Source organism: Carcharhinus amblyrhynchos, chromosome 16 (assembly GCF_965287045.1).
Source record: "Carcharhinus amblyrhynchos chromosome 16, sCarAmb.v2.hapA, whole genome shotgun sequence".
In the NCBI taxonomy this organism is placed as follows: domain Eukaryota; kingdom Metazoa; phylum Chordata; class Chondrichthyes; order Carcharhiniformes; family Carcharhinidae; genus Carcharhinus; species Carcharhinus amblyrhynchos.
Window position 1 is genome coordinate 28,480,542 of NC_137339.1, and position 288,358 is coordinate 28,768,899.

General features: G+C 41.1%; 1 protein-coding gene and 1 pseudogene across 1 annotated transcript; both read left to right on the plus strand.

Moving 5' to 3' along the window:
- Positions 1-7,706: 7,706 nt before the first annotated feature.
- Positions 7,707-206,892, plus strand: prex1 (phosphatidylinositol-3,4,5-trisphosphate-dependent Rac exchange factor 1). Its single transcript, XM_080204930.1, has 40 exons — positions 7,707-7,878; positions 70,131-70,202; positions 71,307-71,429; positions 80,165-80,269; positions 80,932-81,033; positions 83,211-83,372; positions 85,878-86,011; positions 87,720-87,835; positions 91,046-91,195; positions 106,761-106,908; positions 111,017-111,117; positions 113,620-113,723; positions 113,921-113,970; positions 115,291-115,366; positions 120,539-120,611; positions 122,012-122,154; positions 128,298-128,390; positions 131,788-131,936; positions 135,190-135,275; positions 144,935-145,071; positions 148,408-148,591; positions 150,406-150,572; positions 153,959-154,120; positions 155,350-155,560; positions 159,005-159,281; positions 161,448-161,654; positions 168,225-168,313; positions 169,010-169,092; positions 171,156-171,246; positions 172,712-172,840; positions 176,339-176,380; positions 179,623-179,840; positions 181,171-181,273; positions 191,392-191,535; positions 192,379-192,484; positions 193,755-193,821; positions 194,480-194,670; positions 197,505-197,607; positions 197,731-197,798; positions 203,373-206,892. Exons 1-40 carry the CDS (start codon positions 7,738-7,740, stop codon positions 203,413-203,415), a joined length of 4,950 nt encoding a protein of 1,649 aa, XP_080061056.1. The 5' UTR covers positions 7,707-7,737; the 3' UTR covers positions 203,416-206,892.
- Positions 206,893-233,658: 26,766 nt separating this feature from the next.
- LOC145354087 (thioredoxin pseudogene) lies at positions 233,659-233,979 on the plus strand (annotated as a pseudogene).
- Positions 233,980-288,358: the final 54,379 nt, after the last annotated feature.

A 288,358-nucleotide genomic window follows, 5' to 3' on the forward strand; every position in this document is an offset into this window, starting at 1 on the left:
AACCATTGTAGGTTCTTCCACTAACTTCAAACTAGGCAATCTTTTCAGTTTCTGTTCCCTCACTAAATTGAAACTGAGGTTAAACCCCATCCACCTTTCACTTGGTGAATGATGAAATTAGCTTTTTCGCTACTAGCAGTGTGGGCCTAACTAACTCTTTATTTTGACAATCTTCTCTCAGTGTTCTATAAACTACACAAAAGCTGCAACTCTCTCAGAAAACATCCAGATAAACTTAAATCAGAAAATCTGCCTAAACTCCACACATTTCAATGATGATGTAGCATGCTCTAGGATGTCCTCAAGCAGACCTTTAGATTTAGTAATCTTATTTTAATTTCCTTCTTTGATCAAATGAAAAGAAATGTATTTTAAACCCCTCCAGAGTTTATTGAATGCTTTTAAACTCGTTTAGCTCAACTCCCAAAAAAGACATCTTTCTGCGCTGCCCTTACTGAAATGATCACAGATAATATGTCTCCACCAACAATCCCACAATCAAGTCTCTATAGTGCAGAATAGGCCATTCGACCCATCAAGTCTGCACCAACTCTCCGATAGAACATCTTACAAAGGCCTTATCCCTGTAACCCCACATATTTACCCCACTAATCTCCCTAACCTACACATCTTGGGCCCCAATGGGGCACTTCAGCATGGCAAATTCATTTAACCTGCACATCTTTGGATTGTGGAAGGAAACTGGAGCACCTGGAGGAAACCCACGTAGACATAGGAAGAACGTATAAACTCCACACAGCCACCCAAGGCTGGGGCTGAACCCAGGTTCTTGGCACTGTGAGGCAACAGTACTGACCACTGTGCCACTGTGCAGACCATAGATCATGCATTGTTTTGAATTTCTCCACCTTCTGTTTTATTATCCGCCCTTTCCAGCTGCTAACTTCTTAAGGCAATATGACCCTCACTGTTTATGTATAATGGGCCCTAAGTTGTTTTTATTGACTTTACCTCATTTTTCTACAGTGAAAACTTAATTCCTAAAATTAAGAATTATATTCTAAAACAGATGAACCATGAACTGGATATTCACACTAACTCTTTGACCAACAGATGGCCAACATGAGGCGCAGGAAGCCTGCAACAAAAACAGAAAAATTCTGGAAAAATCTCAGCAGGTATGACAGCATCTGTGGAAAGAAAATAGAGCCAATGTTTTGAGTCTAGATGCCCCTTCATCAGAGCTGAAAGAGAATCAGCAGAGATTCATCCAATGAGGGTAGGGAGGGGTGGTAGATAAATGAGCATGCAGAAGGCTGAGAAGGCGTTGAAAGTGTTCATTAAGTGTCCAGAATGTGTTAGTGGCAAAACACAGATACCAGTTTGATAAAAGACTGCCTGAGGAATGTAGCAGTTGGCTTGAAGAAGTGGGGTTGGGAGGGGAAGGGTGGAAAGAAGGAGAGCAATAAAATGGAGAATGAGAAGTATGCAGTCAGGCTTTGGCACATAGCAATAAGGGACAAAGAATTGGGTTATGCTTGGGAAACTCTCAGCAAAGCTCTGAGCAGGGAGAGAGAGAGAGATCATAGAATCCAGAGTGTAAAAGGAGGCCATTTGGCTCATTGAGTCAGGACCAACCACAATCTCACCCAGCCCCTATCCCCATAACCCAATGCATTTATCCTAGCTAGTCCCCCTGACACTAAGGAGCAATTTAGCGTGGCCAATCCACGTGACCCGCACATCTTTGGGCATATCTTAAAGCATAGTAAGTTGCAGGGGGGTTGCGGAGCGGGGTAGTAGATCGCAATGGGAGGTCTGAAAACTGGGGAAGATTGGGAGGTTATGTTTGAGGATTTGAAGATGATGGGGAGGGAGGCAGATTTGACATGTTAGTCTGAGGGGCCAAAGGAGCTACTCCTTGTGCCTGGCAAACAGTGCTCTAAAGAGCAGTCATCTGCTGGTGTTGGCAGCTCCCATTTCCGCTTATCAGATGGGTACTCTGAATTTGGAAAACCCAGCCATCCAGCATTAAATTTATGTAACTGCCAAAACCTATGAATGGAGCCTCATTTAACTATGACAATAAAAAATTCCCCTCTCTAAAGTGGGATATTACGACACTCCCAATCATGCCACAGTTAAACTGAAAGTTAGTGGGTTCATGTAGTTAAGTTTCACATACTAACTGATCAGGTAAGTATGCACCACTCTCCCACTCATCATGGAGGAAATAAAATTACTGCTCTTAATTTTACTTTTTCACAGCTGTTTTCAAGAAGTTTCTGTTCCTCGCTTCCTGCTTTCTGAAAATATTTATATCTGTCAGAAATTTTGACCAAAGATAGGAACTCTGAAAGGAACTTTTTGGGATGTTGCTTCAAGAGAAAGTTTTAAGCAATATGTGTTCATGAAGGAGAAAGGCAGATTTCTCTTGAAGGACAACTTGAAGTAGTGGAAAGATTCATGGACTGATTAAAGGTTTGACAGGCCACGTTGTGTATGTTTCCTCCAGTACTGTAACCATCTTCATATTTTTATGAACTCCCAAGGCCCACATCCATCAGACATGAGTATGGTACTAACTGTCAATCCAGAATTCAGGTACAAAGTTCTTGGGCCATATTTTTTTGACAAGCTGCTGAAACAAGCACAGAGAAAGGAAAACCTGCCATTTGCTGGTTGGCATGCTGACACATTTTAACCTCTGACCATTTCTGAAGAGTTGGAGATAGTGGGACAGGGGGTGGGGAAAGGATATGTTGATAGGTAGCCAATTAGGCCACCGGAAAAACCTATTAATGCCACTCTTCTGATGCCAACTACAATTTTCCAATTGGCATGCAGACTCCCTGCTGAGGTCAAGGGAAGGAGGTGATCTCTTGGGAGCAGTCCAGGAAGATGACCTGTGTTCCATCTTACAAGTTAACACCTCTTCGTGTCCCAATTTTGCAATGATGTTCTGCACCCTGTTTAAAAATATGGTATAAGGTCTTGTTTGAAAAATAGCTACTGATTTGGCTTTGCTAAAATACCTCCTTCCACTGCCTACAGGAATATCTTGGATTTACCTAAAAAATTATAACTAATTTTTTTCTGCCAGAAGCAGTCTAAAGCTAACAACAATAACAATAACTTATATAGCAGCTTTAATGGAATTAAACATCCCAAGGCACTTCACAGGCATGTTAGGAAACAAAATATGACACCCAGCCACATGAAGCAGTATTCTGACAGAAAAGCTTGGTCAAAGGGGTACGTTTTAAGAAGTGTCCTCAAAGAAGAACATGACGTAGAGAGGTGGAGAGGTGCAGGAATGTACTTCCAGAGCTCGGGCTTGAGGCAACTGAAGGCCTGGCTGCCAACTGTGGAGCAATTGTAACTGGGAATGTGCAAGAGACCAGAATTAGAAGAACACAGGTATAGAATTATAGAATCCCTACAGTGCAGAATCTGCACCAACAACAGTCCCACCCAGGCACTATCCCTGTAACCCCATGTATTTACCCTGCTAATCTCCCTGACACTAAGGGGCAATTTAGCACGGCCAATCCATCTAGACTGCACATCTTTGGAGTGTGGGAGGAAAGCAAAACACCCATAGGAAATGTACACAAAATGGGGAGAATGTGCAAACTCCACACCATCACCTGAAGCCAGAATTGGACCTGGGTCCCTTGCGCTGTGAGGAAGCTGTGCTAACCACTATGCCACCGTGTCACCTGAGGGTTATGGGGTTGGAGGAGATTATATGTATCAGGAAGCGTGAGGTCATAAAGAGACTTGAAAACAAGGAGGAGAATTTTAACATCAAATTGTTGCTTGTCCAGGAGCAAATGTAGGCCAGTAAGCACATGAGTGATAGGGAAACTTGGTGCAAATAAAGACCGGGGAGCAGAATTTTGGATATCCTCAACAGTAAGTAACGTTACAAGGTATATTTGAAAAGTCATGTTTAAATGAGTACATGTTTTCATCAGAAGCAGACTGAGTTTGCAAGAGAGTAGCATGAAATGTGACTCTTTAAAACAGGAAAATTGAATAATGCAGAGGGGCAGCAGGTTCACTGTATAACTACAGGAAAATCAAAGGTGGAAAGTGTGCGAAGGATGATGGGGAGGCTGATAGGAAGAAATATGATCTTTGATGACAGGAATGAAATAAGAGATAGAGAAAAGTATTGAGGAAAAGAAAAAGAAATCTAAGGAAGAAATAAAAGAAAAATCACCCATTTTCAGAGTATATTGTTATATATGTATATTGAACTTTATTTGAAGATGCAAATTAGTGAAACAGAAAACCAAGAAAAAGCATGATAAAGTTCCAGGATTGAACTGAAAGGCAGAAAAGAATGTATACTTGTCAGAGAAGCACAGGACAGGGGGTGCCCAAGGATTAATGTTGGAATTACTACTTCTTAAAATTTATAGCAGAAACCAGTCCCAAATGGTTTCAATTTTCAGATGATATTTAGAACAGTCGATTCAGAACAGGCAGCTTAGAAATTACAAGACTGGATGGACAATGGACGTTGGAGGGTAGAACAATGGCTGATTAAATTTCAGGGTGGCACAGTGGTTAGTAGTGCTGCCTCACAGCACCAGGGACCCGGGTTCAATTCTGGCCTCAGGTGACTGTGTGGAGTTTGCATGTTCGCCCTGTGTCTGCATGGTTTTCCTCCCACAGTCTGAAGATGTGCAGGTTAGATTGATTGGCTGTGCTAAATTGCACCTTTGCTAGAGGGATTAACAGCCTAAGTATGTAGGGTTACGGGGATAGGGCCTGGGTGTGATTGTTGTTGATGAAACCTGTAGAGATTCTATTCTACAAATTTAATACCATGTAATGTTTTCCATATATGAAGCAAGAACATATCTGCTGTAGTGCAGTAAGTGTTGCGAGATTTCTTAGACGACATGATGCTTTATATATCCAATGGTTACAGAGCATCAACAAGCAAGTTAATAGAATATTAAACTACAAAGCCAAAACCAATGGAAAAAAGTCAGAGGTCACAACATTGGTGTCCAGTTCTTTACTCATTTGCTCGCAAGAGTGGGTGACACTGGCAAGACATTATTTATTGCCCTGTCTTGTTTGCCTTCAGAAGATCATGCATATTCTCCTTGATTTCCTGATGTATTTGTGCTGATGCTGCTCCCATTAAATGAAGTTACAGAATTTTGACTCATTGATAATGAAGGAACAGCGATTCATGTGCAGGTCAGGATTGTACGTTGAAGGGAAACTCACAAGTTCATGGTTTTCACAACATCTTGCTCATCTTTTTCTACTCAGCTGTTATTGGTCACCGTGCTAACGTAAGCATGCTATTGAGATACAAGGGGAAAAAGAAGCATTGGAGGCATTGCAAAGAACAGCAACAGGCATAATGCAATTCTTAGAAGCCTAAATTAGGACATAGGATTGCACAATAACAGGCCATTTGGTGCAATCAGCCCATGTGGGCAATGCTGTTCCATGTAAGCCTATGCGGAAAGACTGCAGAAATCTTTCTGCTGTGAAAGGGAGCAACTGAAAGGTAACGCTTCATAAATAAGATGATAAATAACACAGAAGAGATTAATCCATGCAATTATTTAAAATTGGAATGCAAGAGTTGACAAATAAAAATGATAGGAACATTTAGAATGGACATCAGGAAGTTCTTACTCAAACAAGGAAGGAATAATACATAGAAATTGACTTCTCAATAGAGTTGAAAACCTTGCAACTATTGAAAAACCAATCATATCTTTCAATAGGAAGATTTTTGGGTTATTCTGTGACTGAACTATAATGGACTAAAACACATGATTGGGTGTGTAACTTTCAAGTCTCTTTTTGGAAAGTAAAATTGCATACTGGCTTACTTTCAGAATATACTATTTGACAGTGGCTGCTGGAGGTATTTATAATGGCAATGGAACTCATGTTGTTGGAAAGTTCATTTTATTCTGTAGTAGAAGGAATTGTCAGCTGTATAATGCACTTGTACCATAATAACTTAGGTGAAAGAGTCACAGAACAGAAACTAAGGGCTGCTGACATATTACAGGTACTAGTTAAAACTTGTGGGTAATGTTGCACTCGCAGACCTGAGTTATACTGCCAAGTATGTGTCCATTTCCAGCCATTGAAATGGAATGCATATACATAGCATTTCACTTGCCAGCATTGTACATTGTTAACTTTTAAACTTTGTGGAAACTGAAGGTTAAAATTTAAAAGGTTCAAAACTGTTGATTTTTAACCTGTATGAATCTGAAATGTTGTAAGATATTTTCTGGAGGTTTTCTCTTTCCAGCCCACTTTGGACCTGGGTACTCACAGAAAAAAAGACCCATTTGTAGTTGTGTCCAAAGCTGATGCAGTTTGAAAGTAAATATCCCATTCATTTACAGGATGTGGACATTCGCTGGCTCAGCCAGCATTTATTGCCCATCCCTAGTTGCCCTTCGGAAGGTGAATGCCTTCTTGAACTACTGCAGTCCCTGAGGTACAGTGCTCTTAGGGAGAGAGTCCCAGGATTTTGACCCAGCCACAGTGAAAGACAGGCGATATAGTCCCAAGTCAGTATACAAAATACATCTGTAAAGATCGCCCTCTAGAGTAAAAGGGACACAGTCTCACGATCTAATTAATTGTTAGCGTTCCTGAATTTCTCCCTCTGTTTTACGCACATCCTGATGAAAATTAAAGAAACTCCACTTCATATTAATGCACACCTCCTCGCTGACCAAGAAAAAGCATGTTGCTGCAGAACAGGGGGTCAGAATAGCAGTCCAAGTGATAGCCAAAAGTAAGGGACTATCTCTAACATTCCACTTTCTGTAGTGAAGCATCGAAATGTATTTTCTGTCTCCGGAATCATTTGAACTTTACGCTAAAACGGAACGCCAACAGCTAAAACTTTGCTTATCAGTAGGTTCACTGTGAAAGCTAGTTATTCGTTCCAGTCTGCAGAACAGTACTAGAAGCTTTTGTTACTATCCTCTGTACCCCCCTCCCCAAAAAAAAGGTTTGACTTGATATAGCAGAGCCCTTTGTGCTTAGAAACCCGCCGCTGTGGATCTGACCAAAAAAAAAGCAGTCATGAATTGCTTATCTCGAAAAAAGATAGGTGCAGACCGGCTCTCAACAATGAGTTTTCGAGGACCCTGCTGCTCGGTTCCACTTGAAGTTTTAAATGAGGTTTTGCAGACGGCCCCTTCACTCGGTTTCCTGAGCATGTGCTTGTTGTTTCATTGGTAAAAAAGAGAAAAGCGGAATTTGCCTGGACAGGGGCATTTGCTGCAGATTGCAGTCCCGTCACTTTCTTTGGGAAGTTGTGTTCTTGCTGGTGCTTGTGTGTATGTGTTTTTTGGTGTGTGTGTGTTCTTGGTTTTCTTCCTGCAGCTGAAAGGGCGGAAGTTTAAGAACAAACGTGCAATCATAGCTTTCAGTGACTTCTAACGGGAGTGCAGCGGGGACTTCTCAGAAGCACAGCAGCAGCGAAACGGAGCGCTGCTGCCCTGCTCATCTGGTGTCTGTGTGCGGGGGGCTGTGTTCTTATGAACAGAACTGAAGAGGGAAGCCGGCTCGATCCACTCAAAGTATTTTCCATATGGTCAACACAACCCCAAACACACAAAAAAAATGAGAGGGGCTCTTAAGACAGAGGATTCCCAAGTGTTTTAGAGAAGCGGTGGAAATCTACATATTCGCCTCTTTTTTTTGCCTCCCCCCCCCTCCCCTCCCCCGAACAGCCTTGTTTACTCCAAGTAGCACAGGAACATGGATGAAGAAAGTCACCAAGAAAATGGAGTGGAGAATGGAAAAGACACGGATCGGCAGCTCCGTCTTCGAGTCTGTGTGATGAATGAGATTTTAAAAACGGAGAGGGACTACGTGGGGTCTTTGAAATTTCTGAAGTCTGTAAGTGATTCTATTTTTTTAAAAAATGTTTAAATCCTGTTCTGCAGCAAGTTCTCTTCCTCCACGGGTTGTGAAATGGGTAAATCAAGGTTAACGTCCAACATCATGTCAGCACCAGTTTAATTTCGGCTGCTCATGGCTTTGTGACTTCACTTGCCCCACATTTACTTCTGAGATCGCTGTTATTTGAAACTTTTGTGTCAAGAGCCAAGCCTCTCTTTTGAGGTCGGTAGACTTGCTACCGCGCGCCAACATAACCGGCAAAGATACTGTTGTTTAAAGGGACGTGGGAATTGTGATTTGGGGAAGTTAGGTTTCGGTGAGATCTGTTTAGTTCTAGTGCGGGGGCGGGGGGGGGAAAGCTGCACCAGCGGGGGTCTGGTGGAATGAGAAATCGATCCATTAAGCCGCTGAAAGCTTCTTGGGACCACTTTATATGTGTATATAACGTATAAAATATGTAAGCACTTCTTTAGGCTCAGATCAATTGTCAGATCAAGCCCAGGCTGGGGTGCGATGTCTCATCTTGCCAGCTTGGATCTTGTTTGTCTCTCTTGTGGGGACCTTGAATTGGATTCCATTCCAATTTGAATTTGGTTTTAGGAGCGAGCAATGAATGGATTTGGGTTTGCCCGGTCCATTCTGAGTATTAGTTTTGTAACTTTAAGAATGGAGTAAAAAAAGAAATGTGTGGGATCAATGTACATCCTGCAATGGGGGTTGGAAACAAAATGAAACGTTAAATGTTTCCAGTGTTGTTAGACTGTTAACCAAACCCAAATACAACATCTTGCATCTTATTTGGAATTCAATTTGAACCATTTTCCCCCAACTTGATCATTTGTGGGATAGTGATTGTGCAATTGGGTTTGATGTTCTGATGCGGTAATTAAACTGACCTGTTGTTCTGTGGTTTCCTGTTGGGACGGAGCGACATCTATTAGCAGGTTCGTTTGTTGCTGATAAGGCGTGCTGGGAGCTGAAAGGTGTGCCATATGGTTTGTGTAAAGTCGAATGCACGCTTTCCAGACACAATGAGGTTAAAGGGGGAAAGGCGCCGTAAATCAGTCTGCCTTCTTCCTGGATTGAACATCTGAGCATTTGGCCCCAGCCTCCCCCCGCCGGGACCTAAATCAACCTGACTTCATTCGCAGTACCTTTCCTTTTGATTGAACAAGCCGACAGAACAACCGATTTCGGATTTCTTGGTTGTTTGTGTATTTGGGTGAAATTAGATTCAGGTTTCATTTCGAATCTGAATCTGAAATGGTGAGAATTTCCCTCCCCTCCATCCTCATCGGTAGGCTGAAGTGAAGATGGCATGACCTGATTTAATGGTTGGTTGTCAAATGTTGGCACTTATGTCAAATTCCTAAAAGAAAGCCGTGCTAAAATAGTTTCTTTTTGTGGGGGATGGGGTGGTCTTTGAGATAAATACTATGAACTGTCGACCTATTTTCTGACTGGGATGTACAGGCTGTTGTAAGTGACTCTTGGTTACAAGTTCTGGGAAACATCCACCTCAATTTCCTCTAATAACTTTTTAAAACTCATCTGTACAGTTGTCCCGCTCTCATTTACATATTGCTGTAATCACCCAACCACCCCCCCCAATCCTTGCTATGTCCAATTTCCCTTTCCTCTCAAGTCCTTGAAAGTGACCCCCTTGTCCCCCAGTTCATTCATTCCCACCCCCTCCAGTTCATTCATTCCCCCCCCTCCCCCGTTCCCACCCCCCATTCCTGGAACTCCAGATGTGAATTCTTTCATCAGGTTCCCTGCACACCAGCATCACAACACAACACAACACCACATACTATGACAGTTCTTTTAAAAGTCACAACTGGAACCTTGAACACAGTCACATAAGGCCACTTTCTCTCTTTGTCCCTCTTGACCTGCGCCTTTGTAGCGGTTTCCCATAGTATCATACTCCATGATCGTCCAACTAACTACTCTCATGTGGTTCCATTTTTATCCAGCTAACCATGATTGGAGAATCACTTGAAATGGCTCCTTTTCCTGCTCCCACGCTATTTCCTCAGGTGTCCCGTGCAGATCTATTCCTGGCTCCCTCCGATTTCCCATCTACATGCTTGTACTTGGTTACATCATCTGTTACCGAAGACAGTGCTAATTTCTTATTCACACTGATGACTGCCAGCTCGACCTCACCACCACCACCACCTCTCAACTCCTCCACTTAACTAATTGATCAGACTGCTTATCCAGCATACAGTACTGAATGAGCAGAAATTTCCTCCCATTAACTGTGAACTTTTATTCCAAACTCTGTTCCCTGCTGCTGACTCCATTCTTCTCCTTGGCAACAGTCTGAGATTAAGCCAGCCTGTTTGCAATCTTGCTGTCATATCCTGAGATGGGCTTTTGATCTCCTATTCGCCCCATCAATAAAAGTTATAACCGTCTATTTCCACCTATAACTTCACCCCGTCTCAGCTCGTTTGCTGTTGAGAACATAGAAACATTTATGCTTTTGAGTGCTCTGGGCTTGACTATTTCCATGCAGTCCCTGGCTGCTCCACTCTGTAAACTTGAGGCAGTCAAAACTCTGTTGTCTGTGTCTTAACTCACAACAAGTTGTTGCCATTTCACCTCTGTACTTGCTGGCCTGCGTTGGCTGTCAGTCAAACAACCTTTTGATTTTCAAATTCTTGTCCTTGTTTTCAGAACCCTCCATTGCCTTACCCCTCCGTATCTCTGTAATCTCCCTTCTCCAACTCCTCAACCCTCTGAGATATATCTGCCTCCTCTAATTCTGGCCTTTTGCGCTTCCCCAATTATGTTGTTTCATCGTTGTTTGCCATGCCTTCAGTTGTCAAGGCCTCAAGCTCTGGAACTCCCTCGCTACACCTCTTTACATTGCTTTCCTCCTTCGGCGTTCTGACAATTCTTCATCTGGCCTTGTGCTGCCTCAAGTGGTTTGCTGTCATGTTTTGTTTTATAATGCTCTTGTGAAGCACCTTGGGGCATTTCACTCTGCTAAAGGTGCTATATAAGTATATGTTGTTGGGAGTAAGTAGCTGATGATACATGTTCAAATTGAATCCAATTCACGGTTCCCCACAAGAGAGGCAAACAAGATCCAAACAAGATGAGGCATTGCACCCCATCTTGGGCTTGATCTGATGTTTCATCTCACATATATGTTAATGTATAACGTATGTGATATGAACTGCTTACTCCAGCTCTTAAGAAACATCAGTGCAGACAGAAGGCTCACCAAAACTGTTACGGAGTGAAGCTAGATTGGCCAGATTCACTCTTTATTTGATATGTTCGTTAATAGTATCTCCAATGGTATCACAGCAGGAGCATCTTAATGCCTATACCAGGTATTCCTGAATGAACTGCAGTGCTTGGTTTTATTGTTGTGGGTGTATAATGTTGCCATTTCAACTTCTTCAACACTGCTGGCTGCACCCAAATGTTTTAATGTAGTTTTCCACAGTTAAAGTGGGAATCCTGAAGGTATTGATTCAAAAACACAAGGAACGTATGTTCTAACTGTTGCCAATAGCTGAAGTTCTGATGTATATTGATATCAGCTCTGATCATTCAGTGAGGTTGCAAAGGACTCAGTGTTTCAGTGGTTCTCTCTTTTCTTTTCAGTAACTGCAAAGTTCTGATAGTTTAAGTTTGTGGTGTACAAGCTGCATCTAAATAATTGTCCTTTATATTTTATATATTGATGGCCTGTGGTCATAGGGTTCAGTGCAACATATGCATAAGCACCAAGTTGTGAGGTGAATTACTGGTTGGAAAAGGGAAGTTACTGCATTGCAAGAGGGCCTCTGCCTAAATGAGACTTGTCACCTCAGCCTCGGTAGGGAGTTAATCTCACAGCGGAACCATTGCTTTCTCAAAGCTACTTCTATAAAAATTGGCATTAAGGAGTTGCATACAAGTAGCCTGACATTGTATATGGGTGTCTAGAAAATCAAAGCAGCTGCATATTGTAATGTCACGCATAAGTCTTTGCACCAAACGGAAGGCACATCTGTCACACAGATGAGGAAATTCTAAACCTTGGTATAGTAGCTGCTGGAAGGTGTTATTTGGAGGCTGGTTGTAAATATGATTTGCTTCTACCTCCAGGGTTTGATGCATTCCATGATTTGGTTTCAAGAGGCAAGCAGTTGCTGCCCTGCACTGTAAGCTAGCAGAACTAAGTGCTTGCTCATTGTGTATTAGGTGGATGGTGATGTTTGGTGAAATTTTTGGAGTGTGACTATATTCCAAATGTGCTCTGGCTGTCTAATGAACTACAACTGACTCTAATTAAATTTACTCAGACCTTCTGCAATATGCATTACATCTTGCTGGCTTATGAAACTTGGCTGCAAGTGAATGAAGCGAAGGTCAGACTTATCCCCATCCCCATGGTAATTTTCTCCTCTGGAGTGTTATCTTCTTTATCACTGCAGACTTTGAATGTAAAACTGTTTGGACCGGCATCTGTTCCTTGTTGTACTGTTGGAGCATTGTCAACACATTTTAGCCAGGTTAAAAAGTCTTCCCCATCTAAGTCAATACCTACATCACTTTGCATTCACTTGGTATAAAGCAGGTGATCAGTTGCCTTAGCTTTGCTTACATGAAAGTATTTCCCTGCATCTTTTTCATGAAACATTCTAACAGCACACAACATCTACCATGCATTTTGCAAGTGTCTCCTGAGTGACACTGTCCCATGCATTTGCCAAATAGGATCTTTAATACTGATAGTCTTCATAAAAGCAGTGCCACCACAATACTGCAAATGTTCACGAGATGTTACAGAAAATGTTCTTGTAGTGACTTTTCATTGGCTGAATTGGTGATGTGCAACTGGGGGATAAATATGTAGGGAAGAGATGGTCAGAGTCCAATTGTCCCGCAAGTGTCTGGTGCAAGCATGTAATTTTGCACTCTAGTTGCCAACCCAAACTATTGACAGTGTGCACAAGCCTTTTGGAAAAAACAATTATAGAATCATTTACGCATGATCTTCTGGACAATCCACACACATTTGGCTTCATAAAGCACTGGCAGAATTTTCATCCTTTTTGAAATTGGGGCTTAATACTTCTGCCAATAATCAAGAGTTTATATTTAGATGTTCCGCAAGTGCGCATGTTGAATCTTTCTTTTGATCTTTAAAACAGCATGCCCCTGTCTACTCTACAACAAGCGTGTAACAGGCAACTGGGCTGAGAAAGCTCCCACCTTGTCTGCATTATACATGTGTTCAAGGTGAAGTTCCTCAATCTTTTGTTAACTTCACAAATTCAGTTACGTACAACAGCCTCTCTATCAGCAAAAGGTTGCTCACTTTAAATAGTGAATCCAATGCCTATATTTAAATTTTTGCAACCAACCTAAAGAGTTCTTAGCACAGATTATCTAATCCATATGAAATCATTTGGCCTTTTCCAAAGGCCTTTTCCTGAAATAGGAACCCTCTCAGTATGAGGTTGTCAAAACCATTTGTATAGCACATTAGGTTGGCAGACTGATGATTGTGCAGTGTTCATACATGTCACTTGCTGCAAATAATTTTAAATAGTTTTTTGTGTTGTTTAATATCATAAACCATTGAGACACCCACACCATGCACCCTTGTGTAGTTTCTTTATGATTTCTACCTTTTCCAATATTGCAAGTAGAGCATTGTTGCATGTGGCTACACTTCCCTTAGGTGCACTGACGAGGCATTAAAACAAAACAAACCCATACTCTGGAAATGCTTGGATCTGTACAAAAACAACATTGTAAAGAAAGAGGAGGGGAGAAAGAGATGGAGAAATGGAGGAATAAATCAACTTAACCCATGTTGAATGGCTTTGTCACCTTGTGCTGTGCCATGAATTCCACCAACTACACCACCCCACCCCCACCCCAGGCCATCACTCGTCATATTCTCTCCTAAGATCGGGTGAACCTAATCAATGCCCAAATAGTAGAGTTGAGTGGCGAGTCTGTGGGTCTGCTCACACAATTTCCAGACAATTGGTGTTTCCTGAATTTAGATTTCTGAATCGGAGAGGTTATAGTCTAACTTTTTTTTTGTGTGGGTCAGATTCCAGGTTAGGTGGAAAGAAAGGGTGGTGCTTTGGATTTGATATTCCTCCCTCTTCATTCTTGCTTTTAATCTAGTGTGTTGAAGTCTGAGTCTAGTGCCAAGAATTTAACTTGCCTTAAAATTGTGGACTATGGTTTATTTCACATGTATAAATGAAGCATTTGACAGTGCAATACTTGCGTATGCAGAAAAGCTGCAGGGAAAGTTTGAACTTTATAAATTTGTTAAGATGGTTTTGGGTTGAAGACTGGGAAACTTTGTTCTTTTTTGTACAGCTCATGTTCTATTTTACATGATGACATGGCATTTCTGAGGTAATTTTGGGGATTGTAGTAACACTAATTAAAATGATCTTTCAGGGTCAGTTGAATTGGTCAGAATGGAAAGTGTGACTGAATTGTCGTGCAAACCAAAATACCAGAAGCCCACACAACTCCCTGTTTGACTGAAAGTATTGCAGAGGTTTTGTAAAATGTAATTATTGACTGGCTGCCAGATGTACTGGCTCGTGTGTCACTTGATTCTTCTCAGGACTTTGAACAAAATGTGTTTGTGATTTACTGGTGGCCGATTCATATTTCCAAAGAATGGAGTTATACAGTGTAATAAATGGTAATGTTCTGGTTGTGCTTAAAATCCGAGTGCTTGCTTCATTAAGTAAATGATTGGCATGAACTGGTGGAAGATGTTTGAATTATTTGTACTATTGCAACCCCTGGGAGGTGTTGCTAAATAACACTTCCAGCTTTGGGTTAGCGATTAATGTGTCTTTTCACATTTTGTGAACCTTGTTTATGGGTGACCATCCTCATGTATGAATATATTCTTTCTAACATTTTAATCCTCGTCAATTCAAACCTGTTTGTAAAGCTTTCTCTTGGGGGAATAGGAAAATCATGTCAAATGTTCCCTTTTTACTATCCTTGAGTGATAATTTCTTCTTTTTTCAAAAAAAAATCAATAACTTCTCAAATTTCACCAACAGTTTCAGTGACTTGTATTTTTTTGTGCAAGATTTGAATTTCTGTTTTTACGCTTTTGCTCCTTGGTTTTAAATATCAATTGATTTTTTTAAAAGGCTTGGCTTGATGTATTATTAAAAACTTCTTGAATTAATTAAGATATTGACATCAGGCTAAGTTACCTCTTTGCTATGGTCATGAGTGGTCACCAGCAATAATGAATCCAAAGTAATATCCATTTAAAAAAAACGGTTTACCTCCAACTTTAAACTTATTTGCTTCTTTTGTTATTGTAAGCATTTAAAGCTTGTTGCAGTCTCTGCAAATTATGCAGCCTATTTTAAACTAATTTTCAACTCCCCCAAACATTATCAACAGTAACTTTTTGGGGGGTATCTATCAACACTTAAGACTTTATGAAAATGCACAATGTGTATGCAGTCGTACTCATAGTGAAGGTTCCACTTTCGTTCCATGGTTTGTACTGTTGGCTTTTGGACGAGATGTTAAACCCAAACCCCTCTTGGCTCTCAACTGGATATAAAAATATAATGCCACTATTTTGAAGAAGAGCTGTGGAGTTATCCCTAGTGTCCTATCTACTATTTATCCCACAGTCAATATCACAGAAGCAGATCATGTTGTATTGCAGTTTATAGGAGCTTCCTCTATACAAATTGGCTGTTGAATTTTTTTACAATAGTCCCTAAACAGATCAATTTGAACAAATTGTTTTAACCAATGCTACAAGATTTCATTAACTTTGTGCATAACTGATTTAAGCAAAACAAGCACTATTAACTTAACAATATGGTTTTTAACTATGCAATTTATGAACTTAATATAATTTCTTACTTTCCCCAAGAATTCTCTTATGCGTTATGATATCTTATGGGCTCCACCCATCTCCATGATAATGCAACGTACCCTGGGATCCAGAATAAGACCTGTGGGTCAAGTACCCCTTAATTAAAATTCCTTACTTGATCGGCTGAAAGAAATTGCTTTTATAACCCTTGAGGGTTGACTGAATAGTTTAAAACTGATTTGACTCTAATTCCTCAAAAAAAAATCCCTGCACTGCCTTTACCGAAATGATTGCAGACATCATGTATCCTGTTGTTTAACTATGAAGTCCACCTGTAGTTTTTATAATTTTTTTTCTCTCTTTTAATCTGTTAAGCCAAACTTTCAGGTGTAATAGGCTCCAAGCTTGTTTAGATTGCATTTACCCCATTTTCTACAGTTAGAACGTTCATTGATAAAATGAAGTTATATGCAAAAGTTATGAGCCATGAATGAGAAGTTCACCAATCGTGATTCTGCTTCTATGATACTTAATTGGTTACAATGTTCTTTTGGATCACATGATACAAGTGCAATTATTTTTCCCAGTCGATTTTACCAAAAATACTACCAAGCCACAACCTCAGTCATTAATTTGGGGGCAGTGGGAGATGGATACAGATTCCTGCTCTGATTCAGCATTTGATTTGGTGGGAAGAGTGCTGGGGGACACTAGATAAAGATGGGTTTGGTTGTGATTTATCTTGCGCTGAAATATCTATTGATCACTTGGTAGGCAGGCACGTGGCTGAAGAATTGGAGGCAAGACATTGTTAATACTGCATATAGCATCACCAGTTTCAGCCAGGAAGTACCAAGGTCTGAAAATTCAGCTGAATTTCCAAGAGGGAGCAATGTTTCTTTGCAGAGCAATGTTGATTTTAAGCTACTCGTGACTCCATCGTTCCTCCTTTGAGAAGGGGTTGAACTCCTATCTGGTTTTTATAATTTTTCTTCCTATTGTCTTTTTGAAACATATTAACCAGCTCAAAGCTTCTGAGCTCCACAGACGGGTTTGTAGTAATTTTGAAAGTTCATCAAAAGTTATTTAGAGCGTTGGCATATGTTTATGTTTACAAATGTCACTCATCTAGTTCTCATTCCTTCATACAAGTTGCACTTGAAATGGTGATGACTGACACTTATTGATTGTACCAAAGGGAGTAATATTGATTGCAGATAACGATTATACTGTTTTAAAAATTTCAAATACTTGACATTTAAAAAATATGGGCAATTGAAAGTTTTCCTGATACCATTTACTGATCTGGCATTGTTCCTTGCATATTAGAATAATTCTGTATACATAAGTAAGTGATTGGTTCACCTCTCGTGGCTTGGGATCAGTTGTACAATGCATCAGTTCCTCCACAAGGTTCGAGTTTGTAATATTTTGAGGACTTGCCAACCTGATATGTAATATCAGGTAATATTCATAGGTTTAACCTTGTCTAATTGGAAGTGCATTTGTCCAAGCCTGTCCAAGTCACAAGTGCACTATCTTAACTCTGTTTATTGGTACACAGATATTAAACGTTGGATGTAAGTGTGTCTTCAGCATTGGGGTGGATTGTGCGTCATCTAACCAAGTAACTTGTGCATAAATTAACTGGCCATCTTACAAAAAGAAACATGCACCCCAGACTGATGAATCTTCTGTATGTTATTGGCCTTTTATGCAAGAGAAATTTGTCTATTCACTTGGAGAAGAAAAACTGCCCAGGATTTATAGTGAAATGAGGGTGGCATAGTGGTTAGCACTGCTGCCTCACCTGCGTTCTATTCCAGCCTTGGGTGACTGTGTGTCTGTATGGAGTTTTCATGTTCTCCCCATGTCTGTGCGGGTTTCCTCTGGTTTCTGCCCATACTCCAGAGATGTGCGGATTAGGTGGATTGGCCATGGTAAATTGCCCCTAAGTGTTAGGGAGATTAGCAGGGTAAATACGTGAGGTTATGGGGATAGGGCCTGGGTGGGATTGTTGTCGGTGCAGGCTTTATGGGCTGAATGGCCTCCTTCTGCACTGTAGGGATTCTGTGGTTCTGGTATGTGAGTACTTGTGTACATGCTTCAGAATTTGTTCTGTTACTGCAAACAAGTAAATAAGCATCCTGCTGGTCAACGACATCTGGTCAATAAGTATTCATAATAAACATTAAGTTGGCAATGCAAACTTTTCAGATGGATAAATAGTTGTATTGTAGCCACCCTCCTTCATAGCAAACTAATTTTTTTAGTGGGATAATTCATTGATTAGAGCTTATTGATCAGGTTAATGATGGGAAATCATTTTAAAACTCTAAATAAGATGTGCCAAATTTTTAAGTTGAGCGCTACCTTTGTGGAAAAAGATGATTTTTGGTAAAGCCTTTATTTTCATACCAGAGGAGACCTGTGCTTCATTTTTGGATAATATGTGATTTATCATCACCATGTGTGTCTGCAAACAGATGAAGAAAAGCTTGTTTCACAAAGACGTTACCACTTTTCGGTTTCCTTCTGTTGGAGAGAAGTATGCATCACATTTTAACTATTTGAAACATCAGTCATGAATAAACTTAGCTTTCTGCTTCTTGCCAAGGAACACTGTTGGTTAAGGAAGTGAAAAGGGGAAGTTTGCTGTCATTCACACACACCATCAAGCAACTGGGCCTTTGTCCTACTCTGCTGGGCTCTTGGACAATAGGGTTTTTATTTCATTTCATGCCTAAGAAAGAACAGGCTTCTTTTACAAGAGATGAGTTTCACTAATGAGCCAAAAATGGACTCTGCTAAAATAATGAGTTTTTTGGTAGTGCATTTTCTAAGTAATTTGTTTTTGTTGAACAGATTTAAGTTTTGTGCATGGTTGAAAACAAGATGGCTGCTATTACTTGTATGAAAACAAAACATTCCTTTTTGATGTACTGTTTTCTATAATGCTTCACGTCATAAGAACTCTCATTGCGTAGTTACCAGAATTACTCTGGTAACCTTTTTTTGGCTTTGTATTGTGGACGAGGGGTGCATGGGGGGGGGGGGGTGGGGGGAAATGACAATATTCTGGAAACTGTACATCAGGAACTGCAAGCACACATCAAAAGAACAAATAATAATTTGTAACCCTGCACTACTGCCACTTGTTCCATGTGATCCTTGAGACATCATTGTAACTGTGGCTGTATGGATTTAAGTACTGACTAACAATGCACTGAATTTGTATGAGAAGGTCGTGATGTGAACAAAGGGCATGAGGTTGATTGCAGTTTTGATTACTTTCAAAGCTGTGTACTTTTGGTTTCCTTGAAAAGTTTGTATAATTTATTCTTAAACTGTAGGACACATGGTTAATATTGCACAGGCATAAAAGCAGTACAGTTTTAATCCTGACTTGTGCATAAAATCCAGCATGGTGAGCATTAAGAAGTTAGTTGTGAAGCTTGCAGGTTGACCTTTGTGACAATTGTGGTAGAATTTTGATACTTTACAAACAAAAAAGATTAAATTTTAATGTGTCATTTGAAACTCCTGATTTGCAAGTCTACATTTTCCCCACTCCCGAGCAAGCTGCCAATTTTCACTTCCCAAGATGAGAAATCATCAGTTTGAAATGTGCGCAGTAAATATTCCCCGGCTGCATTGGCCTGTGGTGGTGGTCATGATAGGATTTCCTTTTAATTGGAGACTCTAAATTTCTGCCCCTTGCAGCTGTCAGCTTGATGTGCATTTTTGCCTTGGGCTGCAGAAATGGAATGGCCATCTGAATGCAAAATTAATGCCATTAATACTGAAAGCTTCAACTGAGGTTCTGATAATGGATTCAATCCATCACGCTAATAGCAATTCTGGGCAAATGAGTTGCTAGCATTACCAGTAAACAGCTTTTTAAATGGAGTGCTTTGTGTTAAAAGTAGATGTTAGATCAAGCAAAATTGATTTTCATTTCCAACAAGAAAATGTTGAGGTGGCAGTGGTGGCAACAAAGTGCCTGGAATTGAAGGGAAGGGATAAAATCATTCAAGTTCTACAAGTAAGCACTAGGTACCAGTAGGCTGATGAAAAAGCTGATTTTGCAAAACAAATGCTCAGGACTCCAAATAATGAGTGGAATTCAAAGTGCAGCAACTTAGATGTATTTAGTGTGTTTAACGTAGTGCAGCAGCACCATCCCAAGTTGCAAAATAAGAGTGAAAGCAATAAAAACAGAGCTACAGGTAGGAGATGCTGGGATAGATGACCAAAAAGGTTGATCAAAGATGATGGTTTTAAGGAGAACCTGGAAAAGAAAAAAGGGTCGAAAGGTGGAGATTTAGAGTGATAATTCGATCAAGGCAGCTCAAAGCATGGCCACCAATGGCGCGGTGTTGTTGGACTTGGAGCCAGTGATGGTCAGTAAGCACAGGAGTAATGGGTGAATAAAACTTGGTATGAGCAAGGTCACGAGCCATGGAAATTTGGACCATGTTTTATGGAGGGTGAAGTGTGGAGGGCTGGTCAACAGTGCATAGGAAGAGTCAAGTCTAGAAGCAACAATGGCATAAGTGGGGGTTTGGTCAACTGTTAGCTGTGATATAGTATGAGTTGAACCGTGGTATGCAGGCAGACGTAAATAGTCTGGTGTGGCTACGTGGTTGGAAACTTATTTCTGGTTCAAACACAAGATCAAAGCTACCAGTAGTATTTGTTCTATTACTGTGTTGCTGGGTTGCAGGTTTTAATAACTCCTGAAGACCATTAGCTGCAAACATGAACTTTATTGTAATATTTACTGTGATAAGTACACTCCTCTTATACGAGCTTCTTTCCATACTGCTTTCTCCTCTCTGATCACATGAGGACATGTCACTTCCTTCTGTAACATCAGATTGTTGCAGTTAACCCTTTATGGGACTTAGTCTAAAATACGCCTGAATACAGCATTAGCCATTGTATATGTGTTGAGGAATGGAGATTGTGACAGGGACCAAAGAGAGTGGCTTCAGTCAGCAAAATATTAACTTGGAAATTTCTGCTCATCCAATATTGGATAGATGAAGAGCAGTGTGACAGATCAGTGACAGTGGAGAGGTCCAAAGAGGTGTTAGTGAGATAGAACAGAATGTCATCCAGATAAATATGGTACCTGATGCTATTTTTTCCCTGATGACTTGAGAGGTGGCATGCAGATGAGAAATAGAAGGGTGCCAAAGAGCAATCCCAGAGGGAGTCCAGAGTTAACCATATAGGAGTGGAAGAAAAGCCTCTGGCTACAATTTGATACGCATTCAATCAAGTAATTGGACATTGTCGTAGTTGGGTGATGGAAAGGCATTGGAGAAAGATTATATGGTTACCCATGCTGAACACTGCAGACATGTGAGAGAGGATCAGGAGGGAAAGTCTTGCTTGGTCACAGTTGCAAAGAATGTCAATAGCAATTTTAAAAACTGCTTTCAGAATTGGCTGTGCTGGAAACATGATTGGATGGACTTGAACACGGAGTCCTGAGAACAGTGGACGTGAATTTGGGAAACAGTCGCGACATTAAGAGCTTTGGAGAAAAAGAGAAGTTTGAGACGTAGCTGCAGTTTGCAAGGACAGAGAGGCTTAAAATAGATTTTCTTGAGAAGCAGGATGGTGACAGCTGATTTGAAGGAGTGGGGAAGTTCTCACAAAGGACCACAGCCAAAATTAATTTGATTTTGTGTAACACCCCAAAACACGAGGCCAGAAAATTGTGTTAACAGGATTTGTGACATTTCTTTTGGCGCTTAATTCCATTTAAAATAAACTGATTACATTTGCATTTAAGACAGCAAGAACTGAACCCCGATTCAAAACACTACTGAACCCCGATTCAAAACACTACTGAACCCCGATTCAAAACACTACTGAACCCCGATTCAAAACACTACTGAACCCCGATTCAAAACACTACTGAACCCCGATTCAAAACACTACTGAACCCCGATTCAAAACACTACTGAACCCCGATTCAAAACACTACTGAACCCCGATTCAAAACACTGCTGAACCCTCAATTAAAAAGACTACAGAACCCCCAATTGTGAAATGCTCATCACCCACAATCCCCTTTGATAATCCTTCTGACTTTCTGCAGGGTAACATAGCCCATAATAAGAGAGACTAAGTTGCTCTGTTGTCCCTGTCCAAACTTTTGTGTCAGTTTTGTATTGAAAACAAAATATTGAAGCAAATGAAGATGTAATTCACAGGGACAGCCGCAGGAAACTGAATTTTTTTTTTGCCATCCAATGGACCTGACGGGAGTCTGGCATCTATTATACTGTTTCATTAATACTGCAGTCTGTCTTTGGTAACAAGGAGGCCTCCGTCAGCCCTTAACCTCTTTGGTCTTGCAAACCACAGCTACATCTCAAACTTCCCTTTTTCTCCAAAGTCCTTGGATGTGGTGCTGTTTTCCAAATCCATGCCATCTTTCTCATGATTCCATGCTGGGTAGCTCAGCTGGTAAACAGAGGACTGAAACTGACATCCACAGAAGACTGGTTCAATTTCAGCTAGAAGAAAGCCCTCTCCTGATCCATCCTCACCTGTCTGCACCTTTCAACATGGTTAACAATCATCATCCAGTGCTTTTCTCCATCATTCAAGTGAGTGAACGTACTTTTTTTTTGATTTCCTTCTTTAAGCTTTCAGAGTTAGTGAAAATAAGATGCTGTTTAAATGCAAAATGGACAATGTTTTGCATCAGAGTTACATACTGGAAAAATTTGAGGTTGTTCCTAATAGCTGCATTTCAGCAGCTTCTTTTTAGTGTTAGTTTATTCTGAGCCAAACATAAGAACATAAGAAATAGGAGCAGGAGTAGGCCATATAGCCCTTCGAGCCTGCCCCGCCATTCAATAAGATCATGGCTGATCTGTCGTGGCTCAGTTCCACATTCCCGCCCTCTCCCCATAACCCTTAATCCCCTCTCTTATCAAAAACCCACCAACCCGTGTCTTAAAAATATTTAGCGAGGTAGCCTCCACCACTTCAACGGGCAGAGAATTCCAGAGATTCACCACCCTTTGAGTGAAGAAGTTCTTCCTCAACTCCATTCTAAACCGCCCCCCCTTTACCTTGAGGCTGTGCCCTCTAGTCCTACTATCCTTTCTGAGCGGGAAGAGTCTCTCCACCTCTATCCTATCCATCCCATTCATCATCATATACGTCTCAATGAGATCTCCCCTCATTCTTCTAAACTCTAACGAGTACAAGCCCAGTTTATTCAGCCTCTCCTCATAGCTCAACCCCCTCAACTCCGGCATCAGCCTAGTAAACCTCCTCTGCACTCCCTCCAAGGCCAAAATATCCTTGCGTAAGTACGGCGCCCAAAACTGCGCACAGTACTCCAGCTGCGGCCTCACCAATGCCCTATACAGCCTCAGCAAGACCGCCCTACTTTTATATTCAATCCCCCTCGCTATGAAGGCCAGCATCCCATTCGCTTTCCTGACCACCTGCTGCACCTGCAAGCTGGGTTTTTGCGACTCATGCACAAGGACCCCGAGGTCCGTCTGCACCGTCGCCTGCTGCAGTTTTTCGCCACGTAAGTAATAATCCTTCCTACCATTATTCCGACCAAAGTGGACCACCTCGCACTTGGCAACATTAAATTCCATTTGCCATTTCCTGGCCCATTCGCCCAGCCTATCTAGATCCTTCTGTAGACTCTCCACACCCTCCGCACAATTTGCCGTTCCACCAATCTTGGTGTCATCAGCAAATTTCGACACCATACACTCGGTTCCCTCCTCCAGATGATCTATATAAATGGTAAATAGCTGAGGCCCCAGCACCGACCCCTGGGGCACTCCACTAGTCACCATCCGCCAATCCGAATAGCACCCATTGACCCCCACTCTCTGCCTCCTATTTGACAACCAATCCTCTATCCACGCTAACACCCTACCCCCAACTCCATGTCCCCTGATCTTCTGCAATAACCTCTTGTGAGGTACCTTGTCAAATGCCTTCTGAAAATCAAGAAAGACCACATCCACCGGCTCTCCTCTATCCACCGCCCTAGACACATCCTCATAGAACTCCAGTAAATTTGTCAGACACGACTTCCCTTTAACGAAACTGTGCTGCGTCTGCTCTATCAAGCAATTGCCCTCAAACACCATACACTCGCAATTTACCAAAATCATTCTTTTACTTTGATGCTTTTCACTTTATGCAACTGAATGAGTGATTAGCCTTAGCCCTGAAAGGACCTTGGACATCTGCTGACTGGCTGAAGTCTCCCTGTTATGAAAACTGAATCTAATCCCAGGAGAAATAAATCTGATTTTAAATTAAGGTCAAGTGCTGATGGTTACCCATGCAAATAAAAGTCTAAAGTTTGATTTATTATTGTCACATTTGATTTATTATTGTCATGTGTACAGTGAAAAATATTGTTTCTTGTACGTTATACAGACAAAACATACTGTTCATGGAATATGTAGGGGCTAAGGAAAGGAGAGGGTGCAGAATATAGTGTTGCAGTTAGAGATGGGGTGAAGAGAAAGATCAGCTTAATGTGTGATTGGACCACTCAAAACCCTGATGGCAGTAGGGAAAAAGCTGTTCTTGAGTCAGTTGGTATGCATTCTCAGACTTTTGTAACTTTTTCCTCAAAGGAAGAAGTTGGAATTGTCACTGACCCTTCAAATAACTGCTATTCCAGTGCACTGTTGAGAGCAATGTAGGATGTCGGGAGTGAAAATATGACACGTTCAATCTAGGGGGTTCAGATGAGATCAGTAGCTGTAGAAGATAAACTTGTTATTTAAATTGCCATTCAAAACATTATTTTTGTTCTTATTCAATTCAATGATGCTTTCTGTGGAATGGAAAGAAATACAGTCTGTTGAGTGAACCATGTATGCTTATTCTGGGGACAATGTTGAAAAGTGGGAAGCTGTGGGAACTCAGGTCAACTGAGAAGCAGTAAGAGACTCGGATGATCTGAAGCATTAAAACTGTTGAGCAGCTGAACACCTGGGTTCAAAATTGACTCCACAACAAGTTCATTGGGATTCTTGATTAGAAACAAGAGCAGATCATTTAGCCCCTCAATCTGGTTCTCATTCAGTGAGATTGGGGTGGTACAGTGGCACACAATGGTTAGCACTGCTGCCTCTTAGTGCCAGGGACCCAGGTTCAATTCCCGGTTCAGGTCGCTGTCTGTGTGAAGTTTGCACGTTTTCCCAATGTCTGCGTGGGTTTCCTTTGGGTGCTCCAGTTTCCTTCCACCCTCCAAAGATGTGTGGGTTCAGTTGATTGGCTATGCTAAATTGCCCCTTAGTTTCAGGGTAAATACATGGGGTTACAGGGATAGGGCCTGGGTGAGATTGTTGTTGGTGCAGATTTAATGGGATGGGTTCTTGATAAGAGAGGGGATTAAGGGTTATGGGGAGAGGGCGGGAAAGTGGAACTGAGCCACGACAGATCAGCCATGATCTTATTGAATGGCGGGGCAGGCTCGAAGGGCTAGATGGCCTACTCCTGCTCCTATTTCTTATGTTCTTATGTTCAAATGGCCACCACCTGCACTGTAGGGATTCTATGATCTGTGATGTAACTCCACATATCCCTAGCTCTTAATATCTTTGGTTAACAATTCTACCAGTTACGGAGTTAAAGTGTAAATGTATTGATCAAGCATCAACTGCAATCTTGAGATATTTAACAAATTGGGTGAATGGGTGAAAAAAATCAATGCTGCAACTTCTCCCTTCATAGAATGATACATTACAGAAGGAGGCCGTTTGGCTCATCAGACCTGAGCTATCTAATTAATTCTACTTCCCAATTCTTTCCTGGAGCCTTCATAAATGTTTCTTTTCGCCGATCACCATGAATCTGTGTCCTTTGTGGAAGCTGTTTAACATTATATGTCCTGTCAAAATCATTCATGGTTTTGAACACCTCAATCAAACTTCTTCTGCTCAAGGACAACAACCCCAGCATATCCTGTTTCTCCATGTAACTGAAGTTCCTCATCCCAGGAACCGTTGTTGTCAATCTCCTCTGCACCCTTCACAAGGCTAGTGCACAGAATTGGATACAGCTCCAGCTGAGGAAAAGCTGGTCCTGTTTATGAAGGTCACATCTCATGATGTGAGACTTTGTTTTTTTCAAGAAACTTTGTTAGCTGAAATACAAACTTTCAGACAGAACTTGAGACGTTAATGGAATTGTTTAAAGTTCTATTTTTAATATGCTTTTAGATATTTTTGGAAGCTACAAAACCATGAATATTGCACCCAATTGTTCTAGTTAAGAGAGAACGACAAATGTGTTTTCTAACTTCACTCTTGAAAGGTTTGGCTCAATTCTAGGCCATTCCTGCACATCCAAGACTCTTCAACCTGTGACAAGAGTTTCTCTCCATCTACCCTATCTGTTATAACTTGAAACTTTGATAAAATCCTCTGTTAACCTTCCAAATTCCAGGAAATACAACCATTGTCCAGATTTTTACACCCTCCAGTGCCAAAATACCCTCCTTAAGTTGTGGAGGCCAGAATGCCCCCCCATCCCCCAACCACCACCCCCCCATCTAAAAACTATTGTCCCATTAGCCTTTTGGGCAATGTTCTACACTTGTTCATAATATTTTAATAATTTATATGCTTCAATGCCCAAATCTGTTTGGACTTGCACTATTTCTATTTGCCCATTTCCTTAAATTAACACTCTGTCTTTGCAATTTTATTCTTCCAATGCTTATTGCTCCTTGTTGTTGCATCATCACCAGCTACAGTTATGTTAAAATTAAGGTGCTTGTATCTCACTAAAATGCTTAAATATGCATGATCTTTCTAATGCCCTAGAATGCAAATGAAGCATGTTAAACAACACTGCATGGCCTCCAAAACCTACTGATTTGTTCAAAATCCAGACATGGAGTAAGAAACGTTTATTTATTAGTGTCACAAGTAGGGTTATATTAAGATTGCATTCATATTCATAAGTATTCATTATACACTGACTAAAATCTCCACTCCTGGCATCATTTTGTTTTTGTTGAGCGATGCAAAAATGTCACATCTGGTGAGATGCAAAGCAATTGAACAATGCTGTCACATACTCATTTAGAATAACAGCTAAAGCCCTGCTCAGAGCTGTGGTTTTCAATTAATGGCTGATGATATGCTAGGTGTTTTGTCTTCACTAATGTGGCTGTTCCACTTGGAGCTTTTCGCATTTGTTCACTGATTAAAATGCTCTTCCCTGCCCCCAGCAACGGGTTAGTTTTGCTCAGTCTTGGGTCGACAGATGAAAAACTTCCAGTGACTTTGGAGTGTTTGATCTCTCTGTGCCTGGAGTGTGCTGAGTGTAAGATGATGCACTACAAAGATCAATGTTGGTATGCAGAAGTACATTTCCTTCTAAACAATCACGAGCATTGATAGCTGCAACAGTTTGCAGGTCAGGCCATCCTGCTCTGATCGGAGGCAGACAGAAGCAGAAAGTCTGAATAAACCAAGCTGCTCAAAATATAAAAAAAGCACCACTTTCAACACAATAGATGCCAGTCTTGATATTCTTCCACTTTCTGTGCTTAGAAGAAATTTTTGAGTAAATATTCGAGAAATATGGAATCCAATACAACACTTGAGTTTTTTTTTAAAAGATGAATGCCTCATTGTTGCTTTGTAACTCCCAAAATGGGAAATCATACGAAGCAGTTTTATGAACATACCTTGTTATTGGAGCCATTAAGTGGTGATTCTGTTTTCTGTTGGACCAAGTCTTCCTCAATTCGATGCAAGTTTTGAAGTCATGCTTTTCACTTGTGTTTGCATATCTAAAATCATAAATTTGGTTGTGCAAATGATGGGAAGAAATGGGCTGTGTACAGATGTGCACATGTTTCATTTTCCTTAGCCTCGCTTTTATGGGGAATGTGACCCTTTTTAACTGGTTGTCTGGTCAGGCAACAATCATGAATTGAATGTATTACAGATTGAGGGTCAAGCTGTATCCTGGAATTATGCAACACTCACTCATTGTTTGTGCGAGCATTGTGAGGTTTCATCATGGTAAACTCTCACCTAAATGCCTCCTCCTATTTTAAGTGTAATTTTTGCATTGTTGATTCTTGATTGCCTCTCCAGTTTAAAAAAATGATGTCCATTCTGACAGCGTTTTATTTCTCGTTAGTTCCAGGTGCGATTCTGTTAAAATGAAGGTGTTTAAACCTTGAATAAAATCAGTAACAATATATGATCTTTCCAGTTGCCTCAAATTTATAATCTAATAAATTCTTCATGAGCGTATTAACTGGTAGTAATGCCATTTATTTGAACTCTTAAGAACCATAGAGTTTGACGCTATTTATAAATGATCTTTGAAACCAGCTTGTAATGACTCCCAGACACTTGGGTGGGAGTATGGTTCTTTTTTGAAGCAAATTTGACGTAAAATGACCTGAAGTTGACAAAAACTGTTCTTCATCCAGACATTTGTGATTTAATGTCATTTTAATTATAAGACATAGCAGGCTTCTCCTGCAGCATCAGAGCAGTTACTCCACAACCCTTTTCTGACTGGAGAGTCCTGCTTTAACTCTCCTAATGTTACCATTAAATGACCATTCCTTACAGTTTGTTAAAGTTAGGAGAAATTTCTACGTCTTAAAAACATGATGCACTTAATCCTGTAAATTTTTAAGAATGCGAAATTCAACCTGGCACATCCTTAGAAACAAAAAGAGAAAATGCTACCAAAACTCAGCAGGTCTGGCAGTATCTGTGGTGAAGGAACAAAGTTGATATTTTGAATCCATATGACTCTTGCAGTTAGATGAGATTTCGCCAGAATGAAATCTTGTTCCACACAGCAAAATTAATTCTCCTTTTTAAGGGAAATTCATGTTTATTCTCCTTTTTTGTCAGCAAAGAACAACCTTTTCACTAGTTAAAACAAGAGTTCTCTGCCCTTGCATCAATAATAATAATATTCAGTATTTATATAGCCCCTCTTTTGCACTTTTCATACCTTAATATTTAACGCATTAAATCAACATAAACTGAGGAAAGACGAGCTTGGTCAAAGAGGTGGGCTAAAGGAAAAAAAATGAAAGTGGGGAAGAGACCTAGTAGGGCATTCAGGGTGAGGCATGTCAGGGTAATTGGCACAACTGCCATAGTGAGGCAGAGATTCACAAGAGGCCAGAGTTAAGAGGAATGTACAGGGTTATGAATAAGGGCTTGGATTAGACCATGGGGGGATTTGAACAGTAAGATGGTCGTTCTGCTGGCCGGGAGACTCAAGCAGCGGCCGTGTAGTGGACTTCCCACTGGGTGCCATGACTGAAGTCTCTGGGCCTGTAACCTGCCCCCGGCCAGGAGTGTTTCACTCCTGCAGGGTTTAGTATAGCACCCCATTTGCAGGTATGGCCCAACCCACTGGAGTGAAGGGCCCCCCCCCCCCAAGAGCGCATGGTGCCTAATGTGTGGGCAGGGCTTGATGTGCCAAGAGCTGAAGTTTATGGAGCGAGCAAGGCCACCCAGCACAGAATTTCAGCAACTGGCTTGAAGCACGGATGAAGGCTGGTGATTGTGGAAGATAGTGGCCTTTCCAATGGGAAAAATATGCGATTGGAAAAGATTAAATAAGCATAATTGCCTAAAATCCTCTGGCCAGATTGTGGTTGGACATTCATTTTATTTTACTATGAGACAGATCTTTGGAGGCCAAAGTCTCTTAGATTTTTAATGTTGGGTGGGATTCTTGTAAAAATATACAAATTCAACGCAAAATAAAAGCTGGAGTAAATCCTGCTGTTTCTTTTTCGGCAGGATTTTAAAAATGAATCTCCCACACTCTGTGCGTCGCAGAGTGCCTTAGCAAGGTCCACCTGAAAATCAGTGGGCAGGGCCTATTCCCACTAGAGAGGCTGGCAGCATAGCGCTGAGCGGGCCACTGCGTGTACACCAATCCGTCAGTGCCAAAATTGGCACATGTGCAGTATATCTGCACTGTTGGCCAGTCTGACTACTGGCCAGCCCCATGGACCTGCATTGCTGGCCAGCCTGGTGAGCAGTGCCAAGGTACCCTCTTGCAGTGCCACTTTGCCCTTTGGGCAGTGCCCAGGACCTCGTGGGGGGGGCCTTGATTGCTTCCCCCCCCCCCCCCAACTTCACTCCAGTGGGTTGGGCCACCAGCTCCCTGCAAATGGGGTGCTATACTAAACCCTGCAGGAGTGAAACACTCCTGGCTGGGGGTGGGTTACAGGCCCAGAGACTTCAGTCATGGCACCCAGTGGGAAGTCTGCTACACGGCCGCTGCTTGAGTCTCCCGGCCAGCACGGTGGGCTGGGAGAATTGCCTCCGTTATTCCAGTTTGGTTGCTGAAACTTTGTGTCTTCTGGTATCTTTAATATGTGGTTACTTACAGCTGTGTTTTTAGTCTTTTCCTGTGCTTGCTTTTGTGTTTGTTGGCCAAAAACATAATTAGAGGGACAATAATAAGGTTATACTCCCACATGATTTTATTCAAAAGTCTAGGATGTGCTAATAGCTACTAATGAACATAGTTCTGTTTTATGTTTTTGAACCAGAGCATTGCAGCTTCACAATCTTATTTAGCTTGACTTTGGACTTCCCTGTCCAAAAACCATTCAGGTTTATCTGGAGCCAAATGTGGAGAATTCTAACTCCATTGGGAATCCCAGTTTTAAAACCAATATATCCCAATGATTCATTGCCAGTGCCTTGAGACATCACTGACTTGACTGTCAGACTTGATAAAACAGTTCCTGAATCAGGGAACATTGAGTAGGCAGTTCTCCAAAGGCAGCCTTTGATTCTGGCTCATGCTATTTTTTTGATGATAATAGATTGATATTGGAGTTTAGGCAGGGTTTTATCACCTGACTCGCTCTCCATCCCTTACTTCCCTTCTGTGCTTGCTCTTATTTTTCCCCCATCTCTATTCACTGTAGAGTTGATTGAACATATTTTATTTATTGGTGTCACAGGTAGGCTTACATTAACACTGCAATGAAATTACTATGAAAATCCCCTAGTCACCATACTCTGGCACCTGCTTGGGTACACTGAGGTAGAATTTAGCATGTCCAATGTACTTAACCAGCGCGTCTTTCAGATTGTGGGAGGAAACTGGAGCACCTGGAGGAATCCCAGGCAGACATGGGGGAACACGCAGACTGTGCACTGACAGTGACCTGGGTCCCTGGCACTGTGAGGCAGCAGTGCTAACCACTGTGCCATTGTGTGCCCCTTGGCGGGATGTGTTCACGGTTTAATGTTTCAGGTGATGATAGCATCTCTCACAGTGGAGGCATCTCTCAGCACTGCAGTGATATGCTAGATTTTATGCTCCAGTCAGTGAAATGAACCAAAATTTATATTGGGACACTGACCCCTATATCTATTCCACTTAAAAAAACATGTTTATTAACTTTTGTGGCCTAAGGTGCTTCACAGTGAGATTTAAGGATTTGATGTGACATGGTCAATTTGGTCACCATTTGTTTAGAAGTTCTATGAACGAAAGGGTAGGAATGAGTACCTATGTGAGTAGCTTACAGTTTCATGCCAAAATAGTGACCACAAAAAATGCAATAACGATCTATGTAGGTCACAATGACAGTAATACATGTCAAAGTGACCGCAAGTGAGGTCAGACTGCAGAATCAAGAACCAAAACCACTGACAACAATTAAATGTCAACTGAACTGAATTTACAGGCACTATAATTAATTATTAAATTAGTCACCAACTGGTAAAGGTTAAGGTAAAGTAATTTCTCTTCCATCAAGAAAATTGAAAAGAGGCCGATGTGAGCAATTTGGAGTCTAAAACGCTGAATTCTTTCATCTTGTCTTTCTGTTAAAAACCCGAACATACTCACTTCCACCTTCTTCCGTTGGGGAAAAGGTACAAAAGTCTGTGATCATGTACCAACCAATTGAAGAACAGCTTCTTCCCTGCGGCCATCAGACTTTTGAACAGTCCTACCTCGCATTAAGTTGACCTTTCTCTGCACCTTAGCTATGAGTGTAACACTATATTCTGCACTCTCTTTTCCTTCTCTATGAACAGTATGCTTTGTCTGGATAGCACACAAGAAACAACACTTTTCACTGTAAATATGTGACAATAATTCTACTCAAGAATTATTCTAAGCAAGGTGAAACTGAACACCACTGCAGGGGGCTATTTGATTCTAATCAATAACATGTGATTTGTTTGTTTACTTTTTTTCTCAACCTGTAGTTGAAATTTAAATCTTTCATAGAATCATAGAAACCCTACAGTGCAGAAAGAGGCCATTCAGCCCATTGAGTCTGCCCAACCACAATCCAACCCTGTCCCTAAACCCTTATCCCTACATATTTATCTACTAATCCCTCTAACCACGCATCTCAGGACACTAAGGGGCAATTTTGGCATGGCCAATCAACCTAAGCCACACACCTTTGGACTGTGGGAGGAAACTGCAGCGCCTGGAGGAAACTCAGAATTCAAATCTTTATTTGAATTCTGTGCTAAAAACAAATGTTTGAATTGAGCAGTTTTTGTTGAACAATTATCCTTGTATAAAGCAGCCTAAACTATATTTTGGCAGATGCCCAATATTAAGAGAACCCCACAGCAGTTGACTTTTCATATGGGTGCCAACAATTAAGAGCTCTCTATGGAGAGTCAAAGTGTGTTAATGCCAGAGCAATTACATATTCTACTGTCGCCACAGGGCAGTAATTATTATTTATCCTTTTTTTAACACCCCCCACCTTTTTCCTTAGACCACCAAAAATCCAATATTTTGTTTAAATTCTGTCTAAGGAGGATGTTGCTTAATGGCCTTTTGAAAAGCAACTTGTTCATAGAGCCTGATAGATTTTTTTATGGAAAGAGATTGTGTTTTCTTTCAAGTTAGTCAGTTCTCAACTCTTGTTCAAATAATTTGTGGGTTATTGTGGGAGTTGAAATAAAAGCATTTGTAATATATCTGACACCAGATTAACTGTTCTCCTTTCAATCAGTCAGTAAGGTGGGATAATCTCAACCGGAATTCTCCACAACAATTATCAAAGGCACTGTTATTGGGTGGCAACAGAAATGCTGCTTCCGGATACCATATTTGTTGCCTGCCTCAGCTGACGCAGATATCTCTTCCGTTTGTGTTCCAGTTGCCAAACTGCTAGAGGCAGGCCAGGTTTGGAGGGGTGGCTTTGGCTTGTCAGACAGACACTGTCACTTGGGCGTTAGTGGGCTGGTCACTTCTTCTATGCTCTTGACATTTTATCCATCCAAAATACTAGCTGCTGGAGGTTGCTGAGTTTCTGAAATTAACATTCTGTACTGTATCACTCTTGTGTTAAGGTTATGATTCCAGCCTTGGGTGACTGTTTGGAGTTTGCACATTTTCCCGTGTCCCCACAGTCCAAAGATGTCGGCTAGGTGGATTGGTCATGGTAAATGCGTGACGATATAGGGATAGGGTGGGGGGCCTGGGTGAGATGCTCTTTTGGAGAGTTGATGCAGATTTGAGGGGCTGAATGGCCTCTTTTGAATTGTGGAGATTGTGTGGATTCTATGGCCATCATTTAACTTGGTGGAACAGGCTGGAGGGACTGAATTGCTTACTTCTGTTAAATTATCCCATTTTGTATGAATTTAAGAATCATAGAACTCATTGGATCCCTGCAGTGCAGAAGGAGGCCATTTGGCCCATCGAGTCTGCACTGACAAAAAAAACCCACCCAGTCCTGTTTCCAAAATCCCACATATTTATCCTGTTAATTCCCTGTCACTAGGGTCAATTTATGATGGCCAATCAACCTAACCTGTGCATTTTTGGAGTGTGTGAAGAAACCTGAGCATCCAGAGAAAACCCACATGGACATGGGGAGAAAGCATAAAGTCCACACAGAGGCTGGAGTTGGCTGTTAACTGCTGACACCTTTACATGATACAATACAAACGTTTTCCCATAACAGTTCTTCAGGAATCAAACTAGTATTCATTTAACAAACATCACTCTGTTTGACTATCTTGTTGGAATCATTGGAGTTACATGGTGACTGCATGGCACAAAGACTTGGGTTTAACTGTTGCAAAACACGTTCATTGTGGATAACAGGAAGTACTCCATCAGGAAGTACTTCATGTAAAAAGTGATTTAACATCTTGACTGATCTTTCAGCTAGAAACTGGAAGTAATTTCTCAGGAACTAGCCAACATGGTTGGAAGCGATTAACACTGTAGATTTTTTTGCCTTGGTGCTGTGACACCGTGCTGCTGCTTGTGTATTATTTCCCAATGTATACATCCAGTGACTTAATTCGCTCTCTTCATGAACTGGAATGGGGAGGAGACAGCAAGAAAAGCACCAAGTTTAGTACAGGTAAGTCAGGTTAGTCAGTTTGTCAAGCTGATCACACAATCCCCTGTCACTCATTAATCCTCTGTCACTCACTATCCAGTCCCTCTCCCAACAACATGGGATCAAACTGCCTTTTGAAGGACTCTAAAGCTTCAGCCGACAGTGCTGTACCTGGAGAATAATTATTGTGTAAATCTTTCTGCGTGTTCAGCGCCTTTGTCCTCCAGTCATGTTTGCTTAAAACAGCTGTGAATTGAGCTTCTTCAGTTTGACCTATCCAAGGTCCCTTCATTTGCCTTTTCTTAATGTCAGTGGAGTGTCAGTTGTTCTCTCCTTCTGTCGTAGCTCATCCCTCTGACTTCTGGGATCAAGCCCCTGTGCCTGTTCTGTACCTTTTGCTAATGCACAGTGACAGACAAACGGCTTGAAATTCAAGTAGCTGGGTGTTCCTCTTTGGGGGTTTTGAATAGATGCTTTATTTTGGATAAAAGTATATCCAAGAATTTCAGAGGATTTCTGGGCCTCCTAACCACTTCATTTCTTACTGCTTGTTAAAGATTTGTGTCATCTGCAAAGTCTGAACTTATACGAGTATTCCAAAATCCAGGTCAAAAAGGTGAGTGGTCTTAAAGAAAAAACAACTGTCCTCCACTACTGTGTCTCTTAGCCAATTTTGATTCCAGACTGACACTACCCCCTTTATAATCCAGAGGGGTTTAGTTTTTCCAAAAACCTTTGGAAATTCCATGCACATGCCAACCTCAGTGAGTGAGTCAAACCTAATTTACCTATAACACAAAGATAAAGGCAAAGTATTGTGGATGCTGGAATCTGAAACAAAAACAGAAAATGCTGGAGAAACTCAGCAGGTCTGACAGCATCTGTGGAAAGAGAATAGACACGATGTGGAGATGCCGGTGTTGGACTGGGGTAAACACAGTAAGAAGTCTGACAACACCAGGTTTAAGTCCAACCGATTTATTTGATAGTAAACTCGCAAGCTTTTGGGGTTTGCCCCTTTGTCAGGTGAATGCCATTAATTCACCTGACAAAGGGGCGAACCCCGAAAGCTTGCGAGTTTGCTATCAGGTAAATCGGTTGGACTTAAACCTGGTGTAGTCAGACTTCTTACTGTGAAAGAGAATAGAGCCAACTTTTGGAGTCCGGATGACCCTTGGTCAGAGCATTGACGAAGGATCATCAGGACTCAAAACATTGGCTCTATTCTTTCTCCACAGATGCTGTCAGACCTGCTGAGCTTCTGCAGCATTTTCTGTGTTTGTTATCTATAACAGATCCTGGCTTTCATTTATTAATCTACATTTCTCAAACTCTATTTTCTTCTGGGTTATTATCTTCAAATTGTTTTCCATCATTGCCTTCAAACAGGGATAATATTTGTCGTTCTCCAGGTTTCTAACACCACTCTTGTATCAGAGGTGGGTTGGAAGATTGGAGTCTCTGAAATTACTACCGTTATGTTTAGTAGCAACCAATGAGACATCCCATCTGGCACAGGTGACTTTTCAATTTCTGAACATCAGTTGGAACCGGAGGACTAAAGTACAAAATGCTTTGCTTTGAGTCTTTACAAGCTTTATTACTGGAAATTAATGAAAATATTTTTACAAACCTTTTGTCTAAATGATGAACATTTTACTTAGTTGTTGAGGAACAATTTCAGGAAATGGTACAAATGCTCACTCTTGTGACTCATGGGAGAGTCTGTATGGAAGTCAAAGAAGACATTTCCTAAAGATATTTCTGACCTAATAATATCCTTGTTCAATAAAGATCAACAAAATGCTGTTTTTGAGGCTGTTAAAGGTTGTGGAGGCCAAGCAAGCTGTCTAAACAATGGATACTTGCAAAGAACAGGAATTCAGTTCTATTTTCTCTCCATGGAAAATGTACAATTTACTGAGGACAATTGTCTTGTTTTTCTATTGCTGGCGGGAAATGTTTGCTTGTTCACAGAATTGTGCTGGGCATTTGCTGTCCCTTTCTTCCTTAGTTAGTCTTTTATTCTCCACCTCTTCTACTTAAAACTGACAATGCACGGGTATTGACTGGTAATGCAGATTTTTATTGTTGAGCCAAAAGCAGTGTCAGCTTCATGCCAGTGGAAAATGTGCAACTCAAGTGGTGAGGCTGCCCAAATCCAATTCTGACATTGAGTGTGAAACCAACTCAAGGAGCAGAACTGCTATCAACAGGAAAGATGGCACCAGATGAACATGTATCTAATTTACCATACCTCTCCAGTTTGCAGTGATTCTCTCATAATTGCCAGTGCTTGATAAATGTCCTTTCTCTCAGCGCTCTGGGATAAATGCTGTCTTGTGGATGGCCATTAATTTATTTTGAGCCTTTTTAGCCAAGCAAAGACTTTTGTTTCACTCGTATTCGTGATATTAGTTCGGTCGGATCTGTCTGACATGGGAAGGTGTTGGAGATGATGAGGAATTGCCCTGAGGTGTCATGGAAGGAACAGTCCTTTCAGAATGCTTGAAGTAGGAGGGAGACAAAATGTTACACTGAGAAATAGTGGAATGGCTGCAGGAAAATGGGGTGGAAGGTGAGGATGATCATAGGTGAAGGGAATCCTTTTGTGATTCTGGTAGGAGCAAAAATACAGGAAACAGAAATGAACACCATCATCTTTTTGTAAGGCACATGACAGCCTTTTGGATTTCAAAATGAGCTCAACAATTTTTTGCTTACAGTTTCCCCCTTGTTTCTCTTCCTTTTCAGGTGATAGCTTTTGCTTTCCAATTTGCCATCGGCTGGAAGTCCCTGATGTAGGACTACATCCATTTCCTTCGCAGTACACAATGTATTTTTTGAACATGTCCAATTCCTGAGTATTAATCACCTTTCAGTCCCCTAGATTTACTTGTGTTTGTCGAGATTATTCTTGCCTGCCAATACCATCATTTCCTGCATTCTACTACCTACTGCGTCCACCTGGTATTGGGTTTCTTTTTTGCCCTTTCTGCTAATGGTTTATCTCTTGCCTTGATACTCATGACTCTGCCCGCCCAGCTTGTTTTTGTGTAGCCTTTCTCTTGTGCCAGTTGTCTTCATTCTGGACAAAAACTCATTTGTACATGGAAGTGTCTTTGTTATTACACCATGTTGGCAGCGTAAAAATTCACTTTTTGTTTGTTTTCTTGGTGAGCAGCCATCTTTTTCCAACAAATGCATCTCTACCTTGAATCATGGAAGCAATTGCTGTATATGTGACTGCTAAGGCCCATATATTCTGCCTCTCAATGTCATCTATCCCTATTTGAGCTAACACTCTCTACCCTTTTCTGACTCTAAATATCCTTTTGAATCTTTCTTCAAATATAATCCTTAAGCTCCAGGAACACCACCCATTGCTCTTGGCCTCAGCACATACATATTGACTTTCCTGAGTTCGGAATTCTGTACAATTGAATCTGTCCAAATGAAGTAGACCATCATTCAGGTTGTCAGCTATCTTCCTTGCTCCCTTCCCTTTGAGACCTTGTTTTCTTCTGTTTTACTGGACCTGTTGATTTCAGCAAAATAGCTGCACTGACTTGCTTTCTTTTACTGCTTTAATCCATCCATCACAATTTTCCTGGATTAGCTTGTTTTATTTCATAGCAACCCTGTTTGAGATATTGCAGATCTTGCTCCCATGATGGATTCATTCATGGCGTTACTTTGGACATGTGGCTGGTTTGTGACAATAATACAATATTGGAGTTTTGTTTATTGTTTTCCTTCTCTCTGTCTTTGAACTCATCACTTCTTCTGCAATGCTTCAAGATCATTTCTCAGGTTCTTGCTGACCTGGTTGAAGATGCAATCTGAGGAGAATACTGTACAATTTCACTGTGTGTTCTCTGACATAGCCAAAACAGTAAAAGTTAGCTGCTTGTTCCTTGTTTCATTGCTTTGCGTTGATTTCAGCCTGTCAAATTCTTAAATGGCTTGAATATCATTTGCAGCTATTTTGATATTGCTCCAGAATATGTGTTGTCCATTTCTCCTTTCTATGTGCCAGGCTTCACTTATTTGCATGACAATAATCCACTGAAATATTTCCCATCATTCAGTTAATTCATGGTTGCCTCTTTTGATTTCACTGCCTCTCCAAGGATTATGTCATCTTCAGCTTTTGACTCCCATGCTCTGAGATTCTGAATCCAAGTCATTGATCTAAGAATGTGGAAACCACAGTGGCTCCAATATGTTTGCCCGAGATGATCCAATCTATACTGCCTCCTTCTTCTTCTAACCAGTGCCTAATGAATCAGCCATTTGCCCCTGATTTCTCACAGCTTTTGCATTTTTTTCTTCCGAATCTACAGTGCCTTTTGGAAGCCAAAATGCGCAAGTCTAAGGTTTAGCACAGTTGACGTGGATTGCCAGTTCTTCAAAGAAATTAATTACGTTGGTAATTTGTGCATATCACTCGATGTCTGATTTTGCTTTTCAAATTTGAGCTGCACCATAGGTGAGCAGGATTGTACTTTGAGCCACATGTATGTATTCTCTTGCATTCAACATGCTTTGCTAGAGTGTGGTATTTTTTTCTTTGCAGTATCATGTTTAACAGCCTGCCTCTTGACAGATTGCATTGCACAATGTTCAAATTATAGCTTGTTCTCTGTTTGTATTAAATACAAATACAAGACAATTGAAAAAGGTGACCATTATTCATATGCTTGATTGAGAGTGAGGGCTGGGACTTGAATGCAATCTTATTTGCCATTACCTTTCACTGTAATCTGCCTTTGCCTCTGAGACAGTTTGAGAGAGAGAGCCAATTAAACTGCAGTCGTTGCATCTTAACTTGGTTTGGACACCACAATGCTTATTCTGTGAATTCTGATTTACATTAAACTAACTAGTAAATGGAAGTGACTGCAGCTTGAAATATGGCTATACAGGGCAAATATTTGAGGCATTTTCACAAGTTCTCAGTCCTGCTGAAAAGTGAAATGCTTTTCGTGGAACCATCTTTCATGCTAGAAATTGCTGCTATATTCTGAGACTTTCTGCAATTTCCTTCGATGGTGCCACTTTTATTATAATGTTCCTTATCCCATTAATAGCTGAAGTTAATTTTTTGTGTGGTTCTTGAAATCTGACCTTTTTGATGCTAGCCAGTCCGTGGTTTTGCACACTGATTGTAATTGCATGATGTTGCCTTTTCATTTTTTTGTGAGGTCTTTGCTAATCGTTTCTTCTTTTTCCAGTTGGTTTATTACTATATTGCTTATCCAGTAAGTGGTGATTTTGCTGTTTTGTGAAATTTGGCCTAATAGTTGCAAGAAATATGCATTAGAGTGCCAGCGTGGTGTGTGCTAAGTGCAGCATTTCATTTATCATCTGCACATGCAGTAAGAGTTTGTAACTATCACTGCCTAATTATGGACTCTGCATTTTAAGATAACAAGGGCTTGTGCCAAGACCACCCTGAAGTCACAGGCATCAGAAAGATTTAATTACAGAAACATACTTGTGAAGAGCAGATTATTTTTCAAAATGGGTGAGATGTTATTTTACCTGCTCCTTCCTGAGCTCGTCCCGAGTGAATACGATCAAAAGTGGTCAACCTGCTCCCCAGCTTCTGCCAAAGAGGCTGCTTTCTGTCTGTCAGGCATAGGGTGTGAGTGACGCTTCTAAAACATCTGCTTAATCCTGATTCACTCATTGCCTTCTGAGTTTGGTACAGGATATACTTTGGCATTATCATGTCCAATAATTTTCTTCAGTCGTTTTGTAGAAGAATTGAATCTCTGAAGCAGCGGCAAACTGTTTCAAAGGCCATCAGTGCTATTATCAAGTAAGAGGTTGTGAGGAGGAATGGCTGTGATGTTTCTGCATTAACACACCAGTTGTAAATTGCTAACTTCTGTAACATGGGTGGTTCATATGTTACTACCATCAAGTTTTTTGATTTCATCTTATCGTTTTCAAAATGATTGGAACTTTCAATTATTGAAGAGCGCATAATAAGTTTAATGCACTGAGGCAAATGATCCTTTTAGAAGTGGGATCAAGATATTTAAGCTGATGATCTACCAGAAAGGTCTGGATATTGAGACTGTACATGGAAAAATTACTTTAACAGCTTCATAATTTGTGTAATCTCGCCGATAGCAGTGTATGCACTGTGGATATGTTATCGCCAACACTGTGAAATTATGTAACAATTCCTTGCAATATCACAAAGCAACAAAAACATGAAAGAACGAAATGAAATATAACTTCAAATGTTGTTTGAAGTTGGAACTTTGTTTCCATTCACAGCATTTTTACAGACTGGGGAAGGAGACAAAACTAGTTTCATTTTCTTGCTGTCTGTCAAGCAGCAGAGGTGCTTTAATTTTTGAAATGGGCAATGAGATGTTTTTCCCCAAACTCTGTCTGTGAGGTAAACCTTTAAAGTGACTGAGATGTATGTATGTTGATTTGATTTATTATTGTCACATGTATTAGTTTACAGTGAAAGGTATTGTTTCTTGCATGCTGTATAGACAAAGCATACCATTCATAGAGAAGGAAAGGAGAATGTAGTATTACAGTCATAGCTAGGATGTACAGAAAGATGAACTTTGGTGAGATAGATCCATTCAAAAGTCTGATGGCAGCAGGGAAGAAACTGTTCTTGAGTTGATTAGTACATGCCCTCAGAATTTTATATCTTTTTCCTGATGGAAGAAGGTGGAAGAGAGTATGTCTGGAGTGTGGTTTCCAAGGCAGTAGGAAGCATAGACAGAAACACTGGATGGGAGGCTGGTTTGAGTGATGGACTGGGCTTCGTTCACAATCTTTTGTAGTTTCTTGCTGTCTTGGACAGAACAGCGGCCATGCCAAGCTGTGATACAACCAGAAAGAATGCTTTCTTTGGTGCATCTGTAAAAGTTGGCCAGAGTTGTAGCTGACATGCCAAATTTCCTTAGTCTTCTGAGAAAGTAGAGGTGTTGGGGGAGCTTTCTTAACTACATCATCAGCGTGGAGGGACCAGGACAAGTTGTTGGTGATCTGGATGCAGACACTTGAAGCTGTCGATCATTTCTATTTCATCCTATGTTGATGTAGACAAGGACATGTCCTCCACTACACTTTCTGAAATCGATGACTATCTCCTTTTTATTGACATTGAGGAGACATTATTGTTGTTGCACCAATTCCCCAGGTTCTCTACCTGTTTCCTATACTCCATCTTGTCATTGTTTTGAGATCTGAACCAGTACTGTGGTGACATCAGCAAAATTGGGGGAGTTGGGGTGTGTGCAGCCCCTTTTAAGAGTGCAGGTCATGTGACCCCGGAGGTGTGGTTAGCTCTCCCCAGGGTGGAACCTGGTTAAGTAATGTAGGTCCTGACTGTGGACAGTGCACACCTATAACCAAGAGGTCCTTTGCCTTTAAGTTACAAGGCTGACTTTATGGTTTTCCTTGCACAATAATTAGTGTACATACATAATAGTGACTTGCAGTAAACTTTCTTTAAGGGCAAATCAAAAGTACAGTTCATTCACCTTTCAAATATGGGTAATGGTCACAACTTTATGCTCACACAAGCACATAAGATAGGAATGAACAGACTTTACGACTATGAATAACTTGAAAGAAAATGCACCACAGATATCAGTTCCCATTATTGTCAAAGTCCAGTGAGAGTTCCCTCAATGAGGAGCCAGAGTTTATCCAGCTAAATTTTTCAGAAGTCCTTTAAAGTTGATGGTGACATAGTGAAATGAGTTTGGTAGATAGAGACTTGTCTGCTTGGCTGTGGAGATGGCAAGAAATTTCCAGAGAAACAGAGTTGGAAGAGACCTGGGCTGGGTAAAGACTGGTGCTCAGCCTTGAGTCCTGCTTTGATGTTTGCGGATTGAAATTTAAACAGCAAACTGAGTTGAGAGTCTGGAAGTGCAATAAGTCTTTCCAAAGGCTTGAAGCTCAGATAATGCGATGCCCATTACTGAGTCGGTTGCATGCTGATGAGAAGTCCGTATGCCTCTAGTCAAAACTCATTATTCACCTTGGGAGGTGAATGGTGGCTTTTAGAGCCTTCTCAGGTATGACCAGTTTCATTGATTTCCCTTTTGATTTGGGACCAGGCTGAGGAGGTGAATTGTCTGCTGGTTCCTGCCTTCATTGATTTGTACTCTGTGCACACAGAGGTGTGAGATTTCACAAGCATGAGGAGTTAGCTTTTGTTTTGTAATTGCTGTTGACATTTCCAGAAACAGTAGCCAACCTGTGAATCATTTGACCAGTTATAGCCATCTTTTTGGTTCCACATATTTCATCTTTTAAATAAGTAAAAAGATAAGATTTTATTTAACAGTTTGTGATCTCTATCATGCCTTAAGAACATGATAATATTAATAGGACTGGCAATAATAGCGTTGTTGTAATTATTTGAATAAATTGTGTCAAAAATACTTGTACTCAACCTTTTGAATATCTTTGAAAAACGTATTTATCTTTATAACTAGTCATTATGTTTCATATCATTTGAGATGAAGGTTGAGTTTATTAGCATTTGCAATAAGTATGGAATCGGATGCAATTTGCTCCACAGTAACACAACCAAGGTCTTGCAACCATGCCTGCTCATTGGCCGGAATTCTCTGTCCATTTCCCAGCAGTGTGGGGTGCCTTCAGTAGGAAATTCCTTTGACAGCGACAGGATCAAAGAATCTTGCCACCAGGGAATGGCATGTTGCCTTCCGCCGCTGACAGACAGGTAGCTGGATGGCCAGAGAATCTCATCCAGTGTTTGTTTTACCGACTGTTGTATTGGCACATGCTTTAAAATGGTAGTGACTCATATTTGTATGTCTTCACAGCCAAGAAGTAGAACAGTTGGCTTGCTCAGTATTTTGTTACAATAGTCTTCAGATGATATTGTTATCCATGGGATTCTGCATGTTTCGAGTGTAATGTTGACCCTTTTTCTGGAATACTAGGCGAGCCCTGAGTCATAAACAGGAGGTTGTTCATCAAATTTATTTCCTTGTGTTCTGGAAGTTTGTGTACGTGGATCTTGAAAGCCAAATAACATGGACTATGTTAGAAGCAGAGCATCTGAAATATAAATATACTCTGCTTTTTATATTAAAATGAATTACATGGTTTCTGTGCTACTGTTTTAGATGTTTGTACCAACATGTTGCAGTTGCTTTTTGGGAGGAGGGCAATTGATGACAGCAAAAGTTGCCATCTTATTTGTAACAGAGTCCCCGACATGGTTTACTGAAATACCATCCAACTGTGTCAACTGCACACACAACAATGTCACACAGGCGACACTTTACCAGACTAAGGAAGGATATGGAAATCGCACTTACGTGGATTTGAAAGTTGTTGATGTTGTAATATTCATATACTTATAAAGGAAGGTGAACAAGTCCAGGGAGCAATTGATCAATGTTCTTCATGTAAGGATAATGACATTTTCTAAAAACATTTAGAAACTAGAGATGCAGTAAAGGATAGTTGATACAGATTTGAAAAGGGAAAGTAATGTGTAACCAACTTCTGTTAAATTCTTTTGAAACACCAAAGAATAGATAAGTGAAATGCAGTAGATAGAATCCTACAGTGCAGAAGACCATTCGGCCCATCGAGTCTGCACCAACCACAATCCCATCCAGGCCCTCATAACCCCATGCATGCATTCTAACTAGTTCTCCCTGACACTAAGGGGCAATTTAGCATGGCCAATCCACCTGATCCACATGTCTTTGGACTGTGGGAGGAAACTGGAGCACCTGAAGGAAAAACACCGATTTGGGAGAATGTGCAAACATTCGGGGAATTGAATCCCTTCTGTGAGGCAGCAGTGCTAAGTAATATACTTGAATTGGCAAAAGGCCTTCAATAACATACAGCATTGTCAATTTCTGACAGAGTCAGAAGGTGAAAGTGGAATCACGAGTGAAGTATCAGAATGGATATCAAGCCACCTACAAAATGGAAAGTAGAGTGGAGGTTAAAGTTGGCAACTCGAGCTAGCAGAAGGTGTGAAGTGGTATTCTGCAGGGGTTGGTTCTGAGAAGGCAACTGTTCCCCATTCCCATTAATGGTTTGGACTCTGAATCGAGCATACAAATTCAAAATATTCAGCGGTACCAAATGTGGGAGCCATTAATATTGTGAGAAGCTTTGCAAGTAACAACAAGAGTTTGGGCGTGTAGATGGCTAATTAACTTCAATGTAGCAAATGTGAGGTGGTGTATTTTGGTTAGAGGAATAAGGGATTAAGAGCCTAGATAGGGTAGGGTAGAGGAGAATGGGATTGGGGGAGGAATGCATATAATCTTTAATGATTAAAAGCAGCCATGTAAGGTGACAAGAGGATTAAAAAATGAAAACAAAGCACTGAAGTTCATTGTTCAGAGAAAAATAATTGAACGGCAAGGAGTTTGTGCAAAAGTTATGCAGGTCTTGGTTTGACTACACTTGGGGTACTGGGAATAGAGTTTTGATCTTCATTGTAGAGAAGGTGTAAAAAATGAACAGCAATGAAGCTTATAACCATCATGGAAGATTGATCAGATGATGTTTTAAAAAAGTTTTTACTCCATTCTTAAAGTTACAAAGGCATTACCCAAAATGGACTAGGCAAGCCCAAATCTATTCCTTGCTTGTTCCTAAAACCTATTTCAAAATCCTATTGAATCCAATTCAAGGTCCCCACAAAGGAGACAAATGAGATCCAAGCTGACAAGATGAGGCGGCACCGTGGGCTTGATCAGACACTTGATCTTAGCCAAAAAACTGAGACCTCACCGAGAAAAGCAAAGACAGATTGTGATCTGACAGAGAACTTTAAAATGAGATGAGTTTGATCGAGTAGAGACACAAAGTGTTTCCACTTGAGCCAAAATTAGAGAGTTGGGAAAAGGTGAATGAAATGGCTTGTGTGAGGCAAAAACACTGCTTTGTATTATTTGAGCCATTTATTCAGGTTTCTAGGTGTCCAGATCACCACCAATCTGCCCTGATCCCCCCTATGCCGACATTATAGTTAAGAAAGCCCACTAACGCCTCTACTTTCTCAGAAGATTAAGGGAATTAGGCATGTCAGCTATGACTCTCACCAACTTTTACAGATGAATCACAGAAAGCACTCTTTCTGATCATATCTTGGTATGGCTCCTGCTCTGCCCAAGACCATAAGAAACTACAAGAGGTCGTGAATGTAGCCCAATCCATCACGTGAACCAGCCTTCCATCCATTGAATCTGTCTTCACTTTCTGCTGCCTCGGCAAAGCGGCCAGCCTAATTAAGGACTCCACGCATCATGGACATTCTCTCTTCCACCTTCTTCCGTCAGGAAAGGGATATAAAAGTCTGAGGTCATGTATCAACCGACCCAAGAACAGCTTCTTCCCTGCTGCCATCAGATTTTTGTATAGTGCACAAGAAACAATGCTTCTCACTGTTTGCTGATAGATGTGACAATAATACATCAAATCTAAATGTTGTCGGTTACTGTGTTGTAATCGCAACATACTCAATTCGTACTGACGAAATGACGCTTTCTTTCTGGAAGCTTCAGATGAAGCAAAATACAGCTATTAATTTCAGAGGAAGCATATGCTGTTTTGTGAGCAATTAAAATTAGTTTGAAATTATGACATTGGGCTGGATTTTTCTGCTGTTCACGCTGGCCGGATTTTCTGGTCTTGCCACAGTGAGTAGAGATTTGGTTGAGGCAGCGGAACGTAAGTGCAAAATTTCGGCCAATGTATTTCAAAATAGGAACAATTGTCATGTGAATTCTTAGTCAAGTTTAAAAAGAAGAGCCTGTTTTAGCTCCAAAATGATTTTCACATGTCCTCTGTTAAATCTGATTTGCAAATTTAACCCGTATAAAAGATGGTGTGTACTCACTCCTTGCATTTCACAGAGTCTTCGAAAAATGCAACACTAATGTTAATTGAATGCCATGAAATAGGACTTTAATTCTGTTAAAGACAGCCTGATTAGATAGATTTGTTATTTTCAACATTTTCTCCTATTCATTCATGCATGTGTATATGTGCCAACATTCATTCATGATTAGAAACATGGGAAATTTGGCCAAATTTTAACTCTGAATGGACAGTTCCCTTTTCACTGTAATGGTGTGAATAAATAACCCATCTCTTGGCATCTGCTTGTGCATTTTTTTTTTCCTGATATATTATTGTTCTGCTGACAGAAGTTGAGTTTTTATTGATTTTTTTTTCTGCCCAGATATGATATTGTTTTTTGGGGATTTTATGTCTACCTGTGCAGATGTCTAAATTGCCTTCCTTGTGATTTAGTGGGGGGAAAGGGAAGCCGAGTGAAAAGAGGAAATTATCCAACACTTCCTGGTGATTATAAGGAGGGCAGCGAGCTTTGTTTGTGATTTCTGGCTGCTAAGGGCGATTTTGGAATTGCTTTTGTTTGAATTTGAAATAGTTAAATTTGAAGTTTTAAGATGTTCATGCTCTGGCACAATATTTACTGACACACCTTGAGTTATTATCTAACCATCTCAGTTGTGCCCCTACTTTACGCTAAGAAGTAATTGCTGTTCCTTTCAAGAAAAGATATCTGATCTTGTCAGCATATACTGTGAAGCTCTTTAACCACAGACTGACTTTAACTTGTATCTTGTTGACTCGTACCTTGTTGAAATTCTGTTATTTAAACTCAAATCTTTTAAAAATTGAATTCTGCCACTTTGCGTCCTAAATTTTTGCGGTACAATTGTGTACATTCCCTCTTTTCCTGCTGATGGCACAAGCTGCAATGCACCTTTGGACCTTTTACTACATTATGGGTGCCGTATGAATGCAAGTTGTTACTATTATGGACAGGGTAAATGATCCACTGGAACTGCTATGCTCAAGTTATTGCTTGTGAGACCGAGTCCAACCATTTTGTCCCACAACCTGGTCATGTTTCAACTCCTATTTCTTAATCATTGGTTTGTCCTGTTTGTATTGTGCAGGGTTGTTTGTATGTCTTAAATTCAGTAGGTCTCAGGAAGTGACTCTGAATCTTGTTTGGCTGAACATTACTGTTAATTGATAACACACAGTGCAATTTTTAGAATTTCGAGCCAAATTAGGAACCATGCAGTAAGTCCCCATTTTATGTTGGTCAGCCTTCACTTGTTTCATGTTAAAGTTGCTTCTGTTTCAGAAGCATTTCCCCGACCTAAGTTGCAGTTTCTGCTTTATAGTCATTATTTGTCCTTGTCTTCCCTGCGTTGATGTCCATTTTCTTTGCATGCACGTGATCATGCATCATCACTGCCATCTGTCTGCACTGGCACCTGCATCATTGTCACCCATTGCCATTGGGCTGTATACCTGTTGATTCCCTTCATGTAACATTGGGTCCTGTGACCCAATTGACGCTGTTGCTATGGAGGCTGGTGCATTGTATTTGAAACAACATCCAATTTAAAAAAAAGCATCAGAAGCTAGAGATTTCTTTCAAGCAAAGAGTTGGGTTTAAACTTTGACACTTCAAATATGCCTTCTATGGGTATGACTTCTAAATTATTTTTACACTTGAGGCAGAAATACCCAGTAAGTGCTGATAGTGTGCCTAATGCTGCAAAGGAAGAAGAAAAACCATTAGCCTAACAGCAAAATTATAAAAACACCTTGGGACTGGTGATATCTAATTGGAACTTGTACAGGATTTATTTTATATTTAGTGATGCACGGTATTTCAACTTGTACGTTTCTTAATTCCAGCTTTAACATTGATTCCTTTGTGAACCCTAAATTTCCACGAATGCAGCCACAGCTTAAAATGAGGACTTGATGCAATCGTATATGATGCTTCTATGACAGTGCAGTTAGATGAAAAAATGTATTTGCATAATGCTTCCAACTTGTGTTAGAAGCAATGTCGTTCCACCCAGGTGACATGGTGCATGCTATATAATTGGGTATAGAAATTGAATTGTGTGAAAACAGTAAGTGTGAACAAAATCTTCTCCTAATCTGGCTTTGCACAATGGCTATTCAAGCATGGCTTAAAAAAAAGCTGTCTGTCAAATGCTGAGTAGACAAGACCTCATTTACCGGCCTGAGATGATTGAAAAATTCCCTTCAGTTTACTTTGATAAAAACAAAATGCTATGGATGCTGGAATCTGAAACAAAAACGAAAAATGCTAGAAAATCTTTGCATGTCTGACAGCATCTGTGCAGAGAGAATAGAGCCAATGTTTCACATCTGGATGGTCCTTCTCGAAATGTTGGCTCTATATTTTCTCTCCGCAGACGCTGTCAGACCTGCTGAGATTTTCCAGCTTTTCCTGTTTTTGCTTCAGTTTAATTCCTCAACTTATCAAGTTTATTTGATCAAATTTGCTGGGAAGTGATCACTGGGCATCTCATTTTGTGATGGCCTGCAGGACGTACTTTGCTTAGCCGTATCTTGCCTCCCTCAGGAAAGGAGGTTTTTGCTTAAACATTTCACTTATAGTTTCTTTATGCTGCATCAACCATTTTTAAGTTCTGAGTGATAATTGCCCCAAACTCTCTTAACTTGCCCCAGATGAAGATAGAATCATAGAATCCTACAGTGTAGAAAAGGCCATTTGGCCCATCGAGTCTGCACTGACCACAATCCCACCCAAGCCCTATCCGCATAACCCTAGCCAGTCCCCCGGCTACATGGCCAATCCACCTAACCCGCACATCTTTGGACTGTGGGAGGAAACTGGAGCACCCGGAGGAAACCCATGCAAACACGGGGAGAATGTGCAAACTCCACACAGACAGTGACCCAAGCCGGATCCCTGGCACTGTAAGGCAGCAGTGCTAACCATTGTGCCCCAGTACCGCCCATTAAACATGACTAGAAATATACCAAATGGAAGTTTGGACTTGGCTTAAAAACAATAGAAAAGCTGGCATTGGTACCAACAGCTGGGTTTATCAAATAATGCTTGATGGTCGGGGCTTTTATTTTGACAAGATGTAAATTTCTAAATCAGCAAAGTGAGAGTATGAGTGCTCTGGCTGATTAATTTCACAATCCACTCTGTTGTTCAGCAGTTATTTCTGTCAGCATCTGAATAGGAGATCTGCCAATGTTATTCTTACACTAAACCTCAAGTGTCATTGTAGGGCTGAAGAGCTTTGAAAGCCATGTGCTCAGGATTGGCATCACATCAGCTGAATTAGAACTGCCCGTAGCCTGCTTTCTTGGTTCAAGAAATGGATTTCTTTATTTTGTCACTGGGTGATCTATTGGAAGGCAATTATTTAGTACACTCACACTCATCAGGCTAATTGGCCACAGATGTGAGCATATTGTAGCCTGTTGGTACCAAAGGATAATGCTCTATCTATAACATTTTTAACAATTCCATCCAATCCAGACGCAATGACTGGTGAATTATAGTAACATTGAATTTGAATCCTTTTGTGGGGGTGGGGTGGTAAGAGAGGAAACACTTTTTTATTCTTTGAAGGGATGTACATATTGCTGACTGGGCAAGCTCTTATTGCCCATCTCTATTGCTCTGGAGAAGGTGGTGCTAAGCTGCTTTCTTTGTCTACTGCAGTCCATATGCTATAGGTACACTGACAGTACTGTTAGGAAGGTAGTTTCAGGATTTTGACCGAGCGACAGTGAAGGAACAGCATTATCATTTCAGGATTGTGTATAGCTTGGAGGAGAACCTCCAGGTAGCGGTGTCCCCATGTATCTGCTGCCCTCCTCCTTCTAGGGAGTGGAGGTTGCAAGTTTGGGAGGTGTTGTCGAAGGAGCTTTGGTGAGTTGCTGCAGTTCATTTTGAAGATGGCGCCCACAGCTGTCATTGGTGGTGGGGAGAGTAAAGGTGGTTCCAGTCTTTGTCTTGAATGGTGTCGAGCCTCTTGATTGTTGTTGGAACTGCATTCACCCAGGAAACCGAAGAATATTCCATCACATTCCTGGCTCATGCCTTGTAGATGATGGACAGACTTTAGGGAGACAGGATGTGCATTATTCACAGCAGAACACTGTGCTCCTAAAGCTGCAATATTTTCTGGTTGGTCCAGTTCTGTACCTTGTCAATGATAACCCCTACCAGGATGTTGATAGTGGAGGATTCAGTGATGGTAATGCCATTGAGTGTGAAGGGGAAATGTTTAGATTCTCTCTTATTGGACATGATCATTGCTTGGCATTTAGTGTGTGGCACAAATACAACTTGCCAGTTAGCGGCTCAAGCCTAACTGGGCTATTGTTCCTTTTAACTATGGTCTCAAATGTATAATTGTAAATGAGAGCAATTTTCGAAGATAACTACCAATTGAAATGTTGGTTTCCATGTCGTTCCTATCTATCTAAATGATGTGGCTATAATGTGATTTGCTAAATTTAGTATTTTATCATGTTTTTACTGTTGGCCTGGAACATAAGAACATAAGAAATAGGAGCAGGAGTAGGCCATCTAGCCCTTCGAGCCTGCCTCGCCATTCAATAAGATCATGGCTGATCTGAAGTGGATCAGTTCCACTTTCCCGTTTTCTCCCCATAACCCTTAATTCCCTTGTCTGTCAAAAACCTATCTACCCGTGACTTAAATATATTTAGCGAGGTAGCCTCCACCACTTCAACGGGCAGAGAATTCCAGAGATTCACCACCCTTTGAGTGAAGAAGTTCCTCCTCAACTCTGATCTAAACTGCCCCCCTTCTTATTTTGAGGCTGTGCCCTCTAGTCCTGCTATCCTTTCTAAGCGGGAAGAATCTTTCTAACTCAAGTATGAATAAGACTTCATACTTGATTTTTTTAAAAAAAATCTACTCTATAGCTGTTGCATGTAGAGGGCCACATCTGAAATTACTTTGAACATTCGGAGCTCATTTCCTAGTTGGTGTGGGTTATAATTTGGAGCTCGGGTAAATTAACAGCGGCATGGACTTTGTGATCAGCAGCAACACCTTTTGACTAGAAACTGAACAAGGATCCCCATAAACACCATGGCTGCATGTGCAAGACAGAGAGGCTGCTCGGCAATGAATAGTCCTGAGCCCTAGAAGTCACCGCATCATTTAATAAACTCTAGCGACAGTCTGATAGAATACTTGCTGCTCACTTGAGTTGATGTATCCACAACAACACTGAAAAGTTTAACAGTTCAGTTTAGTGCCACGGGGCTCATTGTTAACCCACTTTGACCACTGGAACAAAGACTGCAGTGTGTATGATCTATAGGATGCAGAGCAGGAACTTATAAAGTTAATTTGGTACATCTCTTTTGTGACCCTGGAGAAGAAAAATGCTGTGAAAAGACTCTTTAATCTTGACTTTGCCCTGCATACCCTTCTGACTTGAGCACTTACTGCTTTGTCTTTACTGATCGCGAGTGAAAAGTTTGGAATTCTCTCTAACGTTACTATAGGATTAGCTGAAAAACAATGGTCCATGCAGGAAGCTCATTAGAAGCAAAGAATCACTACAGGGTGGAGGGAGGCCATTCGGCCCATTGAGCCTGCACCAATGACTATCCCACCCAGGCCCTATCCCTGTAACCTAATGTATTTACCCTGCTAATCTCCCTGACTCTAGGGGGGAATTTACCATGGCCAGTCCACCTAACCTGAGTATCTTTGAACTGTGGGAGGAAACTGGAGCACCCAGAGAAAACCCACGCAGACACTGGGAGAACGTGCAAACTCCACACACCTAGTCACCCAAGGCTGGAATCGAACCCGGGTCTCTGGCACCACTCTGAGTCACTAACAGCAGATAATGAATGTGACCAGGCCCTGTCACACAATCCCACGAACAAATTTGAAAAAAAACAAGTTGGTGTAAAAGATTTGGTTAAGTTCTTGTACATTCTCATTCTGATTTAAACAGTCATGTGGCTTTAATCTGGCTCTGTCTCACCTGAGAGCTCGTCAGTGCTTATTTCTGAAGATTGGAGAAGTGAGTGTGAGGGTGTGTATGAGGATCACATTATGGAGTTGATAGCAAAAGTTAATTTTTTAGGTTTATTTTTGGGATAGATCACTAATGCAAAATCAAGAGAATATCTATGGCACAGTCAACAATTGTAATGGATACTAAAGATGTCTAAAATCTTTATTTAAGATAAAGATAATACTGGCAAAACAGTCACTATGTTATATAAGTGAACACTGGTGGCAATGTTTCCTCACAGCGAGATCATAAAATGCTAGTGCAAGCGGTTGATGATGTGTCCATTTACTTTTGGTGTTTGGCTATAGGAATATACCTGCAGGGACACCTCAACAACTCCCATATTGTTTAAATTTTTTTAAAAATTTCTTCCTGAAAAGGAAGATGGAACATCAGTTTAACTTCTCTTCCGAAGGATAATATCCATAATGCTGTTAACACTTATCGGGCAGTATGGTGGCATAGTGGTTAGCACTGCTGCCTCACAGGGACCCGGGTTCGATTCCCGGCTTGGCCTCACAGTACCAGGGACCCGGGTTCGACTCCTGGCTTGGATCACTGTCTGTGTGGAGTTTGCACGTTCTCCCCGTTTCTGCGTGTGTTTCCCCCGTGTGCTCCGGTTTTCTCTCTCAATCCAAAGATGTGCATGTTAGGTTGATTGGCCACATTAAATTGACCATAGATTTGGGGAGTGGGGCGGGTGCGGTAGCAGGATAACTACATAGAATAGATGGGATTGTGGTCGATGCAGGCTCGATGGGCTGAATGGCCTCCTTCTGTACTGCAGGTGTTCTGTGGCTTCTGTGACTTAATCATCTGACTTGGGAAGGGCTTGAACCTGCAACCTTTCATTCAATTGGCAGGATTATGTGAAGCTGATAATATTAGATATGAAAAGTGTCCTCAGTTTTGTTCGTTGTGAATTTATATTAATTGTTGGGAATTAAGTGCTTGTCCCAAATTCTTCCTTGTGAGTTTAGAGTAATATTGCTGATTTGGCACTAGTTAATGCTTATCACCTTGGCTTCACTAACTCATTAGATGCTGTAGGTACATGAGAGACTCCCATCTTACCAGTTTCAAACCCTGGCTCATTTTGAAGTACTCACCCACCCTACACCCTGCCCTAAATTGTGCCAAGTCTACTGCAGACCTATTACAAATCTAAATGAATTTACAGAACTTTAGTTCCTCCTATAATACTGCAGTTTAACATGGAATGATTTTTTCACATTCTTCTGTAGAAATGTAAAAAATGGAAAGTTTTCTGGCTGTTAATGCTGAGGGAATATTTAGAACATGGTGGTAATGTCAGCAAACAGGATGTGGTAGTCATGCAAAGAACTTTGCAAAGCCTTATATCTGTTTTAGTTCTGTATTTTATCTCAAAGCTTTTTTTTCTGTTGAATGTTTTTGTGCTACAGTCTGATATTACTTTTGTCTGCTTCACCAAAATGATCTTGCTGAAAATGATGGTATGAAGTGCTCATTCTTTTCTTAGACCACAAGACGTAAGAGCAGAATTAGGCCACTCAGCCCATTGGGTCTGCTCTGCCATTCAATCATGGCTGATACTTTTCTTACCCCCATTCTCCTGCATTTTTTCCATAACCCCTGACCCCTTTATTAATCAAGAATTAATCATTTTGGATGACCTACATTTACTGGGCTGTTTAAATAAATTCTCCTGGACCTTGCTCACCAACATGACAGGAGATTGGATAAGTTGATACTTTCAATAGGATTAGTCACTCTCAAAAGAAATGTGAATGCAAATTGAAGTAAAATTAACTTTTTCTTAAAAACCAAAAAAATGTGAGGTGTGATGGTTTTCAGTGAGATCCTTTTGTGCACTGCCAGATGAGATGGTAAGTTATTAATGGGCAATGCTACTCAGTACCAAGGAAATCCCCTTATCTAAGGAAAGATATGCTGGCATTGGGAACAGTCCATAGAAGGTTCAGTAGATTGATCCTGAGGGATTCTCTTAAGGAGAGAGATTGAGTAGGTTGGGCCTGTACACATTGCACTTCAGAAGAATGAGTACCATCGTTATTGAGACATATAGGATTCTCAGGTGACTTGACAGTATAGATGCTGAGAATCTAGGACCAGAGGGCATTTATGACAAATAAGGAAGAATTTATTTTCTCAGAGGGGAGTGAATCTGTGGAGTTCGTTACCGCAAAGTGCTGCGAAGGCTGGATTGTTACGTATATTCAAGGCTGCGATAGATTTTTAATCAGTAAGGAAATCAAGGGTTATGGGGCAGGAAAGTGGAGTTGAGGATTATCATGTCAGATAAATTGTGATCTCCTTGAATGGTGGAGCAGACACATTGGGCCCAATAACCAACTTCTGCTCCACCATCTTATGGTCAGTGCGATGGCTAAGGGGAAAGAAAAATCTGCCACCGTGTGAATGGGTTCAGTTCACCCGGTGCTGGCACCAAGAAATACGATGGTAATCACAGTTGCTGTCTTATAGATTCTCATTGTTGGCATCACTATTGAAACCACATTGATGCTCAGAATTCTGCTACATTCAGTATTCTGGCATTGCATATTGTGAAACAAAAGTTTATCTTGAACTTAGAATATAGTGTTAGCAACAGCAAAATCCCAAATAGATTCATTTGGATTTCCACTTTTCCCTTTTGACGTAAGATTTTGTGGTGTTTTAATGTGTTTTCAGATTGAGGAACCATGTTGGTCAGATGTAGTTTTGTGACTTTCTTTGCAGTGGAAGTTGTTTTGGATATTGTCATACTTTTTGTTTTAAAGCTTTTAATGCTAGTACTAGCAAATGAGGTAACATCTCTGAGTTCTCTTTTAAATGTTAGCTTAGCCCTTTCATGTTTCGTGTTGAGTTAAATCTTCCAGCCATTTACCAATACTATAATGCCTTCGGTACTCTGTTTCAAAGTTTTCTTGGAGACAAATACTGAAGCGGATGTTGGCAATGCAGTTAGCCTGGAGTGTTGGAGTTCCACAATTTAGTAAAGGAATAGGAGAATGCAGGTCTGTTTTCAATATTTACCTCTGTTCCATATCCATACCCTGCCAAGGCAGTAACTTGTGCTTCTTCCAATATGTGAGAAGGGCTTTGACTCCACTCGCTGCATCAGGACCCTGAGGACGTCCCAGTGCACGCACGTTTGGGAGATTGAAACATCCAGGGTGGAATTTTCCGATCCCACCCTGGAATCGTAGGGGTGGGACAGGACCATGCAGAGGTCCTCAGGTGGGATTTTCCAGTCTTGGAGTGAGCATGGCTGGAAAATCTCATCCCTAATTTCTGGTTTTAGCCTACATGGACTGCTCTGCAGTACAACAGTGGGGACGAATAACTTGAACCACGGATACTTGGGCTCTTTGCCCTACACCTTGCACTGATTTACATGATTTGCTTAGAGCTTTTCAAAGCAGGTGTAAAGCCTGTAGGACAGTGTAACTCTTAAGTAAATCAGTTGGAGTGTCAAAGCACATTGGCAATCACAGGAGCCCTGGCAATGTACATCCCCAGTGCCCCTCCCTAAAAGCCCTATGATATTCAACCTCACTCTCCCCATCTCCCAAAGTCCAGCCCAAACCCACCCTTACCTCTTCCTGTTCACCCCCTTCCTCAACCCTGCTTTCTGTTTGGCCGACGTCGGAAGAGTCAACATTATTGGGGAGTGGAGTGTTGCGGGGGGGGGAGCGGTAAAGAGGGCGAATCATGTATTTTCATGAGATATCCTTGCAGCTCTAATGGAGCTAGCATCAGAAGGTGCAAAGGCTCCAGCATAAAATAGTATGTGGGCACATGAAATCACTAACACTGATGCTGCCAAATAGACCTGGGCCAGTATATAGCTTAAAAGAGAGCCAGGCTGCCAAAGCTTTGTGGTCTTGCACACATCAGGACAAATGCAAGAATGCCAAATTTCACATGATCGCAACAACTTGTACTACAGGCGAAAAGGGTGCTGATTGGTTGGCAAGTTAACTCCGTTTGGCTGAGGCAATCTATTCCTCATTCAGCAATATTCAAGTTCTGCATAATGACCACTCGTGGTTATGATATTGTCTTAGTGAGAATTCTATTTTTCTTTTCCTAGAGGCTGGATTATTTCTGAATTTAACAAGCAAATGGAAAACTGTCAACATCATGTTGGTCAACAGTTGGAAGAGCAGTGAGCGTTGTACACCTCTGCACTCCTCTTAGTATAAAACATGAATACTTTGGCAAGGCATTCTGTGGGCTGAGGGTCAAGTGGTAGTTCTACTTGACAGTAGAAATTAAATTGCATTTTTGAACACATTATCTATAATTCGTTCCCAGTTTAAATGCAGCTACTCTGGAAGATGACTATTTCTGGGAAATGAATTTATCATACTGTAGAAGTTTAAACGAGTGCCTGGCAGTTATTTTTGTTAAGAGATTGCATGGGCTATGTAATTTCCTAGCCGCCTTGTACATATAGTTTCTGCCAGTATGTTGGAATAAGTGGTATCCACCCTCTAAATTTCTATCTGTTCAGATGTCACAGCATTGCTAACTGCTGTCCAATGCAGATTAACTCAATTTACAATTGGTGTACTTGGCCATTTCAGAAAAATGCCTCTGTTTCCAATTTCTTAGCTTCTGCTCGAGGTGAAATGTGAAAGGGAGGACTGTTCAAATTAGGGAATGGAAATTGTAAACACCTAAGGAAAAGTTCTGCACAGTGGCTCCGCTTGGCTATGTGCTGTCATTTTGATTTAAGAGGTCAAATTGAATAACTAATCCAACTGGATGAGATGCAAAATAATTTTAGGCTACATATACTGTCCCCACTTCCTCTCCTTACATTCCTTGACCTCCATTTCTTAATGGGGAATTTTGGAAGCTTAAATTCCACCTGTGGATAGGTACATTCAAACTTGCTATGGCTCTTAGTGTTTATTCTGGCCATTGGGCATATGTTTGGAGAAGCCTTGGATTAATAATTGTCAAGGGGGGGCAGGGGGTGGACTGTGCTGATGGTCTGAAGGCAGCTGTACTAGAATATATTTGTTTGTCCCAAACAATATCAACTTAATGACTTATTTCTTAGCTACCCCAGCCCTCCCATGAATGACCAGAAATACAGCAAAGGTTGTAAGGGACACCTTTTGGGGTGTGCAGAATCCTCACCCCACTGGAAGCTCCCTGTTAACACTGCCTCAGTAAAAGAGCACCCCCCCAAACACTCTGTGCTGTCCCAACTTTCTTTACAAGATTTACAAATACATAGTAATCTAACTTCACCATACGTCCCAGCACTTGATGTTTGAATTACCTGCACACTGGGTTTTCATGCTACCCACAGGGGCTGCTAAGTCTCCCTGTATTATACGTGATCATGGTAAATTGGCCTCCTTTGATTTTGGTGTGGCCTATTCCATCCTGCTCTTGCTTTCCCATTTTCCCTGGCCCACTGTTGTTGTTGTCCTTCGTTTATTGACGTACACTCAGATTCCAATGGATTGTGCATGCAGCATTTGGAGATATTATTCATTGGAATGAAGACTCAATGTGTTAGCCAATGACTTGATTTGTTATTGTCAAATATATTGGGATACAGTGGCAAATATTATTTCCTGTGCACTATACAGACAAAACATACCTTTCATAGAGTGCACTGGGGAGAAGGAAAGCAAAGGATGCAGAATATAGTGTTATAGTCATATCTAGGGTGTAGAGAAATATCAAAGTTTAAAAGAGTTAAAGTCCAGTTTTAAAAGCACAGAATGAGAGTAAAAGATAGGATTAGAGGGTGTGCTGGGGGCAGCATGCCTTGCTCCAGCATCACCATTAGAAGTGTGTAACTCGGCAACCAGTAACTCAAAAGCACCGTGTTTACTTTCCTGACACCCCTGATTCTCCGCAGTTGTTTCTGTTAATTCCCATCAAACATTGGAATTTCTACCTCCTCAAAATTGGTAAGACTGAAAGAGTTTGTTTTCGCTGCTTTCAGGCACTTCAATTCCGACCTGGTCTCTCTGCTTGTTCACTGAGGCAGAAACTGAGTGGCTATCTTTCACCTCCAAAACCCTCCTGCATGTTTTTCCTCAGCAGTTTTTGAGTCCATCTTCTAGTTTTAAAAGTTGTGGTTCCTTCCTAGAGTTCAGTTTTGCCATTTTGCTTTGAAAGTACATCTGAAGGTCGAGGAGGTGCAAGAGGTCACACATTTGCTCCTATTCCTCGATTACTTGTGCTTCTGCACTTTACGTGCCACAGTTGAAACCTCACTATTCACTCATTTGGTTGCAATACAAGAAATCTACACGCTTGCACTGAATTCAGAGAACACAAATTCAGAAAACACCATGAGAAATCGAGAAATTGAATTAATAATTTTTTTAAATGTAGAAAAAGATATGGTACATGAAGTTGTCAGGTGTTCAAAAATTACAGCTGTTTTGCTTGCGTCTCTTGAGGGAGGAAAGCTGTGATCTTTACCCGGCCTGTATGTGAATCCAATCTGTGTCTACGTGGTTGGCACTCAGCTACCCTCTGAGTTGGCTGAACAAACTACTCTGTTGTATCAAATAATGAACTGGCATTCCAGTGACATCCACCTTCTGAAAATTTAAATCATTTGTATGATTGCTGCATCCCTTTTGGTATACATACCGGATAATTTGTCTTTGCCTGTACCATTGTGCATGCATGTCCCATCTCAAGTAAACTGTTTACTCCCAAGTTTAAAGAGAACAGAACAAATCATTGAAGTTGTCCCATTTCTCAGTTACTCAGAGTGAGCAAAGAATTGCTAGTTGACTTTAGGTGGAGAATGCTAATGTCTATCTCATTAGAATTTTACACCTCATTATGTCTTGTCTGAATGCTTGTTTTTGAAAGTGCATGTTTCTGTGTAACATCTTGAAAATCTTTCCTGTAAAAAATGATTAAATATGCTAAAGTGTATTGCTCTAATTTGTCCTGAACACTCCCGTGCTTAGTGATGTGTGCATATCCTATTTCTCCTGGAACCCCACTGGTGACTAATTCCCAAACTTATTGTCTTCAAAATGCTAATTCTTTTTCAATAATTCTTTTTGCTGCCTTGCATAGCTCTGCATCTGCAGTCTTGTCTAATTGTTTCCGCTCTTAATCCTGTTCTGTTGATTCTGGTCCTCTGTTCCTCTTGCCGTCACCTGTTGAAGGAACACTCTTCAGTTCACCATATCCCAGGCCTCTGCCAAACCTTGCCACCTTCAAAAGTCTCATCAAATCGCTACAGTACAGAAGGAGGCCATTCGGCCCATCAAGTCTGAACCGATCACAATCCCACTCAGGCCCTATTCCTGTAACCCTCATCTATGCTGCTAATTCCCTTGACACTCGGCTCAATTTAGCATGGCCAATCAATCTAATCCACTTATCTTTGGATTGCCCACGCAGACACGGAGAAAGTGCAAACCCCACAAGGACAGGGACCCAAGGCTGGGATCGAACCTGTGTCTCTGGCGCTGTGAGGCAGCAGTGCTAACACTGTGCCACCATGATCACTTTTGTTAACTGACTCCACTTTGCATCTGATTTTCTATCTTTTCAATGCCGTCTTTTCAATGCACCAAGATTGGTGGAACGGCAAATTGTGCAGAGGGTGTGGAAAGTCTGCAGAAGGATTTAGATAGGCTGGGCGAATGGGCCAGGAACTGGCAAATGGAATTTAATGTTGGCAAGTGTGAAGTTGTCCACTTTGGTAGGAATAATGGTAGGAAGGACTATTACTTACATGGCGAAAAACTGCAGCATGCAACGGTGCAGAGGGACCTCGGGGTCCTTGTGCATGAGTCGCAAAAACCCAGCCTGCAGGTGCAGCAGGTGGTCAGGAAAGCGAAAGGGATGCTGGCCTTCATAGCGAGGGGGATTGAATATAAAAGTAGGGAGGTCTTGTTGCAGCTGTATAGGGCACTGGTGAGGCCGCAGCTGGAGTACTGTGTGCAGTTTTGGTCGCCGCACTTACGTAAGGATATTTTGGCCTTGGAGGGAGTGCAGAGGAGGTTTACTAGGCTGATACCGGAGTTGAGGGGGTTGAACTATGAGGAGAGGCTGAATAAACTAGGCTTGTACTCGTTAGAGTTTAGAAGAATGAGGGGAGATCTCATTGAGACATATAAGATGATGAATGGGATGGATAGGATAGAGGTGGAGAGGCTCTTCCTGCTCAGAAAGGACAGTAGGACTAGAGGGCACAGCCTCAAGATAAAGGGGGGACGGTTTAGAACAGAGTTGAGGAGGAACTTCTTCACTCAAAGGGTGGTGAATCTCTGGAATTCTCTGCCCGTTGAAGTGGTGGAGGCTGCCTCGCTAAATATATTTAAGACGCGGGTTGATAGGTTTTTGATAGGCAAGGGGATTAAGGGTTATGGGGAGAGGGCGGGAATGTGGAACTGAGACACGACAGATCAGCCATGATCTTATTGAATGGCGGGGCAGGCTCGAAGGGCTAGATGGCCTACTCCTGCTCCTATTTCTTATGTTCTTATGTTCCTCAGCCTTCCCAAGTACAGCAATGAAGTTGTTGTGTATTGTTCAAGTCATTGCTGCGGAAATATTTTGAGAAAATCATTTTTGTAAATGGGTGTTGGGGGTATCTTCTTTTTCTCTTGAGTGGCATTGCATTTTCTAACTTCATGTTTACTGGGTTTAAAAACTGCTCTAAATTGAAGGATGCAATGTTCCTTGCTACTGGAATTTGTGTTTGAGCCTTTGAAAAAGTTAATTAAAAACTGACTTAATTGTAGCAATGAAGTCTTGCCTGATTTAATTATACAGCTTCAAGATTGACCAAGCACCACATCATGTCCTTGCAATGAAAGCTTATCCTCAATTAACCCATCTTTCTGCTGGGAGGAGCAATGATCTTGGGTCAAAAACAGCTCCAGGACCTTTCAAAGCCAAATTTGTGACTTGCTAACTGGTGATTTGAAAAATATGGCTAGCATAATGCCCATCTGCCTTGAGGGTAGTATTTATTTGTGCAATATGAGGAATCAGTTGTCTGATGATGTCTAAGTTTAGTGATTGACCACATTCAGATCTGAATTCGAGGTGGCACAATTAGGAGCTTAAGTGTATTGGTTTTTTAATGCACAAGAGATGCTGAACATGCAGAAAATTATCAATTTAGATGGGACATCTTCATAAGATGCGTCATTTGTTGATGGCTTTGAAGACCAGTGCTTGAGAGGCAGGTTCTGTGGCAGACACCAGACATAAATCACATGGGTTGTTTTTGATATTGTTGCCAAACTGCTCTAGCCTCTGCTTGGTTGTGGGTGTGAACGGCAGCACACAGGAAGTGTTGCCATTTCCCTCTTTCAGCAGCTGATGTCTCCCAGATATGACACGAGATGTTGAGGGCTTGCAAGAATCTGATGTGGAGCCTTGGGCACCCCAGTGGTTCTCTGGCTCTGGCTACCTCACCAGACAGAAGTCCTCGAGTATGTGGCCATCTTCCATCCTGCTGATGTGCCCAATCCACCTCTGCTTGCTTAGTGCCAACATACTTGGCAGCTCTATCTTTTGAGAGAACTGCTGTATTTTGATTTTTGGCTTGCCAGAAGATACTCATACTGTGCTGCAGAGAGTGAAGATGGAAATTATTGAACTGCTTTTCTTGGTAGTTGTGGATTACCTATGTTTCATAGCCATTCAGCAAGGCACTGAGGACACCACCAACTTGAACTGAAGGGTCAGCTTGATGTTGTCTCCCCTGTGCTTTGCAAGCAATGCATGCTTTACAGTGCATGCATTGAGCTTTACACCAAGGGACAGGTTACTTGTTAGTCACTGTGGACCCAAGGGAACAGAATTTGCTGGGCAGTTTCAGTGGGATCTTATTTACTGTGATCAGGGGAGACTTCCTGGGCAGAGAGGCAACTCTTTGTCCCATGATCATAGTTCAGTCTCCGAGGTTTAGTGACCAGGAATTTGGCAACAAGCACTTATCTTTATGTAGCACCTTTTTACTGTTATAAACCTTCCGGAGGCATCTCGTATGCCAGACCGAAGGAAATAGTTGGGAAGATGTAAGAGCAACAAGTAGATGGTCAAAGCGGTAAGTTTTAAGGGGTGTCTCAAGAGAAGAAATTGAGATCGAGGTTTAGGGGGAAAATTCCTGAACTTAGGGATTTGAAGGCATGGCTACTAATGCGGAGTAATTAAAATCGTCAACACAGAGGATTGTGGGGCTTGTGTAAATGACAGAGATGAGTCATTGGCTAGGCGCAGATTGGACAAGGTGAGTCAGTAAAGGGATTTGAAAACACGGCATGAGAATTTTAAAATCTGATTCTTGTTTGACAATAAGCAATGGCAGGTGAAGTAACTTGGTGTGAGTTAGGACATGGGCAGCAGAGTTTTAGGCCATCTTAGGTTTACGGTGATAAAACATTGGAGGCTGGTCAGGCATGTCCTGGAATAATTGGGTCCAGAGCAGGAATGAAGGACTGTTTGACCAGCAGAGGAACTGAGGCAAGGATCAAATTGAGTGATTAATGGAAAGGTGGAAATTGGCAATCTTAGCAATGGTGTGATGTGAAGTCAGAAGTTTATCCCTTGTCGGGTATGACATGAAGGTTGCAAACTGTCTGAGTTCAACCTCATAGTTGCTGGGGTGAAGGATTGAGTCCATTTTGTTGTGGAGATGGAAGATCATGACTTCCACTCTCTATTTAATTGAAGTAAACTTCTGCTCATGCAATATTCAATCCCTGAGCAGTTTTACCATTTAAGGCTCTAAGCAGTTAAGAGAGGGAGAGCTAGTGCGGAAACTGATGCTTTTTTTTGTATGATGTCATTGAGTGATAGTATGCAAGTGTGAAATGAGGAAGTTAAGAGTCAACCCTGGGGAAACCAGACAAAATTCGCATTATCAGGAAGTGAAGAATTGTAAATGATTCTTGGCCACAACTCGTTGTAAATGGAACCAACCAGTTGGAAGGTGATAGAGAGAGAGAGACATTAGAGGATGGTGTGGCAAACCATGTCCAAGTTTGTCGATGAGTTTGAGAAAGATAAGGAGGGATGGTTTATTCTTGTTACAGTCACATGGCATATTAGAATGTCATTTGTGACTTGGCTACGAGCTGTTTCATTACCGCGGCAAGGATAGAAATCTCATTGGAGAGATTGAAACAGAAAAGATAGCTGTGGATTGAGGAAGAGAATACACTTTTGTGGATTTGGGATAGTAAAAGGATGTTGGATAATAGTTTGGTGAGTTGAGGGTTGTGTTTTTGAGGAGGAGTTTGATGTCGGCTGGTTTGAAAGAGAAGGGGACAACTGGCGAAGAGAGAACTGTTATATTGGTTAACGTGGAAGGCCTGAAACAACTTTGGGGCAGTCTATTTTGTGGGAGTAAAATGAAGAGAGCAGGAGATGCGTGTCGTAGATAAGGCTCGCATGGAAAAGGCATCATTGGAGTTAGGAGAGAAAGGTATTGGTTCCAGTGTAGGGCAGGGAACCTAAGAGGAAATTTAGCCTGGTGTGTCAGAGAAAGGAGGGAAATGGCAGAGGAAGCTGATTAAATGGCCTTGGTCCCTGTGACAAAGAAACCTGTTTGTTGTTCATATTTGCTGGCGTTGAAGGTGCAGGTGACAGGATGAAAGGGATTTGAGTCACTTTACACTTGGGGTAAAAAAAAACAAGTGGCTTTCTTGCATAATATTCACAAATTTTGGCATGAGTGGAGGACCTAGCAGTGAAAGACTATAAGCCTGCTGTCCACCACATCCTTGCAATTCTGTGCTGCTTGGACTTATAGGAGTGGAGACAAGGCTAATAATGAGAGAACAAGGTGAGAGAGTGCAATTGTTTTATTGAGAAGTGAGGTCTCAAAGGTGGAAGTGAGGGTATATTTGAGCAAATCCATTAGCTGTAGAAACATTGTAGCCAGCAGGAAGCTAAAAGAACTGGAAGCCTGACACTAGTTAGCTGGATGGTTTTTTTTGTTAAAGTGGGTATGACCTGTTAAAAGTTAAAGGTGGGACAGGAGCTTTGTGGATTCTACATTTTCAGATTAATCTCTGCAACCAATTTGAGGGACCACAATATTTTTAGAGTTGGGAAGCGAGGTGTTCCTGGGTTGATAATGGGATCTATTCTGCATTTTTGTTTACGACCCTTTGTGCCAAACCTGACCCTGAAATTAGAGCTTCTGACCACACAACTATGAAACTTGACCCCTTATCTGCCAATGGAAAAACTAATTCATCCCATTTGTTACCTCGCAACTTAAATATTCCAAAGCATTCCTGGCTGGTTGCCCATATTCTGCATCCCATAAACCTGAAGACATCTGAAACTTTACTGCCTGAGTTTTAGCTCGCAGCCAGTCCTGTTTACCCTTCACTCCTGTGCTCTTCTCCTTAATCTTAGCAATCCCCTCCAATCTCACAGCCCATTGAGATATCTGCATTCATCTCTGAGCAAGACTGCAAGAAACTACAAAGGTTCATGAATGTTGCCCAGTCCGTCACACAAACCAGCCTCCTCTCTATTGACTCTGTCTACACTTCCCCCACCTCGAAAAAGCAGCCAGCATAATCAAGGACCCAGGACATACTCTGTTTAGTCAGGAAAAAGATACGAAAGTCTGAGATCACGTACCATCAAGAACAGCTTCTTCCCTGCTGCCATCAGACTTTTGAATGGACCTATCATATATTAAGCTGATCTTTCTCTACACTCTAGCTATGACTGTAACACGATATTCTGCACCCTCTCTTCTCCTTTTCCTCTATGTATTGCATGAACGATATGCTTTGCATAGCATGCAAGAAGCAATACTTTACACTGGTATATCAATACATGTGACAATAATAAATTGAATCTAATTCTGGCCTCTGGAGCATCCCTGATTTTCATCCCTCCTCAATTGGTGGCTGGGCCATCAGTTGCTTAGGTCCAAAGCACTGGAATATGCTTCCTACACCTCTCTGATTCTCCACCTTTCCCTTTCTTTCTCAAGATACTCCTGCCTCTTCAGTCAGGCTTTTGACCATGTACTCCGATATTGCTATATTGCTCAGTAACTAACTTTGCTTTATACCGCTTCTGTGAAGTACCTTATTATTGCATTAAATGCACTTTATAAGATAGTCATGCTTTTATATAGCTCGTTCCACAGTTACTATGTGCTTTATAGCCAATTAAGTACCTTAGAATTGTCATGGAAGAAACAGCAAAGTTGATAGTCAATTTGTACACAGCAAACTTTCTCAAACTGCAAGGTGAAAAGCAGGTAATCTGGTTTTATGATGTTGATTTGAGAGGTAAATGTTACCCAGGACACTGGGATAAAACTCCCCTGGTCGTCTTTGAAATGATGCCTTGGGATCTTGTACGTCCATCTGAAAGGCAGATGGAGCATCAGTTTAATGTCTCATCTGAAAGACAGTGCAGTACTCTGTCAATTGGAGTGTTAGCTTTGATCTTTGACCTGGAATGAGACTTAAACCCAGGAACCTTCTGAGCCTGAGATGAGGATACCACCAACTGAAACTATAGAGTTTGTTGTTCCTTCCAAACTTCTCCCGGGAAGTAGCACTGAGCTGAAGGGGTGAGAAGAGAATCTATTGTGCTCGTCAGTTTATGATTGGCTATCCTGTCCTCTTCAGTCAGCAATTCTACAGGATTACAGGGCCCAAATGATTTGTGATTATACGGAGATGGGTTCTGAGAGGGGAAGCGTTTCTAAGATACCACTGAAACTCGCAGGCACAGACTGTCAGAAGGTGGGTGGAAGTTTGCACTTTGATTGAAAAACCAAATTCACGAGGATTTAACACAAGACTGGAAGGTTTGCCTGGCTTGTGCAAGAAAGGAAATCACCAGGAAATATCCTTATCTTGAAAGCCACTTCTAGAGTTAAAAGTTACCAGGTTAGGAAAGGAAAACAAGGGAAATAAACTTACAGGAACTAAGAATCACTTGGCCTGGGTCCTGGAAAATTGAAAGACTGGCTGAAGGGACAGTGTAAAGCACGCCTATGAAATAAGTTTTTTTTTAAGTGAAAGGGGGCAGTTTTGGAAATCTAAGTATAAGATAGTGTTCAGTCAATAGGGTGTTTAATCTTTTTGTTAGTGTAAAAGTCTTAAAACATAAAGCCTTGATGTGACATAACTTCGGCGATCAATTGGAAGTTCGAATTAATTTTTTTAAAAGGGTTATTGGTCTCCATGTGGATGGTAATAGTAATAACTGAAGATTGAAATGATTATTTTATTTGCATTGCTGTTGGTGCTCTCAGCCATATGTGTGTGACTGTAACCGCAGTCAGCTATCAGACTGGAGAATGTCATGTAAGATTAGATGCAACAAAGGTCATGTTTTTACTGCATAATTACGAGCTGTTTTTAAATCTTATTATTTCAAGCAGTATTTTTTGAAAATAAAATTGACTACTTAAGTTAAAGCTATGATTGCTCCCCAAAACACTGTGGTGACATTATATTCCTACAGCAGTTGAGAGTTCCCAGTTTAGAAAGTACGAAGGAAAAGTAAAAAGTATTTTTTTTTAAGTAAAAAAGGACTGGTTTTGGAATGGTCCTTTCATTTCCTGCTGTTAACTAACTTACAAAGGTAAAGTGCAAAGCTGTGATTTTGATCGGTGTTTCTTAAATTGGGTTCTACACTGGTTTGGGGGTTTGCAGAGACCTTGCAGTGGCTTCATAACCAAGGGCTGACCTTAGGGTGAGGCAACATGTTCAAGAGTGAGTGAAGTGGTGGTTGGAGATCTACTCCTTGCTCTGTCCAAGTTTTCCTCGTGCTTTTCTCCTGTTGAAGAGCCAAGGAAGATCAATTCTGCAGTGAGAAACAGGCACACTGTTCTCATGGATATGTGCAAATAAATAACTGGTTTTCTTTAAAGCTTTCTTTATGTGTAGTGGTTTAACATTGAGTATTATATAGTATAACTTAGATGCAGTGTAGGGGTTAGAGTAGCATGTGACAGTGCAGAGTGACATAGAATCACAGAACCTACAGTGCAGAAGGAAGACTTTTGGCCCTTCAAACCTGCACCACCAACAATCCCACCCAGGCTCTATTCCCGTAACCCCACATATTTACAGTCCGAATCCCCCTGACACTAGGGTCAATTTAGCATGGCTAATCAACCTAACCTGCACATCTTTGGGCAGTGGGAGGAAACCAGAGCCCCCAGAGGAAACCCATGCAGACATGGGGAAAACATGCAAACTCCACACAGTCACACAAGGCTGGAATCGAACCGAGGTCCCTGGCACTGTGAGGCAGCAGTGCTAACCACTGTGTTACCATGCCACCCTGTATCCATCATAATTTCTTTTGAAATGGAGTCAACCATTGATTTTTGACTTCTGTAGGAACCCAATTGCTTCGATAGTTGCTGAATTACCATAAAGGTCTGATTTTTGTATTTTGCTGTCTGAGACAAATAGCTGGAATGGATATTGATTTTGCTGCACTTAGTTGCTCACTGGTATCTTCTAACCTAATGCAGTTAGTATTATAACACTGCGACGCTGCGCATCGTCAGCCCCACTATGTTTACCTGGACCTGGATGTTCTGAAAAGTGCTTGAAATGCACAGCAGATCAATCAACGTGTAGAAAAACAGATGAGCTGATATTTTGGGTGTAACCCGTGCTTGGTTCCAAGGAAGGAAATACACCTAAAACTTTAACTTGTACGTTATCTTCACAGCTGTGTGATGATTTCCTGTGTATTTCCATCATTTTCCATGTAAAAATAAACTGCTCATAAAACTAGACCAGTAGTGGTGATTTTGAAGATGACCAATTCTTCACAGGTAGACTTGTCTCTGTAGTAGATGGCATGATTGTTGGTGGCTGAAAATGCCAATAAGACTCTTGAACACTTGGGGCCGATATAAGCAGACTCCTTCCATTGTCTGTGCCTTTCTGGAGCATCCACGTGTCTGAATATTTCAAAATTTGGGTTGCTGTTCTTGTCATTGGGCATCAGCTGTCTCTGTCGGCAGCCTCCTGCTCCCACGTCCGTTGTTCAATGTTGGCCTGAGAGAGTTTTCCTTTTGGTTGGTCTGAGAAGCACTTTGGTCTTTTTCACTGGGGCATAGCTCAGCGTAAAGCACTGCTTTTATCAAATTGGAACTCCCCATGCATGACACTTGTACTACACAGAACAAGATTCAACGCTAGGCAGATTGACTTGGTTTAGGACCACTTTGTTTTAATTATCTCCTGAATCAGATGATACTGCCGTCATGAACTTGACATGATAACTTTGTAGATGGTTGTTGCCAAGAGCCCCATGCACTAAGGGAAACTCTGCCAAATCCTGGATTATTGGTGACAAAATTTGTGATCTATTCTCACAGTTTTCAGATGAGCTGCAGCATGCTTTCCATTTAAATTTGATGCAAGTTATTTTTAGGCACTTGTATGACTGATACCATTTAGCATGGTATCTGCCTTGTGTGTACCTCTTCTTGTCTCTTCCATTCTTCTTTGTTTTCAAAACTTTAATCCTTTCATCTCGAGTATCAGCAAATTTTATTACCATCTTGCAAGTCCTCCCCAAGTTTTGCACACAAGATGAAAAGCACAAATCAGCATGTGTGCGACTTCAAGTTACAATCAGTCACAATCATATATATGTAGTATTTTTAATGGGGATAGCTTCAATTTTTAGAATTGAATTCAGTGATCTGTTTTGAAACAGTGAAATGAGTTCAGAAATCAAGTGCTTACGCTGTCACATAATATGCTCCATTTGAACAATACATGCACACATAGCCTGAATGTTACTGTAATGGCTACCACTGGTTGTTTTATACTGACCTGGGTGAGGTGTTTGCAGGATTGGGTTACAAAGAGCTAACAGTCGTAATATATATAGTCAAATTTGCTAAGGTTACCACCTATGCAGACCTCTATCACCCAGAGTCTGTCCTCCAGTTGTTACCTTTAAATGTTGCAGATAATGCATATACCAGGGATATGATTTGAGGTAACTCGCATTGCAATATACAAGTACTGGATCTGTGAATGAATAGTTGGTTGTTGCCAGCTGATACTTGGAAAATTTTCATTTTTGTCAAACATAAATTATACTGAAGTCAGATTTATTTGGTTATTCACTCAGTTGCTTGTATTCTGTCCAAATCTTGGCCATGATTAGCTCAACTACTGAGAGGGAATGTAAAGGTTGCGCAATTCAACAATATTTTGTGTCTCATGCACAGCAAAGCAGGAGAAAACATTGAACTGGATGCACTTTTAGACCAATTCTTACCAATTTAAAGTAAAAATGCCATTAATATAACATATTAACATTAATCTGAAAATGCAATCAATAGAATTTGAGTGCAAACTCTTCAAATTGCATAAAGTGGAAGTGTTTTATTGGAGGAGTGCAAATACGTAGGCTGTCAGAATTTGATTTTGAGGTGTACTTAGTCTCGTAATTGTAATGCTGAATTGTAAATGGTCCTTTCACCTTGTGGCATAATGCACTTTTGAAATTGGAAAAGCGTAAAAAAAATTTGATTCAGCAGTGAGGACTTTATCATACAAACTGACACCAAGGCCATTTGAAGGCTTGTCTTTCTCGAAACTTTGAATGTTTTGCAGAATGTGGTGAGGGTAGGTTCAGAGAACATTTTCTAACTTGCACGTCCCTTTCTGTGTTCTCTTAATCAGTGAAGGATCTTGTATTATGAAAGAATTGCCCTGAAATGTCTTGGGAATGGGTGTTTCACTGTTAGATCTATATGGTGGGCAGTTATTTTTGATCATGACACTGTGTGCTCTTTGAAATAACATACTAACTGTTATTTCAGTTTATCTGGTTAAATTCAACATCTTCTTCTTTTAGCAGGTTAGTTCTTGTCACTGGACAGGATTAAACCTGAAACTAGAGCAGATATGTTTCAAGCTTTGTATTGCGCATTGCACTTCCTGCTTTTCCTATACTAAGATATTGATGCTGACAGATAACGGGCACTGTTGTAAGAAGTGTTAAAATTGAAATGATCTTATATTTCACATTTGTTTGCAGGTAGATAATTTCCTTTTGTGCATGTGCATAAAAGTAATGAATCTTTTTCTTTTGCATGTAGTCATTCCTGCATAGAAATCATCAGAGTGATGGAGACAAGACAGAAAAGCAAATCACTGAAGAAGATCTCAAGGTCGGACCATTGTAAAGATTAAAACATGCATTCATAGTGTTTCTTAATCATTTATTGTTTTGTCAGATTTGTTCTTGGTTATTCAGAGTCTGCTGAAAAATTGAGGAGCACACATTGGTGTAATCTCTTAGAATCTCTACGCAGATTAAAAGAAAACACCATTCATGCTTATTCACAGTTAAATTTTTTGCTTTTTTCAGCATTTTTTTACTTAGAAGGGCTGGCTGGCAGTGCCTCAGATTTGTCTATAAAGTTGTTATGGATGTTCATAGACTTTTTTTGGCTTTTTGTTAAGTTTATTTATTAGTGTTACAAGTAGGCTTACTGCAATGAAGTTACTATGAAAATCCCCTAGTGGCCTCACTTGGGTGCCCGTTTAGATACATTGAGGGAGAATTTAGATTGGCCAGTGCGTCTAACCAGCACGTTTTTCGGACTGTGGGAGGAAACCCACACAGACACAAGGAGACCGTGTGAACTCCACACAGACAGTGACCCAGTCTGGGAATTGAATGCTGGTCCTGAAATATCGCACATTTTATTCGCTAATCCTTGTCCTCATCTTCTCTCTCTCTCCCCCCAACACACACACACACACACACACACACACACACACACACACACACACACACACACACGGCTGTCCCATTTTCGGTTGTATTTGCTGAAATATTTCAAGATCTTGTATATACGCAAGAAGGTATGGTCACAAGCCAAACCTTGGTGCATAATTTCATGTTTTCCAAACATTGGGAGTTAGAGTAACGTCCTGCTTTGTCAATAAATTTAATTCTTGTTTATTCAAAAAAAAATGAAGGGCACACCCTAGCAAAGAGAAGACCTAGATTTGTTTTCTTTATTCTCACTTCGCACTATCAAGGTTACGCCCGAACCGTTTTATATTGGTTTCCTGTGCAAAAATGGGGCTTCTATTCTAATCTAATCTCGATATTAGGGTGGATTCTGAAGAATATTTTTGATTTTTTAATCATTTCTTTGTGAAACATTTACCTGAATTGAGCAGAAAATTAGTTGTATCTTTGTTAAAAAAAATTGATACAAGTTTTTGTCTTGAAAATGACTCTGCTGTGTGTTTTTTTTCAGATTCTGTTCTCTAACATTGAGGAGATACTTGATGTGCATATGCTGTTCTTGGCAGCTCTTGAGGGTCGTTTACAACCAGAGCCACAACCTCAGCATGAACTTGGAAATATCTTCCTTCAGTTTGTGAGTGCAGTTAGTTTGTGTTTTATTTGTGCTCTTTTGCTAATCCCATTTCCTGTCACTTGACTTCAGGCTCTTAAATTTGGCATCCTTTAACTTTAAACAGCTTTTCCTTTCTTTTCTGCCACCAATTTAGCTCCTTCATAGTGGTCTGCAAGCACTCGTCATTGGGGAAAACGCTGGGAGGCTGCCCTGTTAATTCAACATCTGCGTTTGTGTAACATCTTGACAATTCTAAAGACATGCAAATTCAAGCCAACAGACACATTGATGAGAAAATAATTTATTTTTCCTTGTTTAAAAAAAATTGGGTAAACCATGTACGCTTTACAACCTTGTAGACAGTCAGTCAGGCACCAACAGCTCGCTGGTATTCAACCGACATTCTGCCAATGGTAGCTCTTTTCTCTATCTTAGGGACATCACAGCTATTTCTTATGCCTTGTCCCCAAAATACTGATTTGAGGTGAGATCAGTTAAATCAGCACGCGTCCAAGGTTGAATACAGGACCATCCTTGGTCAGTATGGATCAGGTGTGTTTTTTTAACCCCACTGGTGCAGTGATTTCAGCCCTACAGAGAGGCATCAGCAGCCCTGGCCAGGAGCCTAGCAGGCAAACCCCACCCCCAATACTAAACTGAAGCTTGTGTCTCAGGTAGATGTGCAAGATCTCATGGCAATATTTGACAAAGGCAGATGTTCTCCTGGAATCTTGACCAACATTTACCTCTCGTCGAGTGCCAGTTTGCATACAGCAGTGAGTTTTTTTTGAATAATGTGGTTTTAGTAACTTTGCTTGGTGGACAGAGGTAGGGCTGGATACTGAGAAGAGTCCAGTCCTTTTCACTAACATGCTATGGGATCTTTTAAGCTTACATGAAAAGGTATAAGGTGCCTTGGTTTAACATGCATTTGAAAGGTGACACTTCCAATAAAATAGTCATCTTATTGCACTAGATTGTCAGTGTAGTTTGTGCTTGGGTCTGAATCCATGATCTTCTAACTCCAAGGCTACACATCCAAGAGTGATAACCAAATTACTCATGACAGTAATCATCATGCCCAGGCTATTGATAATGTGACATGATTGCTGTGTAATCAGGCAATATACTTTCTTCAGGCTGCGAAAGAAGTCGTGATCAGTGTATGAGATGAAGCGTGGAGGTTATGCTTCAGTTATACAGAGCGTTGGTGAGGCCATATCTGGAGTATTGTGTACAGTACTGGCCTCCTTACTTTAGGAGGATGTAAGTGCATAGGAAGCAGTTCAGAGAAGGTTTATTACGTGGAATGGGTGAGTTGTCTCATGAGGAAAGGTTGGACAGGTTAGGCTTGTATCTGCTGGAGTTGAGAAGAGTAAGAGGCGACTTTTTTGAAATCTCTATGTTCCTGAGGGGTTTTGACAGAGTGAATATGGCGAGGACTTTTCCTCTTGTGGGCGAATCAAGAGCTAAAGGACCCTATTTAAGAATTAAACTGAGATGAGGTGAAATTTTTTCACTCTGGCGTGAGAGTCTTTGGAACACTCTTCCTAAAATATGAATGGATCAGAGTCTTTGAATATTTTTAAGGCAAAAATGGTGGATTTCTGGTAAGCAAGGGGCTGATAGGCCATCGGAGTTAGGTGGGATGCAGATTTGAGATTACTACCAGTTCAGCCATCATCTAATTAAATGCCAGAGTAGGCTTGAGGGTTGAATGGCCTTTTCCTGCTCTGTTTGTTGTAAAAGGCCTTTGCAGGAATTTAGTTTATTCTTCAAATTATGTTCCCTGCCAGTGAGAATTATGAATAGTATTTAGACCCACTATGGAAAGAAATGGGAAGTGTGTCCAGGAAAGGATAGGGCTAGTGGTGTTGACAGTGGTTAGTGGGATGTGATAAGGTGGCAGGTCCCTGGTGCAAATTTGGTTGGTGAAGGTCTCATTGGCAGCACTGGGGATTGGTCGTGGAGTGGGACTGGTCAGGTGGCTCAGATAATGGGAGGGGGCAGGATCAGGGTGGGCATGATCTTGATAACTGGTGTTAAGAACTGGAGCAGCCTTTCATTCTGTGCTGCCAGAGGCAGGAATGAAAGTGGGGGGGGGAGAGATGAATGGTGAATGGCTCCAAAGGGTGCAGCTAGCAGATGGCAGCTAACTCGTGACTCCAAATCTGAATCCTCCCAGTTGACTGGTCATGGCTGACAAGTGCTCCTGTGGTGCTGCCAAGGCTATGCTTCTGTGTAGAATCTTGTGGATACTGGAGACAAGCGGAATAATATTACAGTTCAGTCATGTGGCTCTCAACACCTTGTTTGTCAAAGAGTAATTCACAGTCATGTATGAACTGGAGAAACACTCATCTCTATTCCCCCAGGATGCCCTTTACCCAGAAGGGGTGTGGTGGGAATGCTGTGTTTAGACTGAGGCCAAGTGGAGGGGTTAGCGCTGGCTTTGAGATGGAATGAATCCAGTAAAGGACATGCTGACTGAATTCATCACTTCATTCATTCACACGTTCGCTTGTGTTGATGATGGAGGTTGCAGGCAACGTCGCCTTGGTAATGACACACATCCAGATGAGGAGAAGGAGGGCTCATCGCCAGTTGGTGCAAGGGCCTAAGCAGCAAAAGGCAGAAGGCCTGGATGCTCATGAATGTGGGCCACTGAAGTCTATTTAAAAACTGCTCCTAACTTGCATCACACCCCATTATTAACCCTGTATTAACCCTGTGCTGGGTGACTGCATTGGCTCACAGTTAAACAACACCTCTTTAAAATTCTCCTCCAGTTTTCAAACGCCAACTTCCATTCTCCTTTCTTATTTTCTCCAGCCCTACAGTCCTCTCTGCTCCAATTTTAATCATTTTGACACTAGCAGTTGAAGGACCATCAAAATGCCAAACTCCAGAAATCCCTCCCTCAACCCTTCGACTTCTCTACCTCTATTTTTGTTCCTGCCTTTAAGATGCTTCTGAAAAACCCTTTTGGACAACTTTTTGATCATCTGCCTGAGCATCTCCCGTGTGGCTCTGTGCAAAATTTTGTTTGTTGGCACTCCTGCCTTGGAACCATTTTATTTGTTGAAGACACTATGTGAAAATTGGGAGTGGTAGTTATTGTCTGAGATAATTCAAGTTATGAAGATTGCAAAGTGTCTAATTGAGTGGCATTGTGGTTAGCACTGCTGCCTCTCAGCGCCAGGGACCTGGGTTTGATTCCCAGTTTGGGTCACTGTGTGGAATTTGCACATTCTCCCTGGGTTCTTCCCACAGTCTAAAGATGTGTGATTAGCCTGATTGGCCATGCTAAATTGCCCCCTAGTGTCAACGGGACAACCTAGGGTACATTCATGGAGTTACGGTTAGGGCCTGGGTGGGATTGTGGTTGGCGCAGAGTCGATGGGCCGAATGGCCTCCTTTTGTACTGTTGGATTCTGTGAAAGATGCGGTGCTGTTTCTCAAGCTTCTGTTCGAGGTTTATTTGAACTGCATAGAAGGCTGTGGTGAGTGTGGACTTGGAGCGAATAATTGAAGTGACCAACAAGGAACAGACTTTGGTTCATGTGCATTTTTGGGGACTTATGCACCTTTTTCATACCTACCAGCCTCACACTCATTATAAACTGTTTGAAAAATAGGATTTGTAACTGTTTGAATTGGGCTAAATGTTATTCGTTGGATCTTCAAATATTGCAAGAATATATGTGTGTATTTTTAAATTAGTATGTCATTGGGCTGAACTGGAGGGAGTGTGCACGTATCCCTGCAATTTTGTGGCTAGACTGCATACCAGAGTTGGTGAGGTTCATGAGTACTTGCTGTTCTGCTGAACTACTGAATAGGATATTTTAAAATTGAAATATTTTTGAAGTATCTGTTTGGGATTGTACATGTATGTCATTTGAAACTACTAAAACCTCCTGCAGTGAGTTAAGTACACTTTGCAAATCAATCAGATTTTGCCATTGCTACTCCAGACCCGATGGTAAAATTGAAACAGTTAGTCCTCCTTACTGCAGTTGTATAAATGATTAGTCAGCAAGCCACTGAATGTAAAATTTAATTCATTTTTGAGTAAAACTTTTTGTAACTGACCAGTCTCTCTCCCCTGTACTCAATCTTGGAGCTTATTTCAGTTTAATACTTAAATATCTTGGATTCCAGTGGCAGCATGTTGCACGGTGGTTAGCACTGCTGCCTCACAGCACCAGGGGACCCAGGTTCAATTCCAGCCTTGTGTGACTGTGTGGAGTTTGCACGTTCTCTGTCTGTGTGGGTTTCCTCCGGGTTTGCTTCCACAGTCCAAAGATGTGTGGGTTAGGTGGATTGGTAAACGTGCGGGGTTAGAGGATAAGGCCAATTTGTGGGCCTGGGGAAGATGCTCTTTCAGACAGTCAGTGCATACTCGATGGAACCGCCTCCTTCTGCACTGTAGGGATTCTGTGATTCTATAGAGAAAAGTTTGTTTGACTTCAATAAGCTCTGAAGTCAGCCAGGAGAGGCATAAGTTTATATGTTCTTACTGAACCAGGGATCCAAGTTTGAATCCTGGCTTGAGTCACTGTCTGTGTGGAGTCTGCGCATTCGCCCCATATCTGTGTGAGTTTCTTCCAGGTGCTCCTGTTTCCTCTTTGTCTGAAAGACATGGGCCGGAATTCTCCCAAAAGATTTCTAAGTGTCGAATTTGTGAGAAAACTGGAGTAGTTCAGTGTAGTTTTTTCAGTGGGAGGCTGGAGAAGAATCTCCCACATTTTGTGCATTGGAGAGGCCACCAACCTGAATACCATTAACTAGGGAGCGGGGCCTATCCCCGCTGGAGAGGCTGAAATCAGTGCACTGAGAGGGCCATTGCGCATGCGCTGATCTGTTAGCGCGGTGGCTCTGCACTGCTGGCCAACTCGTTTTGCTGGCCAACACCTGCTCTGCGCCCTCCCTCCCCATCCTCCTCATCTCCCGATCGCTGGCCCCTCTCCTTCGCCCACTGATCCAGACTGCACAGTGGCAGCCTCCACCTATCGCCTAGGCACTGCCATTTGCTCAATGGGTAGTGCCAGGGTGCAGGGCTGGCACTGTCATGGTAGTAATACCCAGGGACACCCTCCCATCCGTGCCCGACTCTTTGGGGGGCCCTGATTGCCCCCTCTTCACTCCAGCAGGGTTGGGCTGCCAGTTCCCCAAAAGTGGGGAGCTGCCGTAGAAGCCGCTGGAGTGAAATACTCCTGATGGCGGGGGAGAGGCGAATGGGCCCGGAGGCTTCAATTCCAGGCCCGCTAATTAAATTTGAATCATGTGTAAAATAACATTTAAATGACTTCTGAGCCTGCCTGCTGATTTCTGGCGCAGACAGATGCCACTGGAAATCTGGTGCTGGTCGACTTATTGCAGTGAGAATACATGCCTGAATACTGTGCTACGCACACTGCAAGATTCCATTAGCACAGCAGGTTGGGGGAACCGTGGCCATGCTAAATTTTCCCTCAGTGTATCTGAACAGGTGCCAGAGTGTGACGACTAAGAGATAATCACAGTAACTTCATTGCAGTGTTAATGTAACCCTACTTGTGACACTAATAAAAACTAAAATGTGTGTATACAATGCATTTTTAGACAAATTCACTGTGGAACTGTTTGGTTTTGAGCTTCTTTTCCCGTTGGATAGTGAAGCAGCTTTCCATGAATTTGTTTTTGAAGAATTTAGACTTGAGATAAATAGTTTAAAATAGAACCACCGATTCAATATTTGAAGGTAGGGCTCCCAGCATGAGACTATGGTCGGGATTTTCCAAACTCGCCAGAGGCAGATGTGGAGCGCATGGAATTGACTTTTGGCTGCTCTCCAAGTTCTACTATTCTCCAACACCACCCCGTGATGAGGCTGGAAAACCCCGCCTCAGTTTGCATCAAGATGTAACCTCATCTGAACAAACTTTAATGGAAGAAAATTTTCCAAACCGACGCCTTGTACACAAAAACACTCCCTTCCTGGTGGAACTGATATCCATATTTGGTTCAATATTTAAAATGTGTTTGGTTATATTTTATTGGGATTGTGGATGACTCATAGAAACCATTGAAACTCTGCAGAGCAGAAGGAGACCATTCGGCCCATCGAGTCTGCATCAGCAACAATTCCACCCAGGCCCTATCCCCCATGATCCCACATATTTACCCCAGTAATCCCTTTAACCTACACATTCCAGGACACTAAGGGGCAATTTAGTATGGCCAATCAACCTAACCTGCACATCTTTGGACTGTGGGAGGAAACTGGACACCCGGAGGAAACTCGCATGGACATGGGGGGATGTGCAAACTCCACTCAGACAATGGCCCAAGCCAGAAATTGAGCCCAGGTCCTTGGAGCTGTGAGGCAAGAATGCTAACCATTGAGGAACCATGCCGCCTTGGGGAACATGTATGCCCAAGCATGTATCTATATGCTGTGTGTCTTTAAGTTGAGCTGGTTCTAAGTGAATTGGTTAATATGGTTTCCTCCTGGGAGCTTTAGTGGGCCGTGATTTTGAGGTCAGCAGCAAAATAAAGGTGGTTGCTGCTGTCCTCCTAGAAAGCTGTTCACAAAAGTCCACTGATGTCTGCGGCTGTTTCCTCCCACTCTCCCCAATCTTCAGATTAAATCTAGTGCCTAGGCAGTAGCAATGTCTGTCAGATCCTGTTTTGAAGTATTTACACATAACAAACTAGAAAGCTAAATGGATGTTGTATCCTTCATCCTCACTTCAAATTTTCAGATAGAGAGGGTTGGTATGGTGGCACAGTGGTTAGCACTGCTGGGGGCGGTTTAGAACGGAGTTGAGGAGGAACTTCTTCACTCAAAGGGTGGTGAATCTCTGGAATTCTCTGCCCGTTGAAGTGGTGGAGGCTGCCTCGCTAAATATTTTTAAGACGCGGGTTGATAGGTTTTTGATAAGAGAGGGGATTAAGGGTTATGGGGAGAGGGCGGGAATGTGGAACTGAGCCACGACAGATCAGCCATGATCTTATTGAATGGCGGGGCAGGCTCGAAGGGCTAGATGGCCTACTCCTCCTATTTCTTATGTTCTTATGTTCACAGCGTTAGAGACCCGATTTGATTCCCAGCTTGGGTCACTGTCTGTGTGGAGTTTGCATGTTCTTCCTGTGTCTGTGTGGGTTTCCTCTGGGTGCTCTGGTTTCCTAAAGACATGCTGGTTAGGTATATTGGCCATGCCAAATTCTCCTTCAGTGTGCCCAAACAGGCACTGGAGTGTGGCGACTAGGAGATTTTCACAGTAACTTCATTGTAGTGTTAATGTGAGTCTACTTGTGGCACTAATAAATAAACTAAATGATTCAGATTAAGATGGAAACTAGAACAAAAAGCTAAAAACACAAAAAAAAACATTTATTTATTTTTCCAATCAGTATGTTTCGCAATAATTATTAATTCAGTATGCCATTTTAAAACCCAGTTACGTTTCTTCCAGTAATTTTCTGGATGGTTTTGACAGTGAGGCTGAGTGTGTGCGTGGGAGTTCTTGTCATTTCCATTGATTTAATTTCCATGACTTAGATCCATGGGGGTTGGGGTGGGATGGGTGAAGCAACAGTCTACCCTCTGGAGGAGCGTGGAAATCGCTGCCAGCAGCTTGTGGATCTTTGCATTATTCCGCATGTCTAAGCTCCCAAAGTTGCTGTCAGTTTCAATGGCAGTGTGATGGCGAACACTTAGCAGCTTGGCATAATTTCCCACAAAGTTCAGGTCGCCATGCCTTCAGACAACTCACTTAAATAGCACAGCTGTTTGATATGGCATGAATAGCAAGTTGTGTCACTTCCAGATTATTGGCAAATTTTCACTTAACTTGTTAAGGTAAAGACCCCTTTCATATCCTGCTTATCCAGGCTCGTATTGGCTTAAGCACACTAACTCTGTCTCATGAACAGCAGATCAGAATTTTGTCTGGAAGTACAACAGCACTGGCATCCCTGTTTCCAATGCACTTGTAAATGCAGGAGTTCTTAAAATCTGCCAATCCAGGGGAGATATTGAATTTTAATCAGATTGAAAAAGCTTTTATGCAATCTAAAATATTCTCTGGAGTCCAGAAAAAAAATTGCAAAGTGGAGATAATTTTGAAAATCCGGTGTAAATGGTTTGTGAACTACTGAATGCAAATGGTGCTTTGGAAGAGCAACTGAAACCTGATGCTTCATGTCAATGTGGTCAAGAATTTTATTGCATCAGAATTCTCTTGATGGGCTCTTTAGGTAGCACTCCTGCATCACAGCACCAGGGACCTGGGCTCGATTCCAGCCTTGGGTGACTCTGTCTGTGTGGAGTTTGCATGTTCTGCCTGTATGTGCATGAGTTGCATCTCACAGTCCAAAGAAGGCATAACAAGCTACAAGATGAAGGCATTTAAAATCACCAGCACCAATACTGGTGATGAGCTCAATGCATTCTATGTCAATTTTGAGCAAGAGGCCTCAGAGGTCACCATTGCAGATGTCAGAGCAGCCTTCTTGAAGGTCGACCCATGGAAAGTAATTGGATGGGGTACTACTCTTTGTTATAAGCTGTTACCCTCAACAACAGGACTGTTTAGCTGCATATAATGTTTTTCTTTCTAAGATAATCTATTTACCATGACTAATCCCAATAAGTTTTTCTCCACTCGTGCATGCATTAAGTGTAAGTTTAATATTAAGCTGATTTAAAGTTGTTGCACATAAACCGTTTCTTTCATGCTGATGTGATCCTTGTATTGTGATTGTAGAAAGACCGATTTTGTGTCTATCAAGAATATTGCAGCAACCACGAAAAAGCCTTGAGGCTTCTAATGGAATTGAACAAAATACCTGAAATACGAGCAATGCTTCTGGTAAGCTGCATGGCCTGTCCTCAAGTTCACATGGAAGCGCATTTGTTTGTTTGAATATGATCTGTGCAATTGGTTTAAGTTGGGCTGCCTAATACAGTTACCCTTCCTCAGTTAGCCAGTGTATTGCTGTGAGCCTTGAATTCGGTAGCAAACCTTGTCTGATCAGGAAAGAAAAAATAATTCCAATGTTGATTTTAATCCAGTTTCATGTCACATTGATAAAATATTTGAGTTTTATGTTAGTTGGAATTTTCTGACCATTTGTGCCCCATTGCTACTGCATTCAAGGATGGAGAATTTGGTGCTTGGCCAGAACTTTGTTCGCTGCAGTTGGTCCAGAGAATCCTGCTGGCGTGAACAGCTGGTAAATTCCAGCCATTATTTTTATAGCTTTTTAGATCCTAAACCTAAGATTCATTTCCTATTTATTGTGTTGACATTGACACCTGTAGGAGGCATATAAAGGCATTTCAAACTTTGGACATGAGGCTCATTTAAACTCAAAATTCAGTTACAGTCTTGAAGGAGAAAGGTTCGAATGTGAGAATTCTAGAATGGAAAATTGCTTCTCAGATTCACCTAATCATCTAAGGAGCCTGTCGTGGAAAGATATGTCTGTTTAAAATTGGTTGTGTGACTTACCAGTCTCAATTTCATTTTAGAATTGTATGGTACTGGGAGGGATGAAGACCACAGATATTCCTTTGGAAGGCTATTTGTTAACGCCGATACAGAGAATCTGCAAATATCCGCTACTACTGAAGGTAAATCACTGGAATAAGGAAACTTACTGAACTGTATTGTTTCTTCCAAAAGTTGGTGTGATCTTCCTTTCAACAGATTGCTTCCAGTTTGATCTAGCTGGATTTCCTCAAGAAAATCAAATTCACAATTTGAATGTTGTTGCGCGATGTATTTAATTATTACCTAAAACCTCCCCTTGTTTTGAAATTCGGAAATGTCAGTTGGCTGGAAGAAGTTGCAGACAAATTCTTCAAAACTGTGATTCGATAGTTCATGAACAGATAACGCAGCAATTAAATGTTTATGTTATAATGGACAATATTATCATTTGACATAAACTGTTTAAGATGCAATGTTTGATCAAGAATGGTGTGTCACATCCATGGTTTCTGAGAATTTGCTTATTGATCTCCTTGAACATGGTATAAGGGCAGTTCAAAACAAACATGATCTTCAATTGAGAAAGCGTTAGAGAGCAGAGATTATTGGAGAAATTACCCAGTTTTTCAACTGATGTCATGTAATTACTAGAAATATTTTCCAGCCAGTCATAATTTTTCAGAAAAAGTAAAAGTCTAAATGTTGTCGTCAAGCTGGTATGCTTCTGCATGGGGAGAACTCGATTTTCATTAAACGTTTAAAATCTGTTCTTTGACTTTAGCACCATAACACGGTACTAATTTTAATGAAGCTGACTTTTAATTTTAATTTACTAATGAAGCTGAATGGCTTGTAGAAATCATTGTGTGTCTGATATTTAAAGATGGCCCAATAACTGCAACACTATCATAGTGGCACAATGGTTAGCACTGCTGCCTCACAGTGCTAGAGACCCAGGTTTGATTCGCAGCTTGGGTGATGTGGAGTTTGCATGTTCTTCCCATGTCTGTGTGGGTTTCCTCCCACAGTTCGAAAAATGTGCAGGTTAGGTGAATCAGTCATGCTAAATTCTCCCTCAGTGTACCTGAAAAGGAGCTGGAGTGTGGTGACTAGCGGATTTTCACAGTGACTTCACTGCAGCTATAAGTCTACTTGTGACTCATAAATAAACTTTGTAGTCTTGATCACTGCACTGCATATTGAGGCAAGGAAAACTAAGCTGAGAAGTAGCTAAACCAGCTGGATAATCGTTAGATTTAGTTATTGGAAATTGTGTGCTGTGGAGAATAAAGGCGTGGGAGATATCATTCAACTATTCCATACTCTTGAATGTGTTTATAAATTGAATTCCAATAATGGATGCAAGATTGGGACTAACCCTAGAATAGGGGAATTAAGCTTAACGCATGGACAATGTCACAATTTTGTATCAAGTAGTTAAAATTATTTCTGTTGAGGTTAATTGTGTGGAAAATTTTGAACAAGGATTACTGGAAGCAGCTGATTTGAGAGGCGTTAGATTTGGGGTTAGAGCAACTGCAGACTTTTTTTTCTACACCTCTGCTTGCCATATACCACAGAGGAAGGAGGCTGTTTATAATATTCGCAAAAATGTCTAAAAACTGCTCAGAGTGATTAGTCTTTCATAAGAAAAGTACCAATAATGTGGTGTGCCAAAAGAGAATAATGAAAAAAATCCTGCTGCTTCTCATGGGTTATCCTTAGTTTTCTGTTCCAATATCTCTTAATTGCATTCTCTAACTAGATAATGTCTTCATTAGGGAGCGCTTCATATTTTCCCAGTTGACAATGTGACAAAAATAGGATTTGTGAGGTTGACATTAAATAGTCTTGTTTGAATGCGTAGCATTGGATCAGAGGCCCCCAGTAAGATCCAGAACCGGAGCAAATTGTCCTACAGCCAGTTGTATTCCAAAACCTACAAGAACTCAGAACCATATTAAATTGTAATTTCTGGTTTGCTCGCTTTTGACTAGTTGCTTTTTGAACTAAACCTTGCAGCGTGTTAGAATATACTTTTTCATCTTACAACTTTTATTTTATCCAAGGCAGAGGAAATGAAACAGAAAATTAGGTGGAAATCAGCACAAGTAAAGTTGTCATTGATAATTGCCGTGGAATTGGAGAGAATTTTCATTTAACTTTAATCAGAAAAATTAATTAAAACAAACCATTCCTTTTATTGGGGTGACAGTATTGACATGAGTCCCATTTAAATGTTTAAATGTTCATATTTCATGTATTTTAGTTTCTGAGGCGGCATTGAAGTTTGAGACGTAGCTTTCTACATTTACAGGAGTTGCTAAAACGCACCCCCAAAAAGCACAACGATAACCCGGCAGTGGAAAAGGCCTTGCAAGCAATGAAAGCTGTGTGCACCAATATTAATGAAACAAAGAGGCAGATGGAGAAACTGGAAGCGTTGGAGCATTTGCAGTCGTCAATTGAAGGATGGGAGGTACGGTTTGAATGGCTGAGGAAATGACAGGCTTTGCCTCCTTGTTTTTATTTGAAATGTTCAACAGTGCGTTTTCGAATAGCGCATTCTTATTCTGATGTGATGCAAGAAATGTTTTCACTTTTCTAAATCCATCCACAAAAGGCCATTTTGAGAAACCTCCCCCCCCCCCACCTCTGTTCTATAATGGTGCTATTGACCACATTTTGAAATGATTCCTCACAGGTGCACTAGTTTAAAACTCTGCCATGAGGTTGGCAGAACAGATGTTTCTTTGTATATTGACGTTTGCTGGTGGAATCCTCCTTGTGTGTCCAGCCCCTGTTGTTTCACCAAACCTGGGCAAAATTTGTTATTAGCCTAACGTTTGTACCTACAATATAAACACTTGTACCAGCTAAATTTAACAACAACCTTTCCAACTAAAACACTTTTGGGAGAGAAATAATCTCATTCCATTTGTGTGTTATTATTGTGCATCTGGTCAACAAGCCTGTCCATTCAAGAAACACCACTGTATGATGGGCTGAAATGTACTATTAATGTTAAGTCATGTGGCAGCTTAAAATAACCAAACTTTATGCTGTGAAATGCAGCAACACTTGTCATTCTTGTATGACAGTCATTTCTGATGTGATATCGATTCTGTTGTGAATGTCTCTCTTGTTAAGATGAAGAACATTGCTGTTTCAGCGAGTGCTTTGCATCGGTAGCAGCTGCACAGATGATGTAACTTTCTGACTGAAGGAAGTGCCTTTTCTGTTGCCTTGATTGAATGCAGGACAGCAAAATGCCTTGCTGAGCATTTTGAGGTAGACAGAAGATGATTAGTCACATGGCTAATTTATTTTATTATTTTAACAGAGAGCTGTTAGTCTCTTCATTTATTCCTATGCTTGTAAGCCGAAATCTGTACTTAACAACCTATTGCTTCCGTAAAAATGTTTATCTGTGACCACCATATAGTTTGAGATGATGGATTGTGTGTCCCAGTCTCCTTTTTTCCCCCATCCTGGAGAAGTGTTCAATTGTAAAATGCCAGAATAAGTAAGTGAATGTTTTGAAAGAGAAACTATGCAATAGCAATAAAAAGAAAGTTCTGAATGAACTGTGCTAATTTCCATTCACTAAGTTGATTTTTATCAGATTTATCCAGCTAATTTTGTCTGCTGATGCAACAACTTTCATTTGTAAAGTGTCTTTAAGATAGTGAAATATCTTGAGAGACTTTGCAGGAAGCATTGACAACCAAGTTTTGATATCACCCTGGCAGAGTTTTGGACAGGTGGTGAAAACCACCACCACCATAGAATGATAAGCATCACAGTTAAGAGCTCTGTCCCTTTTGCAGTGATAGAAACTTGGTCAAAGTGATTAACCTTAAGAAGTGTCTTCAAGGAATCGTGATGGTTTGAAATGTGGACAATATTCAAAGTTAAGGAACTAGCCAACAATCACTACCTGTATTTATGTAGAAATGTTGATGTGGCATAGTGCTTCAGAGGTCTGTATCAAACAAAATGAAGCTGAAGGAACAATAAAAATATTTGCAGAAGAGGCCAGAATTGGAGAAGTGCATGATCTTGCAAGATTCTGGGCTGAAGGGTACAGATTGTAAGGAGGAAAGGTGAGGCAGTGAGGGATTTGCAAGATGTTGGGAAATGTGGAGCCACTGCCAGAAAAAATAATGGGTAAAGAGGATATGGTACGAGTTAAGAAATGGCCAGCAGAATTTTAGATGAGCTTAACTTCGCAAAAGATCATAAAATCACTACGGGTTAATGCTGGCTTTTATCACCTCACTTATGGGGAAATATTTTGTCATTTATGCTACTTTTATTGTAACTTCAAATGATAGCTTACTGTGTGTAAAGTTATTGACAAAGCACTGGCAATATATTTTATGTTTATTAAACTTTAGGAGGACTCATTGTTTACTGCTCCCATGTATGTAACTGTGGTAGACAATATGGTTTATTGTCAGTGCCTTTTCTACTTAACTGTATTGTACAAGTCAGGGCTGTGGTTCAGGCTCTTAGACAGCTACGGTATACAGTGCCCTGTTATCCGTTTACCCTTACCGCAGAGCATTTGAAAGTTTGTAAGAACAGAATATTATTGGCAGAATAACTAGTAGTTTAAGTCATCTAAATTTTGTTCTGAAGTTGGTCATAAAGTTTGCAACCTTTATTCGGGGTAGAATGAGGATCTTGCAACTTTGCCACTTTCTTCCCCATCTTCTAAATATACAACATGCAAGTGTTCAGCTGTGATGAGTGGTTGAGAATATTTGGCTGTGTACTTCCTTAACTGCTGTGAAAAGACATTTTGAGTGGACACTTGTGCAAGAAATAAGAGCATGTAGCCAGTAATCAGGCAATTTCACTTGTAGCTTTTTAGGTGCAAATCCCCATTTATCTCCTTGTACTTGGAATATGTACATGAGCTCGTATAACTCGTATACAATTATGCATAATGCAGGATGTTTCTATTTTTGTTTGCCAGGGTTCAAACTTGACAGATATAAGCACAGAGCTGCTGCAACAAGGACCTTTGTTGAAGATCTCAGCCGGAAATATTCAGGAACGAGTGTTTTTTTTGTTTGATAATTTGCTGGTGTACTGCAAAAGGAAGTCTAGGTACGTCATATTTGTATCTGCGAACTGGTATCCTATGAAGAGTTGTAGAAATTTGCTGACTGTCAGTCTCTTGATGAAATTAACTCTGATGCAGTTGCATACTCAAAACTCTAGATTTCAGTACTTCTAACATTCACCCCATCTCTCTCTCTCTCTCTGTGAAATTTGATGACTAATGGCGGTCAACCTGAGAGAACACATCCTGCTCTCAGCAGAACGTGTATATTATGTGCCTTCCCAATCTGGAGAAGTGAATGTAGTCAGTTGTGGAGTCCATGGTCATGAAGTGCATGATTATTGTTGCAGTAAAACTGATGGACGTGAAAGGCAGTCTTGTGTTTTTTTTGTAGTTGGGTGTGATTCACTGTAATTTCACTAAGGAAGGGAACAGTCGGTTTCAAGCTACCTTACCATTTACAGAAAGGGCTCAGATTGGGAAATGAAAAGTAGTGACTTCCCTCCAGTTTCTGCAATGCTGATGTGGCATTTGTTCTAAATCGGTTCAAGATCAGCTGATCATTCTCAGCCAAAGGCTGTGCCTGCAGGAACATTGCTGCAGATTGCTCACTGGAATTTTTTTATTAGTTACTTTCTGGATACTTCATGGATATGTTGCCTGCAGCAATCTGATGGCTGCACTTATTTTCAACTTACCGAGCGGCAGAATGCAGGAACAGTTAGACAGACTTGTCAAGAACCAAATGCTGGTCAGGGCCTGCATTGATGTTGTTATTGTTGACACATTAAACGTGACCACGAAGTGCTGACATCGTACTTTTTTAATGCTGAATTCAACACTGATGCCTAACAGACACAGTGAGATATGCGAACATAATGTGCATGCATTACACAAGATTTTTAATGTATAGTAATGTGAGAGCCGGTGATTGGAGAGAGTTTCTTGTTAAATTCCAGAATGGCTAACGTTACTGGTGATGCCCTGCACTTAAAAAAAAATTCTTATTATGTAGTATCCTCACAGTGCAGAAGAAGGCCACATAGTCCACTGAGTCTGACAGAGCATCCCACCCAGGCCCTATCCCCACAACCCCACATATTTACCATGGGTAATCCACCTAACCTGCACATCTTTGGATTGTGTGAGGAAAGTGGAGCACCCAGCGGGAATCCACACAGACACTGGGAGAGTGTGCAAACTCCATACAGTCCCCCAAGGCTAGAATTGAACCCAGGTCCCTGTGAGGCAGCAGTGCTAACCATTGTACCACATACTTGGTGCTGAGTTTGATTGTCTTAATGGAGATGAGAGACAGATTGTTGATTTATCAGTTCAAACAAAGCCAAGATATTGTATTATCAGTTGTGGTTTTGGGTTTTTAAATTCCCCTTCTCTTCAGCCTTGAAAGGTCTAATTTTCAGTTGCTCAATTTGTGCTGAATTTGGAGCAAGTTCTGGAAGAAAAGAATCAAAATGGGAAATTTGGCCCACTTTCGGTCCTAAGGCAGCTTTGTCCCTCTACTCCTGATTGTCTGTCTGTTTTCTCTCCATGTCCCCGAACACACACACTTCCCAAGTTAAATATTTATCTCATTTCTAAGTCAGTGGACGACACATCCTGGAAAGCATAGCTGTATCATCATCATCATCATCCTTTGTGTGATGATGATCTTGAGGGCTAGATTTATGGCAGATGATTAAGCTTTGCAATTTATGATATTAGAAATGCTTATTTTTTTTCTTTGCTCAGAGTTGCTAGTAAGAAGTCAACCAAACGCACCAAGTCTATAAACGGTGCCCAGTACATTTTCCGTGGAAGAATTAACACTGAAGTAATGGAAGTGGAGAATGTTGAAGATGGAACAGGTATGTTTCCTCTTGTTGGAGAGTCTAAAACTAGGGATCACTATTTAAAACTATGGATGGCACTCATTTAACTCAGAGTTGAGGACAGTAGTGAGCTATTGGAACTCTCTTCCTCAAAAGGCAGTGGAAGCAGGGTCTTTGAATATTTTTAAGGCGGGGGTAGATAGATTCTCAATAAACAAGGAGGCAAAGTGTTATTGGGGGTAGGCAGGAATGTAGATTTGAGGTTGTAATCATCAGATCAGCCATGATTTTATGTAATAGTGAAGCAAGCTCAAGGGACCGAGGAGCTTACTTATGCTCCTAATTTGTATGTTCATAATTTACCACCAATTTGCTGTTCTGTTGTTGCCTCCTTGATAACCTGAAGGTGGTGATGATTGCTAGCTGGAATAAGTTTCCATGAATGTTAGTTGTCTTTTGCTATCTTACCCCAAGTGGCCTTGCTATCTTATCCAATTTGACCTTTTTCCAAATAGCTTGAGTGGCAGACTCTTTGACAACAGAGACCTTCAGTCCTCCCTAATACTTGCCTCACTTGATGCCCGCACAAACTCATGTACATACGTGCATAAACGCACATATATGCATGTACATGTGCACACAGATGCTTACACAGCACGTGTACACACATGCATAGGATGTGTGCGCACGGCGTGGGTGCACGTGTGCACACATGCATTCGCACATGCAACAAGGGCTTGATGGTGGCATTGGTTGCAACAATTTGAAACAGTGCAGCATTTCTCAGCTGTAAAATTTCTGACCTTCCTGATCATAAACCTTTGCACCATGATGCAGAAAATGAGGTTGCAATTCCTTCTTGCTCCTGTCCTAAATGTCACTGACAATCCTCGGGGCTGGTTGCAAGGGGACACAAATTTTCACTGTACTACTTCAGTTTTCAAATTATGCGCTGGAGAAGCTGACTCAGTGACAATAAAATGTGCCTGTTTTGCATGGGGTTGTTTTTCCACTCAACACTGGTCTAGTTTGATGTTCCAGTGCAGATACTGAAGATGAATCATGCACCAATCCTACAATTTAAAACAGTAGTGCTCTTCTTTATGGGAAGCAAAGGAATTCTTCAATATGGTATGGCTAACTGTTCGTGTTACTTATTTTACACTGATTAGAAAAGCAATTCCCTTCTCCCTCAACTGCCATTAATTGATTAAAGACTTGCTTGGTTTTTAAAAATCAAGCCTCTCTTCTTGCTATTTATAGCAGCAAGATGAACAAATAATTGAAGTTGTAGTCAGCTATAGGAAGTTTAAAGTTGAACTTGGATTTCTTTCCTTTCAAGTTCAGACCTGATTTCTCGGAACTTGTTCACTAATAAACTAAACTAACTTTGTAGTTCAATTGTTTGTTAGTGGAGATAATTCAACTGCTAAACTGATTTAATTCTTCTTAAAATATTTTAAAAGATGTTCTGGTCAAAGGCAAAAGGTTTTGTTGCTTTCCAAATGATCTGCTTGGCCTATTTCTTGTTCAGCAACTATGGGCAAGACAAGCAGCAAACTCTGAGCTCAGTTGCTGAAGACTCTGATGAAAGCCACTTACTGCATGAGTTTTCCATCTATTTTTATGGGTTAGTTGTTTTTCCTTCATGATCTGCATCCTTGCAGTTAGGTCCTTTTAAAGGTTGGGTGGCCCAATAGTCAGCACTGCTGCCTCACAGTGCCAGAGACCTGGGTTTGACTCCCAGCTTGGGTCACTGTCTGTGTGGAGTTTGCACCTTCTCCATATCTGCATGAGTTTCTTCCGGGTGCTCCAGTTTCTTCCCACAGTCCAAAAGTTGTGCAGATTAGGTGAATTGGCCATGTTAAATTCTCCCTTAGTGTACCTGAACAGGTGCCGAAGCGTGGCGACTAGGGGATTTTCACAGTAACTTCATTGCAGTGTTACTTTGAACCTATTTGTGACTAATAAATAAACTTTTAAAAGTTAAACTTTAAGTTTGTGAATGAGAGCCTGCATTCAAAATTGAGTCTACTTTAGATCACTTTAGCCAAGTTGGGGTTCAAGCTGTATCTTTCTTGAGAAATAGCATTCAATTAATGGAGTTTATTTTTTTCCTTACCTAATTTGGTTGCCAAATAGTCCATTGCAGATGTCTGGGTCCAGTCACAAACAAATTTCAAGTAGTTTTTCTTGAAGCGTAAAACCTAAAAAACTAAAAGGTGAGATGAGTGGTGCATAAGCCAAAAAAGTGAAAGGTGGATTTCCACCTGTCTTACTGACCAGTTTCTGACCTTGGAAAACTTTGGTTGGAGTTTTTCTATCGATGCTGAGAAGCCAGCTGTGGAGACTGGGGTTGGAGGAGAAGACAAAGATGCACAATGTTGCTGCTGCCAGTGTTTGCAAGTTCATCTGGTGGAGAGTGTGTGGGCTTGGTTCTGCTAAAAGATAGCCTGTAGTTGGCAGTCATTGATTCTAACGGACATCTGTAACCGTAAGTGTATAATGTTACATGACTATTTTTGAACCCTTTGAGATTCATGGTAATCTCCAAACATGAAGTTCTACACGTTTTTGCCAAATGTAATCAGGACACATCTCCTATCTTTCAGTTTGGTTGCTATAATTTGAAGGCAGGCAGCAGGCAAAATTATCGCTTTTAAAAGCTTTTGAAGGGGTGGTGAGTGCCACCAGCAGCTGCAGTCATGAAAAGGTCTTTAATGCACGTAGAAAAGTTACTGCACATTTCGAGCATAAGAAAAGGTTCACAGTAGGTCAGAGCAGCTGGTGTCTTACTTGTTGACACAACATGAGAAACTGGGAGATGGTAAGTGGCAGTGGTAATGGGATTAATCAGTGGAATTTTAGGTCCTGCCCACCGCGGGAATTGTAGTATACGGGACATGGACCATGCGAAGATACATTGATCTCAAGCAGGATTTTCCAGTCTCAGGGTGAGTGCAACTGGAAAATCCTGCCCATAGTCTCTGCTGTCACTCCCAGCAAAAGATTTGTGGTGCAGATCAATTGTGATCTCATTAAATGGTGGAACAGACTCGATGGGCTGAATGGCCTATTTCTGCTCCTCCATCTAATGATCTGCTACAGTAGCTGAAGATAATTGCCAAGAAAGCCACTTGCACAGGCAGTAGAACCCCTGCTTAAGTGTGTGTTTGTATTGAAAAAAAATGACATTTCATGGTTATATTCTAATGTTCCTTAACCAGCTCTGTCCATTGTTTGCAGCTGATTACCATAGCAACGGCTACACTGTGACAAATGGTTGGAAGATCCACAACACAGCTAAAAATAAATGGTTTGTCCTAATGGCCAAGACTGCTGAAGAGAAACAGAAATGGCTGGACGCAATTCTGAAGGAACGGGAGCAAAGGGAGAGTGAGTCATTTCTAATGGTCATTTAATGTTTTACAGAAGGGCAGAATTTGTCAATCCTGTCCCCCTATATAGACCAATTATGAATGGTTAGTAGATGACATGCATAACTCATTTCCTTGTGATTTGAGCCAGCTTTTTTGAGTACTTGAAGAGCTTGGATCTAGTTGTTCATTTAAAGCTCTTCTGTTCAAATTTCTTAGTGAATGTGAATCTTTCCAAGCAAGTTGAGGTTAAACAGCTTTCGAATACACTTTTGCTGTGATGTATTTCAACCTTTTTCAAAGATTAGGTCATCAGCTAAGTTTTTTTTTGAGGATTGTGTACAGTTGTAACAGGCCTTTGAGAAATGTGTCTCAGATTTACACACCGAAGGACAGTAAAGATGTGCATAAGAGCTTTGCATTTCCTTGTATTTCACTTATAGGTGATGGGTGAGATTTTTAATGAATATTTCTCCTCGGTGTTTACTGCTAAAGAAATAAAGGAAACAAATGGTGATGTCTTGGGCCACATGCATATTACGAGGGAGGAGGTATCTCCAGCCTTAAAGCACATTATGGTGGATAAATCCCCTGGGCCTGATCAAGTGCATCCTCGGATCTTGTGGGAGGCCAGGGAAGAAGTTGCTGAGGCCTTTGACAAGATATTTGCCTCATCTCTTTCCACTGGTGAAATTCCGGATGATTGGAGGGTGGCTAATGTTGTTCTGTTGTTTAAGAAGGGTAGCAAAGACAAGCCAGGGAATTACAAGCCATGGAGCCTGACATTAGTGATGGGTAAGTTACTGGAGGGGATTTTGAAGATCTACCAACATTTGGATAGTTAAGGTCTGATCGGGGATAGTCAGCACAGCTTTGTGCATGGGAAGTCATGCCTTACGAATCTGAGTTTTTTGAAGAGGTAATCAAGAGGAGGGATGAGGGGAGAGCATTAGATGTTGTTTATATGGACTTTGGCAAGGCCTTTAACAAAGTCCTTCATGGCAGGCTAATCTGAAAGGTTAGATTGCATGGGATCCAGGGAGAGCTTCTAAGTTGGATTCACAATTGGCTCAAAGTAGGAAGCAAAGGGTGATGGTCGAAGGTTGTTTATTGGACTGGAGGCCTGTAACTAGTGGTGTGCCTTGGGTAAGTGTTGGTTTGGGACCCTTGTTATTTGTTATTTATATAAGTGATTTGGATGTGAATGTACAAAGCATGGTTAGTAAGTTTGCAGGTGATACAAAATTAGGAGATATCGTTGATAGTGAAGAAGGTTATCAAAAATTAGAGTGATTTTGATCAGTTAGGGAAGTGGGCCAATGATTGGCAAATCGATTTCAATACAGATAAGTGTAAGGTGTTGCATTTTGGAAAGTCAAACCAGGGAATGGTAGGGCCATTGAGGAATAGAGGGACCTAGGAGTGCAAGCACATAGTTCATAGAAAATGATGTCACAGAAATACAGAGTGGTGAAGAAGGTGTTTAGTACACTGGCCTTCATCAGTCAGGGCATTGAGTATAGGAGTTGGAACATTATGTTGTAATTATGAGTTGTTGGTAAGGTTGTACTTGGAGTTATTGTGCACAGTTTTGGTCACCCTGTTATAGGAAAGACATTGATAAACTGGAAAGAGTGCAGAGAACATGTATGAGGAAGTTGCTGGGACTACTGGGCCTGAGTTATAGGGCACAGTTGGCCACACTTGGGCTTTATTCCTTGAAACATAAGAGAATGAATGGTGACCTTATTGAAGTGTATAAAATCATAAGGGGCATAGACAGGATGAACACAATCTTTTTTTTCCCAGGGCAATGGAATTGAAAACTAGAGGGCATAAATTTAAGGTGAGAGGGAAAAGATTTAAAAGGGAACTGAGGGACAACTTCTTCATGAAGAGGGTGTTGTGTATATGGATTGAGCTGCCAGGGAAGGTGGTTGAGGCAGATACAATATTTAATAAGCATTTGGATAAGTGCATGGATGGGAAAGGATTAGAGGGATATGGGCCAAATGCAGGAAATTGGAACTAGCTGGGAGGGCAGCATGGACTGGTTGGACCCAAGGGCTTGTTTCTGTGCTGTATTGCTCTATGACTCTATAGAACTATGGTAGAAATATGTGTTGGCCTAGCTGACTCAGGGATTTCTGTTGTACCTCTCCTACCTGGCTTCCCTCATTTCAAACCTCATCATAGTCTGTAGTACAAAAATTACCAATGTCACCAGGCATAAAGTTACAGGACAGTGGTACAAGTCACAGCATTTGGTGCTCACTGATGCCTGGTCATTTGTTGCCCTTTGAACGACGTTGTCAGAATCTTGTTCGGGGCCAATAAAATCTTTGAACATGAAGCTATCCGCAAATGTAATCAGGACATATCTCCTATCTTTCAGGTTTGGTTGCTATAATTTGATTGTGGACAGCAACAAAATTATGGTTTTTGAAGGGGTGGAGAGTGCCAGTAGCAGCTGCAGTTCTGAAAAGATCTTGAATGCATGTAGGAAAGTTACTGCATACTTCGAGCATAGAAAAGGTTCACAGTAGATCAGAGCAGCTGGTGTTTCATTGTTGGCACAACATGGGAAACTGGGAGATGGAAAGTGGCAGTGGAACTGACAATGGGATACAGATCTTCTCTGTCAGTGGTAGACTTTGTCAATTGCTATAGCTGATAGATGTTGTAATAAGCCTTTGGAGAATAACAGCATGACATCACTCAAGGGAAGTGTGTCATGTGATTCACTTTGGCCAGGAGCAGACACAGCTGTGCTGCTGATACATTCAAGTTTTTATCCATGTATACGTGTTTTTATGTGTTTTAAATAAATGAACCTAGAACTTGTTTACACCATCCCTTCTTTGAGATTGGTACCTTTTATATAATCACAAAAACATGGCATGGTGTTCTGCTGAGATCAAACAATACGGCAGCAAAATTAATTTCAGGTATAAAATGATAAACAGTCTTGGGCTATATGGCGTGAGAAGTTGTTTTGCTCAGACTGCATGGATTCACAGTGTTGGAGAGTATTGATATCGTAGCAGGGTGACTGTACAGAAAAGGTTTGAAGACACAGGTTGGGATATTGCTCAACTAAAGAGCTGGGAAGCAGAAGGATCCCTGTTGGTGAGTGGGAGGGCGCATCAGGAGGTTAGCTTAGTCGGGAAGGGTGAGAGACCAAGGTATGGGTTTAATTGATACTAATTGAGGGAGAGGCAAACAAACAAGTCACGCAGTTTAAATGGACAGAGTTTCCATCACGAACAGCTACAGCGACACTCATTTCCAGGTACGACAGGAGAAAGAAGGTCAAAAGGATCTTGTCAAAATCTCCACATTATTCCCCAGCATTGGGATGCGGTTGTGTGGGCAGCATGATGGCACAGTGGTTAGCACTGCTGCCTCAGTGCCAGGGACCTGAGTTCAATTCCTGACTTGGGTCACTGTCTGTGTGAAGTCTGCACGTTCTCCCTGTGTCTGCATGGGTGTCCTCTGAGTGCTCTGGTGTCCTCCCACAGTCTGAAAGATGTGCTAGTTAGGCCATGCCACATTCTCCCTCAATATAAGCGAACAGGCGCCATTGTGTGGCGACTCGTGGATTTTCACAATAAATTAATTGCAGTGTCAATGTAAGCAAAATCATGACACTAATAATAAATAACTTCACTTTCCGAATTCAAAATGTATAAACAGTGATGGTGCTATGATCTCTTGATCCAGATGTGTCTGAACCTGACAAGCAAGTCATAACAAATTTACCTAGCAGTTAGCAGTGCAGATCTACACAGACTGAACACCATGAGGGCTAACGGCAGAAGAGCTAAAGGATCCCCAAAGGGTATGACTTACTTTGGAGGGCTAGTTCAATGTCAGTTTGAACTTGGGTATTCACCAACAAGAGTCCATGTTAGTTCAACAGCAGCCTACAGAATCCATAGACCACTTTGTCTGCACACACAGGAGAGGGTACTGAGATTTTTCTGACGCGGAGCCAGCAAACATAATGGGCGGGGTTTTATGGCCTCGCTGTAACGAGACTGGAGATTCCCACCTGAGGATAATGGATGTTTCCATTGACCACCTCTCACCTGCTCCCAATTCTGTGGCAAGCGGGGCGCTAGGATTCCGGTGAATTGTTCAATTGGTGATCGCATTTACTGTGTGGAAGAATTCCACAAAGATTTGGACGACGAGCCCATAATGTATAGCATCGAAGAACTACTTCAGGGTGAATGCAAGCAGGAAACAATCCTCGCAGGTTGGCAAAAGCCAACAGCTCCTAAACACAACCCCAAATGTTGATATATTCACTCAAACGCCTAAACCTGGTCAGACATGTAGAAGGTGTGACCCTCTGTGTGTTACAATGTGTGGTTAGCAACTGCAACAAAAGTCTCCTCAAATGATTTCCAATGCCTGTCATTGGAAACATGAAAAGCTGAGATGAGAAGAATTGATCCTGCTCTATACTCTCTTCTGTGCCAATGCTCCAAAGGTGAGAACCTCCAGATATTCTATTGGGAACAGCAGCCTGTCTTCACATGCAAAAGCACCAGATCGACGACATTGAAACTTGTGTACTTCAGCTTTTTTTAAAAGCCTGTTCTCCAACGCTCACCTCTGTAGGGGTTTGTTGTGTGTATGTCATGTGCATGCGAGGGATAGATAGATATACTTCCTATAGTACAACAGTGTGTGCGCTAGTTCTTGCCATTTTTAAAAAGCTGGTTTAGAATAAATCAGTCATTCTGAGTTTATTGGAACAAGCCTGTATAAAGTCTCTTTTATTCTGGATCCAGCAGTGGCGAAGGTAAACAGTTGACTATTTTGATCAATAAGTTGTAGCTGCATTTCCAGAAAAGTAAACTAGGAGAGGAGTAGTAATCAGATTGTGTTTGCCACTCCACTGAAATTATCCTTAAGCTTTAAAGACTCATAGATTTACCAGTGCTGTACACTCATAACTAAATGTGAACACACAAACGTTATACTACTTTGGAAGGTGGGATGTTGTTGTAATGTGCCTTTAAGGAATAGCAGCATGCCAATACGCAAAGGAAGGTGTCATGTGCTCCTGTCTCAGTTTCACTTTGGCCTATGTGCAGAGCACTGAACACACATCTCTGCTGTTGCTGTCTTCAAACTTTCAATTTATATGTGCGTTCCTCTGTGCCTCGTTTAAATAAATGAATGCACAGTGTGTTTATACCATCCATTATGAATGATTTGTGCTTTTGTATAAGTACAAAACCATGATAACTTGTAAGGAATTCTGTAAGAAATGTTGATGAGGTTAAACCTTGATTAAATATTTTGTGTTGTAAATATTCAAGAATCCAGGTCAGTAGTTTTAGTTAATGCTAATGAGATCTTCCCATTCCAATGTTGAGGTGACTGGTCTGTTGTAACCTCATTATTCTTGTTTTCTTGTTTTTTAATTCAGAGGTGATACATTGACAACCTGTTGACATGACTTGCATATCTAAAGGTATCTGAAATACTGTTGTTGGAGCTTGTTCTCTTTCCTCTCTCTTACTGCCTCTGTGCATGTCTCCAGAGTCTACCTACAGCCTTCTCCATTTTGATTTCTCCAAATTTATTCAGTAGTAATAGTTCACATTAACACCACCTCCTTCCAGGCCTGAAGCGGGCGTGGTGACCATAGATTTCATTTGTAATGGTCATCATTATCCTTGGCAAAGTACTGCAATGGCCTTGCCCTTATTTTCTGCACTTTAAAAGACCAGGAAGCCCTCTGGCTCTTCAACATCTAAAATTGGGCATATTGGAAAGTTTGACAGGCTGCTTGGCCATGTTACAAATGCACCTTGTTTGCCCATCAAGTTCTGAAGTGGGACTTAAATCTGGAGCTTTTGGCCCAGAGGTACAGACACTATCAATGCACCACAAGACTGCATTGCAGACTTGTTACAGTGTAGAAGGAGGCCATCCGGCCCATCATGCCTGCTCCAGCTCGGAATGAACATTTCTCCTTGTGTCATTCTGCTGCCTTTGTCTCGTAGCCCTGCTGATTTTGTTTTGTTTCAAATAATTATTAGTTCCCTCTTGGCAGTGCATTCTACACCCTAAACACTTGCTGTATTAAAATGTTTGTTCCCTTACCACTTTTTTGCTGCTTTTATCAATCACTTCAAATCTGTACCATCTCATTCTTTGTTATTTCTCGAGTGCAAACACTTTCTCCCTGCCTACACTTTCCAAGTCTCTTATCTTTCTCACTCCTCTGCCTTCTCTTCAAGGAAAATAGCCCATTTTTTTCAATCTTACTGCAGAATGAAGTTCCTTATCCCTGGAACCATTATCGTAAATCTCTTCTCCAGTACCTTCACATCCTTTCTAAAATGCAGCTTCCAGAAATGTACGCAATACTCCAGCTGAGGTCTTATACAATTTCAACATAAAAGGGTAAAGTCTCAGATGACCAAGGGCTACTCTTCCCTTTGAGGGGGAGAACTGACTGGTGGTGATTTAATGTGAGGATCATCACACGTCAGACAACTGGCAAGGTTGAGAAGGTGACCTTCATGAATAATCTCATGAATTGAACCCGCACTGTTGGCATCACTCTGCATCACAAACTAGCCTTCCAGCTTACTAAGCTAACTGAACCTGATTGGCATCTTGCTATTGTACTCTCTACCATTATAAATAAACTTAGGAGACTGTATACTTTAACTGCTCTCTTCACCTATCTTGGCTCTTTTTCAATGGCTTATGCACCTATGCATCCAGGTTCCTCTGCTCCTGCACCCCCTTCAGAGTGGTACTGTGTATTTTATGCTGTCTCTTCATGTTCCTCCTACCAAAATGTATTGCCTCACATTTCACTGCACTGAACCTTATTTGCCACCGATCTGCCCATTCCACCAACTTGGTTGTGGTTTGTTTGAACTTCTGCACTGTCCTCCTCCCAGTTTACAGTGCTTCCAAGTTTCGTATTGTCTGCACATTTTAAACTTGCTACCTATATATCAAGGTCTGGATCATTAATGTATATCAGGTAAGGCAAGAGTCCCAATATCAGGGAATTCCACTACAAATCTTCTTCCAGCCTGAAAGGTATCTACTAACCATCGTTCTCTATTCCTGTCACTCACCAAGTTTTATTAAATGTTGCCACTTCTGTTTTTTTCCCATGAGCTGTCAAGTCTCTTGTGTGACTCAGTATCAAATGTCTTTTGGAAATTCAGGGAATCCATGTGGATAGCATTGCCCACATGAACCCTCTCTGTTACCTCTGAAAAACTCCAGCAAGTTAGGTGAATACAATTGCCCCTCAAAAATTCATGCTGGCTCTCCTTAATTAACCTGCATTGTGACAATTAACTTTGTCCCAACAAATTTTGTAGAAATGTCCTCACTACAGAAGGTAAACAGGCTAGTCTCTAGTTATTGCCCTTAGCCTTGCATTCTTTAGTGAACAAGGATCTAATGTTTTTCAATTCTCCAGCCTTCTGGCACCACCTCTGTGTAAGGAAGACTGAAGACCTCCCGTATGAACACCACACAATGCAAATTGTTTGCCGATTTGTCTCGTGGCTTTTTGTCAAATTCTGTGCAATTTTTGTTTTACAAATTGGCTGCTATTTCCAAACATAAAATGGTGTCTGCACTTCAAAAGTACTCCATCACTGTGAAGCACTGTGGGATAGTGTATTGTTGTGAAAGAGGCCACACAAATGCAAGTGTTCTGTTCTTGATTGTTCCATCTCTCGCTCTAGTACTCTTATGCCCACCAATGCACTATGGTGTAAAATAATATTTCAATTTAGTGTTTTGACTATTGTTTTTTTTCAACCTCATTGACAATTGCCATCTTATTGTTCTAATCTTTTTCTTACATTTTTGTGTTAATAAATTGATTTGCAATTGTCACCGGCTAGCTTTCGGTCATTTTCCTGCCAGCCTTTGTTTTTTTTTTAATGTTCACCTGGATTTTTTATATGCTTGCATTTGTGTAGTTCTGTTTGATGATAGTGACCCTAGACGTGATTATGTCTTTGAGTGCTCAAGGGACTAGTTACATCAGATATTTGTGGGAATATTTCTAATTCTCTCAGCAGTTTTTGTTATGGTTCCCCTTTAACCTTGTTTTATGTTCTGGTCAAATTATAGAAAAAAAATCATATGTATTAAAATCATGACATTGATATCCACAAGTTGTGCAAAATTACTTGACGGTTAATTATTGAAGTATGGCCGCTATCTATGCAGCCAAATTGTGCACAGCAAAATGGTTAAGGACCAGATCATCTCTCTCTGTTATTTTAGCTGTAGGTTAAATAGGATGGGGGAGATTGAGGAACCAAAAGTAGCTTAGCAGTGACTGAGAGGCTTTTCACATACTAAAGAGTTTCAGAATGGCTCATTGTACAAAATTACATTTACTGAATGTTAAACTGAAGTGTCTGTCAATAAGAGTACCACTTCCATGTCATTCTGGCAACTGACTTGGCAAACAGCAGCTCAACATTTAACTATACAAACTACACCAGGGAAGTTCTGTCAGAACCCATAAAATCTGGCTTAACATTTGCTTTGCATTTTCAAGCATACTGCCATTAAACAAATAATTTTAGAACCCTTGAAAGAGAGGAACCAATCAGGGATAGGCTAATGGACTGCAGCTATGTTAAAATTATTGAAAACACGTGGAGATCTAAATGCATTTATTATGTAAAGTGTTCCTTATTCCCTAAGTGCTCTCGAGCAGTTGGGAATTCAGAAGACCATTGCATAAATTGGCCAAGTTAATCAGTTAAATTTTTAGTAAGAACTGGACCATACATGTTTTGATGATTGGCCTTGCAACCTAAAATGGTCTCCAGTTGGAGATATTATCCAGCAAATAAAAGTAGAATTCCCACCCGGGACCATTGCCCACTAGGAAAGTATCCATATAGAGGTTGGCTAAGTGCAGCATTTGTGTGTGGCTAAAACTACATCGTCCAGATCTTGAGGCAGCTTGACACCTTGGCCAAAGAAAGCACATTTCCTTTATTGGTATGTTCATTTTTTTTGGCATGTGCAACCTTTTAAAATGTAGCTGTTATTATAACTGTGCTAATGAACTGTGTGTCCATCAACCCATCTGTGCGTCCCACCTGCAATAAACACGGCAAGGACCTCAGTTATTGTTATACTCAGTGGCTAAGTTCATGCACCATGTTACAGAATATGCACCAGCAATAACTTGCATTTTAAAATAATGATGGTTCCAAATTGATTGATGCAACATGTATGAAAGATGACCAAGAGTATTGTTACAAAGATATTCCGGTAGATTTTGAGAAAGTGCTAAAGGGCGCAACAGCTGCGGAAAGGCAAAAGTTATGGAAGAAGTAATGAAACATCGACTTCCACAACTGAAAATTCTGCTGCCCAGTACAGGGTTAAAATTGGAGAGCTGAAAAGAGCAGGTTGTGATGCAGGGCTTGCCAAGTTTGCAAAGATACTGTTATGTGTGAGCATGCAGTGATTTGTAAGCAAAGCTGAAGATTTTGAATTCTTGAGTTAGGCAGCAGAGAGCCCAAGGAAGTTGACAAGGATGGATATGCAATGCTCAAATCTTAGAGTGGGCTGTGCTGCAGTTAGAGTTTGTATAGAATAGACCTTTCATGGATGTCCCTGAAGGCCCAAAAGAACTTCAAGAGGGTTTTGTTGATACTGAGGCTTGGGAGCAGAGTTAGGCACTGTTGCAGAAGTAAACAATCTTGCTGATAGTTTAGATATCAGGTTTGGAGTTCCACTTTGTGTGGCTGGAGGAGAGCAACGTTTAGCTCAGTTGGCTGGACAGCTGGTAAGTGATGTAGAGTAATGCTAACAGCATGAGTTCAATTCCTGTACCAGCAGAGGTTATTCATGAAGGCTCTCTACCTTGCTCCTTGCCTGAAGTGTGATGACCCTCAGGTTTAATCACCAGGAGTCAGCTCTACCGCTCAAAAGGGAGAGCAGCCGATGGGCATCCGGAATTACGGCAACTTTACTCTATCTAAAGCACCAATTTGTCTCAGAAATTACAGTCCTGCTACAACAGACAATGAAATAATTCCAGATTTTTTTCTTCATCTGTGTTTAATTTTTACGTTTTAAGATGTCGCATTTAAACCTCCCAAGCAAATGTGTGCTAATAAAAAAAAATCATGTTTATTTGCAAATTCCCAAAGGCTTGCTGCTGGAAATCCTTTAAGTTGGGACAAAACACCGGGGTAACGAAACTCACTCGCCTCCCACAGTAAAACACTGTGGACAACAATATATTGCATAAGCTCCCTCTGTGGCAGAGGTTTTAACGTTTATTTATCACAAGTAGGCTTACACAAACACTGCAATGAAGTTACTGTGAAATGTGAAAATCCCCAAGTAGCCACACTCTGGCATCTGTTCAGGTACATTGAGGGAGAATTTAGCATGACCAATACACCTAACCAGCATATCTTTCAGACTGTGGGAGGAAACCAGGGCACCTGGAGGAAACCCACATAGACATGTGGAGAGGGTGCACGCTCTGTACAGTTACCCAAGCTGGGATTCGAACCCGGATCCCTGGTGCTGTGAAGCAGCAGTGCTAATCACTGTGTCACCCTGCTGCCAGAGTTTTAGTTAATGTGTCAACTTAGAATGCTGATCTAAGATCAGGTTGAAACTAAAAGGACTTCATTCACATATCTGGCAATGAGTATTTGCTTATGAGTTCAAACTGAATAAGTTGAACAGGACAAAGGTTCAAGGTGTTCATCCCCAGCATATGAACTGGGTAGGACAATAGAGATGATTGCTCTTTTTAGAGGAGTTTGCTGTCTGTATTGGGAGAAGATCTTGGTTGAGTGACATAGTGATGGTCTGTTGTGTTCAAGATCCAGGCTTTGGTTGACAAACTTGTTGAACTTGTTGAAATATAAGGGAGCTGTATCTGGCTAGTTTACAAAGAATGATTTGATTTGAGAACAAATAGTGTGCGTGTGCACGTGTGTGCATGCATGCGTGTGCGCAAAGGTCCCTGCACTGCTTACATTTGCTTTATGTTCTTGAATTCTGTCTGTTGAATGAATGTTGTTTTTTTTATGTAAGAATGTTTGTTTGCTCCACAGCCTTTCATGTGTTCCTTCATTCTGTCAGATTCCTGGGAACGTTGACAGTTGTTAACCTTGACATTTATATCTATTGTCATTCTAAGCAAGTCTAGAATGCAGCTTTAGTAAGAACAGAAACTGGCTTAACTGCTGTTTTTACCTGAATGCATTAGCAAAATTAACCAAAGGTTTGAGAGAACCTGTGGATCAGATGTTCTTACTAAGTTGTTGAAAGAGCCCATTGCTAGTTGCGTCTAAAGATTGGGGGCATGAAGGAGGACAAATAGAGGAAGGATTTAAATGTTTTAATTTTCATGGACTCTTTTCTCTGATTAGAAACTTATCAGTGTACAGTGAGAATGAATAAAGTGGAATTTTCAGTGCCATTCGAGTTCATTGTGTACTTAGATTCTTATGACTTACAAACCTCTGACCGCAGCTAACCGTGATGCACTGAGATTGAAAACCAAGTGTCAAAGATGGAGTGTAGCGGCTACATGCCGGGGAAAGAAAAATGACAAGGGCGTGAGATTGACAAAAACTGCACATACAATTCTAAATAGCACACCATAGACACTCCCCAGAGCCTTAAATAAATTAAACTTCCTGTCATTAAAAAGAGCCAATGAAAGAGATAGGCGATATCCTCTCCGCCTGACCTGTGCTGAAGAGACAAGAGATGAATGAATCTTTTCAAGACTCTTCGTTCATAAATAAACATTAGCTGTAATGAACTCGAGCTTCATTGAATGTGCTGCGCCTCGTATCTTAATAATGTGCTGAAAGTACAGATTTGTATCCATTGCTGGCGCCACTGTGCTCCATAGATTAGCCCCCACTCTGAGAGTGAGCCCTGCCATTAGGGCTCCATATCCAGAAGGAATAGTTTTGCTATGATCAAGGAAATTAATACAGCAGCTTGTTGCTTAGAGTTTGCTTCACAGTCTTCTGTTTTGATCATTGCCCCCAAAGTGATCCCATTTCAGTGGATTATGAAGCTCTTTTTCTTTTTCCTATGAACTTTTTGCATAGATTGAATATATTGATTGAATTAATATTGAGACTTCTGAATTCCAGCACACCATTTTAGATAGTAGTTACAGTGCATTTTCCTTGTAGTCAAGGCAACAGTTGGGGCGGTGTCCTAGGCTAACAGGGAAAAGAAAACAAGATTCTTGCCTTTGTGATTGTTCACAATTGTGCTTGCTAGATGTGGATGTGTTAGAAATCCAGGTGCTAAATTTGATGTGCATGGCTCCTCCCAGAAAATAACCAGCCAACATTTGCAGTTCCCACTGCCCCTTCCCAATCCAACCTTTTTTTTATTCATTTGTGGGACATGGGTGTCACTGGCTGGCCAGCATTTATTACCCATTCCTAGTTGCTCTTGAGAAGGTGGTGGTGAGCTGCCTTCTTGAATCACAGCAGTTCATGTGCCATGGGTTGATCCACAATGCTGTTAGGGAGGAAATTCCAGGATTGTGACCTAGTGACTATGAGGGAATGGTGATACATTTCCAAGTCAGGATGCTGAGTGGTCGTGGGTTTGGGAGGTGTTGTTTTAGGATCTTTGGTGAATTGCTGCAGTGAATCTTGTAGATAGTACCACTGAGTGTTGGGGGTGGAGGGCGTGGATGTTTGTGGATGTGGTGCCAATCAAGTGGGCTGCTTTGTCCTGGATGATGACAAGTGTCTTGCGTTGTTGGAGCTTCACCCATCCAGGCAAGTGGGGATTGAAATGGGCATCAAGAGTCACATGTTGAAGAGCTGCCAGTAATCTTGAAACTTTATTGGTGGGAGACATCTTATTTGTTAGGCTCAGCGCAATATAAATTTGTAAGGTTCAGCACAAGGCTGTGATGTCATTGTCGCACTTATCAGGTTAGATTCATAACAATAAAGTGTTTTTTAAACAGTTGAATGTTTGACACATGATAAAACCCTACACTGAGTTTCCAATTCAGTCTCATGGGAAAATAACAAGAGTTGCTGTTTGCTTGGTGGGAGTACCCTTTTCTCCATAGAAGTAACCCTGATGTGCCTAAATCCAGGGAGCTTATATGCAGGTTGACAGAGTCCAGGCCTGTTAACTCCCTTTAATGTTCATACATCGTTGTGCTTATTCAGCCTCTGAGGACTTAGCACTACAAGCCTCGCTACTTGGGGAGGCAGTGGCATACAGTAGTTATTGTCCCTAGACTAGCAAACCAGAGCAAGATGGTGAAATTTGAATTCAGTAAAAAACTAGAATTAAAAGTCTAATGATGACCATGAAAACCATTGTCAATTGATGTAAAAACCCATCTGGTTCACTAATGCCCTTTAAGGAAAGAAATCTGCCATCCTTACTTGGCCTGGCTTACATGTCACTTCAGATCCACAGTAGTGTGGTTGACTCTCAAATGCCCTTGGAAATGGAGGGCAGTTAGTAATGGGCAATAAATGCTGGCCTGGCCAGCAATGCTCATGTCCCATAAAATGAATTTTAAATAGAGAATCTGGAGTGACGATCACTCCATTCTTCATTTTGAAGTTCCCAGCCTCAATCTCTTTGCCTCTCCCGTTCTGCTTCCCTTTTAAAGCACTCTGTAAAACAACCTCTAATCAAGCTTTGCATTATTTGTCTTAATTTTTAACTCGATCATTTTCTCTTTGTCTGGTTGTGCTCTTGTTCTTACTTTGTTAATAGATACAATATAGCTCAAAGTTGTTCTGATGGTGGTACTCACTCACATGGTTATGTTCCATTCGTGAGCTCAACCAGCTTGTCAAGTATCCACAGTTGCACAAGAAAGGTCAAGTTGCCAGGCTCAGGCCTCAGACTGGAGTTTGCAACTGAAGATTGATTTGGTTTCAAATTTATATTGTTGGCATGTATCCTCAGTCACATGACCCCAAAGAGGACAAGCATGCAATGTTTCCTTTCCTTGACAGCCCACCATAGAACATAGAACATTACAGTGGAGTACAGCCCCTTTGGCCCTCAATGTTGCGCAGACCTGTGAAAACCAATCTAAAGCCCATCTAACCTGCACTATTCCAATATCATCCATATGTTTATCCAATGACCATTTAAATGCCCTTAATGTTGGCGAGTCTACTACTGTTGCAGGCAGGGCATTCCACGCCCTTACTACTCTGAGTAATGAACCCACCTCTGATATCTGTCCTGTATGTTATAAGTTAATTCAGATAACTGGTAGATGAAGGTGTTAGGGTCATGCTATGTGAGACAAAGTTCTTATGAGCATCACCTAGGCAACCTGATGAGACTAGCTTATCACAAATGGTATAAGCATATTGCCATCATCTTTCTGATTAAAGTATGCATATCCAAATGGTAGGTCACGGTATTGTTACACAGCAGGAGATAGACATTTTTAAATTTGTTCATGGAACGTGGGTGTCGCTGGCTGGGCCAGCACTTATTGCCCATCCCTGAGGACATTTTGAGGTCAACCATAATGCTGTGGGTCTGGAGTTGCATGTAGGTCAGGTCAGGTTAGGATAACCGATTTCCTTCCCTTAAGGACGTTAGTGAATCAGATGGGTTTTTACATCCAATCAACAATGGTTGATTTCATGATTGTCATTAGACTTTTAATTCCAGATTTTTATCAAATTTGAGTTTCACCGTCTTGCCATGGTGGGATTTGAACCCAGGTGCCCACAGCATTACCCTGGGTCTCTGGATTTCCATTTCAGTGACTGCACCACTGTCTCCTTGTCTTCAATCTTGGCCCTCAGATTAAAGATTTTCAGCAGTTTTTTTCCAAATTCTTTGTTTTATGAGAAATATTGGTAGGCACGGACTTTCAGCATGAGGAACAGACAGACAGAGTTGCTGGTTTGATGTTGCCACCTTGATATTTTGGACATTGGAAGTTCATTGCCAAACATCAAGCTTGTTCATTGATAAATGTTAAATCTGGATCCTGGTGAGGAATTTTAACTTGTCGGGCTAACTTTTTGCATTTCTTTTCACCTGCACTTATATTTTTCTGCCAATAATCCAACTGTTTGATCGTGGATATCATTTAGAGTCAGAGGAGGTCTTTGTATTGCCTCTCTTGGAAGGCTGAATGATGAAGAGAAACTGTTTGGACTTGTTTTATAAGTCAGAAACTGTATAGAACTTTTGAAGTATAATGAGTTTGATTATCATGCAGTTTGTTCTTTGGAGGCAAGTGCTGGCACATTGGTGACATCGTGAAGGGAACTTTCCCTATATCTAACTGTGTATTTACTTATCACTGCTTGGTGGGACTAACTGTTTTTGTTTCGTGTTGCTGTGCAGTGATTGCACCAAATGGACTCAAAAGCTATAATTTAAAAAAAAGCACTGCTCATTTGTATTCAAAGGTATTACAGCCTAAGTTGAATACTTAATTAGTTTCCCATTTTAAACAATGCATGGACTGAACTAATTCACTGCCAAGAATGTTCTTTGAATTGGTCGTGTGATGTTCTCTAACCTTTGATTTCAAGGTCTCAAGTTGGGCATGGAGCGTGATGCGTATGTCATGATCTCGGAGAAGGGAGAGAAGCTCTATCACATGATGATGAGCAAGAAAGGAAATCTTATAAAGGACCGGAGGAGAAAGCTGTCTATTGTCCAAAAGTGCTTTTTTGGCAAGTAAGGCAACATCAATTTTCATGTCCTATTCATGCAACTTGAAAGACTTTACACTTGATTTCCTGTCGACTTCATTTTGCTTTGCCAAATCAGATATAATTTGATGGGCCCTAATTGCGCAGACATTGCTATCTACTATTTAAGCTACAATAATTAATCATTTTTGACTAAGCTGGGCTCTGAATGCAGATTGAATGGTGTTACAAAGCTACATATTTTCCATTACACTGACTTAAAAAGTGCAGTGAAAACAATTGAATACTTTACCTTGGCTAATTGCATATGTATCCAGGTCCTCTTACAATCATAAGTAGCGTTGTTTAATAAATGAAACCTACTACATTTATAGATTACATGTATTCTGCCGAATGTGATAATATGTTGTTCCTATCTGCTTCTTAAAGTACAACTTGCTCACAGGCTATCTTGCCAATTACATTAGATTCAAATTATGAAAGATCCCTAGTGTTTAATCATGGTAGATAATGAATTACAGTTGTTTGTTGCACAAGCGGAAGACACTCTTAGAACTGCATCGTTCATGATCTCATTCATATATTGCAAGAACCTAAGATACGTGTGTTTTTTTTTCCTCTGCTGCCAATTCTAATATATTACTTACATTTGTGCATTAATTAATCTTTGAATTTTTAACTGAATATTTGTGTAAAGAAATTACACAATTAACTTGGATTAAACATTTAAGTAGAGGTTGCCCCTACATCTTGAACCAAATCAGTACCTCAAATAAAGAGATCAAAATCTTAGTATGGGCTGTCTCAGGATACAGGTAGACCATTTGGGACTGAAGTGAGGAAATATGTCTTCACTTAGAGTAGTGAACTTGTAGTGTTCTCTACCGCAAAAGGCTGTGGAAGCCAAGTCGTTACATGTGCTCAAGAAAGAGAGATCTTTTTACATTTTAATGGCATCAAGGGGAACAAGGAGAAAACGGGAATATGGCATTGAATCATAGAATCATAAAGTGCAGATAAAGCTATTCAGCCCCTCGAGTTGGCACTGAAAATTGTGAAAGACCTGACCACCCACCAAATCCCATTTATCCCAAAGCCTCAAAAGTAATGATGTGCCAAGTGCTCATCCAGATACATTTCAAAGAATGTGAGGCAATCACCCTCTACCACCCTCCCAGGCAGTGCATTCCAGGCAGTCACCAGCATCTGGTTAAGAGGTTTGTCCTCACATCCCCTTTAAACCTCCTGTCCCTCACTTTGAATCTGTGTCCTCCCATGACTGACCCTTCGACTAAGGAGAACAACTACTCCTTACCCACTGTGTTCATGTCCTGCATAATCTTATACACCTTGATTAAGTCACCCTTCAGTCTTCTCTGCTTCAATGAAAATGACCCAAATCTATCCATCCTCTCTTTATAATTTAAGTGTTCCATTCCAGGCAGCATCCTGGTGAACCTCCTCTGCACCTGTTCCACTGCAATCACATACTTGTGATAATGTGGTGACCAGAACTGCACAGTACTTTAGCTGTGGCCTCACCTAGGTTCTGTATAACTTCAACATGACTTCCCTGCTATTGAAATCTGTTCCTTGATTGATAAAGGCAAGAATCACATGTGCATTTTTCACCACCCTTCTAGCATGCCCTTCTGCCTTCATTGATCTGTGGACAAACACGCCAAGTTCCACAGAACTTTCTAGTATCATATAGTTCACTGAGTGCCTCCTTATCACCTCACACTTTTCAGGGTTAAGTTCCATCTGCCACTTATCTGCCCATTTCATCATCTCATCAACATCCTCTTGCAGCCCAAGACCTCACTGTTAACCACCCAGCCAAGCTTGGTGTCATCCGCAAACTTGCTAATCCTATCCCCCACGGAGTCATCTGTGTTGTTTATATAAATGACGAATAATAGGGGACCCAGCACAGATCCCTGTGGTATGCCACTGGATACTGGCTTCCAGTCACTAAGGCAGCCTCTGTCTCCTGCAACTGAGTTAATTTTGAATCCACTTTGTCAAATGACCCTGCATCCCATGTGCATTTGTTTTTTTTTATTGTGGATCAGCCGCGGCCTACTCTCGCTCCTAGTTTCTATGTTTAAATTACACCATCAATGGAATACATGTTCTCCTGTTTGCTCCAAATGCATTACTTTGTTTTAAAAGAAACAAAGGGCCAGATTTTACCAATCGGAGGCTAAGTGCTGGATCTGGACGTAAAATGGATCTGAGCCCATAATCCTCATTCCAGCGCACGCATGTGCTTTTTGCCAGCCCCAGTCCGGTCTGAACTGCGGATGCGCAGTTCGAGAAAAATTGAAACAGTGCGCCCGGGTGTGAAAGACAAAACAGAGAGAGTTGGGTGTGGTGGGGAAGAGATGAGCCATGATCAGACCAGGAGGCAGGCCCCCCGCCCCAGGCAGAGCACACCCCCAACCTACCTCGATTGCTGCTGTCCCTCCACCATCCTTCTGACCTGCACTCATTAGAGTTGTCGGCGTTGGAGTGGGGTCAACACAGTAAGAAGTCTCACAGCACCAGGTTAAAGTCCTGTTGGAGATTGTGAGATTTCTTTCTGCACTCGTTGGACAGCCTGCAGCACCTTCCTGGCCTTCTGCTGGAAATGGGGAGAGGGTGGGCTCAGATGGATCTCTGGTTGGGGGGTGATGGTGGAGGATGGACTTGGAAGAATCTCCACCACCTCCTCTCCCCCCCACCCCCCAGCCAGAGATCCATCTGAACCTGGGGTGGGGGGGGCTGCCTCCCGAGGGCTGTGCTCTGCCGAGGGGGCCCTGCCTTCCAGGGGGGTCCGATCGTGCGTGGGGGTGGGGGTCTGCCTCCTGGGGGCTCAGATCGCGGGGGTGGGGAGGGTCTGCCGGGATGGTTAGCGCAGGGATTGCAAAGGGTGTTCGAGGAGGATGGGCTTCAGAGATTCCCCTACAGAACAGGAATCCTCTTTTGGATTTTTATTCTGCAGGTGGACAGCAGTGCAGATCCGGAACGGATCCAAAGATGGTAAACTGGGGTTTGGGGGTAGAGTTGGGCACACGGTTCATTAAGTCGATTTAAATGCATGCTAATGCATTTAATTCGTCATGCCGCCCGATTGGGGCATGGACTGGATCCACACTCAAATCGGGTGTCAGTAAAGGCGCGATCTGCCTGGGTTCGGGTGCAGATGGTGTTGCAGGCCCAACGCCCAGATTTACCGTGATTTCACGCCTGAAAATGGGCACGAATTTTTGGTAAAATCGGGCACAAACTTTCTAATAATGACAACATCAACTAGCTTTAATATTCACCTAATACCTGTCTGTGACCTCAGTACACTTCATCCTGTGCATGATAACTGCTGACAGTATAAACTTGTTCCTTTCTGTCTAAGTGCCCTGTTCTGATTCACCACAATTTGCGCAGTTGAGCAACCTGATTTGAAATGTTGAGACGACTATTTTAGCAAGCCTTAAATATTATTTAAATTGTGAAGTGTTTATTCTATGGAGGTAATTTGGGCATGCTTGCAGTCACTGTGAGCTGTGTGCAGAAGGGTGATATTTACACAAATGAAAAGTGAAATTTTGTTTCTGGACTCGAAAAAAGTGTTGCCTGGCTGTGGACCAAATTCAACATAAAAGAAGCCTCAACTATTAAAGAATTAGGCACTTGTCAGAGCTTATGAATTGTGCCAAAGGAAATCTTGGGTTTATGTACTTTTAGATGACAAGTAGCTCTCTGAAAGGAACATGTAACTTCAATAAAAATAAGTTTTAGGGCTACAGTAGCTTGCCTGTTGACTGAGGACATTCACTTTACAAAAACAAATTTACTACATAGGCTTCGTTTAAATGAATTTTTAATTATCCAATTAAAATAATAGACTTTTGAGAGTTTTAAGCAAAGTTCTCATTTATGACAGGCTGTAATTTGTTTAATACCTTGAGGCTTCTACAAATTGCAGTTTTTGATCAGATTATCTATCAACATTGGAAATGAAGTTTTGTATTAATGTAAGCTGTATGTGCGTTAATAAGTGCATTTGTAGCAGTCATGCACACTGGAGATAACTACTTGCCTGTCTTTTATGCTAATTGTATGAAATTCTTGGCAATGTTTTCTTTTTCCAGTGAGTTTGTTTCCTGGCTGATGGAAATAGGAGAGATCAGTAAAACCGAGGAAGGCGTGAATCTGGGTCAAGCGTTGCTCGAGAATGGCATCATTCATCATGGTGAGTACATTCATGCAAAGTTTTAAAATGCATTGCAAAGGAAGGTTGTGCTATTCTTCTGGGTCCAAGGCAGCTGTTAATGATGTGCCTTGAAATGATCCATCTCAAATGAACTGGACAAATTTTACTGGCAATGAGTGAATACACCTTCTCTTAAAGGGAAAGCTTAGAAACTCCAGTTGTCAGATTCACTCCAGTTGTTACAAAATGCATAAAAATTGTGCTTCCATTGGAAAATAAAATATTTTTCTCAGTCTCTGCAAAATGCAGTGTTTTTTGAATACCTCTTCATGTTGCAGTCATACACGTATTCTTGTGAATATATCAGTAAAATATCTTGTAAGGTGTATAATGTGGATAATACTTTTAACACCAATTTTCTCCCTTCCAATGCTCAGTTGAACACATTCACACAGTACAGGCTCATACATCTGCTTCTTACGATTTCAGTTGAACCCATATGATGGGAAATTGGCTGGGACTTTGATCTCAATTCTACACCATACTCAATTTTAATTTCCATTGATTTTAACACTATAATAACGTGATTCTAATTGCACACTTGAACTTGCATTCATACCCATGTGTGTTTATATCCCACAAGTAGCAAGATGAAAAGTGACTAAATCAAACTGTTATTCATTGTATTGGGTAATGGATGAATGCTGAGGATCCATGTCAATGATTTTCCAACTTGAAAGGCATAGAATCATAGAAACGCAACAGTGCAGAAAGAGGCCATTTGACCCATCGAGTCTGCACTGACCACAATCCCACCCAGGCCCTACCCCCATATCCCTACGTGATATGACATTACATAGTAATCATGAAAAGTTGCCGCAAGGTTCAAAGTTAACAATTATAAGCAAGCTTTAGAAATGTGCCCTTAAGGCAGAGGGGAACAGAATGTAGAATTTTCAACTTCAAACTACTGTTAAATAATTCATAAATTATTTCCTATTCCTCTTCAGACAACATATTTATTTGTGTCTAATATGTGAATAAGAATGGGGGAATCAGTGAGAGTTTTGAGGATACGGGTGCAGATTTTGAGGGCTCGGTCGTAAGTTTCATGCTTCACATTCTACTCGTACGTACACTAGTTACGTCCCCCCATAATAGGGTTTGGTTTGATTTGATTTATGATTTCACATGTATTAGTGTACAGTGAAAAGTATTGTTTCTTGCATGCTATACAGACAAAGCATACCATTCATAGAGAAGGAAACAAGAGAGTGCAGAATGTAGTGTTACAGTCATAGCTAGGGTATAGAAAAAGATCAACTTGATGCGAGGTAGGTCTGTCCAAAACTCTGACAGCAACGGGGAAGAAGCTGTTCTTGAGCTGGTTGGTACGTGACCCCAGACTTGTGTATCTTTTCCCCAACGGAAGAAGGTGGAAGAGAGAATGTCCTGGGTGCATGAGGTCCTTAATTATGCTGGCTGCTTTGCCAAGGTAGCAGGAAGTGTAGATAGAATCAATGGATGGGAGGCTGGTTTGCATGATGGATTGGGCTACGTCCAGAGCCTTTTGTTAGAGTTTGATACTTTTAAATTAGTGTTTGATACTTTAACACAATCGCACCATTAGGCAGAGAGACACGAAAGCATTTTACCTTTTTGCCTGAACAGAGTCATCTGGAATACATTCTCTTCATATGCATGTAATTGGTGTTTAATAATTCAATCTGAACTTGCCTCCACTGAGGAATGTCATTGCACATTGACACTGCTCCATGCAGAGATGAGCAACTTTGCAATATAGAACGCCTGAAGTTAAGCTACTACATTTAGAAATGGTGGCTTTAAATTTAGATCTTTGCTATCAATTTTAATATCCATTCATTACCTCATCCTTTCCAATCTCTGGCCTCCTACGATTTGGTGCTAATTCTACACTCCTCCATTGCTGATCTCTTGTGCATCTTCAATTTCCATTTTTCCACCATTCATGCCTTAAGACCATCAGGTATAGGAGCAGAATTAGGCCATTCAGCCCATCGAGTCTGTTCTGCCATTCAATTATGGCTGCTAAATTTCTCAAATTACCAACCAAGAGCCTATCTTTCTCTTTCAATGACCTGACCTCCACAGCTCTCACTGCTTCACCATTCATTCAAGGCATGAGTCTGAAGCCCTGGAATTTCTTCTTCACCTCTCCATCCCTCTCTCATCCTTTAAGATGCACCTTAAAGCCTATTTCCTCGACCAAGCTTTTCATAATTTGTCCAAATATTACCTTATTTGGCTTGGTGTCAAATTTGATTTGATGATGCTGTTGTAACGTGCCTTGGGGCTTTTTAACAACATTAATAGCCATCAATAAATACAAGTTGTATTTTAAATTGCACTGTTATTCCAAGAAATTCGACTTTATTAGTAATACATCAGTATTCCATTTCTGGTGTTAGTCGACTTGAAAGTCATTTTGGGATTTATGGACAAGTGATGATGCATTATGTAATCTTAACTTTATCTTTTATGGGCATTTTTATGTTTCAGTGTCTGACAAGCACCATTTCAAAAATGAGCAGGTACTCTATAGGTTTCGGTACGATGATGGAACCTACAAACCCAGAAGTGAGATGGAAGATATCATGTCTAAGGTATTGCTCTTTCACTAGAGTGACGTTTTTGTGAAACTTTCTTAGCCTCTGGCAGTTGCATGCTGTGTGTTGAAGGAGCTTGTGGAATAATCCCTTTTGGCAACTGTTGGATACAGATGGAGTATTGTACATTTCTGAATAAAATTAAGGGAAGCACACCATTTTGCATATAAATGATCTTACTCTTTTCTTGACAGGGTGTGAGACTGTACTGTCGATTGCACTGCCTCTTCACTCCTGTGATAAAGTGAGTTGTGCAATTTCAATTATTTTTCTTGATTTTTTGAGCATCTGTCAGTCATTGAGTGGGAAGAACAAACAACCTTGTACATGACTGACCTAACTTTTCAGTTGAATCTTGATTTCTTTGCGACTGTGAATTTGCTTTTGTGCATGGAAGTGAAACTTCCAAAAACATCATGAAGTAATGGGACATGAGTAAAGCTCCCAGTATGATGCATTGACAATACGATGCAATTGCTTGATGTAATGCCTCCAGTGCTTTGCAATGCGATTCAAGCACAGACTTTTAAGATCTTTAAGATTGCGTCATTCAAATATTGCCCTTTTCCATTTGATAAACACTGATCTAATCATCCTGTGTCCAGTTTTGTTAGGTCGTCCTGCCTATAAATTATTCTGATTTTTCACAACCATTGAGCATCAAGAATGTTCTGTTATGACAGTTTGGATAAGTTCTGTCTGCTATTCATGATGAGCTCTTCAAAATTGCAACTTAATTAGGGGATGACAGAGGGCTTGGGGGAAATGAGACCAAGTAATTTATGCTTCATGTTTAAGCGATTAAAGCATATATCATGTGTGCTAAACTTCAGTACTGTTGACTATTTGTGCATTAGAGTAAAAGTTCCTTGACTTACACGAGAATGAAATCGGTAAAGTGTTGGTACTGGAGTCGGTAAAGGCTTTCCATTAAGTAAGCAGAGTCCATTCTTTCAGTACAGAATGCTTTGCTTTGTAAACCATGCTATCTCCATGTGTAGTTCAGTAGTGTTATTTCATTAGCAAAGGAAACAAACACTTGAACAGAGAATTTATTTTCCTTAAACAGAATGTCATTGGCATGAATTCCTTAAATATTTACTTCCGTTAAATGTCATTTGATACTCTCCTACCCAGATTTTGCAAACGTTTTGCTGAGAAATGGTGGTTCTTTTTGATCACTTAGCTTGAATTTCTGAAAATAAAGGTTCCAGATTGGACCTAATTTATAGAGCAGTTTAAATAAAAGCAGGAATAGAGTTTTCACTAAATTTGGAACCTTGCAGAGCCACATATTTCCAGTATCCAATGAATTTGACTTCCCCTGCTCACATAGTGGCGCAATTTGTGCTGCGATTCCTTGTAGTTTAAAACTTGCCATTTGATTTTAGTGCTAATTGCAAGCCTGTAAGACACTTGAAGCTTTAATCTCGAGTGCATCAATATTTAAATGAACCCCTTTTCAACTTGAAGGAAAATTTATTAGTCAGTTCTGGTGAAACTACTCCAGATCCAAGCAACGTGTAGAACTAATCAGAGAAAAATCATCTTGTATTAAATGCAGAGACCGAGATCATCACCTGAAAACCTACAAGTCTGTGGTGCCAGCAAGCAAGTTGATCGATTGGCTCCTATTGCAGGTAAGGAATAATTGAAAGAGGACAAGAAAGATGTTCTCTCCCAACCTGTGGTTTTTTTAATGATGATTATTTTTCACTCTATTTCAGTGTTCTGGGCTCTGAAATATCTTGATCTCAATAAAATCAAAGAATCCCTATAGTGCAGAAGGAGGCCATTCGGCCCATTGGGTTTGCACAAACACGGTCCCACTCTGGCCTATTTCCTGTCACCCCACATATTTAGCCTGTTAATCCCCTGACACTATGGCCATCCTAAATTGACCCATCAAACTTGATTTTTCTCTACACCCTAGCTATAACTGTAACACTATAATCTGCATTCTCTCATTTCCTTCTCTATGAGCGGTATCCTTTGTCTGTATAGTGTGCAAGAAACAATACTTCTCACTGTATGCTAATACATGTGACAATAATAAATCAAATCAAAAACCAAACCCACATATCTTTAGACTGTGGGAGGAAACCAGATCAATGTGCAAACTCCACACAGTCACCCGAGGCAGAAATTGAACCTGGGTCCCTGGCGCTGTGAAGCAGCAGTACTAACCACCGTGCCACCGTGCTGTCCCTAGTTCTGATTTTAATATACGAGAACTTTAACACACTGTTAACAGTTGAATGATGGGATACAGCCTGCTCTTCATGTTAGCCATGGGAGAATACACACAATGTGGAGATGCCAGCATTGGACTGGGGTAAATACAACAAAAAGTCTGATAACACCAGGTTAAAGTCCAACAGAGTTATTTGGTAGCAAACGCCACTAGCTTTTGGAGTGCTGCTCCGTTGTCACCTGATGAAGGAGCAGCGCTGTGAAACCTAGTGGTGTTTGCTACCAAATAAATCTGTTGGACTTTAACCTGGTGTTATGAGACTTCTAACACACAAGTGTCTACTGGGAAAGTGAATGAGCAGAGAGAAGAAAGAAGAGAGACCAGATCAGATTCAGCCATTAAAATTATGGCAAGTTCAATGACACAGCCACTGCTTGAGGGAAACAGGTGCAACTACTTAATCTTATTTCATAATTGTTAGGTATCCTTATTTACCTTTTGTCTCTGTTCTCTTCCTCTTAGTCTAATCTTTCTTTTCCTTTTATTTATTTTTTAGACCTTAATTTTAATTCCTCCCCATCGTTCCTGTTTCTTTCTCAATTGTTAATTCCTATTAGCTATTGTGAACTGTTGATCTGCCATTAATGAAGGTGTGAGATGCCCTGTTATCAGTTTGCACTCCAGGAAATTTGCCTCGAACTTGCAATTTTTTTTTAACGGAATGGCGAGCTTAATAGTGTAACAGAGTCCACTTTGAGATGACATGCTCCAGTAGAATCCGAGTCATCACATCTAGCTGAGCGTATTGGTTGCTGACTGGGAACAGCTTGACTCTCCCATGTTCTTGTTTGTGTGCTGGCACTGCGGGGGTACCATGGTGCCAGCCATATGACTGGGAGAAAATTGCCTCCAGAAAAAGGACCAGATGTAATATTCACTGGTTTCTTGAACTTTTGTGGCATCTTAATTAGTTATTATTTTTTCTGGGATTATACCCTGTAAGTGAGCACATTCTGAAAGCCACAAGAATGTAGCATGGTGAAATGGATTTGCAGGAGAGTTGAATGATTGGACTCTTTGCCATTGCTTGCTCATAGATTCATAGAAACATGGAAGATAGGAGTAGGCGGAGGTCATCTGGCCCTTCGAACCTGCTCCGCCATTCATTACGACCATGGCTGATCATCCAACTCAATAGCCAAATCCTGATTTCTCCCCATAACCTTTTGATCCCCTTCGCTCCAAGTGCTATACCCAGCTGCCTCTGGAATACATTCAATATTTTGGCATCAACTACTTCCTGTGGTAATGAATTCCACAGGCTCACCACTCTTTGGGTGATGAAATGTCTCCTCACCTCTGTCTTAAATGGTCTACCCTGAATCCAAAGACTGTAACCCCTGGTTCTGGACTCTCCCACTATCGGGAATACCCTCCCTGCATCTACCCTGTCTAGTCCTATTAGAATTTAATAAGTCTCTACGAGACCCCCACCCCATTCATCTGAACTCCAGTAAAAATAATCCTAACCTAGTCAATTTCTCTTCATACATCAGCCCCATCATCCCCGAAATCAGCCTGGTAAACCTTCACTGCACTCTCTTGAGAGCAAGAACATCCTTCCTCAGAAAAGGAGACCAAAACTGCCCACAATACTCCAGGTGTGGCCTCACTAAGGCACTGTATAATTGCAACAACACATCCCTGCTCCTTTACTCAAAGGATGAAGACCAACATTTGCCTTCTTTATTGTCTGCTACACCTGCACGCTTACCTTCAGTGACCAATGCACAAAGATACCCGGGTCCTGCTGCATACTCCCCTCTCCCAATTTACAGCCATTCAGGTACAGTCTGCTGCCTTGTTTTTGCTTCCAAAGTGAATAACTCACACTTATCCAAATTATTCTGCATCTGCCATTGATTAGTCCACTCACCCAACCTGTCCACATTCTGAAGGATCTCTGCATCCTCGTCACATTTCAGTCTCCTATTCAACTTGGTATCATCTGCAAAACTTCAAGATGTTACATTTTGTTCTCTCATCCAAATCATTAATATATATTGTGAACAACTGGGGGCCCCAGCACCAATCCCTGTGGCACCCCACTAGTTACTGCCTGCCAATTTGAAAAGGACCCATTAATTCCTACTCTTTGTTTCTTCTCTGCCAAACAGTTTTCTATCCATCTCAAAACACTTTCCCCAATCCCACGTGCATTAATCTTGCATGATAATCTCTTATGCAGGACTTTGTCAAACACTTTCTGAAAGTCCAAATATACCACATCAACTGGCTCCCCCTTGTCAACTATGCTAGTTACATCTTCAAAGAAATCCAACAGAATTGTCAAGTATGACTTCCCCTTCATAAATCCAAGCTGACTCTGTCTGATCCTGCCACTGCTTTCTAAATGCTCTGTGATAAAGTCCTTGATAATGGATTCAAGACTTTTCCCCACTACTGACAAGCTTACTGGTAATTCCCTGTTTTCTCTCTACCTTCCTTTTTGAATATTGGAGTGACATTTGCTACCCTTCAATCTGCAGGGACTGTTCCAGAGTCTATGAAATCCTGGAAGGTGACCACCAATGCATCCACTATTTCTAGAGCCACTTAAGTACTCTGGGATGTCAGACTGTGGGGATTTATTTGCCTTCAATGTCACCAATTTTCCCAGCACCATTTCTCTATTAGTATTGGTCTCCCTCATTTCTTCCTCCTCACTAAATCTTGCATTCTCTAACATTTCTGACATCTGATTTGTGTCTTCTTTGTGAAAACAGAACCAAAGTATGTATTCAGTTGCTTGGTCATTTTTTTGTCCCCTGTTATACATTCCCCTGTTTCTGTCTGTAGGGGACCTACACTTGCCTTCACATATCTATAGAAACTCTTAGTGTCAGTCTTTATGTTCACTGCAATCTTCCTTTTGTACTGTATTTTCCCCTTCTTAATCAATCCCTTGGTCCTTCTTTGCTGAATTCTAAACTGCTCCCAATCCTCAGACCTATTATTTTTCTTGGCCAATTTGTATGCTTCTTTCTTTGATCGGGTACTCTCTAATTTCCTTTATAAGCCATGGATTGGCTCTCATCTGGGTGGGTCACACTTGTTGAGGGGTGAGAGTATTAATTTCACTTGCTACCAGTTTGGCCTCCCAAGTTTTGGACATTCCTTGTAACATAGGGTGGCACGGTGGCACAGTTTTAGCAGTGCTGCCTCACAGCAACAGGGACCCAGGTTCCATTCCAGCCTTGGGTCACTGTCTGTATGGAGTTTGCATGTTCTCCCTGTGTCTGCGTGGGTTTCCTCCAGTTTCCTCTCACAGCCCAAAGATGTGCGGGTTAGGTTGATTGGCCATTGCTAAATTGACCATAGCATCAAAGGATTAGCAGGGTAAATGTGTGGGGTTACAGATGTGGGGCTTCAGTGGGATTGTGGTCAGTGCAGAATTGATGGGCTGAATGGCCTCCTTCTGCCCTGTGAAAGTCATTAGTTCTGTATGTTAAGCAGTAAGATGGGCATTGGCTTCTCCCAGGCTTCATTCCTGTCAGCGAGAAGGGAAAGGTCAGGGTAAACTTTTCACATTTTCCCCTTTTTCATTTCTGGCTAGGGGCCTCTCTGAGGCAGCATGACTGACATCTGGAAATTGTTACGGGTCTGAATTCACACACGAGACTGTTTTGGTGACTTGTTGTGCAGCTTTTTGCAAAGTTTTTTTTCCTGCACTTCACAGAGGTAATTGTGCATCCACCAATGTTTAAAAAGTTGGTGCTTTCACCTTGTTTGGGATGACTCAGAAGCATTCCGTTTTTTTGAAATATGCATGAAAGACGTTTTGCTGTGTTGCAGCTACTTAAGTAGTAAATCAACTTGTGCCACGTGGTCAAGATCAAGTATGCCTCTAGCTGCTGTTTTACCGCGAGTTTAGGACATCAGTAATCATTGGTGCACTTTTAATTGTAGCCCAGTGCTGCAATGCCTTTTGAAGGGATGAAGTATGAAAACAAAAAAAAATCCAATAGTCTCTCTACATTTTCTAACATGACACTGTCAGAATGTGGGGTTATTCTTTTTGTCCATTGATCAGCATTAGCTATCAATAGCCAAATGTTATTTTTGCACCCGTGATTTTATTTTTCTATGAAATTCTGACTTATCCAGGAATTAGTCATGACCATTCAGATAACACCCAGAGGGTATCATTTCTGAACAATTTACTGACAAAACGCTGGCCTCATGTTCACGGGAAGGGCTGTTTGTGGCACATCTGTTTTAAAAACTGGGTGTCTACTATTTAAAAATAAACTTTGCATCAGAAACCAAAATGTAAGTCAGCTGTTTTATCTGAAGTAATTTGTTTATGGCTGGTACCATGGTTGTAAGTGAACTTTAGATAATTGCCTCCAGACGGGTTCTTTCTTATCCTGACTTCCTTTGCGAGTATTCATAGCTGTGGATTTGCTATTTTGAAACCTCAATGGAGACCCTTTGCCATTTCTGTTGAGGTTATTGTTTGCAACAAAGAGCACTGTCTAAATTTAGACTTGTAATCACAAGCATTTGTTTTCGAAAGGAAATCTCTTGAGGTGTAAAAATGTCATTTTGTTGCTAGGGAGACTGCCAGACCAGGGAGGAAGCGGTCACACTCGGCGTTGGACTGTGTAATAATGGCTTCATGCATCACGGTAATCAGTCAAAGAAACACAAAAAAAACTTTTCAAGATGTGATGGCTGGGAACTATTCATAATTACGTTGAGATGTCCTGCAGTCCCTTTTGGTTTTTTTCATTCTTACAGATTTTCTGTGTTTCATAATTAGATCACCCAACACTTGCCTACTCGACTTCACAAAACAAATCCCATTAATTGGATCTTAGCAGTCACAGATTTGACTGTCTCAATCGATCTCCCCAGTTGTATGGAAGAACAATGGGATGTAGGTTTTTCTTTGTCCCTTTTCCTTCCACTGTTCCTCCTAAAGGTGACTAATGATCTTCTTAGTAATGTTTAAATCAAAAATTCAGACAGAATCTCAGGCAGCAGCATTACTTATCAATGTGTTTTAGTTACGTTTTGTTTCTGGCAATGTTTAAAGCCATTTCTGCTTTCTTCTGGCCATGTATTTGAATTCACCAGTTTGACATAGAATTAAAACAAATGCTTCATCCACCTTTTTTGATAAATAAACTGCAGCAGTTTCCCACAGTTTTGCAGAGTTCTTGTTTCTCTGGAATATCCTGTCCGGTTTATCTCTCGAATTGTGCGTACTTGTCAAAAAAGTATACAATGCGTATCTTTTTCTCTCTAGAATTTTGTGTCAAACTTTATAGGTTGGCAACTATTTGTAATATTTCTGCACATCCACTATTGCCATCGACTAACTGCTTTTTTGGAGGTGGGGGTGGTGGGGAGAATCATGCCATAATACTTGGTATTGACCTGTTAAGCCCATAGTTATGCATACAGTGCAATACATGCTGGTGGATCATCTTGACTTTACTGGCAACGTGATGTATTCCTCCCCCTCTCAGACCAAAGATTGACCTAACACAAAAAAAAAATTGGCCAAGTGGAAGGGAAGCTGCATATTTCAAATCTTAGAACAGATTATTTTGCTCACGAGTTACTGATGCTTCTAGCTTGTAAACAATTGCCATTCCCCAAATTTTTGTGGGAAGAAATTTCCAGTGATGTTTGGCGAGGAACTGACTCTTATGTCCAGGAGAGTTTGGATGTTGAGTCAAAGGAAATGTTTGACTTTATTTTAAATACTTGTATTTAAGGGGACATCTTTTAAAATGTGTTTAATTTCATTGCTGTAGCTCACAATGAGAGCAGACATATTGCCAAGTGAATGACTTGAGTTATTTGTAATGGGTGTTAGATTTTGTTGAGTTTTCTTTATTGGTAACATTTTCAATGAGCAGTTACAATTTCTTGATAGAAAAAATTAATTTCAAGTCTATAATTGTGCTGACAGTAATTTTGAGAACATGTCTACTGTAAACAGAGTAGCGTGGTAACTTTCCTTTTGTCGTTATTGGGAAAATGTATATGTTAACATTCCGTTTTAAATTTTAAACAGTGCTCGAGAAAAGTGAATTCAAGGATGAATCCCAATTTTTTCGCTTTTATGCTGATGAAGAAATGGAAGGGACCAGCTCCAAAAATAAACAGCTGCGGAATGATTTCAGATTGGTTGAAAACATCCTTGTTAAATCCCTTCTGGTAAGAAGATAAATGGTTGATTTTGCATTTGATATGGGAGACGTTTTTTTCATGCTGTTATCCAAGTGTTGCAGATGATGGATCGTAGAAATTTAAATGAAATGCTGAACTCTGACTGATTAGGTCAATGCGTGAAACGTTGTTCTACCTTAAACATGACACTTTGCTGGTAAATGTAGAAATTTTGACTTTTAATGAAAAAGATACACATTAATGTTGTCAAAATAGCTGTCAAATTGGTCACCTTGTTGCTTTTGGATTGATGCCAAACAAAGGAACATGTCTTGTACCTTTTATCTCTTGCTTTGCGTTCAAATGAAGACTAATGAAGCCTTGTCTCTCTCTCCCCGTATATTGATGCTCTTAACTCTTTTTAATTATTTCTGTCCCTTGAAATATCACTTTGTTCCCTCACTGCACTCACTGTTCACAAGGAATTGATCTGTTACTAAGTTCTACCAGTTCTGATTCAAATTTTGGGAGACCTGTAAGGGTAACTTGAATAAATCTTTTTTTTCCACGTTTAATTGATTGAAAAAAATGTCATTTTCACTTCAATTTAAATTTATTTATTGGTGTCAGAAGTAGGCTTAAATTAACACCGCAATGAAATTACTGTGAAAATCCCCTGGTTGCCACACTCCAGTGCCTGTCTGGGTACACTGAGGGAGAATTTAGCATGAGCAATGCACCTAATCAGCACGTCTTTTGGACTGTGGGAGGAAACTGGAGCACCCAGAGGAAACCCACACAGACATGAGGAGAATGTGCAAACTCCACACAGACAGTAACCTAAACCGGGGATCGAATCCAGGTTCCCAGCACTGTGAGGCAGCAGTGCTAACCACTGTGCCACCGTCCTGCCGATCTTCCTCTTTATTTGGCTGGCTTCTGTCAGCAGGAATGTTTTCAAATCCAAGTGCAATAAGTCAAGTGGTGCTGTTGGAGGGAAAAATGAGACTTGAGGGTGGCACTGGAGGATAATTAAGCAGATCGCTTGGTAATATGATTTTTTTTCTTTGCTAATGTTTGAGGTCTTTGCAAAAAGCAATGATTGTGTTATGTATCTGGGATAGTTGGTCTTGATCTGCAGTATCCTTAACATCATTGAACAATGGTTGAAATATGTTTTTGTTCAGCGTGATTTGTTGTGATGTTTCATTGCTCGCCGACTGAATTAGGTTTTTGGCTGCAGATATGATTCTTGGTGATAATCAAAGGTTTTGTGGTTTTTCCGCATTCACGTTTTCCCCTTGGTTTGTCTGAGTGTAGTATTGTTATGCTTCATGGTGCATGCTCCCTTTCTTTGTAACAATCTGTTGAGAAATATTGCAAGGTACAGAAATGAATATTCATTTCAAAAGCTGCAGGCAGTATCCCATTTTTAAACTGATATTGATCACGATGACTGCCATTGAAATAAAGTTCCACAGGGTAATCATCATACCCCATGTTGAGCATTGGTAAGCTGTTTGTGCAACAATTTTATGTAAATTGTATAATTGTCTCCTTCAGTATTAGCTTATGTGGATGAACATACTTCTTCTAATGTTCAGTGAGACTGGGAGCACAGTTGTAATATCTCTGTCTAGTTTCTGTACTCATAATAATGAACTTATAAAACTCAAGGAGTCGGCTGTGAAGGGACCATGCTTCATTGCACAAAATGAAAATAAGCAATAACCACGAGTCTGTGGTGAACATAACAGGTCCCGACCTGGACTAAAAGGATAGTGGACCCACTCAGGGCCTTGCTTTATGCAGACAAGTTCCACCTGGTTGACTAATATCCAATCCCCAGGAAGCTCATAATCAATGAGCCCAACTGGGAGGTCAACTAGTGATTTCTTGTGGGAGTTATCACAGAACTATATGTTGTGTCTCGCAACAAACTCATTGGAAATAAGTAGTTGCTTGTGGATCACAAATTTAAACATGGGAATTTCCTGTTCAGTTTGTGCTAGTACTGCACCTTATTATGAGCCAACAGAAAGACCTTTCAGATGTATAAATAAATCTGATTAAGTACAAGCTTTTCTAGGCCAAGGAACGGTATACCCAACCCAATATGGTTGGATGGGTAGGAAGGTAGTTGAAAGCAGATCAATCAAGTGGGAGAGCTGTGGCCTGTTATAATCCCGGCAGAGAGGAAAAGTTGCCCAGCAGAATGTGGGAGACCATTCTGCTCATTCTTGTTGTGAACACAATGGTCTCCCACATTCTGCTCATGACAAGCAACACGGTTATCATGTTGTGGGCAGCGGAGAAGTGTTTGAGTTTTAGCTTTATTGGCAATGCAGGTATTTTGATTAAGTGGGGTCAATATTGGACCTGATGTTTGATGAGAAATTTGAACTATGATTCATCAGCTTCATGTTTTACAGCCGCTGAAAATGAGCGTAACATGTGAATTTGGATAGGATGATTTGTCGTGACATGTTTTTAAGCCATAGATACATTTTTACCGCATGACCACGACTCCTCATAATTATTATTTAGAAATTTACCCATTCCCACCGTTTCCAGTCAATGTCGCTTGAGGTTACTCCATCTAACCAGATTTTAAATAGTGAAGTGATATTGCATTGCAATCTTTGAACTGGACATGTACTGATTGGGCCTATTTAACACCCTATCACCATTGATAAAGGCATGTAGAACAGAACCATTCAGACAAGGAAGAATGAACAAAATATATGTACTGAAGCTGGAAATAAAATGCTAGAAATACACAGCAGATCAGAGAAGGAAACAGTGTTAACTTGTCAGGTCTGACCTCCCGTCAGAATGGGAATAGGTTGTCAATGTAATAAGGTGTAAACAAATGGAAAGGTGAGGGCTGAAAGAGGAACGACTATAATATTGTACTTGAAAGGCTACAGAGGAGATTTGTGAGGATGTTGATAGGGTTTAAGAATTGCAGCTATGGGGAAAGATTGGATAGGCTAGTGTTGTTCTCCTTGGAACAGAAGAAGATGAGGAGAGATTTGATTGAGGTGTACAGAATTGTAAGGCTCCTGGATATAGAAAATGGAATAGGCCTATTTACTTTAGTGGTGGTCAGTGACTAGGGGGCACAGATTTAAAGTGGTTTGTAGAGGAATAGAGTGAAGATGAGGAAAATATTTTTCACCTGTTGTGGGAGGTCTGGATTTCACTGCCTGAAAGGGTAGCAGAGGCAGAAACATTCTCAACTCATTCATAAGGTGTCTGTTTATGCACCTGTTGTAACTTGGCAGGGCTCTGGGTTAAATGTTGGAAAGTAGGATTCAGCTTGATGGGTCGCCTTTTAGCTGATGCTGTGCCATAAACTTTCTAAGCGAGGGCATGTTAGGAGAGATTGAGGAGTGGGTCACTATGTTGCAGAGGAAATGTTCCCTTTGCAATCCTGAAAGGGAGGGGAAAATTAAGTTAAGGAAGAACACGAGTTTAACCCCTGCTCTGTGCTAAAATGGCTCTTCTCAAGTTGCGTAGTGGTGGTAGATTCCAATTTTGATCATTTGCGTTTATGAAGGGAAATTTCAGTCAAGTTCATGTCCTGATTCAAATGCAGTAATTCCATGTCGGATGTTTGTTGAGAACCGGATCAAATTTGGTCATTCATCAAATAAAGTCTTTAACATGGTTGATCACATCATCTTCCCCTTCCTCAATCCTTTCCACTGTCATCCATCTGGGTGGATCTCACCTGATTCCATTGTTATCTGTCTAATTGTAGCCAGTGAATCAAATGCAATGTCTACTGCTTCTGTTCCTGTGCCGTTATCTCATGTCCCTCAAGGATTTATCTCTGATTTCCTCTATGACATCATCCAAAAGCACAACCTGAGTTTTCACATGTACACTGACAGCGCCCTCACCACTATTCAAGTGTTGCTAATTTATCAGACTGCTTATTCGGCATCCCACATTGGATACTTAGAAATCCCCCCCAGATGAATATTGGGAAAGTTGAAGCCACCGCTTTTGTATCCTGCTTCCCACTCCATCCCTCTCCTTGGTAACAGTTTGTAATTAAGCCCGTCTGTTTGTGTTCTTGCTGACACATTTATTCCTGATGTGTGCCCGGAGCTCACATTCATGTCATCACGAAGATCATTTCCATTTCCACTGCTGTCACTTTGCATTTAGTTCATCTGCTGCTGAAAAGTTTATTCATGCCTTTGATACCTTTGGACTTGACCACTCCAGCACACTCCTGGCTGGTCTCCCACATTCTACTCTCCATAAACTTGAGGTCATCCAAAACTTGGCTGACCATGTCTCGACTTGCACCAAATTCTGCTTCCCCCTATCCACCTTTGTACTTGTTAATCTACATTGATTCCCAATCAAACAACAACTTTATTATTTTAGAATTCGCAACCTGTATTTTCACACCACTCCTTATCTTCCAGCCCCATATCTGCCCTTATCTAATTCTGGCTTCTTGTGCAACACCGTTTTTAATCACTCCACCTTTGGTGGTTGTGCCTTCCCATTGCATGGGCCCCACCTCTCTAAGACATTTCTTAAAGCCTTGCACTTTGATCAAACTTTTAGACACCTACTCTAATATCTCTATCTGTCGATTGGTGTCCGAGTTTGATAATCCTCCTGTGAATCACTTGGGACGTTTTACAATATTAAAAGTGCGATATAAATAATTACTGTTGAAGTTATAGTGTTGACATTTAGGCTCAAATAAATACATTTGAGTGAAACCTGCAAAAATGGATACCTTGGTTTTGTTAAGATTGTATATTCTTTTGTAAGATGGTGCCAAGCTGAACTGGACTGCTTTCAAGCTTCTTGAAATTGAATTTAAAATTTGGTTGTCGTATCTGCATCACAAGAGATCTGATTGGTGCGTCTTTCTTGTCATGCTTTGGATACTGAATACAAATTCTGGAAACACAATAATTTTTATAGCCTTGTCACTGTTTAAAACAAACATTCGACAGACATTTGTATCAACATCCTGATATTGTCTGAGGTTCTTATCATCCAACAGCAGTGAACCTCCCTTTGCAACCATACAAAGCTTTTCCATTTCTTAGACTGCTGAGTTAAATTCTCCAAATACAACTATATATTGCGGTGGAAAATTCTGGGGTAGGGTACAATTCGAAATGGAGTTCTAATGCATGATACAAATTCTGTGATTTAAGTGATTTTTTAAAGTTGAGACGTTTATTTATTAGTGTCACAAGTAGGCTTACATTAACACTGCAGTGAAGTTACTGTGAAAATCTCTTTGTTGCCACACTCTGGCGCCTGTTCAAGCACACTGAGGGAGAATTTACTATGGCCAATCCATCTAACTTTCAGACTGTGGGAGGAAACTGGAGCATGCGGAGGAAACCCATACAGACATGGGAAGAATGTGCAGACTCTGCACAAGCCGGGAATCAAACCCAGTCCCAGGCGTTGTGAGGCAGCAGTGCTAACCACTTTGCCATGGGCTGCCCTTGGTGTTCAGTCTCTATCTCAACTTCTTATGAAGCTTGAAATTTCTCTGAACAGTTTACTTTGGAATTAATTTGGAAGCGTGAACATTGAGCTTTATATTACTTGTAGCCCTGCCTGTTTATTGTGATTCTTAAATCTGGAGAATTCTGTTGATAAAATGGTGCCTTTGGTTTTGGTGAAGTCCAACAATCCTAACAGCTTTTTAACAGTGATGTCCTTTCCATTTGTTACCTTGTCTGTCAATCAGCCATACATGAAAGTCCATTAGATTGCCTTTAATTTGATTAACCCGCTGATCCTAATACAGGAATCAAAGTTCCACTTCGGGGACACAAAACACATGCTAGCAGATTCACCACCTGTTATTCAACCTTTCTATTGACTAGCAGGAGAATTGTTTCTATTCTAATCTTATTTTTTAAATATTTGAATCTAATTAATTAATTATGTGAATTGTACTTAAAAGTAAATATTCCAAATGGCAACCAACATTTCAAATTTAAGTGTTGAAACATCACTAGCCATGCAGTTTGTAACGTTCTGCAATCGTATATATTTCTGTCTCCCATTTAAATTGATCGGTATCAACTTTAATGTGGATGGCAATACAAATTCTAAGATATTTTTGATGTTTCAGATCAATTGCATGGAGAATGTGGCACTTTTGTTCTTAATTTTTTTTCTTTCCCTAGATATTCGCTGAAGAAGAGGGTTATGGATTTGAAATAGAGGAGAAAAATAAGACCATTGTGGTGAAATCTGTACAAAGTGGCTCTTCTGCAGAGGTAATTCCTGTTTTTCTTTGCTGTAATGTTGAACAGAACAGCCCTGGACTGATGAGCACCATTACCTGGTACTGCACAAAAATGACTAAATGTTGGACTTCTATGTAGCAGTGGAACGTTTAAATATTTGCTAATTTAGGATCTTCCAGTGCAACAAAGTTTATAGAGGAGTCTCACAAAGGAAATGGAGTGGTACAGAGGCTGAGGGAGCATGTTCCCATGCTTAGGATTTAGACTGTTGAAGGCATGGCTCCCAATGATGAGCTGAAGAAACTGGGTTGGGGGGGTTGCATAAGAACCAAGAATTGGAGCAACACCAACTTCTTTGCAGTTTGCGAGGCTGGAGGTGGTACCAAGAAAGGGAAACGTTGAAGCTGTGAAGAGGTATGAACACAAGTGAGAACTGTAACTTTGAGGTATTTGTGGATTGGGAGCCAGTGCTAATAAGCCAGGATAATATGTGAAATGTGGATTAGCAGAGGGCAGCTTATTGGGAAGGATGAAGCTTTGGAAGAATTGAAACACCAAAGATTAAAATTTCAAAACTGGATCTTGTCAGATCAGAGCCACTGTAGGTTAGTGAGCACAGGGGTCATGGGTGAATAGGACAAGCACCAGATTAGATGCAAGCAACGATGTATTGGATGCTCTGAAGTTTATGGAGGGTATGAGATTTGCAGGGACACTACAGAAGTGAGTGAGTCTGGCGATCAAGCATGAATGAGAGTTTCGGCAATAGATCGACAGATACAGCAGTGGAGCCGAGCAATTTTGCATTAACTAAAGTAAACAGTCTTGCAGTTTGATGCTTTGTATTCAGGCTTGTCTCACTTGGTTTGTTTGCTGTATTGAAGGTATGTATATGTAAAAGCTACTAGTTCATATTTCAAAAGGCTAATTTCATAATTCCCCTGGGTTACATCATAACAAAGCAGTGTAAGTCAATTCCTGAGAAAGTTGAACCAAAGACCTATCTGCGGAACATCCAAATTAGTAACGAGAAGTTGATTTTAAAAAAGTACATATTTTTGCATGGGATGAGGTTTTTGCTTGTTGGGCCAACATTTATTGCCTATTCCTGATTGCCCTTGAGAAGGTGATGGTAAACGGTGAGTCAATAGTTATACCACAACACTGTTCGGAAGGATGTTCTTGGATTTTGATACAGTGACAGTGAAGGAACGGAGATATATTTACAAATCAGGATGGTACGCAACCTTGAAGGGGAATTTGCAGGTTCCCATTCATCTGCTGCCCTTGTTCTCCTAGGTCGCAGAAGTCATGGGTTTGTGTCATAAAATTGTGGATTAGAGCTAGCTGAAGAAAAGCACTTGGTTATTCTGTTACAAAAAAAAATAAACCAGATTAATGAATATTTTTGAAACACGAGATGCATGAAATATGCTTATGATTGATATATGACTTTTGATATGTTATAAGATGAAAAGTACTGCAGGACCAAACTGGGGTCATAATGAGTTTGCTGTGGTTTGCTAATATTTTGAACAGGTTTAAGAGCCTGTCTGGTTTCCGTGTTTGATACTGTTTCAAAAAAAAACTAATTTTTTAAAAAATATATCGAAGTCCATAATCACATTTGATACCCTGATCATGGGAATTTCTTCTCATGCAAGATGGTACATTGGAAATTACAAATTGTCATATGGTAACTGACGACTACTCAATTGGACATGCTACAATTTGCCTGTTGGGGTTCATCATTTGCAAGGTTGTGTTCACATCAAATAAGGAAGTTCTTGGTTTGTCTGTAAAAAAAAAGGTTGTGGTAGCTTCTTGGAACCAGAATTCTACATCAAAATTAATCAGCTCAAGAATTGATGGATACGTTTCTGTAGGAATGCAGTTCCATCAGTATCTAGCAATTTCTTTCAGGTTGTTCCTCCATTTCACGGTGGAATTGGCCAACACTAGCATGGTAATGGCATTTTCACAACAAAGCATCAATTTGGATAGGTTAGTTAACATTGGTGCACAAGTGCCACAGATCGTTCTCTCTCTCCCTCTCTTTCTCCAGAATCCAACAGAAGAAATGTTTGTCCAGATTCTCTTTTCAGGCAATACATAGATTTTCTCCAACCAGTTTGTATTTATTCTTGAGAAACAGCCGTTCTGTCAGTTTGTCCAGTAATCAACCGACCAGTTATAGATTTCATATAAACTAAGAATAATTTCCCATTTCTTTAATTAGGGAGGGATATAAATTTAGGCAAATTCTTGTTCATGGGAAACAATTGCAGACCAATTCAATCTTTCAAAATCAGATCTGCGTAAATTGATGATTGTGTTTTATGGGAATTAATGGCAGGAATCAAAAAATGCAGTTATTTTGACATAGTTTTAGTTTATTTTATCCTTTTAAATCCCACCTCTTTGCTGTCATTCTTATACTACCCCTCTTGATATCTGTTTTGCAAACCAACTTTGCTTATATGTAATCAGTTATTTTGAATAAGTCTATTTCTAATTAGATTTTCAATTTCCCAGGGATAAAGAATTACTTAAGGCTGTTGTTGGAAATTTGCATAAAGCCCTTTGTTCAAATGCAATGCATTAAGTGGCAGATAGAAGGTGAGAATGTATGCAAGTGAAAATATAGTCACTCAGGAAGTTGACAGGTGTCATTGCTAACGAATATTTTGCTCAATAAAAATACCTTTGAGAAATTAAGCATAAAATTTATCAAGTTGCTTTCAGAGCTGCATTCCTGGAAGTAGTGAAAAGAGCTTATAGGAGACTAGAATACTAAACATAGATTGCCAGTCTGGTAATAAATGACAAAACCTTTAAAGGATGCTGGTCACATTGTCTCAACTGCATTATCATGCAGTGGGCTTCTTGTGTAAAAGCTGAACAGATGTGCTGGATGTAAGCCAGAATATCACTCATTTCGGAACAGGGAAAAACAAATTTAATTAAAACTGCTTGTTTGCTTTACAAATTTTCCATATTAATATATTGTTGGATTTTAATGGAAAGACTTGCTTTGAATTAAGGGGACGTGGGATTGGTTACCATGTAACTTGGTCCCAGGCTATTGCAGTTCAAGTCTTCCAACCTCACTGTTTAACTTTATTCTTTGCCTTTACCTCATACAATATGCATGATCTATGAAACCTGTATTTGCATATTCCAATTATGGAACTGATTGCAATGAAAACAATTCTGAATAGTGTTCATACTTGGGGTGAACGTGGCAATACTGAAACAACTGCACTAGCTCCATGAGTTTCTTGTACAGGTTGGTTTAAAGTCATGAACCTTCGCTGCTATTATCATTATTTCATATATGTTATAAATTGCAATAAATTTAGATAATATGATTCAGTTGGCTAATGCATAATACTCATTTTCTTTTGACTTTTCATTTGCATGATAGATGGCAGGTCTTCAGGTTGGAAGGAAGATTTACTCCATCAATGAGGATTTGGTTTTCCTTCGGCCGCTTCTGGAAGTGGAGACCATTTTAAATCAGTTCCATTGCAGTCGGAGGCCACTGAGGGTGCTGATTGCAACAAAACCCAAAGAGTGAGTCATTTCATGTGATCAATTACAGAAGCGTGCACAAAACGAGATTATGCCATTCAAGTGCTCCACATTAGTTACGTAATCGTAGCAAACTCATTTGTTCCTGTAAGCTGCTTGCCATTTGGGCTTAAAATGAGATAGTTGCAAACAATGCATTTTGACAATTTCCTTATTGCAGTTGCTGCCGTTGTTATCTTAGGGGGCTGGGATTGGGGTTGAATACTGGAATATTTCTATGCTCACAGTTACTATTTGCAACTTTTTGATTCGTTATATTTAAGTTTCAAAGTAAAACAATCTTTATGTTGAATATACTATTTTCCATTTTAACCAGCATTCCCAGTTCTTCTGGTGTGACTTTCTTCACTTCCTACATCTTCTATCATTACCTTGATGCTTGTTTTAAAATATTGTCATTTCAGACATTTGTAAAGAACAATTCTGTCATTGCAACTGGGAATCCAAGTCCGGGTCCCAAAGTTTGAAAGGCAATATAATAACTCATTGCACTTGCTATCAGCTACCCATATTCCTTTCAGTAATTTTCAAAAATTCTTCCCAGCCGTACCTGTCATCACCCTGGGATGTTAACATTGATGTGGAGATGCTGGCATTGGATTGGGGTAAACACAGTAGGAAGTCTCACAATACCAACTTAAAGTCCAACAGGTTTATTTGGAAGTAAATGCTACTAGCTTTCCACTCTCCACTCACCTGACGAAGGAACAGCATTCCAAAAGCTCGTAGCATTTACTACCAAATAAACCTGTTGGATTTTAACCTGGTGTTGTGAGACTTCTTACTGAAGTTAACATTGATCAGAGACTGAATTGGACCAGCCACATAAATACTGTGGCTAACAGCACAGGTCAGAGGCTGGAAATTCTGTGGCGAGTAACTCAACTCATCACCTGCCTCCCAAAAGCCTGCCTGGCATCTACAAGGCACAAGTCAAAAACTTAATGGAGTCCTCTCATCTGGCCCATGTAAGTGTGACTCCAGTAGCATTCAAGAAGCATAATACCATCCAGGACATGGCAATCTACTTGATTGGCACCCCATGCCAGGGTGATAATTTTGTGAGGGAAAAGCATGGGGAAGTATGAAGGTGGGGAGAGGGGTAAGCCTGATGAAACCAGGGAAAGGTGTGGGCAGGTTCTGCTCAGACTGTTGAGGCTGGGGGTAGTTGCATGGTGAGTCTTTGGTGGTGGTGGTGGTGGGGGCAGGGCGCGAAATCACTCTCCATGGGAGTGACACTCCTGTAGTAAAGTGCAGTTTGTGTATACACAAGCATACTGCACATGCTTCTGAATCACAGATCTGAAAAACAGTACAAAGGCCATTCTGGCAGCAAGCAATCTAGGACACAAGATCAATTCCCTCAAACATGGAAAGGTCCCGTAAAAATCTGGGATAGTTGCACGCTCTGCCCTAACAACCGCCTTAAATATTTAACCCCTCCCTCTGCCACTGTGGCAACCGTGCCTACCAGATACAAATGCAATGCTGTAACTTGCCAGGCTTGCTTCAATAGCATCTTCATAATCTGTGACCTGTACCACCTGGAAGGACAAGAACAGTAGATGTATGAGAACACCACCATCTGGAAGTTGCAACCCAAGCCATATACCATCCTGAATTGGAATTACAATATGGTTCCACTTGATCAAAATTCTGGAACTTGCTTCATAACAGTTCAGGAAGATGCAGTGCTCTGGCACCTTCTTGGGAGCAAATGCTGGCCTTGCCAATAACTGAATTCCTTAAGTCCAGTGGTGAAAACAGTGAACTATGGTTACTGGGGGAGGATATCACAGGTGAATTATTTTAGCTGAAGTTATGAAGAAACTTACCTAAATCAGTTGCTTTCACCAAATTAAGGGTAGGGTCAACTATAGATTAATGCAGAAGAATGTGCTGAATATCTGAAAAGTGGATGGTTAGAGCACATGCCTCTTAAAGAAACCAATTGAATTTCTTCTGTTTAATTAATTTGTATAATGATATTGAAAATACTGGGTGAAATATGCATTATGTTCCTTTGTGTTCTGTTCTGATATAAATTATGGCAGTAAAAATACTCAGTATTCTCCTGTATTGAGCATTCCTTTGGTGACATGACGTAATTTGTTACACTTTTTAACACACCTCCAATAGAATACTTTCTCTCTGAAAATAGGCATAATTAAATCCTATTAAATGATGAAAAAAAACCTTAATGCTTAATCCTTGACACTTAAAGTTTAAACCAAAGCAAGTTACTGAAAACATAAAACGCAAGTGAAAACAGACCTGATTTCAACTAAATGGAATTTTCAAAAGGGCTCGATTTAAGAATGAATCAAACCAATCAGAATCAAAATTATTGGGTGCTTAAAAGAGCTTTAACTATGTGTTCTCTAACAAAATAGTCATTATACTTGGTTATTGTGCACATTTAGTGATCCAAGTTTGCTTATTTGAACCTGTTCAAAACTTGTGCAGCATTGATACACCTTTTAGTAATCTTGGTTGGAAAGAGCCATTATTGAAAGGTGACAATGCTGTTTTTTAACACCACTCCCCTGGAAGTAGAGCCTAGATGTTTTCCCCTGATATGTGCAAATGATGCAGTGTCACATTTTGAAACAAGGCATGTTCTCCTGCAAATTGGTTTGCTAAATACTTAATCCTTGAAGGTGATAGACCATTTATAATCGTTGGATGTGGCGTCACTATTTGGTTCATTTGGCTTCATCACAAACTGTTGCCATCAGCTCATTAACGCACACTGTGAGGTACTCTTTCAGAATTGGCATTTGCAGTTGTTCCTGCGCAATTTGATATTACATAATTTAAACAGTCTTGAGTATTCAAACCTTGTGTTGGGATGAAGCTTATGTGGGATTCAAAATCTTCACTTATGTTTTAATGAGCTGCTGTCCATGACTTAGCTATTGATGCCAGTCTGATTGCAAATCTTCTGTTTGAAATCGTATGGCAACAGAATGTTGTCGGGAAGTCCTTGATGAGAAACTAGGGCTGTGATTTTACAGCCTTGCTCATCCCAAAATTGTAAAATCACACCCAAGACCAATGGACCTTCCCATTGTCCGTCCCTTGCCTGCTTTGATTCCTGTGACGGGCGGCACAGTAAAATTCCGGCCTTGTTATCTCGAAGGAGTTGGGATGTTAAATTATACAGATAAATACAAAGTTGAGATCAACCAGCTGAATGTAGTTACTCAATGTTTATATTGCAATGTTGATGCAGGATAATCAAGGTTCCTGACTCTTTGGAAGGACTGAGCTTCCAGATACGTGGAGCTGCCCCGCCGTTTGTTTATGCGGTTTTAAAAGGTAGGTTGGCAAGTTAACATTGAACTCTATAGATCTAATGCAAAAAGTTGCCTTTGTTGCAAAATCAACTGTTTGAAATGTTCACAGGCAATTATTATATATGTTATGTTAATTCGCTTTAAAGATAACATAATGGTCCCTATTTTGTGGTGGGCAGTGACACTTATTGCTGACATTAAATAAAGTTGTGCATGAACCTACTGCCAGTGATGAGAATTTTAGCTGTCTTGAGAGGTTTCCCTCCTGACAGATGTTACAGTGAGGCCCGGTGTTGTGTTTTTAGAAAGATATAAAGGCAGCAATCACTAAAAAGGGATTGTGTTACTGTGTTAAGTGTTAATTTATTTACGTTAGGTGCATAGGCACATTTATGCATGGATAGAAGATAGCAGTCCACAGGCCAAAGTTAAACTGAGGCTGGATTACATGACACACTTCCCTTCCAGTGATGGGCATATTATTACACCCAGCAGTGCAGACCTGTGTGGATGAAATTGATAGGCACTTTTGGGCACAGCTTAGTTATAGCACTACAAATACTGCCCAAAAAAGGCTGTTTTTGTAAAAAGGCATTGGAAAATCATTTTTGTTAAAAAAAATGTATCCCTTATTTAAAGTTACAAAGCCAATACGCAGAGTGGAAAGGGCAAGCCCTTAATCCGTATCGCCTTGCTTGTTCAGAAACCAATTTCAATTCAAATTTAACCTAAACCAAGGGCCCAAGAGCACCAAACAAGATCAAAGCTGACATAAAATGGTTTGCACCTGATCTTGGGTTTGATCTGACACTTGATCTTCGCCAAAAAGCAATGGAAAATCATTTTTAGTAGAACTAACTTTCGAAAAAGTTTAAAAATATAATGTTATTTTGAAAGTGCTGTAATTTTGATTGAATGATGCTCAAAACTCATAGGATTGATTATTAAGCCTTAACATATGAAGCTTTTCAAGATCTGTTAAAAATGTTACTTTGATGAATTTTAACTTGGAAAATGATGTGGGTCTTCTCATTAAGTGGTTGCGAACTGAGAGGAGACTCCTTAGACCTAATACTGGTGTAAAATTGAAATGTAATTAACTTGGAATTGGCCCAAATTCCCACTGATTCCTTAATTAGTGTTTGAAATACTGAACCCTCAGGAATAGTGTTGGTTGATCCAGTGCAATTGTGGATTATCTCACTATACTGTGCTTGTGTCCACTTCAAAGTTACAGGGCTGCTCCCACATCCAGTTGTGAACTCTAAACACATCGCTGCTTCTGGCACTTAAAATCCACTCCAAGATAGTTTCAGAAGGCACACTTGGAACAGTGTCAATTAAATCATTGATTGACAAATGGAGAAAATTTCTTAAGTGCTTTGTTCATTTCTTGTTTTATGAGTGAGATTTTTGATTAAGATTTCTCCTGCCAACAACATTTCAAAATCCTGTCCTTTTCCTGAGTCTGACTGAAGTAAGGTGGAATGTTCTGATGATTTGTCAGTGTCTGGTTCAGTGAGGGAATCCGGTCAGTAGTGGTCCAGCTGCAGACAAGTTTTCTCTCTAGGTTCTCCGGCACTCTTTGCAAAGAACATCAGGGATGTGGTTTCTGCTATCACTGAGGCATGGCGGGGCCTGATCAGGGAATCATCTTAAAGGGCACGCCAATCTGGGCTAAAAATAAACTTTTTCACTTTCTCTCCTCCCCACCCACCCACAAACTCTCCAGGCACTTGCAAAGAGACTCACGCACACACTTCCCAGGCATATCCCTTTTCTCCTGATGGTGATGCTTGCTTTTGTGCTCAGGGCAGGTTTCCTTGATTGCTTTGTGTCTTTAAATGCCTGTTGTAAGCCTCACCAACATCAAGTATCTGTCCGTATTCAGTGGGGAGGAACATATGGTGAGGAAGCCCTTTCGTTGCATTTAAATTTATTGAAATGAAGAACTGGCATCTTGTTATGTCACTGGAGAAGGACGTGGAAAATCGGAAAATGAGATCACGCTGGTCGAGTATCTCCTTTTCCAACTCTTACAAGATTTTGGGCCCATATTTACACTGATGGCTAACGTGGGCTAAAAATCACCCTCATAGTGTTCCATCCTCTCACCAAATGGAGGCAATTCTGAACAGGCATTAAGCAGCAGGCTACAAGTATATATTCCGACATGATGGAGATTGGGGGCACGGTGTAACACACTAGTTTGCTTTTCTTTCTCTTTGCTGTTTCTCGCTTTCACTTGAGCATTACTTCCTGATCTGTACCGAGAACTTTGAGGAAGAACCCGTCTTACCACTGTGTCTTGACCAATGCAGTGCTTTGCTAAAGCACTAGTTCCTGTTCTTTCTGCCCAGTTAGAATGTGGGGGTTTTTTTTTGTTTGCTAAACAGGATCCTGGAAACCTGGAACTGTGCTTAGCTTGCATTCTTCAAAAATGTGTTCGCTTTTGGAAGTGTGTTTAAATTGCTGTTACAGTTCTTGCATTGCATTTTTGTTTGCTTTTCTCTGACCTTTGGAAATCATGGGATGACTTTCATCTTGGAGGAAGTCTCATAAGCTCCAGCACTGATTGCCTTCAAACGCCAACTTAGAAATTCATGGAAACAGATTAGTCACTAACCAAAAATGTGTGGGTTAGGTTGATTGGCCATGGTAAATTAACCCTAGTGTCAGGGGGATTAGGAGGGTAAATATGAGGGGTTATGGGAATAGGGACTGGGTGGGATTGTGGTCAGTGCAGACACAATGGGCTGAATGGCCTCCTTCTGCACTGTAGGGATCCTATGATTCATGCCTCTTGTGTATATTTCCTTTCTCTCTCTCTCTCTCTCTCTCTCTCTCAATCTCTCCCCTCCCACCCACTCCGTCTCTTCTGTTCTTATAGGGTTACACATTTGACAGATTCATGATTTTAATTGTAGTGCAAACCTATATATAACACAGTATGTTGATATATCAACACATCATGCCACTTAATTCACCCAATCCATATAAGTTTCAACATGATTTACAACAATTTTTCCACTCACTAAAAAATTGTTAATTCGAGGCTTCAGTAAAAAAACTCAAAATGCGGCTTTTGTAGTTCTACAATTGAGCTCACTTTAACTTTCAAATGTTTGGATGGTGACCTGCAATTTAACTTCCTTTGATCAATAAAAAGAAGTTTGAACTTGCAGAGAAATAGCATAATTGTAAGCAGGTGAGTAGGAGGTGCTGGGGTTTTATAGTTTAAAAAAATGAAAGATGTTTCAGAAGTAGCAGACACATTGTGGGTGTTACAAGTGAAGAAGCTTTTAAATGTTTTTATTTGGTTGAACAAATTTTTGATGCGCTTTCTTTTTGATTAATGTTGGCTGGGATTTCAATTTTATACTAAGTACATGGTGCAAAGCCCACATGCTTTCGTCAGATGTATTTCTGACTAGGGGTGGGTTGGGAGGGAAACAATATTTAGTATTCAAATCAACATTAAGTATAGTGCACGTAGTTTGTTGAACCATGCCGAATGTGGTTAATGTTCAGTTTTGTCACTATCAGTGTTTAATCCATTTTACTTTTTATGGTAAATATATTCTGTTCACCAAAACATTTCTTTGAACAATTTAAAATGCAGGTCTATATTGCTGCTGCTATTGCATTCTTACATTTTTGTTTAAAATCTCTAGCAACGTTTAGATGTGACTTGTGCAATCTGGTTCAGATAAGCATGCTTATCTGATCCAAACAGAAACTGTGATTAAAGCATAACATTTTAATGTGTCAAGTCATATCATATTTACCAGTATCTAGACTCCCTAATCCAGTAATACTACTTGTCTACTCAATTCTGATGTAGACACAAGACTGTTCAAGTTATTCATTTCACATCACTGTCTACAGATTATCTTTGGATTGCAATTTCTGCTTGCTTTAAATCTGTACTTTATTTGGTTTGGTGGTAGAGCATCCAAAGGTATTTCATTGTGGTATAATCAGCAATAATTAAATGTTAAGCTAAAGACTGATGTATTAAAAGGGGTAAAGGACACAAGTACCTTTACAAAAGTCTCAAGGGACAAGAGGAGTGTAGCAGTAGTTAGCCTCTTAATGCAGTCCTTACTTCGGTGTCTCTTTACTTCTAATTGTGCCTCTATTTAGTGCCTTAGGATATTCTTCTTATTAAAGGCACTATATGAATGCAAGTTGTTGGTTGCTTTGTGAATCCTAGCGTGGGAGTGGAAGTGTTCCCTGAGTGGCAAATTTGAGAGATTGAACATACAGAAAAGGATCAATACTAGCTCTGTGGTTTTAAAAAAAAGAGCGGCATGGACAAATTGGGCCAAAGGGCCTGTTTCCATTTGTAAGCCTCTCTAACTACAGTTTCGTTCCTTCCTTACTGAACAAAGCAGGTGTTCATCACAACTGCCTGATCTAGTGCCAAAACATTAATTTACACCTTCACCACTTTACTGTTGCAAGTTTCCAGTGCTACTTTGCAGTATCTTTCCACAGTCCTCCACAAGTTGCAGGCCATTCAGAATGCCTCCCTGCCCAAACCCACCCCACATTCTCACCTGCACCAATTCCCATCATCCCTGTCCTTGACAAACTCTATTGCTTTCCTGGATCTGAGAGATTTGATTTCAAGATTGCTGCAACACTTCTCCATTTTCCTCTCTGATCCGCTTCATTCCTTCAATGCCTGCTTGGTTCTGCTACACTTCTTTTAGAGTCTGTGCTCCCACTTTCTGGAACTCATTCTTAACTCCACCTTATCAATCCTGTTCCTGCCTTTCGGGTTCTACTTACGCTATAGATCCATTTTCCTTTCTTCATACTGCTTGAGGTCCACTTATTTTCCAGAATGTTTTCAATCATTGAAATGTTTCTGTTTATACACAGTGCTATCAAAATATAAGCTGATGAAGGATAGTGCTCAGTGGAGCAAGTGAGCTATTGATTTCCTATTGTTAACAAAAACATTAAGTAAGGAGCAGGAGTAGGCCTTTGGGCCCCTCAAGTCTGCTCTGCCATTCAATAAAATCACAGTTGATCTGACCTTTGCTTCAACTCTGCTTTCTTGCCTGCCACCTAAAACCTTGCACTGAATTGTAGATTTTAAAAGCTGTAACTCATTCTTGAGTATGTTCCTCCATTGGACGAGTATTTCAAAAATGAACTGCCCTCTAAAAGAAGAAATCTCTCTTCATCATGTTCTTGACTAAGTGACCCTATATTCTGAAACGTGCTCTCCAGTTCTAGATTCCCACACAAGGGGAAACATTCTCTTAGCAGCTATCCTATTAAGCCCCCTCCAGAGTCTTGTATATTTTGACAAGATCACCTCTCGTTCTTCTAAACACCAGTGAATATAGGCTAAACTGCTTAGCCTTTCCTCTTAAGACAGCCTCATCTCCTAGGAATCAACCTTCGAAACTTCCCTGAATTCCTTCCAATTCAAGTATATCCCTCAATAAATAAGGAGACCAGAATGGTTAAGCATATTCTTGTTGTGATTTCACAAGTGCACTGTACAGTTTTGGTAAGACTTCCCTCCTTTTATCATCCCTCGCAGTTAAGGTCAACATTTCATTTATTGAGCTATCGGCATGCTAACCTTTTGTGATGAATGTACATGGGCATCCAGATCCTTCAGTATCACAACATTCTGCTATCTCTCCCCATTTAAACAAAGTGCTTCTCCTTTCTTGCTGCCAAAGTGGACTACCTCACAATTTCCCATATTATACTTCAACTGTCAATGTTTCGCCCACCAACTTAACCTATCTGTATCCATTTGAAGATTTTGTGTCCTCCTCTCAACTTGCTGACTCATCTTTGTATCATTGGCAACTTTGGCTACCATACCCTCTGTCCCTTTATCTAAGGTGTTATTATAGATTGTAAATAGTTGATGCCCCAGTGCTAATCTTTCTGGTGCTCCACTAATTGCAGCTAACTATCACATATTTACCCTGATTCTTTGTTTTCTGTAAGCTAACCAATGCTCTGTCCATGCCAATGCATTACCCAGAACAACATGAGCCCTTGTGAATATTTCTTTAAATGTTTGCCAGTGCTTCTCCATTTTCTTACCTTTAGCCTGTTTTCTGAGACTACTTTAAATTTGTCAATAACTTTTCAGCTTAAATTTGAGACACCAAACTTAAGTTTAGTGTAGTTTCAGACCCAAGTTTCTCACCTTCAAACTGAAATTCTAGCACATTGTGATCTCTATTGCCTAGAGGGTCTTTTACTATGAAATAAATAATGCTGTCTCAATAACGCATTATCAAGTCTAATATAATCTGTTTCCTGTTTGGTCACACAATGGATTCTTTGAAGAAATTTTTCCAAATGCACTCTGTAAACTTGCCCTCAACTCTGTTTTTGCCAATTTGAATTGTCCAATATATGCGAGCATCAAAATCACCCAAGGTCATTGCAACTTCTTTCTTGTAGCAAGAAATAATGGGGCTTGTATACTCCATCCTACAGTATAGTTACTGTTAGGGACCCTATAAATTACTCCCATGAGTGACTTCCTTTTCCTTTGCTAATGCTTACCGCCACGCAAGCTCATTCTGCATGTTAGTCTTCCGAGCCAGTATAATTTCTCACTACCCTGCCAATTTATTCCATCATTAACAGAGCTACCCTTTTCTTTCTTCCTATCATTTTGAGAAGAGGTACTCTTGAATGTTCAGTTTTCATCAGCAACTTGAGTTGGAAAAGGAAAGCTGCTCACAGATGATGCTATGCTTGTTGTTAATGCAGGGAAAGGAATATAGAGACTAAATAAGAACCTGTTGAGGTTTGTACATTGCAACAGGTTGTTCTATTAGAATTCTACACACTAAATGAGTGTGTTTTATGCAATCAAATGTATGTCTTGCCAAACTACACTTCGTCACAACAGGTTACAGTAAATAAGTAGCACAATGTTGGGAGCTGATGCTAAATCTATCCAGAAAATTTAACCAAAATGAATCATTTAAAAACAAAATCCTTATGCAACAGACTGCAGCAGGATATTGCAAAATACAGGCCAAGAAAATTGTATTGTATAATGGTAAGAGCTATTTATATAGACATGCATGAACACCAGGATTCCCAGAACCATTGACTGAAAACTCTATGTCCCAAGGGTCCTTTTTCCAAAAATGCCAAACTTCTGGAATGCAGTGGGTGTGATGGCCTAGAGGAAGTTGTGTGAATCTACTTCTATCAAGGCTACGCTTATGATTGGTTTGGGTTTCAGAGGTAAAACATGTGCTTCCAAACTGCATGTTGTCCCCCTACAAAACAACCCTATTGTGGAATATTATAAAATGTATGAGTAGCTTACAGAGCAGACAATTATCTACGTATTATCAAGGTTTCACACGCTCATGAGGAGGTCAGTCATGACGTGTCATCCTGCCAGAAGTTACACAGATGTTAGCCTGTTTTATTCCTTCTCCTCCCTTTTCCTTTTTCTCTTCCCACTCCTCGCACACGAATGGGTTTGAACATTCCATCTTTATGAATGAATGTGAAGTACTCCAAACGCGTTGAGGAAGCAAAAAGTGGTGCAAGCTGGGTCGAATCTTCATGCATTATTTGTGCTCACAACGCGGGTGTGTTTTGACTTCATTCTCTTTCTCCACCTAGTGTGTGAGTGAGTGTGTGCATGTGAACTGCAGGTAAAGAGATTGGGCAGAGTTACTCCGGCCTGCATGTAATACTTTTCATAGCACAGGGTGGCAGAAAGAAAAGGTTTACTGTCTTCCATTCATGGATTTTTGGTTCATTAACATCACTTAGTTGAGGTCCAGGACTGCGTTTATTATTTTTAGTAACTAGTGTTTATGTTTTGAAACTTGTACTTTTATGGGATAAGTGAGAAATAATAACGCATGAAATCCAGTTTTGGAGAATGTTTATGGCTGCTGCCCCTCAGCGGTAGGGACCCGGTTTCAAATCCAGCCTTGAATCACTGCCTGTCGGAGTTTGCACATTCTCCCCATGTCTGTGTTGGTTTCCTCCCACAATCCAAAGATGTGCAAAGATGCCGCACAAGAGGTTATTGCAGAAGGCCAGGGGACATGGAGTTGGGGGTAGGGTGTTAGCGTGGATAGAGGATTGGCTGTCAAATAGGAGGCAGAGAGTGGGGGTCAATGGGTGCTATTCGGATTGGTGGTTGGTGACTAGTGGAGTGCCCCAGGGATCGGTGCTGGGGCCTCAGCTATTTACCATTTATATAGATGATCTGGAGGAGGGAACCGAGTGTATGGTGTCGAAATTTGCTGATGACACCAAGATTGGTGGAACGGCAAATTGTGCAGAGGGTGTGGAAAGTCTGCAGAAGGATCTAGATAGGCTAGGCGAATGGGCCAGGAACTGGCAAATGGAATTTAATGTTAGCAAGTGTGAAGTTGTCCACTTTGGTAGGAATAATGGTAGGAAGGAAAAACTGCAGCATGCAACGGTGCAGAGGGACCTCGGGGTCCTTGTGCACGAGTCGCAAAAACCCAGCCTGCAGGTGCAGCAGGTGGTCAGGAAGGCGAATGGGATGCTGGCCTTCATAGCGAGGGGGATTGAATATAAAAGTAGGGAGGTCTTGCTGCAACTGTACAGGGCACTGGTGAGGCCGCAGCTGGAGGACGGTGTGCAGTTTTGGTCGCCGCACTTACGCAAGGATATTTTGGCCTTGGAGGGAGTGCAGAGGAGGTTTACTAGGCTGATGCCGGAGTTGAGGGGGTTGAACTATGAGGAGAGGCTGGATAAACTAGGCTTGTACTCGTTAGAGTTTAGAAGAATGAGGGGAGATCTCATTGAGACATATAAGATGATGAATGGGATGGATAGGATAGAGGTGGAGAGGCTCTTCCCGCTCAGAAAGGACATAGGACTAGAGGGCAGAGCCTCAAGATAAGGGGGGCGCAGTTTAGAACGGAGTTGAGGAGGAACTTCTTCACTCAAAGGGTGGTGAATCTCTGGAATTCTCTGCCCGTTGAAGTGGTGGAGGCTGCCTCGCTAAATATATTTAAGCCGTGGGTTGATAGGTTTTTGATAGGCAAGGGGATTAAGGGTTATGGGGAGAGGGCGGGAAAGTGGAACTGAGCCACGACAGATCAGCCATGATCTTATTGAATGGCGGGGCAGGCTCGAGCGGCTAAATGGCCTACTCCTGCTCCTATTTCTTATGTTCTTATGTGTTAGGTTGATTGACCATGCTAAATTGACCCTAGTGTCAGGGCATTAGCAAGGTAAATATGTGGGGTTACGGGAATAGGGCCTGGCTGGGATTGTGGTCGGTGCAGACTTGATAGGCTGAATGGCCTCCTTCTGCACTGTAGGGATTCTATGATTCCTGTTGGTAATGGAGGAAATTTTGCCTTTACTAATTATACAGCATACTCAATATAACTGATTGTGGGCACATTTTAAGTGGATAAAGTGTTGGAATAGAAATCTGAGGGCAGAATGCTTTCTGTTAAAGGTAAATTTCACCTAGGAATATATTTTATGTTGCAAACATTTTCTGTATCCAAAGCAACTTTGATGGTTGACTATCCTGGGCAGTTGCTATCAGCTGGAAATTTGGCATAATCAAGTTAGTAGGATGCTATCCAATGTCTATTTTCGGATAATGCCACTTTAGGTTTGAGCACTGAGTGATTTGCTACTGAAATGTTGATTATCTTGCAGGGTCTGGAGCTGCAGCAGCTGGGCTTCTGCCTGGCCAGTGTATTCTGAAAGTAAATGGGAATAACGTCAGCAAGGAGAACTACACTGAAGTACTTGAACACTTCAGTGCATACAGAAAAAATCCTCAGCATCTGCTGGTAAGTCACAGTAATATCAGATGCAATCGTGGGCTTTTAGGGGCTGATGCGTTGGTCTAAGCCACTGTATCATTGTAAGTAAATTAAATAATGTGTTTCAATTCCTCTACACACAGCTTATCAGAGCAACTTGTCCTCTTCCCCCACTTTTTGCAAGTGCAAATGAATTGAGTTTTGAACTGTTTTTAATGTTCTGGGAGAATAATAAACAGTGAAATGAACGGTTGTGTTGTGCTGGGATTCTAAAGCAGTGTTCTATGCAATTCTGGAATCAGGCTTTGTTTTCTCAAGTGTGTCATTTCTACTTATTAAGTTTATTAATGGGGCGGCACGATAGCATAGTGGTTAGCACCGCAGCCTCACAGCACCAGAGACCCGTGTTCCTTGCATGATTGTTCATGTGAAGGCCGCATATTCTCCCCCTGTGTACATGGGCTTCCTCTGGGTGCTCCGCTTTCCTCCCACGGTCCGAAAGATGTGCTGGTTAGGTGCATTGACTGTGCTAAATACTCCCTAAATGTACCTGAACAGGTGCAGGAGTATGGCAATTAGGGGGTTTTCACTGTAATTTTATTGCAGTGTTAACGTATGCCAATTTGTGACACTAATAAATAAACTTTAAATTGTCCAGAAGATTTGTGGGTTAGGTGGATTAGACATGATCAATGTGCGGGCTTATGGGAATAGGGCAGGGGAGTAGTCCGAGGTAGACTGCTCTTTTGGAGAATCGGTGCAGACTCGATGGACCGAATGGTCTCTTTCTGCACTCTGGGGATTCTGTGGATTGAATGCTCCATTTGTTGCCCATTCCTAGCTGCCTTGAGGTGGAGGATCAGCTTGAGTCACAGCTGATGTTTAATATGGAATTTTCTCCAATAATGATTGATGATTTGGCATTATATCGTCAGACAGGGTGGTAAGTAGCATCATAGAATCCCTACAGAGCAGAAAGAGGCCACCTGGACAATCGAGTCTGCATCAACCACAAACCCATCCCAGGAGTTATTCCCATAACCCCACATATTTATCCTGCTAATCATCCTGGCACTAGGGTCAATTTAGCAGTTAACCTTACCCACACATTTTTGGACTGTGGGAGGAAACCAGAGCACCTGGAAGAAACCCGTACAGATATGGGGAAAACGTGCAAACTCCACACATACTGACTTGAGGTTGGAATTGAACCCGGGTCCCTGGTGCTGTGAGGCAGCAGTGCTAACCACTGTGCCAGCATGCTGCCCACAAGTGACTTGGATTTGTGCTGCTTTATATCAAAAAAATGGAACTGTGAAGCAGTCCAGTCCTGTTGTTGGGGTTCTAGAGATCACCTAGCTCCCGGTAATGTTGCGAAGTTTGGAAGTGAAGCATTGCTAAGCAAGCCACCTAACTTGTTGTTTAGTGCTTCTAAAGCCTGTGAGTGGTTGAACAGCGGTTGTTGGCTAAGAATTGGGAGGTGTTCACTGGTTTGTCTTGTCAGGCAGAGAACCATTTGGGCTCTGCAATAGCTATGGGATTGTGGGAGGGGATGGTTTGCATTTGTTCAAATGAAATAATGCTGATGTGAAGTGTCACTTTTAACTTTGCATTTAGACTGTTGCATTTTATATCACTGATATTGTTTTCAGTATGTATTTTGATAAATGTGGAATTGTATTTGAACCAGCAACATCATTTTTTGTTATTTCTACACAACTGAATATAATTGAAGAGATAATACCTGTTTAACTCCTAGTTGTGAGAAACAACTTTGTATATTTTGTATCATCTTTGCAGTCTACTTCTGTACTTTTATACAATAATGGAGATCCTTGCCCCGTTCCCTTGTTTTGTTTGAGAGTATGCTTAAAAGTGCAAACAACATAAAGCATATACATATATCTCTATAAAGCATTTAGACAGTTACATGGGTAAGATGGGTCTAGAGGGATATGGGCCAAATGTGGGCAATTGGGATTAGCTTAGGGGTTTTAAAAAAAAGGGCGGCATGGACAAGTTGGGCCAAAGGGCCTGTTTCCATTATGTAAACCTCTATGACTCTATGACTCTAACATGAATGGGAACATATCAGTTTGTCTAAACCAATAAGTATTATTTCCAATCAGCAAAGTTCAAAGATACTGCATCACACCTTCTGTGGAATCATAGCCTAATGACCCACAACTAAAATCACATGTAGCATTTATTTAGCACTTTTGACCGCAGGACATCTCAAAGCTGGTGAAGTCATTTTGAAGTGTAGTTACTATTGTAGTGTAGGAAACATGGTAATCAATTTGCCCTCAGCAAACTCCCACAAACAGCGATGAGATGGTAACCAGGTAATCCTTTGTGTGTGATTTTGACTTAGAGATAAATATTTAATGTAATGTGTTTTATGAAACACTAACCTATTTGCACTGTCCTGTGAACACATTCTGCTTAAGGATGCATATACAGGTATTTCACATGATATCATTTATGTTTTTGATGATATCTGTTTTCCTGATATTTATGGCATCAGAATAAGATCTGTTTGACCAATCAAACTAATATTTATCTCTTTCCCCTTCTGACCCACCTCCATCATTGGAAAAACCAAGCTCTCGTGTTTAAAAACCCCATCAGTTGTATTTTTGTTTTGTTTTACTTTTCCATTTTTCCCTTCACTCTCCTTTAAGTAGCTCTGGTTTGACTAAAAGTATTAAACAATTTTAAATTCTGACTCCTTAATCAGCTAATCTTCCTCTCCACCTATCTGTAACTATAACACTACATTCTGCACCCTCTCCATTCCTTCTCCCCATGTACTCTATGAACAGTAAATTTATCTATATAGTGTGCAAGAAACAATGTTTTTCAGTGTATTCCAATACCAGATGATGATAAAGCAGATCAGATTGGCTTTGTATAAAGGCTCGATTATAGTAAATGGCAGTGAAAGTTTAGAGTTATTTATTATTGTCACAAGTAGGCTATAATTAACACTGCAGGGTAGTTACTGTGAAAATTCCGTAGTTGTTACACTCCGGCACATGTTCAGTGCATTTAGTATGGCCAATGCACTTAATCAGCATGTCATTCGGACTGTGGGAGGAAACCGGAGCACCCAGAGGAAATCCACACAGACATGGGGAGAACGTGCAGACTCCACACAGACAGTGACCCATGTCAGGAATCGAACGCAGGCGCTGTGAGGCAGCAGTGCTAAGCACTGTGCTGTTGTGCCGCCCATGTTGACTAAGAAAAATAAAAAACACTTCGTTCATTATTTTAAAACTTAGTTTGAACAAGTCTGTCACATCTGAGTCTAATGGAAAGTTAACAATCCTAATATGTTCTTGCTCTCATTTCTCAAAGGGAACAAATTGCAGTCAGTGGATATACAGGACTGTTGACGATGTGGATGACAGGACGCAAAGAAAACTCAGCACTGATTGTCTTTGCAGTATTTCTGATCTATCATTGCACGATAAGCTGTTAGATGGTTCAACCAGTCAAACAAAAGCACTTGATCATATCAGCGAGAGCAAACAGGAGGCAGGTATGTTGTGGTTAATTGCAACGGAACCTGTCTGACTAAACCATTTATTTTCAAGAAGCCATCAGTGTGTTTTTCTGTTTATTTGTGTTTTAACATACCCCTTCTAAGAGTTTAAAATGTAGTTAGATTGACTGGCTGATGGTAACATGAGCCACATAATTTCTGTTTGAATTGCTTTAATCCATGTGTAGAACCACAAAGTTGAATGTGAGGAATAAAACTGGTTGAGGTAAAGTTTTTTTTAGTTCTGTTTATGTAGCTGGCTTCAGGCATATTTGTTGGCCATGCCATTTCGAGGCCTGCGCATCAGACATGTTGTTAATCTGAAGAAAGTTCAGCTGTAATGTATTGGCATTTTCTAACCAATATCTAGGAAATGTAAACTTTTCATGCACTGATCTGAGAAGTGTGAATGGATTGTGCACCTTGGCAGTGGCTTTGATGTTTAGTCAGCCTTTTACAGCAGCTGTGTGGAAAGGAAGATGGTAAACCACTTCTGTTTTCAGCTGTAAGCTGTGTTTGTTTTGTATAGGAACCATGGTTATACCACAGTTGCGTGCAACTTGGATCCCTCGCTGATAGGAGCTGCGACTCAGTAAAAGTGACTGGGAGGAGAAGGCCCATTTTTCAGTGGGTTTTACTGGCTTCCAGTCCAGGCAGTTTCACTGTCAGCCTGCAGCCAGCTGTGAGGGGCTCGTGCTTTGGCCACCAGCTGCATTAACCAGGTCCTGTGGATTTGTAAAAGCAGCTGATGTTGCTGTTGGATTACAAATACAAGCCTTGGGACTGGTAATTGACAGTAATCTGATCTGGAGTGAAAGATGTTCGTAAGATTTGTCCATTTGATACGAGGCCAACTATTGGAATCCTTGAATTGGGGCTCTTGGGAGGCAGATCATCACCATAGAATCCCTGCAGTGCAGAAGGAGGCCATTCGGCCCATCGAGTCTGCATCCAGCCCCTATTCCTGTAACCCCACATATTTACCCTGCCAATCCCCCTGACGCTAGGGTCAATTTAGCATGGCCAATCAACCTAACCCGCACATCTTTGGGAGTGTGAGAGGAAACTGGAGCACCCAGAGGAAACCCATAGAGACATGGGGAGAATGTGCAAATTCCCCACAGACAGAGACCCGAAGCCGGAATTGAACCTGGGTCCCTGGCACTGTGAAGCAGCAGTGCCGACAACTGTGCCACCATGCTGCCATCTACCTGAATTTTTAAAGGGTGTGTGAAAACCTACCTCTGCCATCCTCTTTGTACTAGGTAGGTTACAAACTACCCTGGGTGCTGCATTTTTGTCAATAAACAGTTTTCAAGCCATTACTTTATGCTGAAAATTTCTCCTGACAAACTGATAAAGCTGAGATTTTCAGTGTGTGTGCCGTTCCATGTCCTTTCACACATATATTGGAGTGAACATTGGTTCTGTGAATGACAAACACGGAGTTACTTTTCAAATATGCTCACTTCTGGTTTAGGCAGTAGTCCTGATTAAATTCATGGATTGGTTCTAATCAATCTTCTTGATTCTCAAATTCTTTCAACTCCCCAGTAAAATGATGTTCTTCTGGTTTGAATAAGAAAACCGTTAATGAAAACTCTCAAACTGAATGAAAATTATACTTGGTTTGGCTAATTCTGTTGACTTAATTTGGGCTAAACAAATTTTCAGTGAGGCCGACTTTAAAATTGTAAAAATCTAATTGCAGCTTCTAATTGAACTTGAACGTAACAAGTGAATAATTGAGTTTGTTTTCAGGTAGTCAATCTTTTAACCTGTGAAAGGTAATCACTTATTGATCCTTGCAGAGCTGCAGTCGAACACTGATGGGGTGACCTCTCATATCAACATGACTGTGGATAATGTACATTTGGAGCACGGTGTTGTCTATGAGTACGTCAGCACAGCAGGGATAAAATGTCACGTCAAAGAAAAAATGGTGGAGCCTAAGGGATGTTTCAATTTAACGGCAAAGGTGTGCATTATTCAAGGACTGATTTCCTGTGCTAGTTAATGGAGTAGTGATATATTTTACATTATTGGGCAAGACCATGTATAAATCACATTTACATAATGGAGCTGGAAAGTTTTGAAATGCAAAGCTTCTGTTTAAGGTTATTGAATGCATTCTACTTAATCTTAGTCGGCTCAAAAGACAAACTGCCCTGACCATCAGTGACTGTTGATGCAGAGAAGGTCCAATTAACTGATTGGGATTGGTTGTTAACAGTTCCCTTCTTCCCAGAGCTGGTTTGGAATTTTGAAATCTGAGATTGGATCAAGTGCAATATAAAAACAAATTCAAAATTGTGTGTGCTTTTTACTCAAGCTATTTTGTATCATTTCCTTTGATGGAAAACAACTTTAAATCAATTAAGATGAAAGATGTGTTGCTATCAAGAGCTAATCCCTGCTGTGGATTAGGGGGAGTGGGGTAGGTGCTGTGGGAGACATAGAGGGACTGGGAAAGGTGCATGGGAGAGTTAGGGGGAGTGGGGTAGGTGCTGTGGGAGAGTTGGGGGGAATGGGGTAGGTGCTGTGGGAGAGTTGGGGGGAATGGGGTAGGTGCTGTGGGAGAGGTGGGGGGGAAATGGGGTAGGTGCTGTGGGAGAATTGGGGGGAATGGTGTAGGTGCTGTGGGAGAGTTGGGGGGACTGGGGTAAGTGCTGTGGGAGAGGTGGGGGGACTGGGAAAGGTGCATGAGAGAGTTGGGGGAGTGGAGTATGTGCTGTGGGGGAAGTGGGGTAGGTGCTGTGGGAGAGGTGGGGGGGGAATGGGGTAGGTGCTGTGGGAGAGGTGGGGGGACTGGGAAAGGTGCTGTGGGAGAATTAGGGGGAGTGGGGTAGGTGCTGTGGGAGAGTTGGGGGGAGTGGGGTAGGTGCTGTGGGAGAGTTGGGGGGAGTGGGGTAGGTGCTGTGGGAGAGTTGGGGGGACTGGGGTAGGTGCTGTGGGAGAATTGGGGGGAATGGGGTAGGTGCTGTGGGAGAGTTGGGGGGACTGGGGTAAGTGCTGTGGGAGAGGTGGGGGGACTGGGAAAGGTGCATGAGAGAGTTGGGGGAGTGGAGTATGTGCTGTGGGGGAAGTGGGGTAGGTGCTGTGGGAGACGTGGGGGGGAAATGGGGTAGGTGCTGTGGGAGATGTGGGGGGGAAATGGGGTAGGTGCTGTGGGAGAGGTGGGGGGGAAATGGGGTAGGTGCTGTGGGAGAATTAGGGGGAGTGGGGTAGGTGCTGTGGGAGAGGTGGGGGGACTGGGAAAGGTGCATGAGAGAGTTGGGGGAGTGGAGTATGTGCTGTGGGGGGAGTGGGGTAGGTGCTGTGGGAGAGGTGGGGGGGAAATGGGGTAGGTGCTGTGGGAGAGGTGGGGGGGGAGTGGGGTAGGTGCTGTGGGAGAGGTGAGGGACTGGGAAAGGTGCTGTGGGAGAGGTGGGGGGGAAATGGGGTAGGTGCTGTGGGAGAGGTGGGGGGGAATGGGGTAGGTGCTGTGGGAGAGGTGGGGGGGAATGGGGTAGGTGCTGTGGGAGAGGTGGGGGGGGAGTGGGGTAGGTGCTGTGGGAGAGGTGGGGGGGGAGTGGGGTAGGTGCTGTGGGAGAGGTGGGGGGGAATGGGGTAGGTGCTGTGGGAGAGGTGGGGGGGAATGGGGTAGGTGCTGTGGGAGAGGTGGGGGGGGAGTAGGGTAGGTGCTGTGGGAGAGGTAGTGGGAGTGGGGAATGTGCTGTGGGAGAGTTAGGAGGAGTGGGGACTGTGCTGTGGGAGAGGTGGGGGGGGAGTAGGGTAGGTGCTGTGGGAGAGGTAGTGGGAGTGGGGAATGTGCTGTGGGAGAGTTAGGAGGAGTGGGGACTGTGCTGTGGGAGAAGTGGAGGGAGTAGGGTAGGTGCTATGGGAGAGGTGGAGGGAGTGGGAAAGGCTACTGTGGGAGAGGTAGGGGGAGTGGAGAATGTGCTGTCGGAGAGATCGGGAAGAAAGGCGGACAGTTGTGGTGCTCCAGAGGCCAAATAATTTTATACAAATTTTACTTTGAGCCCTAGCCAAAGAGTGGTTTTGGAAGTGTGGGTGCCAAGCTGAGCTTAGAATAATATGCCCTGTGAGAAATGGCTCAAAGACGTGCAGTGAAGGAGTTTGGGCTATAGTTTCAGGGTGAATATCAAAAGCTGTACTGTTATTGATAGGATACTGGGATATTACACCTAATGCTGCTAGCTACATAGAGGGACCCTGAGTGGGAGCAGTATTATTCTTCATTACTGGTGTAATTTTGTTGAGCTGCTGTCAGTTACTGGTTGAATGGAGGTTTTTCCCACTGCTGGTTTCTGCCTCTCAGGACATTCCTTGCCCTCCCCCCATCTTTCCAACTCACTCACTCACTCACACTCTCTCCCTTTCTCTTTCTTTTCTTTCTCTCTCTTTCTTTCTTTCTCTCTCCCTTTTTCTCTTTCTCTTTCTCTCTCTCTTTTTCTCTTTCTCTCTCTCTTTTTCTCTTTCTCTCTCTCTTTTTCTCTTTCTCTCTCTCTTTTTCTCTTTCTCTCTCTCTTTTTCTCTTTCTCTTTCTCTCTCTCTTTCTCTCTCTCTTTTTCTCTTTCTCTCTCTCTCTTTCTTTTTTTTTCCTATCTCTTCATCCTTGTTCTCTGAGCGTCTTGGCTTGGTGCCATCAGCTGTTGTGTGCGTGTGTACACTGGAGGGGGAGTAGACCGCTCAGCCCCTAGAACTTGCTTCATGATTCAATAAGATCGATCAATGAAGATTCTCCACCACACAAGGCCCAACCTCTATAAGGCAGATGCAACAGTGTTAGCAGACATCAGGTTGTCAGGATGTCACATTTTAAAATCTCTTGTCCTGCTTCCAACAAGCATTGGCAGTTTTGCTGAGTTTTGGTATCACTAGCAATTAGTGTGCAGTTGCATCAAGTAAGAAAATGGATGAATCTGATGGTCTTGCCAGATTATTTTGTACTTTATGCAAATTGCACATACACAATTGCTTTCAAGATTTGCCAACCAAAATTATTGTGCCAGTGACTGTGGTAGCTTTGATTGCCAATAAAGTGAATGGGATTTCCCCACTATATCAAAGGTGAACTCCATTATGTGTCATGTTTACATGTTTATAGTAAAAGAATATTCGAGTACAAGCGCAATATTCTGATTCCATTCGAGTTTGAATGCTAACTTTTGCATTTTGGAAAGCCTTTTCTTATTCTGCACTGAAAAATCTTACTAAATCCCCCTGTCTACTTCTGTCATCTGACTGGCCTAACTGTTCTGTAATGTTCCCATGATAAATATTCCAACAGATTCTTCTTCCGATGGGTGCTTGCTTTGTTGTTCTAAAGGCCTCATTAACTAACTTTGCTTACTTTGCCAGATTTTAGAGGCTTTAGCAGCAGATGACTGTCAGTTTGTGAAGAACTGCAGAGGATTGATATCTTCCAGGAATTCCCTTATCTTTAAGCCTCAATTTGAATTCCGACATCTGTGTGAGACCAAGCTCGGCATCATTGGCAAGCGAATTGCCAATTATTCCAAGGTACATAACAGCAAATTTGTTTGCTAGATCATAGAATCTAACCAGCAAAATCTGATAAATGCTATTGAAATCTTAGATAAAACACCTGACATCACTTTCTGTAGAATTATGAACATTGCACTCTGTTATCATGATAAGCACAGTTATATAACTTACATTTGTTCTGGTTTGTCGTCAGTTACCTGAAGTTGGTCATGTCTTTGGTGGTTGGAGACGTATGAGCCAACTTTATTGTTTTGATACCTTGAGCGGTAGTTTATGGCCAGGCAAATTTCTCGTTCATTCGAAACTCTAGTGGGGCCACACACTTAGAGACTCTCAATATTCTGTTCTCAAAACATGGGGCTATTGGATTTTGCCATTATATTGGGGTTCAAATTCTAATAATGGCAGATAATTTCCTGGCTGCCAACTATAGTAACAAATATTTCTGAAGTCAACTGGAAAAATCTTCAGAAGTAATTAAAATATTGCATGTAGTGGAATCCTGTTTATATCAAGTAACTTGTGGCTCTATGCTTTCTGTATTTAAAGTATTCCTTCCCATGTTTTTATATACAGGAGGTTTATTAGAACCTTTCACTGAAAACATTGGTAAAAGCAGATTTGTAATTGATATTAAATCAAAAATGGATAAATATTTGAAAAAAGAAAACAAAAGGTTAAAAGCAAATTACTGCAGATGCTGGAATCTGAACCAAAAGAGAAAATGATGGAAAATATCAGCAGGTTTGGCAGCGTCTGTAAAGAGAGAAAAGAGCTGGCGTTTCAAGTCCAGGCAACCCTTTGTCAAAACTTTGACAAAGGGTCATCTGGACTCGAAACGTCAGCTCTTTTCTCTCCTTATAGATGCTGCCAGACCTGCTGAGATTTTCCAGCATTTTCTCTTTTGGTTTCAGAAAACAGAAGGATTTTGGAAAGGACATGGGGATGAAATTCAGTGTATAGTTCTTTCAAAAACTAGGACAGGAACTATAGGCTGAATTGTTAATCACTGAATCATCAAACATAAAAAAAAACAAATAAGCATCAATCGCAAAAACAAATTCTATTCCCCAGCACTGAAGTAAATAAAATTTTTTATCAGTAAAGTACTGTCAGTGCATATTGCTGACTGTCTCCAAGATGAGTGTACAGTTTATACCCTGTTTAAGTTTAAAAACTGTGGCATCAGGGAATGTCCATGGGAGTATCTTTTATTGAATTCTGTTCTTTGTGGCTGTCTTTAGTTTGCTCAGGAGTTGAAAAACCGAGCATGGCCCTCCTTCAAGCAAGCTTCGACCAAATTGCACCAGTTAAGCAGCACTGATTTCTGTCCAACCAACTGTCATGTTAATGTAATTGAAGTATCCTGTCCCAAAAGTACAACCTCTCTGGGAAGATCTTTCAGCATACGCTTTGGTCGAAAAAATTCTTTCCTTGGCCTGGAACAGGATCAAGGTAATGGAAAATTGCTGTCTGACTGTTGCCGGTTAAGATTGGTTTTTATTTAAAAACCATTCCTCCTGAACTGAAAGCGTTTATAGTAAATTCCCCTTGGCTGAGTCGAATTGTATCACACCAACCACGTTGATTCCAAGAGGTTCTGATGTGTGTTGTGGTATGGTTCCATGAATGTTGACAGTCTTCTGAAACCTCATACAAGTTTGCGTTCTGCATGTGCAAGTTAAGACATTAAATTTCAGCAAGTTAACTGACTGGTTTGTAACAGCTTGATCCCATCCTCATCTGACACGAAATGCGTTCACATAATACTGGATGCCAATGGAAACCTAGCTGAAATTTCAGTTCTCTGTAGCAAGTTGTTAAGATATTGTAGTATGCCGATTGACACCGTAATAATGTTTAATTCATCTTAGAACAGAGATCAAACTAAAATTTGCAGTTGGAAACCTAACTCATCATTGGAGGTCAACCGGCATCTGTAGAGAGAGAAAGAGAGTTGACCATTTTGTGTTGATGACCTTTGTCAGTTAGAAATATTTCAGGTTTAAAGCAAGTACAGAGAAGGGAAGTGGAGGATGACAGGGGTGTGCCAAGAGAAGGAATAATGAAGGGTAGAGGGCAGAAGTGATCTGATGACCAAAGGGATGATACAGCAGGTTTAAAAAGTGGGTATGACTGGGATAACGGGACAAAAGAGGAGTTCAGAAGAAGTGCTAATGATTACAACGGTATCTGCTGTCTGAGGAAAATGAGAGCAATGGCTAAGACATCAGATGGTTGAATCCTGTGTTAACAGAATGTTGTCCTTTGAGCTTGTGTTGAGTTTTATTGCAACTTGTATGGGAGGCCGAGGTCAGAGTGCAAAGGCAAATGATGGGAAGTTCTGAGTCATGTTTGTGGACCGACTAGAAATGTTCAGCAGTGCGGTTATACAGACTGGGTTTTAACTTCCTCAATCTGGAGGAGACCATGAACAGCGAATGCTGCTTACTGAATCAGACGAAGTAAAAATAAATCACTGCTTCATTTGGAAAGCATGTTTGGGACCTGGGATATTGGGAAGAGAGGGAATGGTAGTGCAATTAATTTTAAATGTGAGATTGATAGCTTTGCTGGGCAAGGGTATAAATTGATTTGGAGGTAGGGTAGTGAAAAAAGTTTAGATACTGATCAGCTGTGATCTGATTGAATGGGGATGGGGGGTTAGGGGAAGTGGGCTCAGAGCTGAATGGTCTACCATGTTCCTATTATGCTTTCTGTGTACGAGTTGGATCTCCAATTTATAGGTTCCAGTAGAAAATAAGATTAATATTCCAGATTTTAAAGCACTGAATGGTTATTTGTTGAATAAGTCTTGATAAATGGGAGAAAATGTTAATCTGCAGTATGCCAACAGTATGTTCGTGCAATGAAAATGGGCTTAGAAACATTTCTGAGAAATTTGAGATGTAGATTTTATGGAATATGTGATTTCAAGTGATGTTTGGTCAGAGGAATATGTGAACTACTTTGAGTTTTTTGTTTACTTTTTTACTTGCCATTTTTGTTGAGAAATAACCTTGACTCATGACTCAGACTACTCTCAATGCCAAAGCTTTGAACTCATTCACATGATGAGGCATTGGCCAGTGATTAGACAGTGTTTCTCCTTCAGAAGAAGTTCTCTGTCTTTGCAACCTGGAGTTAATTCTCAAAAGTTGAAATTGGCATAGTGCAGAACAGTTTTGGCTTGTCCAGGCCTCAGTGGATTTTTGCTGCTCATGCCAAGCAGTTGACAGGGCAGGGACCACTTCAGGTCAATTCAGCTGCAAGTGCACAAAATCTTGTAAACTTCACCTGGGGATCTTCCCTAGCTTGTTGCTTACTCCTTTCAGACATTCAGATCTGGAATTCAGGTGAGGGCTGGTTGGCATGTTTTCTAACACACCAGCTTCATGCTGCAGGACGAAAAGGTTGGAGGCTAGAAATGATGAAGATTGATATGTTGAAGGTTTTGTTCTTTGTTGCCAGAGGAATCATACCTGGACAGAGAGCCAGTGTAAGGGGAATCCATCCACTCTCTTTGTGGAAGAGAAATGGGAGCAAAGGATTTTAATACTCGTGTATTTTAATTATTTTTTAAAAAAACCAGGATGTCTGAGGAGTAAACATATGGGCCCAGTTATTGCTGTGAACAGCAAAAAAGGACAACTTTGCCATTCACCTGACATGCAGTTGCCTTGAGGCATTGGCTGGGATCATTTGGTCCCACCAATGACTACGGCATTTTGCATGTCTCGTCTGTCTCACCCGTAGAGCATCCGCTGGACGGGGTTGTCTTTGCTGGCATTGGAATTTCCTGCCAGCGGTAAGGGCTGGAAAATCCTGTCCATTTTCTAGGCTGGTCAGTGGAAATTTCTCGCAATTGGGTGTCTGAGCCAGTGTTATGCCCTCTATGGGAATCTGTGAGCCAATCACGCAGCAGGGAGAGGTTCTTCAGTCGATCAGCTTGAAGAATGCCAGCAACTTGCACAGACTGCAAAGCAGGAGAATTAAAAGCTATAAATGGCATTTAAATCATGGTACGAGAATAAAAATAAACACACGTCATATTAATAGAGTGAAATCAGGAGTAAAACTAAACAAAAAAGGCATTAAAATCTGCATCATAAATTTCCTTTGGGAATAAGACCCTACATTTCCCAAGAAGAAAATTTAGGGCCAGATGTACAATGCAATAATTATCATTTGTTAAAGACTCTTGATCCTGGGTCTGTCTAAAGGACATGAGAAGTGGGCAATTAATACTAAGGTCATGCCATGACAGTGATTTGGGTTCTGTTGGCAACAGTGCAACCAGTGAAGAGCTGAATATCACTGACTGTCATTTTTGGTGTTTCCCATTTAATTGTGCATGTGTGGCTATCAGAAGTTCTGCTTTATCCTGTAATAAGGGTGAGTGCTGACAGCCGTGCCATTAGTAGTATAGCAAAGTCTGGGCTGCTGAAATGGTGCCGAGTACATCCCATGCAACCAGTTGAAGGATGTGACTTTATACAGCAAGTTGCTTTGAGGATGGATTTATTTTATTATGCGGCATACAGCTGTCAGGAAGTGAACTTCTATATGGTTGTTAGAAACACCATTTGGATTGGCAGATGTAATTTGCACTTTCCCCTCTCCTCTGAAGTTGGACTCTGTGCTCCATCTAACTACATCTTGCTACTTGTTCAAAAGCTCTGTGAGTCTGCAGGTGACTTTAATAATCAAAATTGGGATTTAGACTCTGTTCCTCAGGGCAACCACAGTTCAGTGTTTTGCTGCTGGCAACAGTAGATGTTTCTGATTTTTGATATTATTTACTTCTGCTTCTTGATCTCAGCAATGTGTAATGTTCAGTGGTTCTTTCATTGCCTTCTTCTTGGTGATTGTTGAATAAGATGTTATTGTTGTTTGTAGGCATTATAAATCCTATGAACTACACTCGGCATAGCATCACCACCATGGCAGCACCCCAGTGGAAGTGTTTTGTGACAGGAGAGGGAGAAACAGACCAGCAGCTGGATTCAGATGAGTTGGTAAATCAACAGAATGGAGAGGTGACCCAAGAAAGTGGAGGCTTGAGCTGCCTATTGAAGCAGGAAGATATGGAGATTCAGGACTCTTTCTTCCAGCTTTTTATCAAACTGGAGATTTCTTCAAAAGAGATGAAGCAATACGTAATGCAAATAAATGCGTAAGTGATCAGTGACTCAGAATTGAAAGTTAATGATTACCTACTCTGTAGAAAAATGCCTTTGTGGCATAATGTCAAATTGGATTCTTTCTTTACATGCTGGTAAATACTCCCATTGTTTAATGATGTTGCCATACTAATAATTTTTAAGGTTTGCCTGGTTAGCTTGTCTTGCACTTGGTTTCCTCCATTAACCTTCGCACCCAAAAACACAGCAGATCATATTTATTTCTCAGCGAGTGTGGTGACCTGTTTCCATACCATTCTGCAGGCACTGCTCTGCTAATGACTATTAAAATGTGCTTGGAGAATCCTGGGCCTTCTATTTCTTCTCCCCTTCTTTTTTGTGGAAAGTTAGTGATCTTGTTTTTTGTTTGACTCTGACTGGTGGCCTTGGATAGTCAGCCCTCGTTGAGGTAGTGGGTGAGATCATGACACACATTGGGGATCAGCTCCAAGTATTTATCTGAGTGGTTCAGCTCTCACTTCTTTAATTGACTCGGGAAAATGACTAACCATAAATCTGAATGCCAGTGACAAATCACAAATTTAAGATTAAGCTAGTTATATTGTTAATCAGTAGAAGTGATAGGTAGCAGCATCACCAAACAGCATTCTGACCTTGAGCATCAGATGATTTGTTTTGCAGCAGTGAAAAAAATTGATCACGTTCTTGTTCCTCTCTTCTCAAGAATGAAGCCAGGAATGAAGGGTTTGTCATATGAGAAGCGATTGAGGAGTCTGGACCTTTACTCAATGGTGTTCAGAAGGATAAAAGGGGATCTAATTGAAATTTACAGAATACCAAGAGGCCTAGATAGAGTGGACGTGGAGAGGAAGAGGATTTTTCCACTAGCAGGAGAGACTAAGACTCAAGGGCACAATCTCAGAGTGAAGAGACATGCCTTTAAAACTGAGATAAGGAGGAATTTCTTCAGCCAGAGGGTGGTGAATCTTGGAACTCATTGCCACTGAAGGTTGTGGAGGCTAGGTCATTGAGTGTCTCCAAGACAGAAATAGATAGGTTCTTGATCAATAAAGGGATCAAAAGTTACGGGGAGAAGGCAGGAGTATGGGGATGAGAATCATTTCAGCCATGATTGAATGGCAGAGCAGGGCTGAGTGACCAAATTCTGCTTCTATATCTTATGGCCTTAAATCACAGTTTGAATCTTAGTGTTTATGCTGCCTAACTTTCTTATTTTGTTGGGTCAACTTGTGTCACAGGTTCCTAGTGGGCTGTTCAGCCCCTGTTTAGACATGTAGCCGTTCAGCTGGAAAATGTTCCTGAAAATTACTTTCTGAACAGCCCACTAGGAACCTGTGACACAAGTTGACCCAACAAAATAAGAAAGTTAGGCAGCATAAACACTAAGATTCAAACTGTGATTTAAGGCCATAAGATATAGGAGCAGAATCAGGTCACTCAGCCCTGCTCTGCCATTCAATCATGGCTGAAATGATTCTCATCCCCATACTCCTGCCTTCTCCCCGTAACTTTTGATCCCTTTATTGATCAAGAACCTATCTATTTCTGTCTTGGAGACACTCAATGACCTAGCCTCCACAGCCTTCAGTGGCAATGAGTTCCAAGATTCACCACCCTCTGGCTGAAGAAATTCCTCCTTATCTCAGTTTTAGAGGCATGTCTCTTCACTCTGAGATTGTGCCCTTGAGTCTTAGTCTCACCTGCTAATGGAAGAATCCTCTTCCTCTCCACGTCCACTCTACCTAGGCCCCTCAGTATTGTGTAAATTTCAATTAGATCCCCTTTTATCCTTCTGAACACCATTGAGTAAAGATCCAGACTCCTCAATTGCTTCTCATATGACAAACCCTTCATTCCTGGCTTCATTCTTGTGAACCTCCTCTGAACTCGTTCATCGAAGAGACTGTAATGTTCCATTTGTAGGGCAACCATCGGTAATATTTGTGTGTTTACTGTATTAACATCCAACTGTAACTTTAAGCTTTGTATTGAATTGCAGTTTTCACCTCTAAGTTATGTTGCATATGTCTCTCAAATGCAAGAAGTGGTACCCAATCCATCTGGAAATACAAGCCAATTGTTTCCAGGTGGCTTGACAAAGAGAGAGAAAATTATTTCCATGTGCAAAACCTTTATTGTCGATCACAAACGTAATGTTATTTCTACTGTGTCTGCAGCCTGCTGTCCTCAATAACTGAGCCTGCCCAGTCTGAGACTTCAGAGCACACTCCATCAGACCTCACACTTCCGCCATCCGTCCTAATAGAAGAAAATGATATTGACAAAGCAGAACACTGTGGAACAAAGAGAGTCTGCTTTGTGGTGAATGAAGAAGAACAAGATGACTCTGGACACGATACAACAAGTTATAGGGATTCCTATAGGTACGAGCCTCTTTTGATTCCCTTAACAAGACACCACCAACCTAGCATAAGTTTATGATTGGTCTTTTAATATAGTGTTTATTGTCAGAATATTACAGCACAGAAACATCCCACGTGGCCCTATCCATTTGCACTCATTTTCTATCTTTGCCTCTGCCACCTTGTCCCAGTTCCATTCTCCGGTTTGATTACTGAAACCTTGATATCTGCTTTAGCTCCTGCCATTGACCATTATCTGGCTGGCTGAATTGCTGGAAAGATTCTGTTGATGGGGCTTTAGTCGGTCACTGTTAAGAAAGATTAAGCGTAGACTGATGCAGAACAATTAATCTGTATGAGAAATTTTCTTTCTCTCAGCTTCTGGCCTCCTCTCAGCAATAACCTCTGGTTATCCAGTTTAAATTGTAAACTCCCTTTGTGGGAAATCACCTGTATCGAGAATATGCACAACAACCGTTCGGGCACCAACCTCGTGTGTTATAAGGCTATTTCACTCATATCTATTAATTTGTTTCTTTAATGTAAGATGAATGTGTTTACTAATAGAATAATCACTCTACATTCATTGTCTGTGCCTTTAAATGGGTAAATTAACTTGGGTGAAATACAATCGCTGACTATTTGACCAAGAAAAATGACTTCTTTTGCCACTGCCCACTTGGATTAATCTGCAGTCTTCCTTAAACACTGCAAATGCCAAGTACTGGCTTGCAGGTAGGGATTAAAAATAGAAGAAGCCTAGGTAGGGGCTATTTCTGCCCACCTAGACAAGTCAGTTATAGATAGGCACTGGTAGTACTTCAACACCAGATCTTCAAACTCTCCTTAGCCTTGGGTGAGTTGGGATGATGAGCATTGAGTTAACTGCCTTGAGTTTAATTAAGTACAATTAATAAACCAGAGTAATATGTACCAGTTTACATTATCCTGAGCCTCTAATGAATGAAATTCATGCCTGGCTAATGTGTACTAATTCAGCTCTCAGTATGTGGAAATTGATTTTTTTTTTAGCGTCGACTGTGTTGCTTTATTCAGTTTGAGAAGATCGATTCGATATTTTCACCCAGCTTTGCGACGCATGGTATATTAGACGTTTACACCACTATAAAGTAGTATAAATGTTTCATAGCTGGAGTGTATTCCATGCCGTCTCTATGACATTGCCTTATTATACTTTAAACCTTATCAAAGGACATGTTCTAGTCCTGCTGTGCTTTCCATACCACTCTCCCACCAGCCATTTCTCCCTTCACCACCCAAACAATCAAAAAGTGGCATGCTGGCATTGTGATTAGTACTGCTACCTCCCAGCGCCAAGGACCCAGGTTCAATTCCAGCCTCAGGTCACTGTCTGTGTGGAGTTTGCACATTCTCCCCATAGCTGTGTGCCTCACACAGATGCTCTGATTCCTCCCACAGTTTAAAGATATGCAGGTTAGGAGGATTGGTCTTGCTAAATTTCCCCTTAGCATCCTAAAATATGTGCATTAGCTGGATTAGGGGTTATGGAGGTCAGGCAGGCAAGGAGTGTGTGGCCTTGGGTAAGATGCTGAGTTGGTGCAGCGTCAATGGGTTGATTGGCCTCCATCTGCACTATAAGGATTCTTTGATTTCTTAGCTTTACATTTGTAATAGATTGGGACTATGGAGTCAGAGGTTTATTGAATCCAGTTTCAACAGTTCCTTTCGTTATTTGATTCTTTTTTGGAATGATGTAAAACTGCGCACCACAGTGAATGAAAAGACGCTATGTAACCGAGCTTCAGGCTAAGCAGTTTGCAACCCCCAGTTCGTACTTCACTAAATATCAATGGGTGCAAGTAGTGAACAGCTTCCAATTACACCATGGAATTATGTGCTTTTTCCTGCAGTGTTTCAGAATTTTGGTTAGATGCGGCACTGATGTTTTTAAACAAGATGCCAACTATAAAATGAGCAATCTCATCTGCCAGTTTTGTAAATCTGTTAAATGGGCAGAGGAATGTTATAAGCTGTGCTAGTTTTGGAGTCTATAAGAATTAAAAGCAAAAGCGAAGCATGAAGTAGTCATTCTAAAATTGTTTTCTTCTCTCCAAAAACACAGACACTTTAAGTTGAATTAATCAATTGCTCCATTGTGTGCTGATTTGAAACAGATTTATTTCTTACAACTTGTTCATGCTTGGTGTAGGTTTGCAATACCAGCTGTTTGAAAGATTTTTTTTCCAACAGTCTGTGAACAATTTTCTCACGAGTTCAGTTCCAAACATTGAAAGCCCTTTTTTTCTTCTTTTTAAAAATGTTTGGCTCTTGCAGGTATTTATGCAGAATGGCGAGGTGGTAAGAATTGTTTATTCAGCTGTCCGTCAGAATCCATTTTTACTATCAGGGCAATGTGTGCCAAAGTTTTGATTTTGGACTCAAATTATTTCTCAATTTAGTTCTTGGGTTTCGTGACCAATGCTAACAAACATTCCTAGCGATTTCCCTTGAGTAGGAAGTGTGTGAATTATAAGAAATATTTATTGTTGAGTCCTATCAATATGTGAAAATACCTAAGGTCCCAGCAGCTGATGGCAGTTTGGTTTAAGGGGTGGTAAATAATGGGCTCTCATCTCTGCTCATAGCAAATGTAATTCTGTTATTTGGGGAAAAGAAAAGTACTGGGACTCTACAGAAAATTCTGTGTCCTCATTGGAAAGCCCCACAAGCAACTAGTTCTCAAGTACCGCTCGAAGTTTTGGTCACAGATGATAGATATTCAGCCCATCTAGTTAAACCATCCACAGAATCCAAAGCACTTGCCATTGTGTAGTTAGTGGCGTAAGTCAGCATGACTGCTGAATACACCTGTATTCTTGCAGCCAACAATTGAAGAAAGTTTGAGAGAACTATTTGTAGAGGAATAACTACTTTCAGGCGTGATTGACTATTTGGGTTCCATTGGCTACCATTTAAATTGTTTCCATCAGCGTAATATTAATTTTTTTCCTTTTAAGATGGTCAGGCAATGGCTGGCAGCTAGTGAAGTAATGAAGCAGTTTTCAGTTAAGGTTTACCTGATGTTTAGCATCATTTTTGGACGCATTGGTACTGTTGCTTATGCGTTGCACCTACCTGGGGTGGCATGGCGGCGCAGTGGTTAGCACAGCTGCCTCACAGTGCCAGGGACCCGGGTTTGATTCTTGGTTTGGATCACTGTCTGTGTGGAGTTTGCACACCCTCCAACAATCTCCAATCTGCGTGGGTTTCCTTCAGGTCTCCAGTTTTCTCTCTGCCTGAAAGACGTGCTGGTTAGGTCAATTGGCTGTGCTAAATTCTTCCTCCGTGTACCCAAACAGGCACCAGAGTATGGTGACCAGAGGATTTTCATAGTAACTTTGTTGCAGTGTTAATGTAAGCCTACTTGTGACCAGTAAAAAAAAACTTAAATTTATCTGCCATAAGGTTCAATCCCTGCAAAACCTCAAACCTCATGTCATTTCTTTTTCTTGGTGCTTTTTGAGTGTTAAATGATGTGCAGCACAAGGAGGTTCAATAATGTGGTCTTGCTTAGTTTTAATTGTGGCCAAAGGATTAAGCAAAAATTGGTAGAATTTCACTAAATACGCTAATCAAAATCTGATCAGTCCCTCTGAAAATGAATGTTATTTTCCCCCAGCAAATTTCCAGATAATGTGTAGGTCAGACAATCTTTCCTGCTTCCGTTTCTAACCCTTTGAGATGTTTGGAATACTGAAATGTGTCGTACTTAATCCAGCCTTTCTGTTTCTACAAACCGACTCCCGAATACCAGCTAATTGCCAATAATGTTGATTCTAACATTATGGTCTTCTTTGTTTTGTAAATTGCTTTGACCTCCAACGCTGAGGGTATGAGTGAAGGTAGTTTTATGTTTATCCGTTCTGTTGATATCTTTAGTTTCTTTTCGAAGCTGTGAATGAATTTACAATTGCACCCTTATTTAGGGTTCATCCTTTCCCATGACTTATTTCTGTTTTGTAGATAAGATGGTCCAATTTGTTAAAGTCCAGGTACTTGGGCATCAGTGATTTTTTTTTTGATGGTAATGGAATCAATTCTTTTGTGTTCTACAATAAAACACATAATTGACTTAATTCCCTTTATATATAACTTTTTTATTTTCTGAAAGACTTATAAGAAGACTAATTTAGTTGTAAACCCAGAGCAATAAAAGGAGGATGATATTGACATGCAGCTTTAGGGTATTTTCAAAAATGTAACATGATTTAATGTAAGTTTTGTTTTACCCCTGTGTAATATTGCTGTGTAATCACACTTGAATGTGTGTTTGTGCCTGTTTGGTTAAGAAAGCATGGCTTTTGTTTTTGATAAATTGCCCCCTAGAGGTAAATAGGGGAAGGTGTGAATAATTTCCAGTCCTGTTATTTCTGCAGTTTAATCAGACAGGTACAGTAAAGGCTTATGAGCTATCAGATGCCAATTTGAAGTATTTTATATGAAAAATTTATAAAGTGAATAGAGTGGATTCCAACTGCTAAATTGCAATAACCATTTAGGTTTGGAATGTGTCTAGTCTACTGCTGTATTGGCAAGAGAATGCGAGTGTTTGTTGCCAGAAATGACTGTGTAGACTTATGTAGCAACGAAAACCAATAATATTTACCTATAAACTTGAAAGCTGGAGTGATATCTGAGCTTTGTTGGACAGGATATTAAGAACTTTGTAGTATGTAAATCAAGCACATCATCTATTGGCACTTTATTCAAAGCTGAGGTCAAATCCCAATGCAAATACTACATCCTATGCTGTTGAGGCTTCTCTTTTGGCCACGGGGCATTTTGACCGCAGTTTTATTTATATTTTAAAGCAAAGTGTCTACTTCCCAAAGGCAGAATATGAGTGGGTGTATGTTCACTCTGTCCTTTCAGAAATGAGTGATAGATTGTGACATGGATTTCATTATATCAACTTTGGTTTGTGTAAATCACCAGGTTTTAAATGTTACTACTTTATGTGCTTGTAAATTACTTACTTTTATGCACTGAAGAAGCTAGTAAACTACCGTTGGCTTCAAAAAAAACTTTTAAAAAATTTGCTAGTTTGCCAAAATTTTTTTCAACTTTTATGAACCTAATTCAAACAAGTTTGTTTTCTTTTATTTATTCATGGAATGTGAATGCTAGGCCAGAACTTATTGCCTTTCCTTAGTAGCTCCTGAGAAGGTGGTATTGAGCCACTTCCTTGAACCACCATAGTCTGTGTGATGTAGCTACAGCCACAGTGCTTTTAGGGAGGGAGTTTTGAGATTTTGACCCAGTGATAGTAAGGGAATGATGATCAGATTTCCAAATCAGGATGGTTTGTGGCTTGGAAGGAAGCTTGCATGGGAACACCACCACTTGCATCTGTTGCTCTTGTCTTTCTGGGTAGTAGAGGTCATGGATTTGGAAGGTGCTATTGAAGGAGGCTTGGTGATTGCTGAAGTGCATCTTGTATACACCACACTGGGAGGGAGTGAATGTTTAAGGTGCTGAATCTGGTACTGATCAGGTAGACTTTTTCGTCTTGAATGGTGTCATGCTTCTTGAGTGTAATTGGAACTGCATTCATCCAGGCAAGGGGAGAGAATTCCAGCACACTTCTGACTTGCGCCTTGCATTATGGTTCAGTTAGAAACTCCAACGTATTTTATGAAGCCCGCCCAAACCATATGTTTTGCATCTTGAATTTGGCTAGGATGAGCATGATATGTTTCACTTCAGGTATGATTCAACAATCCTCCAGGGAGATTTTTATTAAACAATGTTTATTTAAGAATATAGTCAACACACATAGAAAAAAAATTAACAATACCTCATCAATTACAAACAAAGAGAAAACAACCACAATAATGTATTGACCCTTAATTGAATATTTAAGGCGTTGCAACAAATCAAAACCCGTCATAGATAAAGCCGTTTTCACAAGCTTAATACAGCATAGATTAACTGGAATTGGTTCCATTCGAATTCTGCACTTTCCTTCCAGAAGGCAAAGCATTAGTTTGAGATAACCAGCTGAATTTTCAAATAGAACAGGGAGACAGAAAGACAAACTTCAGCTTCTTTCTTGCTCAATGCCCCTGCTTAAAATAAAAGCTGAAGCTTCAGGACTCTCAAACTGTCACCTGACCTAACACAGTTTTTTCTCTCCTCCCAACAAGTACATCACCTAAAGCCATAAGCATGAATTAAAACACATCTCTTAACAATACAGCGTCATAAACGACCTCAAAGTAAGAACAAACAAACAATCTCCATCTGATACACTTAAGGAATAATAAAAGGACGTTTTGCAGACAATCCAGCACCACAAGCTAAAGCTGTGAGCTACTGAGAGTGTGTTTTTTCAAAGGTACTTTAACATCATACATGCAGATGTTGGACAGACTTTGTGGAATCAGGAGATGAGTCACTCCAGAATCTCCAGCCCCTCGGTTGGTAATATTTGATGGGGACTGATCTCAAGTTGAATTTCAGACCCATGTGATAGGAAGGATAGCATCAGAAATGTATTCAGGGATTTTCATGCTGAAAATTTCACTAGTATTTGGTGATGTCTTGCAGTGAGTGCAATAGTAACCGAGACTCGGTACTGTCCTATACCAGTGACCGCAGCAGGAGCTCCTATCTGGGCAGCGATGAAATGGGATCAGGTGAGATTTTGCTCCAAGTATAACATTATGAAAGTATTTAACTATTTTCAGGATTTGAGTAATATTCCTCTCCTCAAAATATAGCCTTTTTTTGTTGTTTCTACCACAATTGAGAGAGGATGTGAGATCATCAAGATGTATGTGGTATCTGGAAGAATAAATCTACCATGTCTCGTCATTCACATTTGTCATCATCAATTATCACCGTGTCATTTACTCGTAGTCTACCACCGTCTGATGGTGCAAATGTCTTTGTTCAAATTTAAACTTCATAGCGTTTGAGAACGGAGATGCAGAGTTTCACTAACTGTGTTCACTCTTGAGTTGATGCGTTTTCCATATGTTCTTCCGCATGGATTTTCACATTAGTTTATATTTCGTTCTTCACCATTTAAAATACCTGTTAAGTTTATTCTGTCACTATCTAATCTAATTGGAAAGTTGCTGATAACTGTAGGTGCACTATGGAAGTGAATGTTGATATTCATCTGCTCTGAATTATGCAGTTATACTCTGCTGCGGGAAACATTTGTTCATGAAACTTCAGTAATGTGTGCATATTTCCTATTGTAGCCCCCCACACAAGATTAGTATGTGATTTGACAACTAATAAGTCGAAGAGATATTGAAACTTGTTTCAAACGCTTGTATGATGTTTAAAATAAATGGAAGTCTGTTTTTGCTCTTCGAAAACAGGTGACGAACTGCCATGTGACATGAGAATTCCTCTTGACAAACAGGACAAATTGCATGGCTGCCTTGAGCACCTTTTCAATCAGGTACACACTTTATACCATCATTTACCTTGAGGATATTGGTGTATATGGTGTATAAGGGTTGCATCTAAAAGATCTTAACCTCACACACTTGAGATGTTGCCGTGGTACCATGCTTATTTAAATATATTTTTCTGTCAAACTCACTTTTGACAACTGGAAAAGCAAACTATTATAGATGCAAGCAATCCAGAATAAACAGTAGGCAAAAACTACCAATAAATTGCTCAAGAGGCTTGTAATTATAAAGATGTCAAGGCTTAAAAATGGATTAAAATTTAGAAACCAATCTATGTAGCCATGTTTCCTCAAATCAAAGTGCATCCAGCAGTATTGTCGATGAGCCTCCTGTGATATAGTCTGAGTTTGAACTCTTGTGAATCCTCGTTTTTTTTTAAACCTCCATTAACAGGACTCCACAAGGTAGTTGTTTATAGATGCATGTACGCATTTGTTTTCATTATTGAAGGCGCGACTCTCCATTCATAGTGTGCCAGGACTTGTTGGTAAACCTCTCTTTTATGCTGATCTTAAAATAAAAATTTACTGGGGACAAAACATTGTGGGAGTTGTGAAAATTATGGCGATTCGTTTGGGTTAAGGCAGGAAAAAAAGCCCACATAAACTCTTGTGGTAACTTTAAAAGAAAAAATACATTGCTGAAAGAAAAAACATTTTGCCAAAGCTTTACATCTTGCACTCTTCAGGAAAGTTCACAATATCAAAGTAAGGGAAAGCAAATTTGTGCTATATGAGAAGAAAGCGCTGATTGGTTGGCAAGTGACACTAGTACAGACATCAGCATAGAGAATGCACAAGTTGATGGTGACTGACAGTTAACTACCAAGCATTGTTCGAACTCTACTTGACTCTGGCTAAGTCATTGCCAGTGAGCTGCTGATAGTACTCTCATGCCTCTTCTTTCAGCAATACTCGAAAAAAAATATACCTGTGCCATGCTTTGTTAATTCAAACGTTATTACAATTATGCAACTCTTGCAACTACAAAACTGAAAATAGAAATCCTTTTTGTTAAGAACTTCCATCTCACCTGAGGAGGCTTCAGGCTAGTCCACATCCAACAAACTGCATTGAAAACTCAGCACACACTTTGACAGCTGTGCCAAATCGCTTCACAGCAACTGAGACATACTGCAGCATTCTGTAACAATCAATAGTTTTCTAAATAAAGAGACTCACAACATGCTTCTTAAAAAAAAAGTAAATTTGACCTATTTCCCATTGTTAACAGATCCTTTAAAAAATTCCAACATTCAGATTTACCTCTTCACTTAAAAACTAACCCATTCTTCCTTGGCCATAACCTATCTGTACACCAAGTTTCATTGCTGTTAGTGTTTGAGGCATGTTTTGTGTTTTCAAACAAGTAAGTTGACAGACAGAAATAGCTAGGCAATTTGGTGTGCCTAAAGTTGCCATTTCTAGTGAATTTGAAAACTCAGGCAGTAAAAGCAAGTAGAAAAGAACTTTGTTGGAAATGACTGGCAATAGATAGATTTTTTAATAGTTACACCAATTGAGTTTATTTCTGTTGAAATTATCAGTGCTTAATGCATGAAAATCATTAGTATTTCTTAAGTTTAGAGAGAGAAATGGTCTGGGTTTAAGCAAATATATTTAAGTAGATAATTTTGATATTGTTTGAGATCTGCAGAGAGATGCTAATTTATTTAAGCATAATTTAGTTTCACCCTCTCCAGCTTTAAGTATTTTTTGGCTTTCACTGTAAGAAATCAACCATAAAGAGCTTTTGATTATATTGCAATCAGATGTATTCCGTGAGAGCAGATTTCCTTATTTAACCAGTAGTAACTAAGCAGAATGCTAATCAAGAGCACTTCCCTGTCTCTTGGAACCTCTTTTGAAATTCTATTAGCAGCTTATTCATCCACTTAAACTGGCACCTTTTTCCAACAACAGAAACCTCTCTCCCATCACAAGCACCGCAATTAGTAATCTTTTAGCATTTGCAGCACTTGTGAAGTAAAGCATAGAAAGCAAGTATCGGAAATTGAAACATTGTCATGGTCACTGAATTATTACAGGTGGATTCTATTGATGCGCTGCTTAAAGGGTCGGTTATGAACAAAGCTTTTGAAGAAACGAATGGCATTAGTACGGAATACAACGTTCAAGGTAATATAGGTTTTTGTGGTAGTAAAACTCAATTACTAATCGTGTCTACCTTTTTAAGTGGTGTGAACATTAACAGCCATTCTCCTTAAATTGCTGTAGGCAGCCATCATTCACTTGTGCGTTGATGTACAAATGCTTAATGGGTTGGGTTGCACAAAGTGAAAGCTCAAAGTGAAAGCTAACTAGCCATCATCTAAAAGCTAATAAACTAATCAACTCCATTAGCAGACTGATCCCTATAAATAGTTCAGTTTTACATGTATTTATAGCAGAGTTATATACAAATGGCTCCCGTGTAATTTAAGATTGATGATTTGAGCTTTCCTTTAAATATGGAAGGTCATAATCTAGGGAAGAAATTTGGCTTAGCAACAGGTAACCATTCTAAAATATGGAGGGAAATCTTACTCGGAATTTTATAACCCTTGAGAGTAAATTCTGCACAAGTTCTGATTAATACCATAACAGAATTATCCTGCCAGATGGCTTCAAAATATCTAACTTATTTCAATACTAATTTTCTCAACAGGACAAAACAGTTAGCATTTAGTTTAAGTCAAGTCACAGCTGGTTCTTGCCATCTGTGTCTTATGGTGAGAATTTTGACTGTGGAATTTAGTACTCATGCAGTCACGTATCCTATTTAAACACACAGCAGTGTTGATGTAGATGGTTGTATTTTGTATTTGATTTGCCTTTTCTCTGGGGTTAAAATTTTAATTTTTTTAAAGTTTTTTTTTAAAGTCTATTCATTAGTCACAAGTACGGTTTACATTGCAGTGAAGTTGTTGTGTAATTCCCCTAGTTGCCACACTCCGGTGCCTGTTTGGGTCAATACACCCAACCAGCCCGTCTTTCAGTCTGTGCGAGGAAACCCAGAGTACCCATAGGAAACCCATGCCGACACGGGAGAATGTGCAAACTCCACACAGACAGTGATCCAAACTGGGAATCGAACCCGGGTCCCTGACGCTGTGAGGCAGCAGTGCTTCCAACTCTGCCACCATCCTACTCATAAGTGTTTTACATTCTAGTCAATGGTAGTTGAATAAGTCTTAAGAAATGTTAATTCTTTCATTCCCATTGGCAGCTACTCGCACAAATATATAATTCCAAATTTGTGCTTAATGTCTCACTAAAACAGCTCAAACCATTTATTTTTGTGTTTACCTTCGCCATTTCTTGGCTTAGTGCTTACCATTCTTCCTCCCTCCATAAAGACCCTTTAGATTAAGTTGTTGATTCAGAGTTGCTGTGTTGAGCACAACCTCCATATTTCTCTGTATCTCTTTTATTGAAGAATCGGATGTGGAGAGTAATGGCAGAGAACATCATGTGCAATATGGTAGTGCACCAGTAGACCATGTTTTGCTCACCTATTACGTACAGTAGATCAACATCAGAAATGGTACAAAAAGACAGTGATGAGATTTGCGATCACCTAACTCTCAGAATCTCTCTTTAGAATTTCGACAGAAAGTTGACCGCAACATAAAATGTCGAAGTATAATCCAGACCAATGTGCAGGAAGACCCCTGGAACTTGCCTTGTTCGATCAATGCCTTGGTAGACAATGTACAGGAATATGTAGAAGGTTGGTAATGTACTTTCTAAGAATCTTTGAGATCATTTCTCCCTTGAGTCACCTTTCATTGTGTTATACAATAGTTTAAAAGTAATGGATTGCAGTTAAGTAAACATTCTGACGCATGTTCACTTTTTATGATCAGTGGGTCATAGTGTACAAGGATGTTCATTCATTTTGCATTCAATGCACAAGGGTCTGTTGGGGCAAGAGTCAGAGCTAGGTTGAAATAGGCTCTGGTGGAAATACAAGCCTCCTCAAATCATTACTGCCTGGAACCCTGGGATGTTTTATGCTTTAAATGATTTAGCAGATGGATTGCAATCTGCAGGCCTCCTTTGGATTTAATCATAATGCTAAATGTAGTTCATTGAGCTCTTGCCAACTTGGAGCTCTGCTGGTAAAGAAGACATTCGAAGGCTGACTAAAAGTGGAATCATTTAGGCAGCGACATGTGTATGCTGTATATTTTGCTGCGCTCTTGCATTCTTGTGATTCAATGTATAATTGATACAGAAAAGACTTATATCCTGGATTTAGTTCTGAGAGAAACAAAAAACTTTCAGTGAGATTGCGAGGATTCACAATGCTCTGCTCTGTTAAATCAACAGTAACCATCGCTGGTCAGCTGCAATTTCACTTTAATTGAACTATGAATCTCTGCTTCTTTCCCTTATAATGTGGAGATGCTGGCGTTGGACTAGGGTAAACACAGTAAAAAGTCTCACAAAGCCAGTTTAAAGTCCAACAGGTTTATTTGGTAGCAAACGCCACTAGCTTTCGGAGCTTTGCCCCTCCGTCAAGTGAGTGGGGAGTTCTGATCACAAGCAGGGCATATAAAGGCACACACTCAGTTTACAGAATACCGACTAGAATGTGAGTCTTTACAGCTAATCAAGTCTTAAAGGTGCAGACAATGTGAGCAGAGACAGCATGAAGCAAAGGTTAAAGGGATGTGTATTGTCTCCAGCCAGGACAGTAAGTGAGATGTTGCAAGTCATGGGGGTTATAAATAGCATGACATGAACCCAAGATCCCGGTTGAGGCCAGCCTCATGTGTGCAGAACCTGGCCATCAGTCTCTGCTCAGTGACTCTGCGCTGTCGTGTGGCATGAAGGTGGCCTTGGAAAACATTCTCCAAAATGGCCTTCACGACACACAACAGTGCAGATTCACTGAGCAGAGACCGATAGCCAGGTTCCGCACACGTGAGGCTGGCCTCGACCGGGACCTTGGGTTCGTGTCACACTATTTATAACCCCCATGACTTGCCTGAGCTTGCAACATCCCTTTAACCTATGCTTAATGCTATCTCCACTCACATTGTCTGCACCTTTAAGACTTGATTAGCTGTAAAGACTTGCATTCTAATTGGTATTCTGTAAACTGAGTGTGTGTCTTTATATGCCCTGTTTGTGATCAGAACTCCTCACTTACCTGACGAAGGGGCAAAGCCCTGAAAGCTAGTGGCGTTTGCTACCAAATAAACCTGTTGGACTTTAACCTGGTGTTGTGAGACTTCTTACTGTGTCTTTCCCTCATAGTCACCCCACTGAAACAAATATATTATTTGAGATGTTCACAATAGAACTTTATGGCACTCGAAAATTTAAGTAAGTCGCATTTTGGAAAGTAAAAATTACAATTCATGTCTGAGAATGTTTTCAGATTTTTCAATCATTTTTTTCGCACTGCATCAGCAAACATGCTGGTGTCTTAATTACAGATATGTTCCGCAGGTTTACAATCTGTGTTTGGATTCCTGCATTCATTAACCTGGACATGAGTTTCGCACAATACAGAATTGACATTGCTTTTCATTACTCAGTAATTAAAGTAATTAATTAAATTAATTAATTAATAAAATATTAATCTGCAGGGAATCTATGTGTTAAAAACTGCCTCACTACTCCAGGGACCCGGTTTTGATTCCGGCCTCGGGTCACCATCTATGTGGAATTTTCACTTTCTCCCCGTGTTTGTGTGGGTTTTCTCCCGCAGGCCAAAGATGTGCAAGTTAGATCGATTGGCCATGCAAAATTGTCCCTTAGTCTCAGGAGGACTAGCAAGATAAATATCTGGGATTATGGGGATACGGCCTGGGTAGGATTGTTGTCGGTGTGGGCTTGATGGGCAAAATGTCTTCCTTCTGTAGGATTTCTATGAAGCCGAACGTGTTCCTAAGCTTTTCAGGGGCCGAAGACCATGTATAGGATATTTTGGCCCTTCTCACTGGCGGAATCTTCTGGCCCCACCAAAGTTAATCCTCAGCATCGGGTTCCCCAGCTTTGGGATTTACGAACCATACAAAGCGTAATAATCTTTGGCGGGACTGGAACATCCCACTGACAGCCAATGGTGAACCATCTCCACTGCTGGAAAACACATTGCAGGGAGACCGAAAAATCTTGGTCAATGTTTTACAACTTTGTAGAAATGTGTATGTGAATTTAAAAAGCAGTATTTTGCGTAATTATGAATGGTGCTTTACAGCACAAGCTAAATGTCAACATCTTTCATTTCCAGTGGTTTGTACCATGGGATATTTGACTAATACATTCATTTAAGTTTTATGATGATACTGCCACACATTTCTGCCATGTTTTTCTTTAAATATTTGGTCTTGCACTGCGGTTCAGAGAAGATCCTCTCAACATGGCTGCAAGTACTTCAGTGTACTTGTGAATTCTGCTCCAATATGTTAAATGATTGACTTGTCATTCAACTTGGTTTCCTGAGCTTTGTTGCTGATTAATTCTGAGCACAACAGCGAGTTTCAATGGGACCCAAACATAGTCTAGACATTTCTTTTGGCTTATAACATCAAATGACACAAAGTGGCACCTCTGATTTCAACACTTTGGAAGTTTTTGCCCATTTTCGGAGGGACCTATCGAATATCATGCAGCTTGCCTCACTCAAATAATAAGCCCTCAAGGACCAATGGGAGTGCAAATCAACCAACACATTGTAATGAAACTTCTCATTTCATGTCATCAGGGATTTTATGTGCAGCTCGAGAGAGAGGCAGTACCAAAGTGCCAGTTTGTGACTCATCTCTTGGCTCCTGAACTAATCCCATACTTTGCATTCCTTCTTTCCTTTAAGTATGCCTCTGTGTGACCCAGTACTCATCTGCTCCCGTTCCCCTCTCTCCTCCACAACCCCTTTTTTTGTTCCCTCTCTTTCTCTCCCTTTTTCCCATTTACTTGATTTTTCACCTCCTCTCACTCTTCTTCACTAACTCTTGCTCCTCCTCACTCTTTCCTCCCAAATGCTTCTTCTGTTTTCTCATTTCCTGCTCTATCTTGGTCCAGTTCTCTCCAGTGCCCTCAAAACCAGCTTGACCTGCATCCTGCACTTGGTCTTGCAACTTCATGGCAGATTGAGTAATATTGTAATGTCTTGTGTTTTGCTAACCCTTAGCATAAGCATTCATGTAAAACCTAAATTCTTAAAGATGTGTAAATGCTGACATTTCAGTAATCTCTCTAATTCCTTCCTCAGATGGGAAGAACCAATTACTTTTAGCTCTACTTCATTGCACAGGTAAGACATGTTTTGGTCATCACAGTTAAACCAAGTCAAACTGCTGTTTGCGGTGGAGGTGGGGGGGGGGGAGTTGTGTATTATTTTATAATTTTTTGTAGCATGACCCAATGGAATCCAAAAGTTACAGCTGCCAGTAACATTTGTATTAAGAACAAAAAACAAACTTGCAGCTGTAATATTGGTGTTTTTTTTTAATGCTGAAAGCCGTAGAATTTAAAGGTCAAAGTTAAGACCAAATTCACATCAAAAAGAATGGTATGATATTTGGCTGTGGCCAAAATACAATCAGTTTTAAATTTTCAGTTTTTAGAAATGTTTTAACTCCAATGTGCAGCACTATTCCTTGGAGGAGCATTCTGAAGTAAATTATTTCTCAATTTAAAAATAAGATGACTCGTTGTGATTCTCTGGTGATGTTACATCATCCATGTGGAACAACAGGTCAATGTTCCCATCTGGCTGGTGTGATGATAAATTTTAAAAATACTCTAAAATTTTCAATGGACTTGGGATATTAGAACATGAATGGAACACCCTTTGCATGTTCCCTTTTTAACTTTCTTTATATGGCAAATCAAAATATAGTTATTAAATAAAACTTTTCTAAAAGTATGTCACCTTATGGTTCATAGAATCCTTACAGTGCAGAAGGAGGCCATTTGGTCCATCAAGTCTGCTTTGACTCTCTGAAGAACATCTTACTCCTCCCACTGTAGCCCTCTGCATTTGTCATGGCCAATCCACCTAACTTACAAATCTTGCACATTCTCTTCATGTCTGCATGGGTTTCTTCTGGTTTCCTCCCATAGTCCAAAGATGTGTGGGTTAGGTGGGGTTACAGGAATAGGGACTGGGTGGGATTGTGGTCAGTGTAGACTCAATGGACCGAATGGCCTCCTTCTGCGTTGTAGGAATCCTATCAATGTGCAAACTCCACACAGCCTGTCACCCAAGGCTGGAATTGAACCCAGGTCCCTGATGTGGTGAGACAGCGGTGCTAACCTCTGTGCGATTGTGGTTAACATACTTCCAGCTTTCAGTCATACTAGGTTTATCACCTTCTGAAGCGACAGGTTCATTGTGCAAATGTGCATGAGATGAAACCTCATCCCTTTTGTGGTGGGGAGCAAATTAAAGATTACTGAATGTTTCTGATGGAATTGTTACCTATGTCTTTAGGTTTATTTATTGAAACTGGTTTATGATGATTTTAAAAATCCAACAGTGTTATGGGTCAGCATTTGCAGTGTAAAAGATTGGTGATGTGTCAACGTTTTTTGAATCTCACCTGAACGTCAGGATTTTAGCACATTGTTCTGCCACAGACTACGTGAACTGCCTACCCCTCACCTGAGGCAGCAGTTAATAAAACTTGCCCAGAATGTTCCCGTTTTCGCTGTTCGAACACCCATCTATGTTTGTGCCTTGCCTAGTGAAGTGAAACTGGATTTTTAATGATCCAGTGCTGAATAACTGTTCAAAATTTTTTGAAATGTTATTTAATCCCTCCATTACGATTCATTCACATGTTTCAATAATTCCATTTAAGTTGACTCATATTTTAGCCTCTACCTTGACCCCCTAGGTACATCCCAAACTTCAGTTCGCTTCAGTAAAATCTTTAGAAAGTGATTTGATTGTTTCCTTTCCTGGTTGGCTGTTTGCGATTTCTTTAATGTGGCTATCGACTTTTGACTGATGACATCGCTGCAGCTCAAATATTGGGAATCCCCATTGAACAAATTCATTGTTTGTCAAGAGAATTCAGGTTCTCACCACAGAGAATGCTAAATCCCTCAGTACTACTTTCTTTGAGGCCATGAGCAATAAGGAGAGACTGGATAGGCTTGGTTTGTTTTCCTTAGAGCAGAGAAGGCTAAGAAGGGGAGACATGATTGAGGTGTATAAAATTGAGGGATAAGGACAGGGTGAATAGGAAGCAGCTGTTCCCCTTGGTTGAGGGGTCAATCATGAGAGGGCGTAGTTTTAGGGTAAGGGGCAGGAAATGCAGAGGGGATTTGAGAGTTTTGTTTTTCACTCAGCGGGTGTTGGGAGTCTGGAATGCACTGCCTGAAGCAGAGGCGAGAAACCTTACAACTTTTAAAAGATATTTGGATGAGCACCTGAAATATTCAAGGATATGGGACAAGTACAGGATAATGGGATTAGCGCATCTTTAGTGGTAGTTATTGTTGGTGCAGACTCGATGGACTGATGGGTCTTTTCTGAATTGTGTGTCTCTGTTAAGTACCCTTGCTTCGCTGCTGCCCCCGCCCCCATATCTGAGCCGTTGGCATTTTTTTTCTCTCCATAAAGCTGTTTAAATCCATTATGCTCCTTGCATCATTTTGGCTATTGGTGACTAGATTTAATTTTGTGCTACAGATGTCCTTCCCAGCCGTTTAATTGCATGGCCAAGAGTCCGCTTTGGTTTAACTCATTTGTTTGAACAATGCAAAGCTTGGTTTGTAAGGATAGAGCTAGTAGATTTTTTTTGAGGTTAGATTGTACTTAAGAGGAGGATAGAGAATTTAAAATATGAAGGGAATGTGTTTTCCAGGATTCAGTAGGAGCAGTGATTCACTTTTTTTATTTTCATAATCTACTTTCAAAAATTCTTGTGGCATCAATGGTTTACCTTTTGTCAACTTTCCAAGCTGTGTTGTGAATAAAATGTCCTTCAGCCATTCATTCGTCTGATTCAAATTTGCTGCATTTCCTTAAAGTAACTGCAACTTGTGAATTCTTGGGGATTAGCCACATAAAAGACGAGTGCCCCTTGATGAATTAGGAAGCAGCACCCAAGTCAATATTATTAATAAAATTCCCTTTGAAATGTATTTGTTTGTTAACATGTATTTCATTGCTGGTTCCTGGTGGAGCGAGAGAGTGTCTGCTGTAGCTCGATGCTAGAGTGTGTATCCCATTTGCAGGCACCTAAGCTGCAGAGGTACTTTAGTTAAAACAAAAAAGTTTCTCCTCCTCACCCCTACACTCACCGCGTTCCCCCCGCCAGTCCCACCCCTACTGCCAGCCATTACACGGAATTTTCTCTTTCTTGTTCTCTTTTCCCAGGCTTTCCCTTCCCACATACATCATTAGCTGAGGTATAATTGCACCCCAAGCCATTTTAAGTTCTTCTCCATCAAAGGAAAATCACCAAAGATGTTAACTATTCACTGTACTGTTAATTTTGGTTTCTTATTCTGCTTTCTCTTTTTTCCCACTTCCCGATACAGACTTGGAGTTACAATTGCGTCGAGATGTTCTCTTTTGTCAAAGCCTTGTAGCGGCCATTTGTACCTTTTCGGAACAGCTATTAGCTGCTTTGAACCACCGCTACAACAACAATGGAGAATATGAAGAGGAGAGCAAAGAGGCCAGCAAGAAGTGGCTTGAACAGATAGCCGTTACCGGCGTCCTTCTCAACTTTCAATCGCTGCTTTCTGCAAACGTGGTGAGTGAGCACACAAAGGTTTACAAATCATCTACTCGACACCACAGAGAGAATTCTCTATGGGATTCAGTGATTTTTCCCAAATTGATCAACAAGTGGGAGAATCAAGTTAATTCATGATTTTGAAGTTACAAGCGAGTTATAAAAGCTTACAAATTGCATAGTCATGCATTGACTGCATTGTTCGAGTATTTTTGCATTAGGGAACTCAGCTGTGTTGGCAAATTGATGTTTTCGCATTTCAAGTAGGAAATCTGAATTTCTCAACTCTCCTTCATCATTAGATATTTAGTGACACACATTCCTGCATTCACTAGTTTTACTGGAAATGGCGTGTTTAATTCCTTTGGACTATTTTTTAACTTTGTAAAATGAGAGAAACCAGAAACCCTGCGCATATTTTCTGCACTTCTGTTTTGGCTTTGGTGCCTCAGTCTGGAATGTGTGCATGGCAACTGACTTCTTCTGGAAAACAGATTGGATCTTCCTCTTTGCGTGTGTGAACCCAATGACTGCTCTTTAACGATGCCTGTACCTCCTCCTAGCCCTGTTCTGACGTGCAGAATCTCAAAACTCTTGCGAGGTCTGTTCACTTGGAAAAGATTTGAAGTTACTTGCCTTGATACAGGCAAAATTGAAGTATGCTAGCAGTTCAAGTGAAAAGGCCAGAACAATAGCGGCATGGTAGTTAACACTGCTGCCTCACAGCGCCAGGGACCCAGGTTCAATTCCATCGTGGGTGTCTCTCTGATTGGAGTCAGCACATTCTCCCCGTCTGTGTGGGCTTCCTCCCGGGTGCTTTGCTTTCCTCCCACACTCCACAGATGTGGTTGATTGGCCAAGCTAAAATGGCCCCTTACTAGCAGGATAAATACATGGGGTTATGTGAGGATAACATTGGCCATTGTTGCCAATTGGCCTGGGTGCCATTGTTGTTGGTGCAGGCTTGATGGGCTGAATGGCCTCCTTCTGTACTATAGGGACTCCATGATTCTATTCTATAATTCTAAGCACACAGGCTTAATGAGAATGTACTGTTGAGAAGAGATTGAATTCCAGAAATGGCTGTAGCATGCATATAGTACAAAATTCCTCCCCTTCCTTCATTATGTGCATGACCTGAAGATTATTTTGTAAAACGTGTTACAGATACATGTTTAATGTTGTCTAATTTATGTTAAAGTAGATAATATGCAGGAGGGAATTGTTTGAAGCAATTGCCTGCTGGATGCACAGGCCAGCTACATTCTCTTGTTTATGGAGTTTGGATATTGATTTCTGGTCACTTCTGTAAAGTGGAATTAATAATTATTGTTTTATTTCTGCACAGAAAGATGAGCGCATCATGCTGGAAGACACCAAGGTCGCTTTGTCAGATTTGGATAATGTAACATTCGCTTTCAGACAGCTGGAACATGAATACCCAGTAGCAAGTAAGGATTTGTCACGACTGCATTATTTTGAATGTTAACCAGTGTTTACGGTCTGGGCTGAAATTATGCTCAAAGAAAGGTGAGGCATGACAGCAATAATTATCTACCAAAATAAAACTATCATCAGAACAAAGGGAGATTTTGATCCTGGAACATTGTGTTTCTTGAAGCTGAATGGCCTGTCCCTTTATAGTTTGTGTACAAATCAAGAATTTAGGAGTTAGTGTGGCTTGTCCTGTCTGCAAAATCTGCTCCAATCTAACCTGAGGGGATGACTGTCTCATGCTGGCTTTGGGAGTTAACTGTGATAAGAATTTAGACAGGCATTTATCTCATTCCTAGTGTACATAGGCAAAAACAGAGGCTAAAGGTTAACTGGTTGGAAATATACCATTGGTGCAATGATGGTCATGCCTCCTGAGATAGGGGCTGAAGTGTGTTATTAGTGTAGAGGAGGGTTAACTGCTCTCTTTATGTAAGCCAGAGTGTACCTGACTTTTAGGATTCAGTGGAAAGGAATATGTGGGGGTGGTGTTAGGGGAAGATTCCAGGAAAAAGTGAAGTCACTGGCCATGGGTTAGAGAAGGGAAATTGGTGTTTTTTTCATGACGTGAAGAAAGTAACTTGGGTGGGGGAGGTATGTGGGATGGGCTGAGGTGGCTTCTCAGTGGAGAGGGAAAATGATCAGTGGAGGCATCCTGACTCATAAAGCTATTTCCATGCAAGGAAAAATATGATAAAATGGACGAAAAGATCAGCAACTCATGATCAGGGAATCTGAAGTAGAAATGTGAAATTAAAAACCATACTGTGGAGGGAGGGGGTGGGGGTGGGGGGGCGGGGGCCGGTGTTTATACAAACAGCTTTCAGGTATGCTTCAAAATAATAAGTATGTAAGATGGGTTTTGGAATCGCTCAAGTATTCTTTAGGTCCCCAACACAATATGATTCATTCTGTAAATATGATTATCCCATCATTAGAATGAATATGAAGCTAATTGAGGTTTAATGTTTTTAAGGTACATTGTTAGATTCTTTAACTACTCCCTGGTTGTTTTTAGTATAATTACTCCACCACTGAATCCCAAGTAATTTCAGCAATTTTCAGCAGGACAAGTATTTTTAAGAAGGACTATTTTGAATTGTCTCAAAACAATTGGTGCTCACTTCTGTGATGCAGTGAGGGTGCAGAACATTTGCTATCAGACTTGACCTGGATGGAATCGATTTGATGGCAACACATTCAAATCTGTGAAATCAAAAGGGTATTTAAAAGAGACACGGGTGCATTTTACAGCCCCCCTCCCACAAATGTGAATTTCCAGTCCCATTGAATTTGATGGAATTTTGAATGGCTTGTTTTCCAGCCTCATCCCCAGTTGCAGTGGGACCATAAAGTTCCTCCGGGTGCTCCGGTTTCTGCCCAGAGTCCAAAGATGTGTGGCTTAGGTTGATTGGCTGTGTTAAACTGACCCTAGTTTCAGGGGGATTAGCAGGGTAAATATGTGGCGTTACGCGGATAGGGTGGGATTGTTGTTGGTGCAAGCTTGATGGGCTGAGTGATCTCCTGTACTGTAGGGATTCTGCGATTCTTCCAGCATGCCTGGACCCTGGATTATGCTCTGCTGATGTTTCTGGACCCAGATTAGGAAATCAACAGCATTGTCGAATAAGACTGACTAAATAAATGCCTCCACGTTAAATGATAATATTGAGCGCCAGCTATTTTCACATAAATGTGAAGTAATGAACAAAGGAAGCAAGAATCAACATCGATAGACTCTAAAGTATTTGTTTTACTTGGATTATGTCTTGCATCTGGATTATTGATTTATTATTGTCACATGTATTGGGATACAATGAAAAGTATTGTTTCTTGCACACTATACAGATAAAGCCTACTGTTCATCGAGTTTATAGGGGAGAAGGAAAGAAGCAGGTGCAGAATTTAGTATTATAATCATAGCTGGGTGCAGAGAAAGATCAACTTAATGTATAGTAGGTCCATTCAAAAGTCTGATGGCAGCTGGGAAGAAACTGTTCTTGAGTCGGTTGGTACATGACCTCAGACCCTTGTACCTTTTTCCCGATGGAAGAAGGTGAAAGAGAGCATGTCTGAGGTACGTGGACTCCTTGATAATGCTGGCTGCGTAGACCAAGTCAATGGATGGGAGACTGGTTTGTGTGATTGAGTAGGCCAAACTGTACAGTTTAAAGAGAAGTTTTGAAGTTGCACAATTTTCCTGCAATAATGAGTTTTACACCCAGTACTTGAGGAGAAAAAGGTTCTTTGAAAATTTCTGATTTTGAAATATTAAAATGTTAAGAGAGCATAAGAACATAAGAAATAGGAGCAGGAGTAGGCCATCCGGCCCCTCGAGCCTGCCCCGCCATTCAATGAGATCATGGCTGATCTGTCGTGGCTCAGTTCCACATTCCCGCCCTCTCCCCATAACCCTTAATCCCCTCTCTTATCAGAAACCCATCAACCCGCGTCTTAAAAATATTTAGCGAGGTAGCCTCCACCACTTCAACGGGCAGAGAATTCCAGAGATTCACCACCCTTTGAGTGAAGAAGTTCCTCCTCAACTCCGTTCTAAACCGCCCCCCCCCCCCCCCCCCCCTTTATTTTGAGGCTGTGCCCCCTAGTCCTACTGTCCTTTCTGAGCGGGAAGAGTCTTTCCACCTCTATCCTATCCATCCCATTCATCATCTTATACGTCTCAATGAGATCTCCCCTCATTCTTCTAAAGAGAGATCGGTTTTGGGGGATATTCATTGTGTAATCAGTTGCTGAAATGGAAATAAGTTTTCAACACTTGGCATTTGCTTAATATTTAAAGATTTATATGCCAATTGCATAGTACACTGGTTTGAAATATCCCCTCGTTTTCCCTGTTTTACTACTAAGTTTCAGAATAAAAACAGACTGAGATGAATCATTTTCCATACTAAATTTGAAACTCTGGACTACAGCAGCAGTCTAATGTTTCGTTTGAATCTATTATCGATGAACAATTAAACCAAGGATTCAGGATCTACCACAGTTCTATTTAGTTATTAACTAGAAGAGTAAACTATACATATGTTTTTATTCTATGTGCTTTAGCAATGTTGCCCAAAAGAAAAATTATACGTGCCAGGTTTTGTTGAAGTAAACTAACTTGCAGTGTGCTCTGTTAGTCAGACTTGTCCTCACAAGTTTTAGGTCATGGGTTTTCTCTCAAAAGTTGTTGGACGTGTAAACTGGAAAGAGCATGGCAAGGACAACAGGGAACCTTAGTGGATACCTAGACAAACAGTGCACCTCTTTAATCAATGCAATTGAGTGATAGGGGCCAGAATTTTCTGACTGTTTACATCAATGGGATTTTCCCATCATGGTGCTGTAAACGGAGATTTTGCTTGTTGCCAAATTCTCCAGCTTCACACAGTGGGAGTGCGGTATGAACAGATGGCAAGATCGTGCCCATGATGTCAAGACAGATGAGGAAGAATCTGAGTGGTTAAATCTAATATATTAAATCAGGTAGATAGATAAATGGAGCGAAAAGGAAAGGTTGGATTGAGAGAGCACACAAAGGAAGGAAAAGTCAGAAAATGTGAAAATTTAAAAATCTCTACCACTCCATACTGGTTGACTTTCTGAGAAAGAGAGGTTATTGACAATCATTGACATTTATCAAGTCATTAAAAACACTTACTTAACTTTCACTGGCATGTTTAGTGACCAATTTATTGGCAAACACAGAAGACTCATCAAAATCACAGGATGGGCAAGAATGAGATGCCTTTTTGATAAAGCTAATGGTGGTGCCACAAATTATCCAGCAACCTATGGCATTCGCAGCTCATGGGTTATCTCTTCCTGCCTGCTGTGACTCAGATATTCTTCTCAGCGATGACCTGACAACTTTCACCATTCACCTCACACACAGTTATCCTTAGACTTTTTCATGGTTTGTCAGTGGAAAATTTGATTAAGTCGACATCTGTTTCAATGTGCTGCCCTCTAGAGGGGATCAGTGAATAGCCCGAGCAGCAGTGAGACTCTTCAATACATCTTCATTGAGGCACAAAGCCAAGATTTATTTAAAACATAGCACAGGAAGGAAAACAGAAATTGGGGCAATAAGATAGGATTAAGAAAGAGAGATGAGATTAAAAAAGAACAAATTAACGTTTTCTTCTGAGGAATTGAGGTGCCGCACTTTGCAAAAGAAAAATAATTTTTATTAACACAGACATTGTTCAGCAGTAACTATTGCTTATTGCACCATTGAAAACTCACTTCCCCTGAATGTTTACATATATGTGACTCAAACTGGATGACCTATACCCAGGAACTATTGTGCTTGATGTATTGTGGCATTCTGCTTTGTTCAAGGGAGTTTTAATGCCTGCACTTAACAGGAAATTTAAATCTGCTTATGTGGATGTTGTCCATGGCAAGTTTCATCAACAAACACAGCCTAATTTTGGCAAAATTTAATTGTGCTCCATGGGGGTGCATTGCTTGTAACGTAGTATCAAAGCCTATTTGTACTGTAAAATAGACCGTTCTGAAATATAACCTCCTTGCTTCCATAAATGGAAAAAACGCCAGTCATGGATAAGTTGATCTGTATGTACAACATCTAATTTTAGCAATTAAATAGAAGGCCTCCTTACCAAGGCTTTTAAGCTGCAATTCTTTGACATTTAAATATATAGCATTCTCCATTGGGCTGCACTGTTGCTGGACTTTCTATTCTGGGATGAAAACACTATATTGGGGATCATCTTACCTCCATGTTTTAAAGGCTTGCTAATATTTCACTGGGGAAATTCAGCCCCACCACCCCAAACTTCCCCCACCATTTGACCTCAGCACACTCTCATCTAAATAAATTCCCTTTCAGCTCTGAGCACCTTGTTCATCTTTTCCTGATGCCTGGTTCAAATGAATGTTTCTCCATCTAGTGTGTGCCTTTTGTTTCACTGGTACATTTTTATTACCTTTCGATTGTATTATCCCGGCTGTCTTCTATTAACTTTTATATTAAGGGGATCAATTTAAAAGTCAACCTTTCTATTGCAGCACGATTAGATTTAAGATAATTGCTCCTATTGAATTTGGCTGAGTATTGTAATTCTGGTCATCTTGGATGCTTGTAGTTTAGTGCTTGATGTTGCATTTAGATTTTCTAAACTTTTTCTTTAGTCTTTAGTGGGATGTGGGCATTGCTGTCAATTGCCTTTGAACTGATTGTTAACTACCTAGAGAACAATTAAGAGTCAATCACATTAAAAAATATCAACAGGATTAGACAAAGCCAGCGTGGATTTACAGAAGGGAAATCATATTTGACAAACCTACTGGAGTTGCTTGAGGACACAGCTTGTAGGATAGATAAGGGTGAACCAATTGGTGCAATGTATTTTGAATTTTCAGAAAGCTTCTAATAAAGCCTCACGTAAGAGGTCAATGTGCAAAATTAAAGTAAAATAGGAATAATATATTGGCATAGATTGAGAATTGATGAGCAGACAGCAAAAAGAGCATTGGAAGCAGCAGGTGGTGACTAGTGGAGTCCTGCTGGAATTGATACTGGGGCCCAGCAATTAATAATAGATATCAATGGTTTTAATGAGGGAATCAAAAGTAATGTTTCCACGTTTGCTGATGGCATTAAACTTCGTGGGAACGGGAGTGGTGAGGAGGATGTTAAGAGGCTTCTGTTAGGAAACACAAGGTAGTTTTAAGATATTTGTATTGGTAAACATCAGAAATAAGGCGTAGCTTTAGATGAGTTTAACTTAATATTTCTGTGTATGGCGGGGCCTGTAGTTAGATTCATGTTGTACAAAAGTTGTTTATATGTATGGAGGCTGGTTAAATTCCAACTGAGAGAAAGCAAGAGAGCTACGACATGAAGAATAAATGTAGTTGCTCAGCAATTAGAGGCTCTGATAAGAACAAAGGAAAGCTTCTTTTTCTTAGTTTTAGCTGAAATATAGAGCAGTTGGTGACAGGCAGCTAAAGAGGGAGCATCTTTCTTAACTCTGCTAGAAGAAAAACCATACAATGGAGTGATGACCAAGAAAGCCAATACCAGAAATCTAAAGGATAGCCACTAAAGAATAACGAAGGAGGTGAAGGAAAGTGTTAAATTAAAAGCGGAGGACTTTAGAGTAGCTAAGAGTAGTGGGTGAGAAGAGGATTGGGAGAGGTTTAAATGTCAACAAAGATTGACAAAGAAGTTGATAAAGAAGGGTAGGAGAAACTATGAAGCTGGGCTAGCGCTTAATATAAAAAAGGATAGCAAGAGTTTTTATAAATATATAAAAAGGAAGAGGCTGGCTAGGGTGAACGTTGGTCCTTTAGAGGATGAGAAAGGGGACCTAGTGGTAGGGGATGGGGATATGGCTAAGGTATTGAATAACTTTTTTGTTTCTGTCTTCACGGAGGAAGACGTGAATAATTTGCCGGGTGTTAGCGATGGAAAGGTGGTAGGACTGGAGGGTCTTAATGACATTACTGTTACTAGAGAGGCGGTGCTCGACAGACTGGAGGGGCTGATTGTGGACAAGTCCCCAGGACCGGATGGGATGCATCCGAGGGTTCTGAAAGAAATGGTGGAGGTGATAGTGGATGCCTTGGTGGTTATTTTCCAGACGTCGCTGGATGCCGGGGAAGTGCCGGATGATTGGAAAACAGCTAATGTTGCGCCGTTGTTTAAGAAGGGTGCCAGGCAAAAGGCGGGGAATTATAGGCTGGTTAGTTTAACGTCTGTGGTAGGTAAAATGTTAGAATCTGTCATTAAGGAGGAAATTGCGAGGCATCTTGAAGGGAATTGCTTGATAGAGCAGACGCAGCACGGTTTCATTACAGGGAAGTCGTGTCTGACAAATTTACTGGAGTTCTATGAGGATGTGTCTAGGGCAGTGGATAGAGGAGAGCTGGTGGATGTGGTCTTTCTAGATTTTCAGAAGGCGTTTGATAAAGTACCTCACAAGAGGTTATTGCAGAAGGTCGAGGGACATGGAGTTGGGGCTAGGGTGTTAGCGTGGATAGAGGATTGGTTGTCAAATAGGAGGCAGAGAGTGGGAGTCAACGGGTGCTATTCAGATTGGTGGATGGTGACTAATGGAGTGCCCCAGGGGTCGGTGCTGGGGCCTCAGCTTTTTACCATTTATATAGATGATCTGGAGGAGGGAACCGAGTGTAGGGTGTCGAAATTTGCTGATGACACCAAGATTGGGGGAACGGCAAATTGTGCGGAGGGTGTGGAGAGTCTGCAGAAGGATCTAGATAGGCTGGGCGAATGGGCCAGGAAATGGCAAATGGAATTTAATGTTGGCAAGTGTGAGGTGGTCCACTTTGGTAGGAATAATGGTAGGAAGGACTATTACTTACGGGGCGAAAAACTGCAGCAGGCGACGGTGCAGAGGGACCTCGGGGTCCTAGTGCATGAGTCGCAAAAACCCAGCTTGCAGGTGCAGCAGGTGGTCAGGAAGGCGAATGGGATGTTGGCCTTCATAGCGAGGGGGATTGAATATAAAAGTAGAGAGGTCTTGCTGCAGCTGTATAGGGCATTGGTGAGGCCGCAGCTGGAGTACTGTGTGCAGTTTTGGGCGCCGCACCTGCGCAAAGATATTTTGGCCTTGGAGGGAGTGCAGAGGAGGTTTACTAGGCTGATACCGGAGTTGAGGGGGTTGAGCTATGAGGAGAGGCTGAATAAACTAGGCTTGTACTCGTTAGAGTTTAGAAGAATGAGGGGAGATCTCATTGAAACGTATAAGATGATGAATGGGATGGATAGGATAGAGGTGGAGAGACTCTTCCAGCTCAAAAAAGACAGTAGTACTAGGGGGCACAGCCTCAAGATAAAGGGGGGGACGTTTAGAACGGAGTTGAGGAGGAACTTCTTCACTCAAAGGGTGGTGAATCTCTGGAATTCTCTGCCCGTTGAAGTGGTGGAGGCTACCTCGCTAAATATTTTTAAGACGCGGGTTGGACGGGTTTTTGATAAGAGAGGGGATTAAGGGTTATGGGGAGAGGGCGGGAAGGTGGAACTGAGCCGCGACAGATCAGCCATGACCTTATTGAATGGCGGGGCAGGCTCGAAGGGCTAGATGGCCTACTCCTGCTCCTATTTCTTATGTTCTTATGTTCTTAAAGAAAAATAGCAAAATGAAGAAACATTTCCAGAGAGCCGAAGTTAAAGGAACAAAGATGAACTAAAAGCAGAACAGGGTACTGTTTATTTCAAGTCTCAGAACTGAAAAGGGAGCTGCCTAGGTTTGTGATATCTTATTCCGGTTTGTGAGACATTAATTGGAAATAATTATGGAGCAATCCATAATGGCTGGATATTGGAATTTGTGTGTAAAAGCATTCGAGGCAAAGAAATCTTGAAAATCTGGAGTGGGTAATTGGTAAAAGTGGGGCTATAGCTCTGTTTGCAAGAGTCTTTTGAAAAATGTGGACTGAATTTTGGAATACAAACCACTAATGGAAAGCATAATTATGAGAAGAGATTTTAAAGCATATTTTGCTTTTCAAACTCTATTCCCCATTGTGACAATCATCTGAGGAGAAATCCCAAGGGGCTAACTTGGGTTCAAAGAGCTGGGTGCATTTGTCCACAGTGGTCATGTATCAAAGCAACTTTTTATGGTAACGAGATCCTTGTAACTTAAAATATACTTTGTCATCTGTGATAATCTTAAAACCTGTGTGTATTTGTTAAGCTACTTGCATTATATTGTAATTTTTCCACATTTAATAATTATTGTTGTCATTAAAACTAGTTTGTGGTCTTCTGCGTTTGATTTTTAGAAAGTAGAAATTACTGCCTCTTGAGCCAGGGTTCCATTCTGGGATCTTCACATCCAGTTATAACATTGACTGGAATTGTAACTTTTTGAGGTGACTTAGGCAGGTTGAGTGAATGGGCAAATACATGACCATTGCAGTACGTAAAATGGACAAATGTGAAGTTATTTATTTCGGCTGGAGAAACAGAATGGCAGAGTATTATTTAAATGGTGATAGATTGGGAAATATTGACATATAAATGAACGTGGACATTCTAGTAGGCCAATCACTGAAAGGAAGTATGCAGGTACAACAAGCAGTTAGAAATGCAGATGGTATTTTGGCCTTCATTGCAACTGGATTTGAGTACAGGCGCAAGGATGTCTTACTGCAGCTGTGCAGGGCATTCGGGAAACCACATCTGAAGCTTTGTGTTCAATTTTGGTCTCTTTATCTAAGGAAGAATACACTTTCCTTGAAGACAGGCAGCAAAGGTTCACCAGACTTATTCCTGTGGTGCCGAGATTCTGTGTTCGGAAATATTGGGTCGACTGCCTCGTACTCACTGAAATTTCGAAGAATTGGAGGTGATCTAATTGAAATGGATAAAATACTGAGAGGGCTGGACAGATGGTAGGGATGGGATGGCACATTGGCACATCTTTGTACTGTGGGAGGAAACCGGAGCGCCCGGAGGGAAGAATGTGCAAACTCCACACAGACAGCAACTCAAGCCGGGAATTGAACCCGGGTCCGTGGTGCTGTGAGGCAGCAATGCTAACCACTGCACCACCATGACGCCCATTATATCATTTGCAGAAAATGAGATTTATGTATAAATTTTAGTGTTCTCAAAGGGCTCATTGACACTGTCTTCAGTCTCTAATTTAGCATTTGGTTGAAGCCTTAAAGGTGAATGGATAGGTTTCAGAGAGCAGTAACTGGTCCACTGTGCCAAATGGTGGCCTCCTGAGCTGTCACATTCTATGGTTTTAAATTTTCTTCCATCCATGTTGATCTTACCTTCACTGGGCACACACATTTCAAAAATTGTAAAATAAAATACAAGTTGCTGTGGGCTCTGTGGTTTAGACATTTGTTTCCTTCTGAGGAGCAACCAATGCCTGCACTTCCTTCCCAGCTCACTTTAAAGAATGCTTGCCAGTTACTCTGTCTAAATAAACTGCAGCGTTTAGCAGTCAGTTAACCTTGGGTTGCTCCAGTGGTCTAAGAAGAAAGAATCTTCAAGAATATGCAACATTGCCATGTCATGCCAAAACAGTTCCTAAATGCTGATTTTGATTTTATTTTGCAGATAGTTCTATCACTTATCATGTTGATGGAAGCCGGCAAGCAATGAAAGTTATCTTTTACCTCGAAGGTCATAACTTTGCCGAGTTGCCTTCTAAGTTCCAGAATGGTGGAAGTTTAAAGCTACACACAGTGCTGTTCACGCAAGGTAAAATTGCTTTCATTTAAACACGGCAGCTATCCTTTTATGTAAGCATACCATAGCAAAAATTGTTTTGTACATGTTATGCTCTTATCTAAATTCTCCCTTATTTGCATTAAGTGCTTAATGTAATTGGATATGTGCTATTGATGGACTTGAATTGTAAGCTTTCGCTGCTTCGGAAGTGTGTTTGTTCATAAATGATGAATTTATATTGCAACAGAATGCTGTCTAGTGCGGGAAGTTGCTCAGCACAGCACGATAGCATGGTGGTTAGCGCTGTTGCTTTACAGCGCCAGGGACCTGGGTTCAATTCCTGGCTTGGGTCACTGTCTGTGTGGAGTTTGCACATTGTCGCCTTGTCTGTGTGGGTTTCCTCCGGGTGCTCCGGTTTCCTACCATGTCCTGAAAGATGTGCTGGTTAGGTGCATTGACCCGAATAGGCGCCAGACTGTGGTGACTAGGGGAATTTCACAGTAACTTCATTGCAGTGTTAATGTAAGCCTTACTTGTGACAAATAAACTTTTACTTTAAAAAAAACAAATTGGCCTATTCTGGATGGAAACATACATATACCATATGGTATAAACTGGTACTAGGTAACAATTTGCAATCATTAAGATCTTGTCAGGATTTGAGTGAAACCAATTTGAATTGAAGGAAAGAAAATCAAACTCCATCTTCATGGATCAATTATTGTTCTCTGATGTAATCAAGCTTGAACTATTAATTTTTTGTTGTCATTCTTCGGTGAATTGTTGTTTTGCTCTTAAGTAGTTTTGTGTGGTGCAGGCAACCACAGGAAGATCTTATACCAAGATAGTAATAATTACTTTTTTTCTCTGTAGCACTTGAGAGCCAATGTTCTCCAGAAAATGTTTCAGCAGAAGAGTTTCAACAACAAATCAATTCAGCCTCTCTGGAAAAAGTTAAATATTATTATCGGAAAGTCAGGTAAGTTAATTGTAGAAGGAATTTAGAAAAAAAAGACAATTTTTTTGGAAGGTCATTCCTTGAAAGTATAATGATTAAATCAGTGGTACAACCAAGATCCTGTGACTTGGGGGCCAGACTGGTGCAAATTTTAGAATCATAGAGTCACTACGGTGCAAAAGGAGGCCATTCGGCCTGTCAAACCTGCACCAACAATAATCCCACCCAGGCCTTGTCCCTGTAACCCCATGTATTTACCCTGCTAATCCCCCTGACACTAATGGGCAATTTACTATGGCCCATCAGCCTAACCCACATATCTTTATACTATGTGAAGAAATTGGAGCACCCGGAGAAAACCCTCGCAGATACGGGAAAAATGTGCAAAGTCTACACAGTCACCCAAGGCAGAATTTAACCTGGGTCCCTGCCACTGTGAGGCAGCAGTACTAACCACAGTGCCATCCTGCTGCCCGCAGCATTGATCTACATTTAATTCTTTGGGTAGTGCTGCATACATCAAGGTTCTGGGTCCATGTTGGAAAAGAATTAGAAACTTCTATTCCATCTCACGTTAAAAAGATTGATCTTACTTTGAAATTAAGAGGAAAAGCAAGATTCCAAGTGATTGAAAATATTACTTGGTTATTTGATTGTTTAACATTGGGCATCAGTCACTTATGATCCTGACTTGGAACTACATCACAGTCCCTTCACTCTCCCTGACTGAAAATTCTGGGGCTTCCTCCCTAACAACACTGGGTGTACTTACGCCGTACAGACTGCAGTGCTTCAAGAAGGTGGTGCACCACCACGTTCTGGAATGCAGTTGGAGATGGGTAATAAATTTTAGCTTAGCAGTAATGCTCACATCCTCTAAACAAATATAAAAGCAAACCAGACATATCCCTAACCCCTGTCCTAACCTAAGCTGGAATTCCAACCATGGCAGGTAGGTTTTGGTGATTGTGGTTATTAGTGGGAACCAAGTTAAAGGATGAAAATGGCACAAGAAAACTTGGAATTCTAGAGTGCTGAGGAATACTAGGACAGCGTTTTGAGAGATTTACTTTTGCCTTTTGAAGAAAATCCCTTAACACATTCTCTAACATTGATATATTTTGTCTTCCTGAGCATCTGAAAGATGTGAAAGGAAAAAGGGTGTTGAAAGATCTGTTGATGTCTGTTACCTGACTCTACAGATTCAGGAGTAAGCTAATTGTTATAGATTTTTTTGTGTGTCTCTATTGCATATCCATCTCTTAACTGAAGTTTTTTGATCTTTCTGTAGGACTTTCTATCTAGAAAGATCTAATTTACCTTCTGATTCTTCGACGACAGCTGTAAAGATAAACCAGGTAAGAGATCTCTTGTGGTCTCAACAGACTTCTATCATGTCCCTAACAGAGCAGGTTCTATGATTTTGAATAAATTGCATTTGATAGAAAACTAATCAATTAGAATGTTTAAGTAATTAGAAATCTCTCTCTGCAATGAAAACAAACCCGGTTGTAAATCCTGCTGTTTGTCTTGATGTGCTATTCTGAATTTGGCGGTGATGTACCATACTATGCTATTTGTCCTCAGTTTTCGTTATTGCATTATCATGAAGTGCCCACATTTGACTTGCATTTAACATGCTACATGATACTAAGATAATGTTGCTTATGGTATCCTGTTGATAAGTACATCAGGAATAAAAGAATAAGCTGATAGTGTGGGAGAAGGCTTGTGCAGAACATGAACACCAGCATGCACACACTGGATCAAATGGCCTCTCCTCTCCCTTCGATTCTGTGTTATTACTCAGGTTTTAGTGCAAGCAAAATGAAGATGTATATTTTCAGTTGTACTTGATCTTGCATAGATTGCTGTACTTAAATATTAAATCTAGCTACTAAAAGAAACTTGAGACGAGGGTCCAGATATTACATAAAGTACAGTGGCATTCCTTGCATGTAAAGTATTGACACAAACCGGACTCGTATATAACATTTCATTTTTAAAAACGTGCAGCTGTTACGTCCCCTCAACGCTTTGGAGGAACTTCGACGACTAATGGAGTTGTATGTCAGCCCAAAGCATTCAGCATCCACAGTGAGCTCGAGTAGTTCTGCTTCTGGAATCGCAACCTTGCCAATATCTTCTGAGCTCTGCAACAGGCTTGGAGCTTGTCAGATTGTTATGTGCAGCACTGGTATACAAAGGTAATTGATATATCTCCAGTTACCTCTGTGTCTTTCTGTTAAAACAGAGCATTCCAAACTGTTCACTCTTGGATTGCTGTAAAATTTGTCATGTAAAATTATCAGGATCCGATGATGTGGAGTATGTTGGCATGTTTACGTTCGTTTGTGAAATAAATCTGTGTGGCTGACTCATGCTGCCATTACAGTGATCTTGACTTCATAGTCACTGTTACATATTAGCTGAGTGATGTCCAGCACAGCCTGACTAAATAGTTATTCTCAGTGAAGGAAGGTAAGAAGGCAGAAAATTGAAACTACACTCACTAGTTTTATGCACAACTGTATGTATTATTGCCCGTGCTGTAAAATCTGCCCAGCAGTGTAAATGGGCCAACTTCTATGTTCATCAGCAGTCTTGGTAAATTCCAACAGAATTTCATTGCAGAATTAGGGTGGCACAGTGGTTAGCACTGCTGCCTCACAGCGCCAGGGACCCTGGTTCAATTCCGTCCTCGGGTCACTGTCTGTGTGGAGTTTGCACATTCTCCTTGTGTCTGCATGGGTTTCCTCCAGGTTCTCTGGTTTCCTCCTGCAGGCCAAAGATGTGTGGGTTAGGTAGATTGGCCATGCTAAAATATCCCTTAATGTCAGGGGATTAGCAGGGTAAATATATGGGGTTATGGGCTTAGGGTTTGGGTGGGATTGTGGTCGGTGCAGATTCGATGGGCTGAATGGCCTCCTTCTGCACTGTAGGGATTCTAATTCAGTCACTATGGAGATGAGTCCATTGTGTTTTTGCAACATTGTGAATTCTACAAATTTTGAGAATCCTTGATGGCCATTGATGAGATGAATAAGAAATGATGGGTGCCACTTGTAGACTAATGCAGATCAAACACCTGGGTGGCACAGGTTAGCAATGCTGCCTCACTGCGTCAAGGACCTGGGTTTGATTCTCGGATTGGGTCACTGTCTGTGTGGAGTCTGCACGTTCTCCCCATTTCTATGTGAGTTTCCTCCAGGTGTTCCGGTTTTCTCTCATAGTCTGAAAGACGTGCTGGTTAGGTGCATTGACCTGAACAGGCACTGGAGTGTGGCGACTAGGGGGAGTTTCACAGTAACGTAATTGCAGTGTTCATGTAAGCCTTACTTGTGACTGATAAATAAATAAACTTTTACTTTAGTTGTTGTCTAGCTGGAGACAGTGACCTTGGTATTGGATTTGGTGTGCAATTTTATGTTGGGAGTCTTCCTGTTGTCAAACCTCAGTGAGGATACTTTATTTTCTGAAGTGCTAGCTTGATTGCTAAGTTGAGGCCTTTTAGCCTTTCCAAGGTATGTTGAAAGAGCAACAGAGGAGATCTGTGTCCTGGTGAACACATTTCCATCAACCAAAACCACTTCTTAAAGAAAAGAGATAATTTATCTCTTGGCTGTCTCACTGAGAAGCTGTTGCTGTAGTTGCTTACTTGTGTTTCAAAAGTAATTAATTGGATATGAAGCATTTGGGAGCCTGCTGTTTACATTAATGTCGCTGTGAGTTTGTTCTTAAGTATGGACTGAGTCCAAGTGGAATCTTCTGACCTGCCTAGTCTTGAAACATCACCTGGAGGCATAATTTATGTCTTTTTGTCTAGAATTGTGCAGAAATGTGGTGAGACCAACATCTGTCACTGATATAGCAGAGCATCTCATCCAAATCTGAACCCCTCACATTTTTAATTCTCTCGTGGTCTGTAATTATTGAGTATTTTCATAGTATTTGCCAATCGGTCTAGGTTTCACTTCAGACTACAACCTCTGTTTAATTCTGTATGGGTGGCACACATTCTCCCATGTCTGGTTTCCTCCCACAGTCTAAAGATGTGTGAGTTAGGTTAATTGGCCATACTAAATTGCCCCTTAGTGTCAGGGGGATTGGCAGGGTAAATATGTGAGGTTATGGGGATAGGGCTTGGGTGGGATTATTATCGATGCAGGTTTGATGGGCTGAATGGCCTCCATCTGCACTATAAGGATTCTATGATTCTATAACACCTTATTTATGCAAGTTTAAAATTTAACTCTTGGCTTTCAAATGGTAATATTATCCTTTTTGTAAAGGTATTTTACTGGTGCTGTTTAACATTTTTTTGAGAGATCATAGATCTCATGAAAAGAAAGTTATTTTGGTTGTAGCGAACTGCATTTGTGTTGCTTGTGACATGCCAGCTGCCATATTAAATCAAACATCAATGAAAGTGTTTGTGCTCTATTCAAATGTATTTTTGTCAAAGTTTCCAATATTAATCTGTCGATTCCTAAGTGCTTTAGACTTAAGTTGGTCCAGCCACATCATTATAATGTGATTTATATTATGAACCAGATTGTCCAGATGTGACAGCAGCACGTTGCTTAAACTATTTTCAGCTTTTCTGTACACTTCAGGCATTGCCTAGCTCAGAAGCTGCACTAAGGTATCGATTTCTCTGAAAAAGCACTGCTAATTTTCAGCACTTTGAGCAAACGATAATAAATATGTTTTTATTTGAGTGGGAAATGACATTTCCTGATGTACAAGTAACCAATTTACATCTCAAAACCTAGAGGGAGGAGGGCAGGACAAATTTTAGATTTTGTGACCTTGAGATGACAATTAAAATCTTGGTGAATTTGTCTTGTGGGTTCATGGATTTACTTTAGAAAAGCACGATGTGTGTTATTATAGAATGATTTGATCCTTTAGTGGAGTTTGCTGTATTAATCGGCTCATTTTGTTTACCCTTCACCTGTGCAGGTGATGCCCAAGATGTTTTGTCTTTCTTGTGGTGACAAATCTGTAGTCATTGTCCTGATATTTTGGTTTTATTCAGGAGTACTTTAAGCGTGACCCTGGAACAAGCAGTTATTCTTGCTCGAAGTCATGGACTCTTACCTAGGTGTATCATGCAAGCTACAGACATTATGAGAAAACAGGTAAGAACCTCAAAGACCAATGAAACAGATTCAAGGCATGTGCCTAATTGTTTTAAACTCCTGACCTGTTGCGGAATCCAATTGCCCTTATTTGACAACAATGGATTTGTTTTATTTTTGTAGGGTGCAAGGGTTGAGAACTCAGCCAAGAATCTGAAAGTAATGGACCAGATGCCACAGTCGGTACCAAGGTAAATTATAAACGCATAGACTGGCTATATCTTGTGTGTCAGATTTGAGGAGTTCCTCCAGTAGTTCTCGTTCAGCCAGGAACAACATTTTCTGAATTCTTATCCTAGACAGTCCACATTAGGAATGTAAAACATTTCTCGCAGTATTTTTAAAGTGTTGTTTTCTCTCTAATCCTTGATTGTGTAATTGGTGCTCCCAAATTCATGCCTTTTTTTTACTGCAATCCTGTGGTTAGCCCCTCCAATCAGATAGTTCATCCTGCATCAGCAATTAAACAGCTCTTAATAAGATCACAAATGCTAGCATCCTGTGACCAAGGTCAACTATCCCTCCTCCTCCTCCTTGGACCTGTTGGCAGCCTTTGAAAGGATTGACCACACCATCCTCCTCCAATGTATCTCCTCCATTATCCATCTGGATTGGACTGCTGTCACCTATTTCCATTCTTTTCTATCCTGTTGTAACCAGGGAGTCACCCGAAATGGTGTTTTCCCCTGTTTCTGCACTGTTCACGCTAGTGTCCTCATAGAATCTATTCTTGATCCCTTCCTACACCACCAACTAAATAATGGGGATTGATTTCAGTTTTTGCAGCAAACTCCGTTCCATCCCTTTACCAGCCAGATCCTTTTGTGCTTTCTCTCCCCAAAAGATTGCCTATTTCCACCCGTGTATTAGCTCATTTGTTGCTGAAATCTTCCTCTATGCCTTTGTTGCCTTTAGATTGATGATCTCAACATCATCCTGGCCAGCCTCCCATCTTCCATCTTCCAGAAATGTGAACTTACCTCCAACTCTGACCGCTTGCACATTCCTGATGTCTAATCTCTCCAGTCTTGGATGCTGTGCTTTCAACTGACTGGGCCCTTAGTTCTGGAATTTGATTTTTTGATTTAATTTAATTTGATTTATTATTGTCACATGTATTAGTATACAGTGAAAAGTATTGTTTCTTGCCCGCTTAACAGACAAAGATTGCCGTACATAGAGAAGGAAAGAGAGTGCCACATGTATTGTTCATTGTTAGAGAGTTTAAAAGAGTTAGAATGAAGTTTTAGAAGCGTAGAATGAGAGTAAAAGATAGAATTAGAAGATATGCTGGGCACAGCTTGCAGGAGGTTGCCTTGCTCCGGCACCATCAGTGGTCACCTCTGGCTGACTTGCCCTAAGCCCCTGTTTTCTTTTTCAAGACCCTCCTTTAAATTCACGACTTGATGATTTTGGTCCCCTTTCCTAATGTCCTGATGTGACTGTGCTTGATAATGCTCTTGTGAAGTGCCTTGGGATGTTTTGCTGTTTTAAAAGTACTGTAGAGTTCTGTGGCTAGCTCACTTATATGAGGTCACCTTGCAGGTTAAGAGTATGCAGGGAGAGAGGGAATTTGTGACCACCAGACAGTCAAGAAGGAACGGGTAGCTAATGCAGGAGCCTCTTGAATGCATTTCAGTCTCGAGCAATACACAGGGGTGAGGCACAAAGAGGGGCAATTGTGATTGGAGACATGATAGTTGGAGGGACAGACAGGCATTTATGTAGCTGCAAATGTGAACTCAAGATGGTGAGTTCCCTGCCTAGTGCCAGGGTTGAGGATGTCACCGAGTAACTGCAGAGCATCCTGAAGGGGAAGGGTGAACAGCTAGAAGTTATGGTTCACAGCAGGGGTAGAAAAAGGGATGTTGTCCGACAGTCAGAATGTAGGGAGCTGGGCAGGAAATTAGCAAGCAAGAGCTCCAAAGTTGGAATCTCTGGATTATTCCCAATACCACATTCAGGAGTATCGAATAGCTGAGTGAGTGGCTGGAGTGATGGTGCAGGAGGGAAGGCTTTAGATTCTTGGGACATTGAGATCAATTCTGGAGGAAATGGGGCCTGTGCAGATCAGATTAGTTGAACCTAAACACAGCTTTGAACATTGAAAGGTGATTTGCTAGTACTATTGGGGAACTTTTAAACTAAATTGGCAGGAATGTGAGAACCAGGAGTAACACAAGAGAGAAAGATGAGATGGATGGAAAGATAATATTGCAGTAGGAAATAGTAAGGTGTTAGATGAGTTTAACGTAAGAGGGAAAATAGTAAAGTTACTATGCATGTATGTGAATGTGTTCAGTGTAGTAAATAAGGTTGCTGTGTGGAAATATAATGTTTGGATAACTGACCTGATCTAAAGAAGGGCAGGACTTGGATTCTTAGACACAAAGTGGTTCAGAAAGATAGGAAAGAAGGGGTGGCCGAATTGATTATGGAGAGCATTGACGTGCCGGAGAGAGATGATGGCTGGGATTCTCCGATCTCATTAGCCCCATCACCACTACCAGCAAGGACAGAGAATTTGGCACTTGGCCAAAACTCCATTCATGCAGCAGGACTGGAGAATACCAGCTGCAGGCAAGGTTAGAATATTCCAGCCGATGCTCTGAAACAATCCTTTTCACTGAGAGCTAAAGAACAAAAGTGCAGTTACATTGCTGAATGTAGTCTCTATTGCCACCAAGCAGTGAAATGTGTAGAGGAACTAATTTTCAAGCAAATTATAGAAAAGTGCAAGAATTATGGAGTTGTTTGAGAATGCAGGACTTTAATTATTTGTAAGTAGGGTGCAGAATGTATTAGTGTAAAGAACAGGGAGACAGGAATTTCTTCAGGTAATTGTTTCCAGTTTGCAGTTCAGCAAGAGGCAATGCTAGAGCTGATTCTTGGGAATGAGATGGACTAAATAGATAAAGGTGTTGGCAGGATAACATTTAGGGGACATGGTCAATGTATCATAAGCTTTAGATTGGCTATAGATAAGGACAAAGAACAATTCAGAGTAAAGATAATTAACTAAGAGAAAGCCAACTTCAATGGCCTAGGAAAAAGTCTAGCCCAGATAAATTGGAATCAAAGATTAGCAGGCAAAACTGTAACAGAACAGTGAGCTGTCTTTAAAGATGAGAGAGTTCAGTTATAATCAAGGTATGTTCTCATGAAGGGGAAAGGTAAGGAAGACAAATCCAGAGCTCCCTGGATGACGAAAGAATTGAAAATTGTGAAACAGAGGTGTGCTTCTGACAGATATCCGGCAGATAAAGCACTTGAGAACCACGCTGAATGTAGAAGTTTCAGAGGGGGATTGAAAAAGCAAAGCAAGGGTATGAGAAAAGACAGATAGTTAACATAAGAGGGAATCCAAATGTCTAATCTAGGTATGTAAATATAGTAAAAAAATGTGGTAAGTGGAGGAGGAGTGTGATTCATTAAGGACCGAAAAGGGGTTTATGCATGGAGGCAGAGGGAATGGCTAAGGTACTAAATTAGTATTTTGAATCTGTCTTTATCAAGGAAGAATATGTCGCGCTGAAAGAGGTAGTTCAGGTAGTTGAAGGGCTTAAAATTGATAAGGAGGAGGTGTTAGGTAAGCTGTGTGATTTTTTACAGTTAATAAATCATCAGGATTGGGAGAGATACATCCAAGGATACTGAGTGAAGTGACAGTGGAAATTGTGGAAGCACTGGCTATAATTTTCCAGTCTTCCTTAGATTCAGGCGTGGTGACAGATGACTGGAGATTTGCAAACGTGGCACCCTTCAAAAAAAAGTGTAAAGCCCAGCAAATACAAGCCAGTCAATTTAAGTTTGGCGGTGAGCAAACTTTTAGAAATTATAATTTGGGACAAAATTTATAGTAACTTGGGAAAATTGGGTTATTTAAGGAAAGCTAGCCATTTGTTAAGGGAAAATTGGGGTGGCACAATGGCACAGTAGTTAGCACTGCTGCTTCATAGCGCCAGGGACCTGGGTTCAATTCCAGCTTTGAGTGACTATGTGGAGACTGCACATTCTCCCCGTGTCTTTTGGGGGTTTCCTCCGGGTGATTTGGTTTCCTCCCACAGTCCAAAAGACGTGCTGGTTAGATGCATTAGCCATGCTAAGTTCTCCCTCGGTGTACCCGAACAGGCGCTGGGGATTTTCACAGGAAGTTCATTGCAGTGTTAATGTAAGCCTCATTGTGACACTAATAAATAAACTTTAATTGTGTTTATCTAATTTGCTGGAGTTTTTGAGCTAATCAAGATGGTGGTTGAGGGTATTGCTGTTGATGTGATGTACATGGGCTTTCAGAACAGTGGACTTGTGAGCAAAGTTAGAACTCTCGGATTAAAAGTGATAGCAGCAAGATGGATGTGAATTTGGCTGAGTGACAGAAAACAGTGTGGTGATGAGCAGGTTCTCATTTTGCCTGGTGGAAGGTTGGAAGTGAAGTTCTCCAGGGGTTGGTCTTAGGGCCGCTACTCTTCCTGATGTGTATTAATAACCTAGACTTGGTGTACTGGCTCAATTTCAACATTTGCAGATGTTACAAAACTCGGAATTATTGTGCGCCATGAGGAGGATAGTATTGAAATTCAAAAGGACGTAGACAAGTAGGTGAAATGGGTGGACGATTGGCAGATTAAATTTAATGTAGAGAAGTATGAGGTGATTCATTTTGGTAGGAAGAATGAAGAGAGACAATATAAAAGAGGGTACAATTCTACAAGGATGCAGGAGCAGAGGAACTGGGTCTATGTGTGCATAATTAATTGAACGTGACAGGGCAGGTTGAGAGCTTGGTAAATAAAGCATACGACACTCTGGGTTTTATCAGTGGAGGCATAGAGTGCAAAAGCCTGAAAATTATGCTAAACCTTTATGAAACACTGGCTTGGCCTCAGCTGGACTGTTGTACCCTGTTGTATCCTATTCTGGGCACCCTGTTTTAGGAAAGATGTGAAGGCATCAGATTGAGTACTGTAAAGATTCACAAGTATGGCTTAAGGGATGAGGAACTTCAGTAGAAAGATTGGAGAAATTGGGGCTGTTCTCCATGGGAAAGAAGGCTGGGAGGAGATTTGATGAGGTGTTTGAAATCTTGAGGGATTCAGACAGGATACATAGAGAGAAATTATTTTCATTGGATGAAGGATTGAGAACCAGAGGGCACAGATTTAAGAAAATCGGCAAAGGAAGCAATGGCGACATGAGGAAGATCTTTTTCACGCAGTGAGCGGTTGAGACTTTGAACGCCCTGCTTGAGAATGTGGTGGAGACAGGTTCAGTCAAGTTGTTCAAAAGGGAATTGGATCATTCACCAAAAAGGAAAACTTTGCAGGACTATGGCAAAAAGCAGGGGCATGCACTGGGTGAATTGCTCTTTCAGGGGATCAGCATGGATCAAATAACCTCCTGTACTGTAACCATTTTATGATTCCATATGTGTATCATTATTTGCCTTTGATTTCAGTAGTTACAAGCCTGGGATATGATCCGATTACATTAGACAATTAGATTAACAGCGCAGAACTCCAGCACCAAAGAGCAGTTTCACCTTTTGCCATGTTCAGCGGTCTGTGTTTATCATCTGCAAAGCATATAATCAGCTGTGCTGAAGGCCCTAAAATCCAAAGGCCAGCTGTGCTTGGACTGTGCTTATCTCCACTTAACATATTGAAGAGATGCATTGCTGTTGTATTTTTCTCTTTATTAGAAAATGATGGATCAAAAATTTGAAAATGCACTTCATTACTTACTTCCTTTTTGTTTCCTCTTAGATTGTACCGCCTCTGTCAACCGCCTTCCGATGGAGATTTATGAAAGATGCTGCTTTGCAAAGGCTGTTCGAGACTTTCCAGAGAGCTAGCGCTGCTAGACGTTGTACAATTTTGTTGTGTCTGTTTTGCTGCAGTCAAACTGTGGGCTGTCTGTGTATGCACAGTAATACAATGGCAGTTGTATTGTAGCAAGCAGCACTGGAACAGAACTGCTGTGTTGCCCAGACCTCCATTAATAGCACAGTGATAGTTGACTGTCCCACTCTTCATCAGCTCATGGATATATTATTATAGCAACCTATAGAGCAGCTACCAGATTAAGAACTTTAGGTATGCAAATGCCTAGTCTTGCATGGAATTTGACACCTCTGGTTTGTGCCAGTGTAATGATGGGTTTGATCACATCTTTTCTCACCATTGGAGTTCTACTGATTTATATATACATCCCAATGGCTATGCACGGACCTTGTTTTCAGATACTAACTGCCTGGCTGAAGATGTAGGATGCTATGCAAATAGATTGTTGCGTTTGCAGAGAAGCTGCAGCTGTTTCTTTTACAAAGTACCCATTACATAATGTACTCTTGAGACCATCCACAGTACTGTATGCACAGCCATTATATGTTGTGTAGCTACAGAAGGCTCTCAATCATTCTGCTTCACCAGAGCTCCTGATATATCCTGTACTGTTAATGATTCATTTTTTAATGAACAAACCATGTAAAAATTCCCTTAATTATAATGCCCCCTATGGTATTATGCCTTCCCTGTTGCTTCTAAGACAGCTTGAATGTGGTTCACTGAAATTGTCCAGACTGTGTTTGTTCTTCTGTTGAATCAGTGGTTCAATTTTCCATTTACTTTCCAAACCAGCTGTTAGCAGCACAAGCTGAGTTCAAGTGCAAAATGTAAACTAATCCATTGGCCTTTTAGGATAGAGTTGCATTAATGATCTAAATTGCCTCAAATTTGTCCAAGTTCTTCACTTGTGTTTTATAAATTCTGCCCAAATCTTGCAGAATCTTACATAAAACCCTATAAATTTTGTTGGTAAATATTGCTATTTCTGACAATAATGTACCTGTTGGAACTGTTTTATTGTCATGGGTGACAGTATTAGTATCTGCATTTCACATTGAGCAACAGGAAGTAAAACCTCCCAACATTCATTTGCCTGCGTTATTCTTGAGGTTGCTGACATGAAACCTTGTGTTTACCCAGTGCAGTACTTAATTCTGATTGCTTCTGCCACAATACCTATTGACGCAAAATCTGTCGAGAGCTGGATGAAAAGGGGAGGAACTGGATTCTAACAGATATGTCATGAAGAAAAAGGCAGACTGTAGGCTATGTTATTTTAGCCTCGATACATCTCCACATTTTCAATTTGAAATTGCTGGCACTTAGGCTAGAATTATTTGAAAAGCTGTCTAATTTGTTCTAATATTTGTTATGTGGCAAACAGCAAGAGGCCTTTTTGTAAGCATTTTGGTTTTAGTATTAACTTTTTTAAAAATTCTGTCTATTTGCACAATAGATAAGTGTTGAAGCTGTTGTCTCAGGGCGAAAGGTTAATTGGTTAAATTTTGAAGCCCGCTGATAGTGCCTTAAAGCTAGAATTATAAGCTCCTGGAATTCACCTGCTTTGTTAGGTTGAAATATTGTTCAGTATTAACATGGTAAATATTCTATGGTTATAACTATTTTCTTTTAAATGTAAAATATCTTCTCCTGCAATTGTTTTTAAGAATTATGTTGACCATTCTACTGGCTGAGCAGATACTGGTTTACTTATTTGTACATATGTTTTAAATTGCGAATTAAAGTAACTTTTTGGCTGAGAACTGGGGAGAATGATATAAGCAGTGAAGAAACCGTATTTGATTAAATTCCAGTCCAAAATTCCATGATTTCCTGTCCATGCATTTCTGCACGGCTTGTAGCCCAGAGAACAGATCATTGCATCACCCCAATTAATCATCTCCGTTTTCACTGAAGCAGCATAGATTGTAATAGGTTGCATATAGGTTAAGACACACATTTCTCAATGTCCAAGATGCTTAACTCAGCTGAGCCAAACATGTGAAGAATCATAAATTCCAGTATTTCACCAGAGCAACTCTGCTTCCTTTTTCATGGGCTGTTTATATAAGCAGCCTTGGATGTCATCAGTGCTGTTCTGGTAGTAATTTAATCATGCATTACTCAGTGTGGTTGTAACAAATCTTGGAAATTTACATTGCCCCCTGAATGAAACTGTATCTATTGTGATGAATTTGATACTGCAATTGTCCATTCTTTTTAACTTAATTCTCCTTCTCCACTTATTTGTTGGCACTGATTACATAGAAGCTGGCCATTCTCTTGCCTCCTGTAAGTGATCTTTCTTTAGGTCTGAGCGAGATGGGGATTCCTGGCAGATTGTTCTTATTGTTGAGTCTCGTCTGTCTTCGGCCAGTGTCCGCAGGTGCACACTTTCCACCAAGACCCGCTGGACAGCAATCAACACATTCTTTCCCAAACTCCACTCCACCACCCCTGTCCCCTCAGTTAACCTGGCAGTGCTGAGTTACAATGTCTTTTATAGATTTGGGATGCATGCTGCACTGTGTGGAAATCTCCTGTGCAATAAGTAACTCAATTAAGAAATAATAGGCATTTTTAACTGGCTCCCGATTTGTTTTTCCTATATTTCACAACGTGGAAGATCAATTTATTGTGGCTAATAAAAGGATGTTTTTTCTTTGCTCATTGTGTACCAAGTTCCAAATTTAAGATTAGATTTGAATTGGCCCATCCATTTTTTTAAAAAAATTCATGTCAGTCCAAATTAATATTTTGGCAGCTTCTTGTGGCTATGTGTCTGCTCAGCCTGTATTTGGGTCAAATATTGACGTTAATATTTGCTTAAATTCAGCAAAAAATAAATTTGCTGAATTTGGATAAGTAGTAATTCATTGTCATAACTAAACTGTTAATAGAAAAATTGTACATACATTTACAAGCAACTTAAAATGCTTAATCCCCTGCAAACAGAGAATGGTACATTGTGATTCTGGCTCTTGTCTGATCTGTTTGCTGGTCTGATGCAATTACTTGTTTTAAACATTCAGGAATACTAACACAATTCTGTTTCATTTAAAGTCCTAGATTGCACCTCTTGTCTGGCAAATATCAGTTTGCAGATCTGTAAAATTAAGACAATCATTTCTCTTGATTTTAGATTAAGGGACCAAGCCCTTGTAACAGTTTCTGTCATTACCAGTGCAATACTTTCTTTATCAAAGACCAGCAAGGAAGAGGTGCACTTTCATCCCATGACTTATTAAAAATTGACAAAACCTTTGTTGTGTATAATGCTTGTAACCATTGTTTTGCTAATGTTGTAAATACATCAGGTTGATGATGTAGTTTTCCTTCAATTCTACAGTTGTACAGTGGTTAATTTTAAATGCTATTTTATTGAAATAGTTAGATTGTCAGATTTAACCTGTTAGCAAATAAATTTTTATTTACTGTTGAGGATTGGATGTGCCTTTAATCCTGTTTTCATTTAATAATTGAGCTTAGTTGTATTTAATGAACTTTCTGTCCCAGAATATCTATAGCAGTGGCTAGTCAATCACACAGTACGCTTTCTTATTGAATATCCAATTCATTTATCATTTCACAAGTTGGCTTAACGAAATTATGCATTTTTTTTGTAACAACGATTTTGTTAAGCCATTTTCTGTTTACATCTTTGATCTGTTGCACTCGTTTCTGCCCATCAGTTGAAACGCATTTGCAGAGTGGAGATTAATGGCACTTTTAAATAAGCACATTGCAGGGTATCAATTCTTTGCAACAATGAGTTAGGGTTGTTTAGGGAATGGAACACGCTGAGTTTGGCCACACCTTCCATTCTCAGTGCACTGATTAGTTTAATACTGGACTCCTTTATTCAAAACTTGGCCGCTGAGACTTGAATTGTTGCTGATGCTCATCAGAAAATCATCAATGGCACATACCCATGTGCAAAGGAAAAGGGACAATTGGTCAGTTATGGACTGAGGAAAGAGCTTCAGGTGACATGCCTGAGCTGCAGCAGTTGAAACTGCGGTCGAACATTATCTTGTACTGAGTGCATCCTTCCCCATTTCTCTCGGAAGCTTTCCCTTTAAGTTACTGAAATCCTGGAATTAGTGACGTTATGGAAGTAAGAATTGTAGACCCTTTGCGATGTAACTACTTTGTGACCAATAAAGTATTTCACCACAATCGTGAAGCTATCTCTAGTTTTTAACAGCACCTGTCTCAAAGGAAAAAGGTTTACTGAAACCTGGTACACTCTGTTGTAATAGGATCTGTAGACATAACTAAATAGGATCAACTGTTACTTTATTTCTGCTCGTGTTAATATGGACTTAAACCCTCCAAGAATCATTCATGTATCTTGCCTTTGACGAGATAGTGTTTTGCTTATCTTGTAGTGAAATATTTTTCTGGCACTTCAACATGTTTGACATCCAGTGAAGAATAATAAACTAGAAACAATGTAGGAGTTGCATGCTCCTGTTTACACATATTGTCAGTTCTTTACTTTAGGATTTTATGAAGGATAAACTTGCACAGAAAATGATACATTAACAAAAATAAGCACTCCTAATTCCCCAACAAAATAGCTGTAAACTAGTGTAATGATGCCACACAATACTCAAAAACCATGATTTATTACTACAAGCCTCCACAAAAAAATCACATGCAAACACCCCACATTTCTGTCCAAACCTCGACTCAACTCAAACCCCTTTGGGATTTGCTATCCCAATATACATTGGATCTGGCTGACACTTCCAACTTCCAACACAGTCAGTCCTCGCTGGAGCTATAGCTCTGTGAATCAGGTTGGTCATTTCCAATTCTTCTTGGAGACCGCAGTGCAAGATTCTACTGTCTCAGACTTTTAATGACAAAACTCTCTTAAAAATACCAAAGCATATTTTCTGGAAATATCCTGTTTGGATGGTCAATGCTTAGCCCTTTTTCATCTCTATTAGCCTAATTCCTGCATTGATACAGAAAAACCATTCACCATTCCGCAAATAAAACAATGGACCCCATTTGCGTGTGATATCTCTGGCTCCCAGATTGAAATGTTGGTGATAAAAATCCATTTTTCCTTAGCTGTTGTTGATGCTTAATTGTATAATGGCTGTTGACTGGGGGCCAGCAGCTCTGAGAGTCTGCTAGTTTCTTTAATTGGATTGTCTGATGGCCACAGTTTTGCCTTTAAGACAGTAATATCCCAGTGTCTTGATGCAATGTTGGCTTGGTTTTGAAGATTAACCCCTTAAAGCCTTCCTCTGTGTGTGTCACGACTTGGCCTGTTTGTTTGCAGTGTTTATGTCCATCTGGGTTTTATGTTTATTAGAAGTCCAGTTGGAGGGGATTCCAATCCTCCACTAACATCTCATTCTCAGACCCAATATCATATTGACAGCAAAGTGTTTCCATTGTTGTGAAGGGGCTTGGTAGGGTAACTGTGGAGATGTTACCACAAATGGGTGAGATCAGAGTTCAGGGCCAAAGATAGTCACTTGTTACAATTCAATAAAGGACATCTTTTATTGACAATCCAATTGGGGAGTGTTACTATTTCAAGAGAAATCCAAGCACCTTGTTTTCACCAGCGGAAGGATGCAAGAAGATTTCACATTTTTCACAAAATACTATTCATGCTTCTGCAACCTGAAGACTTATATATCCTATTTTGTACAAAGTCCAATTGCTTCAGACACAACTGCCTGTATCTCATTTCCTTGTCGTTGCATTCCTTACTGACCTACATTGGGATTGAGTTCCCCTAACACAATGAATTTTAAATTCTCCCCCCTTGTCTTTTAATTTCTATTTGCTGGCATTCTACCACCCAGTCCATCATGGAATCGGAGATGGTGAGGGTTGGACAACAGAAATGCTTGTTGACCTTGGGTGGGAATTTCCAGGCTTGTTTGAGTGAAACCCTATAATCACATCCAATGTCTTTGGTCCATCTGCTCACTGCAATCTTTTGCAGCTTCGAAAAACTGAGCAGAGATTCAACTTCCAAATTTTATGCATACTCTCTCCCTTTACCCACAAATTTGTCACAAAATGTTAAGCTCTAAACTACAAAAGTTCGGACACAATGTTCTCAACCTCCCTCTCCCTTTCTCCTCACATAAAAGCCTTCTCAAAACCCATATCTGTTCCATTATCTACTGTTTATATTTTCATGCCCCTATGTTTGAAGTGCATTAGAAATCTAGATTGCTGCCAGTACAAATCAGTGTGGGCTGAAGCTGCTTTGTGAAGTATATGTTTTTGCCATAGGCCCTAAAGAGATAATTGCTGGTATGATGTGTATTATAAGGTTCGTTACGATTTATAGCAGAAAGCTGGTTCTGCCAGTGATTGTTTGCAGATTATTATACCTCATTTTCCTCTGATTGTTCTAAAATTAATGAACAACTTCCTGAAAGCTGCACTATATTCAATAGTCAAAGAGAAATGATTGTTTCATATGGAAATAATTGCAGTCCAAGAATTTGACGTATCTCTTTCAACAAAAAAATTATAACAACATAAGTGGCTTCCCATGACTCTGAAATTATTTCTACAGTATAGGTAGACATGAGCACAGGTTGGTCTAGTGTAGGTGGTTGTGGTACATAAAATTAAATACGCACAGTAATAGGGCAATTGGCTCAACCAGTCTGTGCTGGTGTATATATTTCATGAGTCTTCCATTCTATTTATCTCATCTCAGCCTTTCAGCATATCTTTCTATTTCTTTTTCTCCCATGCATTTGTTTACCTTCCGTTTGAAAGCGTCCACACTATTTCCTCAACCATTTCCTGTTTCACAATCTAACCACTGAGTAGAAAAATGTTACCTCATTTCCCTTTGAATTGAATTTAATAGTAACTACCTTGTATTCGTAACCTCTAGTTTTGAAGTCGAACACAAGTAGGAATGTTTTCCAATCTACTAAAATCTATCCTTTTTTAAAAAAAGTGCCAGCCATTTCAATCTGTCCTAACAGCTAATATCTCTGGTGAATCTGTATTTTCTCTGGTGGTTCCATATTTCTATTATATGAGGCCAGAAATGTGCCCACCCCTCCAAAAGCAGTCTGATCGGGGTCCCATATAGATTTACTGTAACTATTACTTTTGAACATTATACCATTGGAAAATACTGCCATTGGTTTATATGCAATATTAATTGCTTTGCTGATCTGTGCCTTTTAATGATTTGTTCATCTGTATCCTTAGATCATTTCACTCTTTCACACCATTTTCTTATTTTCTAAGATATAAATGATGTTAACACTTTTTCCCATTAGTAAATCATCCCACATTGATCTGTGTTACAGTTCATGCGCCATTCAGTAACCCAGACCTAATGTTTGTTCCCTAATGTCTGCTACCTCAGTGTTGGTTATATCCTCAGTTTGAAATCATCTACAGATTTTAATAAACAGTTATTTGTTCCTAACCCAAACCATTCATGTGAATTGTAACAGTGGTCCCACGTACTAACACTTCTTCCAATCTGAAGTATTACCCTTTATCCTGTTTTCTATGTTTTAAATCAATTTGTTATCCATTCAACTATTTGTCCTCTGACTCTTTCTGTCATAAGTCTACCATATGGTACCTTATCAAATCCTTTTGAAAATACAAGTTCACAACACTTAGTACATTTATTCTTGCCTAACAAGAATTCTGTTGGGTTTATTAAACATGACTTGTATCCATACTGATTTCATTGTTTTCCCTGTAGCTGTTCAGCTATCAAAACTTTTAGTATACTGTAAATATATAAAAATAGATTCAAATATCTTTATCATCACTGGCATATTGTTGATTTACCTATATATACGTCTTGTTTTATTTCCCTTTTTGTGTTTTGAAACACCCTTTGCTGTCCGCCAGTCCTTTGACATTAATCTTTCTTCTAAAGAGCTTCAATATCTATTTCTTCTCCATCTATATACCCAGTAAAGAGCTTTTAAAACTGATCTTGTTTCAATGACTTAATGATGGCATCTTATCTCAAGGAGGACAGAGAATTTGTTTTAAGGACACTAAGAAGGCTTTAATGAAAAGCCCATACGTTGACATTGTCGCATGGGATGAACTTGCTGCAAATTATGCCATGTGCAATTAATTGCCTTTTCTAACAACCCAAAAGGATTTGGAAAGTAACAGCAGAAGCTCTGCTGCAGAGAAGCAATGAAAACTGAAGGATCAAGAGCAGAACTTGACCTGAGAACCACCCTCTTCCTCAGCAATTCTTGTCCTTTCTGTCTAAAGACCTGTGGCCCTTCCATGTCATCTGAGGTTGAAATTTGACAGGTGTCATCCTCATAACAAGGGATTAATGACAAATGATTTATTTTTCCAATTAGATCCCTTTTCTACTATCTGTGTTTCTTTTAACTAGTGAAAATAGTCCACTGGCTCTCTTTTTCCTGCAATATTTAGTTGCAAATTCTGTTCCAAAAGTATCCACATTTCAGTCATCCCTATTTATATCAACAACCTGTTACAAAGATTTTTTAAAGATACAGTTACTAATTGTAACTGTATCTGGATTTTTTAAAAAAGTTGAAACACCCTTTGCTGTCTGCTTGTCCTTTGGCATTAATCTTTCTTCTAAAGAGCTTCAATATCTATCCCTTCTCCATCTCTATGCCCAATAAAGAGCTTTTAAAACTCATCCTGTTTCCACGAATTAATGATGACACCTTATCTCAAGGAGGACAGAGAAGATGTTTAAGGACACTAAGAAGGCTTCAATGAAAAGCCCACATGTTGACATTGGTGCATGGGATGAACTGCTGCAAATTATGTCATGTGGAATCGCCTTTTCTAACGACCCAAAAGGATTTGGAAAGCAAGGAGCTCTGAGATAGAGCGACAGAACCTGTCCGAAGAATCTGATGTTTACAAATTAGTACAGATCAATTATAGTTTCTCTGATCAATTATTCCTGCCTTACATTAGCTTAAAATCAATTACATTTAGTATACACATATCAATAATAATCCCTGACATTCACCTCAGCCAATTGCATTTTGCTGTCCAGTATAGTGATATCTCATTTGTCCAATTAACCCAGATGCTAATTCCAGCCTTGGCTAAAGTCACTTCCTTGTTGCCTGGTTACTTTAGACGCTTACTCCAGGGATCAAAGTGGATGTTCCCACTGGATCATTGCCAAACTGGGTAGACAGGTGATCCTATGTCCGGCACACTTCCAACCTGAGTCTAGACAATGAATACGCTTACTCAGTAATGTTGCAATATGTGTTCCCGCGTAAGAAACTTTCTGATGCGAATTTCACTAACTAAATGGGGTTCCCAGGTCTTTGGCTCTGAACTATTCGCCTTTACCATCATCCCTTACAACAACCTGCTTTCGGCTAAAGCAAACAATGATTCAGACAATACTTAAAATATATTAAATTATCGATATATATGTTTTAAAATCATAATTACTTGTTTAAGTTTCTTACTGCATTCACATATTTGTAAACTATTCTCTCATTAGCTTATTAACTTGTTTCAAGAATCATTTAACTCTTTATTGGTAGTCATATCAGTGTCTTAATGCATTCTGCTTAAAAACCTTATTAACTGGTTAGAAATTTCCCACATCAGAAGTAAATTAATCAGCAATGTTGGCACTGTAGACAAATGCATTAACTCACATTTGAGATGTCTGGATTAATGTATTAGTATCACGACTGATCAAATTATCCTGATGGATGTAACTGTCAGACCAGGCCTGCATCAGGCAGTGAGGGAACCACCACAAGAAAGTAATTTATTTGACCTCTGCCTCACAAATGCAGACATGTCTGTCCAAATTAGCATTTGTTAAAGAGACTGCTGTACAGTATTTGAAAAGGCAGTCTTGTCTCCATCATTATGACATTTTCCACTGTGTTAAATGGGAAAAACTAAGACCTCTGAAGAAGAGTCGAATGGACTCAAAACATTAACTTCTCTTTCTTTTTTCACAGATGCAAATATATCAAACTAAAAACAGATCTCCTATTCATGAGATGCTGCGGGTCATCTGCAGCAGTTCAACTGTGTGTCGCATGGTTTCTAATCTCGAGGTCTAAAGTTTTCCTCCACGTAAGCAGTAAGTTCAAAAGGCAAGGCTGAAGTACCTCAACTATCTGACCACCCTATCAATTTTCTCTCAATTATCAATTATGCTGTGAAATGACAATTCCTCAATCACCAACTCAACAATGTCCACCCTGCCTTGCATGTAAGTCTTTGGAGGGGGTGAATGACCAGAGGAAGAAGTGAAATGGCAATTGGATGGGACGTGGGAGTTTCCTTTTTGTGGGATATTTTATTTTAAACTCATTTATGGGATGTAGGAGATGCTGGCTGGGCCGGCATTTATTGCCCATCCCTATTTGCCCTGCAGAAGGTGTTGGTGAACTGTCTTCTTGAACTGCGACAGTCCCCGGGTTGTAGGTGCGTCCGCCGTTAGGGAGGGAATACCAGGATTTTGATTCAACGACAGTGAAGAAATGGCAATATATTCAAGTCAGATTGGTGTGTGACTTGGAGCGGGACCTCCAGGTGTTGGTGCTCCCAGGTATCTGCTGCTCTTGTCCTTTTAGATGGCAGTGGTCATGGGTTTGGAAAGTGCTGCCTAAGGAACGTTGATGAATTCCTGCGGTGCATCCTGTAGACGATACACACTTCTGCCTCTGTTGGTCGGTGTGGAGGGAGTGATTGCATGTGGAAGGTTTGTTTGTCCTCGTTGGTGTCAAGCTTCTTGAGTGTTGTTGGAGCTGCACTCATCCAGGCAAGTGGAGAGTATTCCATTACACTCCTGACTTGTACCTTGTAGACGTTGAACAGACTTTGACGAGTCAGGAGTTAAGATACTTGCTGCAGGATTCCTAGCCTCTGACCTGCTCTGGTAGTCTCAGTATTTATATGGCTAGTCCAGTTCAGATTCTGGTCAATGGCAACCCCTAGGATGTTGACAGTGGGGAACTCAGCAATGATAACACCTTTGAATGGTTAGATCCTCTCTTGTTGGAAATAGTCATTGCCTGGCACTTTTGTGGCATGAATGTTACTTGCCACTTGTCAGCCCAAGCCTGAATATTATCCAAGCCTTGCTGCGTTTGGACATGGACTGCTTCAGTACCTGAGGAGTCACGAATTGTACTGAACATTGTGCAACCATCGGCGAACATCCCCGCTTCTGACCTAATGATGGAAGGAAGGCCAATGATGAAGTTGCTGAAGATGGTTGGGCCTAGGACACTGCCCTGAGGAACTCCTGCAGTGATGTCTTGGAGCTGATATCATTGATCTCCAACCGCCACAATCATCTTCCTTTGTGCCAGGTATAACTCCAACCAGCAGAGAGTTTTCTCTTTGATTTCCATTGACTCCAGTTCTATTAAGGCTCTTTGATGTCATATTCCGTCAAATGCTGTCTTGATGTCAAGGGCAGTCACTCTCATCTCACTTTACACAGCAATGTCTGTAAAGGAAAAATGGTTTATTATTTGCATATTTTGTTTTAACTTCAGATTTCCAGCGTTTGCAGTTTTTAATTTATTTTAATTCTAACACAGTTGTTAATGTAATTAAAATGCTGAGGAACGTTTTGCTGGTAAATTTCAAGTTGCAAGTGTGAGGAAGACTCCCAGAGCTCTCCAAAACAAATTGAAGCCAATGTGGGCAAAGGGGAAGCGGGCAGTTTCATAGTTGCCAAACATCTGTGCAGATGAAGTTTAATTTTGACTTTGCAGTACTTATGATCTGGCTCAAAAGCTGGTGGATGTTTTGCCATTTTAAAATGCCCAAAGATGTCTTGCCGCTATCTCTTCTGTCCTGAAATGCCAGGCATGTGTAAATGTGCCATGCTCATCTGTCTTTTATCCCCTGGGGACCTTCCACCATTTTGGAGATACGGATGTGCCACTGGTCAGATTGAAATGACTGTAGAATGTATTACACAATGTTGCCTATTGTAGGAAGGATGGCAAATATTATCACAGCTGAGATTGGTGGGTGCTTATTCAGCACCACGCATAGCTCTGGTGATTCAGATGTGAGATGTTGTCCTGAGTAATGGACAGCCTGTATTACAGTAATGTGAGGAACACCGTTAAAAAAAATCATAAGTTCCAGAGGCCAACCAGACAGGGAAGTAAGCTACAGTTTTGACTGAGGTTAGCAAAACAGTTCGCCAGTTGGAAGTCACATCAGCTCATTTTTATCCCTCCAGTTCTGATCATGAATTGTTTCCTTTTGCATGTTGGTGCCATGTATTAAAATGTGCTCCGATTGTAACAAACGGTAGTTATTCAACATGTTTTATATTAATTTCCCTGGGAAGCTTTAAGTAACTTGATAGGCAAAAGGTTCCATGTCTGCTGTGTAAGTGATTTTGATTTTGGCCTGTAAAAGAGAACTGATAGTTTACCGTCAATGAAAGCTGGGGAAAATGTCCAGATAATGAAGAGCTAAAACATCAAGCCAAAGGAAATTTAAAAAGAATAATTTATTTATAAGATGTAGTGTTTGAAAAAGTTGTTGTTCATTTTCTGGATATATCTTTGCTGCTCCAACAAGCCTGTTAAGCCATTTTTTCAGCCAAGGTTAAGAGTGTATTCCTTGATTATATTTTCTCAATCCTAACTTCTGCTTTCCTGACCAATGTTTTAACTTGAAATGAGAGCTAATGAATGGCCAACATCTAAGAGTTAATTTTCATCAGCTAGGTTGAGGTTATAAATTAGATGGAGATATCATTCTATAATGTTGCCCTCTTGCTGGGGCTTGCAAGTAGTTAAATGCTGAAGGCTTGCACTGTAGTCATTTCATAGTATCCTGATGGGAAATCTTGTGGCACAGTGAAAGCCCAGGCTTAAGTCCAAAGGCAGGACTTGTTAGTTATGGAAGGAGCATTCTGAATATGGTTTAATGAGCTGATGGTCAGTTCAGGAATCCATCCACCAAAGGGTAAAAGGTGTGCGTGTGTGAAGATAGGCTTAAAAAATTGTCATGATGATTGAGGAAAAATCATGGAATTACCAACAAAATATTGAACTTTTAAAAAAATGCCTGATGGCTGAGATGTACACACTAGTCACTGGTTTGGCTGGTAGGGTGATCCTCCAAGGGACAACAGAATCCCTCCCTCTTCTCAGACAAGGTATTTCTAAAAGCATCGGAGACCATTTACCATCTCAGGTAAGGACAAAGACATATAATAGTCAGCACCCTTGAGAGATCCTGCGAGTAATGCCCAGATAGAACTGGAATCTACGAAGAATGGGTTTAAAGCCGGTTCTGATTATAAACCCATTCCTCACAATCACTCTACACATTCCATATCTTACTCATAACTCCCTGCTTTCTCTTCTTTCAACAGAAGTGAACACAGTGCCCCCAGGAGAAGCAAAGAATGGGGAAGTGACCCAGAGTAATAATCACATTGCCCACTGCCCTGGAGATTGGCAGAGTGGGAGAGGACATTACAATTGATGATAGAGGACTGGAGGTATCTAGATACCTTGAGTTATCAAGATGCCCTTAGAGAGTATTCCCTATCTCTACTGTAGCAAGCATTGACTCTGCTTGGTGATGTGAAGACCTGGAGTGGATATGACTGGTGCAACACACCACCCTGCTTTCATGTCCACATCTCCATCCTTAGCCTGTTGCAATGTTCCAGTGAAGCCCAACACAAACTGGAAGAACAGGACCTGATCTTCTGGTGAGGCAGTTTACAGCCTTCCGTACTTATCATTGAGTTCAACAGCTTCAGAGCCTGAACTTTCGCCTCCACCTTCAGCCCATTTCCATCAATTCATTTCATTGTATTTTTTAAAATTTATTTTCATTTCTTCCATTGTTACATTTTTCAATTAAAAAAAAATCTCACTTTCCATGTTTCTTTCCTTACCAGTGTCTCCCCTCCCCACACCCCACTAGGGCCACCTGTTACATGTCTTAGGCTGTCCTTTGTTGCAGTGTTTAGGTTTGTTCTGACATTTACACATCCTGATCTCTTAATGGCTGCTATCTGCACCCTTCTTAGTCATGATCACTCCCATTTACATCCCCTTTGTCTTTTAGTCTATGACATTTTGTCAACCTCCCCTGTTCTCCACCAACACTTGCTCTCTACCCAGCCCCATAGATTCTCACCCTCCCCTCCTCACCACAACAGCATAAAGCTCATCCTATTTTCTATTGCCTTTAGCTCTGACAAAAGGTCATCGAGACTTGAAACATTGGCTCTGTTCTTTCGCCACATATGTTGTCAGACTTGTTGAGATTTTCCAGCATTTTTTGTTGTTTGCTTCATTTTCCAGCATCTGTAGTAACCTGTTTTGATCTCACCGTCCATTTGTGCCTTGCAGCCACTGCAAGTGAGGGCAGCGAAGTTGGCACTCAGCCAAATCTCCGTCCACTGCAGAGGGACCAGAAAATCCCGACGGCGTGAATGGCCAGAAACTTGCACACTAAATTTGGTGCTGCATTGAGCAACGAATGGTCATAAACATCCATGATGTGGAGAGGCTGGTGTTAGACTGGGGTGGGCACAGTAATAACGTCTCACAACACCAGGTTAAAGTCCAACAGGTTTATTTGAAATCATGAGCTTCTGGAGTGCTGCTGCTTCCTCAGGTGAGTCTCACTCACCTCAGGAAGGAGCAGCGCTCCGAAAGCTTGTGATTCCAAATAAACCAGTTGGACTTTAGCCTGGTGTTGTGAGACTTCTTACCATAAACATACATTAACACCAGGAATCTTAAACGGCCCTGTCCTTGAACATTTTGGCTCATGTCCTATGTTGCCTTGTTTGGATTTAAGCATGAGAGTCATGTAGTTGATATGGTTTGCCCCTACAGAATCTAAAAGCCCTGTTTTCTAAGAAAGGGGTGGCTATGGGACAACATTTCCTCAGCATACATTGGGCAGTATGCGCCCTGGAAAATTATTGTAGTTGTATCATCCACATGGTGGAGTCAGTGAGAACAAAAATACCACTGTAAGATGTGAACTGCCTTTGCTAAATGCTGATGCAACATCAAATCATTTATGTGTTGTCTCCCTCTTCAGGCTGAAGTTTCAATTATAACTTTTTGTCATTAGTATTTTGAAACTATTAGATTTTTGAACAACCAAAACCAGACAATTAAAGACCTCCAAAAAGAACAAATGGAAAATTTCAGAGTCCAAAGATGTGCAGGTTAGATGGATTGGCCATGATAAAATTGCCCCTTAGTGTCAGGGGAACTAGCTAGAGTAAATGTATGGGGTTGTGGGGTGTGGGCCTAGGTGGGATTGTGGTCGATGCAGATTCAATGGGCCAAATGGCCTCCTTCTGTACTGTAGGATTCTCTGATCTCTAAGAGAGACATAAAACCCGCAACAATTTGATCATTCTTTACCAAAAGTAATGATCGGTATTTTCCCACGGGACATTCCGTGGATTGGGCTTGTTTATATTCAATGAAGTGTAAGATTTTCAGCAGTGTTTATTTGTAGCCTCGGGTTCTAAATGAGATACTGACCTTTACAGTTGCGCTGTGATATTATGTCCTGAACTCTTGAAATGTTTCATGTGCTCTTTGCTCTGAATGATTTCATTTCTAGTCTTGTAGTACCTTGAGGTTTCTTTTCTTGCTATAGATTATAAGAGAGCATTTTCAGAATCCAGTGAAACGTCAGCTAAAGATACTCTCCCAACCCAAAATAAATGAATGGGGACATATTGTACACAGAATACTCCCTTCATTTTATTCTCTTTCAATTTAATTTCATCAATTTTCTTTTTGTAAATGCAAGCCGTATTTTTTGCTGTTAATAGGGTTGATGATGGTCTGATAAAAAAATCAGTTCACTGCATTGCCACATGATGGGGATATTCAGTAAGCTGAAGAGTCCGTGCTCCACATTGTGCAAAGCAAGTCCAAGCTTTTCGCTTGTGGCATGTACACATATATAATGGCCACGTATAATGTATAAATTCTGAGGTGATTTTGATGTTGCAACAGAAATATCAGCATTTTAGCTTATCAAGCCACTTGTTCAATCAGTCTTGGAAATACGCAAGTTGTGTGTGGGTCCGTATGTGACAAGAGATGTCAGTAAGATTGAAGCAATCCGAAGATGTGCTGCATGGATCAGTATGGGAAATACACCAGTGTCATATCCTTGATTAGAGATTTGGAATAGGAATCGCAATAGCAAAGCAGGTAGAAAAAAATGGACTGACCATGTTCTATTAAATATGGAACAGACTGGTGGGAATTGACAGAAACAAGTACCTGGTGCCCTCTGGCAATAACAGAACAAGAGATAATCACCCAAACAAAATACAAAGACAAATCATTTCCAAGATAGTGTGTCAACAATCTTTCTTCCCAAGGATAATCCCACGATGAAACAAGCTGCCAAAGGAAATAGTCACAACCCCATCACCGGAAATCTTCAAACTCAGCTTTAGGTTATTTCCATTTTAAAGCTCTCATCGTCAAGACTCCCACCTCAGCAGGTCATGTCTAGTTTAGCACGCATTACCCATATAAATGTTGGCAGAGTATCAATATTAGTCTGTCATGCTGAGGCAACTAAAGCAGAAAGCAGACAATTTGCATGCATCGGCAGTTTTGGATAGTAGTAGGTCTTGGTGTTTTGATGTCAGTTTTACTGGGTGAAAATTATTAGGTACAACAATGTTCAAATCTGTCCCCCTAGTCAATTCAAACAGGAAAAACCAGCAGATAGGAAGAATTTGGTTGCAGAGAATTGGTTGCAGAGCCTGGAGTGCCAAGGATCAAGGGCTAGTGTGTCAGAATTTGAGGATGTGGCATAGGGAAAGACAGTGTGATGCCCAGAGGTGGCGGATGTGATGCAGCTTTGTGGCCTGGGGTGGCAGCTGCATGGCTTTGTAGGCACTTGGCTGTGATGGGCCCGACATGGCGACACAGTGGTTAGCACTGCTGCCTCACAGCACCAGTGACCGGAGTTCAATTCTGGCCTCGAGTCACTGTCTGTGTGGAGTTTGCACATTCTCTGTGTGCCTGTGTGGGTTTCCTCCGGATGCTCCAGTTTCCTCCCACAATCCAAAGATGTGCGGGTTAGGTTGATTGGCTAGGCTAAATTGAGCCTAGTGTCAGGGGGATTAGCAGGGTAAAAACATGCGTTTACAGGGTGGGATTGTCACTGGTGCAGACTCAATGGGCCAAATGGTCCCCTTCTGCACTGTAAGGATTCTATGATCCTATCTGAAAGTAAGTTTTTCCTATTCTTTTGGTATCTATCCTTTTAACTGTTAGCTTTTTAAGTTGGAGTTCTCTGTCCTCCTCCTCTTTGCTTTCCTCCTTTTCTAACTTTGTTAGTTCCAATTCTCTTTCCTGTCATTTTTCTCCCTCTTGCCTTTCTGCTTGTTTCCTTTGAAATGCTATTTCTCTTTCCTTTTCCTCCATTTCTTGCTTTCTCATTTATACTTCTTATTCTTTTGCTTCCAATTCAAGCTTTTTCATTTAGAACTGAATTCCAATTGATCACCCTTTGGAGAGCTCAGTAGTTCCGGGATTCCTTCCGATTTTAAGTGCTGTGCTAGACCTTCAATTATGTCTGATTTCCTGTTTAGGTAATTGTAATTGCAATTGATCTGTCAATTCTACTAACTTAGCTTTAGTTACCTTTTGTAAACCACCCAAGGTTATTTCGGCTACTCCCAGCCAAGTCTTAGAATTTGCCAAAGACATTTTTAGAAGTTTCTCACTTTAAAATCCCACAGTACCACTCCTGGTTCAGTATTATCCTCAAAAATGTTTTCTTTAAATTCAACCATTCCAAGCCAATCAAGGAATTTATTTTTGATATCCCACAAAGAGCCCCCAATTTTGTTAACCGACAATAAATGCTAAGCTGTCCAAATCCCAAAGGTAAACTTGAAACAGATGCCAAAATGGTTTTCGCAATTTCTATATTGTGAGGAGGTGTCTTGAAAACAGGAAATTACATCACCAAACGATTGTGATGATTTTATATTACAGTAATCGTTTATTAAAAAGTAAAGAAAAATGTAAAATATTACATTTAACCATGAGTGGCTTCACACAGTTTATAGTACTTTGGAACAGTTTCAAAACATCTTAATCTAAACTACTTAGCGCTAACTTTCCCATTTCTGCTTGGCTTATAGATCTGCTTATCGAGTTTCAAATCTATAGAATTCCAGTAATTTTACCATGTGCTGCCCTTTGGTCTTGGGGTGCCATCTGAGGCTGATAGCAACTGGCGCTGCATGTCTGGCCTTCTACATACACCTCTAGGAGATCTGACTACCTACCGCATTGTCTTCTGGGAGATTAAGCAGCTATCCCCTCACACAGTCTTCTGTGTTTTCTTAAATGCTTCCCTTTGATCTCGTTATCCAGCCTCTCAGAAGTGCCCCTTTGCCAGAACTGATCAAACTCCTTTCTCCATTTCAATTCCTATATTGTAAAAAGTAAACTTATCCTAAAATTTACTTAAAAAGTTTACAACTTGTATATATAGCCCCTTGAACTGAAGCAACCCACTTCAAAACTACTGATTTTAATGGCTTATCTAAATGATTTTTGAAGTTCCCCTTGGTTCACTGACATACCAAAATCACTTCTTACTGTAGCTTTAGATCCTTACAGTTAGTCTGTCTCTTAATCTGATTAAATAATCACACCCCATTAGCCTGTTTTCCAGAAATATAACAGTGATATTGGGCAGGCACAGTGGCATAGTGGCTAATACTGCTGCCTCACAGCTCCAGGGGCTCTGTTCAATTCCAGCCTTGGGTGACTGTTTGTGTCTGCATGGGTTTCCTCTGGGTGCTCCAGTTTCCTCCCGCAGTCCAAAGATATGCAGGTTGGGTGAATTGGGCTTGCTAAATTGCCCCATAGTATCCCAAATTGTGTGGGTTAGATGGATTAGCCATCGGAGAATGTGTGGTGTTATGGGGACAGTGAAGGGGAGCGAGCCTGTGTATGATACTCTGTGTCAGTGCAGACTCAATGGGCTGAATGGCCTCTTCTGCACTGTCGGGATTCTATATTACCAAAAGGAAATCATAAATCTTTGTTTTCCTGACAACAGTTACCAATCTGCATACTGTATAGCAAATTGCATTGTGAGCTGTGAATGCAATCTACTGAATTGAAGGAAGTTCACATAAATCAATGTTTCATCTGGAAGGAATGTTGCAGCCTTCAACAAGAGAAAAAGTAAAAGGGGGGATGTGGCATCTCCCGCTCCTGCATGGAAAAATGCAATGGGAATGGAAAGGTTTGTTGGGAGAGACTGAAGAGTGGCTAAGGATGTCTCAGCGGGAAATGGGTCATAGAACATAGAACATAGAACATTACAGCGCAGAACAGGCCCTTCGGCCCACGATGTTGCGCCGACCAGTTAAAAAACAATGACCCACTAACCTAAACCAATCCCTTTTCGTCCGTAAACCTATCCACGGATCTCTTAAACGCCCCCAAACTAGGCGCATTTACAACTGCAGCAGGCAGGGCATTCCAATCCCTCACCACCCTCTGGGTAAAGAACCTACCCCTGACATCCGTCCTATAACTACCCCCCCTTAATTTAAAGCCATGCCCCCTCGTGCTAGATTTCTCCATCAGAGGAAAAAGGCTATCACTATCCACCCTGTCTAAACCTCTAATCATCTTATATGTTTCAATAAGATCCCCTCTTAGCCGCCTTCTTTCCAGCGAAAACAACCCCAAATCCCTCAGCCTCTCCTCATAGGACCTCCCCTCCATACAAGGCAACATCCTGGTAAACCTCCTCTGCACCCTCTCCAAAGCCTCCACATCCTTCCTGTAATGTGGGGACCAGAACTGCACACAGTACTCCAAGTGCAGCCGTACCAGAGTTGTGTACAGTTGCAACATAACGCTGCGACTCCTAAATTCAATCCCCCTACCAATAAACGCCAAGACACCGTATGCCTTCTTAACAACCTTATCTACTTGATTCCCAACTTTCAGGGATCTATGTACACATACACCTAGATCCCTCTGCTCATCCACACTATTCAAAGTCCTCCCGTTAGCCCTATACTCAACACATCTGTTATTCCTACCAAAGTGAATTACCTCACACTTCTCCGCATTAAACTCCATCCGCCACCTCTCGGCCCAGCTCTGCAACCTGTCTAAGTCTTCCTGCAAACTATGAAACCCTTCCTCACTATCTACCACACCTCCGACTTTGGTGTCATCAGCAAATTTACTAATCCACCCAACTATACCCTCATCCAGATCATTAATAAAAATTACAAACAGCAATGGCCCCAAAACAGATCCCTGAGGCACACCACTCGTAACCGAACTCCATGATGAATATTTACCATCAACCACCACCCTCTGTCTCCTATCCGCTAGCCAATTCCTGATCCAATTCCCTAGATCACCCCCAATCCCATACATCTGCATTTTCTGCAGAAGCCTACCATGGTGAACCTTATCAAACGCAAAGAAGACTGATGGGGAGGAAAGGAGAAAGTGTTTCAACGAAGCTCAATATAAACATGACCCCATTGTCAACATACCTTAAGCTCATTTTGCATATAAACAAGATACAGAGTGCAAACATATCCACACAAAATGAAATATGCAAAAGATCAGTAAATGGGAATCCTGAAATTGTATGGATGCAAATTGAAAGTTAGTGATGCACCTCAATGAATGTGCTCCTGCCACAATAATCAGGCGTTTTCAAACGGAGAATATTAGAAAATTGCCTTGTGACCTTGGAAACACAGTGTCTTTAGTTCCTTTATTAGTTTAGTTGGAAAATCATGGAGAAATATTAGAAAATTACATTGATTAAAGATGAAACAATAATTGCAATGAATGATGATTGCACAGATTCCAGCCTTGGGTCACTGTCTGTGTGGAGTTTGCACATTCTCCCAGTGTCTGCGTGGGTTTCCTCTGGGTGCTTTAGTTTCCTCCCACAGTCCAAAGATGTGCGGGTTACATTGATTGGCCATGCTAAATTGCCCCTAGTGTCCGGGGGAATAGCAGGGTAAATATGTGGGGATGCAGGCATTGGGTCTGGGTTGGATTGTGGTCAAGTGCAGACTTGATGGGCCGAATGGCCTGCTTCTGCACTGTAGTGATTCTGTGATTCTATGAAATAACACTAATTGATTAACAAAACATTGGCCAGGAATTTACTGGCTGGCTCTACCAGTAAAGTCACGTGAGAGCCGAGAAATCAGGATCATGCCCAATTCCTCGGCTCTTGTGATTTTATGAGAGCTGGATATTCAGAGTGGGCGAGAGACTAAATAATTTATTCAAATTTATTTAAATTGCTGATTTGCATGTGTTTAGTCCAGGCTCACTTGCCTTTGTGGCCTCACTGGAAGAGGTTCTCTCTAGTGAGGAAAACATTTGCTCCATTTGAATGGTGGAACAAGGAGCCATTGAGGCCCTCTGGGAAGGCTGAGGGCAGGGGGGGTACACCTTGTGCAGTGCAAGACTGGCAGTTCCACAATGGCACCTTGTCAGTGCTAGCCTGGCAGCTAGGCAATGTCCACTGAGCATCTTGGCACATCAGGTAGTGTCAGGGGGCCGTGCCTATGGAGGTGGGGTGTGAAGGGGTGGTCCAATCGGGGGAGGGGAGCCCATTGCCACTGCATTACAATCAGACTCAGGGGAGGGGTGTCGTGATAGGCCTGGGCTGCGGGGGAGTGACGGGGGCTGCATCTTGGATGGTGCTGGGCTCATGATCGGCCATGGACCCCTGCAAGTGCAGTGGCGGGGAGATTTATGAGTCTGTTTGCAACAGCAGGGGCCTGACAGCTCTCTCTCTGTCTGTCAGCCCCTGCTGTTAAATTAGCTCCCTCCACAGTTGCTATCGCTCACTCTGCAGGTTGACCAGCGAATTAAGCCCAGCCCACTGACTGCAACAGCTAGAAACCATCTGGTCCATATTTTCAATGACTAAATGCATAAGATTGGGTGTGAGAACTCAAAAAATGTATCAGGAACTCTCCCATTTTCACTCTAGTTAGACACTTTGATTCATTCTCATAAAATTCCATGTAGTATTTTTATTGGAGGGAATCTCCAATAAATTGCTAATTGATGTAAATTATTGCATCACACAGCATGTAGAATACTTGGCTGTGCAGTTGTTCCATTTGTTCAGTACTTTTGCTGCACAAACTATGATTTCAAGTAAATAAAATAGCCAGATATTCCAAAACTTTTGCAGAATGCAAGATGGTAAGGGGTATTTAGACTTGCTACTAACTCAAGCCTCTTGTTCTTGATGTTCTGCAGCCAAAAGCAGATCCATTGGGTAAATGCTGCTTTTAGAGTTATCTTCAGCTACCTCAACAAACAGTTTGTGAAGACTTTATAGTACCAGCTACCATTTTCCAGTCTGTGCACACTCTGTTTCTGCATGTGGAGTCTGCCTTGAAATGAGAAAGGGATGGATACCATGGCACCAGCTATCGCAGAATAGTTTTTAGAAATAACACAAATACAATAATAGGTTTTTACCACTTGCGTAAATGGCAAATGTTAATTTCTGATTCAGGACCTTAGGATTTGGTTCAGTGTGCAGTGAGTTACAAACATTCAACCTCTGATAATGTGATTAAATCAATACAATCAACAAAATCCAAATTTATAACGTCAAGCCTCAAACATTAAAATATAGTGACAAACTTGGAATACCAAAATTTGTTTCAGAAATCTTGTGCAAAAAGCAAATTGATATCCAATTAAGAATCATCATTAACCATCAGGGAACCTGCATTACGGAATACTCCCAATATTTGATAGCACAAACCAGCATCACATCTATTCGGAAAGCAGATGCCAAATGTTATGCACCATGAAAGAAAAGTTTATCGGGCAGGAATACAAATGAGTAGAGTTAGATTGGAGGCTAGGATTGAAACTCAATAAGAACTGTGCAAGCTTGTGAGTTGAATTGTGTTGGAAAAACATCAAAAGGAATTGTGGACAGGAAGAAGGCAGAAACCTAAACCATGGTGTTATTAACTTTCCACATAATATTTGGCAGTAAATGACAGAGAGCCATTAGACAATGGAATTTTAGAGAGGTTTCCTATGTGGCTGACCTTTGTGCTGATTTACAAGATAAAATAAATGGAAATGGATGAGAACAATATGAAGTGTAAAGTTATGATTGGCAAAGTGGTACTTTAGCTCCATTGGTAGTTGCATTAACTGAACATGCAACAATATTTTCAAGGGGTCAAGGTTTTCACTTTTTCTGTTCTTACGTGCATTTACATGTGATCATTTTATTAATAACCATTATTATTGAAGACTGTAATGTTGTAATTTATTGTTTATTCATGGCTTTGCATGAGAACTGACCCACCTTTTTCCTAGTGCTACTTTATTTGACAATTATGCCTGGAAATCATGATCTTTGAAAAGCCAAGGCTTAGCATTACAAATCAGGATTCTGTACAGTTTATTTCATGGACTTACTCACATCGTCAGAGGTTGATTTTTTTGGTAACTCATTACACATGTAAAGTAGAATCAAATCCTCAGGTTCCATTATGAATGGAATTCATGTAAGACATTTTGTTAATATTATACAACCTCTAGCCTATTTCTTTCCCATCTAATTAAAACTTGCCCATTTTATTCAGGTAAGTTTCTAAATGAAGTTACATGCAATTATTTAACATTTCAGTGTGTGACTCTCTTGGGGAAATATTTTTCCTGTGCTGCTTTCCAGACAAATGATGTGTGGTGATGTTCTTTCATCAGATTTCCATTTTAACCTAACCATTTTGTCATATAAGCCAATTGGTTTCAAATGGACAAGTTCTGTATTTGACTATGGACATATTCTCACTTACAGTGAATTAAAGAAGAAATATAAATATATAAGGCAAGGTTTTATTACAATGCCTTATTGCCACAGAAGTATTCCTTTCGATCAATTACAAAGTGGAGCAAAATAGTACTATAAGCATCAAATTCCTTTTGGTCAACCAAATGAATTTTATTGATTAATTCATTAATTTTAAATCTGGCCTTTATTCAGTAGGCAGGAATTGTTCCCAGTCCTCCCACATGGAAATCTCTATTCGGGTAGACCAATTCATTACATGTCAAGGGCTTGATGTATAAATGAATTATTAACGTTGAAAAAGTTACCTCAACACTGAATCCAAACTTTACAGATTCAATCCTAGTTTACTCAGCAGAAACTAACTCTCTAATTGTAAATAAGATTAAGAGACTATTTTCTCTTGACCTATTTGTACTTTTATTGGTTCCACACAGTCCCCTGTTAGGGAAAGAGAAGACACATTTGCATGGATTTACTGGTCAGTAGTGAAGTAAGGGCACTTGCTGCTGAATTTGTGGAAAACTGCCCAGAAAGGTCTGGGGCGAATTCTCCAGCCCTTCCCTCCGGCGGGATCTTCTGGTCCCACCGATGTTAAACTCTGTATTCCCCAACATAGGCGAGGAATCTCAATCGCCACTGACTTCGGCGGGACCAGAAGATCTTGCTGGCAGCCAATGGTGAGCTGCCTTTGCCGTATGAACACCTAATGGAGAGTTCTGCCCCTTGTGATTTCTCCGATTTGTTTTTCTGCTTTCCTAATGCCAATTTAAATCAGGTGCCAAGTCAAGGGGATGACTTGTCAGTAAACAGATAAGGGGGGATTACCTGCCCTCCCCATGGCATATTTTCTGGTGGAAGATGGCATGCTGTTTGCTAGCGGTGGCATCTTCTGGTCTTGCTGAATTTCCCATTGACTGCACCCTACACCATTAGGGAACATGCAGTGGGTTTGAGCTGTTGACAGGACTAGAGGAATTCTGCCAACGAGAGCAGCCGGAACATTCCAGCCCAGAACCAATCACATTGGCATATTTGGTCACAACAAATCAAGGAGTTAAAAGTCATCAATTTGAAATCAATTGGCTTATACCTGTCGACTTTCTAAACTGTCAATTCATCCTTGTTGCTAATTTGCATTTTGTTGTATTTAATATTTAAATGATTTGTATTTTTATGTAATTCATGTAGTTGTCACATTCATCTGATCATTTTTGTAAGTGAGTAGTAGTCAGCACTGCTGCCTCACAGATCCAGGGACCTGGGTTCAATTCTGGCCTTGGGTCACTGTCTGTGTGGAGTTCACACATTCTCCCCATGTCTGCATGGGTTTCCTCCGCGTGCTCTGGTTTCCTCCCACGCACCAAAGACACGCAGGTTAGGTGGATTGGCCATGCTAAATTGCTCCTTAGTGTCAGGGGGACGAGCAAGGGTAAATAGCAATTATGGGGATAGGGCCTGGGTGGGTTTGTGGTCACTGGAGACTTGGTGGGCCAAATGGCCTCCTTCTGAACTGTAGGGATTCTATGAATTGATTCTTAAGTGACTTACCTGGTAAATGAAAGTTAAGTAAAATGAATAAAAAACATTTCACTTGTAATTTAAATTTTCAGATAGTGAGATAAATGATTACGGTTGGATTATTGTGGAAGTTAAAATAAAGATTTAAAGAAAGTAGAACAAATTATATTTTTAAAATATGCAAAATTTTTTTTGTCATTCTGCAAATATAGAAGTCCTTGTTCAGGATCAGTGAGGGTGTTGAACAGTATTATGAAGGTAGTAACCATTAAATAAAGCAGTCACACTGCATCGAACAAAGTGTAAATTTTTCAAGAGTTTTTGCAGTGAGGCTAATAGTGTAAAAGTAGCGGTCCTGACTAATTAAATTGATTTTCATTGATTGCAGCATTGGGTGGAGGTTTTTTTGGGTTGCCTCAACAGTGCATCTTCTGGAAGAGTGCAGAATCACTGAAATTCAGCAACTTTGGAGATTGATGTTGGTTCCAGTGGAGTAACATAGGCAAATGCTGACAGTTTTAGGCCAATACTCTCAAACCTATGTGAGCTACATTCTGTGGTATTGGCATATCAAGTGGCATGTGAGGGGGTACTGCATATGTTGAAGCACCTGCTTTTTGTTCATTCATTGATCTGAAGCATTATTTTGCCATAGAATAGAATATTAGAATCCCTACAGAGCAGAAGGAAGCCATTCGACCTATCGAGTCTGCACCCAGCCACAATCCCACACACGCCCTATTCCCGTACCCCTCATATTTACCCTGCTGATTCCCCTGACACTAGAGTTAATTTAGCATGGCCAATCAACCTAACCTGCACATCTTTGAACTGCGGGAGGAAACCACAGCATGCGGAGAAAACCCATGCAGACACGGGGAGAATGTGCAGACTCCATACAGGCAGTGACCCGAAGTCAGAATTGAACTTGGGTCCCTGGCGCTATGAGGCTATGAACCACTGTGCCACCGTGCCATGCCACTCTATGCCACAATGTGCTGATGTTCTGACCAGCTCCACCTCCAGTTCCAGCTCCCTCATTTTAGTCACTTTAATTGTGGCATTTGTGCATGAACTAATTGATGTTAATTTTAATTGAATTATTCCATAACAAATGACAAATCAACTCACATGCAGCAAGGAAGACAGTATAGCTCTAGGACTGGATTCACTTATGTAAAGTTGAAGTGAGGGCCTTGTAAAATGAAGGGTTCACAGCAGGTTGTGAGGTTACATACAGTTAAATACCTGGGAGGTTGCCCCTTGATGAACTTAGAGGAATTGGAACAGGTTAAGTACATTGGCTGCTTGATGGCTTGCAGCTACTTTCAGAATCTAGGGCAGGATTTTCTGGCCTTGTTTGTCCCAAAAGCGGATAATCCCGTCCAAAGTCAACAGACCTTTCCATGGTCCACCCCTTGCCCGCTCCAATTCCCATGGCGGATGGGACAATAAATTCACCCCTGGATCTCAGACTGCTGATGATTAATGGTGTTGATGGCTTTGCTCGTTCCTGGAATGTAATGTTGCAGTCCTTGAAATGAACTTCAATAGCATGTCTGCTGGGCTAACATAATCTGCGGCCCACTCAGCCCAGTTTGGACGGGGGAGGCTATTATGATATAGGAAGTTGATAGTGTCCATTGAGCTTTGATTTTTTTTTGTCCAATATGAACACATAGAGATGGGCAGTCTGGCAATCCCCTTAACTGTTGGCCCGTCCTTAAACAATGGGATGTGTGAATTCCATGTTGTCTATCCTCACCAATCTCCATATTTAATGAGATATTCATCAAAGTCTTAATGCTATCTGTAGTCTAAATGCCAAAAGACACATGATTTACGGCAACCATTTAAACAGCTTGTTTGTGTCCAATTTTTAAACGTATTGACTGAAAGTTCATAATATAACACGTCTGTACATTGCATGACAATCTATATGTTAACTCTGCGCATCTTCTTATGGAGAATCTATTCTCATATTCTCCAACTGTTGATTAATAGTAACCCAAAAAACAGACATGTCAAAGCTTTTTGTCTTGTACTTAGCAGGACCCTGAATGTAAATGCAAATTAAAAGCTTTGACATGCCTATTTTTTCAGTGATGCTCAAGTTCTGTACTACCACACAAGTATTAGGAACACAAATAGGATATATAATAGAAAGGGACAAGATCCATTTCACAGTGCACATCTGATAATGTAATGGATTTATTGATGTCATATGTCAATTTATAATACAATTTGCATTCAGTCTGGTGCAAATGAAGCAAGTGCATTGTTGCTGACATGGTTAGTCCAGACCCATTCAGAATTGTTGTTTGTTCAATGCAGCCTCATTTGATTTAATGTATGTTGCCACCAGATACAAAACACCTGACACAGAACAAGCAGAATTGTCCCTGCCTTTTTACTAATGTACTATGCTCATGTTTGCCTGCATGTTTTAAAGATGTTTTGATCAGATTCAAATAAATAGTCCTGCTGGTGTTTTGTAATAAGTATTGAGCTGCAGTATTGAGAGCACAAGTTCCCAATATCAATGGGGCACTGAAACAATAACACACTTGCCTGAAAGTATAAATACAAGGTAAAAAGGAAATGGATTTGCTCTCTTCTCTACTGACACCAGGTAAGTCAGTAAGTGGAGAAATTTCCAAAAGCTGCTGGACTTTGCTTCAGAGTAAACCTGTTTTCCTCCTGTTCTTTCACCTTGCACATTTATTAACCAGAGTAGAAGGGGTTAATGGGAGAAATTGATTCCAAATGGTCTGGGAAGGTGCAGCACACATGCCACCCTCCCTGCTCCCCCCCCCACCCCACCATCCCCCCTACCCGCCCACCACCACCAACCCACTCCTGCTACACACACACACACACACACACACACACACACACACACACATACACACACACAGGTGTAAATTAAGGAAAAGCTAATTACTTGAATAAAAATGTATTGGAGAAGCTAAATTAGAAAACTCCCCAAAATCAGACACTGGGGCGACAATACCTGAATAACTCATGGCCACTGATTGCAAAGCAGGCTGAATGTCAACTTTGTGCTGACTGTAACTGATTTGAAAGACCTCTGCAATCAGCCTGTGCAAACTGCACTGTTTATTAGATGATGCATCCGTCAGGAGGCAATGTTATGCGTGGCTAGCACCTCTTAAATATAGCTGGCACCTGGAGCAGGTTCTGGGCTTTCAGCTGAAGAAAACTTGACCTGGGCAAATATGAGGGATGACACAACATTGAGAGGGCAGACTCTAGGCTTTCTCGATTAAATCATCCATGATAGTACCGAATGGTGGAGCAGGCTCAAGGGGCTGAATTGACTATTCATGGGGAGAAGATGTTTCCATTCAGAGGAGAGGCTAGGGTCTGAGGGCACAGCCTCAAAGTAAAGGGACAGCCCTTTAGAACTGAGATAAAGACGAATTTCTTTAGCCAGGATATGATGAATCTGTGAAATTTATTGCCACAGAAGGCTGTGGAGGCCAAGTCACTGAGTATTTAAGACAGATAGGTTCTTGATGGGTAAGGGGATCAAAGGTTTTGGGGAAAAGATGGGAGAATGGAGTTGAGAAACATACCTGTCATAATGAAATGGTGGAGCAGACACAATGGGCTGAATGGTCTAATTCTGCCCCTATATCTTATCGTCTTATGAACTTCTGCCTTTAATCCTGTTGTTGTTCTTTCTTCAGCCTTCCAACATTCAAAGTCTGATGATCCACAACATTTGTTTCCTCTCTTCAGGATCTTTTCCCACCATTCTGGATGAAACAAAATCCCGACCCCTTGCCAATTTTCTTTTTGTGTTGTCCCAACGATGTTAGGGGGTTTTGGACTTTAAACATAAAGAAAAGATGTGGTTAGCATGTGTAGATATAAAATAAAAACAAGAGCTCCTGTACAGAGGACAAACCAAAACTAAAAGCTAGAACTTGTGTAACATCCCAATGACATCACAATTAAATCATGTGACTGGCTCTTAAAGAAATCAAGGAACTACTTAAATTCTTTGGCAGTTGGTTGGTTAGGCAGGTGAGGAGTCTGTTATTGCTGTAATGTCTGGTTAGAGGGAGGTAGATTTCAGTTAATTTGAATGTGTGTTCTACCTTGTGAAATGTTAGATGTTAACTTTGTTAACAACTTATGCACTTGCATAGGTTGACAATTTACTGGAAGGAGATCAGACGTTTGAATGGACCTACCATATATTAAGCTGATCTTTCGCTAACCCTAGCTGTGACTGTAACATTATATTCTGTACCTTCTCCTTTCCTTCCCTAATATACTCTATGAGTGGTATGCTTTGTCTGTATAGCGCGCAAGAAACAGTACTTCTTACTGTATCCCAATACATGTGACAATAATAAATCAAATCAAATCAGAAAAAGCCTAATTAGAGTTGGCAGGGGCACAATATAAGACTAATTGAAGCTGGCAGGGGCACAATATTGATTATAAAATAGTGATTAGCTGGTGGAAGCTGGACAGTGAGGCCAATAAATTTTGGTTGATGCGGAGAGAATATGCATTCCCAACAGAACCATGAGGATAGAGTTATAAATTAAAGTATGTGAACAGAACAAAATAAAGCAGTTTTGAACAAGCCCACTGTGCTGCCGCTCTGAGAGTCAACTGGGTAATACCGTTTCTGTGAATTGTTGCTCAAGTCCTGTGTGTGTGATTGATTGTTACAATAAAGCTTTGTTATACCAATTGGGATTGCCAGGCTGTGTCACTAACTGTACAGTGGTGCTGGTGCTACACAAGGCTGCACAGGAGACTGAAGATGGGAGTCCACGTGTTGGAGAACCAGAAAGATTTTGAAATGGCGCTGAAGGAGGCAGGATGTAAACTGGTGGTTATTGACTTCTCCGCAAAATGGTGTGGGCCTTGCCAAACAATCAAGCCGCGGTTCCACGAACTGGCGGAGAAAATCTCCAGTGTAATTTTCTGTGAGGTCGATGTGGATGACGCCTCGGAGCTTGCTGAACAGTGTAAAATAAATTGCTTGCCAACGTTCCATTTCTACAAGAATGGAGAGTTGTTGTTGGATTTTTCCGGAGCCAATCGAACGACACTGGAAGACAAAATTAAAGAGCTGCAGTAGTGGCCATTAATCTGTTTTCAAACCAAAAATAAATCAGCAATTAAAAAAAACAGTTATCTAGGACTGACTGTCTCTGACAAACTCTGTGGATCTGTTGGCTAAGATCAAGGCCGAGATCAGGTGCAGTTCTTTCTCTTGTCAGCTTGAATGTTGTGTTTCTCTTGTGGAGACCATGAATTGGATTCAATTTGAGTTGTTTTATTTTGGAGCAATAAATAAAATCGATGAAAGTTTACCCTGTCTATTCTGTGCATTGGTTTTGTGATTTCAAGAATGGAGTAAATTTTCTTTTTAAAACTCTAAAATTTTGAGGGGAAGTTTCCAGCTAAGTGGCCATTCAGCATATTGTCTCACCCACTTTTATGGAAGACATCAATTGTCTGTCTATATGTGGTTCAGTTTTCTATGTATAATGTTAATAATAATCCAATATGTATATGAGGCATTATTGAGCTTCCGATTGTCCCAGGGTCATCACACTTCACAATCTAGTGCGATGACAAGACACAATGATTTAGTCACAGCTCTTATTTGACCTTTGATCTCTAGACTAGACTAAATCACAAAAGCGACATCAAATTAACAACATGGAGACAAGAAAATGCACTCAGCTTGTCTCAATTTCTCCTAGCCTTTCTGTTACCATGGTTATACGTTTCACTAAATCTCTTCCAATCATGTTATTACTATAAACACAGTGATCTGACCAACATCTCCTCAACATGTAAGGCATGGATGAATGAGCTTCATCCACTCCTTCAGCTCCTTGTTCTTTCATCCATGGTCAGCAGATACAATTTTAACTCATCATGTGCTGATCCCACAAGCAAAGAGGTATACAAGTAGTGCAGACTTGTATTACCATATCATGCAAGCAAACAAAGCAGCTTTGTTTACATGAAATATATGACCGAATGGAATACCGCTTCATCAGAGATTCATCAACTTCGATTACCTTTTATACCACAAGACCAATAACATTGCCATCACTGTGTACAAACATCTCACACAATCTAGCTGGCCAAAGTTCAGTGGTAAGATTCCACACCCAACATGATGATGATGCATCTATTAAGTCATTGAGGAAATTGCTCATGAGAGATTCCTCAAGAGTACTTTAAGTTACTCTTTGGCATAGGGTACACTAGCAAAGAGGTTATGTTTATCTTTTATTAATCTTGCTGGCTAGGCTTTAGCTATAAAATTGTGTCCAATGCTGGATACCCCACTCCAGAAAAATGTCTCAGTTTTAGATCAGATGCAGAGAGTATTTATTGTAATGGTACAAGCGATACTAGGCTCAGTTTGTGACAGATTTTAGTTGTGATTAGCCCCTTGGAGAAGAGAAGGTTAAGAGTGGATTCGATTAAATGGTTCAAATTTTCTTTGGTACAGTAAGTAATGAGAAACTGTTTCCACTACCAGCAAGGTCAGTAACCAAATAATAAGACAAGCAGCAAAACTCAGAGGGGAGAAGAGAATTTGTTTTTACACATTGGGGATCTGGAAATCGTTACCTGAAAGGGCAGTGAAAGCAGATTTTAAAAGACCTCCAAAGGGAATTGTAAGAAGAGAAAAGAATTGTAGGGCAATGGGGAAAGTGACAGGGAATATAGCCCCCTAATGTGCTGTAAGGTTCTATGGCCTGAACTTTCAGGATGGAGGCTCAGAAGCTGTCACCCAAAAGGTTGGCAGGGAGTACATCCCTGAAGATTCTGGCAGTCTGATTCCATATTACACTCTTAACGAGCATTGATTGGATTAAAGCTGGACCTCTGCCTCTCATGCAGGAGGAAATTCTGCCTTGGAGAGTTGCAAGTTAATCAGATTGGTGGCAGCTTTTCAGTCCCTCCGAGGAACTTCTTCAGCCAGAGGGCAGTGAATCTTGGGAATTCAATGGCAGTGGAGGCCAGGCCATTGAGTGTATTTAAGAAGATGTAGATAGGTTTTTGATTGAAAAGGGAATCAAATGTTATGGAGGGTTGAGAAACATGCCCAATTTTGCAGTGTAAACATTTGGATAGCACCTGTATTTGACATTGTCTGCAGCGGTCCATAGGACCTTAAGATATAGGAGCAGAATTAGGCCATTTTGCCCATCGAGAATACTCTGCCATTCGATCATGACTAATGTCTCTCAACCCTCCATAACATTTGATCCCCTTATTGATCAAAAACCTATCTACATCTGTCTTAAATACACTTAATGGCCTGGCTTCCACAGCCAATGAATTTCACAGATTCATTGGCTGAAGATGTTCCTCGGTCACCTTTCATGGAATCCTACAGTGCAGGAAAAGGCCATTTGGCCCATTGAGTCTGCACTGACCACAATCTCATCCAGGCCCCATCCCCATAACTCCTGCATTTACCCTCGCTAGTCCCCCTGACACTAAGCGGCAATTTAGGGTGGTCAATCCACATTGCCCACACATCTTTGGTGTGTGTGGGAGAAACCCGGAGCACCCAGAGGAAACCCATGCAGACACGGGGAGAATGTGCAGACACCACACAAACAGTGACCCAAGCCAGGAATCGAACCCAGGTCCCTGGCGCTGTGAGGCAACAATGCTAACCACTGTGCCACCGTGCCACCCCCTTCAATCCTACTCTTATCAGGACAGTTGTCCTGCATCTTTCTGGAAGAGTTAATTGACAAAATGAATCACTCCCTCCACACGACTAATAACTCTCATACTGATGATTCCACTTTACACTCAATGTCCTTCAGTCCATAGAAGCTCTGGCCCATTCACTGTGCAATGGCTCAATTACTGTGTCTGCTTTTCTTTAATGTCTTTTGATGGGGGTGGGAAGGGGGGAGTACAAGTTTTCAGACACCACTCCTTCACATTTCTCGCTTGTTGAATCGATAGCTACCACTTACCTTGATGGTTTCCAACCTGATTTCTTCCTCATAAATTGCCTTTATTGATTTTTCTTACCTCTTGTGATCTCAAATGGAACTACCAGGAATCCTTCCTAGCTCCAAATACTCAGCTCATTGTTTCAATCTCTGAGAGATTCTTTCTTTAAGCTCTCGGGTTTATAAGGTTGCCAGAAAATATATTAAACCTGAGGATTGGGAACACTTTAGAATTCAGAATAGTCAGACCAAGAACCGGATAAAGAAAGGGAAAAAAAGGATAAAGCCAGTGACAAACATAAAAGCTGATTATAGAAGCTTCTTTAGGTATGTGGAAAGGAAAAGATTAATGAGGACAAATATGGGTCTATTAAAGGTGGAGGAGAAGAATTTATAATGGGGAATATGGAAATGGTGAAGAAACTAAGTAATTACTTTGACCAGAATCTTACCACTGTTCATGCCGGTGGGATTTTCCCATCCTGCCACAGCGAGCAGAGATTTGGCTGGCTGCCAAATACTCCGACTTCACTGCAGCAGGAACATGGCATGAACGGCAGATAAAATTGTACCCTTTGGCCTGAATTTTATGGGCACACCCGCCCTAGAATTAGGCGAGGCTCGCAAAATGATTCTCTGTTGGCCTTGGGTGAGATTTTACAAGCCTTGCCTGAGCGAGGTTGTAAAATACTAACCTTCATGTCTGCCTTGATGGAGGAAGAAACAAAAGAAGTCTCCTAGAAATACTCTGGTGTTAGGGTACTTGTAAAAATGAGGAACTGAAAGAAATTAGTATTAATAAAAAATGCTATTTTTTATAGTGCTTAAAATTAATTCATTTGAAGGTTGATAAAACAACTGGACCAGATGAGTTACCCCACTCGGGTGTTGAAGGAGATGGATAGAGAGATATCTTTCAGAATATTATAGTTTCAGGAAAGGTTCCTGCAGGCTGAAAAGTAATAAATGTAACTGAATCATTTAAGAAAAGAGGGAGAGACACAATGAAGAATGACAGACCTGTTACAGACAGGTGGTAGGGAGAAATTATTGTGAAAGACAGCTGAACATGGATTTATGAAAGGGGAATCATGTCTGACAAACCTGTAGGAATTTTTGTTAGAATGTTACTTGTAGTATACGACAGCACAGTGGTTAGCACTGCTGATGCACAGTGCCAGGGACCTGGGTTCAATTCTGGCCTTGGGTCATTGCCTGTGTGGAGTTTGCACATTCTCCCCATATCTGCCTGGGTTTCCATCGGGTGCTCTGGTTTCCTCCCACATTCCAAAGATGTGCAGGTTATGTGGATTGGCAATGTTAAATTGTCCCTCTGTGTCCCAGAATGTGTGGGTTAGGGAGATTGGCAGGGTCAATATGTGTGGTTTATGGGTATAGTGGGCCTGGGTAAGATGCTGTGTTAGAGAGTCTGTGTAGACTCAATGGGCCAAATGGCCTCCTTCTGCACTGTAGGGATTCTAAATAAAAGACAACAAGTGAATTTGGATTTTCAGAAGGTTTCTGACAAGGTCCTACACAGAAAGACGATAAACAAAATGTGAGCATATCAGATTAGGGCTACTATCATGGAGTGAGAATTGGTTAACTGTCAGAAAACAGGGAATAGGAATAAATGGATCATTCTTAGGATGGCAGGCTGTGACTAGTAGAGTAGCGCAACAATCAGGTCCTTGTGCTGTAGCTGTTCATAATCCTGTATAAATGGTTTGGACATGGGGACCAAATGTAACATTTCCAGGTTTGTTGATGATACAAAACTAGGTGGGAATCTAAGTTGTGAGGAAGATGCAAGGTGTTATGACCAGTCCCAGCTGAGGTTGATCCTGGTGAGGCTCCTCTATTTGTCATTGACTGGTTGGGATACCCCCAAATTGTTGCAAGTCCAGGTGAAGAGAGATGACTGGCTTCATGTCTCCATTCAACCCATCCTCTGCTGGTAGCAACAAGGTTTGATCTAACAAGGTTTTCATTTTTAGATCCAATAGTTACATTTAAAAATTGGCCTACTTAACCAAGTGATGAAGGGGCAGTGCTTCGAAAGCTAGTGGCATTTGCTACCAAATAAACCTGTTGGACTTTAACCAGGTGTTGTGAGACTTCTTACTGTGTTTACCCCAGTCCAACATCGGCATCTCCACATCATGGTTGATTTCCAGTCAGGGAGCAAGTTTTTAAAAAGATATTCTTGCAAAAGATGGCTGCTTCATTTTTTCTGGGGCACTGCTTCTGGTACTGTATCACACACCTTCAGTGTGGAAAAATTTCCAGCTACCTTTCCTCACAGTACACACGCACTCAGACACACCAACAGGACAGACTCAGGTAAGCCAGCAGGCAAAGACTGGGCAGCTTGCCTGGGTAGCTTTTAAACCCCTTCTTGGTGTATTCAAACTGGAATCCACTAGTTGGTCTCGGGAAGCAATTACATGCAAGGGCTTTTAGATGGACTCGTCCTTCCTTTATCTTTATTGGAGTTGGTAATCAGTCTTTGGACGCTTTTGGAAGTACCTTGTCAGGAAATGTAGGGAGGGGTTTCATGGTCCCTTAGAAAAACACCTTACAGCCATTCCTATTAGTGGTTAACTGTACCTTCTCAGCCATCATGGGGAGAGGGCGGGAAAGTGGAACTGAGCCACAACAGATCAGCCATGATCTTATTGAATGGCGGGGCAGGCTCGAAGGGCTAGATGGCCTACTCCTGCTCCTATTTCTTATGTTCTTATGTTCTTATCTTCAGGGTTTGTGTCCATTTTAAAGTATAAAACTGAGGTCTTTTTAAAGTCCAGTATTTTTATGTCTAATTCTGTAGGGTTTTTTCTCCATCATCATTTCAAGGAGAGTTGGACAGGCTAAGTGAATGGGGAAGAACATGGTAGATGGAATATATTGTTAGTAAGTGTGAAGTTATCTACTTTGAACAAAGAACAAAGAACAGTACAGCACAGGAAGAGGACCTTCAGCCCTCCATGCCTGCATCGATCATGATGTCTGTCTAAACTAAAAGCGTATTCACTTATGGAGCCCATATCCTTCCATTTCCATCCTATTCATGTATTCATCTAGTTGCCCCTTAAATTTGGTTTTAAAAAACCCCAGAAAGACAGAATATTTCTTAAAAGGTGAGAGATTAGGAAGTGTTGATGTCCAAAGGACCTGGATATCCTTGTTCATGAGTCACTGAAATCTAGCAGGCAGGTGCAGCAAGCTATTAGGAAGGGAAATGAATGGCATGTTGGCTTTCGTTGCAAGGGGATTTGAGTACAGGAGTAAAGATATCTTGCTGCAATTGTATACTGCCTTGATCAGACAGCAGCTGAAGTATATTGTCCAATGTTGGTTTCTTTAGCTAAGGAAGGGTACATTTGCCACAGTGCAGTTGAGGTTCACTGGGTTAATCCCTGGGATAGCAGAATTGTCTTATGAGGAGAGGTTGAGAAGACTGGGCTTGTACTCTGTAGTTTTGATGAATGAGAGGTGATCTCATTGAAACTTACAAATTCTTACAGGGTAGGGATTCGATGACTCTATGATTCTAGGATGTTTCCCCCGGTTGTTGAGTCTAGATCGGGGGCACAGTTTCAGAATAAGGGGCAGGCCATTTAAGACTGAGTTGTGCACCAATTTGTTGTTGATTTGCCTATGTATGACTAGAGACTGCATTTCAAAAGCAATCCATTTATTGAAAATACTTTTACCGTGGCCTGAGGATAAACATGTCAGGTTTCTTGCAACAAACATTTTTATCCTCAAAATTCTTAACCTTTTATAAAATGCAAGTTTATCAAGGATTTCAGTACACTTTCAATATGTGGAGGAACTCTTCGAAAATTCTCTAACAGACTTGAATATAATAAAATGTTTGTTATTTAACAGGTAATTTTTCTTTACCTCTAGCCTTTAAACACATATTTCCTATTATAAAGAAAGGCTTACATTTATATCTTTTATTTACTTCATGACTGTAGATGTCCCAAAGTGTTTACAGCCAATAATATGTTTTTGAAATGTATTTCCTGCTGTAGTATAGCAAATGCAGCAACTAGTATGTGTACAGCAAATCTCACTAACAGCAATGTAATAATGGCCACATAAACTGTTTCAGGTGTTGATTGGGGATAGATATTGGTCTAGATACCTAGGGTAACACCTCTACTCTTCAAAATAGTGCTATGGAAACTTTTATGCCCACCTGAAAAGGCAAATGTGGCCTTGATTGAACGTAGAATCATAGAATGCCTACAGTGCAGAAGGAGGCCATTCGGTACATTGAGTCTGCACTGACAACAATCCCACCCAGGGCCTACCTCTGTCACCCCACGCAATTATCCTGCTAGCTTCCCTGACACTAAGGGGTAATTTATCATGGCTAATCAACCTAACCTGCACATTTTGGAATGTGGGAGGAAACTGGAGCACCTGGAAACACACGCAAACACAGGGAGAATGTGCAAACCCCACACAGGCAGAATTGAACCCAGGTTCCTGGCACTGTGAGGCAGCGGTGCTAATCAATGTGCCACCATGTCTTAGTTGAAAGATGATGTATCTGACTGTGCAACATTGCTTTTGTATTGCACAGAAATGTTAGCCTTGATTTTTGTGCTCAAGCCTTGGAGTAGATTTGAACCCACGATAATTTTCGTCTGAAATTTATCATTTTGTTTTGCAAAGATATTATTCTTGATGTTCTTCTACCTCCTTGGATCCAAACTGTGTTGAAATCAAGATTCATTATTTGGTCTCCTATAATGAACTCAAAACTATTGCAAATATCATCTGTTCCAATCTTGAAGGAAACTGACATGTTAATGGCTCATGGTCCCAGTCAACTTCTTAGCCACTAGCAGTGTCATCTCCAATGTTTTCAGGCTGCTGTTTGAGCTGCAGATGGTGGGAGTTTTCACTGAACACCTCCTTGGTGAAGTAGATAAAGCCGATGTACTGTTTCTCACTGATGTTGAGGTTGGAGAATTGCTTCCTGGGTGGAAATGGCCTCCTTAACCTCCTCCCTCTTTGAGCGTATTTCCCTCATGTTGAGTTGCTTCTGATCATCGTCCTGGTCATGTTGCAGGCCAAGGGGAAGAGAAACAATCAAACCCACGTCTAAGTGCAAGTGATTTTTAGCAGAAGCCTCAAAGGGAGGAGGGTAAAATGCTTTATGTGCAATGTCACTCCCTGTACTTTTTAGCAACTTTAAATAATCAATCACTTATACAAACTCAGCCACAAGCCAGTCGAAATGAATCCGCAACTCACCTGGGAGTAGTTGATCCCTTAAAATAGTGTTGCTGTGGGATTCTTTCTGCTGCTGCTGTGCAAATGTTCAGCTGTGTGAAATTAAGAGAAGGTGGTAGCTGAAGCATTCACATTGGAAATGGCAGCAATAGCATCACATCAGTGTTATACAGACTGACATCTGACAACCTCGGTACATGTTTCCTGTGCCTGAGTCCCTGAGGACTAATGCCCTCATCAGTATGGTGTCTTATGCAACCAGTACCGGAAATGTATGTGCGTGCTGTAGATCAGTTTTCAAAAGGCATCTGTAGTGCAAAAATTACAGGTGCTCCTCAACTAGGTCTTGCAGTATTTGTGTTGAGAGAAATGTTTATTAAATGGTAGATTAACAGGCTTTGTCAACAGAAGATTAGAACCTGGGGATTACTATATTTGTGAGTCATTTTATACCTGTGAATCTTTGTGTGAGTTCCCATTGTGTGTGGTTTCCTGTTCTGCCTATTTTTATACAGAATAAAACAGTCTCTTGTGAAGTTCCATTTGTACGAATTCAACCCTGCAGCACTGTTTTCCCAAAGCTCATTGTCGTGGTTGTTCCTTGATTTGAGGAGGATGTCTACTTGGAGTCGAGCAGACCCTTGGGTTGTTATGTGGCTGAGCAGGCATATTCTCAACTGGTAGACCTTTGGGCATTTATGGATCAGGATGCCCCATGAGGTGGTGGGATCTGGAGAGCGGGATTTGCTTCATCTTCTTTCATTCTCTGCCGCTACTCTGCATCATCATTAAGACATTGTGACTCAAAGTATGCTATAGCTTGAAGGGCAAATTGTCACCATGTTGAATGATTGATAGCCAGCTCCTCCCAGTTGTAATACTGCTGCTCTTCAAGGAGAGCTTCAGAGTGTCTTTGAACTATTTTCTTTGTCCTCCTAGAAAGTTGGCCATTGAGAGTTGAGACAATGGGACTTGGCAGGGCGAATGTGACTCAAAATTAGCATTGACTGATACATTATAAGTCAGCAGATACTTGGTTCTCTAGTTTCCTTTCAACTTGTTATGTTCCTGAAAATGATTTATATATTTTGACATGTACACTTAAAAAATATATCAACCAATAGCAATGACCATCATATTTGTCGAGACTATATGATTTTTACTGTATTTGTTCAATCACTGTATGTAATGAGAAATTAAGTATTTTCCTTTAGTTCGAGCTAACTCTCTGTCCACAAAAGGCTGTGGAGGCGAAAACCAAAAGGATTCTCAGTACTGAACAAGCATGGAAACGGGAGACAACCACACCCATTTTTTGGGCAAGCAATTGTACAGCAATTATAGAAATTAAGTGAGGCAAAGTTGGATTCTCGTCAGTAGGAGGAGTGGACGGAGTCTATTCATGCTCGGAAGCTGGCTGCAGACTGCTAGAGGGTACCATTGCACATTCATCCTGATCTCCCAGTACACTGCGTGGCTGATTATGCCAGCAAAACAGGGTCGGTAATATCGCGGGAGGCAAGAAACTGGGCATGAACACAGTTTTTCACCTCTTGTGCAATCTTACCGGCTCACCACACTGATGGACCAACGTGACAAGGTTAATAAGGTGGTCCACTATGTTTTTGTTTTGGTATACTTTACAGAATGGGAAATGAGTTAAAGGAAAGCCTGCGGTAGATAGACAATGTTTAATGATGGAAAGGTCATAGGTTAGTTCCTCTGAACAATTTTGCAGAAAGAGACTTCCTTTAATGTTTAGGGATGAGAGAAAATGATCAGCTAACTTTTATTTAACCAAAAGTGGAAAAGACGTGTGTTACACAACACAGACCCAATCATTTGCTACAGCAGAACAGGCTGTGGGAAATTTGAGCAGAAGAAATAAATAGACACTACTGATGTTTTTAAAGTTTATTTATTAGGGTCGCAAGTAGGCTTACATTAACACTGCAATGAAGCTACTGTGAAAGTCCCCTAGTTGCCGCACTCCGGCACCTGGTCAGGTACACTGAGGGAGAATTTAACCAGCACATCTTTTAAACTGTGGGAGGAAACTGGAGCACCCAGAGGAAGCCCACGCAGACACTGGGAGGGCATGCAGACTCTGCACAGTGACCCAAGCCGGGATTCGAACCTGGGTTGCTGGCACTGTGAGGCAGCAGTACTAACCACTGTGCCACCATGATGAGCAGCAGTAGCAATCCATGACGCTGTTTGATTCTTCCATGTACTTAGTGCTGTTCATTTTCAATTGTGCATCGAATTTGGTAATATCAAAGCTAACACTTGTGTCTATATTACATCAACTTGAAGCAGAATCTGTGAATCCAAAATGAACCTGTCAGCCTACAAGGTGAGTTCTACTTTGGCCTAGTTCCTCTGCAACTGAAGGATAAAACCAGCTATTTCTAGTATTGGTTGAAGTGATATTCCCAGCTAATTAAGGACACCGCAGTTAACATGAATGCAGCATGAAATAGGGCCATCCTAACACAGGAATGAAGCAGAGAGAAGAGCTCCCTGGAGGAAACACTTGTACCTGATTACATTCCACAGTTTAGCCTTGGTGTGAAGCTGAAATCAGTTTGCCCCATCATTAAACTTTGTTGGCTGATTGCAATGTAAATATTTTTAAGTATTAGTTGCTGAGCTGAGCCTAGTAAAACTAGAATTGCAAGGGAAGACAATGAAGGTAAAAATGCAAATACAAAATGATTGAGAGTTCGGAGCATGAGCACCTGATGATTGATGGTTGGAAGCGCAAACACTCGATGATTAATAGGCTAGAGTCCAAACACTAGCCAATTGGCAGCCTTGAGCATCTGCTGGCCGATAATTAGTTATTGCCTCTCTGCGAATGCAATAAAATAGCAGAGGGAATTTTTACCTTGGCAGATTGGCTGAAAACCAGTGTGTATTTATAAAAACTGTAATTGTGCAGTCAGACTACATTTTATAAACATCATCAGGTCTTCTGTGGCATTGTTCAAGATACATTGCATCTTGATTCATAAGAACAGGAGGACTGTGCCCTTATAATGAAAAACTACCCAAGCAAGAACTGCTTCCTTGCTCCTTTCTGCAAGATTGCTTTGCATGTATACTATAACAGTGACAAATTTACATAGGGGAGATGCACTGTGTTTTGATAGACAGTGAACCCCGCATAAATTAAATATAATCAGGTTAGGAAAGAAGGCAATAGAATTGGAAAACAGAATGCACATTTAAAATCAGATTTTGAAATGTAATTGAACTGGTGAAAGGAGATTGTTTGATGAGGTGAATTCAGGTTTGAGGTAATAACAAAATCGAAGAGTTTGTCTCTGTGGAAATAAAAAACAAGTTGCATGAATGAGCCCATACACAATATATACAAATTGATAACAGCAGTGAGATGCCAACGGATTATCCAAAAATACTTGGGTATTCATTGCTTCGTGTGTTCTTAGCGTAGAAGAAATCAGTCAACCAATAAAGTGTGTGGCATACCATCACTATATTTACTTGAAATATGCCTTTGCATAAGTACACGATGGAAGATATTGATTTGGACACATGGGAATACATCAAGCACTGATGAATAAGTTGTAGAATGCTAATTGTTATTGAGGTGTTATCAGCACAGGTTAAGTTTCAGAATTGTGTCAGCTTCTATAACGTGCTAGTGGATTTTTAACTGAGGACTGTTTGAGCTGCAAACAATATTCATAAATCACTTGCTGCTTTCAGCATAACATGCAAGACAGAGGCCGGATGTTGTATATCTAGTTAAGCATTAGCAGTATGCCATTGTAATTTCAAGGTATTCGGCAGTCCTTTTCCCACTGTCAATGCGCTGTAGTTCATTGCCTTGGCTGCTTAGTTGACTGAAGCTGTTTCGGTGACATTTTGCTGGTCTCTTTGCCTCAGAAAAGCTTCTGCTGAGATTTTAAAAATTAACATGGCCACAGGACCTGTGACAAGTCCAAAGACTTATCCCAAATAAATTGGTGTGTTCGGCAGATAAGCATCCCGTGATGTGACTTTTCAGACCTATTGAGACAGTTAACACCTCTGCATTTGGATGTGAGGTCAAGACAACACAATGGCAGTTTGATAGGATGCATTTCACACCCATTGAGACTTGATATCTCTTATGCCTGGTGGAACATGGAGGCAATTTTTCTGTGAACTCCCAAATGGTTGGGAAGTTCTTTCATTCAGGCCCATATTTAATCAAGTGTTGGCCACAGACTCTAGTGTCTACAGTTAAAATGCCAAAAGTCACATGGTACACCATAGCCATTTTTATAGCTTTTTGTTCACTTTTAAAATATAGCTTTTAAATTGCTTCTCAGTCTTTTGGCTAAGATCAAGTGTAGTTTTGGCATCTTGCACTTGGCTGAAGTCATGTGATTACACTTCACTTGAAGCAATTTTTTTTTAAAGCGGCAGCTAGGCCTTTTGGCAATGCCTACTCCAATCAGTTTGGATCATGTAGATCAAACCCAAGACAGGAAGTGGTGAGCCTGTCTTGTCAGCTTGGATCGGGAATGTCTCACTTGCTGTGACTTTGAATTGGACTTTGATTGGATTGAATTGGATATATAAAAAAAAACTTTTAAATTTGTAGTATATTCATGTTGTAATGGGTATGACACTACTCAAATCACCCAACCCAACCTACAGCACCTCCACCAATCCTCAATGGTCCATCATATCCTCCATACCAACCTAAGGCACTTCAAAATGCATTTACCCAGTTTACATTACGGACGGTTTCAACAAACCCTGCATAAACAAATCAATATGTGAAAAAGCTTAAAAATGCAAAATAATGCACAATGGCACTTGGCTGAGAGAGTGTGAGGAGCCATTGCAGTTAGGTGGAGAACATGAGATGGCACAGACAAAGCTGGGGGTGGTGTGCAGGGGAGGGTGGGGTCTGCAGGGGTGAGGAGGGATGTGGGCTAGATGGCTGTTTTATTGGCCCAAATTTTACCTACCAGTGATTTTTGTCAGTGGGCCAATCCTGGCCTTTGGTGGGTTTACTATCAAATAAACTTGTTGGACTTTAACCTGGTGTTGTGAGACTTCTTACTGTGTTTACCCCAGTCCAACGTTGGCATCTCCACATTTATCTGAAGCCTCCATCCAGCCAGGCATTCCTCGGTACAGGATATGGGTGTAGAGGCCATGGCTCCCATGGCATGAGTTTATTTCATTTAGTCACTGCAATGAAGTTATAGTGAAAATCCACTGGACATCACACTCTGCCACCTGTTCGAGAGAATTTAGCATGGCCAATGCACCTAACCAGCACATCTTTTTGACTGTGGGAGAAAACTGGAGCTCCCGGAGAAAACCCATGCAGACACGTAACCCCATGCATTTACCTTGCTAATTCACCTGACTTACACATCTTTGGACACTAAGGGGTAACTTAGTATGGACAACCCACTGAACCTGCACATCTCTGGACTGTGGGAGGAAACCGGAGTACCTGGAGGAAACCCACGCAGACACAGGGAGAATGTACAAACTCCACACAGACAGTGATCCGAGGCTGGAATCGAACCCGGGTCCTTGGTGCTGTGAGGCAGCAGTGCTAACTACTGTGTCACCGTGCCATCCCTTTTCTGAGTGTGATTTTTTAAAAAATCTATTTGAAACATTTAATATTGTTTTTTGATGATTCGATTTTTTTCATTAGCTTTATTATATATGTATATGTATATATATATAAAGATCTGAAACTTGAAAGCCTACTTTTTGTTCAGGAGCCACCTATTTGGCCTCCTGAGCCCCATGATAACCTGAATGTTTAAACCATCGGGGGGGAGAGTTCATTTCTGTAACTGTGAAGCTGTGATTTTTTTTCCCTCTGACAGATGCACTGATGTCCACTGACATGTCAGATGGTAATGGAGATGAGTTGGCAGCAGTGTCCATGATTCCTGAAAGGGTGATGTGGAAGAGATGAAGCTGACTATTTCACAGCAAGGTGGCATGACAGCTGAAGTGGAGGCGGGAGAGATGTGTCAGGAGAGATAGACATCTGATCTGAAGAGTTATTTTGATCGCATGGTAATGTTAAATATTAATGGCTCTTGAATAAGGGAGAGGCCATGGGTGCTATGGCTGCTGTGGTAGAACCTTCGGGAGGTGAGGAATATGTAGCTATTGGAGCAGAAACTCTGTCGCCTCCATGAGCATGCAGGCAAGAGTTGATGTGATTTGTTATTGTCACATGAATTGGTATACAAGGAAAAGTGTTGTTTCTTGCACACTATACAGACAAAACATACCATTCATTGAGAACATAGGAGAGAAGGAAAAGAGAGAGTGCAGAATGCAGTGTTGCAGTCAAAACTAGGATGTAGAAAAAGATCAACGTAATATATGGTAGGTCCATTCAAAAGTCTGATGGTAGCAGGAAAGAAAATGTTCCTGAGTTGGTTGGCGTCTGACCTCAGACTCTTATTTCTTTTTCCCAAAGGAAGAAGGTGGAAGAGATTATGGTCGGAATTTTGCTGTCCCACCCACCATGGGAATCGATGCAGGCGAAGAGCGGACCATGGAAAGATCCTTTGACTTGGGGTGGGATTTCACAGTTTTGGGATGAACAAGGCTGCAAAATCCCACCCTATGTCTGGGGTGCATGAAGTCCTTGATTATGCTGGCTGCTTTTCTGAGGCAGCTGGATTGAGTCAATGGATGGGAGGCTGGTTTCTGTGATTGACTGGGCTACATTCATGACCCTTTGGAGTGTTTTGCGGTCTTGGTCAGAGCAGCAAACAGAGCAAGCTGCGATACATTCAGAAAGGATGCTTTCTATGCTATATCTGTAAATTTGCCGAGAGTCGTAGCGGACATGCCAAATTTCCTTAGCCTCCTGAGAAACTAGAGGTGTTGGTGGGCTTTCTTAACTACAGAGTCAGCATGGAGGGAACAAGACAGATTGTTGTTGATCTCGGCAGCTTGAAATTTGAAGTTCTCAACCATTTCCACTTGGATGGTAATGTTAAATATACTGGCGCTTGACTAAGGTGGAGGCCTGTGGTGCCATGGCTGTTGTGGTGGAAGGAAGGTACTCAGAACCTTTGGCAGGTGAGGAAGCTGCAGCTTTTGGAGCAGAAGCTCCATTGTTTCCATGAGCGCACGGGCAGCATCCAGCCCATGTTGGTGGTGGCAAAGATGAGGCAATGCTCCTAGAGTAGCAACAGGTATTGGGAGTTATACAGCTGCTTCAAACTTGCTCCAGCAAACATTGAATGAATTTAAAATAGATGTTAGCCAGCAACTGTGAAGGATCAATTAGATCCCACAGCAGCATAATGAGATTGTAAGCCAGCATAATGAAGTTCATAGCCAGTATCTGCAGATTCTTCAGCAGTATAATGAGGTAATTTGTCAGGCTTAAATTGTAGTGCCAACAACCTTTTGGCCAGCATCAGCCCAGTGCAGAGACATCTGCTGCTGGGTATGCTTCTGCACACAAGAGGTCATGTCACAGGTATGGAGCACACTCAGAAGGCATTAGTTTCCCTCCCTCCAATGCTGACTCGTTATTCCCCCAGCCCTTTTAACACAAGGGGTGTTTTTCTGTACTTTCACTGCTTTGTTTTATGTTCCTTATTTATTGCCCCACTATATTTGACTGCCCACTGTGTTCTGTTGAATTTGACCTTCTTTCTGTTTGTATTATTTATTGACCTATTTATACCTTTATTTAAATGTGCACCGTTCACCTTCAGATTTTTTTGTTTATTTGAGCTCTTCACTCATAATTTTCTCATATCTGACTAACAAGGGTGTGAGAGGTTATTTGTAGGCAAGTATGTGGGGTTAAAATCACAAGCAGATCAGTCATGATCTGATCGAATGGGGAGCAGGCTTGACTGGCCCACCCCTGCCCTTCAATCATTCGTATTCATAGGGTCTGTCTTTTATAGAATGAAAGCCAGCACTGACAAAGGGTCATCTAGACTCGAAATGTTGGCTCTATTCTCTCTGCACAGATTCTGTCAAACTTGCTGAGATTTTCCAGCATTTTTCTGTTTTTATTTCAGCTGGAAATTGCCTTGTTCTGTGCAAGCCCACCCCACAGCCATACTGTGTTGTAGGTGGGCTAAATTGGCTTACACTGGGACTTCCATCCCTGCCTGAGGAGTAAGTTGTGTCCCAGAGAACTGTTGGCCAATCCAGCAAACCTGACTGCACCAAGTGCTCAGTAGTGGACATGTTGGGACTGCAATCAATTCTGAGAAGGCCCAATGGATCCTGGAGCATGGTAAGTCTGAAGTATTGAACAGGGAGGGTTGGCCAGCTTAGGGTTGGGGTGGGAGCTGGATGTGGTGGTGAGTTTTGGAAAGCTGGTGGGCAGGAAGGGAAGGGAGTATGATTTTTTGGGGGGAAGTTCCCCTAATGAATGAAGGGAACCCCTACCTTATTCCTGTCCTTTCAAAAAGTTTAAAATAATAAGCTGTTCCCACTCCTGCACCAACTACATTATGATGTGGAAAGCCTAATATTTGGATCAGTTGCATTGTGTAGGAGTTTTTCAGAGACCTAAGTATTATTCTGGCTTTTCTGCAGGAGATTGCTTTTTTATTAAGTACGACTGAGCAAATACAAAGAACTTTTGAAGACAATAATTCTGGTTGAAGATATACTTTATTTTGCCCTGGCCTGGTCCACATGTGTGGGGAATGGTTTGGGAAGTCCAAATAATTCAAAAATTAATGGGAATCAGGATTACAATTATACATTTTCCAGACTCTTGAACCCACCTACTCTGCTCATCCTAACTGGATGAACCAATCATTTTAGCATGTGTCATTTACCTTGGTCAATGACATTCTACCTTCTGGCAACATGAAAATATGTAAGTCCGTAAAGTCGGGAAGTTTTCACTCACTGTCTCCTGGTAACCTATTACAAAAATCTGGAATGTTCTTTCCCACTGTCTCCCAGCAACCTTCCACATAAGTTCGTTGAGTTCAAATGTTCTCTTTCCAAAGTTACAAATGTACTGTTTGTGTAGAAATACATATAACCATTGTTAGAGAGTATAAACATGTGTTTTTATATATTCTGCATTAAAATGTACAACTTGGCCAACGACAGACAGCCCCAGGGCATAATGGGATAAGTGTCAAAAATGTGGCAGGAAAAGTTAGCATTGGAGCTGACAGGATTCACAGTGCTTTTCCTTCCTGAGTTGACATCAGTCAAAAAAATGCAATATTCTGCCCCATGACTCGAATGTGTTTCGATTTTGAGCAGATTAAATACTTCACCTGCTTCTCTTCACATTTGGAGATGTGATGATTGACCATTTATCCCTTGCAAGTTTTTGAATTTTGCTATTGATGATTCTCATTTTTGGGTCTTCAGGAGGAAACCAGAGTACCTGGAGGAAACCCACACAGACACAGGGAGAATGTGCAGATTCCACACATTCAGTGACCCAAACCCGGTTCCCTGGCACTGTGATGCAGCAGTGCTAACTACTGTGCCATCCACCCATTTGAAAAAAAGTCAAATCATATTTGGTAGTGGTGGGAAGTGACTGATGGACTTTTGGTGGGCTTTTGCTGAACACTGCCAACCTGTAAAGACTTGCATTCCAACCATTCTTCACATTCTAATCTGTAATTATCTTCCAATTGTGTCTTTGCCTATATATCCGTGTTTGTGAACTAACCTCCACTCACCTCTTGAAGAGCAGCACTCCGAAAGCTCATGATTCCAAATAAACCTGTTGGACTTTAATCTGGTGTTGTGAGACTTCTTACTGTGCCCACCTCAGTCCAATGCTGCTATCGCTACATCATTGCTAATCTTGACAGAGGGATTACGTCTTTAAATTTGTAGATGGCAGGTCTGTGGCAGATGGCAAAATGCATGAGTTTGGAAGAGGCAATTGAAAAAGATTTAGAGAGGCTCAGCCCACTTAAGACCAAATAGATGTAATTGAGTTGAAAACAAGATGCTTACTGTTTCTGAACCTTTTAAGTGCAACAGCGGGGAAACTCTTCAAAAAGATGGAGAAAGAGCAATTTGGGAGTGATAACAAACTGTTTACAACACTTATACAATATAAGTTAACAGGAAAACTCCTATCAAATCTCCTAGGATATCCGAAAGCACTTCACATACAATGAATTACTCTGAAGTCGAGTCGCTGCAGTGATGTATGCAAACATGTTTTTTGCAGAGAACAAGTTCCTAGATATAATAAGGCTAAACAGAATAACCTGTTTTTAATGGTTGAGAGACAAATGTTAGATGAGATACTGGGAGAACACTGCTTGCTCTTGAGGAGTGTAGACAGGGCCTTAGTTTAACATCTCACCCAAAGGACAACATGTCTAACACTGCCACATTCCCTTGCTATTGCACTAAAGGTCAACCTAAACTCCTCCAGCTGGACTTGAATCGGCAACTTCCTGTCTGAGATGAAACAAATGCTAGTTAAACATAAAGTGGAAGTGCAAAGGATAAATGGTGTGTCTACTGGGGCATTAATTGGATCTCATTTAGAACATTGTTATTCAGTTTAGGGCTCCCTCTGAAAGGACATTGATGTGGAAAATTAAACATGACTTCTTCAAAGGCTAAGCTGCATTCTGAAACGCAGAAGAAAACAAATTAGTTTCCTTAAAAAATGTACTGGGATGAAAGCGTGGAATGTAACGCCAGCATCTGAAATATGAAAGACAATAAAATAAAAGTCAGTGAATTGTTTGTGCTGCAATTGACTCCTGATCAATGAATTTACACTTTGCCAAGGAGCGTCATATCTCAGTCACGATCTCTTGCATTAAAATTAGCAATTTATAAACCTTTTGACCTTAGCCAATTTAATTATTCAGTTTTATTTTGCTTAGTTCAGGCATAGACAAAAAATACTTCACTGAAACCAATTTTACGCATAAAGAACGAGATGCCAAAGATTCAGGAAATCCTCCAAAGTACATTTGACAGTGGATTCGATATAGTTTGTGTGCTGAATATTGCAGAGTAGATGGTGGATTAAACTCCAAATTTGAATTTTAAATTTATATGTTGTGCTTGGATAACTAATCGTGTGGAATTGGAGTGTCTAAGAAATGGACTTGGTACATTTAAGTTGTGGGTGTACCTGAGACGAATTATTTTTCTTGAACTGGTTATTAAAGCAAACTTAAGCTACAGAACATTAAAAGCTATAGAATATGGAGTATATTCTTGCAGTGCAAGTACAACTGAAAAATCACTGCAATTAGTATTGTTGAAAGGTAAGGTTCTGTATTTATTTCTGATGTTACGAATGCTGGACTTCATAAGATGGTTATATTTAAAGCTGTCTCCTTTAAGTTAAGTAATTGGAAGAGGGGGATGTGAAATCTGCTGAGAGACAGGCCCACATGACCTGGTTGCCATTGGGTAAGTGCCTCGATCAAAACAAATTGAAGGGCATAGGTTTTAGGCACAGAGGAGGAGGAGCTGGTCCTTCTGCACGTTAACTTTCAGATTTAGTTGGAGAGAGAAATTTGGAGAAAAATGCCAGAAAACCAGGTGCTGTTGTGCCAAGAAGAGGAAAAGGACTGTTTATGTGTTAATCACTATAAAGCCCATCACCTGCCCTGGGGCTATACATTTTCCAGTCTTAATCTGGGCACAGAATGGCGCCGAACAACCATATGGCTTATTCAAGATTTTCTTTATTGAGTATTAAAGATCACTACAGGTACGCTCACAAAACTGGTTACTGGCCTTCCCTTGTGAAAGAGTCCATCCCCAAGTGGTCAGTCTGCTCATTGAGCAGTCGTCACACCTTTTGTGAGTGACCAGGCCACATCTTCATGACAATGGTGCTGATGAACTCAAACGCCTGATGTTCTTAGCATGAAGTATGTTGCTCAATCTGATGCTCAAGCCTCCTCCGGAACATAAGGCAGCAGTGGCACACATTCTTCTTCAGAAAAGTACAACTTTGAGCCAAAAAACACTTACGCTCCCTCGTGTGTAGGACCTTCTTGAGGGTAAACTGTCTCAGTTCTTAAAATAACCAGCTCAGTGTTCCTGCAAATGGGTTATTTTTGCCAGTAAAGTGAAAAGCAGAAAGACGTATTTTTAACCTTTGTCCAATGAAACAATCTGTTTTTTCCCCTTTATTTATATGTGGGACAGGGGGCATCACTGGCTAGGCCAGCATTTATTGCCCTTGGTGATGGTGATCTACTTTACGAACTGCTGCGGTCCTTACGGCGTAGATACACCATAATGCTGTTAGGGACGGAATTCCAGGACTTCACCCATCGACAGTGAAAGAACAGTGATATATTTCCAAGTCAGGATGAGTGACTTGGAGGGGAACCTCCAGATAGCGGTGTTCCTAGTATCTGCTGTTCTTGTCCTTCTAAATGGGAGTGTTTGTGGCTTTGGAGGGTGCTGCCTTGGGAACCTTGGTGAGTTCCCACAGTGCATCTTGTAGATGATAAACATGGCTGCCACTATTTCTTGGTAGTTAAGGGGTTGAATGTTTGTGGAAGGGGTAACAATCAAGCAGACTGCTTTTTCCTGGATGGTTTTGAGGTTCTTGAATGTTGTTGGAACTGTACTCATCAGGCAAGTGGAGATTATTCCATCACATTCGTGACTTGTGTCTTGTAAATAATAGACAGGCTTTGGGGAATAAGAAGTGAGAACTCCCTACGCGATTCTGAAGCTTTGACTTTCTCTGGCTTGTTCAGTTCAATTCCTGGTCAATGATAAGTCGGCAGGATATTGACAGTGAAGGATTCAGTGATGGTAGCACCATTGAATGTCAAGGGGTAGTGATTATATTCTCTCCTGTTGGAACTGGTCATTGCATGATAATTGTGTGGCATGAATGTTACTTGTGATTTGTTAGCCAAAGTCTTGCTGCATTTGGACATGGACTGCTTCAGTATCTGAGGATTCGTGAATGGAGCTGAACATTGTGCAGTCATCAGCAAACATCTCCATTTCTGTCCTTATGATAGTAGGAAGGCCATTAATGCAGCAGCTGAAGATGGTTGGGCCTAGGCACCATTCTGAAGAACTCCTACAGTAATGTCCTGGAGCTGAGATGATTGACCGCCAACCATTACAGCCATCTTCCTTTGTGCCAGGTTTGACTCCAACCAGAAGAAGGGTTCCCAATAACTCCAGTTTTGCTAGTGCTCCTCAATGCCATACTTGGGCAAATGCTGCCTTGATGTCAAGTGAAGTCACTCTGACCTCACCTCTCACATTCAGCTCTTTTGTCCATGTTTGACCCAAGGCAGTAATGTCTTCTTCAGTCACGTGGTCTTCCTTTATTTCACTGCCCTTTGTTCATCTCTGCATGCCGGACTGCACAAGTGTTTTCTATAAGTATGAATAATCTCTGCATGCCGGACTGCACAAGTGTTTTCTATAAGTATGAATATAAAACATTGTCTTTAAGCATTACAACACATGAGTAAAAATGAGACTGAGTTTGAAAAGAAAATGGGTTAAAAAGAAAGAGAATATGTTGACTTTATTCTTACACCACCAAGCAGAATGCTGGTGGGGATGCATTCCCTCTTTAAAGAGATGAGACCATGTGGAAATTTATAGAGCAAGGAGTTGTCAAAGAGCGTCTTGCCACTGGAAGTTCATTTGATTAAACTCAGAGGACTGAGTTAAGGAACTGTTTAAAGAAAAAACCAAAGATACATCCAGGTGGGCACAGGGTGAGGAGATCTTGTTGAAGGTGGGAGGAGCTTGGGACTTTATATACAAACTACTTACTAGATTTTACTTGTCCCACCAGCAGACATGTTTTCAGTGGTGGGGTAGTGGGAGAGCGTGTAATATAGGGCAGGCACCCAGCCGGCCACCTTCCCGCCCCATTCCTGAGCTCACCCACATAACACAGTAGGTGAGTGGGCACTGAAATTGGCAGTCTGCATGTCATAATTAAATTAATAATAACGGGTCAATTGAACTTATTAACAAACCTTTCTTGGTTGCAATCTCAGCAGTGCCCACGAATGAGATCCTGGCGCTGCTGCAGCTGCCAGTCTTTCCGAATGGTCAGCTTTCCGAGAGTGGGCTACCCCCTGAGTAAGGGGCTGAAGTCCACTCTCCACCAACTTAACTTGGCAGCGACATGCTATGACTGTGGGTTGAGCTGGGTTGAAGCAAGCTGACTTCACTTGCCAAGTTGGGGGAGGCAATGCAAGCCATCCCCCCTCCCCTAACCCACCCTATGACCCCCTTAGCATGCAGCCCAACACTCTGCTGACAGTGTGATGTAAGATAAAAATAGGCAATGGGATGGATTAAGAAGTTAGTGGGGAGTAGCTTTTCTCTATTTTGATGTCATTGTTGCTTACTGAGTTTGTTATAGTTGATGCTGATTTTACTTTGTTACAGCACTGCAAATCTCGCATGGTTCTTTGCACCAGTCGTTAGGAAATTCATATCTGTTTGGATAAGTTTTTGCACTCGATGGGATCTTAACACATAACGATCTCATTATGTGTACAATACAAACACCATACCCTGGATCTCTTGATAATTCCTGACATGTTCCAATGCTTAATGAATGTGTGTAAAGTTTCCATAGATTTGATATTCATGCAGCTTCCTGTTGGTTCAACAGTTCTTGCATCGACCCCATCAATCACCACAAACTGCTGGAGGCGGGTGACCTTTCATGGGCTGATGTGTCTTGGCAGAATAAAAGACAACAATTGGACTATGCCCTTTTCCCCCAGTGTTCCAATTCAATTGCAAAACTTGAGTCTACGTCGGAACATTATTTATTTTCAGAGAATCTTTATGAATCTCAAATCTCCTGATTCAGGCTGAACATATTTAAAACATAAAATCAGAACCAATCCCTGCGATGTGTATGATTTTACAGAAGAAGGAGAAAGGTGAAATATTGCTGCTTTTTAAATACATCTCACTGTTCTTCAGTAGAGGCTCAGTAGTGCAGTGGTTAGCACCACTGTCTCACAGCGTCAGGGACTCAAGTTTGAATCTGGCCTTGGGTCACTCTCTGTATGGAGTTTACACATTCTCCACGTGTCTGTGCGAGTTTCCACTGATTGTTCCAGTTTCCTCCCACAATCCATAGATTTGCAGGTTAGCTTGGTTGTCTATGCTTAATTGCTACTTGGTGTCTGGGGATTAGCAGGATAAATCTATGGAGAGGGCCTGGGTGGGATTGTTTTCGGTGTAGACTCAATGGACCAAATGGCATCCTTCTGCACTGTAGGGGTTCTATGACTCTAAGTTTGAACAGTGGCTGTTTTAATGGTGTTGCAACCTTTAGGAGCTGACATGCTTGTTCTAAAGAAGTGGTTGTACCAGACTTGAAATCTATGACCTTTGCAAGGCTATAATTGTTATCCCATTAGTTATATGACTCACTGTTAAAAGCAATTATTGAATTCAGATTTCGTTAAAATTGCTGCAATAGAGTTTATGAAACTTCATGCAGTGGCTGAACCCTGCGGCTTTAGAGGTGGTGGCATGATTAGAATGGGGAATGCACAAGAATCCAGAATTGGAGGAACGCAAATATTTTGGAAGGCTGTAGAGCTCAGGGAGGTTTCAGAAATAAAGATGAGTGAGACCAGGGAGGGATTAGAAAATGAGGATAAGAAAGTCTGGGACTTTCAACTGGGACCCTTTTTTTTAATCATGGGGGTGGGTGTCAACATAAGTCAATGAACGCATGATTGATTCGTGAATGAGATTCAACACATGACAGAAGTACTTTGAATGGAATATTTGGACAATTGTCTTTTTATTATATTCGCTAGTTTCTGGTGGCTGCACTATGAGATGTAATGTGTGCCTACACAGGGGTACACCTACTTAAGACTTGTGCAGATAAAAATGGCAGCCCCAATATATGTGGGATTATTAGGCAATCAGATGCTTTGCTAGATGTTCGATTGGTGTATCATGCTGCCATCTTGATTAGTTGTATCCTCTTCATGCGCAGTTTTTTTATAGCGAGAATTTTACATGTTATTTCGCTTGGTGGGTGTAAATGTGCATTGCAAAAACATTGTCTAACATGTTCTCACTCAACGCTGCAACTCTTAACTCAGACATGGAAGCTCGGGCTTCGTTTGCAAAATCTTCAGCTGCCTGGATACACTTAGGGTTAACACATGGTATGCGAATCATTGTAGACACCTTCCAGCGTTGTGCAATGTGCTTTTCAACATGATAAAGATTTTAAATAAAGAACATTTATTTCTGTACATCCTTCAATCACACTGAGTGACACTGAAGCTAGAGAGTAATTGAAACAGAATAAACAACACAGTTTAGTGTAATCAGTTCTATAGATACTTGTAACATGCTTGCATGAATTTGCCTTAAGCATTTCATTCAGGAAAGTGAATTAAATTCGAGAAAATGCCATCAATCACTTTAATAAGAAACATTCACTTTTGGCAAGTTATCCTCTGAGCTAGTGAATTTAGCTCTGCTGTTTTAAGCAGAGATGTGCATTATTCATTATTCATCCAAAGTAGTTTAAGATCCCCTCTCCGATTAGCGATATGCTGAGCAAGCATGGACTACTTCCATATTAAAAGTTTTAACATCAGGAAAAATGTAATTTCAAATTTGTGATAATAAAAATCAGGCTTAGAAATCTGCAAAGAAATGAACATGAACAAAACACTAAAGCTTACTGCCGGAACAAGAATCTTCATTCCTCTCTTGCCTTTCCCTCGCCACTTCCATTGCTATGCTCATTTCGTCCCTCCCTCTCTTCTCCCTCTGTCCCTCTGCATAACTTCTCTCTCCTCTGCACCCCTCCTATCACTCTCCCTCTCTTCTCCATCCCTGTGTTCCACTGCTCTGTTCCACTGTTCCCTCCCTCCATTCCTGTGTTCCTTCCTCCATCATTGTGTACCCTCCTCCATCCTTGTTCCCCTCCGCCATCTCTGTGTTCCCTTCCTTCATCCTTGTGTTCCCTTCTTCCATCCCTGTATTGCCCTCCTTCATCCATTTCCTCTCCTCCATCCCTGTGTTTCCCTCCTCCTTGGATGTGTTCATTTCCATCCCAAGGTTCTCTTTTTCCATCCCTGTATTCCCCTCCTCCATCCCTTTCCCTTCCTCTATCCCTTTCCCCTCCTCCATCCCGGCATTTCCCTCCTCCATCCCCGTGTTTCCCTCCTCTGTCCCTGCGTTTTCCTCCTCTGTCCCAGTGTTTCCCTTCTCTGTCGCTGTGTTTCCCTCCTCTGTCTCTGCGTTTCCCTCCTCTGTCCCTGCGTTCCCCTCCTCTGTCCCTGCATTCCCCTCCTCTGTCCCTGCGTTCCCCTCCTCTGTCCCTGCATTCCCCTCCTCTGTCCCTGCATTCCCCTCCTCTGTCCCTGCATTCCCCTCCTCTGTCTCTGCGTTTCCCTCCTCTGTCTCTGCGTTTCCCTCCCCTGTCCCTGCGTTCCTCTCCCCTGTCCCTGTGTTCCCCTCCTCTGTCTCTGCGTTCCCCTCCTCTGTCCCTGTGTTCCCCTTCTCTGTCCCTGCATTTCCCTCCTCTGTCCCTGTGTTCCCCTTCTCTGTCCCTGCGTTTCCCTCCTCTGTCTCTGCGTTTCCCTCCCCTGTCCCTGGGTTCCTCTCCCCTGTCCCTGTGTTCCTCTCCCCTGTCCCTGTGTTCCTCTCCTCTGTCTCTGCGTTCCCCTCCCCTGTCCCTGTGTTCCTCTCCCCTGTCCCTGTGTTCCCCTCCTCTGTCCCTGTGTTCCCCTCCTCTGTCCCTGTGTTCCCCTCCTCTGTCCCTGTGTTTCATTTTTATGTCCCTGTGTTCCAGTCCTCCATCCCTGTTCTCCATCCTTGATATCCCCTGTTGTATCCATGTGTTCCACTCCTCCATCTCAGTTCCCTTCCTCCATTCTTGAGTCCCCCCATCCCTTTTTCCCTCCTCTATCCCTGTGTTCTCCTCCGCTGTCCCTATGTTCCTCTCCTTTGTCCCTGTGTTCCTCTCCTCTGCCCTGTGGCCCCCTTCCTGCTTGCTTCCTCATTCTGCCCTCCTTTTCTCCTCCTTCCCCTTTCTGCTCACCACCTTCCCCTGCCCTCCTTTTTTCACTCTCTCATAGTGCAATCAAGATCTGATATGCATACAGAAAGAAGGACCTCTCAGACTGGGTGAATGTTGTGTTGCTGCCTCAGTAGATAAAAAACCTAAGGATAATCTGGATGATTGTAACTGCTCACCAATAAGTTGGGGGAGGGGAGAAGGTGTTAGAAATTGCTCTAATACTACACTGAAGACTGACAGCAGCAAAGTGCAATTTAATGTGAGTGAAGGCCATGACAGCTTGTGAGCAGTTCTACTATTTATACCCTCGGTAAGGTAAACCTATTGCCTTAAATGTATTCTTAGCTTAGAAGCTCAACTCAAATAAATTGAAAATTGTTAAAGGAACTTCGTCCATTTAATCATCTAGAGACTAGGTCCTGAAATAAAAAGAATTTTTTTCCAGGTTTCTCAATCCCAGCAAAGTTATCTTAGGAGAGAATGTATATAGTGGTATATTAGCAGAATAAACTATTGTTGAATTTACCAATACTAGCTGTTAGAATCCTAACATAGAATTCTAGAATATATTTATTATATGTGGACTTGTGAGGATATAAGTATGAGATCACAACTCTTTTACATATGTTTAATGGATATTTATTGAAACATTTTATTGATTGCATTTTATAGAAACGAACATTTCAAAGCATAAACAGCGGCTAAAGCTAATTATGAAATCCCAACTCTACTTAAGATAACATACAATTTTTAAATCCACCTTAATAAATTGTTTGGATATACAGAAAATATTGATTGAAGAAACTTATACTTACAACCCAGTATAAGTGTTTAGTTATTTGAAGTGTGTTTGATTTGATTTGATTTGATTTATTATTGTCACATGTATTAGCATAGAGTCATAGAGGTTTACAGCATGGAAACAGGCCCTTCAGCCCAACTTGTCCATGCCGCTCTTATTTTTTAAACCCCTAAGCTAATCCCAATTGCCTGCATTTGACCCATATCTCTCTATGTCCATCGTACCCATGTAACTATCTAAATACTTTTTAAAAGATAAAATTGTACCTGCCATTACTACTACCTATGGCAGCTTGTTCCAGGCCTCACCATCTGTGTGAAAAAAATTGCCCCTCTGAACACTTTTGTATCTCTCCCCTCTCACCTTAAACCTGTGTCCTCTAGTTTTAGGCTCCCCTACCTTTCGGAAAAGATATTGACTACCTTGTCTATGCCCCTCATTATTTTATAGACCTTTTAAAATCACCCCTCAGTCTCAGACGCTCCAGAGAAAAAAGTCCCAATCTATCCAGCTTCTCCTTATAACTCAATCCATCAAGTCCCGGTAGTATTCTAGTAAATCTTTTCTGCACTCTTTCTAATTTAATAATATCTTTTCTATAATAGGGTGACCAGAATTACACATAGTATTCCAAGTGTGGCCTTACCAATGTCTTGTACAACTTCAACAAGACATTTCAACTCCTATATTCAATATTCTGACCGATGAGACCAAGCATGCCGAATGCCTTCTTCACCATTCTGTCCACCTGTGACTCCAGTTTCAAGGAGCAATGAACGTATATCCCTAGATCTTTTTGTTCTGTAACTCTCCCCAACGCCCTACCATTTACTGTGTAAACCCTGGCTTGGTTCAATCTACCAAAATGCATCACCTTGCATTTGTCTAAATTAAACTCCATCTGCCATTTGTCAGCCCACTGGCCCAATTACTCAACCCATTGCAATTGGAGATAACTTTCTTCACGTCCACTATGCCACCAATCTTTCAGACAGTAAAAAGTATTGTTTCTTGCATACTATACAAAGTATACCGTACATAGAGAAGGAAACGAGAGTGCGCAGAATGTAATGTTACAGTCATGGGATGTAGAGGAAGATCAACTTAATGCAATGTAGGTCCATTCAAAAGTCTAATGGCAGCAGGGAAGAAACTGTTCTTGAGCTGGTTTGTACTTGACCTCAGACTTTTGCACCTTTTTTCTGAGGGAAGAATGTGGAAGAGAGAATGTCCGTGGTGTGTGGGGTCCTTAATTATGGTGGCTGCTTTGCCAAGGCAGTGGGAAGTGTAGACAGAGTCAATGGATTGGAGGTTGGTTTGCTTGATGGATTGGGCTACATTCATGACCTTTTGTTGTTTCTTGTGGTCTTGGGCAGAGCAGGAGCCATACCAAGCTGTGATGCAACCAGAAAGAATGTTTTCTATGGTGCATCTGTAAAGGTTGGTGAGAGTCATAGCTGACATGTTTTGTTTTAATCTTAGGGGAATTCTAATAGTCCAGAACTTTTCCCATGTGTCAGAAATGGCTGACTGCCTGTCCCCATCTATGGTGCCTTTTGAAAATAAAAGCAAGGTATAATACAATCTTATAGAATTTGAGAATCTTTAAGGAGCATAGTTACTTTCTGAAAATGTGGCTGGCTGGCCAATTGGCTGATCCTAAGCACTTCTGAGTTCCCAGAAATTTCTATGGTAACTGGATTTTTGGCAATAATTCAAATGCTGTGGCAATTTAAGAAAATGTTTTTGCTTATGCTGAGCAGTATTCTTTAATTGTTTGGCCAATTAGTCTCATTAACATTTTAATTTGCTCATCAAATGCGTTATTTTAGTTGCAAGGTGAAATGACTTCTGAGTCGTTGGAGATTACCAACCAGGCAATGAAAGCAATCTCTCAGAACACAGACTGTGAACACAGGCATAGCTACAGCTGTTCAGTTTCACCTTCAAAGGCTTCTCAACCTGTCATTTTCCCTGCAGTAGCCCTCGTTTTTGTGCTGTTGCCTTGCTGATCCTGATGGGGATAAGAACATAAGAACATAAGAAACATGAGCAGGAGTAGGCCATCTAGCCCTTTGAGCCTGCCCCACCTTTCAATAAGATCAGTTCCACTTTCCCGCTTTCTCCCCATAACCCTTAATTCCCTTGTCTATCAGAAATCTATCTACCCGTGACTTAAATATATTCAATGAGGTAGCCTCCACCACTTCAAATGGGTAGAGAATTCCAGAGATTCACCACCCTTTGAGTGAAGAAGTTCCTCCTCAACTCCATTCTAAACTGCCTCCCCCCCGCTTATTTTGAGGCTGTGCCCTCTAGTTCTGCTATCCTTTCTAAGCGGGAAGAATCTCTCTACCTCTACCCTATCTAGTCCCTTCATTATCTTGTACGTCTCTATAAGATCTCCCCTCAGCCTTCTAAACTCTAATGAGCACAGACCCAGTCTATTCAATCTCTCTTCATAAGCTAACCCCCTCATCTCCAGTATCAGCCTAGTCAACCTTCGCTGTACTTCCTCCAATGCCAATATATCCTTACGCAAATACGGGGACCAAAACTGCACACAGTACTCCAGCTGTGGCCTCACCAGTACCCTGTACAGTTGCAGCAAGACCTCCCTACTTTTATATTCTATCCCCCTCGCTATAAAGGCCAACATTCCATTCACCTTCTTGATCACCTGCTGCACCTGTAGACTGGGCTTTTGCAATTTGTGCACAAGGGCCCCCAGGTCCCTCTGCACTGTAACATGCTGCAGCTTTTCACCCTTTAAATAATAATCCCTCCTACTATTATTTCTACCAAAGTGGATAACCTCACATTTGCTTACGTTATACATTAGCTGCCAGGTCTTCACCCACTCACTCAGCCTATCAAGATCTCTCTCAGATCTCCACAGATCTCCAGAGCCAGAATGCTGGGTTGAACCCTGAGATAGTTGCTTATTTTCATAGAATCATAGAATCCCTATAGTGCAGAATGAGGTCATTCGGCCCATGGAGTCTGCACCGACCACAATCCCATCCAGGCCCCATCCCCGTAACCTTACATATTTACCCTGCTTAATCCCCTGACACTAGGTTCAATTTTAGCATGGCCAATCAACCTTACCCACACATCTTTGGACTGTGGGAGGAAGCCGGAGCACCTGGAGGAAACCCACGCAGACACAGGGAGACTCCACACAGACAGTGACCCAAGGATGGAATTGAAGTCGGATCCTTGGTGCTATGAGGCAGCAGTGCTAACCAGTTCATCCACCTTGCTGTCATTTTAACTTGTCCAATACTACATGGTGTTTGCAGCTTGCACATGTTAAACCCAGAAATGAGTGAGATTATTTTGGGGTCTTTTACCCACCCTTCCCCAGCCCTCGATGACTCCCCCCACCCAGTCCTCGCACGCCCCACACCCAGCCCTCGCAACCCCACACTTAGCCCTCGTGCCCCCCCACCCAGTCCTTGCCCGCCCCCACCCAGCCCTCACCTCCCCCACCCAACCTTCGCCCTGCTGCCCCCAGCCCTCACAACCCCACACAGAACTCACTGCACTGCCCCACCCAGCCCTCGTTCCCCCTCCCCACCCAGTTCTCACCCTTGCCCCACCCAGTCCTCACATTCCCACCCAGTCCTCACCCTTGACCCACCCAGCCTTCGCCCCTCGCTCCCAGCCCTCACCCCGCCAGCCCTCACCCCCCCACCAGCTGTCTCCCCCCCCACCCCAACTCTCACCCCCCCACCCAGTCTTCGCCACCCCACCCAGCCCCTGTCCCCAACCCACCCAACCCAGTCCTTGCCCCCCCCATCCAGCCCTCACTCCCCCAACCAGCTCTTACCCTCCCTCGCCCCCACCCCCACCCCTCGTCTCCCCATGCATCTGAACCTGCCTCCGATTAGCAGTTAAAATTACGTGACCTCTGTTTCTCTCTCCACCTGCTGATTATTTGCAATATATTTTGCTTTTATTTTACACTTTTCAAATGTTTCCTGGAATCTGATAAGGCAAAAGGATTTAGGATTAAATAGATAAACGCAAAATGCTCCAGATGTTGGAATCTGAAACTAAAATAGCAAAATGCTGGAAAATCTCAGCAGGTCTGACAGCATCTGTGGTGTGCTGGAGAGAAGACCAGCAATTCTTCAGGGAAGGCAACCACAGATGCTGTCAGACCTGCTGAGATTTCCCAGCATTTTGCTGTTTTTGTTTGGATTAAATAAATGTGTCTCAGGCAAAATTTGTGCTTTTGACCCCTGGCACATTCAAAGTCTCAAGAAAATACAAGTATGAGAATCTCCAAAGATTGTGACATCAATCACCTGTGATCAGAATCAAAAGTCACTTCCACAAGAATGCTAATGAGCATTTTCTCACTATCGCCTGAGTATCAAATAGCTGCTAAGGCATTAACAGTATCTAATTAAATTTGCATTTTGACGAAAGCCTCTGTAACCTGACTAATTTACAGATCAATCAGCTTGACCTGATTCCCACAGACAATCCATCTCCTGTTCTTCACTTTGAAACTGAGTGAGGGAGTCCAGCTTCCATTTGGTCTGTCGTCACTTCAAACAGATTATCTTAAAACCCATTATCAAGCGCTGCTCTGCAAAAAAAATTGCGAATCATTCTACAGCTTCTGGGACAGAACAGATTTAAAAGAATTCTGACTTATTATTTCTTCTGAACAATTGGATGTCTGCAACCGTGTGAGGTAATTAAAATAGATTGCAACCATTAAAGGTGCCAAGACTGAGAATGCAATCAGCCATTGAAGAGTGATTGTATGCAAGAACGCAGCCAATTACGCTAATTAAAATTATGGCTTTATAGGCCTTTCCAAAGCAATCCAAAACCATGTGACATTGAAGATTTCATTATACAATTTAATTGTACAGTATCAGCCAATTATGAAAGCCTCGCTATGAAATTTTAAAATGTTGAATAAACCCATGGGATAGCATGATGCTGAAGTTCATACTTATTTACCTAAATGTGTTTTAAATTATTCATTACTCAATTCTTTCCCCCTCCTTCAACTGCAAAAACGTTTAGCGCTGAAATGTAATGACTGTAAAAATTAAAATTCAGTATTCATCATAACAATCACCGGGGCCACAATATATACAGTTTTAATGACTGACTTTTCAAACCTACAGGTATCCACAGTTTACCTGCACAGTGATTTTCATAGCCAATGCCATCTGGTAACCTTCAAATTATTTTCTGCACGGCTTTTCACTGCTTTGAGCAGATCATTAGCTCCTCTAACTGTCATCAACAATGTTGATTCAGTGACAATTAGTTTCTGAAATTTGCATGCATATCTTTGTTAAAGGGGCGTCCAAAACATTGGGATCTGTTTGTGTGTTTCTTTACAGCATGTTAGCAATCAGCATCAAATCATCGAATCCCTGCAGTGCAGAAAGAGGCCATTCAGCCCATTGAAGCTGCACTGACAACAATCCCATTCAAGCCCTATCGTCGTAACCACAATGTATTTGCCCTGCTAACCCCCCTGACACAAAGGGGAAATTTAGCATGGCCAATTCACCCAACCTGCACCCCTTTGGAATGTGCAAGGAAACTGGAGCACCTGCGGGGGAACCCACGCAGACACAGGGCAAGCTCTGCTTAGTCACCCAAGGCCAGAATCACCCAAACCCGAGTCCTTGGCTCTGTGAGGCAGCAGCATGAATCAAATAAATGAACTATGCACGCACCTACAATATGTTTACTGGTTATTGATCAACAACAGGAACTTGCCTTAAATATGGAAAAAAAATGAGGAAAATGGACAATAATGCAATAAATTGAGATTTAAATGCAGGTGTGCCCAATACATCCATAAAAATAGGAAAATCTGAGGGACACAGATGTGTTTTTGCAAATTTGGAAAGGGAAACTGAAGACACTGAGTTCAATTGATCACCTTCCTTTCCACAAAATGTTTCACCTTTCAGGCACAGTGGTTAGCACTGCTGCCTCACAGCTCCAGGGATCCGGGTTCCATTCCCTGCTTGAGTTACTGTCTGTGTGGAGTTTGCACGTTCTCCCCGTGTCTGCATGGGTTTCTTCTCACAGTCCAAAGATGTGTGGCTCAGATTGATTGGCCATGCCGAATCGCCATTTAGTGTTCCAGGATGTGCAGCTTAGAGGGATTTGTGGCGATATGGGGGTTGTTGTCAGTGCAGACTCGATGGGCCAGACTTGATGTATTTTATTAACATTTTAGAATTTATGGGCATTGTTCTTCTTAGAATATCGAGGGTTAAGGGGAGATTTAATAGAAAGTCACAAAGGGTATGATGAAAGCTAAAGAGGAGAAAGGTTTTTCCACTGGCACAATCTCCTGCATACTTAAGATAATTGGCAAAATAGCCAGGGTGAGTTGAGGAGAACTTGCTTTGAACAGAAAACTGCTATGATCTGCCAATGATGTTAGCATATTCAGAAGGAAATTTCATGTATAGTTGGGAATTTGTAGGGCTGCGGGGAAAACACAGGAAAATGGGACCAATTGGTTAGCTCTTTCAAAGAGCTGGCACAAGCATAAGGGGCTGAATGGCTCCCTTCTGTTGTGTATGATTTTATTGTCAGCAGTATTTAATGCCACAACACAGAAGTTCATGCTGATACAACACACAGTCCTAATCTCTGTGGCTTTGCATTTCCTTTCTGTTTGCATTTGTGTTGCACTCAATTTCATGAAAACATGCAGGAAGAATTCATAGCGTCCCATCAGCAAACTTTCACAGGGCTGGAGAAACATAGTCTGTCATCATGAATTATTGGTGCTTGGAAAGTATGTGATCCATTTAGTCTCATCATCCCACTGGCTTCTCCTACCTGTTAATAAAACCTTCTTTTCAAACAAATATCTAACTCGTCTTTTAAAAATTTTATTACCCAAATTCAATAAAGGCTCGTGTCAGTGAATTGTACATTCCAGGATTACCTTAAATTTGTGGCTTCTGTTATTGCTATGTTTTAATATGCATATTTATGGTCTTCTAATGAAAATGCACTTCAAATAACTGCAGCTGACAAATTAGAGACGTGCTTTGCTCGATGAAATAAGAAGAAATAATTTGCATTTGTGTAGCGAGTTTCATAAACTCAGGATGTCCCCAAATGCTTGGCAATTAAATCCTTCAGAACTTTAATCACTCGTGATAGAATTGTAACAACCAATTTGTGCGCAGCATGTCTCCCATACTCCCATTCCCTCCCACCCCACAGACATCGGGACCCATCCCTCCCCACTCTGCAGGCATCAGGACACTCTCCCTCATAGTCTCCACACTCCCAGCCCCCAACATAGGCGTAAGCTCCCTACCCCATCATCCATCAGGATCCCTCCCTCCACACACATCAGGGGAACACTTCCAATGGGACAGCTTAGAGACCGTGCCCAGGCAGTGCCAGCTTGGCAGTGCCAACACTGCCTGGAGGCAGTGCCAGGACACTGCCCTGTTGCATCCCTCAGTAGCAGGGGGCTATACTTACCTCCATAACCCCCCCGCCCCCTCCGGGGTTGGTCATCACAACTGCTTTTCATTTTTGGAAGCCAGTAGTGATTCCTGCCAATGTAACTTCATGCCAGCTGGGGGAGGGTGGGAGATGGTCAACATTCAACAGTGCTGGAAGCCACTGGTTAGCTGTATAAGACATTGAAATGAATGCTAATCCATAGAAATCAGAATGTGAACCTGATTATATAGTCGAATGGGGAGGGGAACAGTCGCTAAATGAGATCCCACCTCTGCAAATTCCATTATGGCCCTCTTTGCAAGAGTTATTAGCATAATGGCTCATGCAGCTATAGCAGATGGGCCCTGAGAGTCATGCCCAACACCTCCAAAGGTGCAGCACTTCCACAGTGCTGCATGTTCATTAAGATTAGATGCACCAGAAAGCTAAAGGTTGGCAAAGGGCAAACTGAGTCTCTCAATTGACGGTGCTACTTTGCTGCATTACACACGTGATTCTCTTTTTTCATTTTGAAAGAAAAGTTACATTTTTTAGTTCAAGCTTTATTCTCTTTCCATGTGTTGAGGTTAGAATGGATTAGCAGTGATGGCTGGGAGAATGTAACCCCTGCGCTAAACTTCACATGTGCATTTTTTATGTGCAGTGTATTGAGATGTTTAACAAATGCTCGTATAGAAGCTGCAGTCGATGGATGAATGGCGATCCAAGTTATAAATCTCTGCAAAAAGCAAAATACTGCAGGTGCTGGAAACCTGAAACAAAAACAGAAAATGCTGGAAAAACTCATCAGGTCCAGCAGCATTTGTACGGACATGAATTGTTATCTCTGTTTCTTTCTCCACGGAAGCTCCCAACCTGCTGACCTTTTCCAGCATTTTCTATTATGGCACGGTGGCACAGTGGCTAGCATTGTTGCCTCACAGTGCCAGGGACCCCGGTTCAAATCCTGGCTTGGGTCACTGCCTGTGTGGAATTTACACATTCTCCTCATGCCTGCATGGGTTTCCTCCGGGTGCTCTGGTTTCCTCCCAGTCCAAAGATGTGCGGGTTAGGCAGATTGGTCATTCTAAATTGCCCCTTAGTGTCAGAGGGACGAGCTAGGGTAAATGCGTATGGTTCTGGGGATAGGGCCTAGGTGGGATTGTGGTTGGTACAGACTCAATGGGCCAAATGGCCTCCTTCTGAACTGTGTGATTCTATGAAATCTATTTTTAGCGCAGTAAAGCTCCAGACTTCAATTTTCTTCACATATTACAATGTTGGGTCCCAATTGGCATGACCTTAGGTTTGAAAGAGATGTTTGATTTGATTTGGTTTATTATTGTCACATGTATTAGTATACAGTGAAAAGCATTAGTTCTTGCACACTATACAGACAAAGCATACCGTTCATAGAGAAGAAAATGAGAGAGTGCAGAATGTAGTGTTACAGTCACAGCTAGTGTGAAGAGAAAGATCAACTTAATATGAGGTAAGTCCATCCAAAAGTCTGATTTATCATTGCACAGGCTAAAGCTCACACGATACTGGAATCCAGTTCCCTGGGTTGAATGCTCATTTCAAATGATCTTAAAAACTAGAGTAGGTTGTATTCAGATTGGCTCCCAAAAACACCAAAACTCAGTTTCTTTACTGCAGCATGGCAACAAACCTTTCTTTCAGCTAACTGGTAACATTAACAAAAACAGAAAGAGAAAGAGACTTGTTTTCCAGCTTGCTTCTAAGACTGCCTCTAACACTGCAGCCAAAACAAAACTGAAAGCTGAAAAACTTTGGTCACCTAACCTGCCCACAGATTTTTGTTTTGTCCTCTTTCCAGCAATGACATCACCCAAGGCTGTGACCACAATTTAAAAAACCTCTTAAATCTACACTAACATCACACTCCCAGGTTCCAATAGGTTTCCCAACCCTTTTTTGCCATGTAAGAACTTTGGGTGATCATTGCCTGGCATTTTCTTCAGTTTTCAAAGTCTTTCTTAAATTCCCTACATCTTGGCCATACCAGGATGAATCTCATAGAATCTCTAGATAGCTGAGGGATGCATCATTTTGACTAGAGCCAGTCTCCCTTGTATATCCAGCTAAGGTTGCTCAAAAAACCAAATAACCTCTTCTCTCTGCTGATCATGCAAAACATTTTGCTGTCTGCAATATTCATTGATTGTAGGGAAGCCTGTAACCTAATCTCAAAAATGGCTTCTTCAGTCCTCTTCCCTGTAGCATCATGGAACCTTGCACCAAGATAGACAGGCTAATCTGCAGTTCCAACTCTTTTTCATCTGAGAAGTGAACAATCGTTTACCACTTGATGCCAACAACACCTCTCTGGGACATTGGGAAACTCAGGCCAGAATTCTCTGACCTCACTCATGGCTGGGATTCTCCAGTCCCACTACAGTGAATGGAGTTCTGGCTGAGTGCCAAATTCTCCATTCTCGCTGGCAATGGTGGTGGGGTGTACCAGACTGGATGATTTCAGCCTAAGGGCCTACTCGTTGTAAACTCAGAAACTGCACCAAGCATAAATAAATGCACCTTCTCCACAGTAAAGCAATCTAAGCCTTCCTTTAAGCCTTTACGATCAAACCGCCCAGGCTTACTGTTGGGCAGACTTCAGAACAGATCAATCACCCCTGCCCATGTACCAAAATTTAAAGTTACAGTCCCAAACTATAATATAATGATCTTATCATCTTATCAACCTCATAATTGTAACAAGTTTAAAGTTTTTAAAGTTTATTCATTGGTGTCACAAGTAGGCTTACATTAACACCACAATAAAGTTAGTGTGAAAATCCCTAGTTGCCACATTCTGGCGCCTGTTTGGGTACATTGAGGGAGAATTTAGCATGGCCAATGCACCTAACCCACACATCTTTGCACTCACAATACTCAGGATTAAAGCAAAAACCTACTTGGAGATGGATTCATTTTTAGCGATTATTTTCGTTTTAATTTTCAGCTGGTGCCTATTGCACTGAGATCCGTTACCGTGCAGCATTTTCCCTCATGGTTGACCCAGAACATCCAGGCTCAGTCCATTATTCCAGCTATTTGACTACATTATCAATCTAAAGGAGTAGCATTCTTTCTCAGAAAATAAAATACCTTTGTATGCTCCTGGCTCATGAAATTGTACACTACAGGACATCAGAATCTGCCAACCAATATGTTTTCTACAATTTTATAGAAAACTGTGTTATAAAATTTAATGTGACCAACTTGGAAGAAGCAAATTAAATTCGCGCCAGTTACATTCTATTATAAGGATAGTAGCTGGAACCTCCTTTAAAATCATTAATTTATTTCTCCAATTCCAAGTGTGATCGTATTTCAGTCAATTATATTTCTCCTGATATTTGCAATGCTAAAACATTGTCATATTATTAATGCCTCCAAAAAACTCTTATGAATATGCTTTGAGATTTATTGTAACATAAAAAAGAAAAATACTTTAAGGACCACACAGGTCTGCAAATAGTAGTAATGATGAATGAACCAAGAAAAGTCAACCAGAATTGAGTATGTAAGGGATCTCAAAACTCGTGACTGCCTTTATTTCATGAGTGGCCCATGATGTTGGGAAGTGACAGTAAAATGGATATACTCTGAGAAGTGTTCAGTTGAAGAGATGGTGCTGAAGTGCAGTGATAGTAGAAGACACATCAAATCAACAAACAGTGCACCTGGTAAAGAAGCAAAGTGAATCAAAGTCTCTAACAGGGCTAAAATAAAAATGCTGGCGATGCTGAAATCTGAAACAGGAAATGTTGGAAAATCTGAGGCAGTCTGGCAGCATTTGTGGAGAGAGAAACAGAGATTATGGGGGCAGTTCTCCCATCCTGACCTGCAACTTTCCTGGCGGGTTGGGGTGGGAGATGCACGTTGCTGGCCTTGTCCCGGGATTTCCTCATGCACTGGGAACACATGCACATCTCCCAGAGCCGGAGAACAGTCGGAGACCAGGCCACGCTGGAAACCGGCAGGAAGACAGGTAAGTCATTTGAATCATTTTAAAATGTATTTTAAATGTTATTTTAATGTTCATTGGGAACTTGCCGGTCCCGATTGAATTTCTCAGCCTGCTAGGAGTACTTCATTCCGGTGGGGTTTAGAGTCGGAATTCAGGGAATGAGCAGGAGACCCGCCGGAATGAAGGCGGGGGTGGGCAATTGGGGACCCTGGGGGAGTCAGGTGGTGGGGGGTTGTGCCCTCTGGGCATAAGCACCCTGTCAGTACCAGCCTGTGTCCCCTGGCACTGCCCAAGGAGCAAAATGCCCATGCCCAGGAGCACTGTGGCATTGTTCAGTGGGCATCAGGCATTGCTGAGGGGGCAGGGCACAGGGGCAATTGGTGGGGGTGGGGAGTCCTGCCGCCACTCTTCATGGTGATCAGTCTGGGATGAAGGGAGGGCAGTGATTGGGGCAGGTTGGGAGGGAGGTGGTTTGCCAGGGGGAAGGGGTAATGATCAGTGATGCGGGGGGGGGGGGGGGGGGGAGGGGGGAGGTCTGCCAAGATAAGGGGTGTGGGGAGATCGCCACTGCTGGGTGCTCCGGGATGGGGATTCAGGGCTGGCCTGGGAATTGTTGTGGGGGCTGCGATCAGGCCATGGCAGGGTGGGGGATTGGGGGGGGACTGGAGAGGCAGCACTTCAGATGTCCCGGGTTGGTCAGTGATTGAGCTGGCCAGAAAATGGGGAGACTGGCAGATCGGGACCACTGCACATGCGTAGAGTTCCAGGGTTGTCAGACTCCAGCACGTATAGATCCTGCCCCTCCCTAGAATTTTAATGAAATTCACGATTGGGACCTCTGCAGTGCACAGAGTAGGGAAATTCGAGTGTGAGGTTGAACTGGGAAAACAGTTGTGATCTAGAACAGTTTTCCCACCAATTCAGCACTTTTGGGAAAATGGCCCCCAGTGTTTCAAATCCATATAACTTTTCTACAGTTCTGTTTCTTTCATCCTTGGTCTGTAATGTGACAGGGAGAATGAGTGATAGTGTCACAGAGGAGGACAAGCAGAGGGGGACAAGCAGAGGAGAACAAGGGCGAGAGGCAAATTGGACCACAGTACAAAGAAAACATAGGATGATTGGATAAACGAAAAACCAAGTCTAAAGGTTTGGATCTTAATGCACGAAGCATTCAAAATAAGGTAAACAAACATGCACCTCAAATTGAAGTAAATAGCGCACTTAGCCATTACAGAGACAGGGTTAAAAGATTAAAACTGGGAACTTACTATCCAGGTATATTTGACCTTTTGGAAAGACGAGAGGGAATGTAAAGGCGGAGGGGTAGCACTGTTGATAAGAAATGAAATGAGGTCTGTTGTGAGAGACAATCTTGTCTCAGATGGTGTAGAGTCCATTAGAGTGGAGGTAAAATAAAGTAGCAAGGGAAGGAAGACATTGGTCGGAGTAATGTATGCGCCCCAGACAGTAGCCACACTGTAGGAGAGAGTACAAATCAGCAAATAATAGGGGCAAGTAAAAAGAATAGAGCAATAATTATGGGTTACTTTATTTTTTATGTCGACTGGGTTAATTGAGTTGAAAAGGGTAGCTCTGACAACAAATTCATAGTGTGCGTTAGGGGTAGTTTCCTAGAGCAATATGTCATGGAGGAAACAGGCTATCTTGGATCTGGTAATGGATAGTGAGATAAGTTTAATAAATGACCTCAGAGTAAAAGGTCCCCTAGGATTATAGCGTAATGGAATTTAATATTCAATTTGCGAGTGAGAAACATTGGTCTGGAACAATTGTGTTTAACGTAAATAACTAAATTAACTTAATTTCAAGAAGGAATTCAATGGGGTTAAGGAGATAAAGGGATATTGGGGGATGGCGAGATCAGGATATTGAATTTAAAATCAGCCATGATAATAATGAATGGCAGAGCAGGCTCGAAGGGCCAGATGTGGCCCTTATTTCAAGGTGGTTGAGTAGGAAAGTCTTGCTGCAACTGGACAAGGTACTGGTGAGGCTGCATCTGGAGAACTGTGAGCAATTTTGACCCCCTTATTTAAGGAAGGATAATATTTCATTGGAGGGAGTTCAGAGAAGGTTCATTAGGATGATCCTTGATACAGAGGGATTGTCTTATGATGAAAGACAATCTCATAAGGTTGGAATTCTATTCATTAGAATGGCCTACTCCTACTTCTATTTTCTATGTGTGTTTATATGTATAAAGGGAATTACAATGAAATGAGGGTAGAGTTAGCTAAAGTGGACTGGGATAGATCAGCAGGAGAGGCAGTAAGCAAGTAGTAGTAGGCATTTAAGAGGGTAATTCACAACTCTCAGCAAAAAGATATTCCAATAAGGAAAAAAAATTCTCAGAGAGGGAGAAACCAACCATGGCTAACCAAGACCATAAAGGAGAGTATTAAATTGAAAGAGAAAGCAGAAAGGAGGCAAACATCAATGACACTCCTGAGAACTGGGATAAATTTAGAATTCAGGAAAGAAGGACTAAAAGATAATAAGGAGAGAGAAAATAAACTACAAGGGCAAACTAGTGATGAATATAAAAACTGACAGTAAGAGCTCCTTTAAATATTTAAAAAGGGAGAGGTCAAAATGAACAGACAGGGCTTAGAAAATGAATCTGAGGAGATAGTTATGACAAACAAAGAAAGACAGAGGAGTTGAACAGATATTCTGCATCAGCCTTTTTGGCGGAAGATGTTTTGAACATCCCATTAATACTAAAGAATACGGGGGGAGAATTAAGTACCATCGTGAGAGGAGCAGTATTAGTGCATGGAACACAGAAAGCTAGTACACATGTGCAGCAGGTGATCAGGAAGGCCAATGGAATATTTATTGGCCCTTATTTCAAGGTGATTGAGTAGGAAAGTCTTGCTGCAACTATACAAGGTACTGATGAGGCCACATCTGGAGAGCAGTTTTGGTCCCCTTATTTAAGGAAAGATAACATTTCATTGGAGGAAGTTCAGAGAATCTTCATTAGGATGATCCTTGATACGGAGATACTGTCTTATGAGGAAAGACAATCCTCGTAAGTTTGGGACTCTCCTCATTAGAATTTAGAAGAATAAGAGATGATCTCATTGAAACCTATTGGATTCTTAAGGGGCTTGACAGGGTAAATGCTGAGAGGATGTTCCCCTGATGGAAGAGTCTAGGATTAGTGGGCATAGTCTCAGAATAAAGGAGCACCAATTTAAGACTGAGAGGGGGAGGAATCTCTTTTCTCAGAGGGCTGTGAGTTCTTTGGAATTCATTGCCACAGAGGTGTCAAGGAGCAGAGTCCTTGTGTATGTGAAGGCTGAGATAGATAGATTTTTGATCAGTAAGGGAATCAAAGGGCAGGAAAGTAGACAGGCGGAATCTGATGATCAGCCACGATCCTGCTGAATGGTGGAGCAGGCTTGAGAGGTGGAATGACCTTTTCTTGTTCTTATTTCTTATGACCTTATGGTCCTATTAAGAAAGAGAAGAGGGAGAGGGAAAAATCTTCTCAGCAGGAAGCCATATCTACCCAGGGCCTTCAGGAAGCAATTCTGCTATCTCAACTTCAGTGAGCAACAATGTGTGTGATATTTCTGTTTCACTAATGAGGTGATGACAGAAATTCTCCATTAGTTCCAGGCAAACTGCAGCCTCAAGGCAAGGCAAGAACGGCACTGCCAGTGGCTGGAAGGATGGCCGTGGCATTACGCAGTCATGTCCCCGATGACCTGGGAGCTTCAATACCTCAAACCCCTCCTGTGTGACCATCGCACCTGCTCTCCAGTATTAGAGACCAATAGTGATACATGCCAGTCTCTCACTGCACCCGAGGGTTGGAGAATTGTAGGAGCCGGGAGGATCCAGCACCAAACTGACCCTGCATATTTAAATGATTCTTTAAATGTGTAAATCTGGTTCACACCTTCGCTGGGCAAGAATCAGATTACATCGGGAGGCAGGGCAGGGAGAATCCCAAAGGGTGTTCACCCCCGCACTAAACGCACTGTGACACCTCCCCCGTGATTGTCCAGTCCCTTGCGGCCCCGTGTGATCTGTGTGTGAATGCGTGGGCCAGAGAATGGCAACCGCTATCATCTTTGGCACTTTTGAGTCTTGCTACTGGCTCATTGGCTACTCCAATGATAGTAAGCACTATTTCCTTGATTAGGATGAGGATATATAACCATGTCTGTCCCTCACTGTTTAAGAGCTGCCGCTTATGGTTGTGCCCTACATTGTTCTGCAGGAGAGGAGGAAGAGTGTCGGCGAGTGTGGTGCATTTACTTTAGGTGATGTACTTGTTCCTGGTTGAACATTTGGCACTGTGTATACTGTGAGATGTGAGGGTGAGGCTTACAGCAGTGAAACTGTGTTATGAAGGTGCAGGGAAGCTGTGAGTGTGATAGAGATTGTCGGAAGGTCAGTGAAATGGGTGTGATGCATTGAGCAGTGTCTGAGGCTAATGGTACAATTGGTGGAATGTGACATTGGAAGATGTGTTCACTTAACACTTCTAAAGAGGCCACTGACACTGCATCTAGATCCTTGGGACTAATGGTTGCTATCTGCTCCCAGTGCCATTACAGTGCCTCCTGATCTTCTATCTTTCTACACCTATCCAACTGCTGTATCAAGGCCTTCTGCTGCATTTGAGAACCTTGGAGCCTGTGATGTTGTGCCAGCTTTGTGTCTTTCCTAAGTCACATTTGCTTCTAGAATGACTTTAGAGACCTGCTCTAACTGAATATACCACTGCCCCTTTAGAGGCAGGCTGCCTTTAGAATCATAGAGTCATAGAAACCCTACAGTGCAGAAAGACACCATTTGGCCCATTGAGTCTGCACTGACCACAATCCCGCCCAGGCCCTACTCCCATATCCCTACATATTTACCCGCTAATCCCTCTAACCTACGCATCCTAGGAAAGTTGTGCAATTGAGTGAGTTGTACCTAGTATTTGCTTATGATTTTGGGCCTCCAGTTTAGATGTGCAGTCACTCAACAACATGCTTTGTGCTAGTGAGCCGGCAGTACAAAGTGCTGCCTGAATTTTTTGATTTCATTTGACTTATTATTGTCACATATATTAATATACAGTGAAAAGTATTGTTTCTTGTGCACTATGCAGAGAAAGCATATTGTTCATAGAGAAGGAAAGGAGAGAGTGCAGATTGTCATATTACAGTCATAGCAAGGTTGTAGAAAACTTAATGCGAGACAGGTCCATTCAAACGTCTGATGGCAATAGGAAGAAGCTGTTCTTGATTCGATTGGTATGTGATCTCAGACTTTTGTATCTTTCTCCTGACGGAAGAAGGTGGAAGAGAGAATGTCCAGAGTGCGTGGGATCCTTAATTGTGCTGGCTGCTTTGCCAAGGCAGCGGGAAGTGTAGACAGAGTCAATGGGTGGGAAGCTGGTTTGAGTGAATTTGGAGCAACAGACATGATGTTAATCATGCACTGGCATTGCCCCAACTGTTTTGGGGCCTTGAAGAATTTCTCAACCGCTGTTTATAAATTAGGCATCTTAAGATTAGGCAGTGGATGAAAAGCAAAATGAAAATCAGTGAGATTTATTCTATCATTGTGCACCACAATCTGCATGGTTTCATTATTGAAAGATGATGAAAATATGCAGTTATCTTATTGACTTTATTGGATGAGGTTTGGACAAAGTGTTATTCTGAAACTTATTAAATCAGTTTTGATGGAGGAACACTCTGTTCTCCTCCTTCCTCTCAAAATAATTTTAAGTACAATCACAGCAGTGCCTAATGAATAATAAAACTGAGCTACGGGGGATAGTTAGTCCTTTAGTTGATGTAACTGAGATGCAAGTCGAACCCAGCTAGGTTTGTTTTAGCTGATGGCAATTACTGAATTACAAGTAGTTGGAAACTTGAATATAAAAGAGAGAACTTGCATCTATAATACTGCCTTTCATGACTTCAGGACTTCATAACAAATTAAGTCGTTTTGACATGCAGTCATTATTGTAATGAGAAAAATACAGCAATCAAATTGCACAGACAGGAATGTGATAAAAGACCAGATAATCTGTTCTGCTGATGTAGATTGAGGGATAAGTTTGAAAAGGGAATGGAAACTGAGAGAGAGAGGGAGATTAGCGAACTGCCTGCAATAATGCTGGGACAAAAAAAAATTGTTGTCATGGAATACTGAAAGTGTAATGTAGAGTATACTGAAGGTGTGATATAGAGTATACTGAAAGTATAATATATGGTATACTGAAAGTGTAATATAGGCTATACTGAAGGTGTAATATAGGGTATACTGAAATTGTAATATTGCATACAAGTGGTCATTAACTCCATCCATACTGCTATTGTTATTGAGCGACAGTGTATAGACGTGGATTAGGGGGAGGCAAGGATGGAATCTTGAACAAAATGGGAAGATAAAAGGAAGATAAAGATGCTCTGGCTATATTGCAACTATGTTGACCTGATAGAGCCTCTTCCAAGTCAATTTTCACTGTGCATGTACTTTCATGGTGAGTGTTAACAGGCCTTTTGAACATGGACAACTTAGCCCAATCCTATCATCTGACATCACCCGTGCAAAACAATCAGGAGCAGAAACACTGATTTTCTCCTCTTTAACCCTGGATTGCTAAAAACTGTGTTCATATTCAAACGGTTACACATGCTGAAATTAACTGATTTCATGGATTCTCCCCAGCATTAAACACACTATGACACCGCCCCCATGATTGTCCACTTCCATGCGGCCCTGCGTGATCTGCGTGTGAACGCGTGGGCCGGAGAATGGCAACCGCTATCATCTTTGGCACTTTGAGTCTTGCTACTGGCTCATTGGCTACTCCAATGATAGTAAGCACTATTTCCTTGATTAGGATGAGGATATATAACCATGTCTGTCCCTCACTGTTTAAGAGCTGCCGCTTATGGTTGTGCCCTACATTGTTCTGCAGGAGAGGAGGAAGAGTGTCGGCGAGTGTGGTGCATTTACTTTAGGTGATGTACTTGTTCCTGGTTGAACATTTGGCACTGTGTATACTGTGAGATGTGAGGGTGAGGCTTACAGCAGTGAAACTGTGTTATGAAGGTGCAGGGAAGCTGTGAGTGTGATAGAGATTGTTGGAAGGTCAGTGAAATGGGTGTGATGCATTGAGCAGTGTCTGAGGCTAATGGTACAATTGGTGGAATGTGACATTGGAAGATGTGTTCACTTAACACTTCTAAAGAGGCCACTGACACTGCATCTAGATCCTTGGGACTAATGGTTGCTATCTGCTCCCAGTGCCATTACAGTGCCTCTAGAGTGCCTCCTGATCTTCTATCTTTTTACACCTATCCAACTGCTGTATCAAGGCCTTTACTTGTGCAGAGTGGTCTCACGGTGTGACTTTGACTGCCTAGAGGAGCGGGGGGAACACATGGTGCAACATACAAAGGGAAGGAGCCTTTCCCAATTAGGCAAAAGATTTTCTTTTGAAAGATCTTGGAGATTTTTTATGAACTTAGCAATCTTCTGACATTTACCTGCAAAGTGGGGAAGGAAAATAATATGCTCTTTTCTACATTCTGCTGGGACCTACCACTGTGCCTTTCCTAGTAGGCCTAGGAATCAAAGGTAGAGATGTTGGGAGGCAAAGAGATTGTCTGCTTTCCCAAAGCCGCAGTTTGCGCTAACCAGTTAAATAAGAATTTGTGGGGGGACATGGCAGTCTGACTTGGAACAGCTGCTTTTCTCTATTTTTTTGCAAGCCATCAAATTTTCCATCTGTCTAAATTGTCTTGATTATCCCTCACTTAATTATGCTCAGGGGAAAGTATTGTTGTTCCTCAAGCATTGCTATGTCCATTTCGTTTGATGTGTAACCCATAAATCTTGAGTCCTCAAGCGTGAAGTGGTGACTGGCAAAACATTCTAACGATAAATCCATTGTTGCGCTTAATTGAATTTAGATGTAAGGAAGCTTTGTACAATTTGTGAACTGTGAAAATAGATAGATGTTATGATTTCCAAATTAAAATAAAAAAGTGATGGATAATATTTGTCCATTGCATTCGTATTTGGTTTAATAAGTGTGGCAGACATACTTATTTGCATGGAAGATGAATATTATGGTTGTGTGCTAATGGATGATATTGTAATTGGATACTATTGAATTATATTATTATCTAATGGAATTGTGATGATGTAATTATATAGCAGTGGTTGTGCTTTTTTCAATTTTGGGATGTGGGTGTCAATTGATAGTCATGTTTATTGCTCAGCCTTTGTTTCCCTGCTGCTGCTGCTGATGGCCCTTTCTCATGAACTGTTATAGTCTGTGAGATGAAGGTGCACACAAATTGCTATTTGACAGCAAGCTCCAGAATTTTGACTCAATGATGATAATGTCATGGCCAGGATATTATGCCAGGATGATATCACATGGATGCTTTGTTTAATATTTTAATTGCTTGGTAATAATTGCTACTCCTTAGAGATTAAAATGTGGATACAGATCATTTGGCCCAAATGGTTAGTGTTGCTGTATATTCTCCTCACAAGAAGTTGACTTAGTCAATGTTCCCTCTAGGCTACAAAGTCCTACAGCAGGTTAGATAGTAGAGCATAGGCCTTATTCCATGATAAATACTATGCATGTATTAACCACCCAAAAATAATTAAAGGGATTTTGCACTGAAAAAACTGGATGCACACAACTAAATTGTAAAAGGAATATTGCGTCTCCTCTGTATCCACATCCCTTTAACAATCTTTCCTTCAAATAACTGCCTAATGTTTGCTTAAATGATGAGATACTCTGGAGTAAGTTTCCCAGTTGCCTGAACAGTTCAACAGTTTAAAATTGCAACAGGTTGTTCCCAATGGTTTTAGGATAGGAAGTAAGTTGAGCTTTTTTTCCTACCAGGTAAATATGCTCACTAGATGGAGAGAGAAAGAGAGAGAGACAGAGAAAGAGAGACCCACAAGCATAATGAGCTGAGACATCTAGGGTGGGATTTTCCAGCTACACCCACACCAAGGCCAGAAAATCCCACCAAGGTAAATGGACGTTTGCATGATCCACCCCCACCCACTACAATTCCCATGGTGGCGAGATAGGAAAATTCTGCCCCTAATGTCATCTGCCATGATCTGGAATTAGAAGTATACAAAACAATGGAAAAACTCAAAGCACAGAAGGAGTTCAATCAGAAGGAATTATGTGCATCCAGTTTTTTCAATGCAAAATCCCTTCATTTTTTTTGTGTGGTTAATACATACATGGTATTTATCATGGAACAAGGCCTATGCTTTACTATCCAGCCTGCTGCAGGACGGTGTAGCCTGGTGGGAACATTGATTATGTCAACTTCTTGTGGGAAGAATGTACAGCAACACTGACCAGTTGGGCCAAATGATCTGTATCCACATTTTAATCTCTAAGGAGTAACAGTTATGACCAAGCAATTGAAATATTAAACAAAGCATCCATGCAAGATCATCCTGGCAATGATGTTATCAACATTGAATCAAAATTCTGGAGCTTGCTGTCGAATAGCATCTTGAGCGTAAGTTCATCTCACAGACTGTAACAGTTCATGAGAAAGAGCCAGCTGAGGAAGAGTTACCCTGCCTCATTTCACCTTCCAGTTCTTTATTTGTAACTCTGTAGCTTACGTGCTCATGTGCACGTCTAAATTTTTTTAAAATGTGATTAGGACTTTTGGTCGACTTTGATAGACACCAATCAATAAAATTTGAACCCAGATAAATCCCTGATCTTTTATACTCCAAGATTTGGTCGATAAAGGAGAGTATCTGCATACCATTTTGACCATCTTATCTACCTGTCCTCCCATACCTGAAGAATCTGTATATGCACTTCAATGTCCCTCCATATTTCTCAGTATCCTACCATTTATTGTAGTTTCTCTTGGCTTGTTTGTCCTCACTATAGCATTGCCTCGCGCCTCTTCAAATTATATGTTTTGTTATTTTTCCACAACCAATCCATTGATAATTTTCTGCAATTTATAGCTTTCTTCCTCTCTCAACCATTCATCCAATTCTCATAACATCTGTCATCTTCTTAATCGTGTCCCCTACATTTCAATCTAAACTTTGATAAATACCATGAACAGAAAGGACACAATACTGAACCCTGCAGAACACCACTGAAGTCTGCTTTCCAGTCACAGGACATTGAGAGGGGATTGAAATGTAAAGACTGGGAAATACACAGCATAAAGACTGAAAGGGACTGTAAACTGAAAGGGATGAATTCCATTTCAAATATGATACCAAAAAGAGGAGTAGCGAGAGGGAAAGGAAGTCAAAGGAAATGATGTGGAAATCCAAGACATCCTTCTAGCAAAATGCATATTATTTAACATTAACAGTCAATTATATACTGTTGATTTTTTTTTACCAAACAGCTCATAACTCCTCATTTTATTGTTGGCTGTAAGTTTGTAATCTGAACCTGATGGTAAGCCTTACTTGGCAAGGGGTCATCACTGGGGACTGGAAGGAAGGATTGCTGAACTAATGTCAACTGGTGGGTATGGTGTCTAGATTTGATTTCAGTGAGGCCCAGGCTTTCTTGTTAAAGTCTGAAGGAATACACTTGTTCACAAGGAAATCATGCTTATTTATCTTGGTCCCTGGAGCCCAGATCCTGCTTGCTGCTGTGTTTCAAAAGTGGAGCATATCCAGCGTGTACTGCTTTGTTGGCAACCAAGATTGCACTGAGACCAATGGCATCATAGGACCCTGATATTAACGTGTCCCCGACATTGCCAGATACCCAGCGGTTAAAATGAAGGCAGGCAGTAACCACCTACCCATTAATTCCAATTGAATTGGTCTTCACTTTTTTTGTACATTTGTTATTGCCTGCAGTGAGTTATCCAAAACTAGGATTCTCCTAAAGTTCTAAACTTCCAGAGATCAGATCTTTATCTTCAAAAGATCCCGAGGAATGCGAGAGAGGAAATGCTTTCATTGTACCCTTTATGAGCCTCTTCCTCTGCTGTTAAAAAGCATAGCACAGCTCCGTTATTTTGACAATTAGTCATTGTTATCTCATAGGGAGTCAACTTTCGCACAATCAGGGAGATAATTCACCAGATAACCTGTTTCAATAATTATGGCTGAGGGAAAATGTTTTTGATTTGATTTATTATTGTCACATGTATTAGCATACAATGAAAAGGATTGTTTATTGCATGCTACACGGACAAAGCATACCGTTCATAAAGAAGGAAAGAAGAGAGTGCAGAATGTAGTGTTACAGACATAGCTAGAGTGTAGAGAAATATCAACTTAGTGAGGTTAGGAATGTGAGAGAACTCCCCTTTTGAATAGTGCCATGGAATTCTTTATATCCACCTGACAATGCAACTAGGGGCTTGGTTTAGTATACCATCCAAATAGGGCACCTCCAACAGCACAGCATTCCTTCAGTACTGTACTGAAGTATCAGTTTAGATTATATGCTGAAGTCTCCAGAGTGGGATTTGAACCAATGATCCTCAGACTTGGGGGCAAAAATGCTACCATTAACTTTACTTCCCAGAAGACTGCCAGGGTTTAGACACAAACATCCATCTGCTTGATTGATGGGGAAAACAAATAAAAACTGAACTTTGCCTGTTACTTCCTCCAAGGCGGCAGCTGCCACTACTTAATTCTTAACACGTAAGCAGCAGCTTTAAGAAGGTAGGCAGACATTGCATAATTGCAGATGATTTTCAACAATCCAAATGGAGGCCTCTGAAAATGAACACATCGGCGATTTATCTGGGTTAAAAATTTTATTTGATGATTTCCAGCAATGTTTATTATAATTGCTACAATATGACATCAATTTAGTCAGAAATATTGTGTAACCGCGAATGCTTGGTGCACTGTATTTTCAATTGTTTTAGACTGTTAAGATAATGTGAAGCACTGTGTCGTTAATGACCTATTTTCAACATTTATTCATAATTTAAGCAACATTCATGAAACCTTGCATAAACCTTGAGTTGACACACAGTCCATTCTTTCTAACTTCAGGCTGCCTTCATAATATTATCAATTATTTTAATTTAACTCAAGCCTATAGAAAAAGATGAATTTTGTTCGGAACCACTGGATAATTTGACCTCTTTCTGTGCTAATAAATGATTAAATTAACAGAAGTAAACCCTAGAGAGATCTGGTTTTGCAGCACCTCATTAAAGGAACAGAAAAAAAATATTTTTGGTAAAACTGATTTATTAAACAAATGCACACCCAGTTCATAGATAATCAATTTTAATGGTTTTACACAGCAAGAATTTCATTTTCTTTCTCCAACCAGCCGTTTTTGCAAAGCACCTTCAGTATTTCCTGTTGGGTAAATGTCAAAAACTGCTTCTGTTCTTGTTATATTCTTTCAATCTGCAGTAAGCTTGTCGAAGAGCAATATCTCCCTGGGTGAAAATGACAAGAAGTTGAAAATTAATTGTCTGTTCCCAGAAATAAGGAAGCAGATTAATCATTTTTGGAGTGCTCATTTTATTAGCAAAAGTTATCATTTTGTTTGATGGCGGCTGTGAAAATACCTGCAGAGAATTTAGACAGACTAGAACTGTAGTTTCCTGCCTGAATAGTTCTGTCGATCTTAATTGGCTGGAATAAATACACAGTGAGCAAATGGACTACATTTTATCACGTTAGCAGCTGAAATTAATCACAGCTTGTTGTGAAGCATTTTTGAAAAGATATTGCCTGTTCCTTAAGTTCTGCAGGATAACTTACTGTGCTAATGTATACCCATTGAGAGGGAAATAGTGTAACATTAACAGAAATGCACAGTAAAATAGTAGGACTGTTACATTGTAAACTTTGACCTCCAGACAATAGAGTGCACTTGTTCTTCATTAAGCAGTCTTTCTATATATTATGAATTGTCTAAACTTTTTCAGGATGATGGATATGATGGCTGGATGAGGCGCAAAAAGAATAACAATATTTCACGCAAACATGAATCACTGCAGCTACAGTGGACTTCTTAAAAACAGCTGGCAACACTATAAAGACAATTACCAAGGCAACATCATAAAACCATTTGAACTATTCAAGCAAGATAGCCAGATGTGTTCTGTAAGTATGGCAGCTGTTGTCTAACTGAACATGTTAAAAGTTCAAAATGATACTCCCTGCATCTTCCAAAGAGGAGGTCTCCATTGGAAGACAATATTTATGGACTGGTATTTTGGCTATATCTTTAACTAAATCATTAACATAACAGAAATTAGAGCTAGATTCATTAAGAGTATAAAACATGCCTAATTAAGCAAATTAATTACTTGAGAAAGAATATACTGTCACTGGAGGGGATGCAGAGGAGATTCAACAGGTTGATACCGGAGTTGAGAGGGTTGGCTTATGAGGAGAGTCTGAGTAGACTGAGGCTATACTCACTGAAATTCAGAAGAATGAGGGGAGATCTTATAGAAACATATAAAGTTATGAAGGGAATAGATAAGACAGAAGCAGGGAGGTTGTTTCCGCTGGCTGGTGAAACTAAAACTAGGGGGTATAGCCTCAAAATAAGGGGAAGCAGATTTAGGACTGAGTTGAGGAGAAACTTATTCACACAATGGGTTGTGAATCTGTGGAATTCCCTGCCCAGTAAAGCAGTTGAGGCTATCTCATTGAATGTTTTTAAGGCAAGGATAGACACATTTTTGAACAGAAAAGGAATTAAGGGCAATGGTGAGTGGGTGAGTAAGTGGAACTGAATCCACGTAAAAATCAGCCATGACCTTATTGAATGGCGGGAGCAGGCTCAAGGGGCCACATGGCCTAATCCTGCTCTAGTTCTTGTGTTCTTATGTTCTTATTAAGCAGGAATATTGGATAGACTCATTTTCTATTCAACTAAACATATTTATAAAAGTGCTTTCAAACACATTAGCCAAACTTTCATTTTGAAAACTCATGCAGGCTTGTTAAGCTTTCATCCACTTGAAGAGTTTAGTGTTTGTTGCAGACTCAATAATCTAACATCTGAGTTAAGGAGTTCAGCAGTACTCCAGGCTCCTGTTGCTGGTTGACTAGGGTATCTGACTCATCATGCTGGAGCCTTGGGACAAAAGTCTGACTGAACATGGCAGAGTTTTGGTTCCAGCGAAGAAAACAATGATTCTCTTCAGAAAAACACACCAGTTTTCTCTCCAGATCTTAATACACTCTGCCACAAAAATAACAGCTAGGTGTGTTTCATGCCATCATATGAGGGGAGTGTGGGCCTCAACATGCCGGCAAAGTCCAATTGCACTGAGATGGGAATGCCATGTTTAAAGGGTTCCCTGAACCTATCCCCTCCCCATTCCACCAAGGAGGTCTCCAGTGCTCCCCCGCCACCCCTCACTCCGTGATCAGAGTCAGCGTTCATCCCCACCCCAGATTAGAGCTGGCATCCCCCCCACCCCCCCACCCAACTGGAGATGGCACCGCCCGTCCCAGTTGGAGCCATCCCTTCCTCACTTGAACGCTGGCGAGATGCACATTTCCAGGGTTTCGCTGAATCTTCAACCTGTACCGCCATTCCCATGGACAACAAGCATGGACTCAAGATCACCCCCCATGGTCTTCACTAAGGTTGGGGTTCAGCCTCATTAGCCCCAGATTGCCCTGAGAGCCTCAAGTGTAGAGCAGTCTGAGATGGCCAGACAGCAGGTCAATATCTCTCCATATTAATCTGCATGAAATAAGATAGTTAACTTTCAGCCGTCATCAATTATCTAGTTGATTTCAAAATCTTGAATCTTGCCAAACTCTGCTTAAGCCTTCTGAGCTTGGTAAGCATATTTATGTGTCACTATGGGGAAAGCATGTGCACTTAATATTAGGAAAATATTTTTTAGTGGCTTAGTTGCGAGAGTCATAAATATGCTGGCAAGGGTTTTGGACTTTTGGTTTCCTCTCCCAGCTTTTCTGATCCATCTGCAACTGCTGTTACCATGGGCAGCACCGGAAAATCCCAGCCCTATAATGTGGTAGCTGGCAAAAAGGATGACATAAATTAACACTTTTTTTACTCAGAACATTTTAAGTTATCTTAAGTTATTTTAAGTTATTGTATAAGTTCTTATGAAAAGATTGGTGCAGGCTTGAAGGGCCAGAGGGCTTTTTCTTGTGCTGTAATTTTCTTTGTTATTTGTTACAACATTGTCAACTCATTGTTGCAGAAATTCAAAGTCAAATGGCAGATAAATTTTATAAAAGTATCATTCAGAAAGAAGGCTATTTTCAGTGTTGTTCTTTGAGGATGGTGGAAATGTTGATGTTTTTATAATTTTTTTCATCCACCTTTACAAGGTGTCATCTGTACCTCTTATTATGAGAACTTCTTCTTACGACCACAGTCACATTTTAACATTGTCAAATAAATTGAAAGAAAAAGAAATTGCATTTATATAGCACCTTTTATGACCTCAGGATATCCTGAAGTGTTCTACAGATAATTTGGAGTGTGACCACTGTTGCAATAGAGGAAATGTGACTGTCAATTTTCACACAAAAAGACCTGATAAACTGCAATGAAATCAACGATCACATCATTGGTTTATTTTAATGTTGGATATTTAGGATGGATGTTGGCTAGGCCAGCTAGGTGAACTTCCCTACTCTTCTGTCTGTGTCAAGTTTGCACATTCAACCTCTGTCTGTGTGGGTTTCCTCCAGTTGCTTCAGTCCCCTCCTGCATTACAAAGCTGTGCAAGTTAAATGGTTGGCCATGGTAAATGCATGGGTTTACAGGGATAGGCTAGAGGCAGGGTGGGGGGGCGGGGAATGCGGTGTTTCTGGGTAGGAAGCTCTTTCAGAGAGTTAGTGCAGACTCCAATAGGCTGAATGGCCTCCTGATCTGTAGGGACTTTATGGTTCAGGAGTGCAATGGGATCTTTTATGTAATGATCGATTGTC

Bases quoted from the DNA above. Each gene is read 5' to 3' on its own strand.
- prex1 (XM_080204930.1), top strand. From the start codon at position 7,738: ATGGATGAAGAAAGTCACCAAGAAAATGGAGTGGAGAATGGAAAAGAC. The intron at 71,430-80,164 runs GTGAGTGCAGTT...TTGTGATTGTAG, and splicing joins GAAATATCTTCCTTCAGTTT to AAAGACCGATTTTGTGTCTA. The intron at 197,799-203,372 runs GTAAATTATAAA...GTTTCCTCTTAG, and splicing joins ATGCCACAGTCGGTACCAAG to ATTGTACCGCCTCTGTCAAC.